Source organism: Mus musculus, chromosome 4, assembly GCF_000001635.26.
Source record: "Mus musculus strain C57BL/6J chromosome 4, GRCm38.p6 C57BL/6J".
In the NCBI taxonomy this organism is placed as follows: Eukaryota; Metazoa; Chordata; class Mammalia; order Rodentia; family Muridae; genus Mus; species Mus musculus.
The window spans coordinates 58,942,176-59,230,533 of NC_000070.6; the positions used below are offsets into that span (position 1 = coordinate 58,942,176).

General features: G+C 42.0%; 6 protein-coding genes, 1 long non-coding RNA gene and 1 pseudogene across 13 annotated transcripts; 5 read left to right on the forward strand and 3 right to left on the reverse strand.

Moving 5' to 3' along the window:
- The first annotated feature begins 1,392 nt into the window (after positions 1-1,392).
- Zkscan16 (zinc finger with KRAB and SCAN domains 16) lies at positions 1,393-20,449 on the forward strand. 3 transcript variants are annotated; one of them, NM_001355408.1, is made up of 7 exons: positions 1,453-1,483; positions 1,768-1,985; positions 3,825-4,354; positions 6,675-6,772; positions 9,653-9,779; positions 10,157-10,267; positions 14,284-20,445. In NM_001355408.1, exons 3-7 carry the CDS (start codon positions 3,952-3,954, stop codon positions 15,729-15,731), a joined length of 2,187 nt encoding a protein of 728 aa, NP_001342337.1. In that variant the 5' UTR covers positions 1,453-1,483; positions 1,768-1,985; positions 3,825-3,951; the 3' UTR covers positions 15,732-20,445. The 3 variants fall into 3 exon arrangements, with proteins under 3 accessions (XP_006537571.1, NP_001342337.1, NP_001092793.1); XM_006537508.2 differs by lacking the exon at positions 1,768-1,985 and having other exon boundaries at positions 1,393-1,692; positions 14,284-20,449; NM_001099323.3 differs by lacking the exon at positions 1,768-1,985.
- Positions 20,450-23,414: 2,965 nt separating this feature from the next.
- Positions 23,415-44,956, reverse strand: Ptgr1 (prostaglandin reductase 1). Of its 2 annotated transcripts, none has more exons than NM_025968.3 (10): positions 44,863-44,903; positions 42,569-42,684; positions 40,705-40,750; positions 39,652-39,708; positions 35,839-36,006; positions 33,686-33,803; positions 31,360-31,515; positions 28,816-28,924; positions 26,584-26,702; positions 23,415-24,588 (listed from the first exon to the last, which is right to left on the reverse strand). In NM_025968.3, exons 2-10 carry the CDS (start codon positions 42,672-42,674, stop codon positions 24,478-24,480), a joined length of 990 nt encoding a protein of 329 aa, NP_080244.1. In that variant the 5' UTR covers positions 42,675-42,684; positions 44,863-44,903; the 3' UTR covers positions 23,415-24,477. The 2 variants fall into 2 exon arrangements, with proteins under 2 accessions (NP_080244.1, XP_011248390.1); XM_011250088.1 differs by having other exon boundaries at positions 24,342-24,588; positions 28,797-28,924; positions 44,863-44,956.
- Positions 44,957-52,623: 7,667 nt separating this feature from the next.
- Dnajc25 (DnaJ heat shock protein family (Hsp40) member C25) lies at positions 52,624-83,398 on the forward strand. 3 transcript variants are annotated; one of them, XM_006538276.4, is made up of 6 exons: positions 52,624-52,870; positions 53,035-53,108; positions 71,457-71,680; positions 75,495-75,647; positions 77,884-78,354; positions 80,386-83,398. In XM_006538276.4, exons 4-6 carry the CDS (start codon positions 75,525-75,527, stop codon positions 80,506-80,508), a joined length of 717 nt encoding a protein of 238 aa, XP_006538339.1. In that variant the 5' UTR covers positions 52,624-52,870; positions 53,035-53,108; positions 71,457-71,680; positions 75,495-75,524; the 3' UTR covers positions 80,509-83,398. The 3 variants fall into 3 exon arrangements, with proteins under 3 accessions (XP_006538339.1, XP_006538338.1, NP_001028337.2); XM_006538275.4 differs by lacking the exons at positions 52,624-52,870; positions 53,035-53,108 and adding an exon at positions 60,932-61,382; NM_001033165.3 differs by lacking the exons at positions 52,624-52,870; positions 53,035-53,108; positions 71,457-71,680 and adding an exon at positions 61,018-61,382 and having other exon boundaries at positions 80,386-81,223.
- Positions 83,399-92,980: 9,582 nt separating this feature from the next.
- Positions 92,981-99,724, forward strand: Gng10 (guanine nucleotide binding protein (G protein), gamma 10). Its single transcript, NM_025277.3, has 3 exons — positions 92,981-93,143; positions 97,052-97,183; positions 98,900-99,724. The coding sequence occupies exons 1-2, from the start codon at positions 93,063-93,065 to the stop codon at positions 97,175-97,177; spliced, it is 207 nt and encodes a 68-aa protein (NP_079553.1). The 5' UTR covers positions 92,981-93,062; the 3' UTR covers positions 97,178-97,183; positions 98,900-99,724.
- An 84-nt stretch (positions 99,725-99,808) lies between these two features.
- On the reverse strand, positions 99,809-196,808 carry Shoc1 (shortage in chiasmata 1). Its single transcript, NM_001370843.1, has 28 exons — positions 196,719-196,808; positions 171,723-171,802; positions 168,918-169,029; positions 167,411-167,492; positions 157,077-157,255; positions 151,955-152,108; positions 151,674-151,758; positions 150,176-150,326; positions 144,705-144,806; positions 143,059-143,167; positions 142,076-142,170; positions 140,074-140,316; positions 133,963-134,388; positions 130,110-130,235; positions 129,401-129,577; positions 127,038-127,142; positions 124,177-124,355; positions 122,975-123,047; positions 122,224-122,293; positions 120,367-120,545; positions 120,051-120,168; positions 118,654-118,765; positions 117,419-117,540; positions 111,974-112,067; positions 107,094-107,225; positions 106,748-106,897; positions 105,098-106,001; positions 99,809-101,792 (listed from the first exon to the last, which is right to left on the reverse strand). The coding sequence occupies exons 2-28, from the start codon at positions 171,786-171,788 to the stop codon at positions 101,692-101,694; spliced, it is 4,446 nt and encodes a 1,481-aa protein (NP_001357772.1). The 5' UTR covers positions 171,789-171,802; positions 196,719-196,808; the 3' UTR covers positions 99,809-101,691.
- On the forward strand, positions 175,795-193,951 carry Gm35527. Its single transcript, XR_881312.2, has 3 exons — positions 175,795-175,894; positions 176,389-176,471; positions 193,126-193,951. It is a non-coding gene; the product is annotated as a predicted gene, 35527 (long non-coding RNA).
- On the reverse strand, positions 220,030-221,056 carry Rpsa-ps11 (ribosomal protein SA, pseudogene 11; annotated as a pseudogene).
- On the forward strand, positions 247,332-280,658 carry Ugcg (UDP-glucose ceramide glucosyltransferase). Of its 2 annotated transcripts, NM_011673.3 has the most exons (9): positions 247,375-247,566; positions 265,586-265,727; positions 269,701-269,803; positions 270,984-271,085; positions 271,690-271,802; positions 274,861-275,039; positions 276,320-276,406; positions 277,314-277,503; positions 278,048-280,658. In NM_011673.3, exons 1-9 carry the CDS (start codon positions 247,469-247,471, stop codon positions 278,216-278,218), a joined length of 1,185 nt encoding a protein of 394 aa, NP_035803.1. In that variant the 5' UTR covers positions 247,375-247,468; the 3' UTR covers positions 278,219-280,658. The 2 variants fall into 2 exon arrangements, with proteins under 2 accessions (XP_006537848.1, NP_035803.1); XM_006537785.4 differs by lacking the exon at positions 276,320-276,406 and having other exon boundaries at positions 247,332-247,566.
- Positions 280,659-288,358: the final 7,700 nt, after the last annotated feature.

Consider the following 288,358-nt stretch of genomic DNA (forward strand, 5'->3'; position numbering starts at 1 on the left):
TCTTCTGGTGTGTCTGAAGACAGCTACAGTGCACTCATCATATATATATATATATATATATATATATATATATATATATAATAAGTAAGAAAATAAATAAATAAAATCTTTTAAAAATAATAAAAACAAACAAAACAAAACAAAAAAACTTGGGTTGTATGATGGATGGATCCTGCTTTTAAACATTCAAATGAACACCCCACCCTCCATCTGAAGCAAACGCAGAAGCAAACTTCATGCTCTTTGGCAGCTGCAGTACCATTAAACAGCACCCTCGGCCCATTTCTGGACTTTATGAGCTAAGAGCCGTCACCCTAATTTCAAAAATCTAGAAACTGCTCTCAAAGGAGTTACATCAGCAGTATACTTGTAGGACAATCTTCTAGAGTAGATATAGATGCTGATGTGGTCATCTTTACTAAATGTGATCTGCCTCACTTGTGTTAACTTGCTCCTGCCCATCAATGGCTGCTGTATGTCTCCACATTCCAGTACTACTATCATCTCTGGGATACTGGGATGCCACGGCTCTATCTTCCATTATCAGTTAAACCACCTCTAGAATCACTTGGTAGACATGCCTATGGGCATGCCTATGTGGGATTATCTTGATTGCCTGCTGTGGGTGGCACCATTTCCCGGGCAGGAAATCCTAGATTGTATAAGTAGAGAAAGGGACATGAGCACCAGCATGCATCCACAGCTCATTGCTTCATGGTTGTGGATGCCACGTGACCAGCTGCCTCAGGCTCCTGACGCCTTGACTTCCCTGCCATGAGGACCGTACCTTGAGCTGCGAGCTGAAATAAATCCCTTTCCTCCTTGGTTGCCTTTGTCAGGGTATTTTATCACAGTAAAAGAGCAAGTAACTAAGATACTAGCGTTTTGAGCAGTCCTTCCTTGGGAGGGACATAATCTGCCTAGACATGGTATAAGTGATGGACAAGGGGGGAAACGAAGAAGCTATTGCAACAGTGCAGGCAAAGCTTTGTGTAGGGTGCTTGCCCTTGGACCATGGTGGCAGGTGTGGAAGCCAGAGGATGACATTTGTATAGTGTTTTTGCTGTGTTACTTATGGTTTACATTAAAGGCATCCCTAATGTTTCCTCAGTGGATTTTTTGCAACTTTGCATTCTAATGAACAGTGGTGCTGGGAGAAGCTGAGGAAGATTTAAGGTTACTGTGGATGCCGGACTGCTTAGATCTAAAAACCTAAGTGTGTTCTAGGCCTCTAAGCCTCTGGCGCAGCAATAATTTAGCAGCTGAGCCCCCCAGACGCTTTTCTGTGACCATGCGCAACAGGCCAGATAATAGCCTATGGAAAGCACTGGAGTTTCTGAAATCCAGGCCAGCGGACCCCGGGAATCGTAGTTCCTAGCCTTTGCGCAGGCGCAGTGGGTCCCGAAGTCTTGCGCGCGCAGCTGCTGCGGGACAAGGTTCTGAACGCTTATTGCGGTGCAGCTGGCTGCGGATGCTGGTGCAGGTATTGGTGCTTTCCGCCGTTCGGTTCGGGGCTGCGCGGGTTGTGGGCTCCGAGCGCACGCCTTGGGCGGATTGGGACCCAGAGCGTCCCTCGCACCAGGCGCGCTGCGCTGCAGCTGCAGCTGCGGGGGCGTGCACTTCAGCAGCACCGCGCCTTCCCGTCCTTCCATACCACCCTGTGCTCAAGTCTTGAAAACTTCGCCACCATTGGTATTTTGAGCCATATAATTCTTTGGTGTGTCTGCTCGCGTGAATGTATGTGTATGCGTTTGATCCTTTTATTAGATGTTGAACAGCGTCTCTGGCTGTATCAATCAGAAACCTGGATCGTCCTTCCTCCGCGTTCCTAATAAGCTGGAGGTCTCCAGGCTTTGCCAGCTGACACCTGTGGGGTAAATTGCCGCTGACTTTCTCCTACGCGTTGGGAACCAGTACCTGCGTCACATTTTCACAGAGCCTCTGTTGAAGCAGCTGCGCATGTCTCAGTCACTGCGGAGTCCCAGGTACCCAAAGGGGTGCCAGGTGACATGGTGGGCGCCTGATGGTTAGCAAAGAAATAAATGACATCTCGCGTGCTGGGTGTCGGGTCCTGAGGTGGATGGTTAATGCTATGTTAATTGCAATAAGAGGCTAGTATATCCTGCCAAATAGTGGTACATCTCGGGTCCTATTTCTGAGATGTAAGTGATCTCTACAGGCCTGTCCCCACAGTGCCCATTCCCATCTTTATAGATCCCAGTCATTTATGGTATGAATGAATGCAAGCAGCACAGGCTAGGCTGTGTGCAAAAGATCATTTAGAGATCAAAAGGAATTTCACTCGATGGTGGTGGCCTGTCAACAGAGAAGAGTCGGAGCTTTTGTTTTTGATATGGTTCCTGTGAGGTTCCCCCAACCGCTGGTGGGGTGGGGGTGGGGGTGGGGGTTAATGAGGGTTGAAACCACATGCTAGGCAAGTGTTCTATCACTGAGCAGTATCCAGCCCTGGTTTTATTTTGTGTTTATGAGTGTTTTGCCTGCATGTATATCTGCACTGTGCGATTGTCAGAAAAGAGAGTGTTGGATTCCCTGAAACTGGAGTTACAGATGGTTGTGGGCTGCTATATAGGTGACAGGAATAGAATTGATTATGGGTTCCTCTGCTAAAGCCGCAATGCTCTTCACCCCTGAGACCCAGGAGCCCTGTTGGGAAGAATGAGCAAAGGATTGTTAGGAGTAGGAAGGCATCATTCCAAGTGATGAGGGGGCGGGAATCTCGCTGGTGTAAAAGACAGAGAGAGTTTGTGTGTGGTATTTCTGTGTGTGGTTTTTTGTGTGTGGTTTCTGTATGGCTGCAGTGTCGATCTATGAGGTATCCAGGCAAATCTTAAGATTATTCTTTGTGCCCTCTGCTTTGAACTTGGTCTTGGTGGACCCTGTTAAGGGCTTCCAGGCAGGGAAATGACAGGATCGGCTTTTGAGAATTAGGAGAAATCCTTTGGCTACAGCTCAAGAGTGGATTGAAGACAACTAGACTTACAAGAGAAGCTCTAAGGTTCAGAGCACCTGTTGCTCTTCCAGAGGACTCAGATCCAGTTCCGATCTCAGACATGGCAGCTCACAGCCTTCTGTATCTTCAGCTCCAGGGAGCCAATGCCACCCCCTGACCTCCATGGGCACCAGGCACACTTGTGGTACACATGCACACAGGCAGGCAAAACACTCAGACGCATAAAATAAATGTTAAGGTAGAGAGAGTCTAGTGTGTTATTTACTATATGAAAAGTAAGACTAGGGAGGAGAAATTTGGTAGTAGAATATGAAATCAGGTTTCAGAGTTGAGTGACTGGTAGGAAATGTGTTTGTTGAAAGAGGACAGGACCTGTTAAATAGGTTTGTGCCCGAATCACTTGGAACCAGGGAGATCTTCCATTCATTTTGTATGTGAGTAGTATTAATTCTGAAGTAACTGTCTGCTTGCAGAATATATTTATTTGTTTTGTTTTGTTTTTCTGAGACAGGGTTTCTCTGTCTAGCCCTGGCTGTCCTGGAACTCACTCTATAGACCAGGCTGGCCTGGAACTCAGAAATTTGCCTGCCTCTGCCTCCCAAGTGCTGGGATTAAAGACGTGCGCCACCACTACCCGGCCAGAGTATATTTAATTATCTTTATTTAACTCTTCAGTTTTTATTCCATAAAGAGTCTTCTTTTAGTAGAATAGTTGGTTGGGCGGAGCTTTTCTGAACCTCTAAATATATGGGTATAGGTGGAAGGGGGGTTCGTGTGTAATAAAAAAAAAATCAATGTTTTCAGAATTAACGATCCCTTTACTCATTTAGTGTCTTCTGTTTCTTCTTGACAGTTCCTTCAAGACTGTAATTTGGATTCCTGGAGCCTTTGGTAGTTTGCCGTGCATAGATAGTACCTGTTGGCAGATCCCACTGATACTCAGATAGCCTAAAGAGGACTGGATTCCTGCTGCTGATACGATGCAAGGTTTAGTGCCCTCAGACATGACGACAGGCCCCTCAGCTTTGGCTTTGAGTGAACAGAGCAGGGTCCCCAGAGTGGATACTCTGAGGGTCCAGGAGAGTATGTTAAGAGGAAATACTGATGACCTGGAGTCTTTCAGGCAGAAGTTCAGGTGGTTTTGTTACTCGCAGGAAGAAGGACCCAGAAAAACCCTGAATCAACTCTGGGAACTCTGCAAGCAGTGGCTGAGACCAGACATTCACACCAAAGAGCAGATCTTAGAGCTGTTAGTGTTTGAGCAGTTCCTGAGGGTTCTGCCTGGAGAGATGAGGATTTGGGTGAATTCTCAGCATCCTGGGAGTAGTGTGGAGGTGGTGACCCTGGTAGAAGACTTGAACCAAACACTTGAAGAAAAGGAAGGTGAGAGTTACAGGTGGAGGGTGGGGGTGGGGTGGGGGGTGAGAGGGGCCCCCTAAGATATGAGGTAAACCTCTCAAAGGAAGCAATGCTGCTAAGATTGAAAGTAACAACTATATATTTAAAAATAAAGGACAATTTAAGGTAGCGGTTCTCAACCTGTGGGTCAAGACCTCTTAGGGGGTCATATATCAGATATCCTGCATATCAGATATTTACATTATGATTCATAACAGTAGCAAAACTACAGTTATGAAGTAGCAACGAAATAATTTTATGGTTGGGGGTCACCACAACATGAGGAGCTCTATTAAAGAGTCACAGCATTAAGAACATTGGGAGCCACTGATTTAAGGGAAACATTCTATTTTACAGATTACTTCTGATCAGTTTGTGGGGTCTCTTGTTAGGGACCCTAATTTTAGAAGTTGATCATGTTGCAGTGATACACAAATCAGAGAGGAGTCAGGCAGCCCACATTTTAGGTATGTAAGTTATCTGTGTGACCAAAAATCAAAAGGTGGCAGTAAACAGTACTTTCTCCTAGCCATCTTAGAGCTTGTGGTAGAACCCAGTCTGCCCATCGCTGCCTCTGTGTGAAGATTCCTACAATGAAGAAGCCATTGCTAACAGCCATCTGTAAGGAAGAACAAGTTTCTTAAATTAATCCTCTTGCATCTTTATATACTTCTTTCTTTATATAATTTCCCCCTAGCTATCTGGTCAATAAAAAATGCCAACAGTTCTTGTTATAAGATGGTAGAGAATGGGTTGAAAAATTATTTCCCCTTACTTGAAGAAGAATTGTCATCTGAAGATGTTCAGTATGTTTAGTCACTGTGAGTTGGAGCTCCTAGACCTCACCCTCTGCTGTTCCCCCTCAAACTCACACTGGAGTTCTCTCTCTCTCTCTTTCTCTCTCTCTCTCTCTCTCTTTTTAAAGAAAAGTTTTATTTATTTATTATATGTAAGTACACTGGAGCTGTCCTCAGACACCCTAGAAGAGGACATCAGATCTCCTTATGGATGGTTGTGAGCCACCATGTGGTTGCTGGGAATTGAACTCAGGATCTCTGGAAGAGCAGTCAGTGCTCTTAACTTCAGAGCCATCTCTCCAGCCCCTGAAGTCCTCTTGCTTCTTAGCTATTATCTGTAGAAATCAGCTAGCAATCCCAGAGGCACATTTGTTTTTTTGTTTTTTGTTTTTTTGGGGGGGGTTATCATAGTATTCAGTCAACAGCTATAAATAATATTTGAGCAAAGCTGGTTTACCTTGGTAGATCTTATAAATTAAAAATATTAGCCGGGTGTGGTGGTGCACGCCTTTAATCCCAGCACTCGGGAGGCAGAAGCAGGTGGATTTCTAAGTTCAAGGCCAGCCTGATCTACAAAGTGAGTTCCAGGACAGCCAGGGCTATACAGAGAAACCCTGTCTCGAAACCCCCCCCCCCAAAAAAAAAATTTTTTTCCTAAACTCTATTATACAGAGTGCTATATAGCTAAAGATATATCAAAGGAAGGAATTCAGTTATGTAGACTCAACAGAAAAGATCTTTTGAGAAAATAGTGGGGGAAGCCTATATATAAAGTGACCTCTGTGGCAGTCCTGCCTAAAGAGAAGGAAAACTTGCTTCTTTCCTCGGCTCCAGAGAACCATGAAACACTGTGGTATTATAAAATAAGTATTTGGGTTTTCACACACACCCCAGGCCTGCAGCCCCTGGAACCCTTGTCATGTCCCAAGTGACTAGAGCAATAAATGCCTTTCCTCCTTGGTTCCTGAAATCTGTTCCAGAACCCTCAATAGATGATAACGTGAAAGACAGTTGTCTTGTCATTTATCATAAGCCCCTGGTAGCCATGCCTGAATTTAATGAGGTCATATTTGAAATGTCCATAAATAGTCACCCATGAAGGCTGATTTCCAGTGCAGCTATAGAAGGATAGAACTCACAGCTCCCACTTCCAGAGAGGGGAGGGGCTGAAAGTAGAGAGGATCACCAATGATGTCATTGGTCGTGCCTACATGATGCAGTTGTCTTCAAGAAAGCTAGGCACACGGGGGTTCCGGGAGGGTGGTTTCCCATGGGGAGGGCATGGAAGGAGTTTCTGTCTGGATGTGTCCAGGCTGGAGGTACATTCAGAAGCAGGCTTTGTCCTCTGTAGCTTTATCTGGCTGTTTGCAGCCTTTCTACTATCCTTTATATTAAACAGGCAAATAAAGGTTTCCTCTGAGCCATTCTGGGAAACGAATCCAGCTTGAGTGGGTTGTGGTGAGTGCTGGTTTAGTGCAAAGAGTGGAGCTGATTTTTCCTTTTCCCAGATCTCAGCACTCAGGCTTCCGCAGTTTGCAAAGAGGAGGATTTGGGAGAAGATGCAATGGTGGTGGTGGTGATGGCGTCACCAGATCCTGAGCCACGTGTAAGTCTGCTTTCACTGGTTTTCATTCTTCAATGGAAACTGAGATATTAGTGAGGAGCATAAAGATACAAAATCAACCAGGGCAACTTGTGCTTCACTGTGTACTTGCTGTTTATTTGGATTCACAGACTGTAACAAAATTCTAATGCTGTGGTGTATTTGGAAGACCTTGGGTTCAACTGAAAGCATTTAAGGCCAGTGAGGTGGCGGGGTGGGCGAAGGCTCCAGCAGGTGAGTCTGATTTCGCCCCCCCCCCCACATCTATATAGTCGAAGGAGGGAGGCAACTCCAGAGGGTTGACCTCTGACCTCCACAGGCATGTTGTAACATACTTAATGCACCACCCCCACCCCCCAAATTATTTGAGGCCAGAAGCATTTACTAAATCCCAAAAGTTAGTCTTGACAGAAATGAGTCAGGTGGATATAGAATTATAGTTTCCTAATATGGTAAAGAACATCTCCACATAGGTAGACTCAGGAGATTAAAACAAGAAGAAGAAAGAAAGCAGGGCTCACAGTGAAAGGAAAATGTCAATATTTCCTGAACATATTAGTCAACCAAGTGAAGTAAGAGAAAAATGAGATGTGTTGAAGTGTGAGAAACAAAGGCATATTATTTACAGGCAATGTTATGGTGTATTTGGAAGACCTTGGGTTCAACTGAGGAGGACTAGAACTCAAACAGTAGCTGGGAAGAGCAACTGGTTCTGAAGCGGCAAGTTTCCAGTGCTCATAATTACCAGTTGGGGGTGGGGAAATCACAGTTACACGTAATACTTCTATACAAGAACAATCATGAGTTCTAGGAGTATGTCTACTTCCCAGGCCCTGGCACTTGTAAATATTATTTGCTTGAAGAAAAATTATTCGTTACAGGTGTAGTTAAGTTATGGGTTTTAAGATGAAGAACTGGTGCTACTAAAATTGGAAAGATGGCTGGGCATTGGTGACAAACATCTTTAATCCCAGCACTGGGAAGCAGAGGCAGGTGAATCCCTGAGTTTAAGGCCAGCCTGGTCTACAGAGTGAGCTCCAGGACAGCAAGGGCTACACAGAGAAACCCTGTTTTGAACAACACTAATAAAATGAAATAGAATTGAAAAGATGAGGAGTTGGTTCTGGGTTATGGGAGTAGGCCTTGAGTGTCTTCATTCAAGAAGCATAGAGAAATTGAACACAGAGTGAAGGTGGCGGTGATGCAGAGAGGGAGGCAGCTAAAGGTACTGGACCACAATCCAGGAAGGTCAAGTCTTGCGCGCGCCCAACTCAACCAGCAAGAACAACACTGCAACAGGATCCTTCTGTACACATTTATTGGGAGAGCTTGATTGCAGAGGCGAAGAGACCCTGAGCCCAGAACTGGTGCTGCTTATATAGGCCTAGGAGAGGCGTGTCTCACACCCAGATTGGTTATGCACTAAGCCTCATTTGTGTGTTCCTCATCTGATTGGCTACTCTCTCTCTCTCTCTGTACCTCACAGAGCCTCATTATCATACCTCATTTGCATGTCTCACATCTGATTGGTTATACTCTCAAAGCCTCATTATCATGCCCGGGCCAGGCAGTGTCTGCAAAAAACTTTACTGCATATGTACACATTGGTTGTTTGTCCAAACTTATGCGTGGTGGCCAGCAGTAGTCAGTGCCACTCTGCAACGGCACATGTGGCTTCCCACAGTCAAGGGATGCTGGCAGCTGCTGGGAGAGGCAAAGAGTGGATTTTCCCCCAGAAACAGGCTCAAGAGAGTACACGCCTGCCAGCTCCTTGATCTCCTATCCTAGCCTCTGGAATTGTGAGAGGATATAGTTCTCTTGTTTGAAGTCTCAGGGTCCTGGTATATTTTGGATGGTATAACATTGACAAGATGCTATTCCAAGCTCTTGAAGACACCACTGTCCTGCCTCCCTGACACAGGGGATGATTTAGATTCTGTCGTACAGAAAACAAAGTTTTAAGCCACACACGATAGCATGCACCTGTACAACCTCAGAACTCAGGAAGCTGAGTCAAGATGGCTGGTTTGAAGCCAGTGTGGGTTCCAAGCAAGTTACAAAGGAGTAAGGAATCTGGAAACGTGATTTTAATGAGTTAGTATGTTCGTGACTGTACTTATGAGCGTGAGTATATTACCAAACTGGATTCTCTTTGGCTGCGTATTTTAAAGCATTGCAGCAGCTAGGTGTGGTGGTACACACCTACAGTCCAGTATTAGAAGCACGAAAGCAGGAGATCCTGTGAGTTTGAGGCTAGCCTGGACTGAAGAGAGAAACATTCTCTCTGTAATAACAAGCATCACTACGTTACTTCACGTGACTAAAGTTCGCAACAGCTGCTAGTGTGTATAGTGTGCTAGAGAGATGGTGTAGTGGCTAAGAACGCTTGCTGGCTGTTCTTGCAAGGGACCTCAATTCAGTTCCCATCAACCACGTGACAGGTCACAACTGTCCTCCACTCTAATTCCAGGGGATCCAATGCCCTCTCCTACCCTCTAGAATCACAAGTCACACATGCAGAATACATACATATATGGAGCAGAACATTTATGTACATAAAAATAATAAATCATTTTAAAAATAAAAAATTTTCCAGGCCTGGTTGGCCATGGTCCTATAATCCCAGCTACTGGGAGGCTGAGGCAGGAGGAACTCAAGTTCAGAACCTGCTTAAGCAACTTAGTAAGAACTACCTAACGGCAAAAAGTAAGAAGGCTGAGGTAGAGAGAACACTTAGTAGCATTTACCAGTCCCTGAGTTTGGTTTCCAACTAACACACACACACACACACACACACACACACAGAGCTCCTAACTGCTTCTCTGAATCCTTAAGGTCTATTGGAACCAGTACCACTCACAGATGCTATGCTTCTTCTTCTAGGAATCTGTAACATTTGAGGATGTGTCTGTGGATTTCTCCAGAGGAGAGTGGAAGCTACTGGAACCATCTCAAAGAGAGCTATATAAGGAAGTGCTGCTGGAAAACTTAGGGACCCTAGAGTTTTTGGGTAAAGACATCTCTTCATGATCTAGCACCTAGGAAGGTAGCCTCTTTATCCTCTGTTGTCTTATCTGAAAGATAACTGCCATGTGACTATTTTAACTGTATCTTCTGGGCATCTGGGACCTGACATGACTGTTCCTAAAAATGGACCCTAAAATGTACTTTCTGTGTGATACTTCCTCCTCAGGAAGTTTTTGCTTCACTTCAGGGGATATTTGGGGCATCACTTCCTTGTCCCCAGTGTTATGTCTTCCTGTTTTTCTTCCTCCTCTATGTTTGATAGCATCTTTATCTTTCTTAGAGAAACAGGCTAAATATGAATGTTAGGTCACCTTTTTTTTCTATATGTAAACAACCATTTTCTATCTCTTCTCTGAGCAGGCTCTCCGGTTTCCAAACTTGACTTGATTTCCCATCTGAAGTGGGTTAAATTGCCAAGGGTACTGGAAAAAGAAATCTTAAAAGACCCCAGACCAGGAGAGTTGGTAAAAGGTAAGAAGGAAATGAAAACTGACTGGCTGGGTGAGCCTAATGCTAGACCATACGGTTGATGGATTAGGAAAGAGCCTCGCCTTCCTAGGGTGTTCATGTTAATGGGGGCACCACTGGTTTGGGTCCTCCAAAAAGTGGATGCCAAGACGTGTATCTCCAAGATAGGGATTTGTTGGGGAGAAATTTCAAGTGAAGACAAATGTAGTTGGGATTGCTGCTGCAAGAGCGTAGTGTGGGTGTAACCCCTCAGTGAGGGAGAAGGAAAGGAGGCTGAGGAGGAAGGATCTTAAGCTGAAGATAGTTTGTAAAATTCAGGTAAGGCTTCATAGGCCTGGGGCAACAAGTCACCTGAGAGGCCTCCACATCTCACAGAAATGGTCCTGGATCTGAGTACTTCACCGGCGACAATGGGAGGGTGTGGGACAGTGGCCGGATGTGGACACTGCCCCAGGGGCAACAGGCAGTCTCCCCACGGATCTGAAAAGCACATATTATCGACATTTAATAGGCCAAATAAACAAGTATATCAGTAAGGTAATGACCACCGTTAAGCACGGCACGTGAATGGAGCTATGGACGCATGCGGGAGTATAGAGGAGACCCACAGTCGCTTGTCTTAGGATTATGTTTTTACATTGATGACATTTAGTAGAGACTGTGCTTGACCAGCAGTGTGGGATCTGAGAAGCCTTGCAGGGCTGGGCACTGGCATCACTCAATGCGCCCATATGCATGGAACCTCAGACTCAGAAGCTCCAGGGTGTGCTGGGTATTCCGAATGCCTTTTCGTCTAGGGTGTTTTCAACTTACAATGGGTTGACCAAGATAGAACTCCTTTGTAAATCAAGGAGTATCTGTATAAAGGAACAATAATTTAATTAGTACTCGGACTTAATCTCAAAAGGTAGGTGGGAATTCCGCCAGTAAATGCGTATAATAATTACATTTGTGTGTGTGAGTAAAATGTATGTCTAAATGTTTAAGTTAAATACTTATGGATGTTTAACATCTGGAAAACATCTATGTTCATTTTTGGTATGCTAACCTTCCAGAGATTATGTTGTCTTTCATTATGTTTCTCTGTATCTTCCTAAAATTTAAAAATAACTATTTAATATACATTTTAATAAATGAAAATGCAATTACATATATTAGTAACCTTTAAAAAACTTGAAGCTGGCCTTTTCTGATCTACTTTCTAAAGCATTTATATTAGTCAACCTCTCAGCTGTTTCTATTATAATTACATAAATAAAAAACAATTGTTTTATTATGCTTAAGCAACGGTTTAGAGATTTATCCCCAGAGAGGGTTTTGCATTGTTTTGCAGTACTATACATCTTAAATATGTTATTTATATTAAGGGAAAAGCAGACTTAGTAGTGATAATTATTTAACATATACCAGTTAGTAATGAGCTAGCAGTACATAATTTAGAAATAACAAGCAAGCAATTTGAACAGAGAACTGATAAAATTGAAAACATGAATGGCTGGTGAACATGAAAAGTGGCTCATAAACATACATTTAAAGTAGCAGTACTGTTATGAATTGAATCTGTAGCTACTTAAGGATCATTGATCCGTGGTAAGTAGTGAGGCATTTTTATCCATTAGGTATTATGTAAAGTTACACACACACACACACACACACACACACACAGTACAGAACCTGGCTCCAGTGTCTCATGCATGCTAAACATACATTCTTCCACTAAGCTATACCCCTAACTATAGTGATATAATTTGATAAACATTCAATAAGGAAATCAGTAAATTAGGAAGGATGGATTATTATGTAACTGATTAAAAATACCATTTTCAAAAATTATCAATGAGCCTGGAAATCTAAAAGAAAAATAACAGAACTTGGGGCTGGCTCCATGGTTAAGAACACTGGCTGTTCTTCTAAAAAAAAAAAAAAAAAAAAAACCTGGGTTCAATTTCCAGCACCCACATGTCAGCTCATAACTGCCTGTAACTCCAGTGTCAGAGAATTTGATACCTTCACACAGACATATATGCAGGCAAAACACCAATGCACACAAAATAAAAATAAATAAATAAAATTTTAAATAAGAAAAATAACAATACATCTTAATTTTTCTATTCTACAGGAAACAATTCACATAACTTGTGAATAATAGGATTTTGAGGTTTGGGGGGCTTTGGAGTGGTTGGTTGGTTGGTTTTGTTTGTTTGTTTTTTATTTTTCTTTATTTTTTATTAGATATTTTCTTTATATACATTTAAAATGCTATCCCGAAAGTTCCTCATACCCTCCCTCCGCCCTACTCCCCTACCCACCCACTCCACGCCACCATGCCTGGCTTGTTTTTTATTTTTCAAGACAGGATTTCTCTGTGTAACCCTGGCTGTCCTGGAACTTGCTCTATAGATCAGGCTAGCCTTGAACTCACAGAGATCTACCTGCCTCTGTCTTTCAGGCACCAGGGTTAAAGTCATGTGTGCTGCCATAATTATCTGTTAAAACAATAAGAAAAAAAATAAGGAAGATGATGTACACTCTTATGATTAAAGACCAGGGTTGGAGCTGGGGAAATGTCTTAGTGCAATGCTTAGTGCTCTACAAGCATGAAGGCCCAGATTAGAATCTCCAGGACCCATAGAAAAACCAAGCATGAACTTCTGTGCCTGTAATCCCAGCCTTGCAGCAGACACGGGTACACTGAGCAATTGTTGGCCAGCTAGGCTAGCTGAAACATCCAGCCCCTGACTCAGCCAAAGACTGTATTTTTTTAAAAAGTGGAGAGTGACAAAAGATACCCAGCATCCTCCTCTGACCTCTGCATGCATGAACAATAGGCATGTGCATTCCCACATTCAGGCACAGGTACACTCAAACACACACACACACACACACACACACACACACACACACACACACACACTACAAGGGAGAAACCAGAGTGAATAATACAGTTAGTAAATGAACTCAGAGTTCTAAGACAAACACAAGGAATATATGGTTTTGGAGAAAGTTCCATTTTGATTATGGGACTTTGAGCCTTTGATCCTGTCAGATTTATTAAAATGTGCTGGGGCACTGTATGCTAGGTCATAGGTTTTCAGACCCAAAGAGTAGGATTAAGAAGGTTGTGATCTGGGTGGAACAATAAATGGATACCTGGTTATAATGGGTTCAGGATTGGCAGAGCCAGACAGTGGTAGTGGTGGAAGGCTTATTTATAGGTGGTACTGCATGTTGGTGAAGTGATTGGGATTTTATATAAAAATCCATGCATTTGTCTGTTTTGAGGAATGGCTATATAATATAGGGATCAAAAGGATAGACTGTGGCGTCAAATTAAAATATGGCTTTAGGGTCCAAAGAGATGACCCAGAAGTTAAGATGGCTGGCTGTTCTTCCAGAGGACCTGGATTCCCAGCACCCACGTGGCAGCTCTCCCAACCATCTATAACTCGTTTTCTGGTCCCCCTGGACACTACACACAAGTAGTACACAGACATACATCTAGGTAAAACACTCATACAAAATTAAAATCAAAGAATATTAAATCTGGCTTTTACCACTTCCAATACATGTGACTTTGGACAAGTTTCTGATTCTCTGTATGTCCAGCTGTGTCGTCCATAAAACAAATGACAAGATGTACTTCATTGGTTGTTGTGAGGATTAAGAAAAACAGTGCAAATACAGTGCTCATTTGGGACCAGCCATTTGGTAAGCATACAAAGGCCTGAGTATAGAGAGATTAAGCAGGTTTGAACCTGGTGTAGAAATTGGAAAGAAGAGTGAAGACTGGCCCCTTTCCTCACATAAAGCACAAGGTTTTCATTGTCCACTGTTTTTCCGAGCCTCTGTGTTGATCTTGCTTTTCTATATCACTTTTTCTCTTGTCTGTTTTCTGCAGCTGTAACTGATAACTATCTAAACCATAGTTCTTAAATCATTACTGTGTTCCTGTGTCTGTCCCAACTACAGCGGTTTCCTTTGTTGCAAATGGGAAATACTTGCTCTGTTATCTCTTTTAGAGAGTGAGTCTAGACGTGAATTGGATGCTTTTATGGAAGGCTTGACTTTAGAGAAAACAGTGGAGTACTGCTTCAGGGATGGTGGTTATGGCTTGAAGACAGAATTCCAGAGGCGACATGGCAAACCCAAGAAAGATCATGGCAAGCGGAGTAGCCATGAGAATAGAGAATCTGAGACAGAAGGGACCTCCTCTGGGAAGAGAGTCAAGCAGACTTCTGACACACTCAAACATCGGAAAGCCTCCTTATCTAAGATGTCTCAGAGGTCCAAGGAAGGCAAGAAGCCCTTCAGCTTTCATTCAGCTCTCGTAAACCGCAGAGAGCTCAGGAGGGAAAAGTCGAGGAAATGCGGTGAACCCGAGAAGGACCCACGTCGCCATCTATCTCCTGCTGAACGCAAGAGACATCCCAAAATTGGTTCCTTGAGTAAGACCGAGACGTGTAGTAAGTGTGGGGTAGCCTTTACTCAAATCTTAGAGAATTGCATTGAGAGCTCTCAGTGTGAAAAATGCCGGAAGAATTTGTTTCAAGATGAGGCCCCAAATCAAGACAAGGAGCCTGATCCTGAAGAAGCCAGTAAGTGCGGGAAGTGTGGCAAGGCCTTTGAGCCTGGTACGAAGCGCTCCGTGTGTCTCGAGTGTAGAAAGGCCCCCAAAGCTAGCGCCTCACCCAAGCCACACAACAAAGCTGACCGGAAAGAAAAGCGTTACAAGTGCGACGAATGTGGGAAGCGTTTCGCCGAGTTATACTTTCTCACTCACCATCAAAGAACCCACACTGGAGAGAAGCCCTACGTGTGTAAACACTGTGGGAGACCTTTCAGCGACTACTCGTCATTTTATCAACACCAGAGGATTCACACTGGAGAGAAACCATATACATGTAAGGAGTGTGGGAAATCCTTCACTCACAGCTCCTCTCTTTCAAAACATCAGAGGATACACACCGGAGAGAAGCCCTATAAGTGTAACGAGTGCGGAAAAGCCTTTAGACAAAATTCTTGCCTTACTCGACATCAGAAGATCCACACTGGAGAAAAACCATTTTTGTGTAAGGACTGTGGACTGTCTTTCCGCCTCTTTAGTAGTATCATGTATCATCAAAGACTCCATGCGGGAGAGAAGCCCTACAAATGTACACACTGTGAGAAAGGTTTCCCCTCTCATTCCCGCCTCAGTCGGCATTTGAGGTGCCACACTGGTGCGAAACCATACAAATGCAAAGAATGTGGGAAAACTTTCAGACAGAGTTCGTCGCTTAATTTACACATCCGAACTCATACAGGAGAGAAACCCTACAAATGTGATTACTGTGGAGCGGCCTTTACCCGGAGCACAATCCTCATTGAACATGTCAAAACTCACACTAACGTACAATACGAATGTAAGAAGTGTGGTAAGACATTTAAAAGCCGTACGACCAGTCTTAAACATCACTGTACACAGTAATCCTGGGGATGGAGGATGGGGGAGGGGTGGTTAATTCAGATCGTGTGCTTATTTAAAAGCTCGAATGATAAACTACCCACTGCATTGATTAGAAGCTTCAGCCTCAATGGGTTCCCAACCAGGAATAGACTTCTTCCCCTTTGGTCCTCTTCTTGAGGGTGGTCAGTTTTGATTAAACCTGGTAAAGTCATGTTGACGTGAAGAAAGCTGTGATGTGAAACGATTCTGAGAAGCCAAACTTAAGTTTCCTTCAAGGAATTCTCCTTTTGGTCTCCCTTTCACTGCCATACTGGAAAAGACCATACCTGGACTCTCATAACCTGGGTTCTAACCCAGTTTGCCAGCCAACCACTGTGTCACCTTAAACAAGTCATTTGGACCCTCTGAATATTATTTTCTTTACCAGTAGAGTTGAAGAGATGAAGACTTCTAAGTTTCCTTTTTATTTGATACTATGATACTGCAGAAATAGTTTGAGCATTTTTAACTCATTGGAATTGTTGCACCCAGTAGATAAGTCCCTTCTTACAGGTTAGTGAACTTCTAGATTAGTGAGAACGTGGGATGTTTGGTGTGGGATCCTAGAATGTGATGAACAGAACATACCAAGGAAGTTCCATGAAGTATGCTTTCAGAGAATGTTCTAATTTTTGCACAAGTCACCTCAACCTCTTTTGAGTTTTGCCTCAGTGGGTTGAAAATCCAGAGAGCTTGTACCTGAGCTAGCTCAGTCCTAATGGTAATGGACCTAGGAGAGAAACCAAAACTAGCTGTTTAGGGTGGATTACTTCCCTGCAGTGAGCCCAGCCTCCTGCACCTCTGTAAAAATTCTGTATGACAAAAGTCACAGGATGTCAGGTTGAATCAGATTGGGGCCTTAGACTGTTTTTTAGTTGTGGAGTGGAATATGTATACACATACAAAGCTTTCACTACTTAGAAATACGGAATCTCATGTGTTGAAGAAAGTAGAGTTTGTCTTTTCAAATGTACAAGAGCTGACGACATTAGTCTATTATTTCCACAAGTGCTCAGCTGGTCCTGGGTCGTGGTTGCCACTTTAGATGCCATGTTTCTCTTATAGCTGGCTTTCTTATGGCAGGCATGTGATTTTTTTTTTCTTTTTGTTATCATGCCCTTTGGATGATACATACACTAAAATCTCAAGGGACGCCATTGATAAGAAGTGAAAGTCAGGAAAAGAACACTTAAATAAGTTGTAGTTGATAGATTCTTTTGTGAAGTGAGTCTTCAGTGGAATGGACTATACGGGTATTGATGGATATTCCTAAAATTTGTCGCAGATGGAATCTTAATTTCTAACTGGAAAAGGAATTAAAGACTGTGAATGAGCTATTTTGGGTCTCACATCATTAGATTCCAGAAGGGCCTGATTATTGTAAATAAGTTCCTAAAGTTGAAATTGGAGGCAATTGCTCATAAAGGGAGCTAAAGCAGGACTCTGGCCTTATGGGCATGATGGGTCTATAGTGTTGATCTGACGTTCAGGAATATCAGGAATATTTGCTAATGTAATGTGCTTAGGTCTGAAATGCTACTTCTGGATATAAGGTGGGTCCTTCTGGGTGGTTCTTACTAAAGCCCTAAAGAATCAGACATTGCTTCATGATAAACTGATCAGTAAACAGACCAAGTAAACACATTCCTGACACCAAAGGAACATGGCTTATGTGAACCTTTCACATGGGCTTAAGGATTTTCTGAAACAGTATATTTTATTGAAGTAGTTAATGAAGTACATAAAACCACTCTTGAGAGTTGTTCCAGAATGTTCTAGGGGATTTTACAAGAGGATGGTTTTATCCCAATCTCAGTTGGGGATTAGAATCAAAACCTCATTTAAATTTTATTAAAATATAGAATACATGTGCTTAAAACCAAGGTTTGCTATTTGTATGAGTTTTCATCAGTTTTACTGAAGTACACATTCATTACCATAATCCGTTTTTCAGAACATCACCCTAATAAGAGTAGCCATTGGATACACCCATTTATACATAATTCTTGGTCTCATCTCTGACCCCAGGTAACCACTAACCTTGTATTAACAGAATAGCCTTTTCTAGTCATTTTATATTGGCCTTTATTTCCTTATTACCATCGTGGTTTTAGGTTTATGCACGTTCTAGCCTATGTGATTTCTTACTATTAAGATGTTATATGTCAGTATTGATTATCGTTAAATAATATTCTATTATATGATACTTCGCCCATGTACCTATGAGAGGACATTCTCTTCTTTCTCCTTAGGTGGTTGGCTGTTAGGAACAACACTGTGAATGTAATGTGTAAGTCTGTGTAGACAATAATTTTAATTGTTTTGCTCAGTAGACATCTATGGGTAAAGTTTCTGGGTCATGTAAATTTTTGTTTAGCTATGTAGGAAACCGCCACATTGCTGTCCAGTGTGACTACATCCTTTTAAATTCTGGCAGCAGCATGTGAAGGCTCCATTTTCTTTACACCTGGGCCAATCTTTAAAAAAATGTTAGTCACTCTGATGAGGGGCATTTTTATTTGCTTTTAATTTGCATCTCCCTGATGACTGACGTCATCATCTGCCTTTCATATATCTCCTTGGAGTTTTTTCAGATTCCTTATCCAATTAAAAGTCAGGCTAGTTGAGTTATAATAAGTTCTTTATGTCCATACAACCCCTCATCCAATATGAGCTTTCTATCACTGTGTACTAGAGGGAAACTTTAACCCCTACTGCAAAATATTTATCAATAGCTAATAAATTGCACAAAAGCTATTCAGTCTGTCCCAGCACCCATGTACTTAAGTCAATTTTGAGATTGTCAGTGCATCTAAGGATTTTTAATTTATGGTTTGTGACTCCTCATAGAATTTCTTCTTAAAGCTTCATTTAGCATTTTTGTCTGTTTATAATGATAAGGATTTTAATCATCTATAGTTTTAGACGAAGTCCTCACTCTTTAGAATGTTTCACAGTGAGTTTCCATATAGAGATTTCTTTCCCATCATGGAACAACCAAGCATCTGCCAGTGAGTTAACTTTTATTCTTTTTACTTTAGACATAAAATATGTGTGCTATAAAATGAGCCATCTCTGTTGCTTTTAGGTTGTTCCGTTCTGTGGTGTCCATGTGTGAACTTATCGCTCATTTCCGTCCTCCCACACTCACCTCATTGGAGATTGGCTCTCCGTCCTCATCTCTCCCAGCCATCACAGTTCCATTTCCTTCCCTCACCTGGCTCTTGTCCATTCATTCGTCACACATATAGAAGACAATACTTGGCTTATCTCACTTGGGTAGACCATTGGAGGCGTTCAAGGACATCTTCAGGTGGACTTCCTAGTGCAGAGTACATGTCCCCTGTGTCACTGGTCCCACAAACTAATCACCTGCCCATTCACACTGAAGAACCTGAGACTATGTACCTGCCTCCTCTTAGGAGTCTGCTTTAGCAAACTGAGTAAGAATGCTTTCAGCATGAATCACACACTGTAACCAAGTAATGAGAAAGAAAAAAAAAGCCCTATTATCTCTTACTTTAAAAGGACGACCCATCTGGTCTTTAAACTCAGCTACAATTCTATCTTCTTGAAAGAAATGAATCTTTCTGCTTAGCTGGAATTCCTTAACAGACGAAAAGCTTTTCTAATAATTCAGATGTCTGAGACTTGAGGCAATGAATTGGCTTCTCTTTGTAAATGTAGGCGTTCTTTGAGACATCATCAGAGTTTTCCCTGGGCAACGTCTTACACAGATCATCTAAAACTAAAAATGTACTTGAAATTTTTCAAATTTTGAGTCAACTGATTTTCGATGATAGAAATAAGTGTATATATTCTGTGAGAAATATGTAATTTGCTCGTGTTGACCCTGAGCAGAATTGCTCGGTGGTGTGGTGTTTCCTGTTTCCGTGGGTATCTTTCCGACAATCGTTTCTCCAGTGATTTGAGTAGAGTGCAATACTTGGCTTTACTTTCATCTGATCTGTGGTTCTCTTTGCGCGTGTGCGCATGTGCAAGGGGCAAGCTGCCGTATAACTGGCACACTTAGAATCCGAAACCTGCTAAAAAAAAAGTCGCTTAAGGTATTTTGGTTAGAAATTTAGATTTCATTTTGCTGGTTTTTTGTGGAATTTTCTTTTGACTAAGTTGCTGAAGAACGACGTAGATCTGAAACACCGTCTTCAGTGTTGCCTACTGTGTTATCTTCAATACTTGAACTCTGTGTCTGCTGCTACTGCCGCCGCTGCTGCTGCTGCTGCTACTGTAAATTGCAACTGGCATTCATCAGTGAATGTGCATTGGACCCTCTTCCAGTCCCTTCTTTCCCTACGGGGACACCTACAGTATGAGCTTCTGTGTCTGCACTGAATCCTGCCTTAGAGATATGCCTTTGACGAAACTTTAAATATTTTTCATGTATTTTTACCTATAGAATACTCATGACTCCAGTAAGAAGCACTTTGATTTATGGTTATGAACTGTACAGGTAACACCTCACTGTGCTATTTGCCTAGCGTGTTGATATAATCCTTTATGATATCCCATCTGTGCAGAGACAAATGTCATTTGTCGGTTTGTCAATGCTGACTAGATTGGTGACGTATTTGTGTATCACTGAAGAGCGCACCTCTTCTGCAGTGTTAAGAGCACCCTGTATGGTGCGGTAGTTAAAGTGAATCACAGCTAAACAATAAAGTTGTATTTAATGAAGAATACCTCTTGCTTTGGGTTTCCACCTCTTGCTTTGTTTTGTTTTTTTTTTTAATTTTTATTAGGTATTTTCCTCGTTTACATTTTCAATGCTATCCCAAAAGTCCCCCATACCCTCCCCCCCCAATCCCCTACCCACCCACTCCCCCTTTTTGGCCCTGGCATTCCCCTGTACTGGGGCATATAAAGTTTGCAAGTCCAATGGGCCTCTCTTTCCAGTGATGGCCGCCTAGGCCATCTTTTGATATATATGCAACTAGAGACAAGAGCTCCGGGGTACTGGTTAGTTCATATTGTTGTTCCACCTACAGGGTTGCAGTTCCCTTTAGTTCCTTGGGTACTTTCTCTAGCTCCTCCATTGGGGGCCCTGTGATCCATCCAATAGCTGACTGTGAGCATCCACTTCTGTGTTTGCTAGGCCCCATGGATTTTTGGTTTTTGTTTTTAACTTTTTTAGATTTTGTTTCTTTGTTTGTATGTGTGCGTGTGTGAACACACCTGTCATGTCATGTGTGTGGAAGCCAGAAGACAGTTGTGAGAGTTGATTCTCTTCCTCCACATGTGCCTTCCAGGGATCAAATGTAGGTTGTCAGCCTTGGTGGCAGACCTTTTACTTGCTAAGACATTAGCCATAGCTATTTTTTTTAAAGACGTGCCATTCATATCTTCAGTTCTCAATAGCCTCCATGGGTTACCAGATTAGACAGGAGGGTTGGGGAAAGAAATGTTAGCCAGAGAAGGCAGTGAGCTGCAGCAGCTTGGTTCAGTAAAGGACGGCTTTCCAGACTGATCTCCAGTACCTTGCTGCTCTGCAACATCTTGCAGCTATTCCATCTACATCACGTGACCTTCAAGTTCCAAGAGGCAAGCAAAGGAGAGATGCAGTGTCCAAAGCCTTTAAACTGTGACCTAGTGCTCTGTCCTGCACACACTAATCCTAGAAACTGGTCTGGGAAGGTGAGGGAATGACAGAGTAGATGTGGACAGAAGAGCTAGGATCAGGTGGCCATGCTCACTCCACTGGCGCACCACCAACTACCACAACACCCCAGAACCTCTGCGTGTTTGTTATGTACAGCCCAGGGAGTGGAGAGGAGCTAGACTCTGCAGGTCTCTCCAGTCCACCAGGCTCAGGTTGCTCTCACCCAGGAGGAGGAAGCAGTAGTTGCCAGTGTTTGCAATACACTGCTCAATAGTTCATAAGCACTCGTACTTCCATGGACTGTCAACATTCACACTTGGACTAAAGAAAGACTTTGCCATACCTCTGAACCTCACCAGGAAAGCTTTGGCACTCTTGTGGGTCTGGGGCACTAGGGTTCCTTGGCGTGGCCGTGTCACATTCAAGACTTCATCTGCACCTCTACATTCAATCAGCTCTCACCTCCCCACAGCCCAGAAACAGCTTAGAGCCATTCGTCATATGTAGGTGACAAAGTGCTCCAGGGCACTTCAGGGTGTTCCCAGGATAGTGTCCTAGGGTCCTTTTAACATTTGGAGGAACTTTTAAAGTAAAAGTCTATTTTTGTTTCAATTTTTCATGCAATCTTTTAAATCTTTCATGCATTTTAATTAAAACAGAATGCTATCACTTTTCCCCTGCCTTGGGGAGCAGCCAGCCCCTCCCAGTTGTCTTCCTTGATCTTTCTCTACCTTATGCCTTGAGACAGGGCTGTCACCGAATATAGAGCTCAGTGACATTGCTAGTCTGTCTAACCAGCTTGCTCTGGGGAGTCCGTGCCTCCCCCTCGTCCATGCTGGGATCGCACCAGGGCCAACATCTGCACCTGGCTTTTCAGTAGGTCCTGAGGATCCAAACTCAAGTCCTCACGATTACACTGCGAGCATCTTAACCACTGTGAGCATCACCCCAGCTTATTACACCCTTACTTGACAGTAAGAGACTCCAGGTTCTATTGTCCTTGCTGGATCAAACCTTCATGGAACCATCTTGTGTCCCACCACTCTCTCATCAGGTGCTCCTTGCTCCTCTCCAGCTAAGACTTCGGGGACTGTGTTCCTTGACAAATATCTCCAACAGCCCCCACTAGGCCCCACAGCCACACAGTAGCTCTACTCTGGCTCTGACCTCCACATGTGCATGATCCTGCCTGGGATCCAGCTGCCTGTACCAGATCCTTCATTTCCCTGTGAAAACCTGCCCCATCCACCTTGGGACCACATATCTCCCTCTGAGACGTCCTATGGGTGACACTGCATAGGCTACCTGAACTTTGTTACTAGGTTGTCCTTGTGTATGGTGTCCCCTTGTTCTGCTGTCTTTGAGTCCTCACACCAGGCCACCCTCCTGTTCAAACACCACCCTCACTCTTCTTGGCCTGCATCCATGTTCCCCCAATCACACTGACTGCTTTCTCGATCTCTTGTAGGCTCTCAAAGGCCCACTGAGACAAGAAACCCTCTTTAGCTAGGCAGTGGTGGCATACATCTTTAATCCCGCCACTCAGGAGACAAGCAGATCTTTTTTTAGTTCAAGGCCAACCTGGTCAACAGAGTGAGTTCCAGGATGGCCAGGGATACAGTGAAACCCTGACTCAGAAAACCAAAACCAACAACAAAAGCCCTCTGTACTGTGTTTAATCACATTGCTTTAGTGTTCCAGGCCTCTTCATCATTCACTCCCAACCTGACCCCACCCCACTCTTGGACTCTGTATGCCTGGCAGCCAGCCTCCATCAGTGAGCTCTGCTCTGAGCCATGGCAGCTTCCCCAGTCCAAATCTCAGCTGGCAAGCACCTGCTGTTCCAATTTATATCTTTAGGACTAAATGGCTTGATAAGAGAAGGCACAGCCAGCAGTGGTAATGCACACTTTTAATGCTAGCACGTGGAAGGCAGAGGCAGTCAGATCTCTGTGAATTTGAGGCCAGCCTGGTCTACAGAGTAAGTTCCAGGACAGCCATGGCTACATAGTGACACCCTGTCTTGAAAAAGAATGGGCTTAGGGAATGGACCCAAAGCTTTAAAAGGTTTAATTTTCAGTGGCGGGGGGAGAGCGAGACAGGGCTTCTCTATGTAACAGCTCTGACCGGCCTGTAGAGTATTAGTTTTTTACTGTATTTGTCAGCAAAATGTTTCCAGAATGTTCAGGACTCAGAAGGTACCAGTGTACAGAACAGTTTGTCTCTTCCCCTAACACTCCTCAGTCCCAGCTGTGGTAAGTGACAGATTCCTCCCTTGATCTGTTAGCGTCACTACACAGCACACCAGTGCGGGCTGGCCCTGAGAACTGCATAGATCAGCAATGTGGCTCCCCCCCCCTAGTATCTATAAACAGTTGGAAGAGAAATCTTTTGCCTTCACATTACACCAAGTTCACTGTCTTAGTTAGATTTAACCTCTGCCTTGGCATGTCTCACAAATCACCTGAGTGGTGAGCCTTAACTGAAGACCCGCATCGGTCGGGCTGGCCTGTGACAGTGGAGGAGGCTAAGACCCCTGTGGCAGGTGACTGCACCCAGGAAATGCTACCTCCCACAGTGGGCTTAGCCATCCTCATAGAGTGGGTTACCATTTCCTCTATGTATATGAGAACATTAGCTGAACACCAGCCTGCACGAGCTAGCTGGCAGACCGTCCTCCACCGTGGTTTCTGCTGTATGTCCTTGGTTACTGAGTTCCCAGGTTAGAGAAAATGTTAACAGAATACAAAGCAGGCCTTCCTTCAAGTTCCTGCCCTCATTTCTCTTGGTGACACCTGTGACCTGAAAGTGTAAGTCAAGAAAACCCTTTCCTCCTCTAAATTGCTTTCATTACAACAGAAATAAAATCAGAACAGACACCAAAGGCAGTATTTGTCACGGTCACCCAGGAGGAGCTGAGGTAGGCAGAAACATGCCTGCTCATTGGTTGTCATGATTTCATTCTCTATCACAGATGGGGAAAAAAAAACACACATGTTTTATTAGCTAGGTCAAACGCATTGCTGTTACATCTTACATAGGACAGTATACACTTGCACTGAATGGTAAAAAGCTAACCCTCCAGGGACGATCCGTGGGCCATTTTTATTTTCATGCTTTCACTATGGTCTTCCCCAGATTTTCTCCTTTCAACATTCCCATAAATGCTGCGGGCATTTTCTCAAATCCTTCAGTGACGTATTCATGACACTGGACTTTACCCTGCGTTGAAACAACAAATATTAGGGGTTGACATCATCTTCCAAATGGCATTTTTTTTTCCCATCCTAGCAACAAACTCATCAGATACACCGTAAGAACCCTGGAGGTCTGAGGTGTAGGTCCTCTCATCCGTGGATAACAAGATCTATGGACAGAGTGTGCACGACCCATCCCAGTGGAATAGTAGGCAAAGTGGTCCTCTGCACCAATCCAACAACTCGGGGGTCTCAGAAGAGAGGCACACCCTCAGCAGAGGCTGTTTACATCATAGCCAGATGACAGGAAACACTACACCTCGACTAAGACTGGAAGAGGTACAGCCTGTTCAGGAAATATAAATACCACGGGGCTGCACACCCTGCTCTCCCTTCTAACCAAGGTCCCCTCACGTTACTTTGGAGCCTGGGAGACAAGGGTTCACATCAGAGGAGACTCTTCAATGTACTTCACATGTTCAAGGATGTTCGGTTCTACTGAGACATGGTTTAGCTACTGTAGTCCAGCTTGCCTAGAATTCTTGTCCTCTCACCTCTGTGGATTACAGGCATGCACCACAGCACTCAACTCTAGGGTTTTTGTTTTTAAAGGGGTTTTATGTAGAAACCCAGGCTATCTGATAACTCTTACATAATATATTCCAGTGATGGCCGAATACTCCTTATAGACTTATGGCCATGCCACATGCTTGAGGGACCTCAGAAAGTACAAAAGTAGAGTCTGAATCCCCGACCTGGAAGCCCTAGTTCATTCCTACCCTTGACAGGACAGAGACATGCATAAGATGGAAATCTAAAATCTAATGTAATAAATAAAAATACGGGATGAATATTGCTGCTGTGGGCTGAACTGTGCCCTACCTGCCCCGCCCCTCAGATTCCTTTGATGAATTCTGAAGTTTCCCAGTACCTCAGAATGCATTTTCTAAGTCAAGACCTTTACAGACATAATTAAAATATAATGAGGTCACATGAGCAGGCCATAATCAAATGTGACTAGGGTCCATTTTAAGGAGTAAACCAGGCACGCCCAGAGAAGACCATGAGAAAATGCAGGAGGAATACCGAGTGAAGAAGCAAGCAAGTTCAGAGTAGCCTCTAGTACTTCAAGAAAATCAATTCCTGTTGTTTAAGCCACCCATCTCGTGGTGCTTTGTGACAGTAGCCCTAGAAAACTAATGCAAATACTAGCGGAGATTTTAATAAAGAAGAAAATGAAGGTATAATATGAGGATATATGGAAACTTCCATATATCAGGTTTTTTTCTTGTCAATCTTCAATTGTATTAAGATAAAAACTATGAAAGAAAAAAAAAAGGTAGGGCTTTCAGTGAGGAAAAATGTTTGCTGAGCCTCTGGACTCAGTGCCAGTACCAGGCTGGGGAGTAGGCGGTGGGGGCAGGGAACAAGGAAGTAGATTAGAATGAATGAAGACAGCTCAACTTCATTTAGCAAGAAGTTCAAGCAGTGAGGAAATGGGACTGAGGAGTCCACTCCCAGAGCCAAGTGGCTCCAAGAGCGAGAGACACAATGCACCCTTGACAAAGGTTGGTGGGATGGGGTTGGTGTAGAAGCCTGAGGTACACATCTGAAAAAGAATGGAAAGAAAGACACTATACATGCAAATATAGATAAGACCACCTCCAGGCATCCTGTTATAAAATGGATGGATCTGAATAGCAATGGAATGTAGAGCAGCTATGGACATGGTGGCGCATGTCTCTAACTCCAGCATTCAGGGTGCTGAGATAAGACTGTCGTGATACACAGTAACACACTGACTTCATCACTGTCTTTTCCTCTAACTCAGAAATTTAGAGAAGTTTGTTTTGTTTTTTTTAAGATGAGAAGAGACTGTTTGTATTTGAAAACACTGATCCAACTGGCTTAGAGAAACAACAGAGCAAGAAAATGAAAGACTGAAGGACAGGGGGTTAGGTTGTGAGTTGCAGACGCCTTTGGGAGCTGGTGAGGAGGTGGAGTGCCTTGGTCCCCTTACCTCTGAGACCCAATTCATTAACTCTGTCAGAGCCTTCTGGCGGACTTCTCCTTGCCACCGATTCACGATGAACCCCTCCATGCGGAGTTGCTGATAGATAACCACCTCTGGGGCTGGGCCTGGAAAAGTAGGGTGCGTTTGTGGGACAGAGTCCAGGGACATGTCCACAGTGAAGCACAAGTAATACAAATCACTGCCACGGTTCTCTAAGCACACCCCCTCGCCCCCACTTTTTCCTCCACTCCCTTCTGATCCATGGGGCTGCTGACCACTGCCACTAACTACTAACTGTGTAGCAGGGAGAATAATGGCACCAAAGACATTCACAGCCCAAACCCCACAGCCTGTGAGTATATTATATTCTGTAGAAAAAAAGAGAACAGTGAGAGAAGAGGCCTCACTGTTGCCTGGCGGCCGGCATCTGAGAGCATGATACTCTATTAGTCTCACATTCTCCATGGGTCAGCTGTAGATGCTAATGGAAGGGAAGGGTTGGGAGAGCTGAACAATGCGTCCCTGGCATCTGGAGTAACTGCAGTCCAATCACTACCTTGTAGAAAGTACCATTTGTAGTCAGGAAAATGGAACCTTGTCTCGAACCGATGGAAACTGGCACATGATGCGTGGCATATGTAAATGCAGAATGAATGTATCACCACTTCTGCAGCATGGCGCTTCTTCAAAGGCTCATAGATAGCAACCTCATTTCATTAACCTTATGTCACTGAGTTAAAGGTTCAACTTTGGCTAGGGAGATGGCTCAGTCAGTCAAGTGCTTGCCATGCGGGCATGAGGACATGAGTTCAGATCACTAGCACACATGTGCAAGCCAAGCGTGGTGATTCAAATCTGTACTCCAGACAGAAGGACCCCTGGAACTCATTAGCCAGGCATCAGGATGAATTGATGGGCTCCAGCTTCAGTGAGAGACAACAGTCTCAAAAACTAAGATGGAAAGCAAGAGGATCCCCAGAGTTGACCTTTGACCTACACACATACACTGACACACATATATACATCACACCTCACACATGCACAAAGGTTGAAACTCCAAATACTTCTGCTGAGCTATTCATCCTGACAAGAACATTGATTTCTTTTTTGAGTGCCACAAAGCAAATATGGGTATACATTGGTGGAAATCATGACTTGTCTCCAAGGTCTAATGAAACTGGACTGTGCTAGAATTTCTGGGCCTCAGAAGCAAGGCAGAACCCCCATCTGATTAAAATAGACAAGGTCAGTTGCCATCTCTAAGATCTGTCTGAGTAACTAAAATTATAAAAACTAATTGCTAAAAATACTAGGTTAAATTACTATGTCTAGAAATCTTTGGTTATACTTATTTGAACTACACTTAAGAAAATGTACCCTTTGGGTAGCAAACAGATGATTTCCCACGATTCCACCTTAGCATCAGTTGCAAAAGAAGATGGATGAGGGGTTTGTCCCTACCAGTGAGATTGCCAATTACTCTGGGATGTCTGCTGAGTTCTCTGCGCTGACAGGAGCGCTGATCTCTATTTTGAGTGCAACAAAGCAAACATGGGTATAAATTGGTGGAAATAATGACTTGTCTCCAAGGTCTAATGAAACTGGTTGATTCTCCACAACCCAAGAGGGATTCTGTGGCCAGTCAAGTGCCCATCTCCAGGCAGCTCTGCTGTCAATCTGTGCTGTGAGATTTTATTCACACTAGTCGAGCCCAGAACAGCAGTAACCAGTTGTTCTGCGATCACCCATAGACTGATGATAGACACAGATCCCTTTGTCTTCTTCTTTCTTGGTGATCTCAGATAAATCTGTCACCCTGATAACAGAGCAGGGACCCAAGGTGAGGAGCAACAGCACTGGGTGTGGTTTTGTGTCAGTCGCTCATCTTGTAAGAGGCTTGCATAGGATCCCTCATAGACCAGAAGCAAGGCAGGTAGGGCTCTTGATTGATTGATTGATACTGCTTTTGGACTTGGGAGTGTAAAGGGGAGGTGGGGAGTGACTTCAGTGTAGGAGAGAGAGCACAAGAGAAATAAAAGCAGCCAATCAAAGAGTGTGTGCAGCGGGAGGGCGGGGTCAGCCACGCCTCTATCTGTCAGGCCATATCAAACACAGATGGCTTGCTGCTCTAGAAAGTCAGCCCATGGCTGTGAAGATATGGCAGCCAGCCCATCCCTTCCCCATATCTGTGAAATTTCCCCTTTGTCCAGCCCTCCTACATCTGCAGGAGCAAGGTACCCTGGGGACATGGTCCAGTACGGTTGTATTGAGAGATGGCACCACAGATGGCAATCCTTCCAAATGTCTTCATCTGGAGTATAACAGCGTTTGAAAACTCTCCACCTACCTAAGGAGAGAGCCAAAACAATGTAAGTACTTTCAAGAATCCATTTAGGAGAATCGACAAAATTGGTCGAATCAGGACAACAGTTGTAATTATTGCAGCTAAAATATATCAGAAATGGATATTTCCAGGAGGTGGAGGCAGGAGGATCAGAACTTTAAGGTCATTCTCACTTACATAGTGAGTCTGAGGCCAGCCTGAGTTGCATAAGATAGATTGCAAAAAAGGAACATTTTCATTTAGCCTCAGGAACATACTTTGTGTAGCATAAAGTTAGTGTGTTAAATATTAGAATCTTCTACATAGCCCTATGGTCTCATTATCCTATAATCTAAAAGGTATGTAAGACTACACAAAAGGTATTTGAGGAGCAAAGCTACGGGACTCACACTTTCAAATTTCAAAATACACTGTGAAGCTCAATTAAAGTGACATGGGCAGTGGAACCAGACGGAGACCAAAGGCAGCCATTACATTTGTTATCAATTGGTTTCCACATAAATGAATGTCAAGACAGTTCCTAAGGGGAGAAGCCTTAACAGCTGGTGCAGAACTGCAGAGCCACACATGCAGTTGGTGCATAGCCACACGGAAAAGCCAGTGGCTCTCCCAAATTGTAACACAAATGTGTTTATAATACTGACAGGAGTGTCAGGGCTAACCCTTAAACTCTCAGTAGAAGCAAAGAGGTGCACATTGGTGACCCTGAGAAGGCAGCGTCCTTAGACAGCACAGCAAATGCCCAACCAACTACAGAAGTAGTCGAAACATCTGTGTTTCTGAGGATTCTATCGAGAGAATGACGATAGCTCATGGAGCTGGAGAAAACCCCTGAAAACCATATCCAGTCAACCTTCATTCTCACAGGATTCCATATCTGTGAGCTGTATTACTTGCTAAGATTCATCTGTGCCTTCAGAATGGGACCCAGGTCATTTGCAGACATAGGTGTTCCCAGCAGAGACTGAACAAGCAAGGCGATTCTCTCCCTTCCTGTAATACCATGGGGACAAAGGATGGAGACAGTGGAGCCCGGGCTTTGGGCAGAGTGCAGTGGAGAATGGATGTCAACTTTGTGAGTTTAAGGGCCAGTTACATAACACTTCATCTTAATGTAATTCGCCTGAGCCTAATTTCTCTTTTGTAAATAAGTTACGGGAGCGGGGAGGTGCTAGGATTTAAGATTTTAATCCACATGAGAAACGTTGTTCACATGTAGACATTTCTCCTAGGAGCCATAGTTCAGTGATCCTGGTGGCTTTATGTGACACAACTACTGCAAATAAAGTTAACTGCAACAAAGAGGCATGTACTCAAACATAAAGAACTCAGACAACCTAGATGAACACTACACTGTGCACATTTCGCCAAACATGATACACGTGTGTCCATGAGTGATCTTCAGTGTTATTTGTCCCAAGGAAATGTAATTCAAAACCACCTTGAGATATCACTTCAAAAAGACTAAGATAGGTATAAGAAAACCAGCAATTGCTATGGAATGATTCTAACCCTTCAAGACCGCTGGTAGGAATGTAAGACAGTGCAGTCACTTTGCAAAAATACTTTGGCAGTTCCTCAAGATGTAAACATGAAGTTTCCATGTGACCTAGCAATTCTACTCATGGGTGAACGCCCAAGAGAAATGAAAACGAATTCAAACAAAAATTTGTACATGAACATTTATAGTACCTTATACAGTGGTAAAAGAAAAAAAAGTGTAAAGAACTTGATGCCTAAGACCTGATGAATAGATAGAAAATGTGGTATATCCATATGATGAAAGAGCACTCACTCATTCAATAGATGAATGACGGATACCTATGACAACATGGATGGATATGGAATCGCTCTGCTAAGTGAAAGAATCCAGGCACAAAGGAACACATTTTTGGGGGGAAGAAAACGGGAGGGGGTGACTGATGATTAATGTTTCTTTGGGGAATGATAAACATTCTAAAACCGCAGTCATATAGACAGTCTGATACTAAAGTGGGTAAGATCTGAGCTGTAACTTCCTTTCTTTTGCTGTGCTGGGACTGAATGCAGGCCTGTGTACATGGCTGGCAACAGCTCTATTACTGAGTTATAGCTTCAGTCTAAAATTCTACAGTTGGTTGGTTATTTATTTATTTACTTATTTACTTATTCATTGCTTGATAATGGAAGACGTGGTCTCACTAAGAAGCCCAGGCTTGCCCTGAGCCTGCTATCCTCCTGCCTCAGCATTGTGAGCACTGGGATTAGAGGCTTAGCTACTATGTCTGGCTATGCAGTTTAAATGAATAAATCCCATGGTCTGTGCAATTATAGCTTAACAGATCTCCCCACCCCCAAAGAATGTACTTTATTCATTTGTTCTAGCTGGAAACTTTAGAAACCTGTTCCTTTATGTAATACTTTATTGGTAAAATCAGATAAGCTGAGTTTGTACTTACATTATCAAAATAGCAATCATAACCATCGGGAGAGGCTGTCCTCAAAGCTTCCTCCAGTGACTTTACTGTCTTGTAGTTAAAGGCCACGTCGAATCCAAGCTTCTTAAGATAGGCAACCTTTTCATCAGACCCTGCTGTACCAACAACTTTGCAGCCCTAAATGGGAGGGGGAAATGCCGCCCATTACAAGAAGCATGGTCCAAATCCACTTTCCCAGGCTTACACCATCAGGTTGCCCAAGAACACACCTTGTGCTAGTCAACTTTCCCATGCTATGGAAACCACCTGGGTAAACACGTTAAAGGAGGGTAGATTTAATTGGCTAACAGCCTCAGATGCTTTATCCTATAGTCACTTGACCCCATGTGTCCAGAGTATATTATGTATTTCACAGCAGAAGGGCATGGCATTAGAAAGCCACTCATCTATGGCAGAAGAACGAGAAGGGACAGAGACAGATAAGGAGACTCTAGAACAACCTTCAAAGACATGAGTCCAGTGGCTTACTTCTTCCAGGTAAGGTCTTGCATTCTAGTTTGTCCTACCTACCGACAGTGCCATCAGACTATGAATCTATCGGTAGTTGATCCACGGGCAAGGTCAGACCCTGCCCCCTCCCCTATAACCCAATCACTTCACCAAAGTCCCACTTCTGAAGTAGGGCCAAGCCTTCAATGTATGGGAACAAATTTCCTACCCAAACCACATACACCCCACACATGAGGAACTCCACAGTAACTCAACAAAACCCAAGGGTGAAACTGGTCCCTAAGCCAGACTAGAAACCAGCTACAGCTGGCCTGACCGCTTAGCAGATATCACCTCTGTCTGCTATGTTTGCCCTTCAACCCGCTGCTTTACTAACCTAGTCACCTGACTGCCTGGCTTCTTCACTCTGGGGCACCTCTTCTTTTCTCCCAAAGACATATCCTATCCCAGTGCTGTGGTCTTTGTTGTTGCTGTGTTTGGGGTGTGTGTGTGTGTGTGTGTGTGTGTGTGTGTGTGTGTGTATGCAGGTGCCTAGGAAGACCAGAAGAGGGCATCAGGTCTTCTAGAGCTGGACACACAGGTGATTGTGAGCCACTGTGTGGGTGCTGAGAACTGAACTTGATAAACAAGTGTTAACTACTGAGCCATCTCTTCAGCATGGTGCAGTGGTCCTTAGAACACCATTTGACACCACCACCACCCCACCACCCCGCAAGGATTTTTAAAACTTTATACTTATTATTGGGCATGTGTGTGTGCTCATGACACGTGAGTATGGATGCATACATGCATAGCAGCACACATATGAAGGTCAGGAGACAACTCTGTGGAGCCAGCTTTCTCCTTCCTCTTGCACCTTTATATCGGGTCCAGTGACTGAACTCAGGTCGTCAGGCAGATGCAGCTTGCTCCTTTACCATGTAGTCATCTCCCCAGCTCTCCATATTTTTAATAAAGCATTTTCAATCTATATATCGGAAATACTTCTAATTCATTTTATAAATCTAGCCTATACTGAATATAGTTAGACATTCGGAGTTCGGAAAAAGAAAAACCAAACCTCCTAATCAAACTCACGTATAAAAGACAGAGGCAAAATTCTCTCTAAATGCTATCAAATCAGGGACTGGGGTATAGCTCGGTGGTAGAGCCTGTGCCAAGCATGTACTAGACCCTGGGTTCAATTACCAGCCTTACCCCCAAAACTACTAAATCAGTCCCAAGGGTATATGGAATGCTAAAATGGCTCCAGAAAACAAATGCGATTCATTGTCTGTAAAGTCAGCACAACAAAAGCTGGAGGAGGATTCAAGATCCAGCTGCTTTCTCACCTATGTATTTACGTATGTAAATCTTTCCTACAACCTCACTCAAGTTCAAGCTCCTATTAGGAATAAAGACCAACCCTTGGCTATTGGATCTAGCCCAAGATTCAACTCTATTCCCCTTCCTTTGTCCCTCTAAATTGAGCAAGAGAATACTTAGTAAAAATACTGCTGCTGCTACTACTATTACTATTACCGCTACTACTACTAGTAGTAGTAGCAGTAATAGTATCAGCAGCAGCAACAATAACAGCAACAATAGAAAAATAGCACTCAGTACTCAGTACTCAGTAGTCTAGCTGGCCCACTCCTGACCTGTCCTGTAGTTATCAATCAACACTGGTCAGCTCGTCTTTACTATTCTCTTCTCATTGTGCCCTCCCAGCCTCTAACTTCTAAGCTAGTTGCAGCAAGCTGACTGCACACCCCTTGAGTCCAGAGAACCCTCTGCAGGCGCTGCTGTTCTCAGTGCACAGAGTCTTGCAGAGGCACGACTAGAGGAAGACACATACCTTGAGCTTAGCTATCTGCCCCACAACAGAGCCCACTGCTCCTGCTGCTGCGCTGACCATCACGGTTTCTCCACCCTTCACGCCACAGATGTCAAGCAGGCCAAAGTAGGCAGTGAGGCTAAGGAAAGAACATAAGGATGGATGTATGAAGAGTGCTCTCCCTCTCCCTATTCCCCTCCTTCTCCCCCTCCCTGTCCTTTCTTCTCCCATAACCCCTCCTCCTCCCTGCCCTCCCCTCTCCCTCCCCCTTCCCGTTTCCCCTCTCCCTCTCCTCCTCTTTTGCTATGTTAGCCCAACCTTCCTTCCATTTCACTAGTGCTGGGAAAACATATATTACATCCCAACACAATTTCACAGATACACACACACACACACACACACACACACACACACACAGGTCTCTCTACAACCTAAGGGCCACATTTTCTGGCTCTGTTACACCAGTGTCAACCAGCATCTCCTTTCACAATCTACCTCCATGGGATCTTTAGAGTCAGCTTTCACTAGACACACTGACCTAAGGAACCAAACCTCACTTCCTTTTAGAAACAAAACAGAGGTAAGATAGAAAGGTCAACAACAACAAAGGAAGTCCTAGGCAGAATTTATTAAGCTGCTTTAGCCTAAGGGGAACTTAAAGAACCAACAATTTAGAAAAGAAAATATTAATTTGGACTCCCCACCCCCTTCCTCTTTTTTTTTCTGGGACAGATTTCACTGTGTAGCCCATGCTGGTCTGGCCTGGAACATGCTATGTAGACCAGGCTGGCCTCAAACTCAGAGATCTGTCTGCCCTCTGCCTACAGAAGGCTGGAATTGAAGGCATGTGCCACCATGCCTGGCTTGATTTAAAATATATATATATATATATATATATATATATATATATATATATATATATATATAGTGTCTAGCTATATCTCAGGCTGGCCTTCAACTCATGACCCTCCTGCCTCAAATGTTGAGTAGCTGGGATTGCAGAAGACAGAAGACAGGATGGTTTTCTCTTGTGTGTTTAAAAAAAAAAAATGATTTCCCACATTGGGCACACTGGGGAATGTCGGAGCCTTTAATAAGTGAGGTGTCTCTGACATGATTTTGCCCCTCTTTGATTTAGCCTCAAGAATATTTGTAGATTACCTTTAACTGACAGGAACTGCACAAATGTAGATATATATAAAGATATGCATGTACATAGCATGTTTTATATACACATACATAGAATAGTGAAATCAAGCTAATTAACATACACATAACTAATTTCCAACCTTACTTATTGTTCTAACTATGTTTGTCCTGCTGTACAGCAGCAGTATCTCTTAAATGTACATCTCCTAGATAAGGTTTGTATCTTTGGACCAACCTGTCTCTCGGCCCACATCATTACACTCTCCCTACCATGGATTCCACTTAAATTACAGTTTGAAGATGAGCTGACCCCCACCCCCACCCTGCCCCAGGCTCCCCAAGGCTCATTATGGCTTCCCCAAGGCTTGGCTTCCAAAGCATCAGTGTTCAGAGATGTGGTATTGGCAAAGTGATTAAATCATGAGGGCTCTGCTGTAACCAAAGCATTAATTGCATGGATTCATAATATGATAGGAGACAGGAACCAGTTGGAGGAAGCAGATCACTGTGAGCGATGCTCTAGAAAAGATGCATCTCATCTCTGGCTCCTTGTTGCGTTTCTCTTCTTCCTGAGTGCCAAAGGCTAGGCAAGTCTGCCCCATCATGCCCCTGGCACCATGACCATCCCCCTTGTCGTCCATCAAAGCAACAGTATGAACTGAATGAACTGAAGCCTCTGGAAACCATGACCAAGCAGAAATCTTCCCTCCATTAAAGTTTCTGCTCCTGGGCACTTCTCCCAGAAAGAAGAAGCTGACACAGGATGACAGTGAGAGCATGTGGTGTCTGTCTTTCTGTACCTGACTTACTACACTTAATGTCTTCCAGGTTCATCTACAATATCATAAATGCCAAGACTTCCTTCCTTTTAAGGGTTACACGGGATTCTTTTATACATAATGTTTTCTGTATTTAGCCACTAACTCAGTTTGAGCTCCTTCCTTTCTTTATTCTACCATTTCCCTCTCATCCGTCTTTGCCTCACATCTACATTCTGACAAACAAAACCCACCCAGGACACTTACCCTGGCATGCCAACTGTCCCCAGTGCCAAAGACAGTGGCAACTTGTCCGGCCACTCTACAGGCAGCTTTGTCAGTCCATTCCCATCAGAAATGGAATGTGATGTCCAACCTAATAAAGCCGCTACAATCGTTCCTTTTGGGAAGGCTGAGTTTTTACTTTCCACGACTCTGAAAGATAAAAGTACAATAAGACATGTGATACCTTTTCCCATTCATGGGAGTCAGGGGTCTGTGTGGGGAATGTTCACAAGACGATATTGAGGTTAATAGTCTGTGAATGAGACTCTGGGGTATCTCCCCTTAATTCTTAGCCATTGTGAGAGCCTTCAGAGAAGAACATTAACAATGGGTCCAGCATCTATCCCTGTCCCTGCCCACATCCCTTCTTTTGAGCAAGGGTCCTTTATCCTTTGGCTCCAGGTGCCTCTGTCCCCCATCCTCTGCCAACACAAGTATGTGTTCATTTCCTTGATTAGCACGAAACATAAAACTTTACAGAAGAGAGGCTGCTGATAGGTAAAGCAGGTAGGGAGGACACTCTGCACTGGAAAAGAAAAAAATAACATAAAAATTAAGCCACTGAGAATTTTTAATTAAAAAAAAACTATAAAAGTGACAGAAGCCATCTAGGAAAGGCTATGGCAAGCAAGTGAGTTTCCTGGATAGTCCACCATTTTACATGGCTACCATGGGTGCACTCTGGAGAGACATAGCCTCAGAAACTTCATCCCAGGATTACTTCTTGCTGCTGATAGGCCTTTCCTGCCACTACTACATAGCCTAATGATTCTTGGACATCAGCCCACCCTATTGTGTAGATTTCCTGAAGATCAACATGAAGATGAACTTTCACAAATTAATGCTGTTTAAATAAATTAATGGCTTTACCTTATTCCTAACTTGATTCAAATAATTTTAGGCAGAAAATTTTGGGAGATGGTTTTAGTTGTTTTGTTGGAACGATGTAATAAAATTAGCATCAAGAAAAGAATAGTAAGTAAGGCTGCATAATAAGGAATACAATGAGCTTTATAAATTGCACTAAGAAGGAAAATAGGCTTGGGACAAATTTGTGATCAAGGAAAGACATTCATTCTAAGTCAGGTTCAAAAATGAGGCCACAGATGATCAAGGAAAAACATTAATTCTAAGTCAAGCCCAAGGATGGGACCACAGGTGTGCACTATGATAAAGCAAGGCCATGTGAAACCGTTGCTTTGAACTTAAAATGAGCTTACAGAATGAAACACTGCTTTGAACTTCCTTTTGTGTAACATTTTATCTATGAGGCAATTTTATAAAGAACTTTTGTCTAAGAATGTAAAAAATGGGCTAAGAGAAAAATAAAATGTGGCTGTTTGGGTTCTATGTGTCTGTCTGTCTATATATATATGTGCATACATACATATGTATGTATAAGTGTATGTATATAAGTATGCATGTGCACTTGTGAAATTGATGAAACAGGTGGTTGGGTCCGACCAGTGTGTGTGTGTGTGTGTGTGTGTGTGTGTGTGTGTGTGTGTGTGAGAGAGAGAGAGAGAGAGACTTTCTTCATTTCATTTCTTTTCTCTCTGCCTCATGAAGAGTTGGTGAACACCAAGCCTCTCACTTGGCCAATGAGGGGCCCTTGAGCCACAGAGAAAAGCCCAAATAACTAATTTCTCCCTCTTTAATTCCCTACTGCTATCAGCAGATGTTAAATCGCCAGAGCTAGCAGCTTTTGGTCCCGATCCTGACTCTATACCCCTTTCATTGCCTTCCTCAGGAAACTGGATGCCGGGCTTGCTCTCAGCATAAAAGAAAATTCAATACCTCTTTTTCATCATTTTGGAAGATTTCTTAAGCAAATGAGAGGATACCTGAAAGCCACAATTACAAATGTCTTTAATTTTAAGCTGTGATTAGACACCAGAGAAAGGCAAAGACCCAAATATTTGTCACACTAACACCCCTGGCACAGAAGCAGTCTCTGCAAACTAGTCAAACAGAGGGAAAGGTCTACAGACATTTCTGTGCAAAGGACACACACGTAACTCATAAGATAAAGTGGACAAAGAACTCACAAGAAGACTAACATCGCAAGTAACAAAAGCAAGGCCAACTAAACTGAAGGTTCCCTGGCCCCCATCCCTACGCTGTTCATCTCAGATCACCAAGACCGATGGCCAAGGAGGGGCACAAGGATCAAGCAAACAGATTCCTTGATACTGCTCAAGGAAGCAGATACCCATGCCATTTTTTTGAAGAGTAATTTGTCAACATCTTTTCAGCATAAAAATATGTATAGGCCAGTGAGACCGCACAGCGGGTAAAAGCGCTTGCTCCTCAAGCCAGGGAACCTGACTTGAATCCCAGATCCCAGTAAGAAAGAGAGAAAGAACTGACTCCTGGAAGCTGTCCTGATCTCAGTTTGTGCACCATGGTCCTTGCATGCCTGCACCCCACCAGCACACACTAATAAATAAGGTAGCTCACAATTAAAAACATACATATAATCTTTGTATAGAATTTGTACGTTGGGGAACACAATATAAAGCATTCTTGTCTAAGTGGCCAAATAACACACACACACAATAACACACACACACACACACACAATAACACACACAATACACACACACACACAATAACACACACACACAATAACACAGAGAGAGAGACAGAGACAGAGACAGAGACAGAGAGACAGAGAGAGGGAGACAGGGAGACAGAGACAGAGACAGAGACAGAGACAGAGAGATGCAAGCTTCATTAGGAATTACTAGTAGTAGAAAACTTTGAATATAACTGTTATCAGTAGTAGGTTTAGTTAAATGAAGAATGTAATGGAATAATCTCTAGCTTTTAACAAACACAGATGGTATATTTATGCACTGACAACAAACAATGTATGAGTTACTGAGAGGAAAAACCAGTTTGCTGGCAAGCATATCAAAAATACATAAACGTCTGTACTTAACAGGGTTTGAAATAATGCATTAACAACTGACTCAGAGGGAAACCTTTCCATTCCCAAATTTCAATTTATTTGATTTTCACAATAATCATGAATAAATATATAGGGCTTTATTTATATCACTAAAAGTAAGGATGGTGGAGAGGCTGAAAGGACAGTTCTAGTCTATGATAGTTTGTGTTGTCAACTCGCCTGGCTGAGAGCCACCTAGGAGATGAGTAGGTGCGCACCTCGGGATATGTCCTATAAGGGGGGGGTTAACTAATGTGGGAACTTCCTTGAATGTAGGCAGCATAGGCTGCCACAGGCTGTGAGCTTAGATGGAATAAAAGAACAGAGAGATAAAAGCAAATTAGCATGGTGCTCTCACTCTGTCTATCTATATATCCATATCTATATCTACCATCTATATATCATCTCTACCTATCATCCATATCTATCATCTATATCTATATCCATCTATATCTTTCATCTATTTCCATATCTATATATATCCTTCTTTGTCTTCCCGTTTGCCTGGAGCCAGGAAGACTCTGCGACAGGCTCCTGCTGCCATGATCCTTCTCAGTTCAGGCTCAGAATCAAAGAGGCAAGAGCCACATACTGAGTCCTAGGAAATGATGAGCCCAACAAGCCATTCCTCCCTTAGGTCATTTCGCTCGGGGTCCTTGGTCAGGGCTACATCATTCTTCGTTCTCGCCCAGTGAACCACACAGCCACAAAGGCTGGGGAGGGAGCAGCAGTGAGCAGCAGGTGGACAGATGCAGGCAGGCCCAGCAGGCTGGAGCCAGAGGAGGCACTTATCCACACAGCAGGACTTGTGTAAATACCAATTACACAATTGCACAAATTACCTGGCCACTTGCTCGCCCATCATCCTGTCGCCCTCCTTCAGTTTTTTGGCTGCAACTCTGAAAAAAAAAAAAAAAACCATCCTTAGTGTGCGAGACCAGCTGGAAGAAAACAGCTTGAGTATCAAGCCAGTGGCAAACGGCTGGGACACTGTGTACAGAAACAGCACCCAAGCTGCCCGGGCGGCACAACCGTGTGAGAGACGGTGGGAGGTGTTTCTGCCTCGGACCCTAAAGTACGCATTCTACGAATGAATGAGAGAGTCCTACCACTGTGTTTGCTTGGAAGTGAGTGTCTGTCAATGGCATTCAAAATACAGCACAAACTAATGCTACCCCAAGATCAACCAACCCCGAAAGGATGGTAATTACCATTTGGCTTCATTCAGTGGAGTCTCCGGATGACGAGTCTTAACTCGTGGTCTTTCTGCCTCAGCTTCTCAAGGTTCTAGCCACCCTGCCCATTTGCTAGTTAACACAGTTAAATGGTATTTTTTTAAACCAAGAGTTGAATCTTTGCCAACAAGCTATGAGGAAAAAAAAAACCCTATATGATCGATTGATTGACTGATTGATTGATTTTCTGTATTACTTACTTAAGTTAAAAAAAAAAATTGCTGAGGCACCATTGAAGGGCATTTATTCCCTTCCTGACCTTCAGTGTTTTCTGAGTCATGAGTTTGAGTCAACTCTGGACCACATAATTAAAACAAACAAACAAACAAACAAACAAACAAACAAAAATACTGGTAAATAGAAGACAAGAAGAGCTGGTTTTAGTCTTAGTAACTTCTGCTCAATGTTTGCAGTGGTAAATGGCAGGGGTTGGGGCTGGCTCCCCCCGCTCCCCCCCACATCAATTATAGAAGCAACTTCACTGTGCAGAGCTGACCTTGCCTATAGAAGATGAACAGCCATGAATCTCATCAACTGATACAGTACAGGGAGAAACAGGGAAGCCTGGTGTTTTACTCAAGGCCAGTCTTAAAACATGAGCTGCAGTGCTTCAAAACACTGACTGACACACAACCTAAGAAGCTGGGGAGGGGATAGTACCTCATGTAAGGATCCACAGAGAGGAACAGGGCTTCCAGCAGGACCTCTACAAAACAAAGCATTCCAGACATAGTTACAGACCTGGTGGCTACAATATTCTGGCATTCTGAATAAACGAGCCTACTCTTTCTGCTTAGGGGCAGAAGATACCATTCATAATTAAACCTACCGTGCTGCCAATGGACTCCAGAGCCTTGTGCATGTGAGAGAAACGCTCTTACCAAGAGCTTCACGTCCAGCTCCCCACCCGTGCTCTCTACTGACGATAAGAAGGACTTTCCATTCGGAGCAGCCCAGCTGTTGATGGTGACGATGATAATGCTACTTTTATTATTTTAGAGGGATCCATTTGTTTGCTGTTTTCAACTATTGGCCCATCCTATTTAAGGTCAAGGTGAGTAACTTACTCAAGGCCACATTAGTAACTACCTCAGGACAGTGTTCATGTAGTGTCTTAATTGGCTTTCTACTATTGTGATAAAGACCATGATCAAAACCAACTTGGAAAAGGAAGGGTTTGTGTCCCCTTACACACCCCATCACAGTCCATTATAAAGGGACATCAGGGTAGGGACTCCAGGAAGGAACCTGGAGGCAGGAGTTGAAGCAGAGGCCATAAAGGAACCCTGCTTACTGGCTTACTCTCATGACTTATTCAGTCCGCTTTCTTCTCTATACCATCACCTCTGCAGGGATGTCACTGCCTAAAGTGAGCTGAGCCCTCCTCTATGACCTGTCCTTCCAGAATGTTCTAGAGAAAATGTCTAAGACTTGCCTACAGGCAACTTGACAAAGCCATTTTCCTTAGCTGAGGTTCTTCTTCCCAGATAACTCTAGCTCCTGTCAACGTGACAGAAAAACTAACCAGGAAACATCGTGTTTTATTACCTACCTCAAGGAATACCAAAGAAGATGGGCCTTTGTTAGAGTGACTTCCAACTGTGTATTTTCTGAAACTCTGGATCCAAGTTTTGGCCACTGCACCTTAAACTTGGACAGTGACTCTGGCATGAACAGCGCCTGCATCCTGTTCTCAAAGGCTTGCTCACTGCGGCACCCCACAGACAGCCCTCATAGTCTGGTCTCTGGCAGGGCACAACTGCTCAACTCACTGTCACCATCAGACTTGCAGGGACACAGGAGACTTCCTCCTCTGTCAAAGCCATGAAGGTTAAGGTACCCAGGTATACCCAGGTATGAGCTGCATCAAAGAAACTTCCTACCTGGGGACAGGGCACATTAAAGCTTCAAAGAAAGAAAGAAAAAAAAAACTAAAAAGATTTATGTGGCAGATTGCAAAATGGACACGGATACCTCCCACCACTGTGTCCTGGCCTTCCGGTCAAGAAATCTGTGGGCTGTGAATGTAGCCCAGTGGTTACCTCAGATCATGGCGAGGAAGAGGTAGCCAAAATAGATAGATAGATAGATAGATAGATAGATAGATAGATAGATAGATAGATAGAAACAAAAAAGAAAGAAAGAAAAAGAAAAAAAGGAATTTGCCAGCCTTTAAATCTGGACAACTTACTTAGATCTATGGGATTTTTAAGAAAAGTACTATAAGTAGAAGCTTGAAAAGTTCTCAAACTTTGGAGTTTGCCAACCCCAGGCTGTTCTAGATCCACCACAGAACCACACTGCAGGGAAGGAACCCAATCTGGCCTCCCGGAACGGCAGCCTGAGCCGCAGGAAGCCTGCTATCCTTAGAATGACAATGAGACTTTTATACTAGTCAAACTGCTAACACAGAGAACTGTAAACTAATTAAAAAAAAAAAAACTATTGTCTGAAGTCAAATGGCGGGACTCTCTTTTCTGCAGCAGATGCAAACTGTTGCAGCCCCCACTAAGATCTCCCTTACCTCCATTATTTAAGGGTGGGAGCTCAGTCGTCTTCAACTCGAAGTTACCGTCCGTAGGGAAGCCTTCGAAGTGCTTCTTCAGGGTCCAGCTCTTGGCCTGCACCATCCTGGTATACCTAGAACATGGTAAACGTGGACTCAATGACCATCTTAGAGCCCCTGGGCATAGCACTGAAGCTGGGAAACATAGCCCTATTATCATTTAGCATATTATCATTCTATTACATTCATTGAGAACTTTCTGGCATTATGCTAAGCACTTCACGTGTCTGATCTCATTTTATTCCCATGATTTTCCTGTCAAGACTCAGGTGTGTAGATGCGGAAACAGGCTAAAACAAACACTCAAAGCAAAGAAAAATGTAACCTGGAAAATTCTGTCCGGGCCATGCTGGAATTTCTCTAGAACATTAAACAACTAATGGACGTGCAAAGTCCTGCAGTTCCTCACCTCTCCTGCTGTGACTCCTCAGGAAAGCCTCAAATACAGAGAACCAAAGACCACAGGTTTGTTTTGTCTTTTTCCTACAGAAGCATGGACCTCATAGCCACTAGGGGGCGCAGCGGCTCCATCTAATTTTCTCTGGTTTTGGCTCCAAGGTGGAAATCAATTATTTGGTTTCATCTTGCCTCCAGGCAAAACCAACAGACAAAGGAGCTAGTGCTTTCAAGGGTTAGAAACCCAGACCAACCCATCATCACGTGGGACCCCAGTGAATTCTTCAGATAAGCAATCAAGGCTAACCAGTTAGTTCACCCTGGACATAGGGTGGAGAGCCAATCCAAAGCCCTACCCTTCCTTCCTATTGGCTTGTAGCTGTTTGCAACGTGGGTTCTCGAAACCCAGGCTGGCCTTAGTGATCTTACAATCCGAGCTTCATGAGAACCATTATGTGGCCTGGTAATCGGAACCGAACCCTATACAAGTGATCTTAACGTCTGAGTCATCTCTCCAGCCTCCATGTCACCTGCCCTGCAAAGTAAGATTTTTTTTTAATTGACAAATTTAAACTTACCTTGATAGGACACAGTGTCTGCAATGTAGAGTGCCTAACATACCCATCGCCTTCTTTAGCTTCTATTTTCATGAGAAATAATCTGCTTGGTTTGAACTATTATTATTATTATTATATATCATTATTGTTTAAAGAGCCACACTCATGTTTCTGTACCCTTTCACAAATACTTTTAGCCCTTTTCAGCCTCTAATAACTATCATTTCACCCCATATTCATGAGTTCAACTTGTTTTTCTTTTTCTTAGATTTTTGTTTTGGTTTGGTTTAGTTTTTCTGAGACAGAGTTTTTCTGTATAGCCTTGGCTGTCCTGGAATTCACTCTGTAGACCAAGCTGGCCTCGAACTCAGAAATCCGCCTGCCTCTGCCTCCCAAGTGCTGGGACTAAAGGATGTGCCACCACTGCCCAGCTCAACTTGTTTTTCTGATTACAGCGCCCGTCTGTGTAGCCAAGGCTGGCCTTGAACTCACTATAGCAGAAGCTATCTTGGAACCTTCCATCCTCTTGCTTCTACATGCCAAGATATAACAGGCATGCTCGCTCAGGTTTAATCTAGTTTACTGTTATTACTAGTTCGTGTGTACATGATGCAGGTGTGTGGGTGAGGGCGCTTGCGTGTCACCGAGAGCCTAAAGCGACTTCAGGAGTGGGTTCCCGCCTTCCACCCGTGGTTTCAGGGATCGAACTCAAGTCATGGGACTTGTGTGATAAGCACTTTCACACGCGGAGACATCTATTTCACAGGCGGGTTTCCCTTGTGTTTTAAGAATACATAATTCCGTCTCTTTTTCCAAAAAGGCAGCGCCTGGTCCTTCTGAAGTCGCCACAGGTCTAGTAGGTCCCCCTTGCAAAGGGTCCTCTCCGTACATGGCCTGACTTGCAAGTGTAGCTTTCACTGCGCATGCGCAAATCCCCACCCCTGTCTTCTCTTTTGAATCAGTTTGGCAATCCTGCAAACTCTGTTGCCCAGGCCTTCCTGGGTGCTGGCAGTCGCGCTCCATGCACCCACAACGGAACAGGCAGCCAGACTTTGCCCTATTCCTAGTGCGGGTCTCAATCTCTTCAAGGGCGTGCAGGACCGCGAGACGACCCCGGCCTCCCTAACTTCCTAAGTGCAGAACCCAGGAGTCGCCGAGTACCGGTGGGGTGGATTGGGGGTGCCTGCCGTGCTCACTTGCTCAACCAGGCTCTAGATGCTCGGCGGGGAGAAAGAAGGGGTTGGAGGAGGGAAGAGAGAAAAGAGAGGGCTCAAATAGAGTAGTGTAGAGTCTACTTACACAAGCTCACAGAAACTCCTTCCCGGGAGACCGCTCTGAATGCTTCGCAAAGCGCCCAGGACTTGACTTATACTGGGCGGTCGGTGAGGGCGGGGCTTCTCCAGGGAGGGGCAACTTCTGGAAGCTTTGGAGCTTCTGCCCACACACAGCAGGGAAGGGACATTGGGAGGGGTGTGTGTGTGTGTTTAAATATTTTTTTTCTTTTTTGCTTAAGTTCACAATTTATGTTTGCATCAGAAGCAAAGAAAACAAGAAACTACTACACAGTTAATTCAGGAAAAATCCTACCACCTCTGGCCAGCATTAGTTAAGCCAGCTGCTGCTGCTGACTACTTCCTGTCGTGAGGCCGGTGCTAGGTTCTCTGAAACCTTAACAAAGAAGGTGTGCAGTCATGGCATCTAAAAATATATTTCGTAAAGAATAAGGTGAAATAAAATGTAGTTGTGGCAGTGGGGAGATGGAGTCTGCATTGCTTGCTTCCAGCAGCCTGGTGTCCCCAGATCAAGAATCCCGTTCAGGTTAAGTCCCAAAGACAGCTAGTTTATTAATGGTGAGGGAAAACACTTGCTTTCGATGTAAGGATGTAAGCAGAACATTTAGAAATCTATGCTCCCGGGCAATGCCTAAGTCACAGCGCTCAAAGAATATAATTTGCACCTAAGCTTAACTATGGAAGGGGGTGGGGTGCAAGCTGGTTTACTCTGTCCTAAAGACCGCCCTTCTGTAAAGGAAACGTTAGGGAGGCTTCCTGAGGACCGTTGCTCAGGCTCACGGCAGAGAGAGCACCCAGTTCATTAAAAAAAAAAAACAAAAACAAAAAAACAAAAAAACTCTTAAGTCACAAACATTCGTTGAACAATCTTGCTTGAGGTGATGGGCTCAGAACCCCCCCCCCCCCCACCACCACCACCTTCTCCTTAGGCGACCTTGACCTTTTATCTTGGAGTTTCTGATCCCCATAGGGAACCTACCCAGGTTTTTGAGCGATCAGCTTCTCTCCCTTCCTGTCCCTCTTATTTTCCATCTTTGTGTCTCACCTTAGGACCAGCCTGTGGGAGAATGGGTGCCAGATCTCAGCGACTTGTTCATTGATGGGTCACCAAGACTCAGGCTAACTTCCTAAGCCATGCCATAGTGCAAAAATGTTTTAACTCTTTAGTCGCCATCACCCCTTCTTTAGTCTCCGTCTTCTTTTCGTCTTCTTTGAATCCACGGTTTTTACTGTCACTGACTGCTTTTCATTCCTTTGCTCTGGTCATTCAGGAATACATAGAAAGGACTTTTCTGGTTTTTAACCAAATTGGAGTCCTTCTATTTCTTTGTTTACTTATGTGTTCATTTGGTTGAACCCCAGGCCTCACAGATGTCCAGTCTGTACTCTGCCACTGAGCTGTGTCCCCAGCCTCGAGGTTTTTTGGAAGGGGTGAGGGAAGTCTGATTTAATGTCACAGACATCTTCCAAATAGACAGATATAGTTTATTATTTGTTTATTCTATTGTATCGTATTATTCCCTAACTGAGGTATACAACCACTAATTCCTCAAGGCTGGAGTTGCTTCTTCTGGTGTTCTGCTCCATGACTACAATCTATAATGCACCCTTGTATGAAGAACTCCATTATTCTAACACCTTTATCTCCATAGGCATCAAGTATAGAATGTCTTTTGATTGCTAGGTTATACCCCACAATCTAAAAATCCACATTTTACGCAATTTCTCTGGTAAGGACTGAATTCTGCCCCCATTCATTCCATCCCATCCTAGCTCAGGCTATAAATATATTTGGAGAAAGGATCATTAAAAGAAAAAAATTAAATGACTTCATATGAGTGCACTATATCAGGGACTTAGGTAAGAGTCTGCTGCTGCCTCGGTTTGAGAAGGCTCTGGAGAGGGAGGGGCTTAAATACAGGTGTCAGTTAGGACTCAAATTCCTTGTGACCATGTCTTCACGGGGCCTCAGGCATGTACAGTTACCAAAGGAGCAACACCCAAGCCCTGCCTGCTCTTGTGTAACATGGACTCTGTCCAAAAGAAAGAGAGACACAGAGATAGACAGAGACACAGAGACAGAGAAATGGGAGCAAACAAAGAAATAAATAACAGAGAAACAGAGAAAAAATGAAGGTTGAAAAAAGGAACAAACAAAAGAGAAAAAAAGAAGATGAGAAGAAAGGAAAAGAACACAAAAAAACAACTACACACCACACATACACACACTCACATGTGCACACCATGCATGCACACATACACACACACAGGTGCACACACATGCACCACACATACACACAACTGGAACGTGTCAGAATAGTTACCTGTGGTAAGAAGAGTAAGAAATGGATATTTTTCCAAACACATAAATTGAGAAAAAAGGAAGAGAGAGAAACAGCTGAGCTGGGGTAATGTGCTGTAAACGCCAGTGGTTATGAAAAACTCCACCCTTTGGCCCCAAGGTCCACAGTCACACATGAGCAGTTTAGAAACCACAACACACTCTGTCTCATCTTCTTAACAGAAGACAAGGAAAGATTCCCACGGACACCATCAGACTGTTGCTTTGTTTCTCTGATAGTTGGTCCACGGGGTGACATCTGATTACAACATGTCTTTCCCATTTAGGGCAAGGACGGTTATGGCTTCCTCTATTCTCTGGCAAAAACAATTGGAGCAGCAGATGGTATGAGCACAGAGTCTGATGTGAGCACTCTCCAGTTATTCCTTCTTGCTAGGTCCAGTGGCAGACTTGTGGGCTGCCAGCCCATCACGATCTCTTCTCTCTCTTTTCTGGACCGCATGCATACCCTAGTGTTGTTAGTGCAGCAAGGAGCCCAGGCAAATGACTGTCTCACTCTTTATGGCTGGGGTTGGGTTCCAGTTCTAAACAGTATGCAGAAGCCTAATGAGGATAGAGCTTTTAAGAAAATGGCTGTTTACTGGTAAAATAAAAAGAAACATATTCAACGGGCGTGATTCTTTTTCTCTTTGTCCTTCCTGCCCGAAGTGTGGAGACGCCACCAAGTATTCCAATATCCTCTTGTGACCACATGAAGGGAAGCCATTCACTGTATACATCAGTAGAGGAGGATAAAAGGCATGTGGATCGCTGAGCGTTTGGCCAGCTCTGGGATTCCTACTTTGGAGTCCTCTATGGGGACTGAGGGATGGGCTTTTTAAGACCCTGTGGGCTTGGTTTCTTGAACTATAGAATGCAGACTTGACCTGGGGAAGCGCAAGGCTAAGTCTGTTATCTTGGTTACCGTTCTGTTCGTGTGGAAAGACACCATGACCAAGACAACTTTTAAAAGAAAGCATTTAATTGGGGGCTTGCTTACAGTTTCAGAGGGTTAGTCTATGATCATCATGGCGGGGGAGTGTGGCAGCAGGCAGGCAGGAATGGCACCGGAACAGTAGCCAAGAGCTCACATCCTGATCTTCAGAGAGCAAGCAGACAGAGACTGGGCCTAGTGTGGGCTTTTGAAAGTTCAACAAGACTACTAACAAACAGTTTTAACGACATAGTTTTAAAACACTATGGTTGGGGTATTGAAAGAGAATAAAGCAGCCAGTGAGAAAAATCTCAGAAACAAAGTGCCCATAACACAGGGTAGCTCAGTACTCACTAGCTGGAAATAGCACATGGGGATGCGACACAGCCGGGGTGGAGCTCAGGGCTGGAGGAATTAATTACTGTGCATTAGAGCCGGGTTTAATCTGCAGCCACAGAAAGAACCGTGGACTGTGCCAAGTCACAACCATAGCTTTGTCAATCACTTTGACTTAACCAGTCTGCATGACTGCGGATAAGTCATCGCGATTGTGCTAAGCCATGGTAAAGTGCTAAGTCATGGTGAATACGTAACTCACGGAGTTAGGATATGGAACAAAGGCTAGAGGAGAAAGATTTCCTTTACTTTGCTCTGAGAAGATTCAGGCATCCGCCCTTAGATTTTCAATAAGCTCTGGTCTAGTGACCCGAGAGAACAAGTAACTTAAACCATTAAAATAGCCTGCGTAGTAAAAGACCGCTTCCCATCGCGTAACCCAGGTAAGACAACATGTGGAGCACACGTGATAAAGTAATTATCAATGTGGTAGGAATTCCTTGTGAATGTTCTATTTAGAAGCTTTACAGGTGTGTCTCCCTCTCTTCATGACAACCTCTGTATTTCACTAGCCTGGTGAGATGTTGTGAAACCAGATAGAGTCAATTCGTAGGGCTGGAGATGTGACTCAGCAGTTAAGAGCATGCATTGCTTTTCCAGAGGACCAGAGTCTGCTTCAACTCACAGCCACCTGAAATCCAGCTCCAGGGGAATTGATAGGAGACAACCTCTTCTGGCCCCTTGGGCATTTGCACTTGAGCACACTTGAGCACTTACTCTGTCTCTCTCTCTCTCACACACACTTAAATCTTTAAAAACCAATGTGTGAAGTTATTTTTATGATTGCAAGGAAACCTTAGTGCATGAGGGATCCCACATCTGGAGAGCCTCTTGCAATGTCTGAGTGTATGAGAAGCTGGCAGTGTTACCTCAGCTGTGACTCTTCCACCAGAGTAGCCGGTGTCCAGTATTTCTTGTCCTCAGAACTGTTATCCTCCCCAGAGCCCCAGGAAAGCAGAAGGCAAAGCAGCACAGACCAGAGACCACGTCGCTAGTCGGTAGCAGGGCTGTGACTGGAAACCTGGTGTACTGGCTGGTTTTGTGTCAGCTTGACACAGCTGGAGTTATCACAGAGAAAGGAGCTGCAGTCGAGGAAATGCCTCCATGAGATACAACTGTAAGGCATTTTCTCAATTAGTGATCAAGGGGGAAAGGCCCCTTGTGGGTGGGACCATCTCTGGGCTGGTAGTCTTGGTTCTATAAGAGAGCAGGCTGAGCAAGCCAGGGGAAGCAAGCCAGTAAAGAACATCCCTCCATGGCTTCTGCATCAGCTCCTGCTCCCTGACCTGCTTGAGTTCCAGTCCCGACTTCTTTCAGTGATGAACAGCAATGTGGAAATGTAAGCTGAATAAACCCTTTCCTCCCCAACTGCTTCTTGGTCATGATGTTTGTGCAGGAATAGAAACCCTGATTAAAACACCTGGTTAGTCTTTTCTGGGGCTGACACTTTCCCCTGGGCATTCAACCTCCTCCCAACCCCGTGGTAAAGTAGACTCCTCTCGTAGGAAAGAGCAAACTGAAGGAAGGTCACACTTGCAGGATTTCTGGAAGTTTCTGTGAGCAACCTGCTGAGGGTTGGAGGAGTGTCTCTCTGGTTTTCCCTTCTGGGTTCTTCTCCCACCCTTCTATCCCTTGCCTAGAGTTTATGTAACTCGGCAGCAGGCACTCTTACAGCCCCACTTGGGCTGGGGCCCCTTTATCAGTAAGGAGGCGCATGGCCAGTTAAGTGTGTGAAAGAGAAGAAAAGGAGTGGTGTCTGTCAGGAGGACACAGCTGCTTTCTGGGAGCTTCCACTGACCAAATAAAAGATAGCTCGAACATCGGAGCAGGCAGTCAGTACCCATATAACCCAACAATAAAGACATGCTGATCCATAAATTACAGTTTCACTAATCCCGATGTAAGGAAATTATCTCCCTAAAGCACACACAGTGTCCGCCACTGATGGCGGCCAGGAGGATAGAATGGGAATGGCACAATTCTGCGACTGTTATAGTAATAATTGATTCGGGTGGTCTGACGGTAGTGGCCCACACCTTTAATCCCAGCATTTGGGAGGTAGAGGCAGGCAGATCTCTGCGAGTCCGAGGTCGACTGGTCTACAGATCGAGTTCCAGGACAGCCAGGGCTGTTACACAGAGAAACTATGTCTTAGGAAAAAATCAGAGAAAAATGAAAATAGAGTCAGGAAGAACCTTGAGCTGGAGCATATAGGAGAAAGGCTGATGGGAGAGATGTATTTGTGCAGTGCATATTGACATATACCTTCGCAGATTGTTTATTAAGGGGACAAAGGTAACTTTACAGTGGGAAAGTCTTGGCAGAGAAGTGGCTCAAGTCCACCTGGTAATATGAGACAAACAGGTGTTATCTTGTGCTTTCTGATAGTCGGTCTTGAGAGAGTGCATGGGCCAACAATTCACGGTATCCTGACAGAAATGCATAGCTTGGGGTTGGAACTTGAGGAGAAAGCAGACAAACTCATGCTCAAAACCCTATAAAACAAAGAGCGTGTGTTTTAATCTTTCCAAGCGTAAAGGTCATAGGAGACAGAGAAAGACTTAGAGAGTGTTCTAGAACAAGAGAACAAAACAAACATGACAACAGACGACCCTGCGTTACTGTGGAGAGGAGCGTGGGGTTAGCTACAACAGACGAGGCTGAAAGAGCTGCTGGGGTCTGAACACGGACTGTGGATTCAGGGAATCTGGCCAACCACGAATGGCCTCAGAGCCAAACTACTGGATAGATTTTTGGGTGTTCTCAACAGAAAAGGATGAGTGTGTGAGGCGAAAGGAAGCAGAAACCCACTACGGTTCTCTGAGGGTCAAAAGTTAAACAGAGTGGCTCACGATTAGGTTACTCCAGTTCCCCGGGGATTTGATGTCCTCTGCAGGCAAATCACTCACACACACTGAAAACCAAAAGACAACAAATAACACTCTGAGTTCCAGGCCAGCCTGATCTACATAGCAGTTCCGGGGACGCTGCCTGTGGGTCTTCACTTACCGGAGAGGGGAGGAACTCTTTCAGGCTTCTTCTGTTAAGGGCACTAGTCCCAGTCATGAGGGCTCCATCCTCAGGACCTATGACCTCAGAAATGTCTCCACAATTCAGTGTTAGGCCTCCAGTGTATTTGAGGATATTCAGACTCTTAGATCACAGAAGGGAGAGACAGGGAAATGAATCGGACACATAAGGGTTCTTTGGAAAGTCAGTTGTGTCAGATGATGTTTTTGCTGGGGAAAACATGTGAAGGAGTGTTTTCCTGAAGCAGACACAAGTGAAAGGATGTTCTGCTAAAGCAAGCACATGAAAGGATGTGTGATGAAGGATCCTTTCCTAATGACACACATGTATTGGTTCACCTTACAATGTGTAGCTGAGCTCTGTTTGTCATGACTCCATAGAGAAAAACACACCAAAAACCTTCTGGTGGTACTCTGGAGGCTTCTTGCCACTTCCAAGGACTCAGGCCAAGTGGCAGAGTGATGTCAGATGATGCAGACTCAAGTGGCACTTTGCTGACAGACTCACATGCTGAGGCAAGACCTGTGGACATGTAATGTTTGGAAGGAGTATAAATAGGACCCAATGGACAGTGACAGGGGACTTGCTTGCATAGCTAGCTTTGTAACACTTCTTGGTCTCCTGTCTTCACTGATCTTTGCTTCGTTCAGAGAGGCATGACAGAGAACTTCTGGTGTCCCTGGTGGTCCTAATTACTCCTGATGACTCCTGCCAATTCAGCGGAGGCCTGGCTGTTTCTGCTGGGCTGCGCCACTGCTGCTGATTGGTGTTTGCTGACTGGACTGCTGGCATATTCGTGAAGTATTTGTGAGCGGACCGAGCTGCCGCTGCTGAATCCTGGGAATGAACTGCTGGCTTCTGGCAACGCAGAGGGATTTGCCCCAAAGAACAATTTCTAAACAGATCCCCCGCCCATCCCCCGCCCCTGTATCCTAATAACCTTTCTTTTCCACTACCTCTGGTGGGTGGTGGGCTAGAAGGGAGGTTAAAGCAATTGAGAACCCATATTAAAAGTAGGTTTTGAAAAATTAAAGCTTACAGGGAAATGTTAATCCTGCTTTGTTACCAGTGACCTGGGTGTGAGGTATATGTGTATATAAGTTAAATGGCCTGTGTGCCCTTATCTTTCCTGTCACGTGCCTTTGAATACGGATCTTTTAGGTACAAAGTATCTTCAGGGTCCACTCCCTGGGTGGCCTTCTGAACCCACATCAGGATCTCTGCTTGCCATCAGTGTCATCTTCTGGTCCATCTCTGATGGCAAACTTCACCACAAACTCCAGCCTTTGTATCCTCTCACCTTCTCTAGTCAAGGTCAGTCCTGTGACTCATACGCCCTACCCTGTTGGCCCCGCCATGTTCTGTTTCTAAGAGGTAGAAGTGAGATTTTTTTTTTCCTGATAATGAAACCTGCTAAAAGCTTTGCTTAGGATGGAGAATTGTCAAATTAATCTAATGTTCTTTGATCTGTCTGGAAGGCTTTAAAGGAGAAATGGTTCCTAGATGAGTCCTCCTGTCCGAGACTGGGTTTTGCTGGAGCCGGAACTTCAAGGTTGGTGACGCTAACTGCCTCCCTTCCCCTGCCAGGCAGTGGGGACAGCCGCTCTCCAGAACAAGCAGCAGCTGTTGGGAGTTGGCCTCTCAGACTGTTACAATGTATGAGGTGTTTTCCTTTTTGTCTGCTGATTAGCACCGTAAGAGTGGGGGAGCTGTGCAGTTTGGTTTAGTTCAGATGTCAGTACTCTCAGGGAGGTGATTTTAGCTTCTATGTTTTACTCCCCCTATCCGCTCCCCCACTCGCCCCCACCTCATCAGCCATCCTCTGAGAGCCTAGCAGAAATGAAGCAGCCTCTACCTTCGCCACACCTTCCTTCCCTCCTCCACACCTCCCCTCCTCCACACTGTGTGCAGATGAATAGTTCTAGAGTAAACCACACAGCCTAGACTGACCTGACGGGTGTCCCTCTAATCACAAACAACACAGGGGCACACAAGAATTCCACATGCTTTCTCCCACCTGGGTTCTGCTTTCGCTTCTGCTCTCAGCAGCTGATCTGGACCTTGTGCTTCATGAGCACATCAAAGCCGTGGATCAAAAATCTCAGCTTTTAATGATCGAGATCACAAACTTCTTTGCACCTGTGTCCATCTTTCTGCCACTGATAACAGGAGGCTGCTCTCCTGAAAGGACTGCGTCTTCATCTTCTAATTTCACTGGGCTACTTCCGGTATTCCTTCTCTCTTGCAAAGCAAGAATCGGTTTTGATTCTGTATGAAGCTAAGGGGCTCTACACAAGAAAATGGAATATTTCCCACTTCTAAAACTATGGGCCACACTTCGTATTAAGAGGAACCATCTTAGCCGGGCGTGGTGGCGCACGCCTTTAATCCCAGCACTCGGGAGGCAGAGGCAGGCAGATTTCTGAGTTCGCGGCCAGCCTGGTCTACAGAGTGAGTTCCAGGACAGCCAGGGCTATACAGAGAAACCCTGTCTCAAAATTCCCCCCAACCCCCCCCAAAAAAGAGGAGCCATCTTTGTCAAGGAAAAGCTTGCTAAACCCGACATATAGAGTCAAAGCTGAAGTTTCTTTAGAAATGAATATTGGCAGATCCAAGGCATCAAAGAAGGAAGTGAACTACTTTGAGAGAACCTGGATGGAGTTCCCTAGTTCACCCAAAAGGGAAGAAGGGAACTGCTGAGGTGGCTCAGTGGGTAAAGGTGCTTGCTGCCAAGCCTGCCATCCTGGCTTGGACCCCTGTGACCCATGGGTATAGGAAGAGAACTGACTCCCGCAGGTTGTCCTCTGACCTTAACACACAACAGAAATAAGGGTAACCATTCTTTTAAAGAGAAGAGACTATAATTCCTTGATAATTAGAAAAGTCATTTTAAATTATTTCTAAATATTGGGATGATTCAGCTGTCCGTGGAAACTGGTGAAGGGGCTAAACTCATCACAGCGTTACCTCAGGACAAATCGGAACCCCACAGATAAAAACAGCTAGAGGAATAGAGGAGTGTATTACCTGGTTTAGTGATGCACACCTTTTATCCCAGCCCTCAGGAGACAGAGGCAGGAAGGACTCTGAGTTCAAGGCTAGCCTGGTCTACAGAGTGACTACATATAGAAACTCCATTGTATGGTTTGAAAGAAACAGATGGGGTTATAGAACTATAACTGTGGGCCAGTGCAAGGTTTCAGGTCAGATATTTCAGGCAAAAAAAACCTGAATGGTTCTAAATCTATGGGGTCCTTTCCCTAGGGAAATTGCAGGGGAAAAAAAATAAATCAAAGATACATGAAGAAGGTATCTCATAACCTAATTCCTAACTCAGATTTTATTATTACTCTTTTAAGCTTGTTTCCAGAAAAAGCAGCCCCAGTGGGTGGGAGGAAGAGGAGGGTGCGGAGGATGCAGGGCTAATACACAGATTATGGCAGCCTGGGCTCTAAGCTGGGAATCCACAGTAGATCCTAGGATAGAAAGAACCTGATGTACTGGTACAGGGCTGGTGATAACCAGAATGAAAATGAGTGAGGAATGCACGGGGCAGGGTTCATGGACCGGCCGGGCTGTGGGGGATGGGAGCTCCAGTGTGTCCATATTTATCATCATGCTTCCTCCAAGCCAAGTTTCAGCAGGGTGCTCAATCACTGTGGAAGAAACTTCTGTTGAATTTAGCTCCCTCTTACCCTAAATGGGAGCCAGGGCGTTAGAAAGAATTGTTACCAACATGTTTCCTTTTCTGTTACACAATGCCTGGAAAACCTGACGTTCACTTTGTAAGTGTAACAGTATGTTTTAGAATTTTCTTTTCACACCACTTAAAGAAGACAAATTTAACTGGGTGTTGATGGGGTTTAATCCCAGCACTGGGGTGGTAGAGGCAGGAAGATTTTTGTGAGCTCAGGGCCAGCCTGGTCTATATAGCAAGTTCCAGTCCAACCAGGGCAACATAGGAAGACCTTATCTCAAGATAGCAACAGCAAACCACAAGACTAATTTAATTTACTCTCTTATGTAGAAAACAAACAAGGACTTTTGTACTATGTCCAAATGCTTACTCCGTGAACACAATTTGATTTGTCTACCCTTCAAGCAGGAAGTCCTGCACAGGGGCTGGCTGTTACTGTGGAATTAGTGACTTTCAGGGAGTTAGGTCACCTTGATTTGCTTTTTTCATGTTATTTGTGGTTTTTGCCTTGGGACTTGCACTCCAAGAGTTAGGTCATTTTTTTAAGTTTAACATTTTTAAATGAATTGTTCATCAATTAAGATGATGGCTCAGAACTGCCTGCCATTTCAGCTTCACTGAGATTTGGTGCTCTCTTCTGGGCCTCCTCCCACACACAGGGCACACACACATACACACACACACACACAGGGGGGGGGGGTGGAGAGGAGGGGGGAGGGGGAGAGATGCATTTCTTTACTAAACTGGGTGCTGGGTGTCTGGGCACCAGGATCCATCCCGATCTTCCCACTTACCCCCTCGGCCTTTAACTGTTCCTAACCCTGGGTCTCTCCATTCAGTGTTTTCAGGCATATGATTCTTTTAAATATCTTCACCTCAGATGGTGATGTTTTATTTTGTGCTGGTATTTAAATGGTCATTTCTGGTGGTTCCCACTTTACCCTTGCTTTTGTTTTGCTTTGATTAGTCACACAGTGCGCTAGGAGGTTCCCGTAGCACTTCTTTTTCAGCTTAAGCCGTGTGGCACCGAGTCCTGATGGCATAGCCTCCTCCTCACATCCTCACCCTTGAAAATACCCTTTGTCTGTCTCGCTGAAACTTTTATTTTGACAGTGGTGACAGTTTATGCTTCACGTGGTCTAGGTTGCTTACATTCAATTAGACGTGGGATCAGAGCCAAAGACTTTGAGGGCACAGGGTCTTTCAGGAGAAAAAAAATCATATTGTGTGTGTGTGTGTGTGTATGTGCAAGCATGTACCCTTGTGTGCATGCACATTCACATGTGTATTCCACAGCATTCTTGTAGAAGTCTTTCCTTCCCTGAGTGGGTCTCAGGGATCAAAGAAGTTGTCAGACTTGGTAGCAAGTGCCGATACTCACTGAGCCTTCTCTATCACCAGCCAATAAAATTTTCTTGATAAGCAAGGGATCTGGCAATGACACAGACATGGCTGAAAAGCTGAATCATTTGTTGTTCAGTGATGTGGATATCCTCTTAGTATATCTTTTGTTTATCTCTTTTTAAGAATTCATATCTCTTTTCATGTTCCAGGCTTGTTTTGTTTCAGAAGGATACAGTGTTTAACAGCCAGGGCAGATTTCAGGAAACTGTCACCAAATCTGATTTAATTGAAATTAGGAGATCTTTCAAATATCTTTTCTCTATTAAACCTGCCAGAGTTTAAATAGTATAGTTAGCTAAAACTGTAAGACCCCCGAAGCTGGGCCTCTGCTCAAGTCCCGGGATGAGCTGGCCAGCACCCCAATGACTCGAGAGAAAACCACACCTAATGCAAACTCCTTCCACTGTGCAGGGCAGGGGAGTTCAACCCTTAGCGGTGACAGTAGGGGGCTTTTAACAGCTAGCTGAGGAATTGGGAGGAGTTGGGAGGAGTGGGAGAAGCTGGGCAGAGTTCTGCTCTTTCGGGTGTCCTTGGTGAAATTTATGAGGCAGAAGGAGTGGGGAGTGAGTTCTTTCTGAATTTTTATCTCCGTGTCCTCGGCACAGGAAGCCAGGCAAGTGCCTGGCTGGGTCTTTTACAATTATTACATCTCTAGTTGTAAAGTATAGAAACAAAAAGGCTTTTTGCTAGCTATAGAGAACAAAGAGCTTTTTTCTAGCTGTATTTTTAGAGATCAGGGAAAACAAGCTTGGGGAACGTCCAGGGGCTTTACCTTCCAGGGAGAAACACTCTAAGTTGGGGTCTCACAAAACAAACAAACAAACAAAGATCAATGCTTTCAGCTTGATAGAAGATTTTCCAGGAGTAGGCACTGGGTTGATTTTAAATTTAAATTTCTCCTTTAATTCATTTGACTCTCTTGGAATTAGAAAAGTAGTTCATAGATTCTGAGTAAGGTTAGGCAAACATTAAAAGTATGGATTTTTGGCAGAAGACGTGCAAAATTGTGCAGGAGTGATAGCACCCTCTGGTGGACAGTTTGGGAACCAGCATGCTGTCTGTTGGGTGCATGGGAACAAGCTGCGGGGAAACAGGACCAGGAAGACTCCTCTTCAAAATCTCTGCCTAGCTCTATTTTTCTGTGGCTTTCTAGTGGCAACAAGCAAGAAGCCATAGTCCAGGGGATACAGTATATAGATGCACAATAGGGATGGGTTGTGTGGACTAGTATTGTTTTGCTTATTCCAAATATGAATGCCAGAAGAGTGGGGAAATCAGAAAGACCACTTGCTTCCTGTGGTGATTAGTTAGTTAAGTGGTGCCAAATGCTGGATATGAGGAGAATTGCAGTTAACACAGGGAGAATTTTCTCCTTCTTAGGTGGATGGATTTCAAAAACAATAGGGTAAAATACAAATTAACCTCTTTCTCCCTTCCTTCCTTCCTTCCTTCCTTCCTTCCTTCCTTCCTTCCTTCCTTCCTTTCTTTCTTTCTTTCAAAAAGATTGTACCAAGTAGCCCAGGCTAGACTCAATATCTCAATCCTCTATCTTTATATCTTGAGTGCTAGGATTACAGGGATGCACATCACTTACAACTCTTCCCTCTTCATAAAAAGTGGGCATGTGTTGAGAAGGCCAAAGAGATTATGTTCATACAAGTCTGGCTAAATTAAAAAATAGTGCTAGCTATGAAATTGATATTGTTTCCACACTACTAACCATGTCTCTCGCATCATTAGGACAGTTATTAGTCAACTTGCAGTGAGGTACACATGATAAATATCACCAGGAAGAAGTTCAAAACAGTGTTCAAGCCAGCTTCTAAAAAATACTGTTAAAAATAATAACAATAAGGGCTGGAGAGATGGCTCAGTGGTTAAGAGCACTGACTGCTCCTCCAGAGGTCCTAAGTTCACTTCCCTGCAACCACATGGTGGCTCACAACCATCTGTAAGGCGATCTGACGCCCTCTTCTGGTGGGTCTGAAGACAGCTACAGTGTACTCACATCAAAAAAAAAAAAAAAAAGACAGGCAGGATAGCTCAGGCTTTAACCTTAGCACTCAGGAGGCAGAGGTGGTAAGATTGCCACAAATTAATTTAAGGCTAGCTTGGTGTACAACTGTAACTGTAGATCAGCCAAAGTGTGTGTGTGTGTGTGTGTGTATATATATATACATATATATATATACTTTGAAACTTTTTTTTAAAAGATTTATTTATTTATTTATTATATGTAAGTACACCGTAGCTGTCTTCAGACGCACCAGAAGAGGGCATCAGATCTCATTACGGGTGGTTGTGAGCCACCATGTGGTTGCTGGGATTTGAACTTCAGACCTTCGGAAGAGCAGTCGGGTGCTCTTACCCACTGAGCCATCTCACCAGCCCCTGAAACTTTTTTATTTTACTTTTTTTTTTTTTTTTTTTTTTTTTTTTTTTTTTGAGACAGGATTTCTCTGTGTAGCCCTGGCAGTCCTGAAAGTCATTCTGTAGATCACTCTATGGTCAAACTCATAGAGATCTGCCTACCTCTGCCTCCTTGAGTGCTGAAATTAAAGGTATGGTGCGCCATCACCGTCTGGTTACACTTTGAAAAATTTTAATTCTGAGACATCCTGCAGTGGTCCGAATTAGCTGTCTTAGTCGCTGTTCTATTGCTGTGAATAGACACCATGACCAAGACAGCTCTTATAAATGAAGGCATTGAGTCTTGCTTAGAGTTTCACAGGTTTAGTTCTCTCTCTCTCTCTCTCTCTCTCTCTCTCTCTCTCTCTCCCCCCCCCGTGTGTGTGTGTGTGTGTGTGTGTGTGTATGTGTGTGTGTGTGTGTGTGTGTGTGTGTGTGTGTGTGTATGAGAGAGAGAGAGTGGGGGTGAGGGGGAGCAGATGTGGGCTTTTGAAAAACTCAAAAGCCTACCTCCAACAAGACCATCTCTCTCAAGTCTTACCAAGAATCCCCTCACTCCCTGGCTACTAAGCATTCAAGTATCGGAGCCTGTGGCAACCATTCTTATTCAAACCACCACAGTGTGAGTACTCGTCAAACCTGCAAATGTGACTATTAATAGAAACTCCCCGTCTTGAAAGAGGTATTGGTATTTTGGCTCACTTTGAATTTATTTGAAATGAAATAATTGAGGTTTATAGAGGCTAAAGTCCATGTTGATACTAGAAAAATTTAATTGTATTCTTCCTGAATATCTAACATTGTCTATCAAATCTTCACTTGGTGTACAGACCAATCCCAATGGATAGATCCCTATCTATTAGTTGTTAGCCAGTTGCCATCATAGACCTGGGAAACTATAAAGTCAGTCATGTGGGATATACTGGTCATTCATTATCAACCCGACTGGATTTAGAATCACCATGGAAACACATCTCTGAGTGTGTGTGAGGCTGTTTTCCAGAAGGGTGTAACTGAGGTAAGAACAACATGGACACATCACCATCATACATAGTGAGGCATTGGATCAAATAAAAAGGAGAAAATAAATTTGGCACCCTTTTCATTCCTTTATTCTAATTTCAGATAATGTGTAACTAGCAACTTTGTTGCCAGGCCTTCTGGACTGTGGGGGCCGTATTCCCTAGAACCCTAAACCCAAATAAATCCTTCATCTTTGATGTTGCTGCTTGCAGGTATTTGGTCACAGCAACAAATAAATTACACATTTAAAAACTGTGGTTTATCTGAAATTTAAACTTAATGGAGCACGTCCTCTCCCCACTCCACCTCCTGATTTCCCTGGAGGCATTTGCAAGATCTTAAGCTGTATTTTGATTGTCACAATTAGGGATAATGGTGTTACAGGCACTTTTGTGGACCGTATGGGGGTACTACTAAACGTTTTACATCCTCCGGGCAAATAATTGTTTGCTCTAAAATATAAATAAGCAGAGAAACAGAGAACAAAAAGGCCACGGTCTTTCAGGGCTCCTGGGAGAGAGACAGTGCAATTGTCTAAGTTCATCTTCAGTTTGGGTTAGAGGGGGGGCAATGTCCAGGCCTGGAGACAGGATGCCAGTGCCCAGAGTTCCTACGGCAGCGGATGAAGTAGCGAGGTCGAGAAGGTGGCGTGTGGCTAGTCCTGCGTGTGGACTGTGCCGCACTAGGCGGCTAGGAGCGCTTCAGACAGACAGACACCTACCCCTGCCTCAGAAAAGACCGCTGAGCTACTAAGACTACCAGGCTCCACAACACACAGAAGCCGCCCGAGGCTAAGGCGTCCTTCTCTCCTAGCAACGCGCGGGGACGGAAGTGGCTGCGGCGCCACGCCCCCTGCGCCTGCGCACAGGCGCGGCCTGCTGACGTGGACCGGGCTGCGGGGCCGAGCCCGGCGCCGAGGAGAGCAGCCGCGGCCGCTGTGCTGGCAGAGCGGCGAGCGAGGCGGGGATGGCGGCGCGGCTCGCTTTGCGCGGGGGACCCGGGGCTGCCGGCCAGCGCCCATGGCTGCTGCTGGCGCCGCTGCTGCTGGTCCCGCTGCTGGCGCGGCCCGCCGAGGCCCTGGTGGAAGGGCTGTACTGCGGCACGCGCGACTGCTACGAGGTGCTGGGCGTGAGCCGCTCGGCCAGCAAGGCGGAGATCGCGCGGGCCTACCGTCAGCTGGCCCGGCGCTACCACCCAGATCGCTACCGGCCCGAGCCCGGGGACGGCCCCGGGGGCGCGCCGCCGAGCGCCGAGGCTTTCCTGCTAGTGGCGACCGCCTACGAGACGCTCAAGGTGAGGCTCGCGGGCGCTGATGGGTGGCTGGGGATTTGGGTCTCCTAGCCGGGTGATCAGGTCCTCTACGACCCCAGCACACTGCTGCCGCCTGGACTTTTAGGAGGTCCACGTTTCCCACGTGGCCGTGGAATGAGCCACCTTGGCCCGCTAGCCAGCATGGCCACCTCCTCGAGGACAGTTTTGGAGGACAGCCAGTTCTGTTTTTGGACAGTTGTTATGCAAAGCTTTGCACTTATTTTATTTTTGGTGTAAAAAGCATTCTGGTTACTTGAGGTGCATGCTCGGAAAGCAGGGTGATTGTCAGTGCTAGGATCTGAGATAGGACATAGAACAGAAAAGTCTGAAATACTGAGTATTAACAACTGATCATGCCAATTTGATAGGACAGAAGTTTGGCCTCTGGGATAATGTCAATAATGACATTTATCTAGAAGCGCGCGCACACACACACACACACACACACACACAAACAGCGAACTATCAGTCCGAAAACTGGACTGTGACTTTTGGCTCTGACAACTCCTGAGTGACCTTGGATAGTTGTTTCTGACTTGGGGCAGAAGATTGAGAATTCCTAGTAGGAAAATAATTTTTGGACGTGTGTAGTGATCTGACAAAGGCTTTATTGCCTGCTGTGCATGTAGGAGGATTTAGCTTGACCCCCTTTTCTTTGATTACTGCAGTATATGTAAAAAAAAAAATCACCTGTTATGTCATGCTTGAGGGAGGTATTTCTGTTTCAAGAGCCCCATCGGAAGACTGCAGCGTCAGTCATAGCCGTGTTTCCATCATAGCTGTGTCTCTTTCCTAGGTTTTTGTTGTTGTTGTTGTTTTGTTTTCCAGCCTTCTTGTAATGACTACTTTGGATAGCTGTATTACCATTAATGGTGGATTAGTCCTCCAGATTAGCTTTACAGAGTTGGCAATTCGGAGTCAAATTCCCTTTCTTTCAGGCTTAGAGCAGTTTGATGTTTGGAGCTATTAAGACTGTACTTCACTGACTAAATTCTCACCAGCTAGTGAGAGTACAGTTTTTGTTGGCACTCAGTTGAGGTATGGGCGAGCAGTTAGAAAGAAATTTGAAGGCTTAGTCCCCATTATTAGAGGAATGAGTGATTGAGAGAACAGGCTTCAAAAAAACCAGAAAGAACTTGCTCCCCCTGGAACCACTCAGCACATGAACCCCAAACTGTTTGCTGAGGAACGTGTGGTTCTATGCTGCCCGACCTTCCAAGGGCCTCGAGGTGCACTGGGGGCTCTGCTGAGAGAGCCAGGACAGATAGGAGCAGAAGTGCTGGCAACTGTCGCCTTCGCCTAGGTTTTGTGGGGCAAGAGATGGGTGGGTAGGTTTGGCGGGGGAATGGTAAAGGTGTTCATAAGAACTTTGAGAACAAGTGCCAGGACTAAAGTGTAGTGCCAGCAGATGACATTCTCAATGGAAGTACTCCTAGGACTCAAAATAGTTATGCTATTTTCTTAGGGACACTGTTTCCAAAGTCTAATCTGGTTGTTTTGGTTGTTTGGTTGTTTTGGTTTGTTGCTTCTAAAGGTTTCTACTCTAAAGTTTAGAACTGATTTATCAGAAAATAAAAAAGCTAGGTAAAACAATGTGTCCACTCAAGGCCAAGGGGCTTCTAGGCAGTTATAAAGTGTGTTGTCTGGCATGGTGGTGCACGCCTTTAATCCCAGCATTTGGGAGCCAGGGGCAGGTGGATCTCTTGAGTTTGAGGCCAGCCTGTTCTACAAAGCAAGTTCCTGGATAATTGGGCTACACAGAGAAACCCTGTCTCCAAATACATACATACCACCACCAACCTTCCCCCTCTCCTCCCAAATACCTAGAGTTCCTAGAGAAAGTAACATTTTACTTGACTCTGACAAGGTGTTTGTAGTAGCTCAGAACACTCAGAACACTCAGAACACTTCCCAGCAGGGAACTAGAAACTTGTGGAGTTTGGCACTGGAGGAGAAGGCCCTGGGGAGTGTTCTAGCCCCAGCTCCCAAGCCGAACTACGTCAAGATACAGCAGAACTCTGAAAATACCTGTTTAGAATTTAGATCTGAACATAGCTTCAGCTTCTCAATGGAGTACTGATAAGCTCGTCTCTGCTCTTTATATTGCCTTCAGCTGGAAAAGGACGTTAAAAGCTGTGGTGTCAAAGACAAATAGGTTGCCTGATTTGTGTTTCTGTTGTAATGGAGAACTGAGAAAGTTGCCTAAGAATAACACTTCTGAGTAATGCAAAGACTTAATAAAGATGCCATCCAGTTTGTAGGACGGGCTGATCTTCCAGTTATTCTACGGAGGTCATGCAGATATAATCACTGTTTGTTTGTATCATATCTTTAGTGTGGAAGAAGGATTTGTGGGGGAGAAGAAATATAGATGAACTTTACTAGGAACTGGTCAGGTAGACTGGTAGGGGAAATTGAGGTCCAGGGGCTCTGGACTCTAGGATAAAAAAATGGCACCCAGAAGCCTGTCCCTAAATGTTGAGCATAAGTACATCTTCCACATGGGAACTGCATTCGTGTTTGACGTCAGTGGACTTGTGGTTCTGTGCTCATATTGAGAGCAAGGGGAGCAAGGTGGGCTTTGTTTTTGTTTTGCTTTGTTTTTTGTTTTTGTATTAAAAATAAGTACAATTAATGAGACAAGAAGGTAAGACCCGTGGTCATTACTAATTTAGGAACAAGTGAGTCCGACTGTGCATGAGGAGATTGAGGGAAACCCAGAGAAGGGGTGGGTGATGGAGGGAGGGCAGAGGCCGTCCATGTGCAGATGCTATGCAAGGTTACACTTGGTTCCTGTTAGCAAGGCCGTTCTGGGTCACGACATGACTCCAGACAGTTGTGATCTCACACAGTGAGTGTGATGTGGTGTGCTTTTATGGCTGTTGGGAATTGAGAGAAATCCTAGACTTTGGAAGAAAGTGGACTCACTGGCTCAGTCAGCGCCGAGTCTCCTGGGGTGGAACACTCTAGTCTGGCCGTGGGAACTGCTGTGGCTATAGCACTTATCACACTGAGTGTAAATTTCAGGAACCCTTCCTTCTCTTGCACTAAACATGCCCCTTTGTCATGTGTATCCACAGGACCTAGCACAATGTCTGGCACATCAGATAGTGAATATTAGTTAAACTCTCATTTGGAGACAGTTGGGACAGGATGGAAATTAGAACTGTTCCCGCTGTTTGACTCAAACTGTGATTTTAGAGTAGTACAAATAATATGAACTGGACGGCTGGGAGTGAAGCAGCCTGCAGGAGAGGAGACCTGTGCTTCCCACTTTCATTGTTTTTAGGGCTTTAAAATGAGAGCAAAAATAACTGTGAATGTAGGTAAAAATTGGATTAAAAAACCAAAACCAGGAGATAGCGCAGAGTGAGCAGATGCAGGAACAGCCAGAAAAGATTCAGTTAACAGTTATGGTCGGTAAGAGATGAAGACGTAGACGCGGACAACGTTTCACAACCCGACAAGAACATAGGAAAGGTCACAGCAATATTCTGCTGTGAAGGTTATCTGATTAAAAGTTAGAGCGTGTAAAGAGATTAGATCTGTCTTGGAATGGAGGCTTCACCAGAACAATGCTTGTTTTTCTTTTTGTCAGTGGCTGAGGTGGCAGAACTCCTAGCACTTAGAGAGAATTTGGCAAAAGGAGGATCTTGCGCTCCCTGCCCTGTGCTGTGACTCACTGCAGGTTTCTTACCAGATTTCTGACTGTCCTTTCCTGAGCTGACAGGAGGTGCTAGTGGGGAGGCAGTGGAGGTACAGCTCTCTCTCCCTGTTTTTTGGTTTTGTTTTTAAACCAAGAATTGAATTTTGTATATGAGCTATATACCCAGAACTTTTTCTTTTCTTTTCTTTTCTTTTCTTTTCTTTTCTTTTCTTTTCTTTTCTTTTCTTTTCTTTCTTTCTTTTTCTTTTTTCTTTTTTCTTTTTTCTTTTTTCCCTAGATAAGGTCTTACTATGTAACTTTGGCTATCCTGAAACTCTATGCAGACAAGATTGGCCTTGAACTCACAGAGATTCTACTACCTCCACCTCTTCATTAAAGGCTGTGCCACTCTGTTGGTCTAGATTATTTATTTATTTTGGTTTGGCTTGGTTTGGAGTCAGGGCTTTCTATAGCTTAGGCTGGCAAGCCTCAAACTCTCTTTGTAGCTGAGGGTGACCTTGAACTCCTTATGCCTTGGCCTCCCGAGGGTTGGGTTTACAGGCTGTTCCATGACACACAACCCATCTCTGTTTTTCAATTTTAGTTTTTTTAAAAAATGTAATTTTCAGCACTTGTGAGGCAGAGGTAGGTGGATCTCTAAGTTTGAGGCCAGCCTGGTCTACAAAGTGAGTTCCAGGACAGCCAAGGCTACACAGAAAAACCCTGTCTGGAAAAATAAACAAACAAAAAAAATAATTTTGATGCAACATCCATCTAAGTTACTCAGGCCTTGAACTCACTGCATAGCAGAAAGATCTTTAACCTTATAATCAATCTTTCTTAGTCTTCCAAGTAGCTGAGATTACAGGTTTGAGGCCCCAGGGTCAGCTTGACTTTAAGCTTTTATTAAGAATAGACAGATACTTATTGTGTGGTCATACTTTCCTACAGGTCATATTTCAGTATGAGAAGGAAGCAATTTTTCTCGGGGGATTAGAGACAAATAAGCATACCCTGTTAGCTAGGTCTGAAAGAAAGTCACCACTGTTGACAGCAGAGGGCATTCCTGACAGAAGGAAAACTTAAGCAACCCAACTGCAGAATCGCGTGTTCAAGGCTCCAGGACTGAAGTACTCCCCCCTCCCCTCGCGCCCAGAGACTGCTTTAGGGAGGAAAACTTGGCTACACATTTTAACATTCCAAATCTTTACAGTCATGAAGATTTTAATCAGCAATTCATGGGAATTGGTATAACTAGCTGTGCCTGTGGGTTCTTCATTCAGGGATTCAGCCAAACTTAGATGCAAAATATCTGGAGGGGTGGAGAAATGTCTGGAGTTCTAGATGTAGCTCAGTCGGTAGACAGCCTGCATGCATGCATGAGGCCTTGAGCTTGATCTCTAGCACAGTAAGAACTTGGTGTGGTAGCACACACCTGGGAAGTTGAGAGACAGGAAGGCCAGCAGTTCAAGGCCATCCTTGATTACACAAGAACTTTCAGGCTAGCCTGTGCTGCCTGAGACCCTGCCTCAGAATAAGTGTACTGCCCATGCGCATGCTTAGCATTTCCATTGTGTTAGGTATTGTTAAGTGAGGACATTGGTTATATATAAACGTGTTGTCTTATATAAGGGATTTAAGTATTTACTGAGACCATGGACTCAAAATGCCCCCTCCCCATTCACAACTGAAGCATGACTATCATGAAAATATGTAAATATCTACTATAGTTATGATGGTAATAGACAGCCACATTAAGTAACCTTTACAGAGCAGTGTTTCCCAACCTTCCTAAGCTTCGACCCTTTAATACAGTTCTTCATTTTGTGGTGACCCCAACCATAAAATTATTTCTTTACTACTTCATAACTGTAATTTGGCACTGTTATGAATTGTAATGTGAATATCGGATACACAAGGTATCTGATATGTGACCAGCAGGGTCAAGACCCACGGGTTGAGAACCATTGCTATAGATCATAGCCTGAAGGTGGTTTTAATTCCCATGTCTGCTTGGACGGAGCATCAGTACCCGCAACACTTGTGAGGACTGTGAGGCCCTGCCTGTGGTTAGTCGCAAGGTGTGATGTGGTTGGTGACTTCCCATGGGTTGGGAAAGGCGTGATAGCATTTGTACTACATTTACTTTCAGTTCTGAAACTAGAACAGAACTTCTCTTACTTCCCTTAACTCGGGTCGTTGTTGCCCACTCTGTCTGAGGCTGATCTGTATACCAGATGCTTAATTCTGATGTCTCCCAGTGTGACCTTGTCAGCCGCTAATCAAAGCACTTGATCAACCCTAACATGATATAATTTTAGTCAAGAACTGGCTACTTGACAAACTAACCCCAGTTGCTCAGGCTGAATCCAGGACCTCATTATACTAGGCAAGTATCCCTCCACTGGCCCAGTAGTTGGCATTGTAACATAGCTCATGCAGGTTTATCATGAGGGACTTCTGGGATAGAAAGAAGAGTGCAAAGACCTTTACTGAGGTTTTTGTAACCTTCTTTTCATAGATCTATTTCTTGATTCTATATTCTAGACCTGTAGAATACATGGGAGGGAACTACTTTAGAAGATTCAGACTTAGTTTGGGGTTAGATGATGAACAGCCTGCTCCTCTCTTCCCCTTTTGAGATAGTCATTATGGAGCTGAAGAGGTGACCTCGAACTTATTTCTGAGCCTCCTGCTTCCTCCTCAGAAGTACTAGCACTATAGTGCTGCACCACTGAGCCTGCTGCTTCTTAGATCCGTTATTGTTGTTGTTGTATAGTGTTTGTGGTTTTCCCTTTACCCACTGAGAGCCAGCTCCCCGGGCCTGGGTTTGCCCTTTACCCACTGAGAGCCAGCTCCCCAGGCCGGCTTTTGTGCAATGCTAGGAGTCAAACGCCATGTTTTGAGCAGTCTAGGCGAGCACTGCCAACTGAGCTGGGCCCTCAGCTCAACTCTTTAAGCTTTGTTCAAAAGTTTAAACTTGATAGTTTGAGTAGTTACAATAGGTTTTAAGATGGAAAAATAGCACAGTCTTATACTCATTTCAGAGAGCAGCTCAGGGAAAGTGCTGAGATGTGTTAGGGGCTACAGGCTTTCAGGCATAGGTAGGCGTTGCTTTGTGGCCAAGCCATTTCTTATGGAAGCAGCTCTCCTGAGCAGTGACTGACTTAGCAGCCTGGAGCCAGCAGCATAGCGCACTGTGGGGTCAAAGCACTGGGACTAACTGTCCAGCTTCACTGAAGCTACTGCACACAGCTCTAATCTTCTGGTCCTTGGCTTGTGACTTGGTTGTCAGGGAAAATGTTTTCCAGGAGTTGAGCATCATTTTGTATCTCTTTGTGTGTTAAGGAAATTAGAAAGTATATTTACAGCAGAGGCTGAGCAGAGTCCTCAGCCCCTAATTTCTTGCAATGCTCAATAAGTCTATTCCACCTCAGTGTCCTTTTTAAAGAGTTTTGGAAAAAAAAAAAAAAAAAAAAAAACCTGTGGCAGGCTTCGCATCTGTAATCCTCCTGCCTCGGTCTTCAGTCGCCGGAATTTGAGAATCTGCTGCTCCTCTGCTCTTTCTAGCCATGGTTCCCAATGATTACTTAGTTTTTTCCAGTTGTTGTTTTTATTATTAATATTTTTTGGTGCTGGCGATTAAACTGAAGGCTTTGGGTATGCTCGGCAAGGACTCTACCATGGAACTACACACTGAACCTTCTTAATAAAATTTTAAGTCTTTTCATCCCTATGCTCTGGGCTTTACTTTTTCTTAGGCTTCTGTCTTTGTGTATTCTTTTCTATTTTTAAGCCCTTTGGGTTTTGGGGTGTGTGTGTACGTGAACAGATGCATGAGTAACGTGTACGGATGCACACGTGTGGTACGTGTACACACAACTGAGTGATGTGGAAGCTGAGGGTTTTTCGTTAATGTTAGGTTCCTTCCTTAATCGCTTTGCAATTTTTTGTTGTCCTTTCTTCGAGACAGGGTTTCTCTGTGTGGCCCTGGCTGTCCTAGAACTCACTCTGTAGAATAAGCTGTCTTGAACTCACAGGGATCTACTTGTTTTGCTTCCTGCTTGCTGAGTGGTGGGATTAAGGGAGTGTGCCACCACCATCTGGTATGCTCTTTACCTTATTTTCTGAGACAAGGTCTCTTCCTGAACCTGAAGCCAGTTGATTTAAGTCCAGCCAGCTGGAGCTCCCTGCTCTGTCCCACATCCTGTGCATCAGGACTGCAGAGCCCTGCATGCTCACCCACTCCTCTTGTGGTTGGGGTCCTCATGCTTGTACAGCACAGGCCCTGCTCACGGAGCCGTCTCCCCAGGCCTTCTGAGCTCCTCAACTACATCGCTCTTTAGACATTTAAGTGTTGGCTCCCACTCCTGCCTGTTTTGCCAGCTTAGTTTTTCAACAGCCTCTTATCTGTAGCACAAGTAGTTTTGCTATCTCTGTTAAAGGCTAAACTTTAAAAGAGAATGCTGTTTTTCACACAGGTACCAAAGGAGTGTATGTCACAGACTGTGTGGTCTAACTCATTAATTGATGAGAAAACCTATGAGATACTGACATCATTCAACAGAGAAAAGCTGAAATATTGCTGATGTGCTGATAAGGTAGTATTCAGTTGCCTCTCACTGGATACAGTTTCCTTACTGAGAACACAAATTATTAGCATTATTACCAGGTTTTCACAAGTTACTACTGTCTTGGCATTTTAAAGAGGTTATTCGTAAACAAAGCACATCTCTCCAAAGTAGTAAATAAACAAGCCCTGGGGGCTCCCAAGAGTACAAGTATACCCAGTCATTTTCCCTTCCCATTTCCCTAATCTCCAGGCTTGCTCCCTAGTCCTTCATTCTTACGGGGGTCACATATTATATATAATTAGAAGCTTCAATATCATGTTCAGTACCTCCTTAGATTTGTTTGTTTGTTTGTTTCGGTTGGTTTTTATTTTTATTTTAGACAGGTTCTCTCAACACAGCCTGGCCTTGGCTCTCCTGGAACTCACTGTGTAGTCCAGGCTAGCCTCAAGCTCACAGACATCCATCAGCCTCTGCCTCTTGAGTGCTGGGATCAAAGTGTATGCCATTATACTGGGCTCCTTTGATTGTTTTATACCCTTTAACTACAAGTCCTCCATGTTCTACTTAATCACTAAAAGCTATTCCTTATTGATTTTTTTTGCATTTTTTCAGACTATTGCAGCAGAAATGTCTTGAAAATAACCAGCTATACTTCTTGCAGTTGTCCTCATACTGTGAAACATTTCACTTTTGAGCATCAGAGACAATAACTAACTCTAGTCTTGCTTTCTAGTTCTTTACTACTGCTTCCTAAATATCCTCATTGCTCCACTGTTCAGAGCTTCCGTACCTTAGCTCTTGGTTCTAATGCTTGCAACAGGTTCCAACACTTCTTACCCACTTTAAAAGACCCAGTTCTTACCTCGCTTCATCTCTTCTGTGAACCTCACTGCCTGTGGACCTGGGCAGAGTTCCTCAGTTCTTTGGTAGCATAAAATTGTGCTTTTTGTTTGCTAGATTCGTCTAAAAGGGGGACTCTTGAGGCTAAGGCTGTATCTTGCTTGTGTTTTCATCTCCCCTGTGTCTAACCCAGGGCTAATCCCTTGTGTTATGATTTGCAGAAGAGGAAGATTAAAAGCTCAGGTGGAGTACACACCTATACCATTAGCTGAGACAGAAAGAACAGGCTTGGGTTTGAGCTTGTCAAGTCGTAGCTGTTTATGTCACATTTAGAATATGCTCAAGACTGTTGAGAGTAGGAGAAGCCAGGGAAAGTAGATGTGTCACTTACACATCGGCTGTTGGATCATGGACTCTGTAGAGACATTAGAATGAGGTAAGATAGGTAAGACAGGTAAGATAGTTGCACTTGTGACTGACTAGGGGACAGGGAACAGGAAAGAACATAAAACTGATAGCAGTTAAGTTTTTTAATCCTTAGCAGATGTAATGACCTGGAAAAAAATGTAAGGGAACAAGTTTAATTTTTGAAGCATCATCGTGTGTGTGTGTGTGTGTGTGTGTGTGTGTGTGTGTGTGTGTTTGTGTGTTAGTGAGCACACATGCGTGTGTGTTAATAAGATTACTATGTATTTTGAAGAATGAACAAAATCTAATTACATTTACATATATTCTCAATTCCTGTCCTTTACCATCAGAAAATGCTTTCCCCATTCTGTATAGTAGAACATTTTGATGTAAAACTGTCTGCAGTATCTTACATTGCAATTCATGTTGATTGAAAGAAAGCAGTGCATACCTCATTTTAAGCCGAGGACGTCATGGTTTGCTGGGGCGGGGGCGGTCATTTTCGAGAGAGGAGGAAGGCTTGGTGCTGCTCGGCTTGTGGGTTGCCTTTGCTCGCTTTTGATCTAGATATCGGTGGTTGTATTCCAGTCCTCCTGCATATGCCCAAGAGGATTGGGGATGGATGGACACCAGCAGAAGCACCACTTACCTCTAGACATTAGAAGCCAGGAATGTATTGCCCTGCTTGTCGAGGCTCAGGACAGGAAGAAACAAGTATAAGTTTTGATTTTGGAAAGAAGTTGGAATCTCCTGACCCTGGGACCTTAAGATCCACAATATTGCTGAAAGAAAAAGTACTACCTTATTGAAAGGTAAGATATTAAACTGTTCGACATGTTTTAGCCACATTAGCGTACTTTCATAAACTGTAAATTCAAGCAGTCACTCCTGTCAAGCTGACATTTTGTGATGTAACACTCATCCAGCCTTGCTGGTGAGCTGCAGACCTGTGTGGCTGGAGAAAGATGTAGAAGGAGGAGACCTTAAAACACCTCTCTCTGCTTTGAAATGACACACTGACTGCCAGGCACTGAGCTAGGCCCTGGGTCTATAGAGATTAATGAACACCCTACCACTTCCCTCCTAAGAAATTCCCACTCAAGGATAAGAAACCCTAATGACTACAATGTGATAAGTGCTATAATAAATAGGAACTCGGTGTAATGGAGTGTTCCCGGGGTGAGGGAGGGTAACTCAGCAGTGGAGCACATGCCTAGCATGCTCAACTGCCTAGCATGCTCAACAGCCTGGCTTTCGTCCTCATCACCACAGAAAGCTGTTTGAGGCAGCAGCACTCATGACTTTCAGTAGCTCATAAGGCTAACAAAAGGAATAAGCTTTAATTTAGAGAGTGTTAAATGTTCAGACATGAGAAAACACATGGCATTGGAAGAGTGTACCAAAACCAGAAATTGCTGTCTGTCTGCTGTGGTAAGAGCTGGGTAGGTGAGTTGGGACTGGTGTGGAGCCTTGTTGCATGCCAAGGAAATTTAAATCTGACCGCGAAGAAACATTCATATGAGAAACCTAGGAACCTCGTTTCTAAGATGTTTTATAGGGGAAAGCTATTACATTAATAATGTACCTTAGTTCTCTAGTATGGTCCCCTAAAAGAAAGATAAGCCTTCTTGTTCTGTCTTTGCCTATTTGTTCTTGTTAGCTGTGTGTCTTAAACTTTGTAGGTTACTGAAAAATAGGATTTTTACCCCTGTCTATTGAGAGAACTTTGTACCAACTTTCAATATTTTTTAAATTGCATGAATGCTTTCACTCAAATATTATTTTCATTTTGTAGAAGAACAAAAAGGCTTTGCAGCGAGAGTTAAGTAAGATGAATAAATGATACAGAGATGAATAAATGATACAGCTCGGAGGTGGCCAGCGCTTGGCTCTCTAAAACCAGACAGGCACATGCAGTTGTGGTACCCCTTAGAGAAAGACACCATCCTAAGACAAGTTAGTTTTGGCCCTGTGACCTTTTCTAGTGTTGTGTAGTGTCAGGCCTTAGGAAGCTCGGAATAGACCTGGGGAGAGGTGGACACTAGGTGAGCATGGTCACTGCTGGAGCTTTGGCCACCACGCTCTCAGGAGTCCAGTACCTGGAGTCATAAGAAGATGGTGACACTGGGGAAGGTCTGGATGTAATGCTTTAGCAAGAGTGGCATCTGTGTTCCATTGAATGTGAGCGTCACTTAGAGAGGAGGAGAAAGAAGAGTGAATAGCCATACACATTGGTGTCCATATACCAGGTTTCAAAGACCTTGCTCTATGCTTCAACTAGGAGTGCAACAACCCAACAGCTGGACAGAGGGCTCTGGAGACTGTTGGCAGAGGGTGGCTGGAATCCGATTTCAGTGTGGCATTTAGTTTCAAAATGACATGAATCTAGTTGGAGCACAGAGTTCTTGCTTGGATGCAGTTCAGAAAGTAGGTCAGCATTGGAAACTTGGGTTAAAATCACGTTTCAGGCCTAATGGGGACATTTCTATAAAATTAGCCACCAGAACCAAAAACATGGTGGGAGAAGAGGGAAATTCTATAAAGATATCTTAAAGAATCAAGTGAGACCCCTCAAGAGTTGTGCTCAGAGCTGCCTGTGTGACTGCTGTAGAGATGGCCCCTTCCTAGGTTAGGAGCTGCGGCTTGGTAAGGAATAGTCCCTTGATGGCAGAGCCTGCCATGAGAAAGCCCTTTGACATGAGAATGTACATGCGTGAATTTGAAGACTTCGTCAGCCTGATCCCACTCTTGCTTATACGTAACAGACAGTTCTTATCCTGGCCCTCCACATGGTGTCGGACAGCATTTAAAGGTACCTGTGACTACGCAATACTAGCGTTCCTACACTAGCGAGACTTAAAATATTTTAAGTGTGAAAAATGTGGGATAACTTTTATTGAGCACTCTTACTAAAGTTCAGAGGTTTAAAAAAAGATTTATTTAATATATTTGAGTGCTCTAGAAGAGGGCACCAGACTTCATTATAGTTACAACCCATCATGGTTGTGAGCCACCATGTGGTTGCTGGGAATTGAACTCAGGACCCCTGGAAGAGCAGGCAGTGTTCTTAACCACTGAGCCATCTCCCCAGCCATAAGTTCAGAGGGTGTTTGTTTGTTTGTTTTATAGAAAATAACACATGATGATTTTAGTAAACACAGGGAAGATTTTATCATTAGCCAACTTGTTATTTTAATTATAAGAAGATAGATATTGCAGGACTCAAAAGGAGACAAGCCCTAAACAGACCCAGGGCATTTGCCCACAGTAACAAGGCACTCAGTACCGCTTGATGGGATGAGCAGTTTAAACTAGAAGGGCACCTCTCAGGTTCTTATCATTATTTTGCAATGGTTTCTATTACACACCATATAGAAAACTTTGAAAAGACTTTGACTTTGTCTTAGTCTTTACCATTTTTGTAAAATGGGACAAGTTGAAAATTAGGTTTCTTTTGAGATAAAACTGAATCTTATCCAAGGTAGCTCAATAGAGTGTTTATCTGTTAGATACTGACTACATAAGAAAATTTTAAGTGTTTACTGTGATGGGAGATGCTGAGGGAATTGGAAGTGCTTGCTCTGTGTAAGCATGAGGCCCTGAGGTAAGATGCCCAGAGCCCACATAAGCAGGCTGTGGTGCTGTGTGCCTGTAAGCCCAGGCTTCAGGCTTCTCCCACTGTAGAAGGAAGTGAGATGGAAGGGAGAGATGGAAGAATCCTGCAAGCATGCAGGTCATCGAGCTTGGTGCACACAGCAGCGAACAGGAAGAGTCTGTCTCAAACAAGGTGGCAAGTAAGGACTGCCCCTGGATGTTGTCCTCTGATGGCCACACCTGCTGTGGCACTCACATGCCTCTACTCACACACACACAAACTTGTGTACATGCAAACCCACGCACATCATAAACAAACAAAAAGAAATACATGCATCCCTAAAATATTTCAGAATTCTTTGGTCAGAATCTATATGAATAAGAGAGATAGGTTACCTTATCTATGAGGTGGCTCTGTCACTGTTTTATGATAGTAAGTACTACACATCTTCAAGGGGATTGTGCAGTGTCCTCTGATAGCAGAGCAGCCATGGGAAAGATTAAGACAGGCGGTATCTTTTTTACAAAGAAAGAATGAAGCTCAGAGAAAGGCCACACATCTAGACTTTGACCTTTGTGTTATCTCAGAGATGTCTCAGTGTTCTAGAGATGGTTAGGTACAGACTAGCTTTACCTGTTTTTTGCTATCTTAATCATTGCTTTCAGCAGAAAACTTTCTAGGCAAAGCTGGAACTTGATTGAATATAAATAGTAGTAGATGAGCCATATTTTCTTTCTGTGGTTTATGAATAAGTGTCAGAATGTCCTGAAGTTACAGGAACTTTGCATTGTATTATAGTGTTAGCTGAAGGTAATTTGTTGTTAAAATGTTGAGTTTTCCAAGAATACTAATAATTCTAAAGAATTTGGGGAATGCTTTTATTCTGTCTTTATATCTAACATAAGGTTGGTATACATGCCTCTAAGAGTATTGGAAAGTTTTTTGACTTGATATTTTATTAAAGTTAACAGATTACAGACTGAGGCTCTTAATGAAATACCATGTAACGTCACATCTTCTTCACTTCCCAGGATGAAGAAACACGGAAGGATTATGACTACATGCTGGATCACCCAGAAGAATACTATAGCCATTACTACCACTACTACAGCAGGCGCCTGGCCCCAAAAGTGGACGTTAGGGTGGTGATTTTGGTCAGTGTGTGTGCCATTTCAATGTTTCAGGTGTGTATTCGTGAATATATATAGTTCTGTGTGTAAATATATTTTTGTTGCCTAGTGCCATTAAATCTGTATTATAAATATACTTTGTAAATTGGTTTCCAGTTGAGATTTGTTTTTTTTAGGATTTTTTAATTGTACATATTCATTATGCATTGTGCTGTATCACATGATGCGTCTCTTCACACACGTGTGTTACACATGCGCACACCCTCTCCAAGGCCCCTGCAGGAGAGGCTTTGTCATCAGGGAGTCTAAGGAACTAGTGGTGACTAGTCTACCAGTTGTTTTTCTATTGCTGTGATAAAATACCAGAACAAAAATAACTTGGAGAAGGAAGAATTAGCTGTGGCCTACAGTTCCAGAGGGAGTCCCTCACAGTGAGGAGGCATGGTAGCAGGTGGCCCGAGGAGGAAGCCGGCTGATGACTTTCACCACAGTTCATCATGGCAAAGTGGAGCGAGGCTACACACTCTCAAAGCCCACCCGCAGGCTTGCACTTACTCTAGTACAGCTCCACACCTGTTTCAGACCCTCCCAAACAGGGCCATCAAACACTTGAAGTTACAGGGACAATTTCCATTCAAACCGCCTCAAATATTGCATACTATAAAACAAACAAGAAACATTTTTTCTCTTCTCCCTCCTAAGAGTATTTGGCTACCACATAACAGCCAGATCATATCATCACCTTTATAGACTTTTCAGTGATTTCTCATAAACTTGGGAAAAGTTAAGAACACCTTGACCATGGCCTAATAAGGCTGGCTTCCCATTGATTGATGCTAGCGGTGCTTGCCTTCATTAGCATTCCCAAACATCGCACGGTCCTGCATCCCCGGAGGAGCCGCTGCTCACATTCAAGGAGATAGAGGAACTCTTGGTGTGGTTCTAAACTACCACAGAGTCTGAGTTCAGCTTGGAGTGATGTCTTGAGCTAGCCACGCCTATCGTGTGCTCGTCTGGAGGGAGAGGGCTCCTCAGGAAGAAAACAGTCAGCAACTTTGAGAACTACTTTTAGTTTTGAAAAGGCTTTATTCTTATGCGTATCTGTGTTTGCCTGCACGTATGCAGGTGTGTGTAACCACCAGTGTGCCTAGTGTCTGTGGAGCCCAGAAGAGGGTGTCATATTTCCTGCAGTTGGAGTTACAGGCGGTTGTATGTATCCGTTTGGGCTTCTTATGTGTCTGCCTCAGTTCCCGAATCATGACACGGAGACTTATGAGTTATTAATGCCTAGGCTTGCTCCCTAACAAGCTCCTAAGTGGGTTAATCCATTTATACTATCGCATGGCTGCAGCATGGCTGCTTCCCTCTCCTCGGTTTCATACGTCCAACTTTCTCTGAGTCTGGGTGTTGAATCTTCCAATTCTGGCTATCTCCCAGAGTTCCAATCTCTCTCGGAACTCCACTTTCTGCTTCCTGCCTTTTGCTAATAGGCCATCAGCTTTTTATTGACAGGTGTTACTTCCACTCAGTACACGAGACATTCTCCCTATAGTTGTGTGAGCTGGAAAACAAACGGAGGTGTTCTGCAAGGAGATAATGTGTTCTTAATCTTTGAGCTTTCTCTCTAGCCCTGGAGATTGCTTCTCTAGGTTAACTGCTAGAAACAATTTTCGGTTTATATAAGAAAAATTCTTATTAAACACCGAGGTGGTATATTTCAACTACTAGCATTTGTAGAAGTATTGCCCTCCTCTTCTTCCTGCTGTTTCTGGTAGATCCCAGGGTGTTACTCGTGTGGGAACTGAACCATGTGTGTGCTGTATGAGAGCCAAATGCATAGAGTTCAAATATACCTGAGTCTTTGTTTTAGAATATGGTAAGCATTCCTGTCAGACGTGTAGATGGCTTAAGAAAGAGAAAAAGTAATAGTTTCCTGAGACCACACCCTGTCCAGTTTTAAACCAATGTCTTCCTAGCTATTATGCAGTTTAGTCTTCCTCTGGCAGGCAAAGGGAAGGGAGGTGTTTTACTAATGAAGATCTTCCAGGTCACTGCTGTTACTGGTTTTCTGAGATAGGTTCTTTCTACCTTGCCTTGGTTGGTCTCCAGCTCCTGATCCCCCTGCCTCCCGCCAAGGGCTGGGGCTCGAACAGGAGACAGCACACCTGTCTGAGGTTCCCGCTTTCCGTCGGCTGGGTTTCTTGGGGCATTCACAGGGATTTCTGTTGTGGCTTTCTTTTGATGAGCTTTGCTAGTAAAGTGACTTATTTTTATTTATTTTATGTTCTAGTATTTCAGCTGGTGGAATAGCTACAATAAAGCAATCAGCTACCTAGCCACAGTGCCCAAGTACCGCATCCAGGCAACAGAAATCGCCAAGGAGCAGGGACTGCTCAAAAAAGCCAAAGAAAAAGGGAAAAACAAGAAGTCCAAAGAAGAAATCCGTGATGAGGAGGAGAACATCATAAAGAACATTATAAAAAGTAAAATAGACATAAAGGGGGGCTACCAGAAACCCCAAGTTCGGGACCTCCTCTTGTTTCAGGTCATCCTCGCCCCTGTTCACCTGTGCTCTTATATAGCCTGGTATTGTAGGTGGATCTATAACTTTAACATCAAAGGCAAAGAGTACGGGGAGGAAGAGAGACTTTACATTATCCGGAAGTCTATGAAGATGTCCCAGTCTCAGTTTGACAGCCTGGAGGACCATCAGAAAGAAATGTTTCTCAAGCGGGAGCTTTGGATAAAGGAGAATTATGAGGTGAGTGCCAGTGGCTGCCCCCAACACATGCTCTCTGCCACACTGCAGGTCCATAGTGTCACTTCAGAAGTCCCAGAGTTCAAAGATGACTGCAGCTCCTACTTTTATTGAAAAAGTGGCTGTGTTTTATAGTGGGACAATGGGTATTTAACTTAAATTTGTTTTTTTGCTTTTTCTTTTCTAAAGCAGTACTTAAAACATACTAATCAGCTAATCTTGGTGAAAAACTAAGAGTAATCTGTCAGATTGTAGTGCAGTGCCTGTGCACGGAATCTAACTGTCAGATTGCAGTGCAGTGCCTGTGCACGGGATCTAACTGTCAGATTGTAGTGCAGTGGCCTGTGCACAGGATCTAACTGTCAGGTTGCAGTGCAGTGCCTGTGCACGGGATCTAACTGTCAGATTGCAGTGCAGTGGCCTGTGCACAGGATCTAACTGTCAGGTTGCAGTGCAGTGCCTGTGCACGGGATCTAACTGTCAGGTTGCAGTGCAGTGGCCTGTGCACGGGATCTAACTGTCAGGTTGCAGTGCAGTGGCCTGTGCACAGGCGGTTTTGGTGATTTCTGTTCTTTGCACTAATTAAAATTTTCCTTTCCAAAAAGGAAAACAGAAAAAGAAGGGGAAAAAAAATAAATTTTGTTAAAATAGAATCTTCTGAATAGTACTGTCACATTTTGGAATGTTATTTGCTTTCAGTTCAAAACAAGTTATTGTAATGTCTTTAAACCTGGGCCATTTTATCATTAAGTATTATTTTTTATATTATCAGCTACAGAAGTTATTCAGAGGAGCTCAGCTATCTAGCCACAGTGCTGAAGGCTCCAGCAATTGCAGTGGCCTGTATTACGGAGACAGTGGTTGGCTAATGTAAGAATGTAAGCATTGAGCTCACGAAAGATTCTCCAGCAATTTAAGAAACATTAGGTGTTGTGTTCTTTTGTAGTCAGCTTCATTTTGTATGTAATGTTCAAGATAGGTTTTTATTGAGAACAAAATTAGTAGAAATTGTCAGATGTTTAGCAAGTAAATATATTCCTGTATATAAATTACCTAAAAATGGGAGGTAATGTACAATAATTTAGCTCTTAATACTATTTGAAGGGATGGGTAGCTCTTGGTCAGGTCCCTGCCTCACAGACATGACGGCTTCAGCTTGGGCTCTCAGAAACCGCATGAATTTGGTGAAGACAAGTAGATCCTGGGTGCTCATTGTCCAGCCAGCCAGCCAGCCAAATCCATGAGCTCTGGGCTCAGTGAGAGAGCCTGTTTTAAAGGCTGATGATGGCTGAAGGGCTGATGGAAAAAAGTCTTATCACCTCTGCTTGCTCCACGTGCTCATAAGCACACACATGATCACCACCATCCACACGTGCACACACAACCACAGCACTTTGAAAGATTTTTATTATAAACCCTGACTTTTCATCATCATTGTATTGGGCTGAATTATTATATTATGAGGTTTTTATTGGTCATCACTTACAATATTTGAAAGCAGTAATTTTTTAAAATGTGGCTATAAAACTGACTGTAAGAAGTTTTTTGGTTGACTAAAGCTTTAAGAAATAATTGATTCTTAACCTATGTGATTTATACAACTTTTTTTTGATAACTTTAGAGAAAAAAATACCTAATAATTATCTTTGAAAAGTAGATTTAAATTCAGTTTGGAGGCAAATATATATATATAAGGCCAATTTGTTCCTTGGTTAGGGAAAAAAATTGTTAATCCAGGCCAGGTCCAAGGATGGTATTTGCCTGTGTATAATCCTAGACATTAGAAGGGCTGAGACAGAGGATTATTAATTCAAAGCTAGTCAGAATTACTCAGCAAGCTCCAGGCCAGCCTGGGCTACATTGCAAGACCCCATCACAAAAACAAAACAGAAGTGGTAGCTCTTGTTTTTCTCACTCTGGATATTCAAGTACTTACTTTAGTGTTTGAGTCAGTCTCCAGGAAGCAGAGCAACACGCTCACCTCCAGGTTTCTCTCTGTATCATAAAGTCATTTCGTGTTGTGTATGCTCACAGGTCTACAAGCAGGAACAAGAGGAAGAATTAAAGAAAAAATTGGCAAATGACCCTCGGTGGAAGCGCTACCGCAGGTGGATGAAGAATGAAGGGCCTGGACGGCTGACCTTTGTGGACGACTGAAGAAGCTGAGGTGCTGCTGTGCCACACTCTAATTGTGACGACACTTGCATAGCAGTTACTTGGGAAACACGCCTGCTGCTCTCAGCAGTAGCTAACGTTCAAAACATATGATTAAACAGAATAATGTAGAAATTTCTACTTTCCCTTAAAACTTTATACAGAAGACATTTATGATGGTTCAATTTTTATAATCTATTTGTGGATTTTGTTTAAAAAGATTTCACATGGGGACTTATTAGTTGCCATTTAAAATTTTTATATGTTTAGTTAAATTTGACATGAAATTTATTAGATACCATTTAAAACTTCTGTGTGAAGTGTTTCTTCTTCAAGAGTGTTTGCTTATGTTCTCATAATGCTAATTTTCCTCCTTTCCTGGTCTCCAGTTTTACAAAACAACAACAGAATAATGACAACAGCACTTGATCAGATTATTGTGTCTTTCTGGACACAGTTTCTCCAGGAGAACCATTCAGTAACATATTGTCCTTACTGTAGTCCTTACAGGTTTGAGCCTACTCAACGTATTCTCTAGGAGAGTATTCTAGAACCTCTGCACTTCCTGCCCAGTGATTCTACTCTTGATAAGATCAGAAACTCTCCAGGAGAGTGGGTTACATCATGTCCTTGTGGGATGTTTTCAATTACAGTCTCATTATAGGACTAACTTTTCTCAAACATTTCTGCAGAGGGGACCTTGTAAAAAGGTCTTTTATACCACCAACTTGCTGCTTCCCTCCCTCCCTCCCTCCCTCCCTCCCTCCCTCCCTCCCTCCCTCCCTCCCTCCCTCCCTCCCTCCCTCCCTGCATTACTTGTGTGATTAAACTGTAATGCACATGAGGGTCTTATGTGCATTTGCACTAGAAAGAAGACAGGCAATGCTATGCTGCTGTCATCCTCTAGGGAATAAGTGTGTCTTTATACTTATGGAAGTGAACGGAAATGGCAGAATGGCTGAGTCAAACCTGATACTCTACCAAAGTACCATATACACTCATATACAGTGCTCTGTTCAAGATCTACCCTACTGCTTCATATTAATAAAATGGTTGTGATGCATCATGCTGCCTGGTAGGCTATGTAAAGATTAACATAATGCTTTTGTAGCATATACTTTTAAAAGATTAGTGTAGCATAATAGCTATGAAGGATTTCTTTTTTTTTCTTTCTCTCTCTCTTTTTTTTTTTTTTCTTTTTTGGTTTTTTGAAGCAGGGTTTCTCTGTGTAGCCCTGGCTGTCCTGGAACTCACTCTGTAGACCAGGCTGGCTTCGAACTCAGAAATTCATCTGCCTCTGCCTCCGGAGTGCTGGGATTAAAGGCGTGCGCCACCACGCCCGGCTGAAGGATTTATTTCAGCCCAGGGACTGGGTAGCTTGGTTGATAAAGTGCTTCCTTGCAAACAGTGGGGACTGACTTTGCAGCCCTCCCCACGCACATACCATCTCATGTAAAATATGCCAGGCAATGGTGGCCTGCTCATACTGAACCTGTCTTAGAAATCAAGGTGGAGAGCACCTGAAAATGACAATCAAGCCTGTCTTCTGGTCCCCACATACACCCACACACTTGTGTATCTGCACACACACACATACACACACACACACACAAGCACACAGAGCTCAGTCTAGATTACGTGCATGAGTCTACCCTTGCCAATTAGCCAAAAGACTTAAGATCAGTTATTCTAATGTGATTGAATAATTTCAATTGATAATTACAAGAATAGAAGTTGACCAGGCTGTCAGTAGGACTCTTTGTAGCTCTGTGCTTCTGAAATACTATAATTTTTAGAGTTCTGTAAACTGTAGTTGGAAATGTTTGTGTGTTCATTCTTCTTTTTTTCTTTTCTTTTTTTTGAGGCAGGGTTTCTCTGTGTAGCCCTGGCTGTTCTGGAACTCACTTTGTAGACCAGGCTGACCTCGGTGTTCATTATTCTTTAGGGTTGTGGAGAATCAGCGTTAGCACCTGTCACTCATTATTATCTAAGAACAAATTTATGTCATAAGGAACAGAAAGAGATACCAGTACTAGTGTATCTCACCATTTTCCAAACATCTCTGATTGTTTGTATTTTTCTGGTACTCTGACAAACACCATGCCAGGAAGCAGTAGGTAGAGGGAAGGACTTCTGTGGCTTACAGTTGCAGGTTACAGTCCATCATTCTGGTGAAAGGCTAAAGCTCAAACACCTCGTAATATCATACCCACAAGAGTAAGGAAAGAATATATGTATCTTTGCCTCTCGTGTTGTTCAGCATTTCCTTGCTAGGGAATGGTACTGCTGGCTGGGGCTTCCTACATCAATTATCAAGGCGATCCCTCAGACATACCCACAGGCCAACCTCAGTGAGGTTCTGTTCACAGTTAGTTTGAAGTCATCAGCTTGACAGTAAAGACTGACTAGCACACCTCTTCATAAGGAGAAGAGAGAGATGTTCAGCCAGTGAAGACTCAGACTATCTTTGGATATTCTTTTGTCTGTCTTTTTTTATTTCTGTATTCTATTTCTAGAATTGTCCACTGAGGGCTGCTTATGTGAGAGCTTGGGCACAGTCATTGCATGAATCAAGGTGGACTCTACAGAAAGATGGAGGGTTTTCCCCTCCCCTCTGTTCACTGTGCTTCAAATTCCCAGGATGAAGGAAAGAAAGGCCGTTGCTTACAGTAATCACTGTACTTCACTGCACTCTTCCACCAAAATGAAATCTCTTCGTTTTAGAGACACCCAAGAAGACTTGAGGCCCTTACAGCCCTGTTAGTGCAGGGAGGAGGGGGTGGGGCTGTCTGAGCATGGCTGTTCATTGCTGCCTGTTTTTCATCGATTCGTGTAATTGAAGTCTTCAAAATACCTTGTGGGTTTTATTCATATAAATGCCTTCCTTACAGTTTGCTATTAGTCCTTTCTTCATTGGTGTGTAATGAATTCTCCAGTTTCTATAAGTTGCATTCCTTCATGGATCAATAAGATCAACATAGTAAAACTGGCTATCCCACCAAAAGCAATCCACAGGTTCAAGGTAATCCTCATCAAAATTCTAACACAATTCTTTACAGACCTTGAAAGACAATACTCAGTTTCATATGAAAAAACAAACAACCCAGGATAGCTAAAGCAATCCTAAGCAGTAACAGAACTTCTTGAGGTATCACCATGCCTGATTTCAGGCACCAGTACAGAGCTATAGTAATAAAAACTGCATGGTACTGGCATAAAATAGGCATTGATTAACAGACACGTTAATCAATGGAATCGAATTGAAGACCTAGGCATAAATCCATACCTATGGACACCTTGTTTTTGGTAAAGAAGCCAGAAAGAGACAGTGGGGGTGGGGGACAGCACCTTTAACAAATGGTGCTGGTTCAACAGGATGTTTGCATGTAGAAAAATGCAAATAGGTCCCTATTTTCACCCTGCACTGAAGTGCAAGTGGGTCAAAGATAACATAAAACCAGATACATTGAACTGATAGAAGAGAAAGTGAGGATTGCATATTCTTACAGGAGACAGCTTCATTAACAGAACATTGATAGCACAGGCACCAAGGTCCACAATTAATAAATGGGACCTTATGGAACTGAAAAGCTTTTGTAAGGCAAAGGACACTGTCAATAGGACAAAACAGCAGCCTGCAAAATGGGAAAAGATCTTCACCAACCCTATATCTTAAAGAGGACTAATATCCAAGCTATATTAAGAAGTCAAGAGACCAGACATTAACAAACCAAATAAAATAAAAATGAGGTACAAATCTAAACAGAATCCTCAACAGGAATCTCAAGTGGCTGAGAAACATTCAGCATCCTTGGGCATCAGGGAAATGCAAATCAAAACTACTCAGATTCCATCTTAAATCTGTCAGAAGGCAAAGATCAAAACCACAGAGTGGCAGCTCATGTTGGAAGGATGTGGAACAAGGGGAACACTTCCATCGATGGTGGGAGTGCAAATTTACACAGCCACTGTGTAAATCAATATGGCGGTTCTTCAGAATATTGGGAATTGTGCTACCTCAAGATCCAGTACCCACTCTTGGGCGTATACCCAAAGAATGTTCTATCCTACTACAAAGAGACTTGCTCAACTATGTTCATAGCAGCTTTATTCGTAACAGCCAGAAGTAGAAACAACTTAAATGTCCCTCATCCAAAGAATGGGTAGAGAAAATGTGGCACATTAACACAGTGGAGTATTACTCGGTTGTTTAAAATACAAAAACAAAAACAAAAACAAAAAAACAGGACCGTGAAATTTGTAGGCAAATGGATGGAGCTAGAAAGAAAAAAAAAAAATCGAGTGAGGTAACCCAGACCTCAAAAGACAAACATGGCATGTCCTTCAACATGGATGTTAGCTGTTAAGTAAACAATATGCTACAGTCCACAGACTCAGAAAGACTAGGTAACAAGTAGGGCTCAAGGGGGATGTGTGAATCTCCCTGGGAAAGGGAACTAGAATAGAGTTTCCAGGTGGGAGTGGTGACAGGAGGGGTCGTGATGGGAAGAGACAACTGGAGTCGGAGGGCATTTGGGCAGTGGTGGGGTGCGATGTGGAAACAACGAAGTGGAAATTCCCAGCATTCTACAAGGGTGGCCAACTTTTGTAACCAGGGAACTTCCAGTTGTGAGAATGGGACACTCAGCTATAAAACCTGCAACCTACAATCCTATGCTTGATTGCAAGATGTGTGGGGGCACAGAACTGTAGGAGTGGCTGACCATTGACTGGTCTAATTTCAGGCCCGTGCCTGACACTGCTGGATGGCCAGGAACTGAAGCTGGATAACCCAGAGACCTAGGATAGAAAACAAAATCAATAAAATGATTTTAATGATATTTTTCTATATTTATTGATCAGTGCCTCGCCCGGCTGTCACCAGAGAGGTTTCTTCCAGCAGCTGATGGGAACACATGAAGGAACCACCCCCCCCCCCCCCAAAAAAAAATTGGAGATCTCCATTAGGTTTCTCCTCTTGGAGCATAGGAAACCCTGCAGAAGATGTCAGGGAAAGAATTGTAGGAGCTAGAGGGGACAAGGACACCTGGAGAACAGGGCCCACAGAATCAACTAAGCAGGGCTCATGGGGGCTCACAGGGACTGAAGTAGAGTCACAGAGCCTGCATGGGTCTGTGCTAGGTCTTCTGCATGTATGTCATGGTTGCTAGCTTGGTTTGTAAAACTCTTGACAGAATCATAGTGACTCTGACTATTTTGCCTACTTTGGTATTTTTTCCTCCTACTGGGTTGCTTCATCCAGCCTTTGACATGAGGGTTTGTGCCTAGGCTCATGGTAACTTGCTAAGCTGTGTTTGGTCAATATCCCTGGGAGCCTGAAGGGAAGTGGAGGAGCAGCTGATCTGGGGGAGAAGGGAGGTGGGGAGGTAAGCGGGGAAGAGTGGATGGAGAGACAACTGTGGTTGGGATGTAATGTATAATAAAATAATGAAGTAATAATAATAAGTTGCAGCCTTATAACATCCATCAGACCTCCTGCCTGGAGTCTAAACACTGGTTGGCACAAAGGATTCTTTACAAATACATGGGGGAAAAAGCTTAGAGAGCTAACTAGTTCAGTCCTGTTGCATTTATGTTTGGAAACATGTTTGTTTCCTTTGGGTTTATTTTGGGGCGATGTGGGAGAGGCTATTGGTGAAACCTGGCTGCAGTGGAAGACCACAGTGTACTGGAGATGCCAGTACCATGGAATGATCATCAAGAACAGCAGCAGCAGTGGAGTGGATCAACTGGAGCTTAGAGTGCTACAGAGGGAAGAGCTGCAGAAATGAAGCAAGCCCTTTGGAGGAGCCCAGAAGATCATGTGACACGGAAACAGGCTGGAACATTGAAGACCCCAAGATGTTTGAGATGCCAGAGCCATGGGCTCTCCTGAGGGAAACTGCTAACAGGGAGTGGAACCAGTCCAGGAAAAGAAGCTTGTTGTAGTTAACAAACATGAAAGAGGAGTTGGAGATCTTAGACCTCTTTGACATCAGACATGGAGATGCAGTGTTTGGAGTTTGCCCAGCTGGTTTCCTGTCTTGCTTTGGGGAATTACAGTTGGTTGATTGGATGAATCTCAGAAGAGACCTTGCACTTTGGACTTTTATCATTGTTAAGACTGTTATAGACTATGGGGGCTTTGGAAGTTGGTCTAAATGGATTTTGTATTATGCTATAGTTAGGTATGGCCCCCATAGACTCATGTTTGAACAAACCTGTGGGGGCCAGGGAGTGGAATGTGATGGTTTGTATGTGCTTGGCCCAGGGAATGGCACTATTAGAATGTGTTACCCTGTTGAAGTAGGTGTGCCCTTGTTGGAGTAGGAGTGTCACTGGGCTTTAAGACCCTCATCCCAGCTGCCTAGAAGCCAGTATTCTGCTAGCAGCTTTCAGACGAAGACATAGAACTCTCATCTCTTCCTGCACTGTGCCTGCCTGGATGCTGCCATGCTCTCACCTTGATAATGGACTGAACCTCTGAACCTGTAAGCCAGCCCCAATTAAATGCTGTCCTTTATAAGACTTGCCTTGGTCATGGTGTCTGTTCACAGCAGTAAAACCCTAACTAAGACACACTCCAACCTTGGAAATACTGTTTGAATGGAAGCCTACTTTGCTAACAAGCAGCTGACACTGTGAATGGGACTGCTGGGGTGAGGTGTGGTGGCATGATAGGTAGAGGCAGGTAGATCTCTGAGTTTGAGGTCAGCCTAGTCCAAATATCAAGTTCCAGGGTAGCCAGAGCTACATAGACCCTTGTCAAAAACCAACCTGGACTGTCGAAATAGGGTAAACTGCACACATGAAAGTTCTGTGGAAATCACATGTGAACCTCAGATCTAGTGACTGTAGAACATTGAATTAAACATGGTCTCCACGAGACTGAGGCACTGGGACAAGCCATGTCTGGATGAATTATAGTTAGTCTGATTGGCAAAATGTGACAGCTTTCTGTTATGTGTATGTGACAATGCCAAACTAGAACCTTGTTACTAATGCCCTTTTCTGACTTCAGGCACTCATACACACAAGCAGAAGCACAGGAAAACATAGTTTTTAAAAAATTATGACAAGAATATAGGAAATTTCAATATCAAGGTATTTAAAACTTGCAAGATACCGTTTTTTGTCGTTTAGATCAGAGGTTCTCGACCTATGGATCATGACCCCTTTGGTGGTCAAGTGAACTTTTCATAAGGGTCACCTAAGATCATCAGAAAACAGAGATATTTACACTGATTCATAACAGTAGCAAAATTACAGTTATGAAATAGCAATGAGAATAACTTTATGGTTGGCGGTCACCACAACTTGAAGAACTGTATTAAAAGATCGCAGCATTAGGAAGGTTGAGAACCATTACCTTAGATGCAATGCAGGTTGTAGAATAATTGTAGTATAAAAACAGACACCCATCATTCAGTGAGAAAATTGTTACTACACATCATGAAACACAATAGGAAAAGTTTAAAATGTTTACATCCTTTTTAAATGAAAGATTATTGCTGGCCTTAATTCTAGCAAGGCAGACAGATCTCTGTGTTTGGGGTCAGCCTGGTCTACAGAGTGAGTTTCAGCACAGCCTGAGCGACACACAGAAAAACTCTTACACGCGTTCTCGCGACCGGCCAGGAAAGATGCAACAAACCGGAATCTTCTGCGGCAAAGCTTTATTGCTTACATCTTCAGGAGCCAGAGAGCAAGAGAGCAAGAGCAAGAAAGCAAGAAAAAGAACAAGAACAAGAAAAGCAAGAGAGCAAGAATGAGAAAACAAGAACAAGAGAGAGAGAAAGAATGGCAAAACCCCGTCCCTTTTAAGGAGAATTATTCTCCGCCTAGGACGTATTACTCCCTGATTGGCTGCAGCCCATCGGCCCAGTTGTCATCACGAGAAAGGCAGAACACATGGCGGGAAAACTGCCCCTGCACGTGTGCAGATTATGTTTACCACTTAGAACACAGCTGTCAGCGCCATCTTATAATGGCAAATGTGAGGGCGGCTCCTCACAGATCCCCCTTTTCTTTTAATAAGAGCAATAGGCCACCCATATTAATGAGAGTGGAGATAGAGGTCAAATCCCCAGTGTGCAGGTAAAGGAGCCATGTACAGGATTAGCTCTTAGGCTCACAGGCTTTTACCCAGAGCAACCCTGACCTGCTCCCGTGTCGTTTTTCCTGGGGGAAGGGAACTAGGACACTGAACCTTCATGAAAGATGACATGTCTCCCTAGAATAGGCTCATATGTGCCGCAGAGCCCTTCTACTGCAGTGCTTAGCCCTGCAACTCTCTCGGGCTGCTGAAGCACACTCACTCTATCCCGTGCAATGAGACTAGCCTCATGGGGTGCAAGAGCTGAATGGCCAGCGACCTATTGCTTAAGCATAGATAACCATATATCAGGGGAAGCACCATGTTCTAGAGCTGCAAGTGCCTGGGCAATAACCACCTTGTCTCTCCTAGTTTGGGCCTTAAGCTTACAGACCAACCAGAGAAGCAACACTAATCCACAGCAAAGTGTATCTCCAAATAATCCCACCCATTCTTTAAAGAAGGAAAATGCTGAGGAGATCCAATTGGGTAATCCTTTGGTCAGGGACAGGTCCAAGCGCGTGGAGTTGACCTGAATGATGGTAAGTCTCAATTCCCGAAGGGTCTGTTCAAATTCAGCCATCCAATTCTGTAACATATACTGAGAAAGACTTTTTGACAAATTAGCTGCCCTAGTAAATTTCTCATACTGAATGGAAGTAACGGACAATCCTGGAAACTTTTGTTCACATCCCAGCTGAGCTATTTGCCATAATACATCTAGTTATTCCTGGACAAGATCTATGCGTTGATTCATTTCTGCCCATGGAGCATTTTTGAGATTAGAGGATGGCGGCCGCTAAGCCTGCATTGGTGAGAGGTCCCCCAAGCTCCCAACAAACCCTAAGCCAGTCTTGTAAGCCTTTGTTCTTTCTTGGGGCTATGGCCGCTCTGCATTCCTGCGTGGCTTGCTCATAAATGAGCTATTCTACCAGAGGTGCGGCTTGCTCTGAATCTCCAAAAATACGCTCTGCTGCCTCTGTCATTCTGGCCACAAAATCTGAGAATGACTCCTGAGGTCCCTGGACGATCTTTGTTAGTTGTCCAGTGGCTTCACCTGCTCGGGAGAGCGCCTTCCAGGCCCTAATAGCCTTTTCATCTGATTCAGAACTACTAAGAACTGGCTCCTTGAGCTCATCTAGTGATGAGTATAGGCTTTTTCTCCTAGAAACCTCTGCTAATTGATCTTTTTTCTTTTCTTTTTTCTTTTCCTTCCTTCTAATCTCTCCCCAGGTATTCTTACCTGACCTAAACTTTTCCTCGGGTTCAAGACCCTTGGAAAGGCCTGTATACTTATTTTGTGTGCCATGTTTCCTCTTTGCTCCTACTCTCTCTCCCCGCTTTACTTCTGATAGATTGCCCTGAATTTCATCCAGAATTTTCAGCCCTGCCTTAACCGCTTGATAACACGTGAAAAGGAACAAAAAGGCTCCTAACACTAGAGAAAGTTCAAGGCCAAACATACCTTGTAAAGCTATTTCCCACTTTACTTCTGATAGACTGTCTTGAATTTCCTTAGAAAGTTCAAGGCCAGACGTACCTTGTAAAGCTATTTCCCACTTTACTTCTGATAGACTGTCTTGAATTTCGTTAGAAAGTTCAAGACCAGACTTACCTTGTAAAGCTATACTTATGGGTACCCTGTTCCCCAGCTGAAGAGTTCTGAATTCATGCAGTTGAATCCTTCTCAACAGTCTGTTTTACGGGAACCTTTATTACCATGACCCGCAGTTCTGGTTCCAGAATGAGGGATCTTCCTTGCGCCGGTGATGGTTAACTCCCGTCCCGAGTTTTCTTGTCCCGGGTTTTTTCGTCCCGGGTTCTTTCTTCCCGGGTTTCGGCACCAACTCTTACACGCGTTCTCGCGACCGGCCAGGAAAGACGCAACAAACCGGAATCTTCTGCGGCAAAGCTTTATTGCTTACATCTTCAGGAGCCAGAGAGCAAGAGAGCAAGAGAGCAAGAGCAAGAAAGCAAGAAAAAGAACAAGAACAAGAAAAGCAAGAGAGCAAGAATGAGAAAACAAGAACAAGAGAGAGAGAAAGAATGGCAAAACCCCGTCCCTTTTAAGGAGAATTATTCTCCGCCTAGGACGTATTACTCCCTGATTGGCTGCAGCCCATCGGCCCAGTTGTCATCACGAGAAAGGCAGAACACATGGCGGGAAAACTGCCCCTGCACGTGTGCAGATTATGTTTACCACTTAGAACACAGCTGTCAGCGCCATCTTATAATGGCAAATGTGAGGGCGGCTCCTCACAAAAAACTTTCTTGGAAAAAAAGTTAAGAAAAGAAGAGAGACAGAGACTTCTAATCCACATTATCTTTGTACTCAGTCACTCCTGCCTCAGCCTCTGAAGTCACTGAAGTCATGGGATCTCAGGCATGTGCTACCATGTTTGGCATAAATATTGGTACTCTTTGACCCATTCTTTCTACTTTTAGCATGCTGCCTAGGAAGTAGAGCAGAAAGCACAAGTTGTATAGTTATTGTTGTATTAAGTAATAGGGCAGTTGATTAATTATGATCCAGTTATAGCTAAGAATAATTGCTTTAGAGCCTTTATGTTTTAATAGTTTATATTCTCTTCTGTTGCTTTTTATATCTCAGATGTTTTTCTTTATAAGAATCATTTTTCACTCTGTTATTTGACTGGGTGTCTTAGTTTTGGGTTCTTCAGGAAAACAGACTCTGAGATGAAGGTTTTCAAGCTGGAAGTTCATTGGGGCCAGCCCTCCTAACTAGTACTTATTACCGAATGCTGTAAACAAGGATTGGGCAGAAGGAGAAGCTGACCCTCAGATGACCCCGGAAGGAACTCCAGAGTTGGAATGGTAAATCCGACTGCCTAAATCTGAGGGGGTTGAGGGTGGGGGAAAATCTCACTGAATGGAGACTGGCTGTGGGTATGGGTTTTGGGTTTTTTTTTTTTTTTTTTGGTTGTTTGGTTTTTTTGTTTGTTTGTTTGTTTGTTTGTTTTGGTTTGGTTTTTTTTTTTTGTTTTTTTTGGGAGGGGGGTGTTTTCGAGACAGGGTTTCTCTCTATAGTCCTGGCTGTCCTGGAGCTTACTCTGTAGACCAGGCTGGCCTCAAACTCAGAAATCCGCCTGCCTCTGCCTCCCAAGTGCTGGGATTATAGGCGTGGGCCACCACGCCCGGCTGTGGGTGTGTTTTGTGGGTGACTTTGCCCTGGATGGTTCTTAAGTCCAGAGAAAACTCAGCAGATTGGAAATTGGGTACTTCAACAGCAAATCCTTTTTAAGTAGCAATTGGTTTAAGGGAAGGCTGGTATTCAATACAAGCCAGGGAGAACCCATTTGAGATTCTAATTCCTCTCCCATATGTTTAGACAGGGCTAAAAGAAAGCATGGATTTTTTTCCCCCCACAGCACTACTGAGTCTATCCACCTTGAAGATGAGGCCAACCCTCAGAGTTGAATCAGGAGATGAGAATTTGAGCCTTGAAACTATTCCTAATTTTTAAAAATTATTATTCTTTAATTTTTTTTTTTTACAGTCCAGTTGTTATCCTCTTCTTGGTCTGCTTTCTGACTGTTCCTCATTCCATTTCTCTCCCTACCCCACCCCTACCCCTCCCCTCCATTTCCAAGAGGATGTCCCCACCCCACTACCACTACCCCACCAGATCTCCCCACTCCCTGGGGCCTCAAGGCTCTCAAGGGTTAGGCGCGTCTTCTCCCACTGAGGTCAGACCAGGCAGTGCTCTGCTATACCTGTGTATGCTGTGTGGCTGGCAGGTGGCCCAATGTCTGAGAGAGATCTCGGGGGTCCAGGTCAGTTGAGATTGCTGGTCTTCCGATGAGGTCAGCTTCCTCCAGTCCCTCCCCAATTCAACCGGGACGCCCGTGGTTGGATTGGGGAGGGGCCTTGAAGCTTTTTTAAAGTAATTAAACCAATGCTTTAAAGTCTTTGGGCTTTGAAGTTTAGCAAGCTCATCCATATTGCCTTTATGCACTACCCAGCTTATGCACTACCCAGTGCAGACAGATACGGTGGTGTATAAGATGGCGATATAGTTATTACATAGTAAGTGTAAAAAAAAAACAAAAGGAAACAAGAAAACTAAAAAACCTCAAGTTTTAACGTAATGGTCTCAGTTTTGTAAAACCAATGTGCACACTTAAAAAACTCGGGAGAAGACTGGAAACAATGGCCATAGATAGTGGGTGAGAGGGCTGGTGTAATTTCATTCCATATCAGACCAACGAGCAGGATATCCTTGAAGGTTTGACTAGCTCTTCGGTGAAGTCCTAGTGTCCTTCCCTTCGCAGCGCAGGCGCCACCTAGGTTTGTTCCGAGGCACCGGCGACCGGGGCCGGGCAGCTCGCGACCCCAGCGCGGGGACAGCGGGGCGGGCGCGGCGGCTACCCCGCCCCGGGGCGGCACCCCGCTCGGCGGTCGTTCCTCCCAGCCGAACCAGCCTCGCGCAGCCTTAGCCGCCATGTCTTCCGGGGCCAGCGTGAGCGCCCTGCAGCGCCTGGTGGAGCAGCTGAAGCTGGAGGCTGGCGTGGAGAGGATCAAGGTGAGCGTTCGTCCAGCCGGACCCCAGCGCCAGCCCCACGGGCGACCGAGCGGCCCGCAGGAGACCGCGGCCTGGCGGGAGTGGGAGCTACCGGGCCGGGCGCGCACCGGGGCCTCGGGTGCTCGCGAGCCGCGCGTGGATGCGGGGTGGTTTCAGGCCGAATCCCGGGTGCTTCTGGCGACACAGCCTGTCCCAGGGACCAGGTCCGATGGCTCCGTGGGCGTGTCTACAACAGGCTGGCGACACGCTGGCGACCTGGACTCTGCCCACCCGGCTGCGGGAGGATGATGCTTAGAGATGGGGAGGGAGGCCACCGAATGAACAGATGCGAGCGAGATGGATGCTGGAGAAGGATGCTCTGCCTTCCTCTGCTGCCCCATGGGGGATCCTTGAGAGTTGAGGAAGTGAGTTCCGTTTTGGATCTGTGGATTTTACAGAGGTATCCAGGAGAGATTTCGTTGTGTGGACAGACGGCCACAGAAAAAGGCCGAAAGAGGTCATTAAAATATATGAGCGTGAAATAGACAAAGAGCGGAACTTGTAGCGTGCTGCCAGGGACAGTTCAAAGGAGGAAGGTGAGTTGGATTGTCAGGAGAGGGGTGGGGAGGCTAGAGAGATGGCTCAGCTCACTGACTGCTGTTCTGGACGACTCCGGTTCAATTCCCAGCACACACCCAAGGTTGCTCACAACCGTCTGTAACGTCAGTTTCAGGGGACCCGATGTCTTCCTCTGGCTTCCTCAGGCACCAGGCATGCACAAGGTGTGCACAAACATGCAGGCAAAACACCCGCGAGATAAAATTAAAATGAAGGCCCGCAAACACAGCCAAGGATTTACTCTGTTGGCTGAATGTGTGATTGGCAGCTAGTGTGATTCCAAGTGTGTGGGTAGGTATGGACACACCATCATGCTAGTCAGTTCCCTCTGTTTTAGCCCTCGACCTGGTGCTACTCCAGGGAATAGGGAACTCGGGTGGATACGGTAAACTAATACACAAAATTATTTCAGACAACCAGGGACAAGAGGCGCGCAGTACAGAGATGTGCCAGTAAGGTGTAGGGGAAGCCCGACAGGTTAAAAATAAAAAAGTTTTAAAGAAATAACTTCCTTTTTTTCTTCGAAAATAAAAAGGGTTTTGGGTTGATAGGAAAGATTTTTTTTATTTTGTCAAGGAAAATGGAGGCAAGGTGACTGTAGAAGAAACAAGGGTTTGGGGTGACATCTTCGGGGACAGGAAAAAAGGAGATGTGTATAAAGTGCCTCTGATTACGGATTACAGCTTTTGGCGATGGCTGTCTTGTGAAACAGGAAGCTGTGTTTTCTTGTGGGACAGTGAACCAGGAGTTAGCAAAGGGCGAAGGAAGTGCTTACTGTCCACGGTGGAGCTCACCAGCCTGGGCAGTCACAGCCTTGACACCCAGATAGGAGGCCTGTACCGCTTGTGGTTCCTTTTTCCTCGCTAGTATCTGACCACCAAGGATTTTGAGGGCGAAAAACTAAAGAAGTTTGATCCAGACCGTGGATGAGCAAGAAGTATGCCAGAAAGTAAGGGTGGGGTCAGAGGCCTCGGTCTGGCTGGAAAAGGCTGAATTTTGAACCCAGACTAGAAAGAGAACGATCAAAGCCATACAGGGGGCAGCGACACCTAGTGGTCATTGTGAGTTCAGGGTAAGAGAGATTGAAGCTGTGGTCCCTTACTTTCCAAAGGGAGCAGTTGTTGGCTGGAGCTCCCAGCAGAGAACAAGGCTGTGTGAGGAGAGAAAATGGGGAACTAAAAGTAGAGTTGTTGAAAGTGTACGGTATCATTGAGCATCAGACCTGGAAGGAAAACTGAATCAAATGCCTGCTCACCCTGTGGACACGAGGGAAGAGACTCTTTTTTTTTTTTTTTTTTTTTTTTTTAAAGATTTATTTATTTATTATATGTAAGTACACTGTAGCTGTCTTCAGACACTCCAGAAGAGGGCGTCAGATCTTGTTACAGATGGTTGTGAGCCACCATGTGGTTGCTGGGATTTGAACTCTGGACCTTCGGAAGAGCAGTCGGGTGCTCTTACCCACTGAGCCATCTCACCAGCCCGGGGGAAGAGACTCTTAACTGCACTTGACAGGGCATTGTGGAGGTAACACAGACACACAGAGAGAGAGAGAGAGAGAGAGAGAGAGAGAGAGATTAACAGTTAGGTGAACGTGGGCAGCAGTCACATCCCAGAATCTAGTCAGCTTCATTTCAGGGCTCAGCCTTGGATGTTCTTGGCACACTGAGACACATACACCAGGCACAGGTTTTCTAGAGTCCCTTCCCAGGGACTGCAAAGCTTGCTGTCCTGAGGAATCCTCTGGAGTTGAGTCAGATAACCCAGGAGGGACAGACAACCCAACCTCATGGCAGGGGACAGCTTGCAGGGTTTGAGGTTTTCTCCCTCACAGAGTCTCTCCCTCGCCCCTGCTGAGGGTCCTGACCGACCTTAGTTTGTTTCTCCGAGCATCCCCCCTTTATCTTTATCACCATGACCTTTATGCTAGGCTCTGGTTGGCCTCCTTTCCCCAGGGTCCTGAGAGAGGCTCCTACTCCCCACATGTGGAGTTTACCCAGATCCCTGATACACAATCTCTGCACAGGATTGGTTCTGCATTTCTTTGAAAATCAATAATTTACATAAGATCATTAGCTCTAATTATAATTAATGTGAAAACATTAAGTTTCAATTGATGGAAAATTTGGCTTAAATGTTAGTCTGGTTATATTGTATTTTATATACTACTAATTAAAAGTTCTAGCTCTAAAAGCAAATTCCTAAGGCCTTTCAGAAACTTGGTGGCAACTGGAAACATATGGTAAGCAGCTGTAACATACATGTAATATACACGTAACGTTATTACACGTTACAAGTTTTCTGTTGCTAATAGCCAAGTACCTCAGACAGAGTAACATTTTTTTTTCTTGTTTTTTCAAGACAGAGTTTCTTTCTCTGTGTAGCCCTGGCTGTCCTGGAGCTCACTCTATAGATCAGGCTGGCCTCGAACTCAGAAATCCTCCTGCCTCTGCCTCCCAAGTGCTGGGATTAAAGGCATGCGCCACCACTGCCCAGCTCAGAGTAACATTTTTAAAAAGTTTATTTTAGCTTATGGTTCTGGAGGGTCCAAGGTCTACCCTCTTGGAGCTGGAGAGATGGCTCAGTGATTAAGAGCACTGGCTATTCCTGCTGAGGTCCTGAGTTTAATTCTCAGCACCCACACAGTGGCTCACAACAGTCTATAATATAGTCTCATAGAATCCAATGTCCTCTTCTGGGGTGCAGTTGTACATGCAGATAAAACACCCATATATAAAAAAATACATAAACAAGTTTCCACCCTTCATAGTGGAGATTAAATTCCAACATATAAGCCTTTGAAGGACAAACTCAAACCGTGGCTAAAACACAATATCCCTGTTTTATTGATGGTGATGATTAGTGTTGCTGTGTTTGTGTTTTGTCCTAGGGACTGACTCCAGGGCCTCCCTTGTGCTAGGCAAGCATTCTGTCACTGAGCCCCACCTCAGCCCCAGAGACCACAATCTTAACCAGCAAACTGTACTTTCTGAACAGCATAGAAGAGTAATTCTGTCACTTGTTTGGCACAGACTGGACAAAGCCCCAGCCTTGTTCACATGGCAAATTTAGATTATTTGTCCTGGGAACTTGAGAATGAGCCATTTCCTTACCAATTTGGTCTTAAAACTAGAATTCTAAATGGATTAAAGTTGCATTTCCTTTGTCAATGAAGTCCAAAAGTATCCTACCCTCAATCGTAGAGAGTTTAGTCTTCCATGGTGGGACTGAGTGGCTGGAGTAAGCAGACAGCCTTGGATGATGACAGTGGTGTCCCACCTCAGGCTGGCTCACACTGTGCTGTGTCTCAGGTCTCCCAGGCAGCTGCAGAGCTTCAGCAGTACTGCATACAGAATGCATGCAAGGACGCCCTGCTGCTCGGTGTTCCGGCTGGAAGCAACCCCTTCCGGGAGCCCAGGTCCTGTGCTCTACTTTGAAGACTGGTGAGTTGGGGTTCGCTGTGTCATCTTGGGGCCATAGTGTCTTCAGGGCGCTGCCCAAAGGATTTAGATGACAGAGGTTAAGAAAGACTCAGAATGCTGCCCTGCCCGATGGGTACTTCTGGGCTGTAGCTACCCTGTCTGTGATATGTTGTCGCCTTATGCACACAAGCTCTTTAGCTGAGCTGACCAGCCATATTTCCTGACCTTAATTCCCTCTGCCCCTACAGCATCCCAGAGTTGTGATCTACTCACTGGTGTTACCCACTGACTTGCATGTCTTGGAACTAAGGACTTGACAGAGGAACTAGCTGACTTGAGTCTACTTTGGGCTATAGTTCTCTAGCAGCTCCCTAAATAGCTCTGGTTTGGTTGGTTTGGTTGGTTTGTTTTGGTTTGGTTTTTCTGAGACAGGGTTTCTCCGTGCAACCCTGGCTGTCCTAGAACTTGCTCTGTAGTTCTCTTGAAACCACAGAGATCTCCTGTTGCTGCCTGTACTGGGATTAAAGACATGTGCCACCACTGCTTGGGACATATCTCTGTTTTAATGGAAGATAGAATGTAGCTACTGGTCTATTGAGGCAAGAAATGAAACGGGAACAGGAACCATCAAAGGCATTTTTAGAACCAAGAATTCACAGCAAGGAACAGACACAAAGCTGACCATGAATGAGACCCAGGATGCCCAGAAGCAACTCAGAGTCAGAATAAAGACACCAGAGCAAACAGATAGCAAACATGAGAACTACCACCCACATTCCAAGATTTTAAATGTCTTAATCCAGGTGGTACCCCAGCCCCAACGGATTCAGAAGGGAAGGTGAGTTACCCTGGCAGGCACTGATGCAGACTTTTAGAATTACTCACCCTGAAATGCCAGCATCAGGAAAATATTTTGTTCACATACCCATTGACATGAAAAAGTAGTATGTCAAAGGAGGACTTATGGAAGGTGTATTTTCAAGCGATGAGCAGAACCTCAGGCTTTCTTGGTAAGTGGATCTTGAAATGATTAGCCTCATGGCCTACTGGTGTTCTGAGTAAGGGCACTTCTACCCAATGGCTGTCAAGATGCCCTCATGACAACAATCAGCAGCTCCTTCGTCTATAAACACTTCAATTTCTGGGAAGGTTTATCAAAGAATCCTCTTCATTAAAACTATTGTAAGAGATAGATCCTGTCCATTCTCAATGAGACTGCAGGGTAGTTGGGAAAGCAGCTAGTGCGTATGCCCAGGTTGTGGAGAGGAAGCAGCCCTTCTCACCCAGACCTCCTCACTTCCTGCTTGGCCCTGGTGTAGGATATGGTGAAAACAGTGTGAATCCAGCAGTCTCCAACTTTTGCCCACCCACCAACCTAAAAACTGTAGGACATAGGTTATTAGTCCTGGGACCAACGTATTCCAAATTTTGTTTACACAGTAAGTGATCATCTTGTTCACATATTTGTAAAAGGAAACTGTTCACATTGAATTGGGGGGCTGGTTCTGCTATCAGATGCAAGTTGAACTGGGTTGCCAAGGTAACTGCCTTCGTGACACAGTTCCCCTTTACATAGCACAGCTGTGAGTGCAGTCTGACCAAGATGGGCTTACATATTCTCTTGCGTTCACTAATGTTTTCTACATTGTGCATTTTTGGTGTTCTGTGAAATGATAAGGTTCCTTTACAAGTAACTCTCACTAAAGCGACGATAACCAACGGAACTCTCGTCAACAGGGAAGAAGCTCGCTGAGGAAGCCTTGTGTGCACATGGTGATGGATGACTGCAGCCAAGTCCCAAGAAAACAGCTTTCAAGAGCCAAGTCATTCTCTCTGTCCTAGAAAATGGCCTGGTCCTAGGTCAAAATCCTACAGAAGTCAATGTTTTCCTTCTAACCTCACTACCAAACTTGCTGGATGCGCCTCTTTCACCATGGAGCCTGTGTAGCCCTGTGTGGGATAGAGGCATGTTTTATTTACTGGGTTTTGCATTTCAGGACAGAAAGGTTGCATTTCCAAAAACTGAGTATTTGTAATTTTTCTAACATTTTTGTACCCTAATAAAATTTTTTTCATAAAAATTTACAATAACTAAATGAAACAAAGTGTACAATTTGGGGAATAATTGATACCTTGATTTTGTAAAGGAAAGCTTTTTCATTTCCCAATGAGCAAATGGTCTGACTTGAACAGTAAGGTTGGGCGCTGCTCCTTGGCAAATGGAAAGATTGATGTATTGTTAGGTTGCCCATCCTGTGTGAAGCCAGTTAGATCTTCCTTTAGTTCCTATACTTTACAACTTATAATTGTGATTGTAGCTTTTAAAAATGTGCCCATGCCTTTAAAAATGTTTAAATGTGGCCTACAATTAGAACATTGCAATTGGTTAAAAACAAAGCATGAAGATATTATAACTTAAAAGAATTCATGTCACACGTATTTTATTGGGGTGATGTGCCTTTGATTTAATTGGGGACACTTTTAGAAGAAAAGTTTGTGTTTGTAATATTCTTTGAAGAGCTTGGAAATAAACTTTTTGTGTAATTCATCATTTTCCATGACAGCAGTAGTTTGTGTTTGGTGTCTTAGGGCCGCATGGATTTCTGTTTGCTGATGTGTGTGAGTGCAGAAGGTGGGACTGGGGCTGGAATCCCTGAATTCTGTTATTATCTTCACACGTAGATGTAAGCATAACATGAAAACCAACCCTCAGTCCCCAGCCACAGTGCTCTCTGACCTAGCCCCGCATGGCAGTCACTACTGATGCGTTCTCAGGAATACAAAAGTGGAGAAAATGAAGCCATCAGAGGGGCCTCCCTGATTCCAAGCATCATTCAGATATCAGTAAATGGGATTCCGAGTTAATCGTGGATTTAGGAGTCCTTTTCGTGTTTCTATTATCCGTTTAACCTAGCTTGTAGCCAAGGATCACCGCGTTTGACTTTGGCAGGCCCGGGTTATGATCTGCTGGGAACCAAACCCAGACCTCTGTGTGGGCAGTCTCCACCACTCAGCTACTTCCTAGCTCCACTCCAACGAATGCCCATGCATCACAAAGTGTGGAACTCACGCTTGCTCAGATATCCCCATATGTACTAAACCATTTTGAGCAAATTGGAACTGTCCATTTTCACTATGGTCAGGGCACACTTATTTCTTCATAAAGTTTCATGGTATACTCTAAATGTTTACTTTGTTCTGGTAGCAAGTGTCTATAAATTTTACCTATTACACACAAGCTGTACTTAAAATAGGTTTCATGTTACAGTTAATATTTATTTAAGATAAATTCTTAGTAATATAATTCCCGAGTCAAACTATCTAGTCATCTTACATTTTGTTAGCTGTTGCCTGGAGTGGGGTCTAAAAGGATGTACAGACAATACAGGAAAGTACTCTTCTCTGACATGCTGACCCTAGGAATCTGTATTTTCAATCTTTTGTCAATGTGATAGGTGAAAAACAGTGATTTATTTAGTAGACAGTACCTCTGTAACAAACAACGAAGTTGCTTATCCTAAATATTTACAAGTTTGTCTTGTTCTGAGAATATCTGTTTAGATACTTGACTTATTCTATTATGTTTCCTTTTTCCCTCCGGTGTGAAAGGGTGTTTTGTATATTAAGAATGGGAACTCTTGCTGGATAGTGGTGGTGACGGCCCACACCTTTAGTCGCAGCTCTTGGGAGGCAGAGGTAGGTGGATCTCTGTGAGTTTGAGGCCAGCCTGGTCTACAGAGTAAGTTTCAGGTCTACAGAGTGAGACTCTGTTTCAAAACAGACAGACAGACAGACAGACAGACAACAGAATGTGAACTCCTTCCGCAGTCTCGGATGCAAGCATTTCTCGGTACTCTTTCTAGTTGGTTTGGGGGAACTGTGCAGAGCTCCTTTGGTTTCAGTTCTGCCCTTGTGGGGTGCTCCTCACTGTTTGACTCAAACTGTCAGACTGTGAGGTGGGGAGCTCAAGAGATGGCTCAGTGGTTAGGAGTGCTTGCTGCTCCGGCAGAGGACTGCACTGTGGTTTCTTGCACATAGCTCCCGAGGCCCACAAACACCAGTAACCAAGGCTCTGGGGGCTCAGGTGCCCTCTTTTGGATTCCACAGGCACTGCACTCAATATGCACATTCCAACATGCAGATACACAATTTAATAATAAAAAATTAAACATTTAAAAAAAAAAACAAAAACAAAAAACAAGATTCTGATGGGGCCTTGGGATCCCCTGGCCTCCCAGGGCATCTCTACTCAAGTGCACACACTCCACATGCATATACATAAGTGAAAAGTCAGGTCTTTAAAGAGACAAATGCCCTGCGAAGTACACAGGAATCTGTGTATTTTGGGGGGGGGGGGTTATGCTTATTATGTTAATTGATAAGTCAGACAAGCAGACTTAGATATAAACACCGAGGACATGTAAAAACAATGGCATTTTCTTTGATGTGGAGTCAAGCCTAAATACTTGGTTACTGGATTGGCATAAGGAAATAGAATCTGGCAGGTGGCACTGTCCCTTCTGTTTTTTTCATAAAAACTTCAGCCGGGTTTGCCCATCCACTCTTCCAGGGACTTTCTCATACATTAGACGTCGTTTCTTGGGTTGTGGTACTTGTGAGTACATTAAGTCTGTCAAAAGGAGAAAAGAAAACCATTTTATTGGGATAAGTAAATACAAAAAAAATTGTTTAACATGAACAACGCACCTTTCCCCGATGGCTGTTTAAGATCAGTGCGCACATAGACTGTGTGAGTCATTCATTATCTCCTGACTCCAATTTCCTCTTCTGTAAGGTTCTATGATCTCTAAAGTCTCTCCTGGCTCTAATGTGTTTAAGTAAAACCTTTGCAAATAAGCAACTCAGACAGGCTTCCTAATCCCTGAAGGTCTCCCACACATCTTCACAGACTAGAATAAGTGCAGTGCCCGGTCTGACTGACTTTGAACTCACACATGCTTTGTTCCTTGGCTCTGCATACCACAGAGACTGTTCTAGTGTGTTCAGTATGTTTACATTTATTAGCTCTTCAGCTTCCACTCCACCATCTTTACTTAAAATTTTTAATTAGTTTATGCATGTGAATTGTGTGTGAGCCTGTATGCTCATATGTGTCTATGTGTATACATGTGTGCGCATGCACATGTGCACAGCTCCAGACAGCAGCTTCCACACACGTGCAGACACATGTGCACATGCATCAGTAAATGTGCACCCACACATGAACATTCATGCACACGTGCCACACACATACACATGCAAAATAAAATTATTCAAACTAAATGAATTTTAAAAACATAGATATTTGAGTATTCCACCTATATGTCCAAAAGCTTAAATGTCAGAATTAGAAACTTCCTGGAATTTTCTCATTGAGAAAATGGGAGAATTATATAGAGAAGCGGTCCATGTTCAAAAGTCTATGGAGCTCACATGGGTAACTATTCTAGAGTCCAAGGATGGGGTTTGATGAGGGTCACTTAGGGAACAGCTCTACAATAAAGCACAAACAACACCATCATGACTCCTGTTATGAAAATCAGAACTAAACATCAGGAGCCAAACTAACAGCATCCTTGTACATATAAACAACGGGATTTTACTCAGCGTCAGCGTAAAAAAAAAAAAAAAAGTGAAGTAACATTTGCAGAACAGTGGATAGAACTGAAAGTACTTTAAGTGAACAGCCAGGCAATGAAAGACAGGCATGAAGATTTTTCTTTCACTAGGTACTTGGACTGTAATTAGTATATGTGTGTGTGTGTGGGGGGGGGTTTACTATGGATTGTAATTTATATATGTGTGTGGGGGTTACTATGGATTGTAATTTATATATGTGTGGGGGGGTTACTATGGATTGTAATTTGTGTGTGTGTGTAGGGTTACTATGGATTGTAATTTGTGTGTGTGTGTGGGGTTACTATGGATTGTAATTTGTATATGTGTGTGTGGGGTTACTATGGATTGTAATTTGTGTGGGGGGGTTACTATGGATTGTAATTTGTGTGTGTGTGTAGGGTTACTATGGATTGTAATTTGTGTGTGTGTGGGGGTTACTATGGATTGTAATTTGTATATGTGTGTGTGGGATTACTATGGATTGTAATTTGTATATGTGTGTGGGGGGTTACTATTGATTGTAATTTGTATATGTGTGTGTGGGATTACTATGGATTGTAATTTGTATATGTGTGTGTGGGGTTACAATGGATTGTAATTTGTGTGTGTGTGGGTTACTATGGATTGTAATTTATATATGTGTGTGGGGGTTACTATGGATTGTAATTTGTGTGTGTGGGGTTACTATGGATTGTAATTTGTATATGTGTGTGTGTGGTTACTATGGATTGTAATTTGTGTGTGGGGGGGGTTACTATGGATTGTAATTTGTGTGTGGGGGGGGGGTTACTATGGATTGTAATTTGTATATGTGTGTGTGGGGTTACTATGGATTGTAATTTGTGTGTGGGGGGTTACTATGGATTGTAATTTATATATGTGTGTGGGGGGTTACTATAGGTCATCAAACTATGAAAGGGACTGGGAGGCCTTCCTGGGGCAGATATAAAATGACACCTGTGACATGAAAGCAGAAGGAAGTCTACTGGACAGGGAACAACAGACAGAGCCGTTAGGAGGGGTGAGGGCAGGCAGGAACGAGGGGAGGGTGGAAACAGGATTAGGAGGCCCTATTTTAATAAAATATGGATGTTAGTTTTTTTTTTTCTGGGCCCTTCTCTGATCTTAGAAAGGAAGACTATGAGAAGAGAAAGTCTGAAACTTAAATTTCTCTTCTCCCACTGCCTTTCATGACAACGCTACATTCATATGCCTTATGAGATCTTAACATTTTGTTCTAGATGTTCAATGCAATAAAAAATTATATAGAAATAAAGATATAATGAGTAGAAATGAGAAAACAAAATTGTCCTTTTTAAAAGGCGATATGATAAAACATTCAGTCAAGTCAAAAACATCCATCAAAGAGAAGATAATAGGGGTTCTTACCCAGTAAAGGCAACCAGCTCATAGAAAAGGTTTAAGTGTGTGTGTGTGTGTGTGTGTGTGTGTGTGTGTGTGTGTGTGTGTGTGAGAGAGAGAGAGAGAGACACCTGTGTGTTACTAAAGAAGCTGGGCTGGATGACATCGAGCCCCACAAATCCACCTGTTTCTGCCTCCCAAGTGCTGGGATCACGAGCCATGGCCACAATGCCAGGCTTTTGCACATGGTTTCTGGGTATCAAACTTATGTCCTTACGCTTGCACAGTAAGCACCACAGTGACTGAGCCATCAGCAGCCTTAATAGCTTAACAAATGTTAGCCAAATAAATATGTATACTTAACAGTCTGATTCTTCTGTTTAATCATATCATCTTCTGCTTTACTTAAGTTTGCTATTTTTAAATTTCTTCTTTTTCTTATTTGTTTGTTTGTTTATTTTGCAACAGGTTTTCTCTGTGTAATCCTGGTTGTCTTGGAACTCACTATGTAGATCAGGCTGGCCTTGAACTCATAGAGATCCTCCTGTCTCTGCCTCCTGAGAGCTATTTTAAACTTAAGTTGACTGTATGGTTCATTTGATACTATAAGAATTTGAAATATTTTGTTATACCCTAAGTTTGATTTTCCTTTAAAACCAAAGTTAATGGAGAACATTAAGAGTATCAATTAAACAAACCATTCATTGAAGTTTGAGTATAGAGCTATCATTTTAAAATATTTTTATTATTTGTAGTTATGTATATGTGTTTGAATCTGCATGTGGATATGTCAAAGGAGGTCAGGAGCTGGAGGTGTGAGCTACCCAAAGTGGGTGCTGGGAACCAATGTGGGTTCTCTGCAAGAGCTATTAACCACTGTGCCATCTGTCCAGCCGCTAGCTTTAGCTCTTAAAAATCATAACTGGAAGTAGTTATATTAACTATTAATGTTACCTGTTGGTGTTTTGTAATCTCCCCAATTAGATGAAGACACAGGGAGGCTTCTCTGTCCTAAGTAGTTTCCAGCTCTTTGGCAGAAATCAAGGCCCTTGAACCCTCTTTGATTTGCATTAGAATCAGAAGCACAGGGTGAATCCCAACTTGGAACAGCTGGCAGTTCTCTCCAAAAAGTCTCCCGGGTCCCAGCATTTGCATTTCTGTATGTGACATCTTCCATCTCATCCCACAGACACTCGGGCTGATTACTGGAGAAGTCATCTTTCCAAGAGTACCATTTGTTGTAAGTAGTCTGTTCTGTTCCACAGCTTGGATTGAACGAGTAAATCTGTTTTCTACAACTGTTTTTCTTAAAGTCCCAGTGAAGGTGGGACTGGGAGTTCTCTGGTAAAAAGACAGGGGTGGACACTTGCATGTTTCTGGGTCCTTTGGCTTCGGGACAATTTACAAAACCATTTGTGCCTCTCCTTTGAGAATCAGTTAGTGTCATTATGGGTTCACAACTTACTTGTGTTCGGGCCAGAGAAAAGACATCTGATTCTGAATCACTCCAGCTGGGAACGGAGGGCCAGGTGACTTTCTTTGATTCTGCATTCATTAGGGAAGGGTTATTCTGCACGGGGTCAGGGCCACAGCTGGGGTCCTCCCAGCAGCCCCTCTGACTGTGCGGTGCTGCAGATGGCAGCATGCATGGAGTTGCTCTTAGCTCCACAGGAGAAGAGCTTGTGCCTTCCGAGTCTTCATAGGGATAATATTCCTCCTGTTCTTGAATGATAGGAGCTGAACTCTGAGAAATAAAGAGATCAGTTTGATTCATATCTTCCTGAAGTGATGAAATCTGAGAAGACTTTGTCATGGAGGGAGAACTAATCTTGAACAAGGAAGTGATGCTGCAAAAATGCTGGAAAATTAAAAAACAAAATGTAATAGGCCTAGAAAACAAACATGATACCTAGCTAAATCCATAGAGACTACACTGAGCCGAGCACTAATGTAAGAAATAATTAAATGCCATTAAAAGAGAACATTGTAATTTACACCTATTTTTTTAGCAGCTCGATGGATTTTAAGTTATTCAAATTATACATGAGTACTATTCCTTGTTAAGACTTTAAAAATAACACCAATAACTCTAAAGCTCTCTTCCCTACTATGGTAGAAGTTCTTTTTTTTTTTTTCTTAAGAGAAGTATTTATGTATGTAAGTGTACTTTCACTGTCTTTAAACACACTAGAAAAGGACATCAGATCTCATTACAGATGGTTGTGAACCACCATGTGGTTGCTGGGATTTGAACTCAGGACCTCTGGAAGAGCAGTCGGTGCTCTTAACCACTGAGCCATCTCTCCAGCTCCAGTAGAAGTTCTTGGAAGGGGAAATATAAATGTGTTAATTGAATATTTATGAACACAATGACATTTCAAAATGCCTTAAAATGTGCTAAGTTGTGCTGAATTATCTCTGTGGCTTTAAAACATATATTGTACTTGGCAGCTAATGACAATTCTGTATGAAAGTTTAAGTAAATTATTTCTTCCCTGTGTGAGATCCAAAACAAAGGCAGAGACCATCCTTCAGAAGTGCATGTGGTGCAACAGGAAGCTGGAATGGGAAGGGGAGCCACAGGAGCCCGTGGCGCTCACCCACCTTCAGTACTTTGCCTGGAACCTGGGGCAGGAGTTCCTGGAGCTCAGCAGGCGTTGCTATCAGGAGCCAGTGCAGCGAAGGCGCCCTGTGTAACATGAGCTGAGCCACCAGTGGGTTTATACAGGGAAAATCAAGTAGGCTCATTTCCTCCTAGAAAACAGGGTGGTGTCTCCTCAGTCAGGGGTCTTCTGAGACTGACCTACTTTAGTCTACAGATTAAAACGTTTGTCATTGGCTTTATAACTCAATTTGGGGAGTGTGGAAAAATAAGCTATCAGTAAGGGATTCAGGTATTCGTATCTGTTTGCTTCACAAATGTTTAAATTATACATTTAGAAAAAGTAACCTTAGAAGGTGAAACTTCCACCCAGGATTTATCCAACCATTCATGGGGATCTCTCGTCGACGTCATTAAATTGTGGTCTGCAATTTGTCGAATTATTAAAGCAGTCTCTTCTACTCCAGGGGCAATTATAAGCTAAAAAATAATTTCCATATGTTAGATGCAGGGGACTATTAGGAAGCAAGATGTAGCTGCCCCTTACCCCCACCCCCCCCCCCGCACCTGGCTGACTTCAGATCAAGATGTAGAGCTTTTGGCTCCTCCAGCACCATGTCTGCCTGTACACTGCTATGCTTCCTGTTATGATAATGGACTGAACCTCTGAAACTGTAACCTGGCCCCAGGTAAGTGGTTGCCTTGATCATGGTGTCTCTTCATAGCAATAAAACCCTAACTAAGACAGGAGCTATTGATAACTGATGCTCCTCAGAAAGGGGGAATCAGTTTTCTATAAGAATATAGGTCAACCATGCTCCCATGAATATGAGCAGCACAAATAAGATTTAGGGAGCTATAAAAATAAAACAAACAAACAAACAAACCAAAAGAGGACATGAAGTTGGGAGGGTGAGGAGGGGATCTAAGAACTTAGTGGGAAGAACTGGGATGAATATGATCAAAATGCATTCTTTGCTTGTATAAAATTCTCAAAAACCAGTGACTAAAATAAAATTTTAAATGTTTTGATTTTGAGTGTTCATTTTAGTTGGTAACTTTTCATTTAACCTTAGCTTACTTAGCTTATTTAATTCTAAGATACTCTTGCCAAAGTTGTGTGTGTGTGTGTGTGTGTGTGTGTATGAGAGAGAGAGAGAGAGAGAGAGAGAGAAGAGAGAGAGAGAGAGAGAGAGCCAGTGCGTGCTGGAGGGATGACTGACGCACTTGTTCTTGCAGAGGACCAGGCACGGTCCCAGCATGCACATATCAGCTTATAACCAACTGAAATGCAGTACCCGCATCTGTTATCCCCGCAGTAGCCTAGCAAAAGAACCAGAGCCTGAGGGGGAAATAAAAGTCTCGTGCTATAATGGTGAGACAGCACAAGGACTGGACATACAGCTTAGGTGAAGAACCTCGTGCCTGGCACTTTAAGTTGAGTCTTATACACAATAAAAGGGCGCAATTTTCACAAAATAAATATCAGCTAGTTTCTTTCAGAATACTAAACACAAAATTGTCAGTAGATACTAGTTTTTGGAGTGCATATATTGTAAAAGAGAACTTTCCTAAGTTTATAGAAAACATATATACAGTGTATAGACATATACTGTTTAAGCAGACATTTATTTCATTATTAGTTTTAGATGCTCTCAGGGTGATATAACAGCTTCAATTACATAGAACTTTATTTTAACAGGCAAAATTTTATGATGGTGGCTATGAGTACTGCAGAATAGGAATATCAGAGTAAGAATTCTGCAGTCCATGCCTAGACTAAGGGTTCAAGAAGCCTATTTCTGAAGTTGTAGATGAATATATTTATGTATCATCTACAAAGGGAGTTCAGAGAGCTTTTTTAAAATTAGAGAGTTAAGACTATAACTAAGTGCTTTATGCTTGCTTTCCTACCACACACACAGGGTTTGAATTTGATTATCAGTATCACACACACAAAAGATTAACAAATGAAAACAAGAATAACATTTAGATAACACCAACAGCACCTTATTATTATTTTAGTTTAAGAGAATGTCCTTAGACTTTCTGGTACTTCTTTTATGGCTAAGATGCCTGGGAACAAAAAGGTACTAATAATTTATACTGATGCTCTCTAAGAGACAAAAGCCATGGTAACTAAGTAAAGTGGCAAGACATTCTAACACACACACAATTCATATGGGCTTAGGAGTCCCTGATTGTTTTTGGTTTTGAGTCAGGGTCTCATGTAGTCCAAGCTAGCCTTGAACTCCATATGTAGCCAAAAGTAACCTTGAACTTCTGATCCTCCTGCCCCCACCTCCCAAGTGCAGCATTATCTGTATGCACCGCTCTGTTTCCTGTGGTACTGGAGGCTGAGCCCATGGCCTTGTGCATGCTGGGCAAGCACTCTACCCACCAAGCTGCATCCTCAGCTCTCTCAAACTTATTTTAATAATGACATCAAGTCAGAACAGTGAGATGCCTAAGCATGTTAATGACATACTAACAAAGTAATAACAAATTGGCCATGATCACATCTTAAAGTTTATAAAAAAACAAATGAACAAACAAAATGGACTACTCTTAGGATGAACCTGAAAATCCTTTGGAGAAGTTTTTATCTGGGCAGAAGCTACCCACCCAGATGTTTGGAATGGATCGCCTGCGTAGGACTCCTATTTTACCCTCAAGTGCTTTCTTCGGGTGACACCTTCCTTCTCTGTATTGTGTTCCTGTATCTGAACACAGTGCCATACATATAATTATTTACCACATGCTGGGAGAAGGCTAACCAAGCAGAGGATCCTCTTTTGAATATTTATTTAATTATATGTATTACTTAATTTTATTTGAATCCTCATTTATTTATTTATTCTTTTTTTTCTTTTTTATTGCTAGGCCCTGGCATAGCCTCATCATTTATTTATTATAAAGATAACTTTTCTATGAATTGTACTTTTGTATGTAGTATCCATCATGAAATTGAAATTTTCAAAAAGATCTTTTTTTATTCTCTTAACAGGTTATTATTTGACTTAACTCTATTTAGTAGATGCTTGTTAAATATTTTTCTTTGTATCACTGTACAAGTTGCCACAGGTATACAAAGAACTTAGTTTCTACCTTTCAAGTTGTGCATACTCTTAATCCCAACACTTGAGAAGTAGGTTGTGGAGAGCTTTTGGGGCCGCCTTCTAGGAATTTGGCAGGAATTTGACTTTGGGCTAGGACTTGGAAGTAGGCTCAAGAAGAATACAGCTGAGAGGAATGTGCTCTTTGTATCTTGATGGGTCCTGTTTTGTTTTGTTTTTTTTAAGACTGAATTTTTTAAAAAAGATTTCTTGATTTATTTATGTATATGAGTACACTGTTGCTCTCTTCAGACACACCAGAAGAAGGCATCAGATCCCATGACAGATGGTTGTGAGCCACCATGTGGGTTGCTGGGAACTGAACTCAGGACCTCTGGGAAAGCAGTCAATATTCTTAAGTGCTGAGCCATCTCTCCAGCCCTTGCTGGGTCTTGTTAAGACCCTGAATACTGTAATCATGGGACCCTCCCTCTATGCTTTGTTTGTTCCTTGACTGCTTTGCTTGTTTGTTTGTTTGACTAGGAACGACCATATTCTTTGTATGTACCTAGAATGATATAAAAGCAAACTGGAAAAAATAAACCAGCTTCAGCCTCAGCACTCAGTCATGTTATACGGTTGTCTAACTGACTTTCTTTTCAATCCTCCCTCCCTTGAGACCCAGCTGACTGACGGAGCTGGCTTGGACAGTAGGTGGATCTTTGAGTTCAAGGCCAGCCAGTACTACACAATAACACTGTCTCAAAAACAAAAGCAGAACAAAGGAAAACACCAGCAACAAACACATCACACCCCAATAAAAGTCTAAGGAGTAATGGGGGAGGGCCTTGAGATTATGGAGGGTATGACTGGGGCAGGTTTCCTCACTGACTCAGTGTTTGAAACCTAGCTCTAAGAGATAGACAGCAGCATTCCCGGGGAAGAAAGGCCAGGTGACACCTCTTCACGGGCTGAGTATAACTGAGTGGAGGTTTATGGAGCAAATGGTTACCTGGAACTAAATTTTGAATCCACCTAAATTTGATTCTATTCTGAGTGAAGCAAGGAGACATGGAAGGTATGTGAGCAAGAGAACTTACCTGTGTGTACTTATCGATAGCCTTCTACCTGGCCTGTGCTGGGATGGAGAAGTGCCCAGGATATAGGAGTAAGCAGACAAGCTTCTCACACTCAGAACCTACTGTCTAGGGGATGCATTCCTACAGCTGCATCTTAGCAACGGAATTGATGTCCACATATGATGTAAGAAGGTAGAAAGGTGATCATTTAGGAAGGCATTTTAAAAATCTGCATGAGAATGATGGATGCCTGAATGTAGAGAAGCAGAGATGGGTATGGAAGACTCAAGAGATATCACAGCCACACAAAGAGGGCTGTGCTACACAACGTGTGGAGATTTCCAACTGGTTGACAGAATACAAGTGTAGACCTTAAGTGTCAGGATTTCAAGATCTGTACTCATAAACTACAGCAAGGCTGTGAGAATATCTGAGTGCTTAAATGAAGGAAATGGAAATGATAATAGAAAAGTAGTGAGCCCTGAACTCAGACAAATGCCTACCTTTAGAGTGGGATACTAACTAAGAAAAGGCCAGACAAGGAGCTCACCAGGGCTTACGAACCTATCAGAATGTCTGGGGACTTGCATCTGTAGCCAATAAAAACTTGGTATAGCTTTCATAAATAGCTTGTCTTGATCAAAGGACATTTATTTTTCTTTATATCATGACTTGGTTTTTTTTTTTGTTGTTGTTTTTTTAAAGTTCTAACTATGGCTTGATTTTAAGTGAACTGAAAGCATCGGTATTGTTTTGGTTTTGAGACAGTCTCACTATAGAGCTCCCTGGTTGGCTCTGAGCTCACCATCTTTCCGCCTTAATCTCCTAAGTGCTGAGATCACAGGCGCATGCACCATACCAGGCTTAAAGTTTCTGTCACTTATGTATTTGCTTTGTGTGTATTTATGTGTGTATATAAACAAACACATATAAACACTTTTAAAACAACCTCAAATTATATATTTCATAACTTGACCCTGCTCTTTATTGGCTCTTAAGGAACTGTGTCTGTTTAATATTTCTTTTCACTGGACACCTGTGTCTGTGTAACTTTAGCTTATGAACCAACTATAAATGTATAGGAACGTGATACCTTTACATCCAGCTCTTCAGATTTCAGGCCCGAGGAAACCAGAGCTGCATAAACCTGTGCGAGGTGACGAAGTGTCTCTTCTGTAAGATGGTATCTAAGAAGAATGTTATTATTATATGTCTACTCATTGGACATTTTACTGCAAGCATATCCACGGCTCTTTGCACTCTCTACCCTCTCTACCCTCTCTGGAAAAGATAGTTCCACTTCCTATCTTTAACCACGATATTAAACCTAGGGATGTGAGGCTGTGTGTGGAGGGAGATGAGGGGTGAGGAGAGAAATCCGAACCATCCCATTCTTATCTCCAGGGGTGAACTAAAGTTAGATACGTAGAGTACTCCATCTTATGGTCAAAGAGCAGGATACCACTGTGAGCAACTTTCCCCTTCAACAGTTTCCCCCCAGAGCCAAGGTGACTGCTGACCTGTGAGAGCGCAGTTCTACCTTTACCCACTCACTGTGGATATTTTAAGCAGCAGTGAGGAGATTGCCAGCTTATCATGAAGAACTCCAAGGCAAATACTCTCATGTCTAGGCCTCCTCCCTTGTGTTGCCAAACAATATTCCTGGGGAGATGTGAGCAAATGTCTATCCATCCCAAATAGGGAGTCGGTGACAGACCAAAGTGAGGAGACCACTAGACTCCAATGCAGCAAACCTCGTGCTTTATTGTGGTTACATACAGGACTATAGGTGTGGGGTTACATACAGGAGCAGAAATGACTCAAAGACAGCCGTGTCACCAAAGTCCACCCCATCATGGTTAACAGCTCAGAAAAGCTGGGAACCTAGAGCTCACTGCACACTCTGTGCACTGCACAGCTCAATATGGTTGGAGCATGTTTTCTCCAGTCAGTTTGGTTGGTCTGAGCCTCTTCAGGCAGCTCAGCTGGTCTCTGCTTTTTTTCAGACAGCTTGGCTGATTTGCCTCTTCCAGGCAGCTCAGGTGGTCTGAGCCTCTTCCAACTGGGCTACTAGGAAAAGACACTCTGCAACCTGTCAAGCCACCTGCGAGCTGTGCAGTGAGTTACAAAGCTGAGCAGTTTTGGTGAACCACCCCCGACACTGGGGTGGGCTTTTGGTGATGTAGATTTCTGTTCCTACAGTTAACCCTTCACCCACACTCCTGTAAATAACCCAATAAACTCTGATCCACCAGGTTGGGCTGTGGTGGTATCCTTACTTTGTCACTGGCTCCTTACCTAGGGGAAGTAGACATGTTTGCATATCTCCATGAATGGTGCCACACTACACCCAGACAAAGTTTTTCCACAGAGTAATAGGTTGACAGAGTAACTTACTTTGCCCAAGCTGCCTATACAAATAATATGAATTCGGTTGAACACTTCTAAGCATTGCAAACTCCAATTTGTGTTAAGCCTGTAACTCTGGTCATGTGTCTCTATTAAGCGTCCTGGCTGGACAAAGTTTGTAAGTGCTGTCACAACTTGTTGCTGAGAAAATTAAACACTCTGAGTAAACTAGGAAAAGACTCTTGGAGGCTTCCTTCATCCTGGCTTTGTCCAGTGAGCTTCCTCTCTTGTTAATTTTGCATTATGGGTTGTTTACCTCAGACTATAATAAATCATAGCCTGGAGTACAACTATATGATGCCTGCTTCCAGCAAACGTCAAACCAAGGGGGATTCTCAAAGGCCGCTGAGCTCTTCCCTGTGCAGAAACTATCGGCCTGAACAACTTAAGATAGTTCAAATCATTTCTTCTGCATTTTCAATTTCTCTCATTTGGTCAGCTTATTGAGATTCTACTTAAAGGATACAATTACCTAATGATATAAAACTATGAAACTTAAAATTCTGAAAGTAATTATATTTTATGATATCATAAATAAATTATCATATTGCATATTTGGATAAAAATAAAACTATCTAAGAATATTTACATGATAACTAAAAACAGGTTGGGGTCTTCTGCTATTCTCCCTGTATTTCAATTGAACCATAAAACTATATATAAGCAGCAATTTAAAAACAACCTTAGAAAACTTCCAAATAAGTAATTTATCTAAAAAATTACCAAGCTTTGGATGAAGCTTAAAAATGATTTATAAGTAGCACTAAGCATAAAGTGCCTCACAGGCCTTATTAACTTTCCAAGTGACAGAGTTAAAGCACAGACACAGCCTTTACCTTGTAGCTCAGAAAGGGATGAATGCCTTGCGAGGGCTGTTTGTTAACAAAGGAGTTAAGAGCCAGGGTGTTCAGATTCTTAGACTCCAGGATGTGTTTGTTCTCGTGAGGTAACAATGACACAGAAAGAGTTTGGTAAACTAGGAAATAAGAATAGCATCAAGAAAAAAAAGTGGTGGTGGCATATGCCTTTAATCCTAGCACTTGGGAGGTTGAGGCAGGGGGATCTCTGTGAGTCTAAGGACAGCCTGGTCTAAAGAGTGAGTCCTAGTGCCGGTCATGGTGGCACACGCCTTTAATCCCAGCACTCGGGAGGCAGAGGCAGGTGGATCTCTGAGTTGGAGGCAAGCCTTGTCTACAGAGTGAGTTCCAGGACAGCCAGGGCTACACAGAGAAACCCTGTCTCGAAAAACCAAAAAACAAAAACAAACAAACAAACAAAAAAGAGTGAGTCCTAGGACAGCCAGAGCTACAGAGAGAAACCCAGTCTTGAATACAAGCAAATAATAATAATAAAATAGCATCAAGAAAGTGAGGAAAGGGCTGGAGAGATGGCTCAGCAGATAAGAGCACTGACTACTCTTCCAGAGGTCCTGGGTTCAATTCCCAGCAACCACATGGTGGCTCACAACCATCTGTAATGGGATGTGTTTCCCTCTTCTGGTGTGTCTGAAGACAAATAAATAAATAAATAAATCTTTTTTTTAAAAAAAGTGAGAAAAAAGTCACAGGCAATGTCAAACATATTGGTACCTTCTTTACCAACCAATTTAAAGGACTTCTCAAGCCTTCTGTGAGTTAGATAGGATGTGGTACTATAGGGATAAGAGTGAGGAAAACTGGGAAGCAACTTGGTAGGAAAGACAATTCACTCAATGAACAATTTATGAGCATCTAACAGACAAAAGCAGTGAGCTTCAGAACAAGTACTCCAAAGAACCAACAGAGGAGAAGAAACTGAGAGCTAAGCAATTCACAGGATGGAAAGAGTCCATGAGGGAGTTCTGAGGAGATGGAGGAGAAAACACAGTAAGTGCTTGGGAACAGGTCCTAAGGGCCTGAGAGCAGTTTCTTTCTAGGAAACAGTTGAAGTAGAGAGCACCTGGCTAGTGGAAGGCAGGAAAGCCCAGCCCGAAATCCAGCAGGGTGCTACCTCCAGGACCTCACACATGAGCTATAGTGTATATTGTAGCCAGTAGGTATCTAGGAGCTCAGTAAAAGTCTCTCTCTCTCTCTCTCTCTCTCTCTCTCTCTCTCTCTCTCTCATTCTGTGTGTGTGTATAAAATAGTTGTGTGTATATGCACATGCATATGGAGCCATAAGTTAATGACCTTTTCTTGTCCTCCTCCTTCCTTCTTCTTCTTTTTCTTCTTCTTCTTCTTCTTCTTCTTCTTCTTCTTCTTCTTCTTCTTCTTCTTCTTCTTCTTCTTCTTCTTCTTCTTCTTCTTCTTTTTTTTTTTTTTTTTTTTTTTTTGGAGACAAGGTCTCATATGTAGCCCTGACTGGGCTGACTTTCTATGTAGATTAGGCTGGCCTTGAATTCACAGACATCTGCCTGCTTCTGCCTGGGATTAAGTGTTCTCAACTGTGCCACAGAGCCAGAGTCTCCAGTGTCACTTCTCAGGTACCAACTCTATTGCTTTGTAATTACAGGCTCTGTAATTGTCCTGGAACTAGGTTGGTGGCCAGTGAGCAACAGGGACTCACCTGCTTTTGCCTTTCTAACATTGGGATTAAAATGCAGACCACCATGCCTGACTTTCCTCTTCAACATAGGTTCTGGGATTTAAACCTAGGTCCTTGGACCAAGCACTTTGCTGACTCAGCTGTCTTGTCAGCCCCGCAGGAAAGGCTTTCGTAAGAGCAGAACAATCAGATCTTGGCTTTAGGGACATTAACTGAGTATATGACACACGCTTAAAGGAACACTGAGGTTATGTGGAGACAGAAAAACATCTGGTAGTATAACAACATGAAATAGAATCTAAGCTAAGGTACTGGTGCTATAAATATAGGACAATTGGATAGGAGGCAATGCTAAAAATTGCTAAAGGACAGACAAGAAGAAATGTAGGTTTGAAGGGGACAGAGAATATGCAGTCAGTTCATATCTGAATATGCTAACTTTGAGAATTTATGGAATATGAAGGTCGAAATATTTAATAAAGATTTAGAGATTTGAACTGGAGAGATGGCTCAGTGGTTAAGAGCACTGACTGTTCTTCTAGAGGTCCTGAGTTCAATTCCCAGCAACCACATGGTGGCTCACAATCATCTGTAATGAGATATGATGCCCTCTTCTGGTGTGTCTGAAGACAGCTACAGTAGCTACAGTGTACTCATATAAATAAAATAAATAAAAACCTTAAAAAAAAAGGAATTAGAGATTTAGTTTGGCATGATGGCACATGGCTTTAATCCCAGCTCTTGGGAGGCAGAGGTAGGCAGATCTAGCCTGGTCTACAGAGTAAGTTCCAGGACAGCCAGAACTACACAGTGAAACCCTGCCTTGAAAAAAGAAATAGAGATTTATGCCAGGAATTCCCCAGAAAGACTACAGATACCAACATATACTGATGAAAGCTGTAGTAGATAAGATGTATAATGAATAAAACAGAAGAGAAAGTACTCACAACAAATACATTTAGAGACTGATACAAAGAAGATATAAAGCCAGGGGAAATATCTTAGAAAGGTGGACATTCAAAGGAGAGTTTGGAGTGACACACATCTGACCCAGACAAATGCTTCAGAGCAGTGAAAGGTAAGAATAATGACGTTCATGAGATAGTGGCCTCCACAAGCAAAGACTGGCACAGAGGCGGGGAGGGGGGGCAGTGGGCAGGCATGGGGGAAGCCAGCTGACACAGGAGAAAGGAGAAATAATTATTCTGCTTATCAGTAAAGGAGAGGAGATACAATGACACCTCATGCCATCGTCTGGACATGGCATTTTCTAATGTTTTGGTTACCAAAGTACAGGAAGGAGTTATGTGTTCGATTTATTAACATGATTTTAGATGAGGCTTAAAAGTGATTTATCATTTAGCAAAGAAGCCCAAGATTACAAAGAAATAAAACACTTAAACAATAATGCTTATAATAATAAGATGGGACAGGAGAGAATGATCTGAACAGAACGCCCAAGACAGCGTGTGTCACGTGCCTCCACCCCCACAGCCCCTCAGTTAAAGCACACTAGATGAATAGCGCGGTGTGCCAGGAGCATCTGTGTGCAGAGAGGACTAAGAAGACTCTAACTATGACTATGGATAGAGAAATGTTTGCCTACTGTGAATTTAGTGTTTCCTTGGAATATAGTATTATCCAGCAACAGCTATACTGGAACGACAGTGCCATTAATCTCATGATGATATTGTCTGATGCCTTCTCATGATGTAACTCTTCTAGGTCCTATAAAAGTAAAGAAAATGAAGATACATTAGGTTGACTACTGCTTAAAATCTTCAATAGTCTGGCATATAAATGGTAGCTTAAGAGGCATAGGTATGGTTTCCTATTTTGTGTAAAAATTTAAATCCCATGGAAATGGGGGAGAGCTGCAGTAGACATAAAACAAGAGACAGCATCAACAGGGAGCCTTGTGGGTCTTCCAGAGCCCAAGATATGATGCAATAGCAGAATCAGTGCTCCTGCGATGGTAAAGGCTTTTGTGGGCGGGAACATGGCTACTCTGGGGCAGCAGAAAGCACATTTGAAAGCCTATGGAATAACCTGTTGGTGGTGCAGTGGGAAAGAGCACTTGCCCTGGAAGGATGTGGCCTAAGCCGAGCCCTGGAGCCTGCCTTGCACAGTTAAAAGGGTGGGCTGAAGAGACTTCCCGGGTCTCTCCACGTCTGGACCTTCTTGTCCTTTACTAAGACATTTTGATAAAGTGTGTAATTCATGACATGTCCTTCTTCTAACAGTAAGTTCTATAACTGTGGATTAAGACATTTTTTCTAAGTCAACCAATAATTAGGAACTTTAAATATTCACGACACATGGACTTGAACTTTCCCATTATATCTTCCTTATATTGTAACATTTGCTCCTCAAATCAGAGTGTACTTCACCACACTTACCAATAGTTTATAGTCTCTGTATCATCAAACCTGATTTCTAATCTCCATTTCCTTGCATCTGGTACTTTAAGCAGGCAAATGTATAAAAAGATTCTTTCAAGAATTTATATACATCTTAAGTACCCACATAGTTGTATCATTTATTTACATCCCAAATGCTGCCCCCTCTCCACAAGTCCCTGCCCTAGCCCCTCCCACTTCCCTCTGAGAGGGTGGAGCCCACCCAGGTGTCCCCTGACTGTGGCACATCAAGTCTCTGACAGATTAGGTGCATCCTCTCCCACTGAGTTGTATGTGTTTTAATATGTGTGGTTTTCTATTTTTAAATATATTTTAATGTGGTAAGTTCCTACCTTTGAATGTATTCCTTCCCCATCCTTGCGCTAAGGATTGTATGTGGGATCCACTTTCCACCTGGGCTTCTATTTTTTATTAGTTTTACCTGCACAACTATAGCAGTATGCTCGTCGACTGTCACCACCACATAGCACTCTGTACTTCCAAAGAGTTTCAGTGACCCACAGCAGCATCTCTCCACTAGTGTGATATTATAGCTGCAACAGACAACAGTCTTCAGTGAAGAGCATGCCATAGCCAAGAATGCTCTTCTGAGTATTAAATTATGTGAGGCACTGTTTTTCTTTCATAATTCAACGTATTCTTTGTATTTCAGAAAGAAAATTGTGATTTCTTCAGCATATAAGAGAAACTAGAAACCTTTCTCCTCTAACCTATACCTGTTCACCTGGAAAGCCTCTGGTGCATTTTCTATTGGCTTTACCTTGAGTTGTGTTCATTTCTTTTTACATTTTTATTTATTTGTTTTATTTATTACAAATTGTACTTTTAATTTTTATGTACGTTTATGCATGCATGCATGTATGTGCATGTGTGTGTGTGTGTGTGTGTGTGTGTGTGTGTGTGTGTGTGTGTATGTGAATGCATGTGCATTCCAGTGCCCATGGAGGCCAGACAGGGCATCAGACTCCCTGGATCACCTTGAGCTGGAGTTACAGGTATTTATGAGCTTGCCCAACCTGGGTGCTGGAACCAAACTCTGCTCCCCTGCAGGTAGTGTTATAAGTTAGCTGAGTCATCCCAACAGGTCAAGTTGTTACTGGGGGCTAAATTCAAGGCCTCACAAATCCTAAGTGGTCTTGTACACACACACTAAGCACACTCTACAGCTGAGCTACAAGCCAACTCCCTGTCTACATGTAGCTAACAGTTTTTTGATGAATGCCTGGTAATGAAAACAAAAGCACAGACTGTTGATTTGGATTTTATCTGAAGCAATAATCCAATTCTCCTTCAGAGACATGCATGTCAGTATTCCTGTGTGCTATGCTACAGGTTTTTTTTTTTTTAATTTAAAGCATTCAATGTTGGTATTACCTTAAAACTAATGACCTGAAAACCCAGCCATCCATTCAGCACTTCACAATCCTGTTTTCCATGCTGTTTTTAAGCAAAAATTCTCATTCTCAATTTTGTAAATGGCTCAAATCTTTGAACATGTAATTTATAGAAAAATAACACATAAGATGTCTATAGGTGCTGGTAACAAGAAAAATTTAAGTGCAAATTTAAAGAAAAATTAAGTTTTATTTTGCTCACAAAGTTAATAAATATCATAAAAAGGTGTTCAATAGAGTTTCGGGATTAGAAATATAAATTGATATACTCTTTGGAAAGCAGTTCTTATATATTCTAGTCTTGAGTCAGAATGACTATAATATTCAGGAATATAATAAATTAGACTACAACATGCAAGGCATACTATTTAGCTTATCAGACCACACACACACACAATGCCAACAACTAAAGTGCAGTCCTTACTTGGACTCCAGCAGCCGGAGTATCTCTGGAGTATTGAGAAGTCCTTCAGATGCAAAAAATACATATGGAATGGGAATTTTCAAGAGAAACCCACCAAATCCATCCAGCAAGGCATCTCCTAAGTAAGATAATGAAATGCTTACTTTTTCTTTTGCCACACCTTTCTCTTTTTTATTAAACAGCAGTAATGGGGGTGCATGTTAAAGAAGTTACACAAACACAATATTTACTCTATGAATAGCAATCGGAACAAAGAAAAGTCTGTGAAAAGGACAGTCCTGCTCTAGTGGAGCAGGACGCTGGCTTGTCTCCTTACTCTGCAGAGCTGTGTCTGGAACAGCGACTTTAAAGGCCAGAAAAGGTATATCCAACAGTTGGCAGTGCTCGGCCCAGCAAGAGTGCCCCACATGGTTGTACTCCACCACGAGCGAGAAGCTGCTCCAGGGGAAATCCGCTCCGATACTGTGGTTGTGCACAACCACGCAGGCATTCGTACTGGAGAAAAAACAGGCCAAGACGGGAATTACACACGAGCTACTCCTTAACTGAGGCAGTCAAGATGGCTCCTGTGCTAGCCTGACCTGTGCGGCCTCAACTGGAAAACATCGGTTCACTTGCTGCTTGTTTCTTTTGACTGCATTTATCTCATTTTATCTTTCTTTTGTTGTTATTGTTTAGTTTTGGATTTTTAGACAAGGTCTCCGTACATAGCCCTGGCTATCTGGAACTTGCTATGTAGACCAGGCTGGCCTCAAACTCACAGATCTGCCAGCTGCTGCCTCCAGAGTGCTGGGATTAAAGACGGACACCACCATTTTATCTCTTTCTTACTTAAAAAAAAAATACCAGAACATACAATATTCCGTATGCTCATATCCCAAAAGTAACTCTGACTTTTTAAAACCCGAGTACTATCAATAATAGATGTCAACATGAAAATTTTGCCTTACCTCATCAATGCTAAGTCTTAGTGTTGAAAATCTTCATACTAGCATATGAAAATCTCCAACTGCCAGGTGAAACTGTTCCCCCACAACCCCCCCCCCCCCCCCCGGGCCTCGTGAGTGTTTAACAAAGACAAAGGTGATGGACACAGCAGTGTAAGCATTGCCTTCTCATCGTCTTCACGTGAGACAGCACTATTGTACTAAACCCTCTACTACTTTCTATCCAGATCAGTCTACAAGTCAAAAGTGTGCGTGTTGGGGTTGGAGAGATGGCTCAGCGGTTAAGAGCATCGGATACTCTTCCAGAGGTCCTGAATTCAACTCCCAGCATCCACATGGTGGCTCACAACCCTCTGTAATGGGATCTGATGCTGTCCTTTGGCATGTACCATATATATACAAAGAATATTCATACGTACATAAATAAAAATTAAAAGTGTTTATGCCAAAGTTTTTGTGGGCTTCTATTTTATTTATATTTCTTTTCATTATTTGGATCTCAATATTAGAAATAATTTCTATGTGAAATAAGGCAAGATAAAGACATTTAAAAACACAATGCTAGGCCTATTATTAATTAGCAGGCCCTTTGGAGGACAAAGGGAACTATAACAAGCCACGCCAAGAAATTTTAGAAAAACTAGGCTGTTTTAAAAGGTTTTTTTCCTTCTTCTTCTCCCTCCCCTTCCCTTCCCCTTCTCTCACCTTCCCTTCCCCTTCTCTCACCTTCCCTTCCCCTTCCCTCCCCTCCAGAGCCCCTGTCTGACCCCCCTGCCTCTGTCTCTTGAGTACTGAGCACCCAGTTTTGTTTCTATTTTAGCAATGATGATACTAGTTTGGGGATATTAAAATAAGATTGAACTAAATCCCTGGATGCTTACTTTATTAAATATACAAGGCTATGTTGAGAGTTAAAATGTTCAGTGTAAGGAATTTTTCATGAAGAGAGTAAAGCTGCAGATTTCAGATTTCTTTAACCTGAACTCTGGAGCCATCACCTTCCTGGGTGTTAAGGAGCAAACCGAAGTCTGGCTCCTGGCCTGTGAGCTACAGCCACAGCCACAGCCACAGCCACAGCCACAGCCACAGCCACAGCCACAGCCACAGCCACAGCCACAGCCACAGCCACAGCCACAGCCACAGCCACAGCCACAGTCTGGACATCAGGAAGAATTTTCTCTTCCTGTGGAACTATGCCATACATAAAAAAAAAAAAAATACTTTACCCTTTTAAAATACTGGTAGTTTCCAGAATTTTTTTTCTATCATTAGAACGTAAAACAGTCATTGTTAAACCTGTTTGGGAAAAAAAAAAAGGAGTTTTCTTTCAACAAGATTCCTCTTTTTCAGTTTTGTTGACTTGAGAAAACCGGGTTAAATCCCATCTCCTCAATCACTACTTATGAGACCTACTATGCTATGTCTTTATGAACTTTTTCTTTGTTTATAAAACCGAGTTGTAAGTAGGCAGTACTAATGTAGAAACTGGGGAATAATCTAAAAAAGTCTTAATAAAATTACATTCTTGGGCTGGAGAGATGGCTCAGTGGTTAAGGGCACTGACTGCTCTTCCAGAGGTCCTGAGTTCAATTCCCAGCAACCACATAGTGGCTCACAACCATTTGTAATGGGATCTGATGCCCTCTTCTGGTGTAACTGAAGACAGCAACAGTGTACTCATACACATAAAATAACTAAAATCTCTTTTAAAAACCAAAAATTACATTTTAAACAAAAATACATATAAGTACATCATAGATGTATTATAGACTTATAGTCTACATTGATTTTTAAATTGTCAGTTAAATCCTGATGAACATTTGAGCAACTGGAGAATCAAACCAATAGAGAAACTGCACTGAGTCCTAGGTTTTGAGAAGACAAATTTATAGTATTTGAATGTCAATGACAGTTAGACGAATACATTTTTATAACTTAAAACATTTACTAAATGAAGGACAAGACATGTGCCCTTACCTTCTATTTTCTTAAGTGTTTTAATAAGCAGATGCTTTTCTCCATCTGAGTCCATTCTTATTATAATCAGTACCTAGTCAAAAATAAGAATTCCACATGACTGCTGGACAATCATTCTTCTCCTCTGTATTTTTGTGGTGCTGAAGATGAAGCCTAGGGCTTCACACATACAGGCAAGTGCTCTAGACTGAGGTGTGCCCCAGCTGGATAATTCTTTCCCACAGTTTTGCCACAGTGATCAAACTAGCAAATTTAACTGGTCAGATAAAAGTAACATGGAGACTAGAGTTGCCGGGTGTGGTAGCCTGTAATCCTAGCAATCAGGTCAAGGCCAGCTTCTGCTGCACAGAGAACCAACCCAGTCTTAAAAACAAAAAGGGAGCACATGGGTTACACAGTAAATAATCCTGTTCTCAATTCTGGTAACACCACATATCAACAAGGGAAGCATTCTGGGGCAGAGTCTTAGCATCTGTCTATAACATCTATACACATATTGTCTTGGTCTGCTTCATTACTGTTAACTTCAACCCCATGTCTGACATCACTGGACAAAGGAACAACTTGTATTCTCCTACTTATCATGCAGTTTCTTTCTGGGGGGGGCAGTGAGTTAGATTTGATGGTAAACTTGTCACTTCCTGATTTAACTTAACAACTTTAAAAGTCATTCAAGAGACTTAAAATTGAGGATAGAGGACCAACAGAGTGGGAAAGGAAAAAATTCATATAGATTTATATTCAGAGTCAGTATAACCTCGTGTAATGTTTTCCTGCTAGATTAGGTTTGAAGAGGCATTTTGCCTTAAAAGTTCATTCATTCAGCTTTCATATAACGGATAGAGGATGGGTGGGAAAATAATTTCTAATATAAGCCAAGACATAAAGTGTGTTTTTTTTACAGTAACATGTCAGATAAGATTCTGGCTCACTACACAAAAGTAAATTATGACAGTTACATTATGATGTACATCTCTACAATCTAAGACAACAGTTTACAACAGAAATGAAAGCATTTAAATTTGAAGGCAGTGAATAATGCCCCCTTTTCTGGGTCTGAGAATACTGTTATCTTACTTAAGGAGAAAACTGTCAAGGGCCAAACATAGCCTATCTTATAACTTCAAAGTTAAATACATCAAATCATGTTACATCCCATTCTTTATACTAAATACGTTATCTGCTTCAACCCAATACTCAACCTTCATTTGTTGTTGATTCTGTAGCCTACTTAGTATTTGACACTGCAATTCTTGGATCTTATAGTTGCTTTTAGGCCTTTTTTCCTTAATAAACTGTAAAATTTTCAGCTGTCTCCAAATGTTATCCAAACGGGAGTCTAACACACTTTTGTAGATATCTTTTGCATTTGACAAATATCCTGTTTTAAAAAATTAGGGAAAATGTTAAGTCTTTTAATGTTTCTGATGATAACTCCATGGCAAAAATCACTACAAAAACAAAACGAAACTTTCGTGTTCTGTTTTTTGAGACAGGTTCTCACTCACTCTGTAGCCCTGGCTGTTCTGGAACTCCCTATGCAGACCAAGCTAGCCTGGGACTCACAGAGATCCTCCTGCCTCTGCCTCTGCCCGCTGAGCGCTGGGATTAAACACATGTGCCACCATTCCTGGCTAGAAATAAATCTGAAGTGACAGTTAATAGGTCTGGAGAGAGAGGTCAGTGGTGAGCAGCACTGGCTGTTTTTCCGGAGGACTGGGGTTCAGTTTCCAGCACCCACACGATCGATAGCAATTGCCTGTAACTTTAGTTCCAGGGATCTGATGCCCTCCTCTGCTCTCTACAGCATGCAAAACACCCAAACATAGAAAATAAGAATAAACAACATGAAAAAAAAAACCCAGTTAACATTTCACTTAGTCCTGTTCTGATTTTAATAAAATAGTTGATACTTTAATTTAAATTTATACCTAATACACATTCTTATAGAATACTATGCGACATTTTGATATATGTACATGCTGAGCAATATTTCTCTTTCTTTCTTTCTTTCTTTCTTTCTTTCTTTCTTTCTTTCTTTCTTTCTTTCTTCCTTCCTTCCTTCCTTCCTTCCTTCCTTCCTCCCTCCCTCCCTCCCTCCCTCCCTCCCACCTTTCTTTCTTTCTTTCTTTCTTGAGTCAGGGTCTTACTGTATAGCCTTGGCTGACTTGAAATTTGTAGACCAGGCTGGCCTTGAATTTGTAAAGATTCACCTGCCTTTGCCTCCTCCCAAGTGCTCAGATTGACTGGTAAAATGTCTAAATCAGGTTAAACATATCTTCCTCTTCAAACATATAATGTCTTTAAAATTAGGTGAAGCTAAAAAATCAATATTACATGTGTAGTTTTAGCTATATAACATTAGTTTATTTGTACATATCTTTATACTTCTACATATCTTATTCTTTCCTGCTTCCTGAATATTAATTCACTCTTCCTGTAAGTCTCAGGATCTACACTTACATGAAAGTTCTTTTGAAACATTGTTCACTGGAATTTTCTTAATACTTAATTTACATAACTTTGTACCTGGATTCTTTTATATAATGTATGTGACAACCTCATTAGACTATAAGCTCAAGGTAAAAGTAGGATTTATTCATAATTAATATTTGCATCTGTCTAAGACATGCACACAAGTTAGGATCTTCCTGTGTTCTGCAGGACGGTCTCAAATTCCAGGGGCCCTGTTAGCCTCCCCAAAAGCTGGCACCATAAGCCTACACAACCATACCTGACCACTAAGGGCAACTTAAACATGAAAGACCCCAAATCTTGTCCTTGAAGGGTCATAGTTAGTAAATCTAGATTTTTATCCCAATTAATTCCTTTCTGATAAGCTCTCCGTGAGATTTTGGGGCCCAGTGAGGTTGGTGAATTTTTGCAGCAGAGCACATGGTAGCTTCTGCAGATGAGGCATTGAACACATTTGGGTAGTGAGGGTTGACTTGGGATGTTTAGTTCACGCCATGTGTTCTCCATGCACGTGCACTCCATGTGTTCTCCACGCACGTGCACTCCATATGTTCTCCATGCACGTGCATGTTAAGTCTCACATCGGTGTTGCTAGGCTGACAGGAAACTTAGAGACTGACTTACATTTTACCTCCTAAGGTTTTCAGACCTGATTCTCAATACTGTTGTTGGACTTTTAACTTTTAAAAAAAGATTTATTGTAGGCCAGGCAGGGGAGCACACACCTTTAATCCTATCACTGCAGAGGTAGGCAGAACTCTATGTTTAAGGCCAGCCTGGTCTACACAGTGAGTTCCAGGATGGCCAGGGGTACACAGAGAAACTCTGACCCCACCCCCAAAAAATTATTGTATTTTTACTTATCTGTGTGTGTGTGTGTGTGTGTGTGTTGGGGGTAACGTCCCGTGAGTGCAGGTGCTGTGGAGGTCAGAGGCAACAATCCCATGGAGCAGCAGCTCAGCCTGGGTGCTGGGAACTGAGCTGGGGCCCACTGCAAGAGCATATCTACTCTTAAGCACTGAGCCATCTCTCCAGCCCCAGAATTAACTTTAAAAGCAAGTCTCATCTTCTCAATGGCTCCCTATCCCTGTGCAGTAAATGCTAAACTATTTTGTGTAACAATAGCTAGTTCTTACTTTTTAAGGCAGAGTTCCAAACATGCACTAAGGGTCTAAAATGTATATGGCAAAATGTCAAATCTCACATTAAAAACCAGTGCATAATAATGATTATACATTTAAATCTGTATAAGGGCATCAGAACTCAGCAATTCAGACCTGGAACAAACAGCATAATCAGAATATATGTAGCTCCATTCTGTGCTGAATGCGGCTCAGTGATAGACTGCTTATTTGATAGTAAAATATTAAGAGGTCTTGAATTTGATCCCTAGTGCTGAAATATGTATCATATACACTATTTATGTATATATTCCATTAATAGCTATGACAAAATGTATATTGATCAGTGTAATAGGAGAGAAGGCTACATTATTTTTCAAGAAGTGATACCTTTTTCAGAACATTAAGTTATTTCAGATGAAATATTCAACAAGAAGAAAACAAGAAATAAAAATTTCTCCACCAACCTAATGCAGTATCCAAGTTGCATGTTAAAAGGACGTCTCTAATTGTTATCAGGAGATGTAAGAGAGCAGCATGCCTGAATGTCATCTTTCTGTCATCATTTTTATCTATATAAACAAAAAGATAGTTAATAAATACATTAGAGTTTTAGAATATGTATCAGATCTGATTAACAGTGACAGCTAATGTCTGTTAGCAAGTGCTTACGATTGCTAGGCTGTGTATAAGCAGGTTAGCTCATGGACTCTATAATCCTCTCAGGATGACTGTAATCCTCATTTACAGATGAGGGGTCAGGCTCAGTGAGGATAAGTGATGCTCAAGATAGCCCTAAACGCTGCCAAGGAACTGCAGGGTGCATCCCCTAGTGGTAAAGACATTATGTTTATTCTTTTTGGGAAAAAAAAAGAAGCCACTCTAACTAAGAAGAAAATTAACTTCGTAACTTGTCTGTTAGAGACTTGTGAATGAAGGAATACTTTGAAATGCAGATAAACATCTGAAAGTGTTAGCTCAAAGATAAACTCGAAAGGCAGGAGCCAATTGCCTCCTGGACGTGTGCTACACACTTCCTGGAGATGAATGCTTGGATTCCTCTGCATGTGAAAGCATGAGGTGAGGCGTGGGGGGCATGCATGTGCCACCCATATGTGTAAGGTCAGGAGACAACCTGCAAGATTCTGTCCCCTTCCTCCATGTGGGTTCTAGGAATCAACTCAGGTCATCAGCCTTGGTAGCAAGTGCCTTTATCTGCAAAGCCATCTTGCTGGTACTATTTTACTTTATTTTATTTTATTTTATTTTATTTTATTTTATTTTATTTTATTTTTCTTGCTGTTGTTTTGTTGCAGTGTCTCACTATGTGGCTCTGGATGGCCTCAAATTCCTGAGTTATATGATTCAAAGCATGAACCATCATGTCCAGCAAAGATTTATTTATCTTTTATTTAAGTGTGTGAATGTGTCTGTATAAGTTCATGTATACCATGTGCAGGAAGAGGCCAAAAGAAGGTTAAAGATCACCTAGAAACTAAAGTTACAGGCACTATGAACCATCATGCGATAACTAAATCTAGGTCCTTGGTAAGAAAAGCAAACACTCTTTAAAAAACTGAGCTATCTCTCCAGCCCACCTATATTATCTTTTAAAGAATATGTAAATTTGTTACTATATGTGTAATTTAATGAATTTAGAAAATTAACTTTACTAATAAACTAGGTCCAGATAACATATAATAAGCACAGTGCACTGTGTCTCTTGCACTGGTTCAACAATAAGCACAAGGCAGAGTACATGGACCACTACCTAGAACTTAAAGTGAAGGGTAGCAGCAGGCAGACTGGCCAAGGGGGTAAGATTTCAAAATGTCATTCGACAAATGGTAAGTACCCTATTCTTTTCTATTAGTATGTCCTGGCCTATGCTGTAGGTGACTACAAACCCCAAAGGGCATGCCACAACAAGGACAGAAATAACTCTAAGAGAAGGCCTCAATCCATGGTCTGAGCAGTAGGGAAAGGGCTCATATGGGTAAGAAAGCGTAGAAAGCCACTGTCTGGTTTTAAAACCTTTTTTCTGTTCTTTCCTTCCCCAGAACCACAATGTTAGAGGTCAGCAATGGCAGCAGTAATTCCTGGATAGGACTCTCTGTTAAGGTGCCTGAAACCCCTCTGCTTATGCAGAAAACGTTTTAACAAGCCTAGCAACTTCTGATAATTCCTGCACCTTTGACTTAGGTTTGTTTCAGTAGATTATTCTCACTATGGGTTGCAGTTCCTGTATCTTTTTTTTTTGTTTGTTTGTTTTGGTTTTTCGAGACAGGGTTTCTCTGTATAGCTCTGGCTGTCCTGGAACTCACTTTGTAGACCAGGCTGGCCTCGAACTCAGAAATCCGCCTGCCTCTGCCTCCCTGAGTGCTGGGATTAAAGGCGTGCGCCACCACACCCGGCTTGCAGTTCCTGTATCTTTTTTGTGTTTGGTGATATGACTTTACATTAGACATCGTCAGTTTTATGTTGTTGGGAGTTGGGTATTTTGTGCTTATATAGATCTTATATTTCATTATAAGATGCAGTTAAACTCACTAGAAATTATCCTTTGGATCTTTTCATGCTTTTGTTTGGGCAGAGAGGGCCAAGTACTGGTTCTCCTGAGAATGGTTATAGGATTAACTTTGGTTTTGCAATGCAGATTTATTAAATAATACATGTTAGTTAGGAGATTCACTGAGTATCTTCTGGGCTTGGCCAGATGTGAGTACTACATGCTAAATTACAGTCAAGGTTTCTTTCAGATCTGAGGTCTGCTTGCTACAATTGTCTAAAAATGTGTCCTTTGTGTATTATGGATTTGATTTGTACTCACCGGGGTGAGTAGCATCATTTATCTTTTTTTCTTGTTCCTTTAAGAAGAATCTTGTTTGGTCAAAATTGACAGTGGCGAATTTCCAATTGGCTGCAGGGTAAGTACAGAGGCAAACAAGCTCCTTTAAGATAGGATTCGCTGTGGCTTCTAGGAGACAGTATGCTTGGCACTGGGTGTCTGAAAAATAACAGCACTGAAATCAGTGTGTGTGAAAAGGGTAGTGTGCTGTGTCTGACACCCAACTCACCTCACCGTGCCTGTGGGTGAGGGATGGAGTGACCACTGATAACACATTTCCCAACCATGGAAACCATGGATGAAGACTAGGGGCTCCTGCAGTCCCTTCTTCTCACAGGGATGCAGGAAAGTGGCTTCAGTTTTAATGAAGGAAGATAACAACTGGTGGTCTGGAGTGAGGCACCGGGAGAAAGACAGAAGCAGGGTGCAGGGCTGTGGGTCTGGAAATAACTTGAAAACAGAAATAGAATTAAGAAATGTCTGTATCCCAGCACTTGGGAGGCAGAGGCAAGCAGATCTCTGAGTTCAAGACCAGCCTGGTGTATATACTGAGTTCTAGAGCTACACAGAGAAACCCTGTCTAGAAAAAACAACAACAACAAAAAAGTTTCTGATACAGATAAAGACAACTACATGGAAACTAAGGTATGTTCTAGAAATCTGGGAGAGATCTTGAAAGTGCACTGCCCACCTGAAGCGGGGATCTCGATGACGCCATCTGTCCTTTCTTCACATCTCTCCTCTGGAGCTTTACTATTAGAAGCAACAAGACTTTCTTCTTGAAGAGTCAAAGAATATTTTTCTTTATCTTGAAATTCTAGCAAAAACATTAATTTTTTCAGGAGAAATGAGGCTGCTTTATTTTAACACTGTGTTTAAAATCACTGTTGTTAAATCTTTTCATGGAAGTACATTGAGACTGAGTAAAATGAATTATCCAGATCAGTGGACCTAACGCTGTGCTGAGAAGCAAGGTGGATGATGGGAATGGGGTAAACTCTGGCGTCCGCTCTGAATTCTACCTCCGCCCTGCAGCAGCCCCAGGTTCCTCACAGGCAGAGTATGACCTAGGATGCCTACCCGAACTCCAGGGACCAAACTCCAACTCCAGTTCTTAATATGTGAAAGACAACGGCATTGTATATCACCTCTCTGTGGCTTTCCCGAGTTTCCCTTCTGTTTCCAACCTTCCACTCTATTGTCTCAGGCATCCCAGTTTTACTCTTCAGTCTCCAGTTCAGCCATTTTCTACATGAAATCTTAGGAAATTGCCCTCCTTACTTCCTTTACGATGCAGTGTGACACCTGATACAGTGTTCAATACATGTTAGGTTTCTTATTTTCTAAATATTATAGAAAATATGTGCAGTTACAGCTATTTTAACTAAATACTCATGTCATCAATAATCTGACTATAAGATTCTTTTAAAACTGTGATACTAGCCTGCGATACTTTTATGTAGAGTTAAAAGTCTGGTAACAGAGTGGGATATGGGAGTGCCTATAATCCCAGCACTTGGAAGGCTAAGGTGGGAAGATCACAGATCAAGGACAACCTACACACAAAGATCCCACCTTAAATAAAAGGATGCCAAGTATAGTGATGGAAAATATACAAAACCAGATTATGTTACAAGTAATACTGCCAATTAATTTTAAGTAATGTGAATAGGTTCACTCAAGCTATATTAATTATTGAGATTTTTGAGAGGACTAAAGTCATAACATTTCTCATCCCCAATTAACTGTAAAATAAGGCAAGAAGTAAAACATTACCTTTGTTGCTAATAAAGCTAAGGTGGAGAATAAGGCTTGATTTGAGAGACAAGTGGGCTTAGTAACTAAATATCTGAAGGAGGCACCTACCCACTCAGTCCTCGCCTAAGCTGGCCAGGGAGACTCTCACCAGGAAAGAGTCACAACATAGGACAGACTGACAATACTTCTTTCTTTGGGGATGCTCATTCCCTTAAGTGCACACCCATTTAACCCCCAAATATACAACTTAGACACTTGTTTCTACACCCGACCAGGGAGCAAAGAGGCCAGGAGCACCACACTGGTCGAGCAAATGTCAGGGGCACAGAGGCCCTCCCTCCTTCTTCATATCAGCACTCCTTTAAAGGGTTAGGAAGCTAGCTCTTCTTTTAACATGAAAATATTCTTTTCATCTCTTTCAACATTTTTGCTGTGGCTCCTTATTTATGATGCCAATACGTCCCTTTATAAGCTATTCTCTTAAGTAGAACAAGCAGAAAAGGGTGGCAGTGTTCACATGGGATTCTTTCTCAATCCAAATAGGAGTAGAATCTGGAAACAAATCTAAAAATGACAAATTCTCTTTTCCTCATTTGTGTGTGTGTGTGTGTGTGTGTGTGAGAGAGAGAGAGAGAGAGAGAGAGAGAGAGAGAGAGATGTGTGTACGTGCTGTGCTGTATGTGTATGTTTGTGTGTATGCAAGTGCATGTATTTGTGAGTGTGCATGTGTGTGTGGTGCATGTGTGTGTAGGTGTGTATGTGTAGAGGACAATCTCTGTTGGTGTCTTTGGTTGCTATTTACTTTGTTTCTCTTTTGAGACTGTCCTGGAGCTTGCCAAGCTGGATAGGCTGGCTGGCCAGCAATCCCAAGAACACTCCTGTCCCCACCTTCCCAAGACTGGGATTACAAGTGCACGCCACCACACCCAGCTTTCTTTGAGCATGGTTCTGGGGGGCCTTGTGCTTTTAAGGCAAGTATTTTACTGACTGACTCATCTTCCCAACCCCTTCATTCCTTTATGCAGAGGGTGTGACTGAATTGTGAGGAAAGCATTAGTTAGAGTGATCCCAGAGACATACAGAATTGTTATCAGCGCCAGGCAGTGGTGGCACATGCCTTTAATCCCAGCACTTGGGAGGCAGAGGCAGGTAGATTTCTGAGTTCAAGGCCAGCCTGGTCTACAGAGTGAGTTCCAGGACAGCTATGGGGCTATACAGAGAAACCCTGTCCCAAAAAACAAACAAACAAATAAAAAAAAAGAATTGTCATCAGCAAGGTGATTTATTACATGGCTAAACTATCATAGAACCAGAAACCATGGTGAATATATAAACGCATAAACAAGCACAGAGCTCTAAAATCTCTGAATCCTACTCTGAATTTTCACCAGGATTGTCACTGTGGAAACTGCCATGCAGTAGTAATGGATTTCAGCACATCTGTAAATGGCTGTCACACCATAACTACCTTGACACTGAGAACCAAGTCTTGTCTCCACAGATAGACATGGGACTAAAAGACCCAACTATGCTATAAGTAACATAAACACTTCTACCAATTTCACCAAGGTAAAGTCTGTCAAAATTATTCCAGAATGTAGTGGCACACACCTTTAATCTAAGCACTTGGGAGGCCTGAGAATCTCTGAATTTGAAGCCAACCTGGCCTACAGAGTGAGTTCCTGGACATCCAAAACTACATAGTGAGAACTGTCTGAAATTTAAAAATTATTCTAAAGTTCAATTTTTTAAAAACCAGACATAAAGTGATATGGCATACTGTACTACTTTTGATGTGGTTAGATAAGGGAAAATATAAGAATTACAGCACAAATCGAAACTCTTTGATAATATTACAAAGATTAATAAGCAATTAAATGAGAAAATGTTTAAGTACATATTAAGTATGGTTAAATACTAAGATAAACCCCTAGCTAAGGAACTATTGATGACTGACAGTTGCTGGGAAAGGGACTGTTAGTTTCCTCTAAGGGCACAGCCCCTGGTAGGTCTAACATGCTCCAATGGTTGGCTACAACTTAAGAGTACATAGGTAGCTCTAATGAGATTTGATAGGTTAAAGGGGCGGGGGGAGTGGATCTGAAGAGATGGCCCAGAGATTAAGAGCAGTTACTGCTCTTTCAGTTGCCAGCACTCAAATGGCAGCTCAAAACCGTCTGTAACTTCAGTTCCAGGGGTTCCAACATCCTCTTCTAGCTTCTATGGGCACCAGGCACACACACAGTGCACATGTGTACACACAAGCAAAATACCCGTGCATGTAAAATAAAATAATTTTTTAAAGAATGAGGTCATGAAATTGGATAAATAAGAATTGGAGGGTGGATATGGGAGGAAGTAGGGGAAGGGAAATGATTAATGTTAAAGACAATGTTTGAAATTCTTGAAGAATTAATAAAACTATTTTTTAAAAATACTGAGATAGGATTGTAAGTGAATAAGAAAAAAGCATAAAAGAATGATCAAGTTAGGAATACTAAGTTTATATATCCAAATTATAGAAATCAAGTTTTATAAGTAATATCTTTGTTACAAATGAAATTGTATCTTTTAATCTTTGAAAGCATATTTCTATAGGCTTTTCCATATCTAAATATATATCTCCATTCCTATCTCTATCTATAATAAGCATCAATGGCGTTTTCCTTGACTATGAGAAACTATACAGTTTCTCTAAAATTGCCTTTATTTTCTTGCATTGTGTGATAGACAGTGCCCAGTCCTAGAGGTTACATCCTATGCCAACATCTTACTGAGTTACCCACCATTGTTTTGGTCATGGTCATGGCTTTTGACATCGACGTCAGCTTCTGAAGGGAAAGTCTGGTGTTTACTTCTCAGAATAATAAACTCGCTCAGAAGGTCCAAATCATCTTGTTTTTTATCATAAGATGCCTGGATCTGGGAAGAGGAAGCTGATTCAGCAGATGGCACTTGACTTGAACAGCCAAGTCCAACACAGCTGTTCTCCGGCTTCTGCATTATTCTAGCTTCTGGTTCTTGATCATTCTTTGGGTTTGCTTCTACTTTGGATTTTTTAACAGAGATACTTTCACCGGACAAACAAAGGTGTGGTACTTCCTTTTCTGAAGAGGGTATTGGTCTCTTCTGTGGATGTAACTGGTGAACATCTGTAGATTTCTCACTGATTGGCACAATGGGCAAGGGACGACTCTTAAGTTCTAGCCAGGCTGGAAATAAGAAGATAAGATTCCAAAATGACTTCTGTACCTTAATGAATACCTTTAGTTATAATTTCCTGTTAACATAATTTGATCTTTATGGGTATTTTGTTTAGTGTTTGGAAAATCCACTTTTGCTTCTAAATAGAATGAGCTTTAAAAATAAAGTTTACCATCTCTTTTCTTCCCTTCTCCCCTTCTTCCCTTCTTCCTTCCTTCCTTCCTTCCTTCCTTCCTTCCTTCCTTCCTTCCTTCCTTCCTTCCTTCCTTTCTTCCTTCCTTCCTTCCTTCCCTCCCTCCCTCCCTCCCTCTCTCTCTCTCTCTCTCTCTCTTTCTCTCTCTCTCTCTCTCTCTCTCTCTCTCTCTCTCTCTCTCATTTTTGTTTGTTTGTTTTGTTTTTTTTGAAACAGGGTTTCTCTGTCTAATAGTTCTGGAATTCTTTTTTAGACCAGGCTGGCCTCTGCCTTCTAAGATCAGCCTGTCCCTGCCTCCTAAGTGCTGGGATTAAAGGCATGCATGACCACCACCCAACAAACATTTTTCTCCCCTACCCCCACTACCCCTACCCCCACTACTCCTGAGATAGGGCTTCACTGTGTAGCCCTGGCTGTCCTGGCATTCACTCTGTAGACGGGGCTGGTCTTAAACTCAAAGATCCAGTGCTTCTGCCTCCTGAGTGCTGGGATTAAAGGTGCACACTACCACCACCTGGCTCTCTCTCTCTCTCTCTCTCTCTCTCTCTCTCTCTCCCTCTCCCTCTCCCTCTCCCTCTCCCTCCCCCCCCCTCTCTTCTTTTAAAAATTACTTTTTTGTTTTAAATTTTGTTTAGATTATTTTATCTAAAAGTCATTTTATAATAGTTGACCCATACTTTATACACACATATCACACAGATAATTCTGCAATGACTTTGAAATCTAGTTCAACTCAATTATGCAGTTTCATCCTTCAGTATGTCTTCTTAAGTAAGCTTATTTATAGCATATGAAAGTTAAGTAATTTACATTTTGTACAAAATTACAAAAGGTGTCCTGTGCCATGAATGATGTTCCCATCTCCTTAATGAGAAAGTTTTCTGGGTTGTGGATGATGTTTAGTGATAGAACGCTTAAATATACTGCTTTATGCTCTAGTGTAAATTCAATCCCCAGTTTGATATATATATATATATATATATATATATATATATATATATATACTATGAGAGTGTGGAAAATATATAAGTAATTTTATTTTGTTTTGACTAGATTAATTCAGTTCCTTTTTTAGTAGTCATGATGCACAGTAGCTGGCAGAGGAGAGAAGAATAATAGACAGAGCACTGACTAGACCCAATATCAGTGCCAGCACTGGGAAGCAGTCCTGGCTTTGAGCTGCTGACAGTGGTAATTCCCTGCTTGTCCTTTCTGTCAGTCTATTTGATCCCCAAATGAATTGCTTCTGATGATGGCTATATAATGCAGAACAGGACAGGCCTTCTTAAATGAGACTCCTGCTTTCATCTCCCAGTTGGTTCAGAAAGCAGATAGACTTGGGAGATGTTTTTATGCAATGATTTATGTTTTATCTTGCCTGTTTGAGGCAGCATTTATTTAGCCCTAAATTCTTCCCAAGCCTTTTTGTAAGGAGAAATGTTAGAACACAAGATATTTGAGGCTTCTCTTTTGTTTTAAATAAAAAATACACGTTTTCTTTTTAAAAAATTATTTATTTTTATTTCATGTGCATTGGTGTTTTGCCTGTAAGTATGTCTGTGTGAGGGTGTCACATCCCCTGCAACTGGAGTTACTGTTTTGAGCAGCCATATAGGTGCTGGGAATTGAACCCAGGTTCTCTGGAAGAGTGGCTAGCACTCTTAACCACTGAGCCATCTCTCCAGCCCCACATCTCTTTTTCTTAATACTAGAAGTTCAGTTGCCAGGCAATGAAGGAATTCCAGTAAAGCGCTGTTGCTAATAGGTTATAATGAGTCATAGCCTTGGAGAAAGGGCTAAATACAAAAATATATTTTAAAATTCTTATAAATTAATATTTTAAAAGAAACCTAATTAAAAAGTTGGCAAAAGATTTGAACATCACACACACACACACGCACACACACCCTACAATATAGATGAATAATGATGGTAAATTAAATCAGTCAGTCACCACAGACCAATATTTGACAATTTTCATTTATACAGTATATTTAAGAGAGGCAATTTCATAGAGACAGAGTACAAATTATTCTACAGCTGGCCAAAACAGAGAGCGACTGCTATGGAATTTGAGAGGAGTAAGTAAGTGTTGGGAAATTGTGTGTGTGTACAACCTTGATTTTATCAAGACCTATCGACTGATACTTTAAATTGCATGATAAATTCTATTACAATAAGTCTTGTCCTCCAAGTATGTAAAGATATTCATGACTATTAGGCATTGGGGAAATATAGAATAAAGCCATAGTGGGCATTGCACATGCCCATAGAATAGCTGCTACCATGTTTATAAGGATACAGAGTAACTGAAATTCACACATGGCTGATGGGTATGTAAGATGACGAATTTTGGGGAAAAAATTAATAGTTTCTTACAAAATCAAATATATACCTAAAACACCAATAATAACAATAAACAATTTTACTTCTGTATATTCTCTCAAGAAAAATCTTACCATGGTCCAAATGAAGACTTGCACAAAAACACTCATAAACGTTTTGCTCGCGATACTAAACAATTGGAGATAAATCCTGGGAAGACGATCCCACTTTGGTTAAGTACATAAAACAAACAAAAAGATTTATCAGTAAAATAAATGAATTAGTGTTTCACATAGCATGGATAAACCTCACAAATGCTATGCTGGGTTGAAGAATCCAGGCACTAAAGAGTCCACGCTACATGAGTCTACAAATGAACAGGGGAAACTAGCCTCACTGCTTGCTAAGGACTGAGGGAAAAGCTGCAGAAAGGAGTAATGTAGAGGGAGAATGACTGAAAGAGAACTTTCTGTGACGGATATATTTTCTTAGCTGTGGTGGTCATATAGGTATATACATTTGTCATGATGCATCCAGCTATACAATTATAGCTAAATTTCTCCCTGACTCCTAAAGCAGACATAAAGCAATGTCTACCCCTCCTCCTGAGCTCCCAACAGAGGCATGATTATACAGAAGTTAAGTTGAAGGAGCCATTTGTTGGACTTCTTTACAGAGCCTAGGTGAGTGTTGCTTAGGTGTGGGCACTCCTCCCCAACCATCTAACACCACTGAGGGCTTCCCTGCAGCTGCATGGAGGGACGGGTACAGTGAACTGTACATAAATTATATGTCATAAGTTTGATTTGAAAAAAAAATGGCTACATGAGCAACTAAATACTCTAACCACATGAAGTATATATATGGCTACTGTTTAACAATAATCTTTAAAGAGAAAAAATGTGCATTCTTCCTTCATAATTTGGTCTATGAGAGTTTTTGTGGTTGAGACAGAGTTTCATGTAGCCCAAGGTGGCCTCAAATTTGCTATATAATTGAGGATAGTCTTGTACTTTTGCTCCATCTGCCTCTACTTCCTAAGTCTATGATCATAAGAATGAGCTGGCATCCCCACTTTTATGAAGTCTGGAGATCCACTTCAGGCCTTCGTAAAATACAGGCAAATACTGTTCAACTGAGCTATGTCCTCAGCCCTCTCGTCTTTGCCTTTGCTTTTCTTAGAAATACTGAAACAAGAAACATTTTTCTTTTCCCTCAGTATATCACATTTAAGAGACAAGTGTGAGAGTAATGCTTAAGGACAGCTAACCTCTGTCCTCGGCTGTGAGCACTAAGTCCTGAGTAAGCTCTGAGTGCAGGATCTGTTTAAAGTGGGAACTAATGAGAGTCCCGGCTGGTTACCGCCATATGAGAATGTGAGGCCAGTCTGTGCAATAGCAACCATAGGCAGGCAGCACACAGATGAGTATCTAAGTCTCCCACATTTTAGGCATCGTTAAGAAAGAATCTGAAGCTCTTCTCAAGTCAAGAATGAATAGAGGCTGAACAGGGCTGCTTCAGTGGTGATAATTTGCTAACCCTGAAGCTGTTTTGGAGATAGTCTTGTTCTCAAATAATCAGAAACTGCTAAATTATTTTACGTTCCTGACTATTCTCATTTATATTTATTTTTCTAGACACCCATACTCTGATAGCTTGGCTATGGGGTCTATAAAGTTATTGCTTTTTGTTGTTGTTGTTGTTGTTGCTGTTTTGAGACAGAGTTTCTCTGTGTAGCCCTGGCTGTTCTGGAACTTGCTCTGTAGTCCAGATTGGCCTCAGACTCATACAGATCAGCCTGCCTCTGCCTCCTGTGTGCTCGGATTAAAGGCATTCACCACCACTCCCTGACTAGTTATTGCTTCTTAAATTTCACAATTAAACTACTGTAATAATTCTAGTGGAGTAAGAATGGTTTCTTTTAACCTCAAATTTGTTGCTTCTGATACTTCATACAGTCTTAGATATGATATGTATGATATCTGAAGATCCCATAGATATTTGAAGACCCCATAGAAGTTTTCTTCTGTTTATTTTTCTTACAATAGGTCTTAAACTCTTCTACTATTTTTATTTTTGAAATAAAAATGCAATTACATCATTATCCCCCCCCCCCCGCCAAGTACATAGACACAACATGCTCAGTCCATATAACTTTACTTCTGTGTATATGATTGCATGGCTGACCACTTGGTACTGTAGAACCAGCTTGAGGAGGAAGATCTTCCCTCTTCTCCCACCTCCAGCACGCCTTAGTTCCTGAGTTCTGGGCAGGGTTGAAGCCTCAGGAGATTGCCCCTTCCATGTTAGCATGCTATTGCTGTCATTCTTTTCCAGGTCTTGTTTAAGAAGCCATGTTGGTAAAACTTCATGGACAGTTTCTTGGAGACACAGTCTCACAGCAAACTTGTTCCTCTGGTTCTTATATGATCTCCGTCAAGTCCCAAGCCCTCCCATTATGATCTCTGAGGCTCAGGCATCTTGGGTAAGTCAGTTAGGACTGGACACCTACCATGTAGTCACCTGTCCTTTTGGCTCAGCAGTGGAGTTCTGTAATGGTCAAGGAGACTTCCTTTGATGAGGGCTGACCCTTCAATGTCCTTAACTGCACCGTGAGTCCTTCAGGGTTGGGATGGACTCCCGTGTGTTTGCTGTACTCTATCCTTTTTCCTCCCAACAGAACTCTGAGCCTTTATTCTCCCAGAACGCCGTGCTGATCCGAGTCTCAATTCCTTATCTCCTTAGGCCAGTTTCCAAATGAGAAAACCTAAAGCTCATTTACAATTAGATAATACCTGAAGCTCACTTTTATTTACTTTCTATAACAAACTGCTTTTCTCAAACTATGCTTCTCAAATCCTTTATAACAGAAACTTACTACTTACTGGAGAAACTAAGTTTTAAGGGTATGCACATATAGTTATTATTAAAATGGCTAGAAAGTTTTAAAGTAAGTGTAAAATTTTAGGCAGAATAGGATTTTAGGGTAGCTAATAAAACTGCAATATTTTTTCTAAGAAGACAATAGAGCCCAGGAAGGCCTAAAGTCATGAGTTGGCAGAACAGAGGCATACTGGGAACGCTAAGCCTTTGTTACCAGTTTCCTAATCACTGAGGAGAAATGGGTATTGGACATCTCATATGAGTGGTCACACAAGCTCACTTCTGCACTTACACTCCAGCTGAAACACTTTTGTAGGCAGAAAGATCTCCAGCTTAGTCTCCTGAGAAGACAGACCATTATGACACAAATACGCCTTCAGATGCGCCAGCGTTTCAGCCATTATTGGATGTAGTCGTGCTTGTCTCCACCCCTTTGCTTTTGCAGGGTTAATCACAAGGCTGTCTCCTTTGACAGAAAAGATGTTCCTCATATCTGCAAGTGAATATTGACTGCTGGGTTCTTGAAATCTTGGAACTTGAAAATAAACAAACACAAGGAAAATTAATGAAAACCAATAAGCAGAGTCATATTGAACTTTCTTAATGAAATGTATTTTACACAGTAGGAAATGGTGAAATTCCAAGTTATATTATTCTCAGAGTTTTAATATTTGTACAAATCCATATTAGTTTAACAGTTTAACAATAAAAAAATCACACAAATAATTTTTTTCTTCTTCTCTTTTTTTTTCCTTTGAGGCAAAGTTTCCTACAGCACAGGCGATCCTGAACTTTCAGTGTGGCTGAGAATGACTGAGCCCTGACCCTCCACCTCCACCTTCAGAGCTCTGGTATCTACAGGTGTGTGGCAACTTACCCAGCTCCTGCAGTGCTAGGGACTGAACCCAGTTCTATTAACTAAGGTACTTCCCCAGCCCTCAGAGAATTTATTAAATCTTTGTGACTATCAAGAAGTTAATCCCTCCAAATTTAGTAGTAAAAGAAACTGCATTTTGATTGTTTAAAAATTACTAAACTAATATACTTGGAAGAGCAGATGATTTATTAAATCACGAATTCTAACTCATTATAGCATGCCTAAACAAGACATAATTGCCCAGATTTTAGGTGATGTCATCTTAGGCATCATGGTACAAACACTATTATGTTAGCACTTTTAGCCTAAATAAGTGAAATTACAACATACAGAAGAAACGGAGTGGCACAATTACTTAACATTACTGTCTGCTTTATAAGTACCCATGCAAAATTAATACTATAAATTTTAAAATTATAAGTTTGGAATGATGCTTTTTTATATAACACTAATATTAACTAAAACAGTAAGTACCAGTATTAATATCAGCAATTACCAAAGCATGACATTGTACTATTTTTTTGTGCATCATTTCTAAGTAATCCATGGAAGAATCCTATGAAGTAGATATTATTTTAGTAGTTTTATTGACTTATGAATAGGAAGCAAAGAACTGAATATATTTAGAAAAAAATTTAATCATTGATTCATTATCACAGACAAAAAAATGAGTATCTGTGCCTGGAGGCAGGAGGATTAACAGCTCAAGATCATTTTGAGCTACATAGCTTAGGCTATACGAGTCATAGTCTTTAAAAAAAAAAAAAAGAACCATCAGTGTGATTTCACTTTTATGGTTAACATGGACTTTCACATTACTGCAACTTCCTTTTTGGGACAGGATCTTTCTACATAGCCCCAGCTGTCTGTCCAGGAACTTGCTCTGTAGATCAGGCTGGCCTGAAACTCACAGAGATATGCCTGCTTCTACCTCCCAAGTGCTGGGATTAAAGGCATGTGTCACCGCTACCACCTGCCTTGTATGTGTCTCTGTATAGATACACTTTTTAGAAAATATACATCATAATCATTATTCTCATTGTATAAAAAGAGAGTCTTGGAGGTGTTTATTAAACTCAAAATTGTTTTATTAAATTACAAATGGATTTTGCTAAAGGTTTTAAACTATTCTTCTTGGAAAGCTTAAAAAATGGAAAACTTTAACATTACTTTTCACATTAGCTGTTTCTAAAAGACTAAGAAATACAAAGTATTACATGTATACATTTTAAGTATATCGTTAGAGTGTTTTCTCTTTCATAGATAAGAACTATGAGAAAATCAACAAGACCTTGTTTATACAATGAGCCTCTAAAAGACAGCTGGACTTGGTGTGATGTTACACATTCCATGCAATGAAATGGTCACATCTGTACTCTTTTCATTCTATGGACCATAAGTAGTAAGAATTCTGTACCTGTAAGCAAGAACGAGACCCAAGAGTTTCTGCAGCCTCCCAGTTGCCACAGCATACAATATTTATTAGCTGATTCTCCAGCACTAAGCAAATTACTGTAGAAAAAGAATCAAAGTTTAATTCATTCATAGTATTGCCCACAGATGTATCATGGTTTTGAAGACCCTATAACAGTCTTTGAAGTAGACACTCAGCATTACAGAGAAAGAGACTGAGGCACAGAGCAATTAAGAGCAAGTAATGGAGCCTGATAACTTTAATGCAGAGCTTTAAATCACTTATTCTGGGGTTTACTATAACTTTTCAAATTCATATCTTGAAACCTCAATTCCAGAATACCAGACAATGACTGTGTTTGGAGAGAAGATCTTTTAATCAAGAGATAATTAGGTAAAGGAAGTCATTAGAGTTCTTTTTAGTCTTACACAATCAAAACCAACACAGCAAATACTTTACTCAGTAGCTTCTGGGACTATGAGAAAATAAGACTATTGTTTATGCCAACCAGCCTGTGGTATTTGTTATGGAACTAATCCACACAATGTGCCTTACTTACATGGCAGTGAGTGCCACTGGCATCTCTTCAGAGTCAATTTCCTAATCATTTTATTTCTGTGTCAGGACATTAAAACTTTCCATTTACTTACTTTTAATAAGCAATATTAATACTAACATAGTAATATCACATTCAAAATTCTAAAAGTTCTATTGTGAAAAAAATTTACCATATTAATGTATTACCTAGTTCCCATCTAGGCAAAGTCAGTCTTATGTTTGTTTCTTGCATCACTATCTAACAACAGTCTCTGAAAAGCCACAGATGTGTGCCTATATATTCATATCCTTTCTCTAGCTGCTTATAATACACATTATATAGTCTCATATTTTTTCATAAGAATTTCTTGGAAGTTGCCTTTAAATGGAGCTATTTCATTAAAAACTGCTTGTCTTGAACTTGGGTTCTAGATATAATCTTTACTTACATTTTACATGTAGCAGAAAACGGAAATGTCTGAAATCCCATGTGTAATGAACTCACTGCAGAATGCTGCCTTGGTAAGATTAGATGGGTTGGTGGCATTTCTAGGTCTCCTGAGATAGTTGGAAATTAAAGTTATATAATACTGAATAAGATAAGATTTACAACTCTTGCAAATAATCATTTGGTTTGGTCAATTTATTGCAACAAAATTTTTGTATTACCATTTTAAGAATTTAGTATTTTATATCATATTCCCCCTTTTCCCCAGCTCCACCTAGATCCACATCTCCATCCCAACTTTGTGTCCCCTCCCCCTTTTTGTCACCAAATTCAATTTGTGCTGCTTAGATAGCTTTTGATGTGGCAACAAAATATGTCAGTAAGAAGAGAAAACATGTCAGTAGGACCCGGGGGTGGGGCTAGGGAGACAGCTCAGTTGGTAAGGCATCAGAACCCTAGCTCAATCCCAGTGCCCATATACAAAGCTGGGCATGAGGGCATGTCCTCAAAATCCCAGACTTGCCTTTCTCCTTGGGTCCAGAGTTGCAGGGAGAGATCCTATCTCAGAAAACAAAGTGGAAGGCTCCTGAGGAACAACGCCTGAGGTTGACCTCTGGCTTCTCACATATATGGGTGCACATACACACAACACAAGAAATTTAGACTTCTTGAGATAAAAAATAGCAGTCCTAAATTTACATCTATATAAAGAATTACAATTTTATCACTTGGCATTTCAATGCAACAGTGGTGACTTTAAAAACCTACTGTGATGGCTGAGCTTTACTGAGCTTGCGATGTAAGATAAATCCTAAGAGCTTTGTGTAGAAGGAGCATGTTAATCCTGCAGGCTCATGTTGTCAGCATTTAGGAGACAGCACTATTTTATTTCCATAGTCAATGTTGGTGATGTTAGGAAAATGAAAGGGTAATTCTTTACCTCAGTGAGTCAGGATTCTAGATGTCCTTGTCAGAATTATAAATTAATAGAATGGGCCTGAAATATAGTCAGCTATAATTTAATATTATGTTTGGGTAAGGGTGTATATGCACGCACACCAGGGTGGGTGCCTTACACCCCTACTCCGCCATATATTTTTTTTTTTTAAAGATTTATTTATTTATTATATGTAAGTACACTGTAGCTGTCTTCAGACACTCCAGAAGAGGGCGTCAGATCTTGTTACAGATGGTTGTGAGCCACCATGTGGTTGCTGGGATTTGAACTCTGGACCTTCGGAAGAGCAGTCGGGTGCTCTTACCCACTGAGCCATCTCACCAGCCCTCCGCCATATATTTTGATGCCACATCTGCCACTGGGGACAGCACTTAGGTACTCATGCTTCTGTGGCAAACACCTTACTGACCAACCAACCTCCCAAGCCCCCAAATTGCATTTCAATTTTAGCATTATTTCCTCCACTCATCCTTTCAAATATGACTCTGTGTGTATATGCTCACCTTTGTTGCTGACAAGATTCCGATAGAGCAAATATAAAGGGGGGAAAGGGAAATATGACAAGGAGGATCATAAGGACCGAGTTTTGAACGCAAAAACTGATTCACAGTAGACTATAAATGCAAATGTAGCGTGCTTCTACCTCCCATTGGTAACCCTAAGAAGTCAGTGACAGGCGAAATCTCTACCTGGCTCACTGCACTCTGGTTCACAAAGGCTTGCAAATGTTAAGTTTTCTGTGGAGTTGCATTTTATATCCTCAGTATCAAATTCATGCTTGGAAGTAATGTCTGAAAGGAAATGGAAGAAACTCTATCAACAAAGTACCATTAAAGTCATGTATATTCTGAAAAAAATGTTGACATATAGGTAATACCTATTCTCCAATGCATACTCCCTTCAATTCCTCATATATCAAAATCACCAAAATATGTAAAAATGCAAAAATCAGCAAAATGATTGAAAGCTAAGATAGGATTATTTCCTTTTCCAGTTGCCTGGCATATGTGCCTATGACTTTATTATTGTTGTTATTCTGTGCACATGTTTCTGGATATGACTGTGCATGTGCCTGCACATATGTGCACGTAGAAGCTAGCGGGCAATGTTGGGGAGCTTCCTTAGTCACTTTCCACATTATTTTTCAGACACAGTCGCTCACTGAACCCCCCAGCTCACTGATTTGACTTAGGCAGATGGGTTGTGAGCCCAGACAGCCTCCTATGCCAGTCCTCTCAGCACTAGAGTCAGGCTTGCACAGGCAGGCTTGGCTTTCCGTGAGTGCTGAGGGTCAAGCTCGGGTCTCCCTGCTTGAGCTGCTGAGCTCACTACTGAGCCGGCCTCTCCCAGCCTTACTTACTGTTCATCTTTAACTTCAGCCTTTGTAGCACACGACGCTCATAAACAACTCTTATATACACATCAATTTCTTGGGTGTAACACGGATTTTTTAAAATGATTTGTTTATTTATTATATGTAAGTACACTGTAGCTGTCTTCAGACACTCCAGAAGAGGACGTCAGGTCTCATTATGGGTGGTTGTGAGCCACCATGTGGTTGCTGGGATTTGAACTCAGGACCTTTGGAGGAGCAGCCAGTGCTCTTACCGCTGAGCCATCTCGCCAGCCCAACATGGATTTTTCTAGTTTGCTTATAAAATTATTATTTATCTTAGAATCAGTATGTACATTTAGAAGGCTTCTTCCCCTATATATTTTCATTAGGTTGACAATGAGTCCTACAGTTGGTGGGTTTTTAGTCTGTCAGAAGGAGAAAGCACCCAGAGAACTGGAAGTAACTGGCCCTGAGGCCCATTCCCATTTACAGTTCTTTACTAGAACTTGGATAAAAATATGAGTCTCATCATCACAAAATTTTTGAAGACAAATCTATCTTCACTAAAATCCAGGATTAACAAAGCAGTTGGAAAGTGAATTCAAGAAAGGAGAGAGCAACAGAGAAGCCCCAAACTGTCTATGAATATGCTCTGTCTAAATCTTTAACTCCTCAACTACATGCTGTGTGTCCATGAAGAACACTTAAGACTAAAAACACTTAACAGAGACTTCAACTTATTCCTGATAGGCTGACAACTTAGGCTGACAGCTTACTGTGAAATAAAAAAAAAAAAAAACAACTCTCATTAGTAGGATGTAGCAGAGTTTAAACAACAGCCACAGAAGGAAAAGACAGCTAGCTGATCCCCAAACGTGAAGGCTTCTTTAGACAAGAAAAAAGAGCAGGATATCCGCTCTCACCATTAATGTCCACCACAGCACTAGAAGTCTCGAGAGCACAGTGAGGCAATGAAGAGAAATAAAAGGTATGCAAACTGGAAAGGAAGCAGTCAAATTATGTCTTGTTTGCAGATATTGTGATATTGTACATAAATCCAAGGCTCTGAAAAAAATCTGGAATAAAGAAATTAAATAAATTTTCAGGATAAAAAAATCACAACAGGGACTGGAGAGAGGGCTCAGTGGTTAAGAGCACCCACTGCTCTTCCAGAGGTTCTGAGTTCAATTCCCAGCAATCACAAGGTAGCTTACAACCATCCGTAATGGGATCTGATGACCTCTTCTGGTGTGTCTGAAGAAAGCAATGGTGTACTCATATACATGAAATATATAAATATTTTAAAAATATCATAACAGTCTGCTGTGTTTCAATATGCTATTGATGAACTGTCTGTCAGGTTCAAAAGAAACAGGACAAATGGCTAACTGTGGTGCCTATTAGCATACTGAGAATGCATGCTGGCCTCTAGCTCTCTGAGCACCATGCACACCTGTTACAGAGTCCCTGCTGCCATTCTGGCTCTTCGCACCCTGCCCCTACTCTGAACTTCACTCAAGGGCTTCCTTTCCCCCAGTTTCTCATTCCTATATAACCTGCCATTTTGGCCTCTTGGTCCTCTCTGTCTTTGTCCACTCTCTTCTCTCTGTCTCTCTGCCTCTCTCTTCCTCCCTCCTTCCCTCTCCTTCATTCCCTCCCTTCCCCCCTCCTCTTTCTCCTTCTCCATCTCCCCCTCCCCTCATGGCCCAGTTCAGTCTGCTGGCCATGTTTAGTCTACTACTTTCTTTTTCTACTCTGGATTCTTCCAGATGCCTCTGGCTCTTCTCTCTTTCACATCTACAATAAAAAACTTCTCCTCAACCATACCTTGGAGTGGTCATGTCCTCATTTTATATATGATCCAAAAATCTTCATATACTGTAACTAGAAATGTGAATTAGTACAATCAAAAATGGATCTAGTATATACATAGTCTGGCAAGCCTGCTGTTGGAATATCCATCCAAAACCAACACAAACATTATCTCAGAGCAGCAACTGCATATCCATCATTGGATGTACCCTGAGGCATCATTCACTAAAAATAACAATGTGGAAACATCTTGAGTCACACACAGGAAAACAGCCAAATCAAAAGTGGACAAAGTATCCAAACCAAGGAGCCAACAACAATACATAAATGGCCATTAAGTACATGAAAAGCTACCTAAGAAAGTCAAATCCCACTAACCACAAGTTACCACTTCACCCCTACTAGGCCAGCTATTTCAAACGCCTGATAACAAGTGTTAAAGAGGAGGCCCTGAAAACCCTGAAAGCACTCAGGAGCACACGGTGGCAGCGCCTCGGGAAGCAAAGCAGGGAGCTCCCAGGATGCAGCAGCTTGCCCTCACACACATCCTGAGAGGAAAGGAAATGCATGTGTGTGAACATGCCATCCAGCAGAAGAGACAGGGACTAGAAATAAACCCATACAGCTACAACCACCTCATTATTTGACAAACGCATCGAAACATCCATTAAAAAACAAAACAAAAACCCTATCCTCTTTAAAATCGGTGCTGGGAAATGTGGATATCCATAAACATAAAAATGAAACAGGGCCCATCTCTCTCATTCAGTATACAAGTCAACGTGAAGTGGACCAAATCCTGTAATATAAAACTGTAGCCAATTTTCTCTCCTTTCCTTTAGGCAAGCAGGATGCCCAAAGGAAAGAAGACTGAAGAGAAGCCAAAAGGTGAACCCAGTTTGAGAAAAGGCCTAAGAACTTGGGCATTTGACAGGTCTTCCAGCTCCAAAGAGGTCTCACCCATTTCATAAAATGGCCCTGGTAACATCAGGCTTCAAGAGTAAAGCAGCATCCTCTATAAGCTGCTCAAAGCACCTCCTGGCATTAACCAGTTCAACCAGGCCCTGGACCAGCAAACAGCTACCCAGCTGCTTAAGCTGGCCCACATGTACAGAGACAAAGCAAGAGAAACAAAGGCTGCTGCTGGTCTGTGTTGAGAAGAAAGCTGCTAACAGAGAGGATGTTCTAACTAAGAGACTGCCTGTCCTCTGAGTAGCGGTCAATACCTTGGTGGAGAACAAGAAGGCTCAGCTGGTGGTGATTGCCCGTAATGTAGACACCATTCAGTTAGTGGTTTTCCTGTCTGTCTTGTGTTGAAGGATGGGGGTACCTTACTGCATTATCAAGGGAAAGGCCAGGCAGGGGTGCCTGATCCACAGGAAGACAGGCACCACTGTTGCCTTCACACAGGTTAACTCGGAAGACAAGGGCTCTGGCTAAGCTGGTAAAAGCTATTAGGACCAATTATAATGACAGATATGATGAGATCCACTGCCACTGGGGAGGCAATGTCCTGGGTCCTAAATCTGTGGCTTGCATTGCCAAGCTGGAAAAGGCAAAGGCTAAAGAACTTGCCACTAAACTGGGTTAAATGTACACTACATTTTCTACACATAAACATAATTACAAAATTTTTAAAAAGAATTATTAAAGTACAGTTAGAGGGAGGGATTTTTCTCTAGCTCCCCAATGAAGGAGCTAGAGAAAGTACCTAAGGAGCTGAAGGGGTTTGCAGCCTCATAGGAGGAACAACAATATGAACTAACAGTGCCCTCCAGAGCTCCCTGGGACTAAACCACCAACCAAAGAAAACACATGGTGGGACTCATGGCTCTAGCTGCATATGTAGCAGAGTCGGTCATCAATGGAAGGAGAGGCCTTGGTCCTATGAAGGTTCTATACTCCAGTATAGGGGAATGCCAGGGCCAGGAAGCAGGAGTGGATGGGTTGGGGAGCAGGGGGAGGGGGAGGGGATAAGGGATTTTCAGAGAGGAAACAAGGAAAAGGGGATAACATTTGAAATGTAAATAAAGAAAATATCAAAAATTTTAAAAAGACAAACAAACAAACAAAAAGTAAAAGGTAAGAGAATCATGTGACGTGACATGGAAAGGGAAGGAAGGGGACTAGCAGGAGAAAGGCAGGGCATTGGCGGCGACGAGGGAGGACCAACCAAAGTATGGAAGTAGGAAAAATCATAGGACGAAGCCCATTAATAAGTTAAATCAAAATGATAACACAAAAACTTCTAAACAAATATTTAGCAAGTTTATAACACTAAAGCATATAAATAATTCAAATGTCTGTCAATAGATGCACCATTGGTAAATAAAATGTGAGAAAATATCTCTACAATGGGATATTATTTGACTATAAAAGTCAATGAAACACTGATATAAATATAAATAAGCTTGAAAATTATGGTATATGAAAGAGACCAGCCACAGGAAGATCACATGTTGTATGGCTACATTTTATTGAATTCCAGAATAATCAAATCTAAGTTGGATCTCAGGAATGTAACTTAGCGGTAGAATATCTGTCTAGCACACAAAGGCCCTGACTCAAAATCCAACTCCAGCCTGGTCTACAGAGTGAGTTCCAGGACAGCCAGGGCTACACAGAGAAACCCTGTCTCAAACAAACAAACAAAATCCAACTCCAGAAAAAAAGTGATAATGGGACAAGAGTCTAATGGCAATGAGCCCAAAACTTCATCAGGTAACTCAGAACATCTCTGTAAAGTATCTTGGTAAATAAGAACTGCAATAACAAGGTTTGTGTTTTGTTTTGTTATTTATTTATTTATTTATTTATTTATTTATTTATTTATTTATTTATTTATTTTGAGTCATGGTTTCTCTGTACAACTACCCTGGCTATCCTGGAACTCATTTTGTAGACTAGGCTGGACTTGAACTCACAGAGACATTTTCTGGGACTAAAGACGTGCATCATCGTGCCCAACATAAGTAGTTTTGACAAGGAACACATTTCTAAGTGAACTCTCACCTCCTTTGAAACATTCACTTTCATCTACAGAGTCCATTATTTTCGGTATCGAGTTTAATGGTTTCTTCAGTTTTGATGGTGGTAGAATGAGAATTTCTTGTTTGGGATTTGTAGATATCAAGGATTTAAACCCAGAAGGAAAAACTGATGGCTGAAACAATATAACATTTAAAAACTTTACAGAATATTTCCAGGTAAATATATTTAATTCCTAAATGGATGTTTGTTTAAATGGCACACTAAAATTTAAACTTAAGTCATATTCTGTCTTAAATGCTATACACAGTTTCAAAAAATAGAAGTTTAGCAGTCAAAAATAGGTTTTTTTTTTATAAGCAATGCCTTTCTCAAGTAATCTTTTTTATAATTTCTATCACCTCAGTGACATATAATATCTCTAAAAGTGTTTGTGAGCTCTCAAGGACTAAACCACCAGCCAAAGACTACACAAGGATGGACCCATGGCTCCAGCTGCATACGTAGCAGAGGATGTCATTGTCTGGCATCAGTACGAGGACAGACCATTGGTCCTGTGAAGGCTTGATGCCCCAATGTAGGGGAATGCCAGGGTGGGGAAGTGGGAGTGGGTGTTGGGAGGGGGAGCATTCTTATAGAAGCAGGGAGAGGGGTGATGGGAAAGGGGGGTTCCAGAGAGGAAACCAGAAAAGGGGATAACATTTGAAATGTAAATACATAAAATATCCAATAAAGAAAGAAAGAGAGAAAAAGAAAGAAACGAAAAAAAGAAAAGAAAAGAAGGCACCAAAAAATGTGTTTATATATTATTTTTGGCTAATAAAATAAATTTTAGAAATTATAAATAAAAAGAATTACCACAGAAAATGAGAGATAGAAAAGTAGCAAAAGCTGACTAGATGTGACAGAATAGAGTTCATCTCTACTGTACCTCGTGGGCTGTATTTTTCTCTCACAGACAATATTCCTCAACATGTGAGACTGCACCACTCAGAATTAACAAGAGAGGTGAGAGTGGATGGAGTCAGGAATTCAATAAGCAAATTAATATCTTTACCAAGTTGTTCACATTTTATCTGTAAAAAAAATTCTTGAAGTGCCTTTACTGCCTCGTGTTTATATCCTCTGAAAGTATTAAGAAAAGCCCCAATAGATAAAATGTTTCACTTGTCCACAATACATTATATGTGTATTTAAATTAGAATTCAATAGGATTTAGCTTATAATTTTTAAACTTAACTACTTAAAGTTCTATACCAAGTATAGTGATTAAAATTTTTAAAAGGGTCTGAAAATTCTCTGTACATGGACTGCCCACTAGACCAATAAAGTCAGGCTATAACTGGATTCAACTTCAACCTCAGCTATGGCTGAAACTCATTACTGAGAAGTAAATTTGACTCTATAATTGACACATATTCAACCTAGTACTAACATTTTCACATGATAGTTATTACTAAAACTTATAAAGGTATGCTAATACATTACTGAAAGTAAAGTTTAGGATTCTATTGAAACATACTAGTTTCTTCTTACAAAAGGTCTCCTCAGCCATATGGAAATCTCTCACAAAAGGTTCCGAACATTCTTGAACAGAGAAATACTCCCTTAAATAAAAAAATCAAACAAGATTAATTAATACTTACTAAAAACACATAATAAGCACTGCCAATCAAAACACACAAAGACTCTCGTGTAAGTTGAGATGAAGCACTGGAACCCTCACCAACAGCATCTAACCCTGTGGCCACACAAAGACTGTTCTCTGCTACCAAAGCAGTTACAGCACTGGGAATGACATACGTGAAATTATCCTTTCCAGAGAGCTCTTCTTTGAAATCTAAAAATGGATCCTTCACCAGATAGAGCTTCAGTCTGCTCAGGAGACCATTCACAGTTGGTAGATGGTTGTCCATTGCTTTATTCATAAAAATCATTTCCTCATCAATAAGCAATCCTGAAAAGAAATAAATAAAAAATCTAATAGTTATACCAGAGATCTAGATGTTAAATATTAACAGATTTTTCAAACACACTGAAATCATTAAGTTCCCTATTATACTATGTATATAAAACACAGAATGTGGTACCCAGACAAAAGGAAAATCTCAATAAAATGTAGTATTATTTAGCATATGGAAACAAAGACAAATGTTCTGAAACAGTTGCATAATAGTGACATATACTTTATCAACAAAGACGGACTTAATCAATCAAGGGAAGTATTCTCTTCTTCAAAACAGTACCAAAAGTTTAAAGAAATAAAAATACTGGACTCTGACTGAGTCTGGCTTTCTGTTCTCTGCATCATTTAATCTGTAAGGACATACAGTAAATAGATATGATCTAAAAAGCATACATATGAAATCACTGACTCCATCATTATAAAGCTACCAATACAATGCTGATTCACAGTTAGTTATAGTGAAAATCTATATACTAGAATATCTACTTGGGAAATATGATGTACTTTACATATTAAAAACACCATGGTAATATTAACCAGAGATGTACAATTTCCTTTCTATTTTAACCTTCAATGTTTGGGTTACTTTAGAAGCTTGGCTGCTTGTATGAGTTTCTAAGTTTTGGATAGGAACACTAAACTGGCCCCCTTCTTCAGTAAATTTCTCAGTGAAAAGAGAAAGGAAGGAAAATGTATGCTTAGAGAAAGAAGCACTCAGAAAGCCAGCATCTCCATCATGAAAGCCTCCTTGAGTGTGGAGAATGGACAAGTCTCTCAGATTCAGGAGGGAACAGTATGTAGTTTTCAGGCAGTGATGTCTCTCATGGCCTGAGTGATATGCATGTGCCTCATCAATATCTGACAGAAGACAAGCAGCTGGAAGCATCCCTTGCCTGTGCCAAATACATGTGTCAAAGAACTTTTGAAATAAACCAGCCTCTTAGGTGACCATCAAGTCATTTCAGTTCCTGTCAATCTCAGGGCTTATTTGAGAAAATTAAGGGTGGTTTATTGGTGCCATCCACCCATTCTGCAAAACCAACGAAGTCATGTTAAGAGTGAAACGACAAATTGTATCTTATATCTCGGGTATACTAAGTTTCTAGGCTAATATCCACTTATCAGTGAGTACATATCATTTGAGTTCTTTTGTGATTGTGTTACCTCACTCAGGATGATGCCCTCCAGGTCCAACCATTTGCCTAGGAATTTCATAAATTCATTCCTTTTAATAGCTGAGTAGTACTCCATTGCGTAAATGTACCACATTTTTTGTATCCATTCCTCTGTTGAGGGCATCTGGGTTCTTTCCAGCTTCTGGCTATTATAAATAAGGCTGCTCTGAACATAGTGGAGCATGTGTCCTTCTTACCAGTTGGAACGTCTTCTGGATATATACCCAGAAGAGGTATTGCGGGATCCTCCGGGAGTACTATGTCCAATTTTTTGAGGAACGGCCAGAATGATTTCCAGAGTGGTTGTACAAGCCTGCAATCCCACCAACAATGGAGGAGTGTTCCTCTTTCTCCACATCCTCGCCAGCATCTGCTGTCACCTGAATTTTTGATCTTAGCCATTCTGACTGGTGTGAGATGGAATCTCAGGGTTGTTTTGATTTGCATTTCTCTGATGATTAAGGATGCTGAGCATTTTTTCAGGTGCTTCTCAGCCATTCGGTATTCCTCAGGTGAGAATTCTTTGTTTAGCTCTGAGCCCCATTTTTTAATGGGGTTATTTGATTTTCTGGAGTCCACCTTCTTGAGTTCTTTATATATATTGGATATTAGTCCCCTATCTGATTTAGGATAGGTAAAGATCCTTTCCCAATCTGTTGGTGGCCTTTTTGTCTTATTGACGGTGTCTTTTGCCTTACAGAAGCTTTGCAGTTTCATGAGGTCCCATTTGTCAATTCTTGATCTTACAGCACAAGCCATTGCTGTTCTATTCAGGAATTTTCCCCCTGGGGCCAAAAAGTGGGAATGGGTGGGTAGGGGAGTGGGGGGGGGAGGGTATGGGGGACTTTTGGGGTAGCATTGGAAATATAATTGAGGAAAATACGTAATAAAAATATTTAAATATTAAAAAAGAGTGAAACGGCATTGGTTTATATTCCATTTCCTTGTTACTCACAAGCTCTGAGCTTGTCACCCCAAATAAAGCCACATTTAGATATATGTGCTGCAAGGGGACATTTTATGTCACTTGGCATCCCTATACCCTTTCAGTCCCTTCAATTAAACCACCATTTTTGATGCAGCCACTAGAGGTCAGCAAATCTCCACAACCAATGCTGTTAGACAAAGGCTGTTTTCATGGGAATGGTGGCTTCCTTACACAAGTACAGTGGTAGTGTATCACATGGAGTTCTTACTCTACAGCAAGCATGTGTGCTCACAGTGTATTACTCTATTGTAGACAAATGATAAGCAGGAAATGCAAGGTGGCTAGTTATGAAAGAAGCAGAAAAAAGAGGCTTGGTAACAGGAAACTTTACTAGAGTCACTCCTGCCCACCTAAGAAACCCAAGTTAAGCAGACAAAAACAGGGTGAGTTCCTTAACATGTGTGTATACAACAGTAATCATTTCTTAGTGGAAACCGGTGAGTATCTTAAACAACAACAACAACCCATATTAAATATTAAATAAAAGGCAAGACATTCCTCGTCCCCTAGCCAGGAAAACTAACCAGAACATTTTTCAAGGATCTAACACTGATTTCCGAACAGTTGTTATTTAGAACTTTTGGGGAAAATGACTACAAACTAAATCTCGACAAATACACGAAGAAGTCAGGGGAAAAACCAAGAGACAGATGGCATATGTCACAGGTATATAAGAGCTGATTAGGTGACATTAACACAATAGACAAAACCGTAGACAACCCAGAATTCAACTGGAGTGGGTCAGAACTTAGCATTTAATAGAAGCATCATCTCTAATAGTGGGAAGGACTCTTAGCTAAATGATACTGGAACAAATACCAAAGTGCTTAAACATTAAAAAATGTCCCTAGTCCTAAACATAAAAAAACCTGAAATACAATTACATAATATATTTAAAAATTAGTAGGGTGCCATGGCACACACTTAAAAATCCCAATACCCAGGAGTCAGGTAGATTTCTGTGAGTTTAAAGTCAGCCTGCTCTACAAAGTGAGTTCTAGATCAGTAATGGCTACATAGAGAGACCCTGTCTCAAAACAAACAAATCCTTAAACAATGGAAAAGTTATATAATAAAAGAACATTTTGTAATTAAAAACAAAAGAAACCATAAAAAAAAAAAAGAACATTTTTCTAAGCACAAATTCAGTGCTAGAATCAATAAAGGAAAACATCAGCAGAACTAATCAGAATAAAGTTAAATGCATTTGGAATTATTGGTGTGTTTACATATTTTTAGATGCCAGTAGAAAATAAAATCACTTTACAAAAGAAAATATATAAATAGCCAATACACACTAATAGCTTTTAAGGATGTAAAACATACATTTTCCTCATCACACTGGTTTATGTGTACCCAGTGACAACAAGGCTGGCACGAATAAGTTATTTTTACACTATGCCAGCAGTGCTAAAGCTAAGAACAAAATCAGTGAAATATTTATATCTCCAAGATTAACCTCAGTGAAATAACTAGAAATGCTCTGCCCAGTGTAGAAGAGACCCTCCTACTGGATGCCTGCAGAAGACAGCTTCTTGCTGCTGCTTTCGGATCAAGATGTAGAACTATGGCTCCTCCAGCACCATGTCTGCCTGCATGCTGCCATGCTTCCTGCCATGATGATAACAGACTGAATCTCTGAACCTGTAAGCCAGCCCCAATTAAACAGTTTCCTTTATAAGAATTCCTCTTTTCAGGACAAGAAACCCAAACTAAGACAATAGATAACTACAAAAAATAGATTACAAAGATAATAAAGTGAAATCTATGATACAGGACACAAATGAAAATAAGTTAAGTATTATTTTCTCCTAGTTAATTGCTTTTATCCAAAAATGGCTTGTAGTTGCCATGAAATAATAACAGCTCCATGTGTGTAGCCTGTTGGTTTTTTATAACTATCCCCATATACACATGTAATGTAATATAAGTATATCTTTCATCTCCACAAAATTTTACAAGAAGTTTTGATAATAGATCAAGAAAAACAAATTATAAAAGAAAGCTAAAACCATAATCTACCCTCAAGCCTCAATGACAACTTTCCCCAAACTATATCACATAACATAAAACAGCAGTAAAGTAACCTAGCTATAGGTTTGGTTTGGTTTGGTTTGATTTGGTTTGGTTTGGTTTGGTTTGGTTTTGAGTCATGGTTTTGTTTTGTTTTGTTTTGTTTTGTTTTGTTTTGAGTCATGGTTTCTCTATGTAGCCCTGGCTATCCTGGAACTCACTATGTAGACCAGACTGGCCTTGAACTCTGGAATTAAAGGTGCTAGATTTAAGGATTTACAGCACTCCTGGCTATAGCATTTCTTAAATAGCAGGAATGATTATATAACAGACTTTCAAGTTTTGATATTAAACACAGACTAGCCATCATAATACAAGACAGTTCTCAGCAATCTTTGAAAAACTCGGCCAGCTAGAGAGGAGATTTGGAAAGTAGTTTGGATAAGACATAATTTTAGATAATACTGACAATAACTTTTTAAAATCTGGTGTACTTCTTGGCATAGTATGACCACAACTCCATCTCACATATATTAGGTAAGACCAAGTATCTTTTAGGATGTTTTGAGAAACAACATACAGACATAACTTTAAACACTTCTGTTATCACAAGCTCTGGACTTTCAATGACATTACAGGAACATGCTGGAACACACCAGGATCAAATCTGTACAGGTTACCTTGAGTTTAAGCAAACTTAAACTAAAATACAACTGAGCAAAAGCTCACAGACATGAAGTTTTGTATATTAGTAGGATTAGTAGGAAACACTAATATTCCTACCTTGGTGCTCCGCTTTCACTCCGGGGTAGTACAAGGAACACTTGACAGGAATAAAGTCGTCTACGTAGTCCTTACTGGGGAACAGTTTATCGTTCTCTATTCCAGGTGGAGAGTTTGGATTGGAACTTGGAACAATTTCCTCAAATGTGCCATTAATCATCACTCCTGTAACTGTCTTTCTGTGATATAAAAGTATTGATTTTATCTGTATCTATCCTAAAACATTTTTATTAATAAACAATATATGCTTATCCTGGAAATTTTGCCAAATTCCAGTGGACACTAAGAAAAATGATCTGTAGCCCCACCACTTGAAAGTAATGCAAAAATTATTCAAATTTATCAAGAATTTTAAACAGAATTACACAATATTCACATACATAGTATTCCATAATGGTTTTTTTTTTCCTACTGAGCTGTGGATAATGGGCCTATTCACATGTTCATCATTGACTTTATATTTGGGTGGAAAACACCAGAATTCCATATATTTTGGATCTTATATAACTTCCCACAGGCCTGTGTTAAAGGCCTGGTTCACTGAGTGACACTAGTGGGAGGAGGCAGCTCAGCTCAGAAAGGACAGGATTGGTTGAGAGGTGTTTGGAACACTGGGAAAGTGGGACTCTGGCTCTTTCTTTCCCTCTTCTATTTGTGGTTCATGAGTTGAGCACTGTTGCTCCACCATGAGCTCTTGCCATTGTGTGCTGGTTCACCACAGGCCCAAATCAATTGTTTATGCCCACAAACTCCAAAACTGTGCAGACCAAAATAAATTTTTAACTCAATTACTTCAAATACCCTGTTAAATTGATTGAAAGCTACTATATTTAATAAACTGTCATTTATTTAATCAGCTTTCCCTTACTGAAAGTTTATATTTTTTGACTATGAACAATAATGTAATCATTTATATATGCTTATTTAATCATTTTCTAAAAATACATTTCCTAAAAACAGAAGTTTTGGAGAAGTTAGACAGATATTTATTTATTTATTTGCAACTTTTGCCACTCATTGGCAGGCTTCTATTATATTTTATATTCAATGCCTGTTCTTCAATATCACACAGATCTTCCCCTCCTAATTTGCTTTATTCCAGCCCCCAAGCCCAAGAAGGGACCCTCTGGGAACCCGCAGACCACTCCAAAACTCCCTATCTTTACCTCTCCCTCAGTTCCCCCAAATCCAGTGCCCCAGTTTTATCCCCAGCCCTGTAGCACATCACCTGCTGAACCCAGCCTCCAATTCCAGCAGGTACTTCCCTGAGAACCCTCAAACTACTTGGGCCAGGGGAGCAAGCAACTGCAGATCTTCAGCTCTTCCTCCATTCCTCCAAGTCCAATCCCTCAGCCTCATCCCTAGATCTGTAGACCACCTGCTGTGGCTTCTCCTGTCCCCATTCCCAGAGATCCTGTGGAACACTCTGCTTTACTCCCTCCTGCAGACCCCTCAGCCCTACTCTCTCCTATCCCATCCATACTCCTAAGTGCCACCTCTCAATACCTAGTAACATATTTGACCACACCTATCAGGAACCCAGAAGAATTTCCTACCAGGCAACACACAGACACCAACCACACTTTCCTAAGTACCAGAGATGACAATAGAAACCCAGGAACAAAACACCCACCCAATATAGACAAGACCAGATATCAGTACCTAGAATTAATATCTTCCCAAAATTATGAAGCCTAGACACCAGCACAAAAATACAATCGATAAGAGCCAGGATACTGTGTCTCCACTAGAGCCCAGCAACCCAACCAGCATGCCCTGAGTACTGAAATATACCTGAAGCACCAGAAAAAGACCTTAAAAGTGCCCTTATGAATATGATAGAGTTCCTTAAAGAGGAACTGAATAGATCCCTTAAAGAAATTTATAGAAACACAAACAATAGAAAGAAATGAACAAAACAGTTCAAGACCTGAAAATGGAAACAGAATCAATAAAGAAAACCCAGTCTGAGGGAAATCTGGAAATGAAAAATTTGGACCTCAGACAGGAAACTAAAGAGGTAAGCCTCACCAATAGAATACAAGCTAAGGGAGAGAGAATCTCAGGTATGGAAGACACACTAAAAGAAACAGATACCTTATTAAAGAAAATGTTAAATCTAAAAGAAAGAAAAAAATCTGTCACAAGACATCCAGGAAATCTGGGGCACTATGAAAAAACAAACAAACAAACAAATCTAAGAATAATAGGAACAGAAGGAGAAGAAACCTGGGTCAAAGGCACTGAAAATATTTTTAGCAAAATCATAGAAGAAAAATTTCCTAACCTATAGAAGGAGAATGTCTATCAAAGCAGAAGAAATATAAAGACCACCAAATAAACCGGACCAGAAAAGAAAGTCCCCTTGGAACATAATAGTCAAAACCCTAAATATACAGAAAAGAAAAAAGCCGGGCGTGGTGGCTCACACCTTTAATCCCAGCACTCGGGAGGCAGAGGCAGGCAAATTTCTGAGTTCGAGGCCAGCCTGGTCTACAAAGTGAGTTCCAGGACAGCCAGAGCTATAACAAAGAAACCCTGTCTTGAAAAACTCAAAAAGAAAATGAAAGAAAGAAAGAAAGAAAGAAAATATTAAAAGCTGCAAAGGAAAAAGACCAGGTAATACATAAAGACAGACATATTAGAATAGCTGACTTCTTAATAGAGACTCTAAAAGCCAGAAAGGCCTACACAGATGTGCTACAGACTCTAAGAGACCACAGATGCCAGCCTAGACTACTATACCCAGCAAAAATCTCAATCACAATAGATGGTGATAATAAGACATTCCTTGATAAAACCAAATCTAAGCAACAAATCCAGCTCCATAGAAGGTGCTAGAAAGCAAACTCCAACCTAAAGAGGTTAACTACACCTAAGAAAACACAAGGAATAAGTAATCCCAGGCCAGCAAATTGAAAGTGGGGAAACACACACAAGCAAAGTGACAGGAATCAGCAAGCACTGCTTATTGATATATCTCAATACAAATGGTCTCAGTTTCCCAACAGACTAACTGTATGGATGAAAAAAACAGGCTATATCCCTCTGTTGCACCAAGAAACACACCTTCATATCAAGGGTAGTCATCACCTAAGGGTAAAAGAGTAGAAAAGATATTTCAAGGAAATGGACTTATGAAGCAAGCTGGTGTAGCCATCTTATTATCTGACAAAACAGACTTCAAAACTAATCAGCAGAGATGGGAAAGGACACTACATACTCATCAAAAGAAAAATCCACCAACAGAACATTTTAGTGAGTTGGCCTGATGCTGCTTATATTATAATGCTAATATTGGGCCCTCAAGACCTGGTTGCCCCAGAGACAGTCTGCAGGTAGACCCAAGTGACACTGTGTGACCTTGCCCCCAAGTTATTTTTGATTGGTGAAAAAAGATGCCAACAGCCAATAGCTGGGCAGATAAGACATAGGTAGGGTTTAGGGGTTCTGGGCTTGGGGGTTGAAGAGAACTACAAGCGAGGGAGCAGAAGGTGAGCAGGAAAGAGAAGCTGCTATGAGTTAGGTGAGTCATGAAAATGTGGCTCTGAGGGCTGGCCAATTGGAGTTAAGAGCAGCCCAGATAAAACATAGAAAGTAATAATTCAGGGTTATTCTAATAGCATAGAGAGTAGATATCTGCCTAGCTCTTGTGCTGCTTAAGGCTTATTGTAAATTAAAGGTTGTATGTATGTCTTTTTTTTTTTTTTTCTGGGAACTAAATAGTCAGAGACAGGGTAGAAACCCTGAATTGGGATTACAATTTTCTATGACAGGACATTGTAATTCTTAACACCTATGCCACAAACACAAGGATATCCAGTTTCATATAAAAAAACACTACTATAGTTTAAATCACATACTGACCCCTCACACACTGGTAGTGAGAGACTTCAATACTCCATTCTCACCTATTAGTAGAAAGGTCATCCAGATAAAAACTAAACAGAGAAATGCTAGAGCTAATGGATGTTATAAACCAAATAAGCCTGAGATACTTACAGAACATTTCACCCAAACACAAAAGAATATATCTTTCTTCTCGACACCTTATGAAACTTTCTCCAAAACTGAACACACATACTGAATATCAAGCTGGACAGAGACAACGAAAAGCTTTCAGACCCACTACTGAATGAACAAATGGGTAAAGACCTGAGTGTGGTGGGTGGTGCATACCTTTAATCTCAGCATTTGGGAGACAGAGAGACAGGCAGAGCTCTGTAAATTTGAGGCCAGCCTGGTCTACAGAGTGAGTTCCCGAACAGCCAGGGTTACACAGAGAAATCCTGTCTTGAAAAACAAAACAAACAATAAAAAAACAAAAACAAAAAAATAAAGAAAAATAGGTCAAGACAGAAATTGAGAAATTAAATGCTTTCTAGGGTTGAATGAAAATGAATACTCAATATACCAAAATATATAGGTCACAACAAAGGCAGTTTTAAGAGGAAAGAGCTAAGTACACACATATATATATGAAGAGATCTCATACCAGTATCTTAACATCACACTTAGAAGAACTAGGACAAAAAGAAATGACATCCAAAAGGAGTAGACAATTATCAAACTCAGGGCCTAAATCAATAAACTATAAACAAACAAACAAAAAACAATACAAAGAATCAATGAAACAAAAATTGGTTCTTTGAGAAATTCACTAATATTAGCAAACCTGAATCCAAAATAATAAAAGGAGGATAGAGAATATCCAAATTAACAAAATTAGAAATGAAAAGGGAGGCATAACAACAGACGCTGAGGAGATCCAGAGGGTCATAAGAACACACATGCAACTTAAACCAAACCTACTTGGAGATTTCATTTTACACCAATCAGAATAGCTAAGGTTAATAAACACGTGACAGCTCATGTTGGTGAGGATATGGTCTAAGGAAAACACTCATCCATTATTGGTAAGAGTATAAACTTGTACAGCCACTATGGAAATCAGTGTGGCAGTTCCTCAGGCAGGTGATCTACCTCAAGATCCAGCTATACCCGCTTGGGCATATACCCAAAGGATACTATGTCCTACCACAGAAATACTTGTTCAACCATGTTCACTGCTGCTCTATTGATAATAGCCAGAAATTGGAAACAAGCTAGATGTCCATCAGCAGATGAATGGATAAATAGAATGTGGTACCTTTACACAATGGAGTATTACTCAGTTGTTTGAAAAAGTAAAATTCACAGAGAAGTGAATGGAACTAGAGGAAAAAAAAAAATCCTGAGTGAGGTAACTCAAATCCAGTAATACAATATGTTGTATGTATGCGCTTACAGGTGAATACTAGCTAAGTCAATGATAACTAAGCTACAATCTACAGAACCACAGAGAGTGATTATAAAGGGATTAGGAGAGGTACAGATAGGTCTCCTTAGGTAAAGGAAATAGATATTATGTATGGATGGGGCTGGAGCTGGAAAGGGAGAATCAAATGGGAAAGGGGAGGGGAGAGAGGGAAGAGAGAGGAAAAATGAGGAGTAACTGCTAAATTTAAGGGCTATTTGAGGGCTAGTATGGAAACTTAAAGACAGTAAAAGCTTCCTAAAACATATACATATATTAAGGTGGTCTAAATGGAATTGCCAAATAATGGGGGAAACAGAGCCCCAACTGGTCATCTCTTGTCACCAAATGAAGCGTCTAGTCCCAAGATTGGGTTACATATAATTGAGTTGTTGGCCAAAGGGATCCCGTGGGAATCCCCAAACAACACAAGCTATTTCCAAGACTATAGGTTGCTCTCTGCAAACTGACAACAAGGCCCCATTTCTGAAGACAACACCTATACAACCCATTGACCATGGGGAAGTTGGCCTGGTGCCTACATATAGCCTTCAAGTCTTTGGTACAGGAAGGTGTTCCTGTACACTACCAAAGGAGAAATGTAAACACCAACCTAGCTATGAGCTCTTCAATCTACAATGCTGTCCTGCCCGTAATATATACTAGCACAATGGTGGCACAAAGCTTGATGGAATAACCAACCAATATCTTTTTGACTTATGTCCCACTCCATATGATGGAGCTCAAACCTGATACTGCTTAGGTAATCAAGAACCTGACCCTAGACAGCCTAGGGACCTAGGATAAACCCAACTACTATTATTCTAAAAACAAAAACATAGCAATAGGGTGACTCCTAATAACATTCTGCTATACTCATAGACCAGTGCTTTGCTCAGCCATCATCAGAGAAACTTCCTTCTGTAACACATGGGAACAAATATAGAGAGCCACAGCTAGACGGTATGCAGAGACTGAGAGACTTACTAAACAGAATGTCTGCATCAAATCCCTCCCCTCAGGGCTCAAGGAACCCTGTGGAAGGAGAAAGGTAGAAAGAGGGTAAGAGTCAGAGAGTGTGAAGGACACCAAGATAACAAGGCCCTCTAAATCAACACGATTCATGCACAGATGAATGCAGAGACTGAGGCAGCATGCACAGGGCCTGCATGGGTCTGCAACAGATGGGTCCTGGGGCTGAAAGAGGTGAACACATACCTCCATTCTTAATCCACACGCAATCTCCAATTGCAAGTGAAATTTTAGTTTTTCCCAAGGGAGTGTCACTGGGGAAACAAACTCCTCTTAAGGATAGGCTGCTGCCCAGAAGTAGATGCCAACATAAAACAAACTCAGTAGAATCTTTGGAGGTTCCTTGTCTCACAACATGTCAGCGCTTTTCTCTTCTTTTCTTTTGTATTTTATCTTATTAGTTATATATATAAAATGTCATCTCTCTTTTTACCCTATAGGTCTTTGTATATATCTTATGGTTTCCTGTTTAGCATTTTTATGGGATTCCTGAGTATGTGAACGAGTGAGTCTCTGTTTCTTGTGCCTTTTCTTGGGCTTGTATCCTTCTGCTTGGGTTTTGTTTTGTTTTGGTTTGGTTTGGTTTTTGTTTTTTGGTCCAATTCCAATGTGTTTAATTTTTGTTTTGATTTGTTATGTTTTATTATTATTCCTTAGACGCCTGCTTGTTTTCTAATGAAAGAGAGAAACAGGTGGATCTGGGTGGGACAGGAGGGCAAGAGGAATTGGGAAGAGTAGAGGGAAGGGAAACCATAGTTAGGATATATTATGTAAGGGGAAAAAAATCCATTTTCAATAAAAGGGTACATAAAAAAAAACCACTAAAATTTCTCCCTTACTCTTGAAGAAATACAAGATACATGAAGAAAGAGCTTAACACCCCCATATCTGTATTACTCATTGAAGAAAATACAAGATATAAAATGAAATGGCTTAAGGGTTTATCTGTATTACTCATTGAGAGTATTAGTTTATATATGGACCTTCATAGACTTTTGAATCTAGTTCTTTAGTTAATTAAAAAACAAAGCCGTGACACATTAGTACTTGGTAAAACACAGAGTCAACTCTCGTTCCCTTGACACACTGAAATGAAGATAAGTGTTTCCTGGTCTTCTCATTTCTCCTCTCCCAGCTTTACTTGTCCTCTTCCCACTGGAGCCCCCTCTTGCCCGACCTGTGAATACTGGTGTTTGTGAGATGTCCCATCTGCACGGGTTTTGCTTCCCTTGGCTAGCATTTGTTTTGGGTCATTTTACCCACTGCCATTCATTAACTCCTTTAGACAGTTGGTTGAATATCTACAATGTGCTAACTCTATTCTTGGGACTAGGAGTATACTAGGAAACAAAATCTTGTTCCGACAACGTTTGTCTATTAAAGGGAAGATGAACAACTAACTAAGCAACGTCAATGGGAAAAACTGAAATGTATTTAATATAACAAGGTATGCAGACATCAGGTAACAGCCATGTTGGTATGTTTAGAGAATGCAGCTAGTGAAAGCCCACTGAAAAGCTATTTTGGTATCTACCTGAATAATGATGGGAACTGAGCCATAAGGGTTTAAAGGTGGAAACAAACTTAGTAGATTCCAGGTAAAAGAGTAAGATCAGAGTGGCTGGCACAGAGGAACATTAGACAGGCAGAGACGGAATCATTCTAGACTTTATAAGACATGGTAAGTACTGAGGCCTGTATTGTTTGCTGGGGCACCATTTGTGGGTTATAGTTAGAGATATTTCATGATCTAATTTATGTTCTTTTAAAAATACTTTCAATTGAAACAGAATTATAATACCCCTTCCCTCCAGCACCTCCCATGTCCCCAACATGAGAGCTAATACCCTCCTTCTCTTTGAGTTTCTTTATTTTCTTCTTATTAGGAGAAATAAACTAAAAGAAAATAAAGGAGCAAATTCTTATGACCTTAGAGTATGTAAATTTTTCTTACATAAATAAAATAGTAAACAAACTGGTGAGAGCAGAAGCTACACAAGTTGAACTATCAAAGTTTAAGATGTGCTTCAAAGGACACCATCAGGAAAGTGAGAAGACAAACCACAGGACGAAAGCATTTGCAAACCACACATCCGATTTAGGATTTGTATCTGGAATATACACAAAACACTTAGAAGCAGGCTTTTGCCTTCTGATTTCTAGCTGGGATCAGCCATCAGGAAGCCTTGGCAGAAAATCAAAGGTGTGAGAGGGCCAGGTCTGACAATTACTCCTCTGGGGTCCGTCTCTGTTGGATCAGTTTGGAAGTGATAATACACATCCACCAAAGGTGGTGTGTTTACAGCTGGGAAGGCCATGGCTTCCTGCTGATCCTAACACTATGGCTAATTTCCTGTTGTCCTCTTAACTCACTAGTACAGCTATAGTAAAAAGAACAGACGATAAAGTATTAGTAAGGATGCGGACAAACCATAATCTTTGACACTTGTAGGAGTAAAAGCAGTACAGTTGACTGGATCATACCTGGCAGTTCCTCAGAGTTAAACATGAGTTACTGTATGACCCAATCCTAGGTAACTGTTTACACAAAAACCTGAATATGAATATTAACAGCAGAATTACTCACAATTGCAAAAAGGAAAAACAACCTTAAAGTCTGTCCTAATGAACAGGTAAGTAAACTGTGGTATACCCATATAGCAGACTATGATTTAGAATAAAAATAAATGAAATCTGGATATAATCCACACAAGTAAATGTGGTGGGGGTTTTGTCATTTATTTTCATTGCAGTTAAGAAATATTTAAAAGGGGAAGACAGGAAGACAAACAGAGTCAACTAACCTGGACTCTTGGGGCTCTCAGAATCTGAACCAGCAACCAAAGGACATACACTGGCTGGACCTAGGCCTCCCTGCTCATATGTAGCAGATGTGCAGCTTGACCTTCATGTGGGTCCCAAACAGTGGGAATGGGGGGGCTATCCCAAAAGCTGTTGCCTATACGTGGGATAAAATCTTCTAGCTGGGCTGCCTGACTGGCCTCAGTGGGAAAGGATGTGCCCAGCCTCACAGAGACTTGAAGTGCCAGGGTGTGGGCATACCCAGGGAAGCCCCCACCTACTCAGAGGAGAAGGGGAGGAAAGGATAGGGGAAGGATTGTGGGAGGGGTGACTAGAAGGGGCAGTGAGCAGGATGTAAAGTGAGTAAGTAAAAATTAAAATTAAAAAAGAAATTTAAAATTATAAAGTTTGAAAATATGAATAACAACAAAAACCTCTCCTGTGCCTGATGCACATTGTGAGTGAAGTGAAGCAGTTAACTGTTTGGATCAGTGCTGAGAACTGCAGCTTCTGGACTCAATGCGCAGGAGGACACTCATCTTCTTTTCTCACTGCTCCCCGCTCCTCCTTCTGCCAGTGTGCTTTGCTCAGTGACTGTGGTGCTTTGTTTTTAAGCTTTGTTTCTTGAATGCATAGCTATACCTTCGCTTGCTTTCTAGCTTGTATATACATATAAATATGCAAATATCTGAAGGGTGACCGAACTGGTAATAAATAATATTGATAGAATACATTAGAAAATTGTCTTAAGTCTGTATTTTTACTAAAGGAGGTTTTAATATTAATTTATATTAGTGAACTTTGTTCAGAAGACTGACATATTAACTAAAAGTATGATGCCACCAGTTAGTTCTGAGTATCTTTTGTAACATCAATGAAGAGGGTAATAATTAAACTGTGGTAAATAAGGGAAGAATAAAAGAGGCTATAGGGGTTGGGGATTTAGCTCAGTGGTAAAGTGCTTGCCTAGCAAGCCCAAGGCCCTGGGTTCGGTCCTCAGCTCCGGAAAAAAGAAAAAAAAAATAAATAAAAAAATAAAAGAGGCTATAAATAACTTCCAATTAGCCTCTTCTCTGTGCTTGAAAGCAGAGCTTTTTTCAGACTACAGAAGAAATGTGTGGGAAGCAAAGGGGTTTCCAGGTGTCTGGGGAGCTTACTGTTTGTCTTCTACAGAGAAAGAGAATTTGAGATTCAGGACACATACTTCTCAGGAACACCCTCCACACAGAATCTTGTTCTCCACTGCTCCAAGACTGAATTATCTTCCATTTCCTGAACTGGAATAGCTGTGGCCAAAAAGGAACAGTCAACATTAGCTTCTAAAATATCCTTTTACACTTAACAGAAGAAAGCCAGACATCCATCATTTTTCTTATGGACTTATCTTTACTTATTCACAAATATAATTACTTTTTCAAAGTGCTATCTGATTGTGATCATTATAATCTGCTTGCCCTAAACTCACAGTCAAGAAAATGTCATCTGAATGTATCAACAATTCCCTCCTTTTCACAGCTCCTCTTTGCTTAGACACCGCCATGGTCCCAGATAATCCTGTTCAACAGTTGATGCTCTACCTCACAGGCCTTCACTAAGCTCCCAGTTCATTCTGGTGTGCTCTCCTCAAAGGTCCCTAATATGGCTAGTAGAACTCTGGTACTAATTATATATAGCTTTATATTAAAATTTTATGCATCTATAGATTACTTTTCAAATTATATCCTTGATTCCTTAAGAAGAGGGACATTATATTCTTGTGTCAGAATATGCAACTGCATAGTCTACCATATGTAGTAGTAGTAACCTAGTCAAGAGTTTCACTCAATGTTGCTTCTGGCTAGGTTTGTTACTTTGATATTACATCTTTATCCAAGCCTCATGGAAAAACATGGTAGTGGCAAAAAACACATCAGCCTAGATTTAAGTGCTGCCAAAACCCACTGTGTTCATTTCCCATTCTCTTCTCACTATACTCCAAGGCTACAATGTGTGTATAGAGAGCAGAGTCAGTTCTTACCTCCAGTCCAATAGGTTCCAAGGTTCAAATTCATGCTGTCAGGTTTGGCAGCAAGCAGCCTTACCCACTGAGCTGTCTTACTAGTCTGCATGTCTCTACTTTTGACTCCCAACCTCTACCCTTCCCTTTCTTTAGACAACCAGATGGATTCTCTCATTCTTTTTCTTTAAACTGCCCAATGGTTTCCCATATTTGCAACTTTATTAGCCAGTTTGAGCTGCTATACCCCAGATACTACAGAGTAGGTGACTCAACTAAGAACATTTCCTTTTCAAGGTACTATAGATTAGAAAGTCCAATGACAAGACTCAGGCAGCTCTGGTATCTGGTGGAGATTCTCTTCTACTTCCTCCTGGGATGTCCATCCTCAGGACAGGAAGGAAAAGGGGGTTCTTTGGGATCTCTTGTACAGGAGCGCTAACCTCCAGTCTCATGACCTCTCTTCTGAATATGATCACAATGGGGGTTAAATTTGAACATATGATTTCAAGGGCACATAAACATCCAGCCTATTGTTTTTATTTAAAAAATATAGACAAAAGAAAGTTCATGTTACATTCTACAAAGCCTTAGATGACAAAAAATTTACTCACATCTCAGATCTCCTTTTCCTTACCGAATTCTATGGCCTAAAGTTTCTTAATTTACCATACTGAACTCAAAAATAGCTTTCAATAAATGAAAACAAACATACCTCTTGTCCATGGAGTCCTATATTTATCATCAATAATGTTTTTATCTTGATTTAAACATGAAGGAATCTGAAGCAATAAAGCATCTCTGTAAAGCCTCTCTTTAATTATGTCCTATATGAAAAGGTAAAATAATCTTAATTTATACTATTCACCAATATTCATATTATTGTCATAAGTTGATATAATTTTTAAAGTGACAGGCTTGTTATAAAAATGTCAAATTAAAGAACCACATAGGGGCTGGAGAGATGGCTCAGCGGTTAAGAGCACTGACTGCTCTTCCAGAGGTCCTGAGTTCAAATCTCAGCAACCACTTGGTGGCTCACAACCATCAGTAATGAGATCTGCCACACTCTTCTGGTGCATCTGAAGACAACTATAGTGTACTTAGATATAATTATAAATATATCCTTAAAAAAAGAACCACATAATAAAGAATATCACCAAGTTGTCTTACAAACATTTTTTCCTATGACAGGCTAAAATATATGCATGCTTAACTACAAAAAAAAAAGAGGATTATATCACTTAGTAATGTGATTTTTCTTCCACTAGCAAAATTTTGTTTGTTTTCCAAGACAGAGTTTCTCTGAGTAGCCCTGGCTGTCCTGGAATTCACTCAGTAGACCAGGCTGGCCTCGAACTCAGAAATCTGCCTGCCTCTGCCTCCCAAGTGCTGGGATTAAAGGCGTGCACCACCACACCCGGCAAAAGGATATTACTTTTTTTTTTTTTGGATTTTCGAGACAGGGTCTCTCTGTGCAGTCCTGGTTGTCCTGGAACTCACTTTGTAGACCAGGCTGGCCTCAAACTCAGAAATTCGCCTGCCTCTGCCTCCCCAGTGCTGGGATTAAAGGCGTGCGCCACCACGCCCGGCTCTCTTGTTTCTTAAGCATTCTTACTTTGCAAGATCGTTATAAAAGCCTTAGTTGTTCTTTGGGTGGCTTCTACTACTCCTTCATTGATTTTATAAAGCCCCACATCTACTGCAAGATTTGACATTTCTCAGCATCACATCTGTGTTACACCAAAGAGTGCAGTATGCCAGCAAGAAATTAAGGCACCATGAGAAAGGACAAATCTTTGAGGACTTTCGACTATCTGCATTTTTGTAAGTAATCAACACATTAATAAATGTTACAATGAGTTGTGATTCCCACCTAAGCATATAACTACATATTTGTGTCACTCAGTTATGAAAGAATAAATAGAACATATATATATATATATGTATATATATACATACACACACATATACACACACACACACACACACATATATGTTTTGTTTGTTTGTTTTTCAAGACAGGGTTTATCTTCATAGCCCTGGCTATCCTGGAGCTCACTATGTTGACCAGGATGGCCTAGAACTCAGAGATCTGCTTGCCTCTACCTCCCAAGTACTGGGATTAAAGGTGCTACCACCGCTCAGCTGACTATATGTATTTCTTAATCCTATAAAATGTAAAACAGCTTTAGTTTACTGGAATATTTTTGTGCTTGTAGATGGGGCAAGTTAATGTAATACTAAAAATGAAATTATAACATGTCAATTAACATTATAAGAACAATGAGCTATTAATGACTTCTACTATAACTAATTTATTAACAATATACCTAGACATGAAATTCACATCTGGCATTTTTATAAGCTACTTAGCATCTCTGAACATTATTTTGCTAACTGTGAAGCTGTCAAACCTGAAGAATAATAATATCTGACATATCAGTACTTACAGAGATCAAATGATATAATCCACTACATGGACAAAGTATCTGGTTCATCTAAACATGTGTTATTGTTACAAGAACAATGAACAGGAAGGATTACTTTTGTGCCCCTTCTTTCTTTCTATGTATTTGTTTCTTTTCTCTTTCTGAGGTGGGGTATCACTATACAGCCCTCAATGGCCTGTGTTAGCTTTCCAAGTACTGGGATTACAGCCACGTGCCATCATTCCATTTCCCATGTCTCTTAAAAGAAGACCACTTCATTTAAAAAGCCTCCTTCAAACTTGCTTAAAGTTTTTCTTCAGATAGTTTCAGATTTATTTTGCTATTTAATTATTTTAATTTAATTTAAAAGTCCCTTACAAAAGTGGCCTTTTAAAGAAATGTTGAAGGTTGAAACTAGGGCTGGTGAGATGGCTTCAGAGGTTGAAGTCACTTACCACCAAGGCTGATGACCTGAGTTTGATCCCAAAGGACCCGCAGAGCAGAAAGATAGAACCAATTCTTACAAGCTGTTGTCTTAACCTATACATGCACACCATGGCAAGAGTATGTACCACAGACATGTACAAACACAGACATGAATACACACATGCTCACACACATATACACACATGCTCACACACACAAATGAATGTTTTAATTACAGTAAAAAAAAACCTAAGGTAATTTTAATGAGTCTGAAAACAACTAAAGATTAACCTATGGATTACTGACAACTATCATATACTGAATACACCTAACGTTTTCAAGAATAATTCATGGACTAGAGAGATAGCTCAGTGGTTAAGAATACTGACTGAGCTTCCAGAGGTCTTGAGTTCAATTCCCAGCAACCTCATGATGGCTCACAATCGCCTGTAATGGGGTCTGATGCCTTCTTCTGGTGTGTCTTAAGACAGCTACAGTGTACTCACATATATAAAATAAATAAATAATTATTTTTTAAAAAGGTTATAATATCCACATCCTGCCTGGAAAACAGCACCATATAACAGGCTACTCCTTTAAAAAAAAAAGAAAGAGAGAAATATAATTCATAGTAAATGGATAGCAAGTCAGTAATATCATACCTCTTGTAAATAGTCTATTGCATAATATTTGAAGGCTGGAAACATAGTTCTTCCGTTCAATGCCATACAAAGTCCAATATCTAGAAACATAAAAGTTAAATGTTGGTAAAATAGCAAAGCCAGGAGGAGAAAAAACTCTGTTTTTTTTTTTTTTGGAAAAACTCTCTTAACCACAAACTTTTCATTCAGTTCTTTTTCAAGGTATCCTAAATGATAAAAGTATAAAGCAACATTTGTTTTTGTGATAGAAAATCTAATATGGAGAACAATGTACATTGTTATTAATTTGTATATTTTTATCTTGACTTTTAATCCATGCAAGTTGGTGACTGCAAATATGTTTAACATGATGATTTTGTTGAAAAGAGGCTGGAGTGGCCAAAACAGCCACTGTTTTACCCATGGCAATTATGTTTCTCCAGTGATTTCAAAAGTAAATAATCAATGCCAAAAACTCTATAATAAAGAAATTAAGGGCTGGAGAGATAGTTCAGTGCTTAAGAACATTGGCTGCAGTTGTGAAGGACCCAGGTTCAAGTATCAGGACCCACATGTTACAATTGTCTGTATGTCCACTTCCAAGAGCTTTAAAGACCTCTTTTAACCTCCAAGGGTATACTGCACCGTATGTGGCACACAGACAGGTATGCAGGTAAAACACCTATATGCATAAAATAAAAATAAATCTTTAAAAAGTGATAACATAGTGTTTTGGCATTAAAATTTCTTTAACCCTATCTTTTTTTAAAAGAAATAGTTGGATTTTGGAAATTATATCCATTCTTTTACTTAGAAAATCAAGGGCCTGGAATTAGAGTTTTCTAATAGCTAACTCAATTGGAGTAAAATGATTATTGTATGATACAGCAACAAGGTCAACAGACTACTGGAAAAATCAACAGAGCTACTCAATAAAAAAATAAGTAATTAGAACAATGAATTAGGCCAAGATGGTTCTCACATTGAAACCAGAGATCTATAGCTTAGAAGTTATTAAGTTTATCAAGTAGTTCTTAGTGTTTTTGCCATTTAAAATGTGGAAAGAGTGGGATGTTGTGATGCATACTTTCAATCCAAGCACTAAGAACGAGGAGGCAGGTAGATTTAGACTTCAAGGCCAGTAGGTACTCTCTAAATAATGTCTGTGGGATGCTGAGAAGGCTCACTGGTAAAGGACTTGACCAGCATGCTCAAGGCTGTGGGCTCAATCCCTACTCCTGCAAAAATAACCAAAATGTCTCAACAAATTCAGATGTCAGATGTTTTTACATAAAGTGTATTAATAATGTCTTATTAAATTAAATAAATATTTTAATAGAAATGGTCTTTGCCTAGTGCTATTAACACTTCATTTTTTTGTGGCTTACCCTTGTGTCTTATATAATGTGGTATACTGAAATCTGAAGACCTGAAGATATAGCCTGGGTGGTGGTGGCACAGGCCTTTAATCCAAGCACTCAGGAGGCAGTAGCAGGTGGTTCCCTGAGTTTGAGGCTAGCCTGGTCTACAGAGTGAGTTCCAGGACAATCAGGGCTATGGAGAGAAACCCTGTCCTCAAAAACAAAACAAAACAAAACAAAACACAACAAAAAAGATCTGAAAATATTACCCACAGGAGAGGGCTATAACCTACCCATTTTCAGTTATCAGGGTAAATATTCTTTTTATAAAATTTTTGTCCCATCTTTCTTTATTTAATATCTCTTTCTCTCTCTCTCTCTCTCTCTCTCTCTCTCTCTCTCTCTCTCTCTCTCTCTCTGTGTGTGTGTGTGTGTGTGAAGGAACAACTTGTGGAATTCTGTTAATTCTGTTCTTTCCTTCTACTCTGAAGGTCCTAGGGCTCAAACTCAGCCCCCCAGGCCTACTGGCAGGTACTCAAAGTGAACAACCTTAATTATTCAACTTGATGAAGTTTTAAAAGCAAATAAACTCCTAAAATAATCCATAACACATTTTTTTGATAGTAACAGAAAGTTTTAGATATTATAGTAAGTATTTCAATTAAGCTAAGCAAATGTTCATTTCAAATTAGTTTTGATATTGTAGCTGTCTTCAGACACACCGGAAGAGGGCTTCAGATCCCATTACAGATGGTTGTGAGGGGCTGGTAAGATGGCTCATCGGTTAAGAGTGCTGACTGCTCTTCCAAAGGTCCTGAGTTCAAATCCCAGCAACCACATGGTGGCTCACAACCATCCATAATGAAATCTGATGCCCTCTTCTGGGGTGTCTGAAGACAGCTACAGTGTACTTACATATAATAAAATAAATAAATAAATAAATAAATAAATATTAAAAAACAAAAAACAAAAAACCAGATGGTTGTGAGCCACCATGTGGTTGCTGAGAATTGAACTCAGGACCTCTGAAAGAGCAATCAGTGCTCTTAACTGCTGAGCTATCTCTCCAACCCAATATTGACAGTCTTAAGTACCAATAATTATGGTGCCAGCTGTGTACTGTACCCACTCTTAATGTCAACATGGCATTCTTTTAATGACTACCTGAGAATATTTATAATCATTACACCTCTGTGCCTTTCCACACATTGTATTGCAGTCTTTGAAGCAAATGGATTCTAGAATTTTCATATCTTTTTCAAAAATGTATTTGTATGTATAAGTGCTCTGTCTGTGTGTGCCTGCAGACCATGTGTGTGCCCTTGGATCTCCTGGGGTTACTGATGTTGAGAACTGCCATTTAGGTCCTGGCAATCAGACCTGGATCCTCTGGAAGGGCAGGCAGTGCTTTAACCACTGAGCCATAGCCCCCGATGTAATGTAAAGTTCCATTTTCTCAGAAAATTGTGGCTGCGCGTCATCCTAGAAGTAGGTTTACAGACTAAAAGCAGGCACAATTCTACTCAGTCTACAACTCAATTTATGGTTAGCATTTATTTTCAATTTTCCATCCTTACATGTAAAGTCTAGTATTTCTATCAGCTTTAGAGTTGACACTCTCATCAAACTACTTTGAAGGAAGCTTTTTTTTTGGTATTGGCTTCAATAATTGACATTCATGCTATGAACTACTTACGATACCATACGTTACATCCCCTCTCAGAATTTCATCTGCTAACTCTATTGCATTGAATAACAGGTATCCGAACCCATCTTAGTTTGGTGGGTGGATGGGCTGAAAAGATAAATTTGCTTTCTATTTAAAGGCCAAACACATAGACAAGTATATTCACGGTCAAGATCAGTTTTTTGCTTGTTTGTTGATCTCTGAGACAAAGTCGCACTATGGTAGGCCTCGAACTCAGAGACAATCTGCCTCTTGAGAGCTGGGATTAAAGGCATGAGACACCACACTGGCCAGAGGAGGCATTTTTTTAAAAAGATTAACTTTTAAATTGTAGCAATTTCCCAGGTTTATTTTTATAGCTACTTCTAAAAGATTTTATACTTTCTCTCTACTCCCTCCTACTGGAAAAATGGGTCAAAATACATAATAATTAGGTCGGGCTCTTGGACACAAAGTTGGGAAAGTTAGTTTTACCAATATTAACACCCAAGGTGAGCGTGAATTTTTGAGTTTAAGTTGCATCGTCTCCCATTACACGAAGGCATTCTGGAATTTTCCCTTCCATACTTCCTCACAGAAATCTTTTTTTTTCTCCCTTACGGAGGTGGAGGGGGTGTATGTAAAATCGTGGAGGCGCATTTTTGGTTACTTTCCCATAACGTAGGCAGCTAGGTGGGTGGAAATCCCTCTGGCCCCTGTCAGGACGTTCGTTCGTAATCCCCGCTCCTACTTAATTAGCAGTGGGCCGAAGCTGGGTTCGAGATCTCATCCCTCTTCCGCTACATAAACCATGCCTCAGAAATCTGCTTTCTAGAGAATTCTGAGCGCCTATACGCTAGCGTTCTCAAATCTCTCCTTACCCTCAGCTAGACAGGCCTTCCTTCCCTCCAGCGGCTTCTCCTGTGGTGAGGTAAAGAAAAAAAAAAGGATTTCCGCCTTTGGATTTAATAGGAGGCAATTTCCCCGCCCACTGAACACGTGACCTCAGATGGCTGTGAAACTCAACGCTCCCATTGGTCAGGACAGACTCCGCCCTCCGGTTCTTCAGTTGCCCGGATGTGACCATCTAGGGCAGGCAGTCTGTTCAGCCCAGAGTTCCTGCCTTTACCCCAGACTGGACTGGGTGAGGTGTGACTCTGGGTGAGGTATGCCGGAGGTGTTGTCAGCGGGAAGTCTGTAGGAGTGGAGGCTGGTTTATTTGGTATCTGGCTACTATGTTAATTAGCTAATGTCCCTAGAAGCAATGCATGGCGGGTAGCTTTTTGCGGGTAGCTTTGAGAGGGTTTAGCATGCAAGTGGCTTCAGAGAATGACCGACCAGGTAAAAGGGAGGAGGCGGATGTAGGTGTGTGGCCAGGTGGCTGTACAGTACTGGAGAAAGAACATTTGAGGTGTGTCGGAAAGGACATTTGAGGCCGGGCTTTGAATGGGAATGTGTGGATTTTAGATCTGGATTGATGGGCACTCCCTCACACATTCCAACTTAGAGTAACTCCACCTCCCTTGATAAAGAACAGCTTATTCCTTTGTGTTTCTAGCTTCTGCTTCCTTTTTCCTGGTACAGCTTGGCGCTGAGCTGCTTCCTAGGAGATTGTAGGAAGTAATGTGTATTTATTTTATTAATTCATATCTCTTTCTAGCTAATATTGAAATGCTTGTTGTGAAACAGTGGAATAAGCCACTTCGTTGCCTTAAGTCCCTTACTTCATTCCATTTTCCACAGGTTTGTGCAATATGTTTTAGTAATATGGATTATCATGTAGCAACAAATTTGTGACCCACCTGCCAATGGGGTACATTACTTTGCATTCTTCCACATATTTTATTAAAATTAAAATTATATAATTTTGCTAATTATAAAAGTAATCCAGACTCACTAGAACCAGTAAAATTACCCAAAGATACGTGCAGAAGTAAGCTTCACTTCTGTCCTGACTCCAAGATAAGGTAATCGCTATTTAAAATTCTGGGTCTCAGGGCCAGTGAGATGGTTAGCAAGTTAAGGTGCTTGCCACTAAGGCTGATGACCCAAGTTCAAACCCTGGCACCCACAAAGTGGAAGGAGAGACCTAACTCCCACAAGTTGCCCTTTGACCCCTACACACTGGCTGGCACATGCATGCCCCTCCCCATATGCACAAAATAACTTTTACAAAAAATCTAGATTCTGTGTTTTGGTACTTTTGCATGTCATTACAAACCTATCAGGTAGATCAATACAAAGTCGATTGGTCAGAAATATAAAATGAATACTTCACTTTCATCTCTAAACAGTAGTTCATGATCAACCTTCCAGGTCAGCATCCATCCATCTAACATATCTCTTTAGTACAAAAACAGTTGAGGCAGTGGCAGCGCATGCATTTAATCCCAACACTCAGGAGACAGAGGCAGGCCAGTCTCTGTGAGTTCAAGGCCAGTCTAGTCTACAGAGTGAGTTCCAGGACAGCCAGGGCTACACAGAGAAACCGTGTCTTGGAAAAATAAACAAAACAAAAGCCCCAGCTGAATAATAGGGTATTCATGGTAACTATGCCATAATTCATTCAATATGCCACACTAATGAGTGCTTCCAGGGTTTCACCTGAATGCCACAGTGAGATTCTTGGATATTTGCTCTTGAATAATTTCTATGGATTTTTTTTTTTTTTTTTTGGTTTTCTATCTCAAGTCATGAGAGCATTTAAGCTAATAGATATGTCTTTTTTTTAAAAAAAAGATTTATTTATTATATGTAAGTACACTGTAACTGTCTTCAGACACACCAGAAGAGGCATGGATGGTTGTGAGCCACCATGTGGTTGCTAGGATTCGAACTCAGGACCTTGGGAAGAGTAGTCAGTGTTCTTAATCGCTGAGCCATCTCTCCAGCCCCTAGATGTCTTTTTTACCTTTTAAAAAATTATAGCAATTTATATTAACAATGTCAAGAGGGATCATTTTTCTGAATATGCAGCAGTATAATACACAGCAGTACTGAATATATTGCTCTTTAGAAAAATGTGCCTGGCCGGGCGGTGGTGGTGCACGTCTTTAATCCCAGCACTTGGGAGGCAGAGGCAGGAGGATTTCTGAATTAGAGGCCAGCCTGGTCTACAGAGTGAGTTCCAGGACAGCCAGGGCTACACAGAGAAACCCTGTCTCGAAAACAACAACAACAACAACAACAAAAGTGCCAATATAATATATCAAGTACTTTATTTGATAATTAAACACTTTTTAGGTGTTTATAGTCCTTTGGGGTTTTTCTTACATGAGTTGTCTATTTGTGTGTTTGTATGTATTAGATCAGACAATTTTTTCTGTTGGGTAAGTTGTCTGTCTTTTTAAAAAATCTTGGTCCTGTAGTGAGGCAGGGAGCATGTGATTAGGACAAAGTTCTTCACTTCACCACTGGAAGAGAAGGGTAGACTAGAGTCCCACCATCCCTACCAAGGTCATGCCTAAATAGGTATATCAGTTAAAGTAAAATCTAGCTGTAGAAATAACAGGACATTTCAAAATAATATAAGAAGTCCAAAGGTAAGTTCAGGATCGAAAGAACAATTCTGTCTGTCTGTCCACCCCCCCCCCCATCCCTCCCACCAAGTCCTCTGGTGACTTACTTTTCTTCTATCTCATTACCCCGATAGAACTATTGTAGTCTCTATTCTCATGGGCTTAGAGAGCCAGTATTTAGGAAGTTGCTTGGTAGAGGAAAGAATGAACAACAGGCAAAAAGATCCATGTTTCTTTGTGTGTGTGCAGTTGAAATTGCAAAATATAATATTGATATACAAAAATATATAAGACAATGTATAATTTTAAAGATGTGTTAAGAAACATCCATGAGACCTCTGCTTTACTTAAGGAACAGGACTTTGTCAGAAGTTCAGAAGCCCTGAATTTCCCTTTGAAATTACAGCTCTTCCCTAGGGGAAGTCTCTCTCTCTCCCTAGAAATTACTATAATCCTGACTGATACTAATCATCGCCCTGCTTTTCTTCAACTATATTCTTCCAAATCATGGTAGTTTGCCTATTTTTAAATCTTTATGTTTTGTGTTGCTTTAGCTCTTAATTCTTCTATGTGGTGGATATTATTGAATATACTTAATGGTGATTTATTTTTTCACTACTGAATAATTTCTATAAATATACCTCATTTTATTTTTCCACAGATACTATAGGTGTGATCTAAAATTTCCTTCGAAAGCCCATGTGTTAAAGGCTTGGTCCCCCAAGCACTTTGTACTGGAAGGTGATAGACAAGATCTCTTAGACATGGGGACTAATGGAGGACAATTAGATAATTGGACTCATGACCTCAGGAGAGATGTTGGAACCTAGTCCAGTCCCTTCTTTTTCCAGCAGTGAAAGGGAAAACGTTACTCACACAACCCCCTGCTGTGAAATCCTGCTCAGTACAGGCCCTAAGACAACTGGCCTTGGACAGAAACATTAAAGACAAAAGACAAAACTGACCAACCAACCCACCTTCTTCTCTTCCTCTCCCCTATCCCTTCCTCCTTTCTCTTCCCTCCCCCGCCCCACCTTCCCTCTTCCTTTCTGCTACTGCTCTCACCTTTAGGATAAAACTTTACTATGTAGCCCAGGCTGGCCTCAACCTATGATTCTCCTGCCTCAGTCGTCTACATTTATTGTAATCCAGGGCTATTATCGATTATGCTCCCATTGATATTCTTGAATGTGTAGCCTAGTATTCTTGTACATTTCTCTAAACTATAAATTTAGAGAATTTTTCTGAATTTGCTCATAAATGTCAACATGTTTTGAGAAGTGACAGTTCTTGTTACTCTGTATCCGCCCTAACTTTTAATTTCATACTTATAAATTTTGAGAAGTTTGTAGATGTCCAGTTGTCTTTTGAGGAAGTGTTCCTGCCAGATGGTTACCTACCCAGTTACAATTGGGAGTTTCTGTTAATATAAGGAAGAGACCAGGTGTTGGGAAATATATAGCAATCTCTGCCATGCTAATGACTTTCAAGTGCTGAGTTTTATTTAGAACTTGGTTTATTCTAAACACTTGGCAACACTTGAGTCCTACATAATATATGATGAGCACCAGTTTGTAAATGGGCATTGGATGCTTAAGTATCTTGTCCAAGTTTAGCTAGAAAGTATGATACTGAATTTTAAACCCAGGTAGTCTGACTTTACTATCCATCTTAATCAGGCCACACGTCATCCAAAAGGAGTGTTTGCTTCTAGTCCGCCGTGTGTCTGCTATGTATACTTTCTCTATACATTTCATCAATTACTACAGGGGATTTTCCTTATCTAGCGTCAGGAAAATTTACCTTCTCTGAATCACTTTTTCCCCTACTGTAATTGATGTAACTCAATCATTATTTTAAATACTTGAAACTTTTTTAGCAATTTCTTTTATTTCTTTTACTTCTAAGTGTGTTTGTAGCCAGGCGTGGTGGCGCACACCTTTACCTTTAATCTCAGCACTCGGGAGGCAGAGGCAGGCGGATTTCTGAGTTCTAGAACAGCCAGGGCTATACAGTGAAACCCTGTCTCAAAAAACCAAAAAAAAAAAAAGTGTGTTTGTAGGCATGCATGCATACATGCATGTGTGTGTGTGTGTGTGTGTGTGTGTGTGTGTGCAGGCATGCACGTGAGTGCAGGTGCCTCTAGAGGTTAGAGATCGTATGATCCTCCTCTAGTTAGAGTCAGGCAGTTGTAAGCTGGCTGATGTGGGGGCTGAGTCAGTTCAACCCCAGCACCATATCTCTAGCCTAAACAATTACATTTCTCTGTAAATTCTATTTCATCATTCTTGCACCATTGTTATTGTAAATCTAAATGTAAATAAAACCAGTTCAGACACATTCTTGAATATAAAGCCCAAGAATCATCGTGGGAGGGGGGAAAGGAGAAACTCCATTGTAATCATGTGAATGTTTTCATTCACATTCCATGTGGCCATGAGGAAGTTTCTCTGGTTTTGTTTTTTGCTTTTTGTTTTGTGTTTTTTTTTGTTTTGTTTTTTTTACATTCATACAGAAAAGTCTAAGCATTGCTGCCAGGATGCTATTTTAGTATAACTAATGGAGGTCTCACCTCTGTGCTGAAGCTCTCCGGAGCTCATCACCTACAGCATAGTCTGACATCCTTAGCATACAGCAGCCCTAGTCACTATGGAACTCTCAACCACTGGCCACTCTCTGAACAGTTCTCAGATTTTCCTTCTCTCAAGGCTGTTGGACAGTGCTTTATTTAAAAAAGAAAAGAACACAATAATAATTATTTTGCTCATGTCTGCCTCACCCGTCAGACCACAATCTTCCTGAGATCATGGTTCATGCGCCATGCCTTAATTATCTTTATGCTTTTCCCAAGGTAATCACTGAGACAAAAAGTTAATTCATTTCTTCTAAAAAAAAAAAAAAAACCTTTTCAAGTAACAATTTATTTTTGCATTTCTGTTAAATGTTGGTTTTCAGTGTTCTTCCCTGGATATTAATGTGTATAAAATGTTCCACAGGCACGAGCACATACTTGCTAGGTGAGCATGGCATGAATATGGCAAATAGTCTTCTTGAGACAGAATTGCATATCAGCTCAAACCAGATGGTGCAGAAAATCTGGATATATGGAATGAAAAGTACATTGCATAAGTGTGTTACACAAGTGATTTATTGTCTCAGAAAACTAATGTATAGGTGTGGCTTCTTATACTATCTTTTGATCATCCTGAAGGAACTGTTTTGTATCAGTAGACCAAGAAGAAATATTTTACCACAACATATTCAGCATTTTAAAAAAAATATTTATTTATTTTATGTATATGAGTACACTGTCCCTGTCTTCAGACACACCAGAAGAGGGCACTGGATCCCATTACAAATGGAATTGAACTCAGGACATCTGGAAGAGCAGTCAGTGCTCTTAACTGCTGAGCCATCTTTTCAGCCCTATACAGTCCATTTCTATATATCAGGTTCCAGGGACAGCCAAGCTGCATAGAGAGAGAACCTGTCTAAATAAGTAAGGAAGCAAGTAAATAAGTAAATAAATAAATAATAGTATAAGTCTAGCAATTCGTTTTATTTACTTTTTAAGCTGACTCACTTTTTAAAAAAAGATTTATTTATTCATTATTTATAGATATATGTGAGCACACTATTGCTCTCTTCAGACACAACAGAAGATCACATCAGATCCCATTACAGATGGTTGTGAGCCATGTAGTTGCTGGGAATTGAACTCAGGACATCTGGAAGAGCAGTCAGTGCTCTTATCTGCTGAGCCATCTCTCCAGCTCACTGACTCACTTTTTATTAGGTATACAGTGGTACTGTGATTTTTGTGTGTGTGTCTGTTCTAAATGGCTAGATTTCCCAAAGGCATTGTTAATCTCATGCAATATTAGTTATCTAATCAATTATTCTTTTGTATCTCTACAACTTATCTGTTGAAAGCATGTCATCATTTCCTTGTTATACTTTCCATAGTCTTCTGACACTAACTTCCTCAAGGAATGACTGGTTTTATGTAAAGGTGCAATCTCCCTAGTCACTTGACAGCTCTCACCAATTAGCATAGTTCCTGCATATAATATGTGCTTAAAAGAATTTCTGAGGGCCAGGCAGGTTCAGTGAGTAAAGGCACTTGCTGCCAACCTGATGACCTGAGTTCAATACTTAGGACCTGGAGAATAGAAGGAAAGAAAAGACTCCCTCCCAGTTGTCTGCTTGTCTTCACACAAGTGCCCCCACACTGATACATACCACACCCTAAATAAATAAATAAATAATAGATAAATGCAATCACAATAGTTGATGGGTGAATCTGTGAGTGAATGATGATACCTTACTGGATATAAGGCTTATGTATTATATCTATGTAATTTTGGGAAAATCCCCTAATTTCACTGAGCAATAAAATGGGAGTCATTTTAGGGGAATATTACTCAAGGAAATGTTAAGTTGTAGTCTGATTTTCCATTTGTCACAAGGAAATAGTGACCCAATTATTTTATTTAATCCAGCCAATATGCTCCTGAGTTATACTCTCAAGTCAAATGTATGGGTAAAGTTTCTAACCTGGTCAGAATCTAAGCTTACATGAATTCTTCCATGCACATAAAAGGAACAGCATCATGTGAGATGGCTCATAGTCCAAAAACTGAGGAGTTGACCAAGTGAGAGAGGTCACCATGCCTACAAAGTTGAATGCTGAAAAAACAACGAAAGAAAAACTAGGCTTACATACTTGATTTCTTGCATTTGATGGGAAGATAAGTACACCAATATGAAACATTAAGTTTCTCTTCTGCACCTGCAGAGTTTTTTTTTCATGCTAATGTGACTGTAGCCACAGCTCTCTTACAGTAGTAATTATCTACTTTAATAATGCTGAGTATGGGGCTGGAGAGATAACTCAGTGGTTAAGAGCACTGACTGCTCTTCCAGATGTCCTGAGTTCAATTCCTAGCAACCACATGTGGCTCAAACCATCTGTAGTGGGATCCAGTACCCTTTTCTGGTATGTCTGAAGAGATCAACAATGCACTCACATATATGAAATAAATAATTTTAAAAATCTTTTAAAAAGAAATAAAGAAAGAAATGGACTATATAACTTGCCTCTGCCTGCCTCTGTGTGCACCAGCAGCAGCTAGACTTGTAAATTTACCTGTAATGCCGGCGTTCAGAAAGCTGAGGGAGGAAGATTATAAATTCAAGGTCAGCCTGGGCTATGCTGCAAAGACCCTGTCTCAAAGATAAACAAGGGCTAGAGACATGGCTCAGTGGTTAAGAACATCTGTTGTTGTTGCAGAGGACCTGAGTTCTGTCCCCAGCAGCCACATGGTGACTCACAACCCTCTGTAACTCCACTTCTAGGGAATCCAACAGGCAATAAGCATGAAGGCCTTCTGACCTCCACAGGTAACAAGCAAGCATGTAGTGTGCATACTCAGATGCGTGCAAAACGCTCATACACATTAACAATAATAAATCTAAAAATATTTTTGAGAAATACCAAGGATCATCTCCAGTGAAACCTATAATTTTTAAAACATTGCTTATGCGTTTTGAGTTTTGCTTACAGGCATCTCTGTGTATCCTATACATGCCAAGGAGGCCAGATAAAGTTCCCCGGTTCCCCAGAACTGGGATTACAGTTGTGAGATGCCATGTAGGTACTGGGAACTGAGTCCTAGCCCTATTCAAGAGCAGCAAGTGCTGAGCCATCTCTCAAGTCTGTAAACTTGGAATCTCAAGCTAGAGTAGGTTATAACAAATGCCTCAGATATCCAGAGTATCCTATATCATATCTGTCCAATGTGGAAGACCTATATATTTCTTTTTCTCTCCTTCCTAGACCTTAGTGTTTTTTGAGGTATCCTTGACTGCTCTATTATGTTTAAGGATGAAGGTGATGAGGCCCTGTGCCACATTTGGAAAGATGACATTACATTAATAATTCCATATCCAGGAGAAATAATTTTATGAAAAGCTGAGTGCAGTCCCTTCAGTAAAGATGTAAAGAATGTATAAGGCAGTTTCTCATCCCTTCACATACTTGATTGTTTTGTGACAATATCTTGCACTGGAGCCCAGGCTGGCCTAGAAATCATGATGTAGCCTGATTTGGCTCCAAGTTCACAGTAAACTTTCTGCCTTGGCCACATGAATGCTGGGATGACAAACGTAAGTCACCAAGCTTGGCTTTCATCCCATCATATTTTAAATATAGGACCAACCTTATATTTAAGAATATAAATTAACAAGTTGGGCAGTGATGACGCATGCCTTTAATCCCAGCACTTGGGAGGCAGAGGCAGGCGGATTTCTGAGTTCGAAGCCAGCCTGGGCTACAGAGGGAGTTCCAGGACAGCCAGGGCTACACAGAGAAACCCTGTCTCAAAAATAAAAAACAAAAATAAAAAATAAAAAGAATATAATTTAATAAATAATTGTTGAACACTTGTTATATATTCCTCATGTAAAAGCTTAATTGGAAGTTATACAGCTAGTCCTGACAGGAAGTGGGAAGAAGCCGTAAAACCATAAAATCAGGCTCGTTTGCTTCACTACAAACAACGTCAGGGTCTTCAATGTCAAGTGTCAGTGATCATCATCTCATTCAATATAGAAGAACAACTGGTGCTAGTGTGCGGCAGCATTGCTGTGCGTGAGAGATGCTCTCAGATAGAGGACTGCACATCTGTACTTCGAATGTCTCTCTTACATACCAAATATTGACTCCTGTGTTTCTCAATGGGAGGCTATTTTGTCCACTTAGAAAACATTTGGAGATAATATTTTCTTGTCAAATTTGGGACTATGACTGGCAGCTAATATGCAAATAACAGAAATGCTGCTAAATATCGTATAATGAGCAGTTCTTATTCTCACTGCTCAAACAAAACATTATTTGTCTCAAAATATCCATAGTGCCAACACTGATAAACTTGGGTCTGAATTTCTCCCCAACTCTTCTACTCGTGTGTGTGTGTGTGTGTGTGTGTGTGTGGTTGGGGGAGAGGGGAGAGAATAGGAGAGGATTTACTTTTCTTAGAACGTGTGTCTAGGCCCATTTGTACTCTGACTTGTTTCTCTTACCTTTATCTTTTTGTAGCTGAGTATCTCTTTCTTTCTTTTAAGTCAATTCTCTAATATTTATATTCTACTTTGTTCCTCAAATTATGTGTACCATACACACAAATGCCTTCTATATCATAGGATGAAGATTAAAAATCAGGCAAAGAGTACATTATTCCCCTTGGTTTGTTATCATCCCCTTCCAACTCCCCTAGAATTGTCTCACAGGTCTCTCCTTGGATATACATTTCATTTTTTCCCATATGCAGTAATGACTTTTTTGTGTCTAAAAGTGCTTCATTGTATTTAATCCTAAAATACTGTCTGAAACTCTTACTTTGGTTCTTTAAAAAATTTCTAGCATTCCCTATGGACTCACCACCTGTTTTCTAGACCAATTTACCTGAGTTCTTCCAGGCTTTCCTCTGTATAGTGCTATAGAAGTTGGATTATATCCACTATTACTATTAAAATCTTACAGTAGTTAGCCAGTGCATACACATAATGACCATGATAGTTAAATAGTCCCTGGACTACTCACTGCCCGACCCTACCTGCCCTTTGAGGTTGGAGGTTAGGTGGCATGGAGCCAATGACACAGACTCTTGGAGTAGCTGAGAAATGCAGTACCAAGCTCATCTGAACACTGCTGCACTCTCTTTTAATACCCTTCACCCATGCCCCATTGGTACCAAGAAAGCATCTCTTCTAAATAGCAGTTCCCGATTATCTGGCATTGTCTGCACCAGCAATCCTTGGTCTCTCAGGCAGTCCTCAATTGAGTCCTCCTGCAGGAGATGCTTTTGCAGCTGAGCAGCCCCCTATGTTTACATAGAGGTGACCCTGCCATTCCTGCTACAGTTAAGTGCCATGGATTTACCAGGTACTAAGCTTAGTATATGATATAAGTAAGTTAGTATGGGGAAACACTGAAGTTAAAGGGGGTAAGTGATGGGTTCAGAACTCTGCATCTATGAAGTGAGGAGTCAGAATTCGAATCCAAGTTTGTCACATGCTAACATCTATACATTTTTTCCTTTTTTTTGTTTTGTTTTTTGGGGGGGGGGGTTGTTTCTTTTTTTTTCATCTATACATTTTTTGCACTCTTCATTCCTTTGTGAGTCAGTCTGCCTCCTTATTTGGCCTTCAGAACTCTTTGTGTTCCATTCTAAACTTTTTCCAACATTTTCTGATGACCTTCATCAAAAGTCACACTCTTGCCAAGTTACTGTTCATCACTATATTCCATCCTTGCTTTCCTTTCTCTGTCAGTGCCTCCTATTATAACTTCTGTCTACATGAGCCTTCCCACACGTCTCTGTAGATTCAAATACCTACTGACTCCTAAAGCCCAACTTGACTTTCTCAGCTTTCTTTGCTTTCCTCCGATCCCTCTTCCCCGACTCCAGACTTTGTCCTTTCCAAACATAGGTTTGCTTTGTTATTCTTTCTCTACTCCTACTGTTTGAGAGCAGCATATTTGTCACCCAGTACTAATGTGTATTTGGAACTCTTTGTAAATATTCTTTGATATATTGCGGGGGCCAGTGCTGGAGTGATGGCTCAGCAGTTAAGGACACTGGCTGCTCCTCCAGAGGACCTAAGTTCAATGTCCAGTACCCATGTGGAAGCTCACAACGATCTGTGAGTCCCAGAGTAGGTGATGTCATCTTTTGGCCTCTGCGAACACCATACACATACATATGTAGTGTACAGGCATACATGCAGAAAACACATACATAATCACGAGTAGAAGCTCAATAAATATTTGGTTGCTCCTAATATTCACAGCAGTTTTCTAAGATATTAACATACCTTATTAACACAGAAACTAAGGCTCATAGAAATTAAATGGCCTGCCCAAATGTATAGGTGCTCCAAGATGACTCAAGCTTAATCCTGCCTGTGACTTCAGAGTGTGGTTCCTCCTACACCATATGTCCTAGCACACACCTTTCTTTCAGTAGCTACTGAGTAAGTCTTGAGCCAAGAGTAAATATGTGTTAAGAACATATTATTGAAGATAGAGAGTCATGAGAGATTCATTGGTCATAAAAAGAAGAGTACTCTTAAGCTGTGACTCATCTTCATGTGTAGCATTTATCATTCATTTAAATTGAAAGAAAACAAACACTCTCATTCTGATAAAATATCTTAGGCAGCAAGGTGCTGAAATCTTTATTATACACTCGAGAATACACCTTTAACAAATGTTTTGTCATGTTATTTAAAGTCAGTAAGTAGTTAGAGAACTAGGGATTAAATTTTCATTTTCTATCAATTTCATGAACAAACTATTCTCTTCTTTGCTGTTCCTCCTTTAAGATCTATGTTTAGAAAAGCCATTGTAATCCAAAAGAGTGATTAAACCTTCAGTATATTTTCTTTTGTTTTTGCTATGTTGTCTTTTTAAATTTAGAAGCTCGGTTGTGTTTGCACATGTGTGTATGATATGAAAGATATTTATAAAGTAATGTTTCTATACATATTTCACTCTTCTGATAGTTGAATACCATATTAAGTTATTAAACTATTTCATTACCTTTTAATTTTTAAAATATGTCTGTATTATATAATTCAATATGCTAAACTCATGGACATATAAATGTCTCTAATATAAGAAGTGTTTTGTTGTTGGCATGATGACAAATGCCTCTGTATTCTCCATGTTCAAGTAGCACAGCCTTCCAGAGGCTGAAGCAGGAAGATCATTAGTACACACACAAACACATAATACACAGACACACACATAACAGCAAGTTTTGAAGTCAGAGTAATTATTATAGTTTTGGTTTTCTTTTCTCAAAATCAATTATGTTAAGCCCTTTGCATTTTGTATAAACATTAAAGTCAGCATGTCAAACTTACACTAAAGGCCCACAAACTTAAAACAAAAGGCCCACACTAATAAAACTGGAGAACTTTTGGTAAATGAATAAATACAACATATTTTTACTAATATATGGAAGTTTTAAAACTTGATCTCACAAAAGTAAAGAGTAAAATATTACCTGCCAGAGCTTGCATGGAGATGAAAAGGAACATTGTTGGTAAAAAGGTTAGATAAAATAAGTTATAGTAGATATCACAGTAGAGATAGCACAGTAATAATGTATTATAGATCTTAAAATAGCTAAGAGAAAGCATTTTGAATATTTACAACATAAAAAATGATAAATAGTTGAGATATTTTAGCTGCCCTGACTTAGCTATTAAGCATGGAATACTTGTATCAAAATGACTTGGTGTAACCCATAAACATTCATGATGATTGTGCCAGTTTTGTTTGTTTTGTTTTGTTTTATTTTTAATTCATTTTTTACACTCCATATTCCATTCCCCACCCCCCATCCAACCTCCATCTGCTCCACATCCCATACCTCCTCCCCACCCACCATGTCTCCACGTGGATACCCCCACACCCCTACCAAACCTGACCTCTAAACTCCCTGGGGCCTCCAGTCTCTTGAGGATTAGGTGCATCATCTCTGAATAAACACAGACTCTGCAGTCCTCTACTGTATATGTGTTGGGGGCCTCATATCAGCTTCTGTATGCTGTCTGTTTGGTGGTCCAGTGTTTGAAAGATCTCAGGGGCCCAGATTAATTGAGACTGCTGGTCCTCCTACAGGATCTTCCTTCTCCTCAGCTTCTTCCAGCCTTCCCTAATTCAACAACAGGGGTCAGCTGCTTCTGTCCATTGGTTGGGTGCAAATATCTGCATCTGACTCTTTCAGCTGCTTGTTGGGTCTTTCGGAGGGCAGTCATGATAGATCCCTTTTTGTGAGTGCTCTATAGCCTCAGGCCTTGGGATCTCCCCTTGAGCTGGATCCCACTTTGGGCCTTCTTTTCCTCAGGCTCCTCTCCATTTCCATCCCTGTAATTCTTTTTTTTTTTTTTTTTTTTTTTTTTTTTTTTTTTTTTGGTTTTTCGAGACAGGGTTTCTCTATATAGCCCTGGCTGTCCTGGAACTCACTTTGTAGACCAGGCTGGCCTTGAACTCAGAAATCCTCCTGCCTCTGCCTCCTGAGTGCTGGGATTAAAGGCGTGTGCCACCACACCCAGCTTCTGTAATTCTTTCAGACAAACAATTATGGGTCAGAGATGTGGGATGGCAACCTCATTCCTCACTTGATGTCCTGTCTTCCTGCTAGAGGTGGGCTCTAGAACTTCCCTCTCTTTACTATTGGGCATTTCATCTAAGGCTCCTCCCTGTGAGTTCTGGCTCACCTCCCAGATCTCTGGTGCATTCAGGAGGATGGGGGGGGGATTCCCCCCCCCCAACCTCCTATTTCCTGAAGTTGCCTGTTAACATTCTTTCTGCTGGCCCTTGGGGCTTCATTCAGTCCTTTTCCCTCACCCAATACCAGATCAGGTTTCCCTCTCCCTCCCACTGCCCCTCCATCCCATCCACTTTCCCTCCCCACTTGTGATGCCAGTTGTGGTGGCGCATGTCAGTAGGATTTGCTGAAGGAGGCAGAGGCAGGAAGATCACAAGTTCGAGGCCAGCTTGATTGTGCCATTTTTGAAGCCAGTAGAATCTTAATTGAGGTTGTATTGAATCTATAGATCAATGGAGGAGAATTTTCACATAATAATTTGAATATTCTAATCTATAAATATTCAAATAATACCTTCAAACTTAAAATTGCTTCTTTGTGATAGTAGAATAGCTGTCCATTCTTCTGATTGTTATTTGCTTTCTCAATCATTTCCTTTCAACTCATCTGTGTTGTACCTAAAGTGCCTCTTTTATATGGAGCATATAAGAGTGGGGTCTTGCTGTATGTGTGTGTGAACATGTAGATGCATGGGCCTATGAGCACATGTGTCAGAGAAGAATGGTCAGTGTCCTCCTCCTTCATTCTTGGCCCTCCTGCCTTGAAGCAGTTTCTCGCTGAATCAAGCTCATCGTTTCAGGTGGGCTGGTTGGCCAGCCAGCTTCTGCCTCTCAGTGGTAGGGTCACAGACACAGATAGCATTTTGTGTAGGTGCTGGAGACTCAGACTCAGTTCTTCACCCTTGCAAAGCAAGCACTCTTATGTAGACCCATGCCACGAGCAGGGAGGTTGAGTCTCCGAAGTTAAGAATATTCCAGAGACCTGCATGGGAGAAGCCATTTTCTAGGCATCTGAGCTCAAGGGTAGTACAAAGAAAGCACTTTTCATTTTTGTCATCAAAACAAGCAAAACAGGGGCTGGAGAGATGGCTCATCGGTTAAGAGCACTGGCTACTTGCTCTTCCAGAGGTCCTGAATTCAATTCCTAGCAACCACATGGTGGCTCACAACCATCTGTAAGAGATCAGATGCCCTCTTCTAGTGTGTCTGAAGACAACAGTAACCTTATATAAATGAAATAAATAAATCTTTTTTAAAAAACCAAGCAAAACAGAATGACGTTTACTGTTAGCTCAAGTAAATACGAGTACAGTGCGGGAATATGCCTTGGTCATGTGAGAAGAGCCAAAAGCATTCCTTCCAGGCCTTTGCCTGTCCTACAGAGACTATGTGGCCATGCCAGGCCATTCCCTTCAGGTCCTTGCTTTCACGTCATCATAGTTTATGCATTGTGCTTTAGGCCACCTTGTGGGAAGAACACTCTGCCCTAGCCATAGTTTACCGTGAAGTTCACAGCCTTCTTGCACAGGCTCCCACATCTTACCCACAGTCCGCAGCTCCCACCTGCTTTTTCTTTAAATCTATTTTGTCAACCTTGTCTTTTAATTAGAAAGATTAGGGTATTAACATATATCATAATTATTGATAAGGTTAAATTTAAGTCTTTTACTTGATTATTGAGCTTTCTTTTTTTTTTTTTCTCCTCCTTGCTCCGTTCTTATTATGTCCTGCCTTCTTTGGGACTATTTTTAATGTTTTATTTATTTTATTTATTTATTTATTTATTTATTTTTAATCTTATTATGTCCTGCCTTCTTTGGGACTATTTTTAATGTTTTATTTATTTATTTATTTATTTATTTATTTATTTTATTTATTTATTTTTAATGTTCTTATTATGTCCTGCCTTCTTTGGGACTATTTTTAATGTTTTATTTATTTATTTATTTTATTTATTTATTTATTTATTTATTTATTTATTTTTAATGTTCTTATTATGTCCTGCCTTCTTTGGGACTATTTTTAATGTTTTATTTATTTATTTTATTTATTTATTTATTTATTTATTTTTAATGTTCTTATTATGTCCTGCCTTCTTTGGGACTATTTTTAATGTTTTATTTATTTATTTATTTTATTTATTTATTTATTTATTTATTTTTAATGTTCTTATTATGTCCTGCCTTCTTTGGGACTATTTTTAATGTTTTATTTATTTATTTTATTTATTTATTTATTTATTTATTTATTTATTTATTTTTAATGTTCTTATTATGTCCTGCCTTCTTTGGGACTATTTTTAATGTTTTATTTATTTATTTATTTATTTATTTATTTATTCTTTGGAACTATTTTTAATGTTTTAATTGGCTTGAGCTATTTCTTTTTACAATTAGTTTTTTAGTGGTGTGACTATGATATATATAAAACTAACTTTTCATAACCTACTTAGAACTAATATGAATTCAAGCAAAATGTAGACTATAACAACTTTATGACTCTATTTACCAACTCCTTAATTAGTATAACTAATATATAAGAAATATATATAATTAATAGTTGATAATTACTAAATTATATGTATATTACATTCTTTGGGAATTTCACCAGGCAATATTATAATTTTACTTGAAACACTGTATAGAGATTTTAAGAAAGAAGGGGGAATGGTGTATGTAGATTCATCCAATTCTACCATTTCTTTTGTTGTTGTTTGGATTTTTGTTGTTGTTGTTGTGTTATTTTGTTTTTCAAGATGGAGTCTCATATAGCCCAGGCTGACCTCAAAGTCACTGGTTGGCCCAAACTGGGTTTGAACTCCTGATACTCTTGCTTCTGCCTCCCAAACCCTTGACTATTTCTCTTGCTCTTCCCTCATTCCTGAAAGTTCTCTCCCATGTTGGCTGTTTCTCTTTTCCTTTTAGAGAATTAATTAATATTTCTTATAGAGGGCAAATCTATTCATAGAAAATCCTTTTCATTTTGCTTTGAAGTGCCTTTGTTTGCCTTTCCCTGAAGATATTTTTCCCTGGGCATAGTTTCTGTTTGATAGTTATGACTGCGCTTCTTTAAAGCTGCTCATCTACCTTGTAGCCCACACAGTTTCAGTTGAGAATATAGGATCAACTTTACTCATTGTAGTGTAAGGTAATAAAAGGTAGCACATGATTTTCTATTTGTGATTGTTATCAAGTACAGTCCTATATCTAACATTCACATGGCTCGAGATACCAATGGAGGCCCAGAAATCAAAATCACAAGTTATGCTTACAGAATCACCTATGTTATGTTTTGATCTATAGCAGGGGCCTATGGACCAAATCTGTTGTAAAGTGGAAATTTTACTGGACACAGCCACAGACCATTATGCATTGTCTTTGGCTACTTTTGTGATACACTGGCATATTTGAATGGGTGCAAAAGATCATTTTTCTCATAAAAATGTTTATTATCTAACATGTAACAAAATTTGTCAATCATCTGTCCAAGCTACTTTTAAAAACTAGTATCCCACTTCCTGACCACCAATGTGAATTGGTTCATGTCCCTACTCTTCAAGGGTACCCAAAACTGCTAAATACTATTTTTAGCTCAGCTGTTGTTCAGTATCTGGAAATTGTGCTAAGAACACTAGAAAGTAAAGAAATACCTATTTATGAAAATCTACTAACTTTCTTTTTTTTTTTACAAAAACCAGGAAAGGGGATCAGGAGTCTGTAGTACATGAGCTGTGACGTGCTTCCAACCATCTCTCTTTTTCCAGTGTCTAAAACAAGACCTCCACTCTTGATGGATGTGGCCAAGAACATGGGGCTGCTTCTCTCCTCCAGTCAGGAGATCCTGTCATGAGCAGAAGGCAACCAGCATTTGTCAGCCCACAATGCAGCTTTGAATTACAGGTGGCTACGTCTGGCAGGCGTTGCCGCTATGCTTACCTCTCCCTTCTTCCTACAGACTACCCCAAGCATGGTAAGACCACTGGGACCCTGGTCACTCTTGCTCCGTTTGTCATTGGACAAAAGTTCCATCTGGGAAGATGAAAGCAGAGAAGGCCAGAAGCTGCTGCTGCTGCTGCCTCACAGTATCCTGCCCACAAAGCGAAGGGGAGCATCCCGACTACCCTCTGTATCTAGGCCTGTGGCTCAGACATGTTGCCTAAGCAGAGAACAAAGAAAGAGCTGCTCAGCTCCCAGTCTTTACAGGCTAGGGTCACAACCAAAGAAACTCATTTTGAGATAGTGTGTGGGAAGTGCAAGATTAAGGGTGCTCTCAGCAGAGGGGCCATGTTGGGGGGGTGGAGGGACAGATTTTTATAAAAGGATTTCAAAAAGCTAGGGCTGGGCCCGATGCCCATGTCACAATCCCAGCACTCCACGCAGAGGCAGCTGGATCCCTGGAAGCTCAAGGTCAGCTGGACTTACTTAGGGAATTCTAGGAAAGCTAGAACTTCATAGTGAGGCCTTGTCTCAGACAACCCAAAAGAGTCTGATAGCTCCACTGATAAAAGTAAATAATCAAATGTAGAAGGTTCTGCTGGTATTTATTATTTATGTACTTATTTTTGAGACAAGGTCTCTCTGTGGCCCTGGCTGTCCTGGAAATCACTATGTAAACGAGGCCGGCCTCAAACTCACAGATCTGCCTGCTTCTGCCTTCCAAGTACTGAGATTAAAGGCATTTGCCAAAATGCCTGACTAATGCTGCTGTTATAGTGGTGGCATATAAATCATCTTTAATTTTGGGACAAAGCTTAAAGGCATAGACACTACAAATAACTATAGCAAATAATATAACAGCAATTTCTCAATGACTACACAGCATAAAAAGATGGAAAGAGTAATACCAAGAACCTACAAGAACAGAGAAACAAATTGAAAACTTTGTATGGTGAAAGTTTTAATGTTATTGGGCTAAAATAGCCTATTATATTCATACAATGTTATATATAAGCCCTTGATAACCACAAATTCAAAGTCTCAAGAAGGACCAGGAGGTGGTGGTACATGCCTTAATCCCAGTGCTTGAGAGGTAGAGGTGGCAGATGTCTGAGTTCAAGGACAGCCTGGTCTACAGAGTGAGTCCCAGGACAGCCAGGGCTACACAGAGAAACCCTGTCTCAAAAAAAGAAAACAAAACATCTCCAGAAGCTGTACAAAAGATAAGGGAATTAAAGCATACAACTACAGAAATTAACAAGTCCTCAAGGATGATAGCTGCAAGTGACAACCAAACAAGAACAGGGTGACTATTCTATCAGGAAAAAAATAAAATAAAAAGCAAAATCTGACAGGTGAGAGGACGGTAAATATAATAATAGTAAATGTCTATCTGCCCAGCACTGAGGTACAGAATTATTTAAGTATTCACAGAGCTAAAGGGAGAGATAAAGAGCACCAATAGTAAGATACAGTCATAGTAGGGGCCTCAGTACCCTACTTTAACAATGGACAGTCTATTCAGACAGAAGAATCAGTAAGAAAACTGCAGTCTTTAATGACAGAATATCCCAAATGTACCGAGCAGATATAAACACATACATACACACACACAAAGCTGTCTATCAGCAGCAGAATATGTCTTATGATATGAAAGTCAAATGTCTCCCTCAGGCTTGTGTATTTAAATATTTAGAGCCCAGATGGTCCTGCTGTTTGGGGAAGCTATGGAATCTTTGAGACTGTGGCCTAGTTAGAAGAGATGGGTTACTGGGTCACCCTAAAGGCCATACCTGCTTCTGATTTTGGCCCTCTTTTTCCTGATCTGCCAAGGTGTGAACAAGCTACAATGCAAGCTCTCACCACCACAGACCAAACTTTTCCAGCCTCCACCATGATGGACAGTCCCCTCTGAAACCACGAGCCAAACTAAATCTCCTGTGAGTTGCTTTAGTCGGGTATTTTGCCGCAGCAATGGGAAGAGTAGCTGTAAAAGCAATGAACTAATGTTAAGTTTGGGATTCGTGAAGAGTCACCAAGTCCAAAGGCGCAGACTAGAATTGGTTTTCCAAAAGCTACATAATGCATGCCAGCTTTAAAAACCTGCCCTCACATGGGGTAGTGTCTATGCCTCATCCTTGTTTGTTGTTGTTACTGTTCTTGAGTCAGGTTTTCACTCTCTAGCCCAGGCAGGATTTGAACTCACAACCCTGTTGCCTCCATTTCCTGAGTGCTGGGATTATAAGTGTAAACCACCAAAGACTCTTCTTTATGGATGCAGGCAAGTGTACTATTGCTCTCACCAACAAGAGTAACCTTAAAACAAAAAATGATGCTGTGGAGTATCATGAGGCACGCTTCAAGCTCTGAGCCACATGCTAAGTCTGACTATCTCAAAACCATAGGCCATGAGAAGGCAAGTCCTGTGATCCAGGTGCTCTGGCTCCTTGGGTCAACATTCCTCAACTATCTGATGTTAGTGAAAAAAGCCTTTGATATTTCCCAAAGGAGTCAGTTTGTGCCGTGCAGGGTCTCTTAGGTTGAGTCTTTCCTTTTAATAGTAATGTAGTCAAGGTGGCAGTCAGCTGTGATTTATAGGCTACATCTATTTGCCACATTTCAAATTTTTTATTTTGTTTATTTTTGATGTCTCCCACAAGTTAAGAATGGACAGACTTGACATTTTAAAAATAGTTCCACTTTAAAAGGTTATCATGTCTAGCCATTATAGTGTAAGCTAGGAGCAACATAAAAACAAAACACTGGGGCTGGCGAGATGGCTCAGTGGTTAAGAGCGCCGACTGCTCTTCTGAAGGTCCCGAGTTCAAATCCCAGCAACCACATGGTGACTTACAACCATCAGTAACGAAATCAAATAAGTAAGTAAGTAAATAAATAAATAAATAAAATTATTTATTTAAAAAAAAAACACTGAAAATGAGTTTCACATATACTTAAGCCTCAGCTGATTCCTATGCATAGGAGCCAAACAAGGGTAACATGGCCATGGGGTGTGGGCTCCTAAGTGATTCAGAATGTGGCGGATAGGTCTTCAGCATAGATGGTTAAAAAGATCTGTTCTTTCCTCGTTCTGATATGGCTCATTGAAAATTGAGTGGGGTTTGATGTAGAGAGGCTTGAAAACAAGCCAGCTTGTTCTTATTCTGCCTCTATCACAGTCACATGGCTTCTCTTATCTGCCCCCAGGAAATGGGAGAGCAAGTTTGCCTAATTCATAAGTTAGTGTATCTGTGCTGAATGCCAGAGATATAGGCACTGTATTAGTCAGGGTTCTCTAGAGTCACAGAACTTATGGATAGTCTCTAGATAATAAAGGAATTTATTGATGACTTACAGTCGGCAGCTCAATTCCCAACAATCGTTCAGTCACAGCTGTGAATGGAAGTCCAAGGATCTAGCAGTTACTCAGTCTCACGCAGCAAGCAGGCGAAGGAGCAGGAGCAAGAGCAAGAGCTAGACTCCCTTCTTCCAATGTCCTTATATTGTCTCCAGCAAAAGGTGTAGCCCAGATTAAAGGTGTGTTCCACCACACCTTTAATCCCAGATGAAAGGCATAGCCCAGATTAAAGGTGTGTTCCTTAACTCGGAGATTCAATCTTCTGGAATCCATAGCCACTATGGCTCAAGATCTTCAAACCAAGATCCAGATAAGGATCTCCAAGCCTCCAGATAAGGGTCACTGGTGAGCCTTCCAATTCCGAATTGTAGTTCATTCCAAATATTGTCAAGTTGACAACCAGGAATAGCCACTACAGGCACCATGCATGTCATAAGATAGAACCATATCTTCCTAAGGTTAAAGAAAGAAGTACTCTCTCTTATATTGATGGCTCAGCACCATCATATATCTAAAAGAAAGAAAGAAAGAAAGAAAGAAAGAAAGAGAGAGAGAGAGAGAGAGAGAGAGAGAGAAAGAAAGAAAGGGAAAGGGAAAGGAAAGAGAAAGGAAAGGAAAGGAAAGGAAAGGAAAGGAAAGGAAAGGAAAGAAAAAGGAAAGGAAAGGAAAGGAAAGGAAAGGAAAGGAAAGAAAAAGGAAAGAAAAGGAAAGAAAAGGAAAGAAAAAGAAAAAAGTCTTTTAAGGCAGAAATGTCACAGAAGGGGCAAGTAGAGGGAGAAAGATGTAACTTCAAATAACATTGAAGAGTGCCTTTCAAAGAGGTAGAGTGTGTCTTTACCTACAGTTTGACACGTGCTTGTTCCCCAGCTTCTGTGGAAGTGGTACCTGGGAACCAAGTCACCCTTAAGTAGTTCTGCCACATTTGTTTAAGTCACAGAGGAATCACTATCAGGAGAAAAACACAAGGGAATAATAACGATTAAAGACAAGACACTATGGGAATCCCTGAGGATTTATAGGCTGGTCTGAGACGGTTTCTATGCCAGCTCCTATAGGCCGGAATCAGTAATGGCTCAGTCATTTTATGACTTTGTAGTCACATGGAAGAAGCAACTTAAATCTCTTAAAATTCCTTCAGGTGAAAAATACTTTTAAAGCTTTTGTAGAAACAAATTTGACCACATATACAGAGATACCAATAGGCTACAGGCCCAGAATTGTCTTTTCCTCTTGTGTTGGACATTACCAGGTACTTGATAGAGGTTGTCTGAAGGTCATTATGTAGTCATTCTGACATTAAAGGATATGAGACATTCCCATGAATGTGCACTTGCTTTAAGAAGACCGTGAGATGCTGGGCAGTGGTGGCTCACCCCTTTAATCCCAGGATTTGGGAGGCAGAGGCAGGCAGATTTCTGAGTTCGAGGCCAGCCTGGTCTATACAGTTTGTTCCAGGACAGCCAGGGCTATACAGAGAAACCCTGTCTCAAAAAACAAAAAAAAAAAAAAAAACAAACCAATGCAAAAACAAACAAACCAAAAAAAAAAGAAGAAGAAGAAGAAGACTGTGAGACTGAGTGAGGTGATGTACCCCTTTAATCCCAGAGCTGGGGAGACAGAAATGGGTGGATTACTCTTGAGTTTGAGGCCGACCGGCTCTACATAGTGAGCTTCAAGATAGCCAAGGCTACATAGTAAGTGCCCATCTCAAGAAGGAGGAGGAAGTGGAGAAGGGAAGGGGAGGAGGAGAGAGAGATGCTTATGTATCCCCGGCCATTGAGATGGAATAGGGCACTTGCCACTGATGGCCAATGTTTCATCTCTAGAACCCACATAGTGTAAGGAGAAAACTGACTGCTGCTGTGTCGCATTCACATAGTGGTGTGTACCTTTAATCCCAACACTCAGAGGTAGAAGAAGGTGGATCTCTGAGTTTAAGGCTAGATTGGTCTGTTCCAGGACAGCTGGGACCACACAGAGAAACCCTGTCCTGAAAAACAAAACAAAGTAGGGGAGGAGAAAAGGAAGAGAAGGAGGAGGAGGAGGAAGAGGAAGAGGAAGAGGAGGAAGAGGAGGAGGAAGAGGAGGGGGAGGTGGTGGTATAGTACTTCTGTTTGCTTGGAGGAAAATGATTCCTACTTCTAGACTCATTTTCTAAAAACATTGAGAAATTTGGGCTCAATAGGATTCATCAAAATCAAAGGAAACATAATAAGCAAGACAGTGAGTTGGTGCTGGTAGAGCACACCTTTAGCCCCAGAACTTGGGAGGCAGAGACAATCAGATCTCTGTGACTTTGAGGCCAGCCTGGTCTAAGAGGACAGCCAAGGCTACACAGTGAAACCCTGTCTCAAAAAACCAAACTAATTAATAATAATAACAATGATGATGACAAAGACTTAAATATTATGAAAACTCCAGAAAGAGCTAATATACCTTTCACTCATGGGTCCTGGGAATTAAGATTCGTTAATTAAGAAGGGCATTCATGCAGAGGAATCTAATACCTGTGCTGCACCGTCAGATGCCTTCATTTCTGATGAAATAGGACTGATTAAAGTGCTCCTTTTGCCAAAGCCTTTAAATATGCAGTGTATGTAGATCGACCCACCACAAATAGAGTACAGGTGGTTTATGTTGAAAAGTCTCATTAAGCAACTTAGTGAACTACCAGGAAACTGATTTGAATGTGAAATTGGTCCTTGTAAATCTGATTTTGCTAGTGAAGAAAAAAAGCTCATGACCCTGTTCAAGCCATAGCTAGTTAAAGACAGAGATAACAAATGGATTAGTTAACCATGAATCTCAAACCACAATCATTGCTCAATAAAATTTTGTCAGTCTCTAGTAATTGTAATCCTACAGTTTCTGTGGTTGTGTTTGTGGGGTTCAGAAGTAGTTTTTTGTTATTGTTTTTCCTAAGTATTATATGATTAACAAAAGCAAATCAAATTGTATTTTAAAATTCTACACATTCTCATGCACATATATTCACACACACACACACACACACACACACACAAAAACCCTATTGAGAAATTCTATTTTAAAAGTGATCTACCAATGAATGGACCTGGAGGGTATCATCCTGAGTGAGGTAACCCAATCACAAAAGAACTCACATGATATGTACTCACTGATAAGTGGATATTAGCCCAGAAACTTAGAATACCCAAGATACAAGATACAAGTTGCAAAACGCATGAAATTCAAGAAGAACGAAGACCAAAGTGTGGACACTTTACCCCTTCTTAGAATTGGGAACAAAACACCCATGGAAGGAGTTACAGAGACAAAGTTTGGAGCTGAGACAAAAGGATGGTCCATCTAGAGATTGCCACACCCAGGGATCCATCCCATAATCAGCCTCCAAACGCTGACACCATTGCATACACTAGCAAGATTTTGCTGAAAGGACCCTGATATAGCTCTCTCTTGTGAGGATATGCCAGTGCCTAGCAAACACAGAAGTGGATGCTCACAGTCAGCTATTGGATGGAACACAGGGCCCCCAATGGAGAAGCTAGAGAAAGTACCCAAGGAGCTAAAGGGGTCTGCAACCCTATAGGTGGAACAACAATATGAACTAACCAGTACCCCCAGAGCTCATGTCTCTAGCTGCATATGTAGCAGAAGATGGCCTAGTTGGGAAGGGAGACCCCTTGGTCATGCAAACTTTATATGCCTCAGTAAAGGGGAACACCAGGACCAAGAAGTGGGAGTGGGTAGATAGGGGAGTGGTGGGGGGAAGGGTATGGGGGACTTTTGGGATAGCATTTGAAATGTAAATAAAGAAAATACCTAATAAAAATAATTTTAAAAATTAAAATAAAAAAAATGATCTACTGTAGCCAGGCGTGGTGGCACACACCTTTAATCCCAGCACTCGGGAGGCAGAGGCAGACGGATTTCTGAGTTCGAGGTCAGCCTGGTCTACAAAGTGAGTTCCAGGACAGCCAGGGCTATACAGAGAAACCCTGTCTCAAAAAACAAACAAAAAAAGTGATCTACCGTGAACATAAAATGCATAAACTGAAAACCGCAGTTAAGGCAACACTTAAAGTCTGAGCTAGACTTACACTTTCAAGTGTCATCTAGAAATGTGAACCTTGGTTGGCATAGCCCTTTTGACTTAGGACATGTGACATCCAGAACATGGACAATAGGAATATATGCAGAAACTCAAGGTGCATGTCAAGAGGCCTCAGACTCTCGGCTGATGGGGGGTTTTGATTCTGCTTGTATATCCTTTTATCTTTTAGCAGTCATGTAGCCCTTGTTCTTTTTTTGACTATAGTTCACATAAACATTCATTTTTCCTACTGCCCTCAGTATATTGACTTAGTTATATCTCTATTAGTCTTTTCTGAGTCTGGGGTAATGGAGCTCAGCAGGTATTCTCTGTGGAGTCCACAGTGATGTCTACTTCTTGTGCTGTTGTGGATCAAACAGAACACGTTTGCGTGCCATCTTCTCCCCAACATGTGAGGGTAGAGACAGCGTCAGTTTCTAACCCTCTTGTCCTTTGGATTTGGATTTTGAACCTTTGCTCAAACACTCTTTGCCTGCTAGCTGCATAGAAGACCTCCTCGCTTATAGGAGTACTCAAGTTTTTGGAACAGCAACTTTCATTTTGAACACATGTAATTTTGGAGAGTTCTTTCTCTACAAATGAGATTGGCAGGCAACACAAGTCTGCCTTTTCTTATGGTTAAAATCTATAGTCCCTCTTGTGAAATCTCTGTCATGCTGGATTGAAAACACTAATAGTTTGGAACAATGCTAGTCCATTTGAATCGCTCCTGGGATTTTAAAGCGGGCTTATTTGCATGTTCGATTATAGAAAAATTAAACAACTCAACTGAGAAGCATACTTTAAATTGGTTTGTTAGGCAACCAAGTGTACAAAGTCCACTGTTATAGAAAACTCAGTCGCCCAGGACATTTCCACACTGTAGCAGTCTTGTGAAGTCTTAGAGATCTTTTCTTCACCACTTGATATTTCTTACTCATTCCCACTGTGTTCTCCTTATCTGTTTCTTTCTTTATAACACTAAGATTCAGCTTCCCCCAAAACCTGATTGCAGTACCCTGTTCAGTGTTAATGGCCCCTTTAAAACAAATTCTAATGAGGACAATGTTAAAACGTACCCATGTTCTTGGGAGAAAGACTAAATTGTGTGCTACTTCTAAAGTGTTAAAGAACTTAAATTTACCCAACAATCCCTGCTTCTTTTTCCCCTCCCCATCATTTTCTTACTTTCTCTCCTGCCTCGCCACCCACATAGTAAGATTGCAGTAGGATCACGCCCAACTAGGCAATTTGATCTCTCTCTTTTTTAAAAAGATTTATTTATTTTATGTATATGAGTACACGGTAGCTGTCTTCAGACACGCCAGAAGAGGCCATCAGATCTCATTACAGAGGGTTGTGAGCCACCATGTGGTTGCTGGGAATTGAACTTAGAACCTCTGGAAGAGCAGTAGGTGATCTTTTTTTTTTTGTTTGTTTTTTTTTTTTTTTTTTTGTTTTTGAGACAGGGTTTCTCTTTATAGCCCTGGCTGTCCTGGAACTAACTTTGTAGACCAGGCTGGCCTCGAACTCAGAAATCCGCCTGCCTCTGCCTCCGGAGTGCTGGGATTAAAGGCGTGCGCCACCACGCCCGGCTTCAGTAGGTGATCTTAACCACTGAGCCATCTCTCCAGCCCTGCAATTTGATCTCTTAACTAAAGCCCATCAGCCTAGCTTTTCAGATTAGTAGAAATCAATCTATCTGTTGGAGATGTTTTGGGCACAGAATGGATCATAGACCCTATTTCTAAGATAGACATCAAAAATTACTCCAAAGTTTATAAGCAAGACCTTATTATATTTCCTAAATGCTTTGACTAGCACTTTATTGAACACTACACTCAACGACTAGATGAATAAATGTCTTTACCACAACTATGCCTGACTTGAGATAACTTCCACACTTCTAATATGTGAAGTTGATAACCTATTCCATTCCAGCTTCTGAGCAGTGTTTAAACATTTTCCCTGAACTTGTCTGATAAAGGCCTCCCTGTTCTCTGGCAACTGACTCAGGCTTCTCAAAAACTGGAATAAAAGTTACAGACTATCAAAACTAGGCTTCTTAACCCATGAACCTTCTTTAGCAAGTAGTTACCTATTGGCTAAATTCCTCAAAGGTACTTGCAATTACAACAACAGCAGCAACAACAACAAACTACTGGGCATTTTTATAAGGACTCTATGAAGTATGTCTGTTGGTGGCAATAGTAGGGAGAGCTTTAATATAACACTCCTCATTTGCATTTTTAAGGTCAACTTTCAGTATACCTATTTGAGATACTATAGGGGACTTTCCCAATCATTATAACAAATTCTCTAAGGAAGACAGGTTTAATAATAGGAAAAAAAAAAAAAAAAAAGCTACTAGAATCCTGGTTAATGTAAAAGCAACCTTATGGGGATAGGTTTGTTTGTTTGTTGGTTGGTTGGTTGGTTGGTTGGTTGGTTGGTTGGTTGGTTGGTTCTTTTGAAACAGGTTCTTTCAAAAGTACTGGTTGTCCTGGAACTCACTATGTAGACCAGGCCATCTTCAAGCACACAGAGATTTGCCTGTCTCTACCTCCCAAATGCTGTGTGTTACCAAGACTAGCAACCATATTGTCTTTAACTCGACTAGGACTGAACAGAGCCCCACACATGACTTTCCCATTGCTCGGAAGAAGCTATTTCCAAGTGCCAGGATGGACTTTGTTCAGTAAATTAAAGCTCCCTTGTGTTGGAAACAGTGTAATTACACTAAAATGAATTAACCAAGCAACACAACCTTGTGTTAGCCATCCCTGTCTCACCTTTATAACTTTAAAAGCTCTCTCTGATTGTTTTGAAACTAATTGAGAGCAATGACCTAATATGCAACATGTAATGAAACTCAGTGAAATTGGAGAGAATTTTGTACTTAGGTTTTCCCTAAGTATAGGTTCATGTTCAATGCACTTTTAGCATGATCTCTTTTTGCTGCTTTGTTTAAATCATCATTTAACCATTTCTCCTTCCAAAATAATGACTGCATAGAATGCTGTCCACAGTCATCCTTATAAGGTACCCTCCAAGGAAAGTATATCAAGCCATTGCTCACAACCTTCTCCTGTCTCTGACTGCTTTTTAAGATATTTATTTTTATTTCCTATGTATAAGTGTTTTGCCGACATCTACGTCTGTGCACCATATACATGCAATGGCCACAGATAGTTGTGGGTGCTGGGACCCAAAGAGGGTCCTCTAGAATCACAACTAGTGCTCTTTTTTTAAGGTATTTATTTCATTTACATTTCCAATGCTATCCCAAAAGTCTCCCACCCACTCCCCCACCCACCCACTCCCACTTCTTGGCCCTGTCATTCCCCCGTACTGAGGCATATAAAGTTTGCACAACCAATGGGCCTCTCTTTCCACTGATGGCCGACTAGGCCATCTTCTGATATATATGCAGCTAGAGACACAAGCTCTGGGGGGGTACTAGGTAGTTCATATTGTTGTTCCTCCTATAGGGTTGCAGACCCCTTTAGCTCCTTGGTTACTTTCTCTAGCTCCTCCATTGGGGGCCCTGTGATCCATCCAATAGTTGACTGTGAGCCTCCACTTACGTGTTTGCTAGGCCCCGGCATAGTCTCACAAGAGACAGCTATATCAGGGTCCTTTCAGCAAAATCTTGTATGCAATGGTGTCAGCGTTTGGAGGCTGATTATGGGATGGATCCCTGGGTGTGGCAGTCTCTAGATGGTCCATCCTTTCATCTCAGCTCCAAACTGTGTCTCTGTAACTCCTTCCATGGGTGTTTTGTTCCCAATTCTAAGAAGGGGCAAAGTGTCCACACTTTGGTCTTCGTTCTTCTTGAGTTTCATGTGTTTAGCAAATTGTAACTTATATCTTGGGTATTCTAAGTTTCTGGGCTAATATCCACTTCTCAGTGAGTACATTAACCACTGAACTATTTTACCCAGCCCTCTGATCTTCCTCTCACTCAAATGTGAAACTCTCCATCCACAGTCAGTTTCTTCTCTCTGAAGGACATGAATGACTTCCTACATATTACTTTTCTAGCGTAAAGGAATCAGACCTGTAAGAATCAACATACAGTCCAAGGAGTGATTCCTGATGCTTTTCTTCGAAAGAGAACACAACCAAAGACAGCTGGATGTGTAGAAATAAAGGAGAAACACTGATGAAAACACAGTTAAAAAGCCATTATAGCAGTGAGGCTGATGCACGATTCCAGCTTCCCTCCAGAGTTCTGGGCTTTGCTACCTTTGTACTTCAGTCTCAGGTAGCTAGAATGACTAGAACAGTCAGATAACCACAGTGTTCCCAGAGGTTCAAGATATATAACAAGATGTCATTCATTGTTTCATGAATATTTCTATTGTTTATAGATTTATTCAATCATATAATTCCTTTTCCTTTCCAATAGTCTATGGTTCATAAAATTTCCCACCTTCTATGCCTGCAACACTTTCATAGTTCCTGAAGTACAATGCCTAATTTCTCAAATGAAATTATTCTTACTTTTTCAGCTTGAATTTCCATTTGAGCCGGGCGTGGTGGTGCACGCCTTTAATCCCAGCACTTGGGAGGCAGAGGCAGGTGGATTTCTGAGTTCGAGGCCAGCCTGGTCTACAGAGTGAGTTCCAGGTCAGCCAGGGCTACACAGAGAAACCCTGTCTCAAAAAGCCAAAAAAAAAAAAAAAGAATTTGGATTTGAAACTACCAATAACTACATTTAGATAATCAAGGCATGACTATGTCACAGTGTATGTATGGTCCTTTATCCATCCCTTTGGAGCAATTTTAAAGCTTAGCTGTTTTTTCATAAGGGCACTAAAAACACCAAGAGATACGGTATTTCATATTCATACTATGTGTTGTCCTACTGTTGACCCTTTCCATTTAGCCAGCCCAAGAACCCACATTAAAGTCGGCCCCCAGGACCAGCTCTTACTACAGTGTGACCACATTGTAGGCATTTGTTTATGGTCCCTTGTCCTACCTGCATTAAGAGCCTATTGCCTTCTCATCTAGCAGAGCTCTCTGACGGCCTCAGATATACTGTACCTTTTATTTTTGTTTTATTTGTATGGGTATTTTGCTTGTATGTGTGTCTGTATACCACAGAGGCCAGAAGAGGGCATTGGATTTACTGGGATAATTGTGAGCTACCATGGGGCTGCTGGAAATTGAACCCAGAAACTCTGGAAGAGCAGCCAGGGCTGTTAACCACTGAGCCCTCTCTACAGACCCTATATTGTGGTTTTGAGAAACTATTTGATGTGCATCTCATACTCTGAGTAATACTAAGTAAGATACTTGCTATCCATGATCAGTGATAATATATACAAGTTAACAACTATAAGATATTTTAAAATGCCTTATGATGGGCTGGTGAGATGGCTCAGTGGGTAAGAGCACCTGACTGCTCTTCCGAAGGTCTGAAGTTCAAATCCCAGCAACCACATGGTGGCTCACAACCATCTGTAACAAGATCTGACTCCCTCTTCTGGAGTGTCTGAAGACAGCTACAGTGTACTTACATATAATAAATAAATAAATCTTTAAAAAAAAATAAAAAAAAAATAAATAAAATGCCTTATGAGCCGGGCGTGGTGGAGCACGCCTTTAATCCCAGCACTCGGGAGGCAGAGGCAGATTTCTGAGTTCGAGGCCAGCCTGGTCTACAAAGTGAGTTCCAGGACAGCCAGGGCTATACAGAGAAACCCTGTCTCAAAATACCAAAAAAAAAAAAAAGCCTTATGATTGTTGGGCCTTCTTGAACAAACTACCCTTTCTATTAAAATAGCATCCAAAGGCCTCTAGAGGTGCTGCCCACACACCCCAGAACAAAAACTCAAATCCATGGCTTGGAATTCTAAAGTAGGCTCTTGAAATTTACCGCACAGACAATAGACTTCCAAGTAGAAACTTTTAGATCATAATCATTCAGTTGTGTCAACGAGAATGAATTTTTAAGTTCAGAAGCTTGGCTTTAAAAATCCTAAGGCTAAGTCCTGACTATAGAGCATAGAACACAGTTATCTGACTCTAGAAGGAGACAGAATGAGGCGACAATGACTTTGTGTAGCCACGAGGAAGTAGAATTTCTACCTCTTGGCTGGAAAAGACATGAAGGATCTTGGCCTCACAGTGTGTACTGTGGTGTTTATCCTCTGCATTCTTCCAGTTAAGTTCCCAAGAAGAATGTGGAAGAGCTGCCTCTGCTCAGCCCTGTGAGGCAGAGCAGAGCAGGAAACCCATCAGCAGGCTTCCCCCAGGGTTGGTGGAGGGATGGTGCAGTTTGTGCAGCCCTGTATCTAGCAGGGCTGACTCTCACAGTCTGACTCAGGCTTGCCTCATGTCAAGCATCCGGGCTGCAGCTTCCCAAGCGCTGCAGGCAGCACCGTCAGATGATGAGCAGCTTCTTTTTGAAGCATCGTTGGGGTTCAGAAAAGAATAAAGTGGAGGTGTCCAAAACAAAATTCTCCTCTGACCCCTGACTCAGGAACCTCTTAAACTATGCAGATGAAAATTTCTCTTCTCCAAGACAGGCCATGGAAACTTACTTGTTTTCCCCAAAGCAAGTAATGAAGTCTAAACATATTGCCCCAACTCCAAGCGCCTTTCTATCTCAAAGTGTCCAATAAATTCTCTGACATACATGATATAATAAAAATCATAGGACCACTATTTCAGAGGCCCCTTCATATACCTACAATGAAGGAATGCTACACAGAGAGGCTAGAAAGAATCTAAATGTTTCTTAACTCTACCCATTAGCATTACACATTACTCTTCTTATCCAATTATATCACTACATGAATGTTCATACTTCATTGAACCTGTGCACAAAATGACCTACAAAATGCATGAACCTATAAAATGAAACTTATAAAATTATATGAACTAAATGCAAAAGGATTCATACTATATGATTCTAGTAGTATGACATATTTAAAATAATCAAATTTATAAAGGCAGAAAATTCACAGTGGTTACCAGGAGCTGTAGGGGAAGGTATTGGAAAAAATCGAGAGATATTGTTTAATAGGTAATATATGGGAATTTCAGTTTGGGATGATCATATAAATATGATTACTGTTATGAATTATATAGCAATGATATACTTATGTATGGTTTAAAGGGAAGTTTTTGCTTAATTTTATGGTAATTTTTAAGAATCTAGTTTTTAAAAGTTCTGTGTCCACCAAAAAGTAGACAAAAATAAGGCTGGGGAGATAGTTGGTTAAAAAAATTATAAAATATAGATTTCTCCATGAAAGCATTCAGAATAGTTGGGGCTTGTTTTGCTTTGTTTTGTTCTTGTTTTTATTGAGGCAGGTTCTCTGTATGTAGCCTTAGCTGTTGTGAAGCTCATTATGTAGATCAAGGTGGCCTCAGACTTAGGGAATCCACCTGCCTCAGCCTCCCAAATGCTGTGCTTAGCGATGTGCATCACCATGCCCAGCGCCATTCCATATATTGTGGAAGTTACTAGTCTATGAGCAGTTCATCTGGTTCTGTCTAAGCCACCTCATAAAGATGAAAATGATGTTAGTCCATATGATAGCTTCAAAATATGTAAAACTCCTATCACCCAAGCCCTTCCCATTGGAAGCTTTGTCGGTCACCTGGTCTAGGGAATGCCCTCTTCATAATGCCAGGTAACTCTGACTGCCACATTATTTCGTGTAGGAGTCAAAGTTAGGCTTTAAAGATCAGTTTATAAGTTTGAAGTCAGGTGATAATAAAACAACTGAGATCAACCTAGAAACTTCCCTCTCATGATGTAAGACTGCCTAGCTCCCTTGTCTCTGTCCTTTAAGTGCTGAGCAGGCAATTAGCCCATGCCTCGTTTAAAAACAAGGGAGACAAAAGTAGAAATAGTTTTTACACCCCATTGTCCTACAGGAAAGGTATCTCAGCAGTCCTGCCCCAAGCGAAGCACATTGGTTCTGTCTGGGACAGATATTCTGAACCTGAGCTCCATAATGGCCTCAATCATTTGACCATGGCTCAAGGGAATGCAAAATTCAGGAACAGCTAATTAAATCTACACTAGAAACAAACGAGCGATATTCAGATGTTTCTTATTCTACCGAAAATGAACTTATCTTCTCCTGCAGATTTTATGCAAAATCTTGACCACTTCCTGTAGGGAAGTATGTTTCCCTTCAGTGTCCCGTTCTGCTGTATATACTGATGACTTTTGAACCAGACATAAAGCTTGGTAACCCCCTCCCGCAAGGCCTAAAATATTAACTCTTTCTGATCCTAAATGCCTCTAGGATATCTTCCAGAATATGTCTTTCAATATAAAGTCTGAAAACTTGGAGATTTTGAGGAAAAGGCAAATGGTTTTCCAAACTGTTAGAAGTCCTGGAATCTATATTAAGAAATACTTAGGAAAGTCACAACCCACCTGTGAGACAGACTTCAAATGAGGATGGCAGATGGGACAATTTCACCATGACAGACCATTGCTGTCCCTACACCTCTATTCATGGAAAGGTTAATGACCTAAAAGCCTCAGGCAAGCTGAGAAACTCCAAACAGAGAAGTTGACACAGTAGGCAGTTAGAAGCTGGCAACCTTCTGACAGGAAAGTCAACATGTCAGAACCTCCATGGTGTTTACCTGAGGTATTGGGAGAAGATCTGCATATGGTGTTTTACACCCCCAAAGTTCCATTTTCTGCCATTTAACACCCCCCCAAAACAGGCACACCCTTGCCATGCTGTTTCCTCTCCCAAGGAAAGATTGCTGCCCTTCGTTGTTCTAAAAGGGACAATCTGCTTCTCTTGAGCTTGATTTCCTCTTTTAGTCTCACAATCCTCATCAACCGTTTAAATATTTATAAATATTAAATATCATTTATATATAGTACAAATGGAGAACACCAAAAGATATAATAACACTCAAACACCAGATACATAAAATCTAATAAAGGAATGGGAACACAGACCAGTGACAAGCACTGGAGCTGGAAGTTTGGTTTTGAGAGAGGTTGTAAATGTTATGTGTGAGATAGACAAACACACACCCTTGAGCTCTGTGAAGAATGATGGAAGTGTGCTCCTAACTGCTGCTTGGGATCAAAAGTTCTAATGAGCTGTAGGCATAAAGTGCAGTGGGTCCAGGCCCAGGTTATAGCCTTCCAACCAGGAAATGAGCCAGCACACCATATGCTGGCTGTAACTAGACCTTCCCTATTCGTGGTTTGGTTTGGTTTTGGTTTTGGTCTTTTTGAGACATGGTTTCTCTGTGTAGCTCTGGATACCCTGGCACTTGCTCTATAGACCAGGCTGGCCTTGAACTCACAAGAAATCTGCCTGTTTCTGCCTTAAGAGTACTGGGATTAAAGGTGTGCCCCACCACTGCCCAGCAAGTTTCCCTGTCTTTAATGTCATCTGCACCCTACTTCTGTGAGATGGAGTTCTGAAGAAGGGCCTGAGGGTGCATAGTGAATAAATAAAACAGCAAATAGGGAAGGAAGAGTGAGGAGGGCCAGATAGTGTAATAAGTTCCCACTTAAATTCCAAACCATGAACTTACCGTGAATGAATAGAGGTGACAACAACCAAAATAGCACTTCACCCAGAGTAGTTTCCTATGGACAATCAAACCAAAGTGAGGATATTTAAATACATCAAGTAGAACAACTTCCTTTTAAAATATAAGATTATAAAACAGCATAGGTATAAATGGATCTAGAACAAGGGCATATCTAAAATAGACAACTCAAAAATCTGGAAATAAGAAAATACAAAGTAGATATGTTGGCAGTTGCCTCCAACACCAGGACTCAGAAAGCTGAGGCAGGAGGATCACAACTGTAGGCCTGGACCACATAGCCAGACTCTTGCCAAAAGACTAAGAAGTGGTAAAGCACTTTAATCCCAGCACACAGGAGACAGACTCAGGTAGATCTCTGTGAGTTGCAGGCCGGACAGGGCTACAGAACGAGGCCCTATCTCAAAGCCAAACAAAATAAATTAAAAATATAATAACGCAAAGCGCCACCCTCCCAAATATCATCTGAGAAAGCAATGAACACCTTATACAGCATGGCTGAATGCAAACATCGGATTCAATAAAACAGACCACACACTGTAAAGTAAACAGTAAAAGCTTATAGACTTATTGTAAGTAAGAACGTATTGTTTATTTATATGAAATATCCAAAAAAGAAAATCTAGAGACATACAAATTAGTGATTTCATGAACCTGAGGAATCGAACCAGTACTGACTAAATTAAACATGTTATCTTTTGGGGATATAGAGACATTCTAAACCTGGATTGTGGGAGTGAAACACAATTTTATAAACTTACTAAAAATGTTCCAATTATAAATCTAAATTAAGTAAACGTGTGGAAGTGCTATATAAGTTAAGTGTAGGGGCAGGAGAGATGGCTCAGTGATTAAGGGTACTAGTGTTTCTTCCAGTAATTCTGAGTTCTTTTCCCAGCAACTACATGGTAGCTCACAACCGTCTGTAAGATGATCTCATGCCTCCTGATGTGCATGAAGACAGAGCATTCATATACATAAAATACACAAGTAAATACATTTTTAAAAAATTAACACTAAATGATGTTAAAATTGTATCATTGGAATACAAAGGTGTTATATTTTGGATACTCACTAAATTGCACACAATTAAAATTAGAAACTAAAGACATTCCAGGGAACTTGATGCAGAAAGGCAATGATTAAATATCAGAGAGCATTAAAATACATGAAAAATAGGATTAGGGAGCTAGCACAGTGGAAAAAATACTTGCTGGGTGAGTAGAATTCAGATCCCCAGAACCCATGTAAGAGCCAGGCATGTGCAGCAAGCATCCTGTAATCCCAATGGTCTGGAGACAGAAGATGAGGACCTTAGGCTAACCTAGCCAGAACTGGTGAGCTCTGGGCAGAACGAGAGGTCCTAACCAATCAGTAGCTACTAAGAAGAGCACACTATTAATTTCATACCTAATACATGAACACGCGCTTGTGTATCTGGCCACACACATGCACTCACATCACATACACATAGGTACTCAAAAAATAAATAAATACATAAAAGACAGATCATGAGGAGATGGCTCAGGAAAGTGCTTGCTGTTACAGGATATTTGAATCTGTTATAGTTAGGGTGTGTCGAGTCATTGGCACACACCTTTAATCCTACTGCAGGAATTACTATGAATACAAATGAAAATCAGTAGACTTGTTTAAATTGATAAGGAAAAAGAGAGGCATGATAATGTATATCAGCCTGACAGAGGCTCAGCAGAAATACTGAATACACAGGCTTCCTTGGAGGACCAAACCAGGATGAAGTAGGGAAGTAGTGGAGCCCATCAGATGCAGAATGGATTAATTAGCATACTCATTATGACATCAAGGAAACAAAATTAGCATAAAATTTAAATAAAACCGCAGGCCACAAGGACTCTTTGGGCTTGGACTGCTTTTCATTTTCCCATTAGAAAGACCACATGCAGCCTAAAGAAACTGCTGTTGGCATCAGGTGGGACCACTGGATGTATATAGTTTGAAGTAACTGCATCTTCATGGGATTTCTGTAAACAAACAAACAAACAAAACAAAAAAGCTTTGACACTGGAATGTTAGCCATAACTTCTCACAACTAAGAGGTGACTGGATTGGGGAACCTTCTCCTGCTTGGTGCATTTCAGTTTCCCTGCTAGGAGGCAGCAGGACGCAGTCATTAGGATGCTTGAAAATGGATAAGAAGACCAGCAAATATTTTAAGAGGTGTTTTCATTGGTCAGCCAGAACCCTGCTTTTCCTTCAGATAAGGTTTCCCAGAAAGATTAAAGATCACTCGGAAGGTAGTTGGAAGGGGGTGACAGAACTATCAGGAGAGTTACTTATCTCTATGTACTTTGGTATTTGCAAATTTGAGACAGAAACCCTGTCCACAGGGCTGGAGAGATAGCTCATTGGTTAAGAGTACTGCTCTTCCGAAGGTCTTGAGTTCAAATCCCAGCAACCACAGGGTGACTCACAACCATCACAATGGGATCTGATGCTCTCTTCTGCTGTGTCCGAAAACAGCTAAAGTATACTTATTTATAATAATAAATAAAATCTTTGGGCCAAAGTGAGTGGGGTTGACTGGAGCAAGCAGAGGCGGGCCAAAGCGAGCAGAGGTCCTAAATTCAATTCCCAGCAACCACATGATGGCTCACAACCACCTGTACAGCTACAGTGTACTCAAATACATAAAATAAATAAATAAATAAATAAATAAATAAATAAATAAATAAACCTTAAAAAAAAAAAAACCAAGCCCATGGAGAACTACCTGGCTTAGCTCCTGAGTCAGAAATTGATGAACCACTTAGTGTTTAAGGTTCTTTCTTTAAGGATTTGTTTTAATTGGAAAAAAAAGTTTTCATATAATATATTTGAGCACACTTCCCCTCTCCCAATTCCTCCCATCCACCCAACCCCGTGCCCTTTCTCTCTCTCTCTCTTTTTTTCTCTCTCTCTCTCTCAAACAAACCAGAATGAAGGAAAAAAACAAAACACAAGAAACACACACACAAACAACAGTACCTATAAAATACAAAATTGGAAACCATAATATATAAGCAAAGTATCAATAAGATTAAAAAATGCCCAAACAAAGCAATATGAGATAAAAAAAAATCTACAAAAATATCATTGAGTTCATTTTGTATTGGTCATCTGCTGCTGGGTTGTCTACCCTTATATGTGGTCAATATACCCAATGAGATGCTGTTGGAGAAAACTAATTTTTCCTTTGTAAGTGGAAGTCAATTACAGATAGGGTATGATGGCTATTCCTGTTGTCAGCTTGACTACATCTGAAATGAACTACAATCCAGAAATGGAGGGCACACCTTTGATCCAGATCTCGAGGCTGGAAGACACAGTTTTCTGACCCTGATCTTGTCTTCGGATGGCACTCACTTTTAATCCAGATCTTGAGGCATAGTGGCCATGAAAAGCTTAGGCCCAGGCAAGGAAGTACCCACCATCTGAGGCAAGCAGATCTCTGTGAGTTCAAGGCTAGTCTGGGACAGAGCAAGTTCCAAATCCAGGTGTGGTGGTACACACCTTTAATTTTGGGCCATACCGTCTGCTGGAGCCCTCCGTAAGGACAATGGAAGCAGGAAGGCTCACTCTTCTTCATCTGCTTGGACTTGCCAGAACATCCGTTGGATCCCACTTCTTCAGGACTCCAGCTTATACAGACGAGCAGCTGAAACCACCAGCCTCACAGGACTGGGCAGCTACTAGATTCTTGGACTTCCCATTCACAGATGTTGGGTTGGTTGGACTTCAGACTGCACATCATTCTAGTAAATCCCCATAATATTCAGAGACGTTCGGTAAGTCCTGTGACTCTAGAGAACCCTGAGTAATACAGAAACATTTTAAAGAGGAGTAGGCTTTTCATTGTTTAATTCAGATCTCATTGAAGTTATTTAGTAAGGGATTCCAATGATTATTTGCTAGTGGTGGTGGTGATGATGATAATGCTGATCGCAATGATGAGATAAGCAGCAGTCAACGTATTCCATCACACTCGTATTATGTTAATTTGGTTCCCAAAATTTCAGGAGAATCTGCATGTAAGATGCTGAGGGTACCTGCCCCCAGTTGGTTCCAATTGGTAAATAAAGTTGCTGGGGGGCAGTGGTTGGGCAGGGAGACAGGTGGGATTTTAGGATTGCTAAAGGAGTAAGGTCCAGGCCTGAGAGGTGCAGAAGACAGAGCATACCAATCATATAAGAGCTCAGGAGTACTGGAGGGGAGGTGTTAGCCACGTGGAGGTTTGGAAGGGGCCCAACCATTGAGCTTTTTAAAGCACATTAAAATATAAGGCTGCGTGTGTGTGTGTGTGTGTGTGTGTGTGTGTGTGTGTGTGTGTGTATGTGTGTGTGTGTGTGTGTGTGTGTGTGTGTGTGTGTGTATGGTGTGTGTGTGGTATATGGGTGTGTGTGTGTGTGTATGGTGTGTGTGTGGTATATGGGTGTGTGTGTGTGTGGTGTGGGTGTGTGTGGTGTGTGTGTGGTGTATGGGTGTGTGTGTGTGTGGTGTGTTTTATTCAGGAACTCAGAACAATGAGGTGGGTAGCAAGGAATGTCCGTGCTGCTGCTGGGGCGGTTTGAGCAGGATTAATTGGCCCACTGAAACAGTCTTGTGCCAATGATTTCTGCAGGATGGCTTGTGAACAAACAGTGCCACTGTCATCTTCCATGAAGGCTAAAGTACCATCCTTGAGATGACTTTTCCTTGTCAGCCTCTGCCAGTCTCCAAAGAGACTGAACTCAGACCTTATCTTCAGGTTTGGTAGCCCCAATCGAGTTCTCTCCACTTGGTCGTGGGTGCTGTGGTTAAGTAAACACATATTTGGGAGGAGCCTCCATCTCTGGAAGCTGTAAACGCTCACCAGTCAAGCAAAGCATAATACACAGGAAACCTATGATTAAGTGATAAGCTCCTATCTCTCAGATGCCAAACACATCCACGGAAGCATTTTCTGGTGATTGCACAACTGCCGAAGAGGACTGACACATAGGAATCAATGGCACTGAGACCTACCATTTAGCTAATTGTGTGTCACCTGTGTAAATGCAGCCCTACTTCATTACAGAGACATGGCCTTTGTCACAAAGGCTCTCTCTCTCTGTTCCACCTTCCTTTCTTTCTCTTTCTTCTTCCATTTATCTCCCTTCACTTGTCAGAGACTCTTTAAGCTCTGTGGGCCAGACACTGTTCCAACAAGAAGCCAAAGATCTTGTGCCAATTTTAAACTTAGGAAAGACACTGATAAAAGGAGATAAGGTGAGTTTTTAATCAGACTCTGCCAAAGGAGCAAGTGGAGCAAATACTAATTAGGACTGAATAATGCTTATCAGAGTTGCATTTGCTTGAGCAACGACATCTCCTGCCCTTGAAGTGGTTGGTAGGCTTCTGTGGGGAATTACAGCATGGCAAATGGAAAGGTCCCCTCTGGCTGATGTGTGCGTTTTGGCAGAAAAGCAATAAGGGTTCACTGCTTAGTATAATGGTACAGGTGAGCCACACAAAGGGATGAGCCAGGGCAAAAATCTAGAACATATTTGCTCCCATGAGGCTAGGGTCTCAGGGGACAGGAACCATTTTCTCATTCCCTCAAAGGTACTTTCTATTCCAGGACACATAACCCTGTTCTCTAATAATAGTACTTTAGGGAGCAGATCAGGGAATGACTAAGCATAGTGGGAACGCTGGGAAGAGTCGGAGAAATGAAGAGGGTTTACATGGCCGTGAGTGCTATCTCTTCTCCTGGTAAACAAACCATGTGCGGGTTTTCCTGATGTGGTCCCTGACTCTTGAAGACCCCACAACATTTCTAATAAAAATGCAGACTTCATAATGAGTCTTCTATGGGTTGTTTTTTTTTTTTTTTTTTTTGGTTTTTTTGTTTGTTTGTTTGTTTTTGTCTTATAGTCACCTTTTACGTTTGATTTCTGTCCTCCAAATATCAAATATCTCCCACATGTAACTATGTGTTCTTCATGTAGAAAATTTAGAGAATATCCGTAAAAACACAGCTGGAGCAATACACTAACCACTTAAGGAAAGGAGGCACAGACATGGTGATTCCTCCCTCACCGTTGTCATCTGAAAAACCTCTTGGGGGAAAAAAAGGCCCAGGTGCTGGGCTTGATTTTGGCATTGATTTGAGCTGCTCTAAGAAAGGCCTCACACAGCTCTGGGCTTTGTTTTCTTGACTGTACAATGACAGTACTGATCTATCCGGGCAGGGTTACATGTGTTTGGTTTTCCGAGGTTGGAAGCATTTCATCTGCATCTAGAAGGAAGTTCAGGGTTAGAAAGATTGCGGCTGAGCCAACTGGGACTATGAGTTCTAAGAGTCACTCCCTGTGTAGTTATTGTTGAGGTTATCAAGGGTATTGTTGGCTTGTCATACCAAACATTATTGTACTTAGCTATAGCCTCTCCTCTTTATTCTCCAGGCCTTTATGGAAGTTGCCAGCCCTCCCACTTCAACCTGAGTATGCAGGGTGCCATGGTAAAACAAAACAAAACTGGAGTTTTAAAGTTCTACTTCCGCCCCCTTCTTAATAATAAGGTTGTTCTCAGTTTCCTAATCTGTAAAGAGGAGATCCCCGCACTTATAATAACACATATGTCATCGAGTTGATGATTAATTGAGATTCTGTTTGACAGGCACATAGTGGCAGACCTGGAGAATCACGTTGATTCCCTTTCTTTCCTCTCAGCCCCTGCCTTGCCTGCTCATAGTTTGCCAGTGTGTACATATGGCAGGAGGAAAGGTCATAAGTTTGCACACTGGAATGGATGAAATGGCTACTGGCACAAGCTTAGGCATGAGGCAAGTGTGAATCCAGCTGACTATAGCTGGAAACATCCAACACTTTTCATTATGCGTCTCATAGGAATGAAAATATTCCTCCCCGCTCAAGTATATCTGGAGGACCCCAGATACACTGGATTTGAAAATCCATATGTGCAGGGAAGAGATCCAGTGTGCCCACTCAAAGCACCCTAGGAAGCTCCCTCCAGTTTCAACCTCAGTACTCTCTGACATTCCGAACTGACTATTTCCCAAACCCCAGCTGCATTGTCCCATCTGCGCAGGTTTTCATTCACTGAAGTATAATCTGCAGCAAGCATAAACAGCCCTATCTATATAAAGCAAAGGTGTCAGTGTAGTATACTCTAAGAACAAGGCCTATGAACTCAGGCTGGCTCAGTTGTTTCCTAGCTTTGTGATATTAAATAAACTACTGTCACAGTTTTCTCATTTAAAAAAAATGGCACCAGCTTGGTGGGCTTGTGAAGATTAAATAACTATATATAACTAAATATCCTGTAGAACAGGATAGATAGAGAAGAGCCAGTACCTAGAACAAGAATAGCTCGTCTCAGAGGTAGATCTAGCTATTGATCCTAAAAAAATGTTGGCATCCATTATAAGTGGGAGGAAACTATGATGAGCAGGTAGAAGATAGACTAGTCAGTGTTGATGGGTAGCTTCTGCCTACTCATCTGCCTCATCCTGTCATAGGCTCAGTCTTCTCACCTGCCAGATGGGTACCAGGAAAAGACCAGAAAGGTAGTCAATTTCTCATTGTCAGCCATGTGTGCCCTGTTGGCTTGATGGCCATGATTTAACCTTCCTCTCTAACCGCTAAACCACAACCTTTTACCTCAGCCTGCTGATGTAAGCAGTGTAGACAAGTTGAATCACTGGCAAATGAGCTCTTCTGGGATTTGGGCTGCCTAGCTGAGAGAATGTCTTAGAGGAAGATAGAAAAGAGCTGCTGTAGCCCTGGCCCCATGCACAGATCCTAAGCCCTAACCTTAGAGTGCAAGTGGCCTCAGCTTTGATTCACTTTATAGCGAAGGAAAGTGAAAACATGTTTGTATATTGACTTTGCACTTAGTGGTAGTGACTTAATGCTCCTTAATATTAGTTATCTGCTCAGTGAGATATTAAATGAAAGCATTCTGCAGACGGAGAGAAGAAGATAAGGGTGGGGGGGGGAGAAGAGGAAGAGGAAGAAGGCTAAGAAGAAAAGAGGAGGAGAAGAGGAGAAAAGTTAGAGCACAAAACAAATGTAAGTCTGGATATGACTGCCTAGGAAACAGGAGATAGACGTGGACTGTGCACGCACATGTTTTTTAAGACGTCCCAAGAATACCCTCACTTTTGGTATTGAATGCTTGAGTCCTCAAAGAGGACAATGGAGAGTCTGTTGATAAGGATTCCTCTTGATCTTGGGTTCTCCTGTCATGCTCAACAGCAAAATAAAGGAGGGAAGCAAGAACCAGGGTGAGTTAGGATCAATGAAGATTCGTGGCCATCAGAGCAGACAACCACCGCCCGCTCCTGTTCTTTCCTGACTTGCTGGACCAGCTGAGGTCAGGGAATTATGTAACCTTTTCTGAACCTAGGAAGATCTCTGAAGGGCACAATAGGACAGTGACTCAGACAATGTGAATACCAAGGGATACCATTCAGTTTGTGCACTTGAAGATGTTAATTTCTAGAATAGTAAGAGAGTGAAGGGTTAAAGAAAGACCAGATGGAGTAGGGAAAGCACATTCCTACACCCAAGGCCAGCCTCCTACTTTCCCTTTACTCTTTCCTCTGAGCTTCTCAGGCCGCGATAACGAGGACCCTTGACAGCGTCAGCCTTTCCTGCCTGCATATCTGACATACCATCTTTCCCAGGGGCATTTTCCCCCTTAATCCTTTCATATTCCATCCACTACAGATGCATATAAAAAAGTATCCGTTCTTGCAATATCCCAGTTCCTTCTGTAGACCACTGATCCTGTGTGTTTACTCTGTTAAAGTTCTGCCCTAGCAGGCCACCAGGTTATATCCCAGGCTACTGCCCCCTTCCTTGGTGGTGACTACCCTCTTACTGGCCTCTCCCCTGCGTCCCTCCAATCCCTGATTCACTTCTGATTTTGCAATCACCAGGAGCTATGGCAAGGGCCAGGTGGATGACTTGTCTGGTGACTCCCAGACCTTCTCAACCCCGAGGACTTCCAGAAGCTTAAATCGTGGTCTCCTACTCTCTGCCTTCAACCTCCTGTGCCTCTCAGGTCTTCCTCCTTCTAGACCTGATTGTCCCTCTTAACATTTATCAACCTTTGGGTTTTGTTTTTGGTTTTTGTTTTGTTTTTCATTTTCTTCCACTTATCTCTTCCTGACCCAACATGAACTCCTAGCTGTTCACACCGGTTAGAGCACTGGGAAAACACTATCCTTTCTTTTTATCACCTTAGCATTTCATCTAATTCATTTGGAAACACATCTGGCCCTTCATAAAATACATCACTGGCCATTCTTTCTCCTAATGCCCCCATGGCAGTTAGTAAAAACCTTTCTTACCTCCTCCAATCTCCTCCTTCAGTGGCTTATCCTAATTCCTACTACAAAACGGCTTCACTTAGTAACTTACAGAGAGTAAAAAACAAACAAACAAACAAAAAACAGTATTAAAGATCTTGAGTCTCTACCCTGAGTCTAGAGTGATTACAAAATTATCTCAATACATTCAAATCCTTTCCTCCTTCCTGGTCAAACACTTATCTAAAGCCTCCATCCTCTGAATTTTGTCCCTGCCTAGGGCCTTCCTCATGGGTCCAATGGCATTAACCAACTTATTTTATCATTGAGATCTCCCCCCCCCCCCCTCTCTTTTTCCGGCTTTTAGGAACTTTATTTTCCTTCCATCTTTTTTCCCTTTGCTCTGGCGTCTGCACAGCAGCTCAGGACCACTCAGTGGTGGCTCCAACCCACTCAGTGGCCTGCGCTGTGGGAGCTACTGACCAATCCTCAGTGGCTGGCTGTGCACTCCAGTCTTCCATTGGGGAACTGCTGGATGGGCACAGAGGGAACCTACACACCCTCAGACCAGTCGGCCACCTCAGGCTGAGCTGCAGTGAACTCAGGAGCTGGTGCGGTCCATTCACCCAGGAATTCCTCCTTGGTCACAGCCTTCTCAGCAGCAGCCTGCTCCTCCTTCTCAATCTCCTCTGGGTCTCTGTAGAAGTAAAGATCAGGCGTGACCTCCCATGGGTGCTCATGGGAGATAGCACCTCGCATGCAGAGTACTTCCCTGGCCAGCATCCACCACATCAGACCCACTGAGTGAGCTCCCTTGTTGTTGCATGGGATGGCAACATCCACATAGCGCAGGGGAGAATCTGTGTTACACAGAGCAATGGTGGGCAGGTTGACATAAGAGGCCTCTGTGAGGGGCTGGTGGTCAGCCCTGGGATTGGTCACCACTAAAAGCCGTGGCTCCCTGAAGGCTGCCTGGATCTGGTTAGTGAAGGTCCCAGGTGAGAAGCGGCCAGTGATTGGAGTGGCTCCCATGGCGGCAGCAGACTTCAGCATAGCTCGCTGGCCAGTGTTCCTGGAGGAGATGACGCTGACGTCAGCAGGATTCTCGATGGCAACAATAGCTCGAGCTGCGAGCAACAGCTTCTCCCAGGACCTCTTCAGGTTTATGATATAGATACCGAAACTTTTCCTTCTGTAGATGCACTGATCCATCTGAAAGTCAAGGTTGGTGCCACCTAAGTGGGTTCCTGCAGCAAGGAATTTAAGAACATCCTCCTCCTTCATCTGCAAGACGTCAAGGACTCCGGACATTGTGTAAATTTCCCTTTAAGTTACTATGGGAATCAAGAACAACGCCGTATGGACCCGTTCCCGGGTAGCTCGGAAAGCTGATTTTTCTTTCTTGATTTATGTCTCAGAAGCTTCTGTGCAGGGTAAATCCATTCTCACGAGGCCTCCCCATACCTTTCCCTTCCTAAGTGCCCACATTCTATCACCAAGCCCTGTAAAAAGTTACAAGAACTAACATGAGCCTTTGACTCTGCCTACTACAGAAATATATAGGCATTCAGGAACCAGGTACACCCCCTATGCTCTTCCGTTAGCTGTAAGTGGGCACTGGGGAAATAGTTTTACAGAGGAGAGTCTTGAACTTATTCTTTCAACCATGAGTAATTAGCCAAGCAGGGGAGGGCAAATGAGCATCTAAACAGTAGGTTCAGCCCACAGGACCTTGTATGCCATGGAGAGCCCTGCTAAGACTTCATGAACTGCACAGTGGGAAGACATTGTATGAAAACAGACGCAGAGAGCAATGGTCACTCTATCTGAAAACATTTGAGTTAAATCAAAGTATTCCTTAATTTTAAACATCTAAGAATCCTTTCAAAAGCTGAGAAGACTAAAATCTGAATCTGTGTCACTTAGTCATAAGCATATTAATACCAAATTCAAGGAAGGAAAAGAAAACACCAAGAAAATTGTTTATCCATAGGGGCTTGTTTTAGTAGTTACTTTTGTGATTTGCTGGGGGAAAATATTATTAATCGAACAATCAAGAAAATCATTTCTTGATTATTCCCAGCTGATTTTCTTGGGAGTATTTCACTCAAATCTGAAGTAATTTCTTCCCTCTGACCCTCATGAGATAGGGAGTATGACCAGTTGTGTCAAGTAGACACCAAGCCTCACAGAGCTTTGCTTCGGCTTAGGTCAGCCTCTGGGAAGCCTGGTTTCTATCTGATGTGGCCCCTCAGTCCATTCAGGCTTGTCACAAGGAAGTCCTGCCTGTTAGCTTCATTTTGTATTCCAAGACAGGAAGTGATAAATCTTAAAAGAATGTCACATGACTTTCAAAACAGATGCTAATGCTGGTCTTTCTCCATCTCTCTTGACCTTAGAACTTCCTTTTTGTCTTCCTTCCTCTGCCCATCCTTACTAAGTCTTATGTCTCCCAGTCACTCCTAAAGCATTTACGTGTTTCAGAGTCATATTTGGGTTTCTAATATAAGCCCTAAAAACAAATTCAAATAATTCTCCAGGTTTTTCACCTCATAAGAAACATGAGACTTCCTTTTCTGACCTCTCACCTTTTCTTACACTCGCCAGAGCCATACCTGGGATGATGGAATTACTGTGTCATCTGGCTGCAAGTCTCCTGTGGAGATTCCAGTCTGTCACTGGCCCTGCCCTGGTTTTTTTTTTTTTTTTTTTTTTTTTTTTTTTAATAGGAATATATATGAAGACACAGGTAGTAGAATTACCAAGTCTACAGGTGACTCAAAGCCAGGAAAAATACCTAACATGACAGAATCAGTTTTGAAGATGATTTCAACTGGGTGGAGTGCAGCGATGAAGCTCACACTCCTGAACAGAGAAGTGTGTCTGACTTAAAGAGAACCTGAGGAGATTCAGCTTCTATGTGGACTAGGATGGTGGCTTTTTAATCAGGTATTAGCTTAGTAAAAGCCGCCGAACAAGCAGCTGCTGAAGATGCTTGTAGTGTACTTCTGGTTTCTTCACAGATTCTGGGGTGCTCACACTTGAACAGCAAGCACCTTCAACCGCCTGAGCCATCTCCCCAGCCCTGATTATCATTTTTAGCCTCTCAAAGTACTAAATTATGATATATACACAAAGGATAAGAAGATGGATGAGGGTGCTGGCAAGATGGCTCAGTGGGTAAGAGCACTGACTGCTCTTCTGAAGGTTCTGAGTTCAAATCCCAGCAACCACATGGTGGCTCACAACCACCCGTATGATACCACCCTCTCCGGTGCATCTGAAGACGGCTACAGTGTACTTATTTATAATAATAAGTCTTTGGGCCTGAGGGAGCTGGGCCGAGACCGGAGTGAGCAGAGGTCCAATTCCCAACAACCACATGAAGGCTCACAACTACAGTGTACTCATATACATAAAATAAATAATAATAAAAAGAAGATGGATCAGTGGGGGAAAGTGCTTGCCATGGCACAAGTGTTAGTCCCTGAGTTGAGTCACCAGCATCGAGAGCTGTGGTGACACAGGTTTATGACCCCAGTGCTGCAGAGGTAGAGTTACGCATAATCCCTGGGATTACTGGCCAAAGAGTTTATCCTATTTGGTGAGCTACAGGCCAGTGAAAAACCTTTTTTTCTCAGAAAACAAGTTGGATAACTCTTGAAGAATTGACATTCGAGGTTGTTTTCTGGCATGTACATGCAACACACACACACCATAACTAAATCAAAATGATTGTACACAGTACCTGAGATGGATTTTGGTTTGGACATAGTTTTTACAGCATGGAATTCATGCAAGGAATGGACCATGGTCATTTAGTGGTTCTAGATATGTCAGCTCTGGTCAGTTTCCTAAGTCTGGCCTCTTTCAGCTTCTCTTTACTCAGTGGGGAATCTGTGAGGCTATAGCGTCTTCAGTGTGACTCCAGGTACTTTGTATCTATTTTCCATATAGTTGAAAAGGTCGTTACAAAGATCTGAGACTGCTGCTGCCTGTCTTACCTATCATTGCCCTGAAAGCTTATTGCATGTAGGTAAATAGGGCATATATAAATTTGGGTAAAAGAATAGATAATGTGGGCTGGAGAGATGGCTCAGTGGTTAAGAGCACTGACTGCTTCTCCCAAAGGTCCTGAGTTCAATCCCAGCAACCACATGGTGGCTCACAACCATCTGTAATGGGATCTGATGCCCTCTTCTGGTGTGTCTGAAGACCAAGACAGTGTACTCATATAAATAAAATAAATCTTTTTTTAAAATGGCTTACTTGCTGGGTGTGGTGCCTCACTCCTTTAATCCCAGCACTCGGGAGGCAGAGGCAAGCGGATTTCTGAGTTTGAGGCCAGCCTGGTCTACAGAGTGAGTTCCAGGACAGCCAGAGCTATACAGAGAAACCCTGTCTCGAAAAACCAATAAATAAATAAATAAATAAATAAATAAATAAATAAATAAATAAAATGGGTTACTTTCTTTCTAACCAACCAACCTTCCTTCCTTCCTTTCTTTCTTTCTTTCTTTCTTTCTTTCTTTCTTCCTTCCTTCCTTCCTTCCTCCCTCCCTCCCTCCCTTTCTTCCTTCCTTCCTTCCTCCCTTTCTTTCTTTTACTCCATATTCCATTCCCTGCCCCCATCTATCCTCCAACTGCTCCACATCCCATACCTCCTTCCCACCCCACTGTCTCCACGTGGATACCCCCACACTCCCACCAAACCTGACCTCTAAACTCCCTGGGGCCTCCAATCTCTTGAGGGTTAGGTGCATCATCTCTGAATGAACACAGACTCTGCAGTCCTCTACTGTATATGTGTTGGGGGCCTCATATCAGCTGGTGTATGCTGTCTGTTTGGTGGTCCAGTGTTTGAGAGATCTCGGGGGTCCAGATTAATTGAGCCTGTTGGTCCTCCTACAGGATCTCCCTTCTTCACAGCTTCTTTCAGCCTTCCCTAATTCAACCACTGGGGTCAGCTGTTTCTGTCCATTGGTTGGGTGCAAATATTTTTATCTGACTCTTTCATCTGCTTGTTGGGTGTTTCGGAGGACAGTCATGATAGATCCCGTTTTGTGAGCACTCTGTAGCCTCAGTAATAGTGTCAGGCCTTGGGACCTCCCCTTGAGCTGGCTCTCAGTTTGGGCCTGTTGCTGGACCTTCTTTTCCTCAGGCTCCTTTCCATTTCAACCCCTTGTAATTCTTTCAGACAGAAACAATTATGGGTCAGAGATGTGCCTGTGGAATGGCAACCCCATCCCTCACATGATGAAAAAAAGATTAGATAATGTTTTTTTTATCTTAGTTAGGATTTTACTGCTGTGAACAGACACCATGACCAATGCAAGTCTTATAAAGGACATTTAATTGGGGCTGGTTCAGAGGTTCAGTCCATTATAATCAAGGAGTACACATGGCAGCATCCAGGCAGGCATGGTGCAGGAGGAGCTAAGAGTTCTACATCTACATCTGAAGGCTGCTAGCAGAATACTGACTTCCTGGAAGCTAGGGTAAGCTTCTTAAGCACATGCCCACAGTGACACACCTACTCCAACAAGGTCACACCCCAGGGCCAAGCATATACAAACCATCATGCCCCACTCCCTGGTCCCCATAGGCTTGTCCAAACACATGAGTCTATGGGGGCCATACCTAAACATACCATAATGCAAAATACATTTAGTCAATTTCCAAAGTCCCGATAGTCTACTGCAGTCTCAACAATATTAAAAGCCCAAAGTTCAAGATCTCTTCTGAGATTCATCTAAGCACTTAACTGTCATCCCCAAAGCAAGACAGGAAACCAGCTAGACAAAGTTCAAACTCTGCATCTGATCTCAAAGTAGTCCTCAGATCTCCAACTCCTTTTCGTCTTTGTTGACTGCAACAAACTTCTTTCTGCTGGGCTGGTTCCACTCCCTTATAGCAGCTTTTCTCAGCAGATGGCCCATGGTTCTGGCATCTCCAACATCTTGGGGTCTCCAAGGTACCTTCAATGTTATAGCTTCTTGTTTCAATGACCGGGATCCACACATGATCTTCTGGGCTCCTTCAAAGGGTTGTCATCACTTCCCTACCTTTGTCTTCTATAGTACTCTAAGCTCAGGTTGATCCACTCCACTGCTGCTGCTGTTCTTGGTGATCATCCCATGGTACTGGCATCTACAATGCACTGGAGTCTTCTGCTGCAGCTAGGCTTAACAGTAGCCTCTCATAGGCTCTCTTCATGGTGCCAAGCCTCTGTTCCTTTGCATGACCCCTCCAGTCCTGGGCCATCAACAACAACTGAGGCTTCCATGGCCTCTCACAGTGCCGAGCCTCAGCTGCTCTTCATAATCCCTTCATGTCTTCAAAGCCAGTACCACCTGGGTGACTCTCACACATTACCAAGTCCTGCTGCAGCATGAGGTACAACCTTGGCTATCTCTAGAACACAAGCTAGCTGCTTTGTGCTCTCAGAAAACACTTCCCAGAAGATTTTACCTCCATGATGCTGGTCTTTTCTTAATCACCCCTAATTTCTGAGCTCCAGCTAACTAGCATCAATTTTCCCAGTAGTCTCCTTTTCCTCTTGACTATAAAGTCAGAGCCAAATGACCAAAGCTGCTGAGTTCTGCTGAGGCTGGAACTTGGGCCCCTTGTTCTATTACATTATCACCAGCTTTCTGTTTTCCAACTCCTTCACTGCCTAAGCTTGGCTATCCTGGAACTTGTTCCATAAACTGAATTTGAGCTCAGAGATCTGCACTAAACACTGGGATTAAAGGTGTGGTCCACCAAGCCTATATTTAAATTTTTCTTTAAGGAGAATTTACTCTGTTCTCTGCTGGCCTTGAACTCAGAGATCTGCTTGTCTTTACATCCTGGGATTAAAGGCTTGTTCTACCATGCCTGGAACTAAATTTAGCTGGGTGGGATCTTGCCCCAAGGTCACTACAACTCCTTAATTCAACTTAATATCTTTAAACACAAGAGCCAGCTCCATTTCACTTCCTGGTGCTCCTTTAATACTCGAACCATATATTTTATATTTTTCCTTTCTCAGCTTGCTAAACTTATTTAAAAGGTTACACCTCGTATAGTAGTGCCACTCCCTGGGCCAAGCATATACAAACCTTCACAGTTTTAGAACATATGTTACAAATGTTCTGTGGTGCATATTTATAATAAAACTTATTTATCTAGTTAAAAATTCAGGCTCATTCTTGAACACTTGTGTTTTATCTTGGAAAGTCAGCATTATAGGGACCTCCAAACACCCAAGAGATACCTGCCTTATAACCTTATTGGGCATCTTTTCTGTTTTCTCTGAATGAGACCAAACTCCTCTTAGCTTCACCTAATATCCAAGCCTGCGCTCTTGCTGTTTCTCACGCCTATCTGGTTTCTTGTCTAACAAGATAGCAGAATGACTGGCAGATACTGAGTTTATTGAACAGCTACTGTCTCTCCCCAAGTTCATGTTCCCATTTACTCAAGTCCTGTCTCATAATTCTAATCCTAGGTTTGACAACTATGGTATCATGGTTGCTTTATTTCCCAATAAAGAGTGTATCTTTTTCTCCCCCATTATATCCAAAGTAGCCCCCACAGCGGATGGAATTCAGCAGCGCTCAATACGTAGTTGTTGAATTGTTGAATGAGTAATCAAAGAATAAATACCCTGTAGGCTGTCTGTTGGGACTGATAGATCAGAAAGTTCTGTTTCCACAGGAAAGGGATGAAATATCTAGGGCCATTAACATCAATACTCTAGGAAATTCATTTTTATGTGTATGTGTGTGAATGTGTAGGGGATAGGTTTCATGTGTGTGCAGATGTATGGAGGTAGATGACAACCTAGGTGCCATCCTTGGGAAGCCATCCACCTCCTTTGAAGCAGGATCTCTCATTAGAGCTGAGCTTACTGACAGACTGGCTGATAAATGAGCCCCAGGAAGGCTCTTGCCTCTGCCCTCCCAGCACTATAACTGTGGCACATGCTACTCTGACATTTTCCTGTGGCTTCTTGACATCAAAACCAGCTCCTTACTAAGCTATCCCTTCATATCCCTGATGTTTTCTTTTCTTTCCTTTCCTTTTTTTTCTTTTTTAAGGAAAATCATTTTGAATGCATAGACTAGGGCAGTGAGACTTTACTGTAAGATCATTCCTAGACCTAGGAATCAAGGACATCTGTGACTGTTACTTCCTTCTGCTCAACACTGCATGTGTCAGACCTACTCTCCTGAAGCCTGCAACGTGTGACCGACTGGTGATGTGCCAGCTGTCTTGGTTTTAGACTGACAGAGCTCAAAAGCAAGGAAATGGTTCCTGTTTGTGTAAAGCAAAAGGTCTCAGTTTTCCAGTTTTGTTTTGGTTGATATGTTCCTCCGCCTGCGTGTGGCCAAGCTTTCCTTGACCTTTTCAGAAGGAACACGATGTAACAATTTAAAATGTGTGGTGACCTGGAGGGAAATGCTATGTGTTGCCTAAAGGAAGCAGTTACAGTGGAGCCCAAGCTAGTCCCCTAACACAGAAAGAAAGACTTGTAGATGTGATGAGATGGCTTCTTGGCCTTTTTGGCTGAGATCAAGTGTAGGTGTGATGAGCATCCTCGTCCCCCAAGATAACCCTGGGATTCTCACATACACACCAGTCTTATAATACTGCTTTGTATGAAAGGAAGTGGCATCTATAGTTTTTGTGCATATTACAGCAGTGCATGTGGTGGGCAGAAATAAAAAGGTCAAAGGGAGTGGGGGGCAACACATGTGTTACCTTAGAGGTAACATGGATGATATTCACAGGATCAGGATGGGAATTTATGGTAGCCCAGTATGCCATATGTCAGCTATGGACTGTCTGTCTGTTCTCTCTCTCTCTCTCTCTCTCTCTCTCTCTCTCTGTGTGTGTGTGTGTGTGTGTGTGTGTGTGTTGTACTTGTATAAGAGCATATGCATATATGGATTTACAAGAATAAAAATGGCTGGTAGAAACTCCACATCAGTTATGGACACAATGATGTATCTGATCTGAGCTTACAAGTGTGGAGATGAGTGTGGTGTCTAATAGAGAAGAGAAGTAGGTCTGCGTAAATGGATTGACTATCGGTGTGCTTGTGCTTTTGTGTAATCAACAATATGCAGCAGCTAAGTGTGAGATATGAATAAAGCATAGGATAGCTATGTAAATAAATGTGACAGGGATGTGACCATTGGTTATAATGTGTACATGGACATAGAATACTGAACAACTGAGGGCCTAGCATTGAGATGTGTATGTCTGTTTATAGGAAAGCTCTGTAGAACACTGTGTCCAGTTATATGATCATATCTAGAAAAGATGAAAGATTTATTTATTTATTTGATGTATATGAGTACACTGTAGGGGTTGGGGATTTAGCTTAGTGGTAGAGCGCTTGCCTAGCAAGTGCAAGGCCCTGGGTTCCGTCCTCAGCTCTGGGGGAAAAAAAAAAAAAAAGAGTACACTGTAGCTGTCTTCAGTCACACCAGAAGAGGGCATTGGATCTCATTACAGACAGTTGTAAGCCACCATGTAGTTGCTGACATTGAATTCAGGACCTCTGGAAGAGCAATCAGTGCTCTTAACTGCTGAGGTAGAGAGTGGGAGGCAGGGTGCATGCAGACTCATGCACACCTGGGGCAGCGTGGAGTATACCTATGGTAGATAGAGCCCTGCTGTATTGGTGACAGTAGACCAGCATGCACATGCTTAAGACAAGTGCATTTGCTTGATAACTGTATGTGTTGTGTGGTCCCCACAGTAATGGTGACAGTAAGAGCCTACAAGAAGGACAAGCAAGTCACCCTTCTACAGATCTCCTTTCTGACCTTCTTATCCTCAGTGTATGGTCTTTTAGGGACTAGGAAGGTATAGTCCCATGGTGATCTTCTATAAAAGAAGACCTCTAGCTCCCACTGTACAGCTTGGCAGACCTGAAAGGCAAATGGTGAGATTCTAAGGCAGGGCCCTGGGTTTTATGCTGGATGTGGCTTTCTTTGTGCCGAGAGCCAGGTGAAAGGATGATTCACGATGTTACCAACATACAGTTTTATGCCAATGTCTTGGCATCCAAGCCTGAACTACAGGACACAGAATTCTCAATGGCAACATACAGTGTTATTTCATTCACTTGTAGAGTTCCAGTAACTGAGAGATGCTGAGATGGTCTGGCTAGTAGTTCTCAATGAAGATTATGGCAGAAGGGACAGTTATTATAATGGTCTGAGATTTTAATTAGGAGTGGGCACGGGAGGGTGACTGAGGTTGCAGAAATGGTTTTTGTTTGTTTGGTTGGTTGGTTGGGTTGAGTTGGGGTTTGCTTTTTGTTTTTGTTTGTTTGTTTGTTTTGTCTTTGATTGTTTTGTTTTGGAGTTTTGTTTGGTTTTGTGGGTTTTTTGAGACAGGGTCTCACTATGTAGACTAGGCTGACCTAGAATTCAGAGACCCACCTGCTTCTGCCACTGCCCCCAGAGAGCTGGGACTCGAGGCATGTACCACCACCTCACCTGGTTCATTACAGTGAATCTTGTCACTCCTCTGAGAAACAGTGCTGATCTAGCAATGGAAAGCTAAGACCCAGAATGGGTGCATGTCCTATTCAAGATGAATGACATCATGAACAGTAAGTGACGTTGTCTTTGAGTTTTCTTTTTGTTTGGCTTGTTGTTGTTGTTTTGTTGGTTTTTTTGGTTTGTTTGTTTGTTTGTTTGTTTTACCAATTTAAGGTTTTCTGAGGTACCCTATATAGTAGTCTTCTGTTACTTAATATTTTTTTTTCAGCTTACTTTGTTCAACTCTAAAAATAGCATCTGAGTTGAGTAAGCGTTCTTTCTAAGGTTAATCAGACACAGACAATGACCTCTCCCAGCATGATGGAGAGAAGGGCAAGTCCTTCACACAACAATGGAGGAAAGGACAGAGGCCTTGATTGACAGTGGGGGTGGAACCTGTTTCACTGAAAACCAAAGGATACTCAGTCTGGGTTTTGGCACCCATGCATAATGGGCAAGAATGTCAAGTGCTCAGCAAAAAGGGTTTCTATGCAGTCTGGAAAACGGCTCTGGTCATCCAAAACCAGGAAGCCCAGGCCCAAGAAGAAATAGGAAAATGGAATTTCTCACATTTTCTAAATTGAGCTTCCTGCCTTTCAGATAACTCTAGTTTGTGTGTCAGGTTGACATAAGACTAGCCAGCACAGCCTCTTTGCCTCTCTCATTTGCCCTCACTTTAAAAAGGGCACAGGGGAGTACCTGGGGTTTCATGCCTTTAATCTCAGCACTCAGGAGGCAGAGGCCAGTCTGGTTTACAGAGTGAACTCCAGGACAGCCAGGGCTACACAGAGAAACCCTGTCTCAACAACAACAACAACAACAACAACAACAACAACAACAACAAACAACATAATAATAATAATAATAATAATAATTTTAAAAAAAAAAGAAAAAAAGAGAAAAAACTAACCCATGTAGCTCAAACTGTTCTCAAACTATTCACTATGCAGCCAAGGATAACCTTGAAGTTCTGGTCCTCCCACTCACAGGAGCTGGCCTCAGGCCTTGCCTGGCCTTCACTTAGAGTTTAGAGATAATTTTCAGAGCCTTTTAAATGTTTCTGTCATTTCCTTTCTGCTTTCTTTGATCCCAAGGTTATTTCTTTTACAGCTCAAAAAGTCAAACAATGAAAACAAACACATCGTTTAAGAAACAGGCAAATTGTTTAAATGGTGGCTCTTGCTTCTGCATTTACAAAATGTAAAATGCTGACTACTGTACAAAGCTATAAAGAAGTAAATGGTATGTGTACACCAAACCAGTTGTTCAGGGGAAAACGCAAAGCAAAGTCCTCCTTTTATCTTCAGATACTTTTATCTCTCACTTCCTGAGCCAACTGCCATCTGTCCAGTCCAGTCCAGTCAGTGGCAGAAACCCCCAACCTCACCTGCCCTGGGAGCCTAGTAGGGCCAAGTCTAGGGTGAAATGAGGGAGGAGCTTTCCTAAGAAATAAAATTTAAAAAAAAGTAAAACACCACACCCCCTGGGATTGAAGTGGTGAGACAGTGGTTAAGAGCACATACCCTTATTGCAGAAGACCTGAGTTTGATTCCCAGCACCCACATCTGGCAGCTCACAGCTGTAACTCCAGCTCCTAGGAATCTGATAGCCCTCTGTCCTCCTCAGTCATATGAGACCAAAGCATATCCACAATCTTAGTAATCAACTTTTTTTTTTTTTTGAGACAGTCTCACCGTATAGCTCTGACTGGCCTATAACTTACTGTGTACACCAGGGCTAGAGAGAAGGATCAGTGGTCAAGAACAGTGGCTGCTCTTCTAGAGGACCCTGGTTCAATTCTGAGCACCCACCCACGTGGCAGCTCATTCCTGTCTGTCTGTAACTCCAGTGTAAGGGGATCCCACACCCTCACACAGATGTACATGCAGGGAAATGTCAGTGAACATAAAAACTAATTATTATTATTATTATTTATAAAAAGAAGGCAATGAATAGAATATGAATCTACTATATGTATCCATGTATGTTAATTTTTAAAGTAGGCAAATCTAATCTATGTTGACAGAAGTCAGAAAAGATAGTTACCTCATGGGTTCAGATGATTCAAATGGGGCATGGGGAGGATATCTGAGGTGCTGGGGATGTTCTAGGTACATTTTTGGAAACATATCAAGCCATGTGGGCACTTCTCTATATGTAAATTTTACCTCAATAAACACGAGAAGGACACTCTTGCAATTGGCACACTGTCTGCCAATGCTTTTGGACCCAGCAGGTCTTCCCTGGATGTTGGGGCTCATCAGCTCAATGAGAGAATGGTAGGTGCCCGAAATAGGAGATGGAGAGAGGCAAATTTTCATAGAAAATGTTGGGAAAGAGAGGCTTGGAGCCTCCTTCATGTGGTAGATGATGGAAGAGGTATTTGGAGTCAGAGTGTCCCAGTTTGGGCAGCAGGGTAGATATTGACTGCATTCACTGAGACAGAGGATGCAGGAGGTGGAACAGGCTTGAAGTCTTCTGACCAAACATGAAAAACTCTGGGAAGAAGAAAAACTGGGTGTAGCCAAGACAGGCCAGCCACTCTCTCCTCCTATCTGGCAATTGGTTTATAATCTCAGTTTGAATCACCTGCATTTTACTGGCACTGGAAAAGCAGGCTCAAGCCAGTCAGAGCAGTTGAGAAAAGACTTAAGGAATCTTTGAATGGGATCCTGTAGTTTGACAACAAGAATTGTAGGAGAAATTGACTTAAATCAAGTTAATTCCCAAGTGCCAGGAAACAAACAGGTCAGGACAAGCCGGGACACAGGGAGTACGGCGGGGACTACTATCTTTAGCCTTGTGGTGAGAACACAGCTCTGGAGGCCTTTGAGTATGTACTTGGCGGCTGTAAGAGATTAGGGCTACACAGGGAGGAGGAGGAGGACTCCAGAGCCAAACAGGTTTAAATCTTGTCTCTACTTCTTGCTTGGCCTGTTGCCTGAGAGCAAACCAGCCAAATAGTAGCAGCCTTGTTTTTTGGTTTGCCTTTGTTTTCTTTTGTAAAATTTCTCAATACCCACATATCCAAATGTGATATTGAAATGAATTCATATATGCGGGAAAAGTTTATCAATCAAAGTTGTTCAATTTACATAGTTTTCTTATTTTCTTGTTATGGGCATGATATGTGATCCATGTTTAAGTACTGAGGGGTAAAGGTGGTCTCTTCAGACTCACTTCACCAAATACAATGACATTTTGGATATACTGGGCTTCAAATATCCCCTCTTTTTTTCTTTCAGTAGTGAGGGTTGAACCCAGGGTCTCATGTATACAAGGCAAGTGTTCCACCATTGAGCTACATCCTCAGTCCACAGAATGTTTTTCTGTTTCACTGTACCAAGTCGCATTCCCCTCTTAAACATGGTCTGAACAGAGTAATTCCTAGTTCTCAGGGGAAACCCTTTTTATTCCTGTCCGTTCATTTTTGTTCACCCACCTTTCACTAAAATCCTACTGATGATTGTTTTAGAGTCTCAGAGATGGAGTAGTTGGCTTTATATGGCTACACTTTCACGGCTTAAATTTGAAATGCATCGGTTGGATTACTTGGACAGCATTTAAGCAGAAGTCTGAAAACAACAATAATTCTAATTACAGACTCATCCACAGTCTAGAAGGAAAAGCTCTCGGATTGCTGGCCTGGCAGCTCTCTGGGGACAAAGGCTTCACTCTACTATCTGTCTGTCTCCCATCTCCGTGCCTGTTTACTAACCGGCAAGCTTCCTGTGCTGCAAGGTGACAGCTCCAGAGTCGGCCAGAAAGCAGAGGAAAGGAGAGGGCACTTTTAGCCACGGCCTTTATGAAAGTCCCATGAACATTTCAGTTCAGGTTTCAGTGACCAAACTAGCTATAAGGAAGCCAAAAGACAATACTGGTGGTAAGAATTTAGATTCTGTTACTAGGGAAATAGAAAAGGCTCCATGTTGAGAGAACAGCTAGCATTATGTCGTCAAGGAGCTCATATGTTCAATGTTTATTATACGATCTTTGTTAGGCACTATTCCTAACAACAAGGGAAAAGAAAAGAAAAACTTCCCGTCTTCATAGAAATTTACAGAAGTAATACTATATGGTAGGCAGGATCCTCCTCCTCCTCCTCCCACAAGGTCTCTTTATAGTCGTAGTTGGAGCTCACTATGTAGACCAGCTGGCCTGAAACTCACAGAGATCCACCATCCTCTGCCTCCCTAGTATTGGGATTAAGATCGACTCTCTTATAGTTTACTGTTGTGTAACCAGGCTAACTGGCCCAAAGCATTCAGAGCTTCTACCTCTCTGTAGGAGTACTGGGATTACAGGTGATCACTACTGCTCCTGGCTCTTTGTAGGTTCTGGGGTTTCAAACTCAGGTCCTCACACTTGTGAAGTGAGCTTTTTACCTTCCAAACCATCTCACCAATAAAAACAAAACAAAACAAAACAAAACAACAACAACAACAACAACAACAACAACAAAAACACTGTTATGGTCGGTTTTCAATGTGAGGCACATTTAAAGTTCATCAGAGCTACAGATGAGCAAGAGACACCAGGCCGAGCTGATGTCTGGTGTCTGCTTGTTTTAAAACTCTGAGAATTGGAATATTACCATCCATCAGCTTCATGGCTGACCCCACTACCAGAAAAGGGGGCAGTACCAAGTTATCCATCAGACAAGGCTTTTAATTTTAGACTAATAAGATGAGGCATTTGGAAAGAGGGCTTTGCTAGATTGGGAATCTCTAAAGGCCCAGCCTATGCTGCTTCAAAAAAGGACAGAAATTTCTCCTGGGCAGAGATTTAAAAACTAATGTTTTATGCCTTTTCTCTATGCTAATGTCCCTTTCTGCAGATAGGTGTATTAAAACTGCTTTATGTGCTGGCTGGGCAGTGGTGGCTCTTGCCTTTAATCCTGGTACTCACTCGGGAGGCAGAGACAGTGAGTTTGAGGCCAGCCTGGTCTACAGAGCTAGTTCCAGGATAGCCAGGGTACACAAAGAAACTCTGTTTCCAAACAAACAAGCAAGCAAACAAAACTGCCTTGTGTCTCTTGAAAGTGAGGGTCTTATTTTCCATACCAGTAAGGGAAGCAAAATTTGAGCATAGACCAACTCTATCCAACATACATGCCTTTTAACCTCTGTACTATAATGTTCCTTGTCAATTCCTTCATGCACTTGGTAACTCTATTTTATGTGCATAAGCAGTTGTGTGCATGTGTTGGAGGCCTTGGCAGTTGGGCTTAGTTCTCACACTTTTCTCTGGTGGTGAGGAAGTAGTTGAACTGGGGAGGAAGAGGCTGGCTATGTACATCCAATGGAGAAGGAGAACATTATTACAGACAAGGTCTAGAAATTGTCCAGATGCCCTCACAAGTAGGAAGTATCCTCTTTCTCTTTTAGGAACTATAGCTTTGATTGGAGACAGTGATGACATCACTAGTTGCTCAATACAGAAACCAGATGTCATCGCCTACTCTTCTGTCACTCCCATATGATCAATGTGTGCTTTTGACTAAGCATCCTAAAGTGCGTTTAGATTTTGTCATCTCATATTCACCTCTGCCATGGCATTCCCACCTCCATGGCACTACCCAATCTTGGCTACTACTCAGTATGTAGTTATGAGTTTGGTTATATTAAAAAAAAATTCTCTGGGAGAGAGGTCAAGCTACTAAATTGAATTAATCTATACCTGTCTTAGGGTTTCTATTCCTGCACAATCATCATGACCAAGAAGCAAGTTGGGAAGGAAAGCATTTATTCAGCTTACACTTCCACACTGCTATTCATCACCAAAGGAAGTCAGGACTGGGACTCAAGCAGGTCAGGAAGCAGGAGCCAATGCAGAGGCCATGGAGGGATGTTACTTAGTGGCTTGCTCAGCTTGCTTTCTTATAGAACCCAAGACTACCAGCCCAGGGATGGTACCACTCACAATGTCCCTCCCACCCTTGATTGCTAATTGAGAAAATGCCTTACAGCTGGATCTCATGGAGATATTTCCTCAACTGAAGCTCCTTTCTCTGTGATAACTCTAGCTTGTGTCAAGTTGACACACAAAACCAGCCATTACAATTGACCTCTTGTCAACTTGATACATAAACACCTTACTATTAAGCCTCAACCCTTACTTTCTTATTAATCCCCAAGATTTAAATACCTTTAAAAGTCCTACAGTCTTTGAAAATTCTTACATATTAAAAATTCAATCTCTTTAAAATATCCAATCTCTTTTAAAATTCAAAGTCTTTTTTACAATTCAGAGTTTCTTAACCGTGGGCTCCACCAAAATACTTTCTTCCTTCAGGAGGGAAAGATATCAGGGCACAGTCACAATCAAAATAAAACTCTCACAGTACAATATCTGGGATTCACTCATGATCTTCTGGGCTTCTCCAAGGGCTTGGGTCACTTCTCCAGCTGTTGCTGCTGTTCTTGGTGCTCATCTCATGGTACTGGCATCTCCAAAACACCGCAACTAGGCTTCACCAATAGCCTCTCACAGGCTCTTTTTGTGGTGCCAAGCCTCAGATCCTTTGCATGACTCCTTCAGTCCTGAGCCATCAATTGCAACTTCAACTGAGGCTGTACCTTCACCAATGGCTTTCCATGGCCTCTCACAGTGCTGAGCCTCAGCTGCTCTTCATCACCCTTTCATGTCTTCAAAACCACCTGGGTGACTCTTACATATTACCAAGTCCTGCTGCAGCATGAGGTACAACCTTGGCTATCTCTGGAACACAGCTAGCTGCTTTGTGCTCTCAGAAAACACTTCCCAGAAGATTTCATCCCTATGATGCTGGTCTCTTCTTAAATCACTGCTGATTTCTTAGCTCCAGCTAACCAGCATCAATAGTCGCAGTAATGCAAAGGTTTCACCTTAGTAGTTCTGGTATCTTGTTAATCACAGCTGACTCTTCAGCCCCAGCTAACCAGAACCACAGAATCTTCAAAATCAAAATACCAGTGGCCCTGATAAAAGTCATTAATCTTCCCTCTGAAATTTCACAAGCCAGGCCTCCATCTTCTGCATTGTTCTCAACATTATCTTCCAAGCTCCCACAGAGCTCTTAACATCCCAATAGCTCTTCTAGCTTAATGTTCTTCCACAGTCCTCCCCAAAACATGGTCAGGTTGTGATGGGAATACTCCACTATGCTGGTACCAATTTGTCTTAGTCAGGGTTTCTATTCCTATACAAACATCATGACCAGGAAGCAAGTTGGGATGATTTCAGGTTACTAGACCAAAGACATGGTATTTTTTGGAGAGAGGCTCCGTATTTGTGTTAATAGGAAAGGAGAAAACACTCTGGACTCTTTCCAGAGTTATATTCATCATATATGACAGGGAGAGACCTCCTGAAGATCTTGGCTACAGAAAAGAAAAATTTGAGAACATCATACAGGGCAGGTAACTTGATTTGCTGATTCCTACACATGGGAACAGCCCAGTAATTGCCTTAGACATAAAAATATCTCTATCCAAAACTCCAGCTAAATAAATCTTGGAATCCTTAAGATTCTTCGTGCCCTCTTTCATATGGCATGGAGGGTTTTCCTCCATGACAAGGGCATATGAGACAGACCACAGCCAAAAGCCACAAGAGGAAGAGATGGCCAAAATATAGGTACAAAGGAAAAAGCAGTGCCAGAATAGCTGCCCAAAAGGGTCCATGGGCAACACAGATAAAATATAAACTTAGTAAGTAATAATCCAGAGGTATCAGTGGAGAGAGTGTGGTGAGCTTTTGGGGCCACTTCTAGAAACTTGGCAGGAATTTGACATTGGGCCTGGACAAGGAAGTAGGCTTCAGGCAAGAAGTTGACTTTGGGGTAGGACAGGGAAGTAGGCTCAGATATTTTGGTCATCCTGATAAGCCCTAAAAACAGTGATCAAGGGACTTCATTTATTGTCTTGCTTGTTCCTTGACTATTTGTGTTTATTGTCTTGCTTGTTCCTTAACCTAGAACTGACCCTATTACTTGCATGTAATTGAAATGGTGTAAAAGCAGACTGGGGCTGGGCATGGTGGTGCACGCCTTTAATCCCAGCACTTGGGATGCAGAGGCAGGCAGTTTTCTGAGTTTGAGGCCAGCCTGGTCTACAAAGTGAGTTCCAGGACAGCCAGAGCTACACAGAGAAACCCTGTCTCAAAAAACCAAAAACAAACAAACAAAAAACCAAACAAACAACTAAGTTTCACAAAGTAAATGGATCTAGGTGAAGAACAGCTTCTAATCTAACTGGAGATTAGGCAGCAACTAGCCAGGCTGCTAGAATCTGTGGGAAAATGTTGGTGCCTCTAACATGATTAAAGTTTAGACTTGCTGAGAATATGTCTTGTTCACTAAGACTGCTGACAATTAGGCCCTGTTCCCAAATCAAAGAACATACCTCTAGCAGGCAGCTCTAAGGGGACAGTACTGGGCAACAGGTACCTACTAAGTAAGTCCTGGTTCCTTTATGAGGAGAAGTATAATTCTGTCTGATGGGCAGGTGGCCCAGGGTATTCCCTGGAGAAGAGTTGCTAGAAAAGAACAGCACCAGTCAACTTCAAAAGAGGCTATGACAATATCCGTGTTAGGTAAATCATCGCCCAGTAATCCAAAATGGCCAGACTTGCCAGGTTCCTTTCAATTGCTCGAAGTATAACATGGTGCTGGAAGCTAAAAGGAATGTAAAGATGGCAGGATATGTGGAATGTTAAATCCTAAGGCGTCTATACGCTGTTAAAATGCCCTGTTGGGGCTGGTTTCTCTTAGGGTGTTAGCCAGAACTGGATGCATGGTGTTAAAGAGCTTTTTCCTTATTCCCTGGCTGTTTGAGTCTTCTCAGAGGGGTGGGTTAGTGTGGTGGGAACCTACCTTGCTGCTTCAGTAATGCCTCAAGTGTACTCACAAACAGTGTCACCATGACCTTTTACCTTCTTGAAGTTCCTACACTGCAGGCTCTGCTACCTAAAATTCTCATCAGGTACTGAGCTACTGGACACAGAATTCCTTTTTCAAAATCACACTCCCACTGCTAGACCAACCCTCAAGGGAAGGGGAAGCTTTTCTAAACTAGCAATTTGGAGCTTGTAACATTCTTTAAAAATGTGAAAGTCTTTATATTGCAACACAAGAGAATATAAATGTCAGTGAGAAGTTTCCTTTCCTCTTTAGTGCTGTTGAGGCATCACCTGATTTCCACTGAATATGCCAAGTAGCTAGTAAAATATCTCAAGTTAACATAAAGTATTACATTTTAGGGCTAGGGTTGTAGCTCAAACAAGTGCTTGTTTAATATGTGAAAGGCCCTGGGTTTAGTTCTGAAACCACAAAGGAAAGGGAAGGAGGGAAGGGGAAAAGGGTAGTAAGAGGGGTAGTAAGAGAGTATCTTTTTGTAGTGTTGCAGTGCCATAGCGATAGGAGGGGTGGAGTCTGGAGGAGGGACTGAAATGTCTGAGTAGGACTGAGCAAACACAGCTAAGAACTTTGGAAAAGCAAGCAAGCAAGCAAGCAAGCAAGCAAGCAAGCAAGCAAGCAAGCAAGCACACTGTACAATTTTTCTCGTTACCTGAGGGCAGACCACTCCTGTGAATCCAGATGTGGGTGATACAGCTGGTCAGAACCTTGCTGCTCCAAATAGGATCTGTATAGCAGGTTGTGTGCACAGCCAGGGTGCTTATTAAAAATTCAGACTCGCGGGCTCCACTCCAGGTTCACTGAATTGCAATTTGCATTTTGCCAAGATGCCTGGCCCATGCATGCACACATTAAGATCTCAGAACCTGGTCTGGAACAGCAGCAAGGAGGACGGAGGAGCCAAAGTGAACTCCAAGGGATCCCAGTGGCAGAGCAGCCAAGTCATTGAAATAAGACACTTCTTTTCCTCACCCTTCACACATTCAAATTACAAGCAGTCTGGCCTATTTATTAGCAATGCAGCCTCATGTAAATTATTTACCTCCTCTTTGCCTCATTAATAGAGCTCTGTTGTCACTACAAATCCAGTGCAAACCTGCTAATTGCTATTCTTTTTTTTTTTATGTATATGAGTACACTGTAGTTGTCCTCAGACACACCTGAAGAGGACACCAGATCCCATTACAGATGGTTTTCAGCCACCATGTATGTGGTTGGTTGCTGGGAATTGAACTCAGGACCTCTGGAAGAGCAGTCAGTGCTCTTAACCGCTGAGCCATCTCTCCAGCCCTTGTTTTTAACTTATAATAAAGTGGAATTGCTGTTTTTAATCTCCATACCCTGGATGTTAAGTTTTCCTAACTAGTACAGATAGTATTTACTCTTTTTTTTTTAAAAAAATATTTTATTTATTTTTAGAGTCTGGGTGTCTTGTCACACTAGTTGACTTTGAACTTGGCTTGTAGCTGATGGTTTCTCAATTCTTTTTTTTTTAAGATTTATTTATTTATTTATTTATTTATTTATTTATTTACAGTGTATACACTGTAGCTGTCATCAGACACTCCAGAAGAGGGCATTTTTGTTATGGATGGTTGTGAGCCACCATGTGGTTGCTGGGATTTGAACTCAGGACCTTTGGAAGAGCAGTCAGTGCTCTTAACCGCGGAGCCATCTCTCCAGTCCAGTATTTACTCTTTATAGATGGCTTCTTTCATTCAATATTATGCCTATGCTGAAAGACGGATTGAAGAAAGAGAGACTGCAGGATGAGTCTGGGCTTCTCAAACAGCAGAGGGTTCAGCCTCTCCAGCACTGAACACTGACAGCTTCCTAGAAACTCTTTTTATTGCTAAACAAAATGCACTTTTAGCAAGTCAATTTCTATATCAGACTTCTTATCCGATATAGGGGTTGTTTTGACAGACCCATCATCTAAGCATTTATGCCCTGAGAATCCTTTAGAAAAACAAAATCCCCTTAACAATCCCTGACAAACCCCGGCAGTGGTGGCACACACCTTTAATCCCAGCATTTCGGAGGCAGAGGCAGGTGGATTTCTGAGTTAGGCCAGCCTGCTCTGCAGAGTGAGTTCCAGGACAGCTAAGGCTACACAGAGAAATCCTGTTTCAAAAAAATACCAACAAACAAACAAATAAACAAACAACCCCCCCAACCAAAACAACAATCACTGACCAAGACTACTTCAAAGCATGGGAGCAGCCATCACTCCAGAATTCATGCCAGACATGATGGTTCTGCTAAAATTTTGGTTCATTCATTCATTCACACTTGCAGGAGCTCTCAGCCAGGCAATGCATGTTTTAACCCCAGTATTAGGAAGCAGAGGCAGGCAGATCTCTGAGTTCAAGGCCAGCCTAAGACAGTAAGTTCCAGGACAACCAAGGTTACACAGAGAAACCTTGTATCAAAACCAGCAAACAAGCAGGCTCTCAGGTTGTTGCTATGTATTAGGAAGTGTATGCATGTATATATGTATGTATGTATGTATGTATGCATGTATGTTTGTGTGTGTGTGATAATACAACACTCCAGCTTATTTTATAGATAAGAGCACTGAAGTAACTGACTTTTTCATGTCATGTGGCAAACAAGTAGAAGAACTAAAAATTAAACCCAGTCTGGTTTTCAAGGTACTTTTACTTAATTGGTAGAGTGCTTAAACCCAAATTGAGTTTATCTCAACAGCCTTTGCTCTTTAATGAGAGTTAAATGTGGCTGATTGTGGTGGCATAGGCCTTTAATCTGAGTGCATGAGAGGCAAAAGCAGGCAGATTTCTCTGCTTTTCAGGCCAGCTAGGCTGTATACATAGGGCTTTTAAGATCAGCCAGGAGCACACAATGAGACCTTGGCTTTAAAAAAAAAAATCATATTTTAATTACATTTTAGTAATTCTTTTTTTTTAGTTTTTTTAATTAATTTTTTTGAATTCTTTTTTTTATTAGCAATTCTTTGAAGTAATAAAATAGGAAGTAGAACTTATATACCAGGTGCTATTTTTTAAATATTAATTATAAATATTAAATATAAAATATTGTTATAGCAGTCATGGAATATTTGATAAGAGGCCAAAAAGATTAAATGAAGTAACTTTATGAAATGAATTAATTGAATGAATTAATTAAATGAATCTAGTAATTGAAATGAATGAAATGCTAAAAAGAAAGACCACAATGTTTGAATTGCCAATGCATCTTAGTGTCTCTGTCAATATATTTCACTGCATTTAAAATGTTAAAACTAATACGTATATAATATTGTTTGCCAAACAATAATTGATTCAATTAATTCATTTCAATATACTCACTTTAGAGAGCAAGCAACGGGTAGAAGGATCAAGAGTGTGCTGCTGTCTCTCAAGAGTGCTTTCTTGCACCAGGTATAGTAGCTTATGGCTGTAATCCTGGTAACTCCAAAAGTTGAAGCACGATGGCCAGTGGGTCAAGACCAGGAGCTGGGGAGATGGCTGAGCGGGTGAAGGGCCCTGAGGACTTGAATTCAGATCCTTAAAACTTAGGTGAAACTCTGGCAGCAGCAGTTAGGGTCTATAAGCCCAGTGCCGGGTGAGGATGACCAGGGGTTTGAACACGGGAGGACCACCCGCCGTCTATCTAACACTGTAATCTTCAGGTTCAGTGAGAGACCTTGTCTCTCAATCAATCAATCAATAAGATGGAAAAGATGATAAACTGTTTCTCTGCTGGTGAATGAATATATTCAAGGCACATTAGATTATATTAAATGCAGGTTTATTGGGAAGCTGCTCTCCGGCAAGTTACTGGCCCCAAGGAAGGAGGCCAGGGAAGTCACCATGGGAATTAGGGAGAGAGCACCCAAACAGAGAAAGAAGAGTAGGAGAAGAAGAGAGAGGAGGGAGAGGAAACCAAAATGTCTGGATTATATAGGGAAGAGCCTCTGGGGGAAGGGCAGCCCAGCTGGCAGGCTGGAAAGTATAGGATTGGGGGCAGGGTGTGCCAAGTAGGGACTAGGGGATGCTGGGAGAACCTGAAAGCCAGGTTTGCTTTGACCTGTAAAATATATACCTTAGTCCCTTGTCCTGGGGTCCAAAACCAAACAAGGGTGACTGAAGAAAACACCAGATGTTAACATCCAGCCCCTCCACAAACACTGACACAAACAAGCACACTCTTGTACACACACACACACACACACACACACACCACACACACACACACACACACACCACACACACACCACACACACACATACACACACACATACACACACACCACATACCACACACCACACACACACACACACACACACACACACACACACACACACACAATTTTTGAAAAGTGTTTTCTGCTCAAACTAACTTAGGAAAATACCAATACATGTGTAGGAAATAGGAGACGTAACTAAGCAGTAAAGAACACATATTAAAGTTCTGACCTAGCAAACTGTGGGTTAGCAAAATACATTGTAAGATCAAATATGAAAACTTTAAAAGTAAGTAAAATAAAGCAGTTTTTAGCTTGGTGTTCAGATAAGAGCAGAGGAGCTGAACAGGATTTGAACTCCAGTGACCTGTGGGCACTCCCCTAGACCACACCCACTAAACAACCAGCGGTTTATCAAAGGACCAAACAAAGGTATGCTAATCACCCCAGCTGCACCAACATACACCACTTTTCTAATTCCAATTAGAATATATATATATAATTTCTCTTGTCAAGTAGAATCAGTATTTTTTTTCTGTTTTTGAAAACTTCATTTGAACAACATACGTTTTTGAAACTTCAAATGAAACTTCAAATGTACTCAGTGTCTAGGAAGTAATTTTTCCGCACGTAAGTTTGGAAAGCTTTTCTAAGGATGAAAATTCACAACAGACGTCTTAAAACAGTAACAGTAAGGAACCAATTACTGCTACCATTCTTTAGGGTTGGTTTTTGAAGACCAGGTTTGACTGAGTGTAACCCAGGTCAGCCTCTCACCATCTTCCTGCCTCTGACTCTCAAATACAAGGGTTACAAGCGTGCACCACAGTCCCAGCTCTGAACTGTGATTTTAAGGATGTTTATTGAAATATTAAAAGAAAAAAAAAAACAATGCTGACAAAGATAGGAGATGTAGTCAGTGAGCGCTGGAATGCAATGAGTGCTGTTTATCCACAGGTGGGTTTTCTGATGGTCGTCCCTGTTTGACCAGGCAAAGTCACACATCAGTCCTTTGAGTCCATGCTGGGATTAGACTAAAGGCCTTGAGACTGCCAAGCAGGTGATCTGACCCTGAGCTATACCTCTAGGGCTTGTATATCTTTACTCACTTCTCTGAATTAATTTTGTGGGAGGGACGAGGGAGATGATTGATGTCTTTTTCTCTTTTTAAAAAATACTTTTTAAAAACTTAAGAACAAAGAAGAATTCTGAGCAAACTTATTTGTGGCTTTTGTCAATGTAGAATAGTTCATTTATGCACTGAACAAAATATTTTAGTGCTTACAAGGTAGAGTTAGTGGATCTCATTGATCTTAGTTCAGACTTTCACAGCATTTCCTGTTACATATATTTACATAATTCATAATACCTAAGTCATGAGACATGATGTGAGTTACCTATTTGAATATATTTAATACATATGTTTATATAGTATACTACATAGCATATGTGTGTGGAGCATTCACTATTTTAAAATGTCTTTTAGAGTAGTTTTAAGTTCACAGCCAAACTGAGCAGAAAATCCTGCTTTCCCACACATCCCACTATATCCCTCTCCAGGACTTCTCTACTGTCAAAATCACACACTCGTGTGACACATTTGTTACAATCAATGAAGCAGCACATCGTTACCACCCAAAGTCACACTTAGTACTAACATTCACTCTTGGTGTACTTTCCCATCCATGACAAGTGTATGTCATCGACCACGTGGATCATACACAACAATTGGCAATCGCTGGAATCTTTTGTTTTTTACTTTGCCATTCTCAGAGTATCAATGTTGACATTATAAAGTATGTTGACTTTTTAGATTGGTGAATGAGAAATTTCTTTAAAGATGATATTTTCCTTGTGCTGGAGGGATGGCTCAACGGTTAAGGGCACTGGCTGATCTTCCAAACCTGTGCAAAGCAAGATCTACTTGGTACTCACAACCATCTGTAACTCTAGTTCTGGGGAAATCAGATGGGGGAATCAGACGCCCTCTTCTGTTCTCCATGGATACTGCATGTCCGTCCTACCAGGGTCTTTTTGAAAGATTAACAAGTGCTCTAATAGCTGAGCCAGCCATCTTTCCAGCCCCTAGAGCTCTGGTTGGAAAGCCAGGTTTGAGCAGACTAAATTTAACCAGATGAAGTGCAACAAAGTTGATCATTATTCACTTATACCCAGTTACACCAACTTTCTTTGTCCTTTCTGTGTTACCCACCATACTGCATGGAATCCTTTGCTGTAAAGGTCTAGGAAAGATTTGGAAAAAATGAAAAATGCTACAAAATGCTCAAATTGAGAAATTCATATCCTTGACCAAGTTCAAGGAAGTATTGAGAACACACAGCATTGTTTTGTATATGACTAGCAAACACATTTTAAGAAAAAGAAACCTGGCCTATTATTTTTATTTGTAAGATGTCACTGAGTGTGAGATGCATTTCCATTTTGGATTCTTGAAAATAATGGATTATTGAAAATGTGTTAAGAATGCTTTAAAAGTGGGCCTTAGAATTGATTAATCACAATCGTGGCATTTAAAACCCTGTGCTATTATTTCTATGTATGGATTCCATCCTGCTGTAACTCTATTAACCAGTAACTCTCAACAACTGGAAATTAATTTCGAAGCATGGTTCTTTCCCACTGATTTTTCACCAGTAGAACAAAGGACACTGCAAACCTTAAGGATTTTTTTTTTTTCCTTTTTCTTTTTTCGAGACAGAGTTTCTCTGTGTAGCCCTGGCTGTCCTGGAACTCTGTAGACCAGGCTGGCCTCGAACTCAGAAATCTGCCTGTCTCTGCTTCCCAAGTGCTGGGATTAAAGGTGTATGTCACCACTGCCCGTCATTTTTGGATTATTTTTTAAAAGTAACTTGAATAATAAACAGTTTAAACACAGAACAATTGTAAACAATATAGATGTATCCAGGCTGAAGAAACAAATGGAAACATTTACTACTAGCTTCTCCCAGTTGCGACTTAAAGTTAGAATACTCTTGTTTTTCCACCACAGGGATTCATTGAATTTGCCCAGCCTGGCCTGGAACCTGTGTGTTCAAGTTCAGGTAATTCTCCTGCTTCAGTCCCAGAAGTAACTGGGCTACATACAGGCTTCTCACACAGCCTAGCCTTCATTTCCCCATTTTCAGTATCGTGCACATGCATAATTAAACGTTTTAGTAATAGCAACATTTAACAGCTTTTTAAAAATGGAGTAACGTAATTTAACCCAGTATGACTAAAATCTATCATCCCAGCAAATAATACAAGATTTATGAATGAGATGGTTTGTCAGCGGTGTACTGGCAACACTTAACAGCCTAGCACTGCTCGAACTAGCTACATTTCCATAACTCTCTTGGCTACATCTTAGCCAAATTACACTCAGCTGCCCTAGAGAACGCACAATCTTGCGCGAATTCAGCATCAAGCGATTCTTCCAATTCTGAGTTTGGGGATTCCTTAAATAACACAGTCTCTTGGCTCCTCCGGATTTGGCCAAGATAAAGTGTAGAGGCGGCGCGTGCTGCTTAGAGACAGTGCAGGGGGGGGGGGGACCGCGGGCGCGGGCGGCGGCAGCGGTTGGTAGCTGCCGGGCGGCGAGCACGCGGGGGCAGCTCCACCCGTGGGCGCGCGGGCCGGCACCGAGGCGCGAGGGCGCCGCCCCGGGGGCGGGGGCACGGGCACCGGGCTCCAGAGGGCGGGGCAGGGCGGACCGCATCGTGCCGGGATTCGGACGCCGGCAGAGAGCACGGACCAGAACGCAGAGCCGCGGCGAGCGAAAGGGACGACGGCGACGGCGGCGGCGGCGGCGGCGGCGGCGGCGGCGGCAGCGGCAGCCCAAGGGTCTGGACCACGGGAGCCCGAGCGCGCGGCAACGGCCGCCTAGAGCGCGCAGCGCGGTCAGCCTGCGCTCGCAGCACACCAGCGCGCGCACGCTAAGGGGTGCGCGGTGCCGAGCGCGCGCCGAGTGGCCGGGGGCGCGCAGGCCCTGCCCGCCCCTTCCGTCCTCACGCCCGCCGCCCCGCCGGCCCTTCCTCTCCCACCTTCCACTCGCGGCCCGCGCCCCGCACCCGGCGGCCCCCGCGTCCTCCTCCCGCGGCAGCGCTGTCCGCGGCGGCCGGAGCGGGCCGGGCCGGGCCAGCGGGCCGGGGGATGGCGCTGCTGGACCTGGCCCAGGAGGGAATGGCCTTGTTCGGCTTCGTGCTCTTCGTGGTGCTGTGGCTGATGCATTTCATGTCCATCATCTACACGTGAGTTGGAGGGTCGGGGCCTCGGGGACGAGCTGGACTGGCAGGCGTGTGTGCGGTGGAGGGTAGCGTTTTGCGGGGATAGAGAAAGCTGATCCCCAAACGGCCCCCTAAATCGGTCTCCTTGGGGCGGTGCGACGCGGGGTCCTGGAAAGGGAATCGCGCTGGAGTCGCGACCCGACTCCTGGGTTGCAGGCGACTACCGAGCTCTAGGAGAGGAGCCTGCTTCTCTGTCTGGTGGAGGGTTGTCTACTTGGTTTGATTGTGTAGGAGATTCGTGTGATTTTTCTTCCCATCTGGGCGAGGATGTATGGTGTATTGTGAGGTTTTCCGCTCCCTCCGCGCCGGCCACGTCTCTATTATGGAGATGGTCCTTTACACTCTTCCGGGAGCTGATCACCACCACCCCAGGCTTCCCAGTGGATTACCTCCTTCCTAGAAGAGCTATGTGTTTAGCTAGGTGTGTAGCACCTGCCCGCCTTGAAGAAGGTCCGTCTCCGAGCCAGTGTTATAAAGCATCGAGTCCTGTCAGCGTGGCATTTCAGTATCATGTCTTTATTTATCTTTTTTCCAAGTCTTTATGTATTGGCTTGTTTGGAGTTACATCCTTAATCTGTTTTCCACACACATCTCTTCATTTGGCAGGTACCTCCTAAGGCCTACTAGATACCACCTGGAGTTGGGCTGGGGACATAGGTGAGAAAGCAGGACAAAACTCCTGCCCTCATGAAGCTTACATTCTAGAAGGATGAAACATGATAAAAATCTAAATAAGGTTATTCCCTATAAAGCTCATGACTAAAACAGAACAGAGTGAAGGGGCGGAGAGAGACATGACATAGGTGGCTGAGTTTTGATCCATCAATGAAATGTCTTTAAAATGAAGCCTGTTTAAATGTGTAGAGATGAACTCACTTGGCATTTTAGCCTGAAAGAGGAGGGAGGAAATTTATTTTTATTTATTTATTTATTTATTTTAAACTACCAGATAGGGATAGGCTAGAATAGGCTGTATGTTAATGAAAAACAGGGAAGGACGTTAGGCAGTTACTTTTTTTTTCCACTATAGAAAACATGTGCTTTTCTCCGATTGGTGTGCCATTTCCTGACGCCGAGAAAGACAACACCTGTATAAGATAAGCAGACAGGGTTTTGTGGGGTTTTTTTTGAAAGTGAAAGAAAACATACCCCGTTTGGAATTTAGAAATGTAAGCAGTATTCATTTTAACTACATGGGCTCTTTAAAAAGCAATAGTTATTTTATCAGGAATTTAGACAGTACAGAAAGGAATAAAGAAGATAGTTATAACATACTAAAACGTTACCTTGTTAACCATTTTTGCCTACCTTCCCAATTAGGTATATATATATCAGGCAGAAGAGGAGAGAGGAGATTGTACCATGTCATGACTGTTGTTCCATGGCCTGCTTTAAAATCTCCCCTACTGACTAAATGGTGTTTGATAAGCAGTACAGGGCACTGTTCTAGGTGCTAGAAGTTAAGCATGAAGAACCAAACACCCCAAGGCTGTTGCTTGTCGGGAGCTGCCTGCAAAGCAACCTGACTATTGTTTTTCTCCTATCAACAAATGTGTGAGCTCTCTCCATTAGTGTAGGAAGATGCATGGCATTTTGGCTTCTGAGCTTTTAATATTCATTTATTGTTTTTGGTAGGCAATTCAGTTGATTTAAGCAACACTTAAAAAGAAACAGTTATATTTGTATTTCTTAGCTTTTTCCTGTGCTGGGAACCAAACCCAGGGCCTTCTGTATTTTGGGCAAGTGCTTCATCCCTAAGATATATTGCTAGTTCCTGTGATGAATTCTTTTTTTTTTTTTCCCTCGAGACAGGTTTTCTCTGTATAGCCCTGGCTGTCCTGGAACTCACTTTGTAGACCAGGCTGGCCTCGAACTCAGAAATCCGCCTGCCTCTGCCTCTGGAGTGCTGGGATTAAAGGCGTGCGTCACCATGCCCCTGCTCTGTGATGAATTCTTATACATGCATCTCTTTAAATCACATTTCTTAGGGGGAAAAAGTATTGGACCAGAAATGATACATCTTTTAATCTTTGTTACAATGTTGCCTTATAAAATGTGATAGCTATTCCTAGTCCTGGCCGTCAGGTGATGGGTATTTCCCTGTTCTGTGTTCCTTATTCTTCACTATTTCTTCTGTTTTGATTTTCATCCATGTAGTTATTGGTTCCACTAAGTTGCTTTTCAGATATGTATATGATAATTTCATTTAGTCATAAATTATGTGGCTATAGTCTTTTGCTTATACTGCAGTCTATTACCAAGCTCCTGTGCTTTTGTGGAGGTAACTCCTATGTTAATCTGTCACATGCTGTTGCTTCTCCTGTCTATTTTATTGTCTCTCACCTTGAAGCTAGACAAGTGTTCTGCTTTATGTTCCCTTTTATCGTCTGCATTTCCAAGTATTGTATATATTAATTATATGTTTGTTAGTCTGTTTTCTTCTACTGTTGTGAATTTTCCCTTTTAATTTTCACATACTACACTGTGATTTTTCTCAGCATTTTTCTTAATTTTATTTTTTTATTGTTTTTGGTTTTTGGTTTTTGGTTTTTCGAGACAGGGTTTCTCTGTGTAGTCCTGGCTGTCCTGGCTGTCCTGGAACTCGCTCTGTAGACCAGGCTGGCCTCAAACTCAGAGATCCACCTGTCTCTGCCTCCCGAGTGCTGGGATTAAAGGCGTGCGCCACCACCAACCGGCTCTCAGCATTTTTCTTTGTTATATAACGAGATCTAGAGCCCTAGTTAATAATCCTTTTCTGAGATAGGGTCTTACTAGGTAGCTCAGCTTATCCTGGAACTCATAATGTAAACCAGGCTGACCTTGAACTCACGGAGATCCATCTGTCTTTGCCAGGGTTCTAGAATTAAAATCGTGTGCCAACCATGCCTAGTTATAATTTTACATTTTGGAGCATAGTACAAATATTAGCTTTGTTGAAGTGCTGTAAAAAAAGCTTTGTAATAATTATTATTTTTTTTAATACTCCAGGGTGTTACCTTTAAATGTTAAAACATTGTGTGTGTGTGTGTGTGTGTGTGTGTGTGTGTGTGTGTGTGTGTTACAACTTCACAAACAACCTGCAAGAGTTAGTTCAATTTTTTCCCTTATACCATGAGGGGGCTCGGGGCTGGGGATTGAACTCAGGTTATCAGGCCTGGTGACAAGCACCTTTACCTACTGAGCCATATCTCCTGCCTCAATGTTACCCTTTTTATACACATAAGAGCATATTCTGGGTTGAGAGTGCTGGCACACAGGCAGGTAGATTTCTGAATTCACGGCCAGCGCGGTCTTCATAGTGGGTCTCAAGGCCAGCGTGGTCTTCATAGTGGGTTCTTCTAGGACAGCCAGAGTTGCATAATGGAGAGATCCTGTCTCAAAACACCAAAATCAAACGAAAGAAAAAAATTTCCTGGAAAGAGATGTGCAAATCAAACACCCAAAGTGTCTAGATCTCATTGTATAACAAAGAAAATACTGAGGAGGAAAGTCACAGTGTAGGATGTGAAAATTAAAAAGGAAAATTCACAACAGTAGAAGGAAACAGACTAACATATATAATTAACATATATAATACTTGGTGCATATCTGTAATCTTAGCACTTAAGGCTGAGACAGGAGGATTGCAGTGAAGGCTAGCCTAAGGAATATTATAAGACCCTGTGTCACAAAAACAAAAACTTTAAGGCAAATAACTAGCAGTCAAATTTGTATATAGATTCAGCCGTACTCTTCCTGAAGTTTCTGATATTTGTTTGATAAGCTAGTTAGTTTCTCTCTCTCTCTCTCTCTCTCTCGTTTCTTTCTTTCTTTGCAGTCTGGTCTCATTGTCACTTTTTTTTTATGTATGGTTTCATTAAAAAAAAAATCGTTTCCTAGTTTGATGGGAATTGTTTTCAGGTGGAGAACAAGGTTGTTGTTGTTGTTGCTGTTTTGCTTGCCCTCTCCTAACTGGACATGTAAAATTGCAGTTGAGTCTCAGCATTTAACAAAGTTAAAAAACTATGGAAATAGTATTTTGTTTAAAATGCTGTGCAGAATCATCTTTATTTTATTAAAAGGATGTATTTTCTGAGTATATGTTCTGTCTGCATCTCGGCTGTCCTTTTAAGACAAAGATGTAAGCAGATGTTGGTGCCCTCTCCCTGAAAACTCGTGCTTGCCGCTGGCTGACGAGCAGTTGCCAGGCTTCTAAACACCTAGCTTTGTATTGGGTGTCAGGTCAGCAGGAGGGCCAGCTCCCAACTGTTAGAGAAGCATGAGCAGCATCAATACGCAATAAAAATGTATCAATGGCACCTGCTGAATCCGTTCTAGTGTATCTTCTTCTAGTTAGAGAAAAGTCTTGGCCCATGTTTTCAACAGTGGAGCTAACCTTTGATTAATACATTGACTGTCTCTTACTCAATAAAGTTATTTGTTCTGATTTCACAATTCCCATAAGCACCCCTCCCCCCAATAAAGGGTGGTTGTCTATAAAATGGAAACAGGTGTTTCCCATGTTTTGAATTGGTCTCTACTGATGGATATCTATCTCTACCACCCACTTTGTTCCTCTCTAACTTTAATACCAAATGGAGACACAGGCATTTCACAGTATTATTTTAGATGGCAGATATTTATGGGAAGGGTCTTATTTCCCCGATTTTTGATTTTCCAAAAATAGCAGGTGATTATAGTCTCAAGCAGTCAGTGTGAGCTAAGTGGTCTTTATGGGTTACTTTGTTTTTCCTTTTGTCAGAGTGAGTTTGGTTTCCTAGTTGGGAACTGAAATGAAGACATACAAAGGTCTGAAAGCAGTTGTCTTCTTCCCCTGGAGGCATGTGGAAGCCATCCTTTGGGATGGTTGATCTCTCCCCATGCATTCTTGTTCTCTCTTCTTCCTTCTCCGTGTACTGCTTGTCTTTCCCCTCTCTGTGGGTGCTCTACTGATGAGCATTAGACACTCATTTTTGGTTAGCTGATTGGAAGTGACAGGCCAGCATGGGAATAGTGCTTTTAAAAAATTTATTTACCTTTATGGGTATGTTTACTTTTATGGGTATTTTGCCTGCATGTATGTTTACTTAGCACGTGTATCACTGGTGCTCGTAAAGGCCAGAGGGACTGGTGTTACAGTCTTTTTTAATTTTCTGGTGTGTGTGTGCGTGTCCGTGTGTGTCCGTGTCCCTGGCTGTCCTGGAAAGCATGCTCTGTAGTGCACGCTGACCTTGAACTCCGGAGACCTGCCTGCCTCTGCTTCCCTAGTGCTGGGACCAAAGTGATGATCCTAGAGAGAGTGAAAAATACAAATGATAACCCAGCTTTACTGTTCAGTAGTGGCTGTCTTAATGGTTGTCCTCTGCTCCCCACACAGTTGGTTCCATTCATCTTCATATCTCCCTTTCTGCTTCACTTTTCATATTGTAAGCTAGTTATCATTTGGAAATCCTGGGTCATGTGCTTCAAATCTTACGTGACTCCCAATGCCTTCAGGTTAAACTCAGCCTCTTGACACAGGTCACTGGGAGTGGAGCCAGGACCCTGCCCCTTTTCTTCAATGGCATTGGTTACTGCGGTCCTCGCAAGGTGCACTATTTTGTCTCCAGGGTTATCGCGCCTTCCTTCCCTTTCCCCTTCCTTGCCCCTTTTCTCTCTCTCTCTTTAAAACATTTTTTTTTTCTTTTTACTAATTCAAGACTTGCGTTTTGTGAGTGCTTTGGAGTGTCACTTCTCATGTCTTCCTGGGGCTTGGGAGACATTACTCATTGAAGCAGAGTGATTTTTCTCTTTCCTGTGTACATTGTAAGTTTTTGAGGATACAGATATTGACTCATTTACCACTGTGTTTTCAGGATCTACTAAGCATTAAATCACTACTTGTTTAATGAATGTGTGATCTTTTGAGTTTCTCTAATAGCTGTACACACATACACACAAACATACATTGGTTTCATGTAATACGTAAAGTTATATATATGTCATATATATTATATAATGGATACATAGCCGTTATTTCCATCTCTCTGGTGGTAACTGCGGTTTAAGGCAAATGGTCAAAATTTGGGATGTATTTATTGGACATAGTTTTTTTTTTTAAATAAAGTTGAACCAAGTGAAATCTTGTTCTCACTTTGTCTAAACCAGTTGTAGGTGAAATAGGAACTGATTACATCAGTCAGTCTGTTTACATCAGTCTGTTAAAGATTTCCTAAGGAATCAGTTGTCTTGCTAAAAAATAATTTTACATTCAGTTCTGCCCTTTGGTGAATGCAGAGCCCAGGGCTAGCCAGGGTTGGCTTACAAATATAAATGCCACAGAGGGTCCCTCTTCTCTCTCCATCCACAGTGTTTTCAGATACTGAATAATTTAAAGGCTAGGGTCTGCTTTGAATGGGAATTGTGTACAAATAGGGAATGGTTCATTACTTCTGGTGGCTTTTGCCTTCATGGTATGTTGTGTATTTTTTAGCATTATCTGGTAGGTCCTTCTTATGAGCTCCCTTTGTTGGTAGCCATCAGTAAAGCATCACTGTCAGTTTCCTGTGGACCAAGTTAATTGTAGCTTCACCAGAGGGTTAGTTTTGTTTGTTTGTTTGTGAGGCTGGTATTGAGATCTCCTGCTGGCTGACTCTTTTACATTCTGTGATATTCGAGTCCATTGTCCATTGGGACACTTTGTGCTTTCCTATACGGTTAGCTAGCTCCCTGTTATCTCTCTTTCTCACCGGAACCTGGTGTCAGCAAAGTTACAGTTGCACTAAGATAGGCTTGAGCGGCTGTGAAGCACATTCAGATGCCCATCTCGAAATGCTAAGAGCTCCGTGGCAATAACATGAGTCACGACCCGACCCACACTGATCATAAACACAGCAACAGCCTTCCAGAGTCCAATTATGTGTGGCAGTGATGGCGGCCACTAATCGTTGGGGATAACTGTCATGGGCAAGCTGATCCCACAGTCAGCCCAGTTTGATGTGAAATATTAACAAGCACAGTGTGGAACACGGGGGAGAAATTCTGGCCTTGGAGCACTTGGTTTATTGGAATCACACAGCACAACTTATAAAACAAAAAACAAAACAAAACAGAAGGAGCATAGTCTGGAGCTATGAAGCCAGGTGACCTTTGCCCTGGAAGGCTATATACTCTGGGAAGCAAAGGAGGTGTCTCGCCTTGTTTAAGATTAGTCTGCCATCCCCCCACCCCACCCCCCAGGGCTGCTCCCTCTCTTCTGGGCTTCTATCCTGCCACAGCTTAGCCCAAACAAAATTGCAAGGGGTGGGGGTGGGGGGACATCAAGTCAGAGCTGTTGGTGAGTAAGTCTGAAAGATGGGAAGGCACAGAGGATGGGTTACAACCAGGAAAGCCTCAACTGTGCTTGCCAGAGACTTGGATGTCAGGGTGAGGCCGACATTCAGAAGCCCCCCTCAGTCGGGGGGAGTTGGGGATCAGGTCGAAGCACATGGAGCTTCCTGCAGAAGTCTCCTCCTGCCACCCCTTCCCCTGCTGCTCTGAAGAGACCCACTCTAGTTCAGTGGAGAAGGTGGGACTCCAAAGGCTGTTCCTTCTTTCTGCCCATGGCGTTTGGACTCTACTCCAGCTTCACTGCCCTGCAGCTAGCAGGGCCAGCCTTGCCCACGGCGCTTATAAATACCTCCCTTCCTGGCCTTGACAGTGGCCTTGCCTCAATAACCTGAATGCCTTTGTTATTGTTTGAAGGTGACACTAGCTCCCAGTTGGAAGCTTTAGTCTGGAAATAATTTCTCTTGAAAAAGTATACCTTTTTTTTTTTTTTTTTTTTTAGAAAATTTACTGCATTTAATAGCTCCCAAATTGCCCACTTAAGTTTGCTCAATAAAGAGTGAAACCAAAGCCACTGCCTAACTGTATAATAGGACCATTCACTCCGTGCTCAGTGTATTCTTGAAGTTGTAATAAAAGCTGATTTATGAATATTGAATGGATATATTTGTTAAAAGGGGAGATACTTCACTAGAAAAAGAATATTGTTAAGAAGCTAGGGCCAGGGCTGGTGAGATGGCTCAGTGGGTAAGAGCACCCGACTGCTCTTCCGAAGGTCAGGAGTTCAAATCCCAGCAACCACATGGTGGCTCACAACCATCCGTAACGAGATCTGACTCCCTCTTCTGGAGTGTCTGAGGACAGCTGCAGTGTACTTACATATAATAAATAAATAAATAAATAAATCTTAAAAAAAAAAAAAAAAAGATTGTTTAAAAAAAAAAAAAAAAAAAAAAAAAAAAAAAAGAAGCTAGGGCCATGCAGTGGTGATACACACCTTTAATCCCAGTACTCTGGAGATAGAGACAGGTTGAACTATGAGTTCAAGACCAGCCTGGTCTATAGAGTGAGTTCCTGGACAGCCAGGGCTATACTGAGAAACCCTGTCTCTGAAAAGCGAAAAAAATATTATTAAAATCTGTATCAGAGCGCATACTTCCCCTAACAAGAGCTAGCCTTCCAGGTATTACAGTAGTCGTGGAGAGGGGCGCTCACCTCAAGGGCAGTAGAAAGCTGGTGGGTAGTCTCTGCTCCTGAGGACTGTACTAGACTGTACTATGCAGTCTTTCTCTCTCTCCATATCCTTTACAGAGTGAGATTAGCTTGGACTTGCATACTAATGAAGAATTACCTTGAATATTGTATCTGCTATAGGACAGATATTATCCTGCCTGTGTCTCAACTTCTTCACCTACCAGGCCTAAATGAGGGAGTTTTTTGTGGTTTGGGGACCCAACAGCTGAGACAGGTTCAAAAGATGGCAGGTACACAGAGTTGGGACTCTGCAGAGCCTCTGTCTAGAAAACTCATCTGTCTTAGAAGAGCTTTGCACAAACCAAGCTCCGCACAAACCACGCAAACCAAAGAACACTAGCAGGCCGTTCTTAACTCGTAATAATTTGTTATATTTAATGTTTTTTAATCTCATGCTTGTATTGTGATACTTTCGGATGTCCACAGAACATTTGTTTACTGCAGTGCTGGGAATTGAACCCCAGGCCTCACCTATGCAAATACTCTTCCCCTGAACTATGCCCCCTAAAACTTAGAAATTGAGGTTTTAGACCATATTTTCACTTACTGTGTTTTTGTTTTTGTTTTAGAATGATTTATTTAGTTTATGTATATGAGTACACTATAGCTGTCTTCAGACACATCAGAAGAGAGCATCAGATCCCATTACAGATGGTTGTAAGCCACCATGTGGTTGCTGGGAATTGAACTCAGGACCTCTGGAAGGGCAGTCATTGCTCTTTAACCACTGAGCCATCTCTCCAGCCCCACTTACTCTGTTTTAATCATTTAATCATTTGTGTTCTCTCTCTCTTTCTCTCTCTCACACACACAATCTATTTAATTTCTGTTTTTCTCTCTTCCACTGTTTGACATCCTTAAATTTAAAGTCTCTGAACCCTGATAATTCAGAGAAGTTGCAGGTGGCAGAAAATGTCCTTGAATGCCAACACTCATCCTTTTTTCCCCCCATTTGTTTGTTTGCTTGTTTGTTTGAGTTGTATTTGGTATTAGCTGTCATCAAATGTTTATTTTCAGCCAGTATTTCTGGAACTACCCTGCCAGGTAGACACCATTATGCACACATAAAGAAACATCTTGCCCACGGGCACACTGCTAGTGCTCTGAGTTAGAAATCCTGGCAACCTGCCACCAGCTCAGGCTTCAAAATCGGCTCAGCTGTGCACTGCCAGAGGCAACCTAAAAATAACCCGGAAGTGAACTGAAGTGGACCACGTGGTGGCTATGGGACCTATCTGACAGTGGGTGACAAGCTCCTCCCCTTTCACAGAACATGTGCTGTCCCTCCGACTCATCTGTCCATCTTACAACTGCTACTCTTGGGAAAGTCCCACCTCCCGCCTTTTCTCCTTACAGTCACCAGGTCTCTGGGGTCTCCGGCTCGGCTCTCTGCTTTGCACTTTGGAGTGGCAGGGAGGAGTTTGGGGACTTAAGAAACCTCAGTTGCCTGGTTCTCACCCCTGGAGGTTCAGCACCAGGAGTTTTTAAGGTCTGTGGGGGATTTTGATGAACAGCCCCTGGTGGCTGTTTACCCACAGGTGTGTCCTGCACCTGTCACCTGTCTCTCTCCACTTCCTTCACTTCTCCACTTACTTCAGGACCCACAGTTTGCCCTCACCCTTTGCCTTGGCTCACCTTGCTTGGCATCACGTATCAGTCTGTCCAGTTGTCCTGGATCCATCCCGTGGCTTTAGCGTCTCAGATTTCAGGATCTTGCAGAGGGCGGTGGCCTGCCATGTGGACAAGCACTACTTCACATTCACGGCCTCGGGTCCCGGACTGGCAGCACTTGCTGTCTGTGTTTAGTGCTGTCTGTTGCACCTTCTGTGTCGTCATCATCCTACCATATTTTTGGCAGATAGTTTGAATTTTTGGCTTGTGTTGTGGATCCTATCAGGCCAATGGCGTTTTTTTCTTTTACCCTCTGACTAGCTCTTTGGCCCTAATCTGTATATGCAGACATTATTACAATTTCCCCCCAGGAAAGTCCTGTCCCATCTCCTGGTCCCTTCTCAATTCTGTAGTTTTAGGAAAACAACAGTTTCACGATTGTTATATGTCACCTCCCATTTATTTATTTTTCTTTTTGTAAAGTTTTTAAAATTATGTAGTATTTACTTAGTGTCATATGTATTTGGGGATGCCATGGTAAACATGCAGGGGTCAGATGGGCAGTGTTCGAGAGTCAGTTCTCTTTGTTCTATGTGAGTCCCTAGGTCTGCACCCAAGACTGTCAGTCAGTCTTGGCAATAAATTGCTTTTTATCTCCTGAGCCATCTTGTTGGCTCTAGGTACTTAGTTTTTAAATCTGCTTTTAGAAATCTGCCTACTTCTGGGCTGCATCTGATGCCTCCTAAGAGTGAACATTTCATTTCCTGACCTGTCTCTTTGGCAGCATCTATTGCTGTTGTTTAAAGAGACCTCAACATTTGTTTTTATTTATGTGCTTGTGCATGCCTGCTTGTTGTGTGTGCCATGTTCATCTTATGGCTGTCACCACAAGTTCCTTGAGTCCAACCCTGAGTCATCAGATCCACACGATCTCTCCAGCATGGTCACGCAAGCCCTGTGCTTTCTTGATCTGCATTTTCTCTCACCCTTCCCTTCCTGTGTGCCTTTCTGCTGGTGTTTTAAACTATGCGGCCTTTCTTTGCTTTTCTCCTTCTGGATGGTTAGAGCATCTCACCCTGCCTTCCACTCCCCTGCCTTCTGCCCCACTCCCTGTACTTTGCTCTTCCAATTTAAAGCACACACACACAATCCCAGTCGTCATCTGATTTGGGTCTTCCCTGGTTATTTCTTGCTGTCTTGTCAACCTTGCCTGTGAAATGGAAGCAGAGTTCACAGTGGGGAAGAGGCATCGGCACATTGGGATATGCTAAAGTGTACTTTGTATTTCACAAGTTGGGAATGGTGAGGGCAGTGGAGTGGACCACACACTCAGGCCATACCCAGCAAAACCCTTGTCCTTCACCCACCTCCATGGTGGTTCAAGAGTGCTTTGCTGGTGGTACCCTGTTTTAGCACTAATTTGACCAAAGTGAGAAATACCTGCTCTAAGCACTTGGAACCACTGTGATTATAAGCACACACGGGAAGTCTGGTGTCTTAGAAGCACAACGACAATGAAAAGCAGACCTTGAGTCCCTGTGACATCCCCAGGCTGGTTTCAGTGTCCTGATTTAGCCACCCATTCTGTTTTACCAGGGTTTTGCATGCCTGGCCATTTTTACAAGATGGAGACATTTTGAATTTCACTTTCCTGAGTTCTGGGTATTTTCCTGCACTCAGCTCTGTCTAAATGCAGGAACTGTGCCTGGGCTCCCAGGCCAGCACGTGGCCAGGAGGTGATCTCAAAGAAGTAGTGGGATGGTTGTGGCACTCTCCTCCTTGGAGCCTGTGTCTCCCTTGACCTAGTAGTGCTCAGTGTCTGTAACCAATCTTTTCAAGATTTTGTCAGAATGTATTTGGGTGGGAGGGCAAATCCAATTTGTGTTTCTTTATTTTGTCCAAAAGTTGAAGTCCAGAGGGAAGACTTGGGTTTCTGATGCTTTGTTAAGTTAAAAGAGAGACTGCATGCTGTTTGTAATAGCCTCAAACTAAAAGCAACCAGGTATCAATAGCAGGTAGATAGATGATGCATGCACATTAATAGAAGGAATTCTGAAATGAGGATGAATAAGCTATAGACCATCAGTAAACCATTAATGTGGGCAAATCTCACTCTAACATAATGGTAAACAAGAGAAGCCCTATATAAAAGGGAATTGGACATGCAGAGGGGGTTCTGGTAATGCTGTTATTTATGACCTGGTCACAGGCTGCAGGGAGTTCTATCTTAGCAAACTCCTTGAGGTGTTTATTTATGTCACTTTACATTAGTTACCAATAAAAGCAAACAGTGTGAAAAATGGTCAAGGACAAGCCGTATGCAGTAGTGGTTCTGCAGAACTGGGTTCCCAGCGTGAAGCCCGGAAGGGGAAAGTGCCATCGAGAGTCCCAGCAACCATCAAGTCACCTGCTCCAAGTTGCTGACAACTGAGATCACTTTTGAGGCACCACGCGAGTGGTCTATTTACACTATTTTGAGAAATAGAACTGTGGATTTGGTTTATGACACACTGGTCCCCGTCTAAGGAGTTCTTTCTGTATGGGAGAGGTGTGATAGACAAAGGTACCCTCTCCTAACTCTAGACGTAGGTTTGTTGACATGTCTGAGTTGCGTGGAGTATTTGTACAGTTCTCTCCTTTAAACTACAAGTCTCTGACAGTGTCTGTTCATCATGTGTGTGTCTGTATTCAAGTACAAACGGTAACCTAGCATACACTGGGGCTCAGACTCTGTTGTTCAATAAAAGAATGCCAAGCATAGTGCTAAATCTGCATGGTTTTGGTTAAACGGACATTCTTTTGTGCTTTTGATAAATATTTCAAGTACCCCACACCACAGAGCTTTGTCAGTTATATTACATAAAGTCAAAACTGTGTTCTCCAAAGTGGGATTGCATATTCTAGGGAGGGTGTACTCCGTATTGACCCCTTGGCATACAGAAAGGAGTATGGCAGGGACTGGCTAGGCAGAGAGAAATGGTAGTAGATGAAATTATTAAGGTTCTAAACTGTGGTTTGGTTTTAATTTTGTGAGAAATTTCTGATATGGCCTCTAACAATTCTTTTTATTCATAAGCCTAGACGTGAACAGTACTGCATTATCAATATAAATATCCCGAGAAAAAAAGGAGGTGTATAGTCTTTTTTTTTTTTTTTTTTTTTTTTAATTTTCAAGACAGGGTTTCTCTGTGTAGCCCTAGCTGTCCTGGAACTCACTTTGTAGACCAGGCTGGTCTCAGAAATCCACCTGCCCCTGCCTCCCGAGTGCTGGGATTAAAGGCGTGTGCCACCACACCTGGCTGAGGTGTATATTCTTAAAGCAAGATATCTTTATAAAAAGAGGGGAAAGGAAGTAGAGCTTATTACTCTAAGCTTATGCCCAAATCTAAAAGTTGCAAGACTGTTTTAGTTCAGAAGGTCCCTGCTGCTGCTGCTGACTTAATTACAGCCTTCCAGATACAGTGAATTATTAGGGGACTGAGTTTGTATATAAATTGATTGTTCAGCACATTCACATGAGAGATTTAAGACAATGTCTTAGCATGAAATGGACCAATAGGAATGAATCACCAGATTTTATCAGTGTAGGGATTCTTCAAACTAAAATAACTACCAGATGATTCATGTCGCTTTTGGGTAGATACCAGCAGGCATCCAGGTCAGCATATAGTAAATAAATATACCTACAAACTCATATTTATTGAGGTATATTTGCAAGAGTCAAGCTACAAAGCCTAATGAGTTATCCATCAGCAGATAAATGGATAAAGAAAATATGGTATACATTTTATTCAGCCTTAGAGAACAACAGAATTGCAACATTTGCAGGAAAGTGGGTGGAACTGGAGATCATCGGGTTAAAAGAAATTAACCAGACTCAGACAAATACCATTTTTTTCTTGCATATGCAGAATCAGATGATGATGATGATAATGATAAATGTATGTGGGGGTGCATTGATCACTGCCCAGATGATCACCCCATTATTAGGGGGAAGGTTTTTATTGTGAATAAGAGAATATCGGGAGCAGACAGAAAGAAAGCAGACTGGACATGGCCAGAAGCAAGAGAACCGGGAGCACAGAGAGTAGTGGTTGGAGGCAGTTAGGGTCTGTGCCATTATAGAGACCAAACGGGAATCTGGAGAGAGGGAGGGGAGCCTGAGCTGAGAAGGACTAGCCTTTGAGAAGTGTAACAAGTACTTGTGAGCAGAGACTGAGGAAACCTGGAGGCCAGCATGGGCTTTGAAATGCAATCACTGGTGCACACCCCCTCTCCAGAGGCAAAGGAAATGACCTTTTGGGGATGGGAAGCCCATTTTGGGGATGAGGAATGCTGGCTTTTATCTAACCACCAGAAATCCTTCTATAGTCCAGCCTGAGCTCATTTCTGGACATCCTGACTTTCTGAGACCTAACAGTAATAAGGCATGAAAACAGAAAGGGGGTGGGGTGGGGGCTCTAGCAGCAGGTAGGGACAGAAAGGGGGGGAAGAGAGAGAGAGACAGAGAGAGAGAGAGAGAGAGAGAGAGAGAGAGAGAGAATGAATAATGGGAGCAGTGACTGTCGCCAAAGTACACTGTATCCAGATAGAAATAGATCCTTTTGATGAGTGAAAACGGGTCAATAAGTTGCTAGCCTTAGACCTTCTCATCCTGTTATCTTCGTCATATTCTCTTCATGATTTCTGGGTGGGTTTGGGGGCACTTTATTCTCTCTGATGCATTTTGGGATTTTATCTTCCACTACTGTGTGCAGTCTTTTGTCTCGTGTGAATGGCATGTAGAGCAATGGTTCTCAGCCTTCCTAATGCTGCGACCCTTTAATACAGATCCTCATGTTTGGTGACACACACACACACACCCCACCCCAATAACATCATTTTGTTGCTACTTCATAGCTGTGGTTTTGCTGTCATGAGTCATAGTGTAAACATCTGTGTTTTCTGATGGTCTGAGGTGACCCTGTGAGAGGGTTGTTCCACATCACCACAGGTTGAGAACTACAGACACAGGAGCCGTGCTTTGTTTTATGTAGTCCTGGTTGTCTTGACAGTGTCATATTCCTTCTCCAGGCCCAAGACCGCAAAGATGTTTTCTAGGAAAACTTTTGTCTTCATAGTCTTATGTTCGGTGTAACTAAATCTAAGATAAGTAGTGTCTCCAACTTCCTCTCAGGGCTCAGAGTTTTCTGCTTTGTCTTTCAAGAATTCCAGACACAAGGGTGTCAAACCAGATTTCTTTCTTAAAGCAGGCTTTTTCCAGACTGACAAGCTATAGTATAGTAATAGGAGGGCTAAGGCAAGCTTGGGCTCCAGCCTGAAGTCACTGCAGGAGTAACAGGGATCTATATATGTGGCACTCATTATTTTCCGTGATTTGAACCATGGCAGCTAAACTGCCATGTGAACTTTGTTTTATGCCCGCAGTCCAGGTGCCCTTTACTAGATGACTGTCTGCAGGCATCCATCTAGTCTGCTATTTTGTTAGCAATGGGGGAAACATTTTTGTGTGTCTGTGGTCATTAGTGTTAGAGTCTGCTTTTGGTTGTGTTTAACACCGTGGATGGACCCTGTAGATCTATATTCTCCAAACTGTCAGTGACACGTAAAAATTTACATTGTTACAATCTGCCATGGCGTGGCACTCTGACGTACTACAATGAAAAATAAATTGCTGGTCACACGCTTGGGTGTCGTGGTTATGTCAAAGCGCTACGTTTTAAGTTTTCTGAAAGACTTTCTTCTATTTCTTCTCTTTTTTTCTTCTATTTCTTCTCATTGCAAAGCAGTAAAGCACCTGGCCAGTCAGTCTATACTTGGCTAGTGGTCAGTCATCTAGCTTTTGTTTGCTGCTGTAGATCAGAAGTTAACTCTTCAACCTTGTTGGTTTCTGTTTTTTCTCTTGTCAGTAACATAGTTTCTTTTACAACAACGATGTTTCTGTGGCCCTAAGTGAAGCAGGTGTTTGCTGAGGAGCACTCTGTCTTCCTGCCTCAGGGAGCCAGCCTAAGCTGACTGTCTGTCTGCATGTGTTTCCCTTACTGGTGTGCTTCCAAATGTGTGCTTGACACACTTGCAGCATCTGTAGTACCATTCTTTGAAGTGCAGATGTGCTGCCACTAATGGGCTTTTGCTCTTCTAGAGGAAGATCTCAGTGGGCTTCCCCACTCTTGGCAGGACTTCTGGCTGGCTGGAGCACTTGTAAGATGCCACTGATTCCAGAGATGTCAAAGCATGGAGACACCTGGATCCCAGGACTCCTCCCAGGCAGATCCGGGAGTGCCCCTGCATCTGATTACTGCTGATGCCTGGAGCCTGGCTGATGAGATGGGACCTACTGGCTCTGTTTTTGTAGAAGTAGGGAGGGAGAAACTCCAGCATGTTCTCTCTTCTCCAACTGACTGGGTATCCCTCTTTAGGAGCTGTGATACCTTAGGCATGGACCAGGGTAGTGAACCTGAGCCATCTGCTCAGTGGTGCTGGTATATCTTCTGGTGTCATTAAGACCCCCCCCCTTTTTTTTAATCTGAGGGTTTTTTTTGTTTTGTTTTGTTTTTTGTTTTGTTTTGTTTTGTTTTCTTTCTACTCTGCCAGCCCGAGCTTATTGCCAGTAGACATTTCATCTGTCCTGTTCTCAAAGTGCGCTCATTACACTCCCATATTCTTCTGGCACATACAGTGCATATAAAGGTTTTACCTACTTTTATAGCTGTTTGGTTACTTCTTGGCAGTTTGAGAAGCAGGGTAATCATGTGTAGGCCAATATTGTCATTTGTTTTGTGTGTGGGGGTGGGGAGGTGGGTGTATGTGACTATGTGTGTGAGAAAGAGAATGTCCCGGTATCTGCAGAGGCCAGATACAATATAAAAACCTTTGGGTTTCTTATCCTATCGGTTTCAATTTTACTGAGACAGGCTTTCGTCCCCCCACCCTGCTTGACTAGACTGGTTTGCTGGTGCTACTGTATTCACATCCCATTGGGATTACACACACCACACCCAGCTTTTTACATGAGGGGATCTGAACTCAAGTTCTCATGCTTGCATAGCATCTTACCCGCAGAGCTATTCCCCCCCCCCCCCCCCCCCCCCCGCCCTGGCCCTCCAAACCTGCCCTTCATTGCCTGTGAGTGCCTGCTCTGACCCTGTGGCTCCTAAGCCCTGGGAGCACAGCAGTGAAGGATAAACATCCGGGGAGCATCCATGTGCTGGCCAGCATTGGAACAGCCAGCCTGCCTGCCTGCCTGCCTGCCATCTATCCTCCCTCCCTCCCTCCCTCCCTCCCTCCCTCCCTCCCTCCCTCCCTTCCTTCCTTCCTTCCTTCCTTCCTTCTGGGTTTCCTAGACCAGAAGCTCATTTGGTTTGTCTTTTCTTAGTTTTCAGTCAGGTTTCCTTGTCAGAAAGATGTCAGCTTTGGAAATTCTCGTCTTGGTGCTGGGGTGTTATTATTGCACAGTTGGCAGAGGGTTTGCCCAGCATGTATGAAGCCCTGGGTTTGGTCCCACAAACTGGGCATGGATGTGCATGCCTGTAATCCTAATACTTAAAAGGTGGTCAGAGGAAGTTCAAGGTTATCCTTGGCTATATGAAACCCCCCTCTTCAAACAAAAACAAAAATCCAAAAAACAAAAGCCTCTTCCTTGAGGTGCCCAGCCCAATGCTTGTGGGTGTGCCTGGCTTTGTTCTGCCTGCCTCTTGCTCCTGGTTCTTGTGTTTAAGCCTTTATTAAGATATCTAACCCAACTCTGTTCAGTGATTTATCAGTCTGTGCTTCCTTTTGGTTTAGCACCAGCACATTCTCTAGAAATAACTCTTGTGTTGTTTTTGTGTTTTAGCCGGTTACACCTCAACAAGAAGGCAACAGACAAACAGCCGTATAGCAAGCTCCCTGGTGTCTCTCTTCTGAAGCCACTGAAGGGGGTGGATCCTAACCTAATCAACAACTTGGAGACATTCTTTGAACTGGATTATCCCAAAGTAAGTATAGTGCTATCCCTATGAGAGATGGGCTACATCGTGGGCTTACTTATTTATTTGGGGAATTTTAACACTGTATGAGGCAGGAGCCTTGTTGTTTTATAAACATCAAAGTTGGAAGTTTTCCCAGCCTATATTCTGTAAGTAAATGCAAAGAAAGGCCAATTTTGGGGAATGAAAGAATACGTGTGCTGATTGTGAAAACAGCCTAGCCTGTCCCTTGGACTCCCATGTGCCGCTGTCGTGCAGCGTAACCTCACATTTTGGTTCCTCTGCATCATCCCATCACAAAGCTCAGAGACCTAGTTCTGAGGCTCTTTTTATATTGTATCACATCCTTGTGTATGTAAATTGGCGGAGGAGAAAATTGTGTTGCTCTTTACTATGAAATGAGTAAGAGCATATGCCAGACACGGTCTCTAGACTTCCATAGTCTAGTTCAGTTTCTGAGTTAGAGAGCCTGAGAAATCTGTCAGAGGTTTCTACAGCTACGGGGCTTTTGTTCCGACAGGATTCTACCTTAAAAGCATTAACACGATGGTAAATGTAGCTCAAAATCATCTAGTTCTTAAGTAGAGGAAAAAACAAATATTCAAAATTGCCCTGTAGAGCTTTGAGTTCAGAGGTGTTCTTTAAAATCCTCCTTTGCGTGTTCTTTTTCTCAGAAGTTACACAAATGAATTAACAAATGAACTTGTCACTTGCCCTGGGCCAGCAACTGTCGTAGGGACCAGAGGTCTTACGTCCTTACAGAATGTATATTCTGTTGTAATTCAAATAACATTTTCTGTAAAACCTGGTGTGTAAGTAATTCTTTATAAATAGTAACTTAAAATATTTGTACTTGAAGAGTGGAATGTACCCCAGTAGGGCCCATGCCTGGCATGCACGAAGCTCTGGGATCCATCCATCACCAGGCTACACATAGAGGTGTGGATGGACAGACAGGTTCCTGGTACATAGGGAATTTGAGGCCAGTAGTAGTGGTGGTGGTGGGTGGGTATTTTTGCTTGATATGCGGTATTATTATTTCATACATTAAAACACATTTCATGACTTAGGGCATAGCTTGGTAATAAGAGTGTGTGCTTAGCATGTGCAAGACCCTGTCTTCCGCTCCCAGAACCACCCTCGGAATTCTGTTCTGAATGGTGTTTTGTCCTCTTGACTATAGACGAGGTTTGTGTCGTCCCTAATGTCTGCAGGTCTGAGTCAATGAGATTTTCTCGCACACTTATACATTGTTATTTATGCATCTAAATTTACTCGTAAATACAAAGGGTAGCATTCCATATACTGCAATTTCAAGTGTTAAGTTCTTAAATATCAAAGGATTAAGTATTCTTAATTTGGAAAGGGTTTTTGTAGTTCCCCATCTTGCATTTCTTCACCTGTGCACATCTCACAGTTTGAAAAGAGAAGGAGAAAGTGATTGATTGCAGCCCCATGGGCGCTGGGCTGCCTTCTCCCTCCCCAGCTGTCATCTAGATAGTTTCAGTACTTCACCAGCTCGTCCATCTCCTGAAAATTTAGAAAATCAGCCTTTGTAAAAATATCGTAAAGATATATTTTCAATATGTACTGTGTTTTTAATATGTATCTATGTCTAGTCTTTTAGAATATAAAAAACACCCAAAAAGTTACTTTGTGTATTATTAGCTAGGAAAGCTTTTACCCACATCTAGTGTTTGGCCAGTTATAATTGGAGGGATTTAACTGCTTCACTGTGGAGATTCTTAGCAAGTAAAATGGTTCCTTCACAGACCATGAACACACAGGTGACGCCTCATTACCGTATGGTGCTTCAGAATACACTTAAGGGTGGTTCTTTCTTCAGTTTGCTAGAATTCTTGTTTTCTTTTTTTTTAAGCCTGTCTTAAGTGCCTGCTCCTGGATAATGAGAATTGAGTTTTCTTTGCAGGGTGGCCAATTAAGTCATTTTTGTTTTTAATTTTGGGATTAAGTTTGAAAGGTGTATTCACGATTGGAAGTGTTCAAGCCTTGTGATGAAATAAAGATGGCCTCTGTATCTCCCTTCAAAAATTTTTGGTATGGAACTAGAGGGGCACTCAGTAGTTAAGAGAGCAGACTATTCTTGCGGAAGACCTAAATTTAATTCCTGTTACTGGCATCAGGCAGCTCACAACTGCCCTTAACTCCGACTCTGAAAAATCAGACTTTTATGGCGTCAATAAAATGCGCAGACACATTTTACACAGAGAGATACATGGTAAAAATTTGATTTTCTTTTTGTGACTCGGTTTATCTCTTTTTCTTCTCATTGAGTGTATTTTACTATTACATTTTAAAGTTCTGTCTTGCTTGGGTAGGAAGCCCCAGTAAGCCTTTTCCATCTGTGTGTTACAGTCATCGTGCTTAGGATTAGAAGCACTTTGCTCCTCCACCTGCCTGTTCACACCTGTCAAGCAGTGCATATTATAAAAGCATTAAGGAATTCTCTAGGGTGCCTGGCTGCGTAGCTTAGTAGATAGGAAGAAAGCTAGCTGTGAATTTGCCCTTTAAAAAGTCACTTAGCCTTTCTAATCGCCATTATTAAGGACACAGCCTTCCTCCACTAAGTGTTGTGAGACATCAGGGCTGCTTGTAGACTCAGCCCTCTGGGAAGTGTCAGGGGTGTGGTAGGATTGGCACCCTTGCTCTCTCAGACTTTTATCTGGTCTTTTGAGGCCAGGTGACTGACTGTATGACTGGCTGAAGCCTTCCTGAGTAGCACTCAGTCATCACTGAAGTGGATACTGAATGGAATAGTAAGTGGTAGAGATCATGAGAACGTGCCCCCGCCCCCTCCGTTTTCACCATCTGCTTAATTATTATTAAATCCCCACCTTATTGACAAAACCTTTCTTGACTTCAGCCCTGGTTCTCTTGTGCTCAACCACAGATTTCTTTTCTGCCAGTATTTTGGTGAGGTAAGATGCATGCTGAAGGCATTATGAGTGTTTTGTTTCTGCGTTTTGCTTTTATATACTCATCAATAGAAGTAAGTAAAGCAGGATGGGCTGCTCCGTGGCTTGAGTCAGTCCCTGTGACTTAAGCACTTCCGAAGTTACCGGACGGTTTTGGCAGGGCCGTTTCAAAGCTGTCAGAGATGCCTTTCTAACTAAACATAGCATCGAGCAAAATGAAATTGCGGATGTTTTCATGAGCTCAGTGAAGCATGCTTTTCATGGTAGTAAATGTTCACTCAAATGTTATTTTATTTAAAAAAAATTTAAACAGTAAAATAAAATTAAAAATAAAAGAAATGTAATCACATTTTGTCCTTTATGGGATTATATTTACCATTTGTAGCTCCTTCCTGAAGCAAGGCTGGATCCCAGGCGGAGTTTCTGGAGAAGGAGTGTGCTTGGTTTTGCTCCTTTTCAGTGTAGCTTTTTACACTCCTGCACGTCCTGTAAGCTTTGAGTGCATGTTAAGTGGTGCAGGTTGTGAACAGACTTGATATGCAGGTTGTCAGTGGGACGGCCCGTCAGAGAGTTGGTAGATGTCAAGCTCAGGCACTCAGGCTCTGCTGCTGGCAGAGATGTCCGTGACCCGGACGGAGAAGCTGTCTCTCTCTGCCCAAGCAGCACTTGCAAAGCAGCTGGGTCCCTTCGGATTCCTCCCTAAACTCTTAAACCTTACGTACACAGTTACTTTTTTTTTTCTTTCATCTAGTTTTTGATCACTCTAGAAATACTGACAGTGTGCTCTTCTTTTTTTGTTTTTTTTTTTGTTGTTGTTTTTTGGTGGGTTTTTCGAGACAAGGTTTCTCTGTGTATCCCTGGCTGTCCTGGAACTCACTTTGTAGACCAGGCTGGCCTCGAACTCAGAAATCCGCCTGCCTCTGCCTCCCGAGTGCTGGGATTAAAGGTGTGTGCCACCACGCCCAGCTTGCACCACCATGCTCGACTCAGTGTGCTCTTCTTATATTACAAGAGGTTTCCTAATGTTACTCTCTTCTTCTGACTAGTATGAAGTACTCCTTTGTGTACAAGATCATGATGATCCAGCCATTGATGTATGTAAGAAATTGCTTGGAAAATACCCAAATGTCGATGCTAGATTATTTATAGGTAAGTAACCAAGTCTATGTTAGCCATTTTACTTTGTTAGTTTTAAATTGCAGTAAATCTTCTTGCACATAAACTCTAGATTAGGGTACAAGGCTCTCGGTAAAGTCAGGCAGCACGCTTGCTTTGAGTGTGTTTTCTGGAGGGCTGAAAGATTTCTATTCTATCAAGGAAAGTTATGAAAAAAAAAAGGTCTGGGTTACCAAATGGCACACGCAAAAATAATATCTTACTCAGGAGTCAGGTGTGAGTAGAAGTAGTAGTTGTTGTCTTCTAATTTCTTTTTCCTTTTCTATTTTGATCTTCCCTCTGTCCATGGTCTGTCTAGTGTTGGGCTCTTGGCCACCTTAGCAGTGCTGGGCGGGGTTCCATCTTATAGAGTGTGCTTTAGTTACAATCAGCTACTTGTTGGTTACTTTTCACCAGCGTACCTTGCAGGCCAGTGTTTGCCTCTGGTAGTTCTCTGAGTAACTTCCAGTACTGTGAACACTAACCAGCAGGGGTGAAGGCTCTAGATAGATAGGCCTTGACTTCTTCATGTTTAGTGAGTTACATAGGTGGTGTCTTCAACAGTGGGGCCTCCTCAGCAGTTTGTGGAGAGCAACTAATAGCCTTGCAGTAGCCTAGGTTGTTTGGGGGATTTCATGGAGCCCCTTTGGCCAGCAACTTGATTAGATGTACCCCATTCCCAGCATTTGAGGTTTCACCTGGTGGCGAGAGATGTCTGCTCGGGGCTTTGGCTCCAGTTATTTGGTGATTTCTTTCATATACCTATCCATCTGCTGAAGCTTCTTCTGTATCGGGTTTCCATACATCCCTTCAAATGGCCCTAAGTTTTAGCTGCCCCTCCCTGTGGTTCCCATATTGTTTTTGTTTCTAAGATGTTTTCAATGGTGGTCTTTTCTCTGTATAAAAGTGAATGTGACCTGTGTTTTACTCTGATAGTCAATTTCTCCTATTGTTGTAACTAGGGTAACTTCAAAATGAGTCCTGTGGACTTTTTTGTTTGTTGGTTTTTGTCTGCATTTTTTTCCCTACCACTAAATAAAATGTGTTTATGACATTATGTAGCATGATGCTTTAAAATATGTATTTGGCATGGCTAAATCAAGTTAATTAGCATGCATCCTTAACCCTGACTTGTGACGAGGAATGTCTTACTGTCTCACCTTTGCATTTTCAGGTGGCAAAAAGGTTGGCATTAACCCTAAAATTAATAATTTGATGCCAGCATATGAAGTTGCAAAATATGATCTCATATGGATTTGTGATAGTGGAATAAGAGGTGAGGTTTGTTCTATTTTATAAAACTGTTCATTTGACGATAGAATGCCAAAAACATCCTGAAAATATATTATTTATCAGTCTATGGTTTGCCCAATAATAATTTACTCCATCATCATGTATGGTATATGTTAGGTGTACGTGGTAAGATTTTAATTTTTTTAACCTAACCTAGATGGTACATGTATTAAAACCTTTGCATTTGAAGAGAAAATCTTAACCATTAAAAACATAGTGATAGCCACTGTCTGCTCTGCAGCCCTTCTCCAGTGTAACATTTCTTGTTGGCCAGTTTGTAGCCTTTGCGCTTCTGTAATACACTATTCTACCAAAAGAGTCAAATCAATGAGCTCATGTTTCCTAAAATATGTAAACTTATTAATAAGCATTTTCATGTATTTTAAAACATTATTTAGATGGTTATAGCAAGAAGTTTCTCTCCTGGGCTAAAAATGTGTAGATTTTTGAAGTTTTATATTCTCAGAATTAGTGACTGATATTTATTAAATCCAAATGTTCTTAATTACATTAATGGACATTTTCTAAAATTCTCTCTCTCTTTTCCCTTTCTCTGTTGTCCCCTTTTTTCCCCCACTAAATTTTAGTCATCCCAGACACATTAACTGACATGGTGAATCAGATGACAGAGAAAGTGGGGTTGGTCCACGGGCTGCCGTATGTAGCCGACAGACAAGGCTTTGCTGCCACCTTAGAGCAGGTAAGTGCAGGGCTTACAAAACGTGCTTGTCACAGCAGCTCCTCCCTCAGACCTGGTTACCTGACCTCAGCTCTGCTGCCTGGTGTGGGACCCTGCTGAGAGCACCATTGTGCCTAGGAGGAAGTTCTCAGGTCCTTGGGGTCACTTACTGCTGAGCTACCCCACCCTGTGGCTGTGCATAGGGGATGTCTGGTGACCCTGTCCCCAGCTGGACACATAGCATCTTCACTGAATTCTAGATGTTCACTCCAGACTATTGTCTTCTATAATGTTCTTTTCAACAGAAAGCTACCTGATGACATATTGTAAAGTATTTAGAAAAAAAAAAAGTTCCTGCAAGTCCTATTTAAAAGAAAAAAACCCTTGATTCCCTGTTTAAATAAGTATCTTAAGAAACATATTTTCTACAAAAACAAAAAACAAACAAACAAACAAACAAAAAAACCAAGAACAAAAAAGAAACATATTTTCTTTTTTGAAATTAATATACAAAGCTCTGGATTCCTTTATGGAAGAATGAAATACATAATTTTGTTGGCTCTCTCTACTCCCTCTCCTGTCTTCCTGCCTCTACTTCTTCTCCCCCTCCCCCTTCACGTTTTTGTATGTTTTTTGGGTTTTGTTTTGTTTTTTGTAAGTTCTGGTACTTAACCAGACTAAACTAGCTTTTCACCACTGGGCTACGTTTTCAACCCTTTCTCTTCAAGGTTATTGTCAAGCTCTTATCATGTAGAGAATGAAAAACTTGTAGAGACACAGAAGAGGCATACCACCCCAGCACCCAAAGGGAAACTACCTCTGCACTGATTAGGGACAGTGAAGATCCACTTCTGTTTGATCACTTATGGCACGTGTGACTGGTTTTGGTTTTGCCTTCATACGCATTTCCCATAGTAAAGCTTCATTAAAGCCATATCTTATCCTGGACTGTTAAACAGAAAGCAACACTTGTCTTTGTCGCAAGGGAAAGGCTCTTGGTATCAGTTTTGATATTTATCCACTTCCTCTTCAGCACATCGTACATCTGTATATTTTCTTGATTCTTCTAATTGCCACAGATCTAAGAGGGTGAAGGCGCATTAGTGTTAGGACTTTGATTTGACCTTTGGCAACTTAATATCTCCCCCCCTCTCTTACTCTTATGCATTCGTATATGTGTGCTCATGTATGTAGGAGGATGAGTGTGCATATATGTAGGGGGGCGTCAGAGGTTGATATCGTATTTCTTTCTCAGTCACTTGCTAGCCTGTATTTTGAGCCATGTTTTTGCGTCTCTCACTGAACCTTGAAGCTTCTCGGTTTGACTGGACTGGCTTGGCTGGCCTGCAATGCATGCTCAGCACCAGTTTCCACAAAGTCTGGGATTGTAGGTGCACATCAAGTCCAGTTTCTTTTTTTTTTTTTTTTTTTTTGGTTTTTTGAGACAGGGTTTCTCTGTGTAGCCCTGGCTATCCTGGAACTCACTCTGTAGACCAGGCTGGCCTCGAACTCAGAAATCCGCCTGTTTCTGCCTCCCAAGTGCTGGGATTAAAGGCGTGCGCCACCACCACCCAGCTCATGGTCTCTTTCTTAACACAGCCTTGGGAAATATTTCTCTCACCGGAAGAGATTGTTAGTCTTAAAATCTTGAGTTATCTGGTTGATAAAAGGAACTACATGTAACTGTTTTAAAATAGAATACCATCATGTGCTTTTACCTTAGAAACATGCACATAGATGTCTGTATCAATGAAGGGCATTTCCCAGAATGCACCCAGTCTACTTTACTTAGAATGAATGGAGATACAACCAGAAGACTCTTCCTGCATGATAAAGAAACCTTCAACTGAACTCTAGTCCCGCCTAGTGCTGTGGCCTCGGATAACTGCTTGCCGGTTAAGATGGATGCTTCTGCTCTAGAAGTTAGGTTTGGTTCAATCACAGAAAGCTCCATTGCTTCAGTGAAGTCTGCATTGAGTGTAGGTAGCAGAATCATGTCTTAGCTGCCTTGTAAAATTCTATTACTCTGCTCTATGTGAATAACTGTGATGAAGGGAGCCTGCTGCTCTGTTCTTGAAGGTAACTAGAAAAGGCAGCATATCTGAGATATAAATAGTAAATAGGGCTTTAACAAGGGTCTAACAAGTAGGGTGGTAGTCAGTTCCAACGTGTCACAGAGAAGAAAAAGTCCAAAATTAGGGGCTGGAGCGATGGCTCAGCAGTTAGAATGAGTTCTGTTCTTCCAGAGAGGACCAGAATTGAGTTCTCAGCACCTAAAATGGGCAGCTTACAGTAACCTTTAACTGCATCTCCAGAGGATCCTGACCTTCCAATCTATAGGAACTCATTCAGATGTACATTACCCCCGTAGACTTACATGAATATACAGAATTTAAAACAATTTTAAGAAGAAATAAAATTTTCCTAAACATTGGTATCACCTATACATGCTCTGTGTATATGCATAGATACTTGTACAGACACACACACACACACACACATGCCACCAAATGTTGTAAAATCAGGAGACACTAAATTTCATTAATATTTTATATACCAGTTAATACTCTTTTATATATAAATTCCATTTTATTTGGAGTTATCTTTTTTTGGTTGTTTTTGTTGTTTTTTCTTCTTCTTCTTCTTCTTCTTCAAGACAGGGTTTCTCTGTGTAGCCCTGGCTGTCCTGGAACTCACTCTGTAAACCAGGCTGGCCTCGAACTCAGAAATCCGCCTGCCTCTGCCTTGAAAGTGCTGGGATTAAAGGCGTGCGCCACCACGCCCGGCTGGAGTTATCTTTTAATGTATTGATTTTAGAAAAGATAGTGGTTGCTTTCTGGCCAGGGAATATGCTTTTCACTCTAAAGGTAACTTTCTTGGTACTGCTGATAGCTGGGTAGTCAGCCAGACAAATCACTGCCCGAACTACAGTAGCGCAGGGGTGTGCTCCTCCTTCAGCACGTCAGGGCGCTCACTCAATCACTTGCATTTAACAGAAAGCTTTAGGGAAAGTTGGCAGGCCTCATAGTTTTAACACCAAAACCTAATTGACTATGTCCATCTGTGTTTTCTCGGGCAGGTATATTTTGGAACTTCACACCCAAGATCCTATATCTCTGCCAATGTAACTGGCTTCAAATGTGTGACGGGGATGTCTTGTTTGATGAGGAAGGATGTGCTAGATCAGGCAGGAGGGCTCATAGCCTTTGCTCAGTACATTGCTGAAGATTACTTTATGGCCAAAGCAATAGCCGACCGGTAAGTGAACTAAAGTATTTTCAGTATCCAGCAAATTCAATTGGCTTACTCTTTCCGTTCCAACCATGGGTTTGGGCTGTTTTATTTGATTCTGCTAGTGAGTACAAAGGTTAGTAATTTTGGCAGAGCATTCGCATTCAATATCTGTTGGTGCTAATAAAGCAAATACCGTCCTCCGTTTCCTTCAGATGCTGTAGTTTGAAGTGGTTGACAGGAAGCTTTTGAGAGAATGAAGGTAGAAAGTTAGAAAAATTAAAGCTCTTGGTGTAATCATAAGTCAATAGTTGCATTTTTTTAAAAGCATCATTTGAAAGAAACTGTCTACTTTTTTTTTTTTTTTAGTTTATAGGTATGAGTGTTTTACCTGCATATGTGTGTGTGTCTCTGGCACCCTTGGAGGTGAGAAGAGGGCATTTGATCTCCTGGAACTGGAGTTCCTGATAGCTATGAGCTACCATGTGGGTGTTGGTAACTGAACCTGGGCCCTCTGTAGGAGTGACAACTGTTCTTAAACTCCTGAGCCATCTCTCCAGTCCAAAACTTGGAAATTTCTTAGCGCATTATTTCATACTTTGCTAACGAGCCACCTCATCATTTAGCATTCCTCTGACACAGAAAATGCGTTTGGGTTTAAAGGAGATCACCACCCTGTGTGATTTCTTATTTAAAGATTTTTTTTTTAATTTTGGTTTTGGTTTTGGTTTTTCAAGACAGGGTTTCTCTGTGTAGCCCTGGCTGTCCTAGAACTCACTCTGTAGACCAGGCTGGCCTTGAACTCAGAAATCCGTCTGCCTCTGCCTCCCAAGTGCTGGGATTAAAGGTGTGTGCCACCATGCCCGGCACAAAGAATTTTTTGATAAGAGCATATTTGAAGTTCTTCCATATGGTGCTTAGGAAGTTCACAGTTACCTAATGTCTTCTATGAGACCCGGTCCACTTGGTCACTTTTCTTGTTTAACACACACGCAGGAATCGGTCAGAGGCAAATTGTTGAGTAGAGAACTCTCTCACTGAGTATGTTGAAAATGGCTGCACTGACGTTTCTTACACTATAAACCTAGGGGATGTGGCTCCTGCGGCTGGAATGTGATACCACCGAGGGCTGATGCAATGGCTGAAGAGCATTCAGAGCATCAGTTCACTCATCTTTGAGGACTGGGCTCGCCCTGAATACCAGCTGCAGCTTACATTTACAGTGATTAATGAGTGCAGAACCAGTCAGGCTTGAATGTGTCTGTCAACACAAACATAGATCATATTATAATTATCTTCATTTTCAGAGGTTGGAGGTTTTCAATGTCTACTCAAGTTGCCATGCAAAACTCTGGTTCGTACTCAATTTCTCAGTTTCAATCCAGAATGATCAGGTAAATCAATAAACTATCATTTTATAAAAGGAATGTGTGATGTGTGCATGTGCTTCATGATTTTATATGTGTGTGTGTGTATTTAAAATGCACATGATGCCAGGTGTCATGGCGCATGCATTTAACCCCAGTACTTGGGATAAAGAAGCCATCGAATCTCTTAGTTCAAGGTCAGCCTGGTTTACATAGTGTGCTCTAGAATAGAGTAGCCAGAGCTACGTAAATAGTCTTTGAGGGAAAAAAAAAGATTAATTTGCTTCCAGAAAAGTTTGTTCTGTTTTAAGAGAAATTGAACGCCTAAATGAATTTTCTTTAATAATTCTGAAATTAAAAAAAAAAAAAAGATAATTGAAACTAAAGCACTTTAGAAATAGAAACTAAACTGGTCAAAGTATAGACCATGTAAATGAATATACAGATATTTTTATTTACTAAATAAAAATAGAAAAGAGATTCATAAAAGCCAAACTGAGAAAGGAAGGCTGGGATGTATCTAAGTTGATAGACTGCTTTCCTGGCATGCAGACAGCCCTGGATGTCACCACCCACCCACCCACCCCTGCACAGCTTACACTGGGTGTGGTGGCATCACCCTATAGTCCCAACATTTGGGAGAAAGAGGCAAAGGATCAGGACCTGAACGTCATCTTTCACTGCCTAAGAAGTTTGAAGCCAGCCTGGGCTACAGGAGAGACCCTTTCTTAACAATACATAAGTAAATAAAATTAAAACTGTTTCAAAGAGGATAGTCTTTCCATGTCAAGGTTGACCATGTGTGTGAGAGTGGCCGGTGGGGTTCAGGATGGTGCCCGTGCAGGTGTTTGGTGGTGAGGGTTGCTCAGTTAGTTTTGTAAGCAGGCTGTTGTCTTAAAATCCTTTTTGTTTGTTTGTTTCTTTCTTTCTTTAGGTGGACCAAATTGAGAATTAACATGCTTCCTGCTACAATAATTTGTGAGCCAATTTCAGAATGCTTTGTTGCCAGTTTAATTATTGGGTGGGCAGCCCACCATGTATTCAGATGGGATATCATGGTCTTCTTCATGTGCCACTGCCTGGCATGGTTTATATTTGACTACATTCAACTCAGGGGTGTCCAGGTATGTGGGTGCACAGGAAAGGGTTCTCAGTGATCTGGGGAAGGAGCAGCGCTATTTCAGTTTAGAAAAGGCTCAAGAGAGACCGAGCAGTCTTTAGTTTCTGTAGACAGAAAGCTAAGGAACTTAGTTTGGGACTTAGAGTTAGTTCAGAAAAATGACGTGAAGGAAATCTTCAAGCTGAGCCTGCAGTTGTTTTTCACACTGCTTTTACTAATGATGATCACTGTTTTTAGACAGACAGGATTGCAAGGCAGTTAAGTCACCTCTGACACCTTTGACATCAGTGGTGCCAACAGTGGGGTCCCAGGAGTGCGTAGACTCCCTCCCCCAACTGTGTGTGTGTGTGTGTGTGTGTGTGTGTGTGTGTGTGTGTGTGTGTGAGGTCTCTTTGCTTGGATGTGCACGCTTGTTCTCCCTTCTACCAGGCGGGGCTTGAACTTGGTCGTCAGGCTTCCTTGTGGAGGCATCTCAGCAGCCTGAGAATTTCATCCTTTGTACCTTTAATCTGACAGGCAGTCAGTTGATTTTTATTTTTCATTCTCAGGGTGGCACACTGTGTTTTTCAAAACTTGATTATGCTGTGGCCTGGTTCATCCGTGAATCCATGACAATCTACATTTTCCTGTCGGCATTATGGGACCCGACTATAAGCTGGAGAACTGGTCGCTACAGGTTACGCTGTGGGGGGACAGCAGAGGAGATCCTGGATGTGTAAGAAGACCTCTGTGACTGATGGCGCACAGTGTGGAATGGAAGTGTTATAAATTATGTTTATAGAGACACTTTCCAGGGTCTCCCTTCAGTAGTTTATCACATGTATGTTTTGGTATCTGCTCTTTAATTTATTTGCATGGCACTTGCATCTGTGAAAAGCAAAAAAACAAAAACAAAACATGTCTGTAGTCTTGGCCAAATAGTATATCTTGTGGAAGTAGAGAATCAAGGCAATTGGTTCTAGGAAGTGGGATTTGTTTTTTTTTGTTGTTGTTTATTTTTTTAAACAAATAAATATATATATATATATATATATATACACACACACACACATATACAGGACTGCTCTGCAGCAGACACTATGACAGTATCCTTCAGTAGGGAAAGTTTCTTACCTGAGTTCCTCTGAATCTGTACGGGCAGAACAGCAGCTCCATGAGAGAAGTCATGGCCTCTCCCCTGTGTGAAGTAAATGCTATACAGAGAGACGCCCGCTGGCTGAGAAACTTTTTCATGCTTTATGCCTACCTCTTGTAGTTGTTGCAGAGCAAATAGAAGTTAGAAGTTGTAATACGGTAGCTAGGCCTTGCAAAAACAAATGGAAAACTTTTTAAAATAATAATAATAAAAGAGCTGGAGTCTAGTATTTATATAAATCTGTGAGGTTTTTTGTTTTGTTTTGGGTTTTTTTTTTTGTTTTGTTTTTTTGTTTGTTTGGGTTTTTTTGTTTTGTTTTTTGTTTTTGGTCTCATTACAATTGAACCAAAAGTGGTTGAGATTGGTTTTTAATGGTAACCATGAATTGAAGGCATCTTTTGGACCAACTGTCGTTGGTTCTGTCTTGAACCATATTAATCACTGTGCTGTAATTAGGAGAGCTGAATCTTTCCCTCCCTGCTCCCGGCTCACCCGGCCTGCCCCATCTTTCCTTCGCTTTTTCCAGGGGGTGATGTTGTACAAGTGGATGTTTTGTAGTGTAAGGAAAATGCATTTCAGACAGTCACACAGGAGCTATTTTCTTACCCGGGATGTCTGTATTGTTAATAAGAATGTAATTTCATGATACAAGTATTTAATATCTTTTTTAAGTGAGTAAAAATATTCTAGCTATTGGCAAATAGATTACAGTAGACAATTAGAGGATATGATGAGGTTGACTCTTCCAATCAATCAGTATCAAGCTAAGTCGACTGTGTGCGTGTTGGTTTGTTTTCCTTTTTTTTCTTTTTTTTTACTATAACAGTCTTATTTAAATTGGATTTTTGTATTCAGTTTGTATGACAGTAGACTAGGCCAGCCTAGCTGTAAATGCATGCTACACTTTCCTCTCCGTCATGCAGCTAAGCTTGCTTGTCAGCCCGTGCTTAACTTGTGGTGAACTGGACTTTTGTTTAAAATAAGCAAAACTGTAAGGGACAGTGCATCGGCCTTTCCCCGTCTTCTTAAGTAGAAGTTTGCTCATCCTTCCGAATTCGAGGGCGTGTTATCCATCTGATGCTTGCTGTTAACCCCAGCACTTGGCAGCTTCCCATCCATCCTGTGTTACTATGGCTTCCATCTCAGCACACAGTGTATAGCCTATTAGCAATAACTTCCTATGTATAGAGAACATTTTCATCTTACTGAGCCAGCCCATTTGCCTAATGACTATACAGACAGTCTAAATTGCAATATATCTGTAAATGTGTATATACTATAAATACACAATATACTTACATTTTTCTGGGCCAAACAGCATTTCCTTTCCCCTCCTTTTCCTCTCCCCTCTCTTGCCTTATGATGAATTTGTTTGAGGGCATTTTCTTCATGAGCAAAGGCTTGGATGCATATTCCTAGGTTTGATTTTGTTTTTGTTTTTTTTCTTTCTGTGAAATGGGTATTATTATCCCCAAGGAGAGCTGCGCAGTGAGAGCCAGTCTAGTTATGACCCACTACGTGTTGTTTTTTACATTACTCTTTGATGAGTCGCGTTTTGCTGAGCACGTTTGTTGTCCGTCGGTTTGTTTAGTGGAGTTTGGTGGATGCCCTTTGCACTGCTGAAGTGAAATCTTGCTGACTACTTAGCTTTTTTGTTGATCTCAGTATGGGCAAAGAAACAAAATCCAAATGGCTGGACAGACTTCTGTAAATATTTTTTTAAAAAAACAAAACAAATGTTCTGTATGTGTGTGTTTTACGTGGTCATGAAGTATTTCCTTAAAGCGAAGCTTTGAGTACACAGAGAGTAACTCTTTGTTTAGCAAGTTTGGAGTGAAGATAAAATAGCAAGAAATACTGTAAAATGTCAAAGCACCACACCAGAACTGTAGGAGTCCAGATTTATAATAAACTGTCTTTTTAAAAAGAAAACAATTAAGTGTCTAGAATATATCATGTTTTATTATTTAAAATCATTGTCTTAAGTTTTTTGTTGAGAGAATAAAAAATTTGAATACAATCAACGAGAGTAATGGACTGGCTTTGTTTACTTCCTGACATGTTCTGTCTCAGACATGTTGCCATATTCATCTTCTTTCTTTTCCTTTTGTTTTGTCTTTTTGAGACAAATGTTTCTCTGTGTACCTTTGGCTGTCTTGGAACTCTCTGTAGATCAGGCAAGCCTCAAACCCAGAGAGAGATCCACCTGCCTCTGCCTCCTGAGTACTGACTGGGATTAAACAACTCTTTTGCTTTCATTTGTGCTACACTGGACTTACAGTGGGGTTCACCTGCTTTGGTTGCAGGTAATAACACAGGGCTGGAGAAAATGAGGACAGGCACCTCACCCACACATCTGCATTAGTCATTCTGGGTGGGGCTGCACTTGGAGAATTACAGACCCTTGATGACTGACCTCTGGTACAGACCCAGAGTTCCGTTTGGGAGCTCATTCCTGGCTGGGCGGCAGCCTGAACTCTGCCTTCTCGATTGTATCACTTCCACAGATGAGGAAGGCAAGCCAGTCCCGAGGAAGGGCTGGAAAGGTCTTGCTGCCTGAGGTGCTGAGCTGCACCCCACACACTGACTGTCCGGGCTTCACCCAAGCTGGAGGCATTCCCAGATGTTGTGTGTCTTGTGTTTTCTCCAGAGCAAGCTGGCTAGCCTAATCAACCTCCAGGTTCAGGGATAGACCTTGTCTCTTAGTACATAAACCCTTGATGTTCTTGTTCTACAGGCTTGAACTGGGTTCTCAGGAAGAGCTTTTGGTAGTTAAAATACAGAGCAGCAGCCTAAGAACCAGTATGTACTAAGAGTTCACACAGCCTTTCCCAGTTCTGGGAGACGCTGGCAGAGTCTAGGTGTCTGGGGGATGTTTTCATGTGGTTGTGCTGTTAAGACTGAGTCATCAAGACATCCGTGTTAATAGCATGAAGATATGATTACATGACTTAACCAATTTAGGGGTGTCTTTTCTTGGAAGGGTTGAGATCTGTGCACCAGCCTCCCCTGAAGACCACACCTCTCCTTGTAAATGATGTGACCTGTCTGTCTAATCACAAATCCTGGGACTTGTCAGGACTGACATCTGACTGCCAGAGCAACAGACAACACGGTGGAGTCTAGTCAAGTCTGATGCAAACACTGGAGCATGGGAAGGGAGCAGGTTAGAGGAGATGATGGCTAGACCCGGCATCATGGCCCCGGCCTGGAATCATTTGGGAGGTTGAAACACATCACAAGATTGAGGCTCAGCCTGGGTTACATAGCAAGATCCTACTTTTGCATACTTGAAGTAGAGAGATTTGAGAGTCATTTCACTAGAACTGGTGTCCAAAGGTGCTGATCATAATATAGGATCAACAGACAAAGCAAAGGACAGAATCTTTGGGAGCTATTTAAAGGATGAAAGCATCCAGGAAAAGGGTTAGAGAGATGGCTCAGCCGCTGTAAGTGCTGGCTTCTCTTCCAGAGGACCTTCCTAGCACCCATGTAGTTTGTTCACAACCATATGGAACTCCAATTCCAGGCCACCTGACATCCTTTTCTGACCTCTGGAAGCAGATAATGCATTCAGGCAAAGCACCTATACATGTAAAATAATTTACAAGATCCAAGAATGATAAGCTTCCAACCCTGAGGTTCTGTGCCCTTCTTGGTGAGCCTGGGACTCTGGTCGGCTTCCATCACCTTTCTGAAGCCCAGTTTATTACTACATACAGTGATGGGCATTGAAGTCCTCCCCTGGGCTGAGATCATCAGACGAGGTATATCAAGTATGGTGATGGTTTGGTCCTTTTTCTTTCCAAATAAGAATGAAATTCTCATTGGTGTATCTTGGAAAGAGATTTTAGAAGGACAGGGTTGGGGCAGGGGTGTCATGGATGATCGAATGGGACAAGGTCAGTGAGGTCAGGAGCAGGTACCATCCCCAGTGTGGCTGGATCTCCATTCACGGTGAGCTGTCTCATACAGTGAGTATGACATTTTCATGTAGGAGTAGCATCCTTGTGTTTTTCTTAATATGTATTTCATTTTATAAGAGAGAAAAGGGGAGTTTTCAGAGCTAAAAGCTGATTCTGCCTCCTGACAATGCCCATTTGCCTCTTTTGCTAAAGAAACTTGTAAGGAAAGGCATCTCTGGGGGGTGGGAGGGGCAGATTCAGCAGGGTGGAGCCACAGAAGTGAAACATCTGGGCTTAGGAGGGCATGAAGAAGAAACGAAAGTCATGACACATGTATTTAGAAGCTGCAAAGACACATTTTCCATCCAAAGTTCCAGCAATACTGGGTGACACCAAAGATACTGACTTGAATTCTCAAGAAAAATTCTTTGCACATGTGCACACATACACACACACCAGCCCTGGCCACAACGGTGTGGCTCATTGCCCACTTGGACGGCATTTGGCTTAACTTCAGCTTAATATCGGGCTTTGGCTTTCTGACTTCATTGTTTTTAAATACTGAAGTTTTGAAACAATAGATAAGGTTTCATTTTTGCACACCCAATTGTGAGCCACTGAAATGTCACCCATTTCTTGAGAATGTAATAGTAGTATATTCCTATAATATCACAGAGAATGGAAAACTGAAGCAGGAGGATCTCCAGCAATATACAGTGAGTTCAAGGCCAGCCTGGGCTCTACAACAAGATCTTCCCTTAATAAAATCATACAGAAATTTCTTAACCTTATCTAAATAATTTCTTTGCAAGGGCAGGGGCGCAGAGACAGGGCTTCTCTACAGAGTCCTCTACATAGCCCTGGCTGTATTGAAAGTCACTGTGTAGACCAAGCTGGCCTCAAACTCTCAGAGATGAGCTTGCCCATGCCTCCTGTGTTATTTTACATGACTTTTTATTTTAACCATATAAACAATTTATGTGACCAAACAGAAGTCTTTACTCTTCCAAACTCAATATTTAGGGTAAGTAATGTTTCCTCAAGGAAAAGATAGGATAGGAATGGAAATAATTAACATTTGTACAAGCCAGCAGCCAGTGCTCTTAGCCACGGAACCATCTCTCCGGCCCTCGGTTTTAACTTTCAAGTAAGAGTATTTTCATGCTCCGTTTTCATTTTGGAGACAAACGGCATTGGTGCTGCGCTCTCTGTCGCCATGAACTTTGCTAGTATTTGCTGGTACAAACTCTGGGCTCCAGAGGTAGGCTGTGCTAATTGTGCAGTCTTTGCCGAAGGAAAAAAAAAACAAAACCAAAAACAAAACCAGCAGCTGGGCATGGTAGCACACACCTTTAATCCCAGTGCTTGGGAAGCAGAGGCAGGCAGATCTCTGAGTCTGAGGCCAGCTTGGTCTACATAGTGAGTTTCAGGATAGCCTGGGCTACGTAGAGCAGTAGATCAACTTCAGTAAGTCATGACCCGCTTTGAGGGACACTCACTCTCACAGGGGTTGCCTAAGATACCAGAAAATAGGTATTTACATTACTATTTATAACAGTAGAAAAATTACAGCTATGGAGTAGCAATGAGAATTATTTTATGGCTGGGGGTCACCACAAGGTGAGGAGCTGTATCAAAGTAAAGAGTCTCAGGAGTAGGAAGGTTGAGAACCACTGATGTAGAGAGACCCAAGTGTATCTCAAAAACAAAAAAAAAAAAAATAAAGACAATAACAACAAATAAGAGCCGGGCATGGTGCACATGCCTCTAGTCCCAGCACCTGGATCTCTGAGAGTTGGAGGCCAGCCTGGTCTACAAAGCAAGTCCAGGCCAGCCAGGGCTCAGACAGAGAAAACATGTCTCAAACAACAACAAAAAAAGAAAAAATGGAAAGGAAAGAAAAGAAAATCAGCTATCCTCCGTTCCTTAAAAGTTTGAAGATATTTATCTGTAAACATGCCCGGGCCTGACACCTCCATACTTTTCTGTCTACTTGATTGATAGGAACTAGTTAATATTTTCCCCATTTCAGAAGTCAGCCTTAGCTGTCTCTACATGAGAGGCGCATGCAGCATTTCCATAGTCCTCTTTGAATATTGTCTTTTCGGGTCGCAGACACGTCTGTTCCAGAGGTTGGCAATCATGCTCATCGGTTCTTTGGTCTGAGAGGAAAGCTTCAGGCACCGGCGACGGTGTCTTTCAACGACTAAGAACCTTGGCCCTGTTGCCCTCCCTCGTTTTCTGTTTGGTTAACACTAGTTTATTCTTTCACTCTCCGGCAATTCCATACATGCGTATGATGGATGCTTCTTAGTCACCTTTGTTCCTCCAGTCTCTCTCTCTTCCTTCCCCACTCCCTCCTTCCCACCAAGTCCCCATCAATCTTTCCCGTCTTTGGTTTTGACTTTGTTTTGGATGTCACCAGGGCCGTGTGTGCCGGCTCGGATGGGAAGCTATCTCCTGAAGCATGAGTAACTTACTAGTGACTACCACACGGAAGAGAATGGCTTCCTCTCTTACAGCAGCCTCGACAGCCAGTAGCACCCCAGGGCAAGGTAGGCCCACACGCATGCCCACCCCCCACCTATGACTAGCTGTCTTATGCAAGCCACTGTAGCTGTTGTGAGTTCCTGAGTGTCATGGCCAGGTCATTCCCATGGGACCTCCCTATCATTCTGCTCTTATAGTCTTTCCGCCCTATCTCCTATGATGTTCCTGAGGCTCGGAGGGAATGATACGGGTGTCTCATTTAATATTGAACACTCAACAGTAGTTTGTCCTTAGCACCCTGACACAGCCAAGAGACTCAGCCTTAATCTCTGTTTACTGTAAAAGAGAAGCTTCTTTGGTTAAGGTTGAGGACGGAGCTAGTCTATGGGTATAATAAACACAGATTTAAGAGGCAGGTTGATAAGATCTCCAATTAGCTTGACAAGAGTACTTGGTTTATCCCTAGTGGCCCAGGACTTCCTCACAAGAGGGCCTTTTGACTATGTCCACAGTTACCACAAATAAACTCTGCTCTGGGTCTAATCAGAAATCAGTTGGTTGGGGGCTAGTGAGATGGCTCAGTGGTTAAGAGCACTGACCGCTCTTCCGAAGATCCTGAGTTCAAATCCCAGCAACCACATGGTGGCTTACCACCACCCGTAATGAGATCTGAAGACAGCTACAGTGGAATTACATCTAATAAATAAATAAAATCTTACAAAAGAAAAAGAAAAAATCAGTTGGTTATAACCTACAGTCGTGCCAATATTGCATCAATAAACAACTGGGAAGTTGGCAGAGTAGCATTCAAGGTCTAAAGCTGAGAAAGACTCCCACTGACTTGGCTCCGCCAGCTGCTATATAGCAACTGCGAGTGTTATCAATGCTAGACAATGAGAAGCAGCACCTGGGTCAATTACACCATGGCTTCTCTGTATTCTGCAACCAACATATGGAGTCTTCAACATATGGGTCTTATCATCCCATTAGCCACAAGCAGGACCCTAACCTGTAGTGTTTTAGCTGGCTATAGAGCCTTCTTGCTCAGTGACTCCTGGGGACATTCCCTCATACCCAGCACTGGAGTTTGATAACCCAAGGCTTCTGGGATCAGCATGGGACTTACATTCAAAGTCTTTTTTTTTTTTTTAATATTTTTAAATTAGCTTGTAAAGTAGTGGACTTCCATGTAACTATTTATATCTTTAGTTTAAGTTAGCTCTCCCCAATACTCCATCTTCTCTCTCATCTCTGTTTAGACCCTGCCAGCCCTAGTAATCTATTACTCTGGGGAACTTAAAAAAATTTTTTTTTAATTATTTTTAACTCTGTGTGTGTGTGTGTGTGTGTGTGTGTGTGTGTGTATCTGCGTGTGTGTGCAAGAAAGTGTACTATGTGTATACAATGCATTCAGAGATCAGAAGAGGGTGTCAGATCTTCTGAAGTTGTGAGCCACTTGATGTGGCTGCTGGGAACCAAACCTAGGTCCTCTGCAAGAGAAGCAAACTCTCTTCACAGAGTGGTTTCTCCAGCTTCTCCCCCCCCCCCCAATTTTCATACCACAGGTGTTCAGCCACCACCTCACCAAACCTTAAAGCCTCTGCTCACCCCAAAATACGCACATGCACACACACGCACACTTCACTCCCACCTCACACACATACTACACTCCCATCTGTACACACACACACACACACACACACACACACACACACACACACTGATTCTTTTTTCACTTCCAGATTTCTTCAAAAATTCCAATTTAAGCAAACAACTATAAAAACCTGAAGCTCTATGATCCATATAAGAGGGAGCACACAGTGCTCATCTTGCTGGGTTACATTGCTTAATATAATTATTTCCAGGTCCATCCATTTCCCCAAAAGTGTCATAATTTCATTTCCTTTACAGATGAATAAAATCCCATTGTGTGTTGTGCATCTCATTAGCCTCTCTCCTGATGGGAGTCTAGGTGACCCCATTCTCTAGCTGTTGTGAGGAGGGCAACAATGAACACAGACCAGCAGGTTTCTCTGCAATGAAATCTGGAGCCCTTTGGGCATATGTAGGGTGAATCACATGGAAGCTCTAGTTCTAGTTTTATGAGACCCCTCTAGACTGATTTCCAAAGTGATTGTACCAGTTTATATAATAGTATATAAGTGAGCCAGGCCTCGTGGCCACATTGTTAGCCCCAGCACTCAGGAAGTAGAAGCAGGTCTTTGTGAGTTTGTTGGCCATCCAGAGCTACATAGAAAGAGGCTCTGTCTCAATACCACACACACTCATACACATACACACAGACACACACACAGGCACACACACAGACACACACTCATACATATACACACGCAGATACCCAGACACACACAGACAGACATAACAGACACACACACACCAGTGAATGTACAAGGTTCTCCTTCACCACGTTTATGCCAATGTTCGCTGTCTGTCATTTACAGGCTTAATAATAGTCATTATGTCTGGAATAAACTGGAATCATAGAGTAGTTTTAATCTGCACTAACGTCACTCTAGCCCTCTGTGTTTGTTCTAAGAGCAAAGTGGCAGGTGAGGCCAGTGGTTATCTCTGGACTCAAGAACACCTAGGCTGATGCCCCGTTTGTTGTTGTTGCTATTGTTTGTTTTGAGACAGTATCTCTTGTCGCCCAAACTTGCCTAGGATTCTCACTGTAGCTGAGTCTGGCCTTGACCTCCTGACTGTCTCTCTACTTCCCCTCCCAAGGGCTGGGGTATAGGCTCCTCTCTCTTAAAACTGCATGGAATGAGATGTACAGGCAACACTTAAGGAATTTCACCTAGTGAGAGTGTTTCAAGCTCTTATTTTAATGATCAGCTGGTTCTGTATCACCCAGGGACCATTTCCAAATGTGCTCTGGCTCGGCATTGATGGTAATGAGCACAAGGTATCCAGCTCTTTTTGGAACTAGCCACCTGACCTGTCATCCCATCCTTCCACCCCCGCCCCCGACACTCACCCCCTAAACCCCTGACTTTGCGGTCCCATCGTTTTCTAACTATGTACCAGCAATCATTTTGTAGGCCAACAGCACAGCAGGAGGATGGTGAGTTCAAAGCCAGCATGGGCTACATTGCTAGATGCTTTCAGAGATGGAGGGAGAGGAGAGAGAGATTGGAGTGGGGATGTGGGTGGGGAGGAGTTGAGGGAGGGAGGGAAGAACGGAGGGAGAGACTTTGAAAGCATGCACATAGGCGTATTTAGAGTACGAGAGCTGTGGTTCAGAACCTAGGACCTCATTTTATTCTCCAAGTGAAACTGTCCAACAGAAAGAAGTTTCTGCAGAGGTT

Coding starts and splice junctions, on each gene's coding strand:
- Ugcg (NM_011673.3), top strand. CDS start 247,469: ATGGCGCTGCTGGACCTGGCCCAGGAGGGAATGGCCTTGTTCGGCTTC. Junction 275,040..276,319: donor GCCAAAGCAATAGCCGACCG/GTAAGTGAACTA, acceptor CTTCATTTTCAG/AGGTTGGAGGTTTTCAATGT. Junction 277,504..278,047: donor TTCAACTCAGGGGTGTCCAG/GTATGTGGGTGC, acceptor TTTCATTCTCAG/GGTGGCACACTGTGTTTTTC.
- Gng10 (NM_025277.3), top strand. CDS start 93,063: ATGTCTTCCGGGGCCAGCGTGAGCGCCCTGCAGCGCCTGGTGGAGCAG. Junction 93,144..97,051: donor CTGGCGTGGAGAGGATCAAG/GTGAGCGTTCGT, acceptor GCTGTGTCTCAG/GTCTCCCAGGCAGCTGCAGA.
- Shoc1 (NM_001370843.1), bottom strand. CDS start 171,788: ATGGCATTGAACGGAAGAACTATGTTTCCAGCCTTCAAATATTATGCA. Junction 143,168..144,704: donor ACCAGAGTGCAGTGAGCCAG/GTAGAGATTTCG, acceptor CAACTATCTCAG/GAGACCTAGAAATGCCACCA. Junction 120,169..120,366: donor TCCAGACACAGCTCTGCAGA/GTAAGGAGACAA, acceptor TATCTTACTTAG/GAGATGCCTTGCTGGATGGA.
- Dnajc25 (NM_001033165.3), top strand. CDS start 61,056: ATGGCGGCGCGGCTCGCTTTGCGCGGGGGACCCGGGGCTGCCGGCCAG. Junction 61,383..75,494: donor CCGCCTACGAGACGCTCAAG/GTGAGGCTCGCG, acceptor TTCACTTCCCAG/GATGAAGAAACACGGAAGGA. Junction 78,355..80,385: donor GGATAAAGGAGAATTATGAG/GTGAGTGCCAGT, acceptor GTATGCTCACAG/GTCTACAAGCAGGAACAAGA.
- Zkscan16 (XM_006537508.2), top strand. CDS start 3,952: ATGCAAGGTTTAGTGCCCTCAGACATGACGACAGGCCCCTCAGCTTTG. Junction 6,773..9,652: donor CACCAGATCCTGAGCCACGT/GTAAGTCTGCTT, acceptor TTCTTCTTCTAG/GAATCTGTAACATTTGAGGA. Junction 9,780..10,156: donor AGGGACCCTAGAGTTTTTGG/GTAAAGACATCT, acceptor TTCTCTGAGCAG/GCTCTCCGGTTTCCAAACTT.
- Ptgr1 (NM_025968.3), bottom strand. CDS start 42,674: ATGGTGCAGGCCAAGAGCTGGACCCTGAAGAAGCACTTCGAAGGCTTC. Junction 28,925..31,359: donor ATGATTGCTATTTTGATAAT/GTAAGTACAAAC, acceptor CTCTCTCCTTAG/GTAGGTGGAGAGTTTTCAAA. Junction 24,589..26,583: donor TAATGAATTGGGTCTCAGAG/GTAAGGGGACCA, acceptor GTTTCAACGCAG/GGTAAAGTCCAGTGTCATGA.